We start from the raw sequence: 281,615 nt of genomic DNA, 5'->3' as shown, positions 1-281,615 counted from the left end.
AAGATCCGGGAATGGTTGGGAAGGATCTCGCAAAAGAAGAACCGCTTCCCTTGTTCTCCAAATCTTTTATTTTTCACCCATAATCTGAGAGACCAAAGAAGAGGCTTCTTTGACCTACAACTAGCAGGCTTTCAGGGTTGGACATGGCAACTGGCCAAAAGCAATTCAAAAGCTAACAACGACTCACAATGTTTATCCCAGTTGTTCTCCAGCCTTGGGTTATGTTCCGAGACCAGGATAAACAAGTCTATTGTTTGGGCCCGTTTTTCATATGGCTGATGTCGTCCCGAAGACAAACTGTTGGTTTTTCTCTTTTCTGTTCTTAGCTTGTCTTTCATTCCGGGTGCAAACTGTTCTGGAAAAGTCCTTTTAACCCTAGAAAAACTCGTTTAAATTATATATCGGAGCCACCCATTGACTATTGTAAAAAAAAGGTTCTCGGTGATTCAAGTAAGATTTCATCCTATAAACAGCTGGAAGATTATTATTTCTTTCCAGTAGTGGAAGGCTTAGTGATTGTTTGGGTCTAACCAGCTTAGCAACTAAAGGCTAATAATACTATAGATGGCCCTTGATTTATGACTACAATTGGGACTAGAATTTCCATCGCTAAGCAAGGTAGTTGTTAAGTGAGTCAGTCAGGCCCAATTTTCCTGACTCTGGGAATTCTATGACGGACGTAAATGCAAGGACTGGTTGTAAGTCACTTTTTTTCCAGTGCCATTTGGTCTTCGGTCACTCATAGAATTTGGTTCTTTGAGGCCTGCCTTTGCTTTTACACAAAGTGTATTGAGCAAAACCTCATCCTATCCAGAATCATTATCATATCTTAACGACCCCATAATCCATTGCGGGGTGGAGTCTGGGCAACCGAATGGAGCTACCTGAGTGATTAATGGCCGGATGCCTTTCCCTGTCACCAATGCGGAGTTTTGTTTCAGCAGATGTATTCTCATTTTGCCCAGAGAGAGAAATATCTGCCTCTACCTAGGATCGAACTCACAGCCTCCAGATTGTGAGGCGAGAGCTCGAGATCTAGGCCACCGTATCACTCCTATCCAGAATTTTTTTCGGGGGTGGGGGATGAAAAAAATATCCTTTTATGAACCTCAGTTACTTACTGCCTTATGTAAACCAACATCAGGTACCCCCCAAAAAAATGTGGCGGAAGGGGGGGAGGAAACATTTCAGAAGAAAGATTTTAATACTTTTTAAAAAAAAGTTTCGCATTTTGGAGGAAAGATTTTTAATACTTTTTTTCAAAAAAAATGTAACACTTAAAAAAAAAATCTTGGTGGCAGTTCAAATAGCTGACGGAGAAGGGACAGAATATTCCGACTGCCTTCCCCTCACTTAGAAGGAAGGACACACAACTGGAAATTCTGTATCTTGGGAATGCTCCCAAAATACTAGGAGTCGGACGATTCAGGAGGATTGTGTCTCGTCTGGCACAAGGTGTGTTTGTGGGTCCCACTGCCTTGCCATCTCGGTTTAGTCACAGCTTACCAACACAAGGTACCGTTTCATGCACCATGCAGCAAACAGCAGGGATTAACTGAAAAATAGCACACAAATAAGAACTAAGAGGAAGGCAAAAAATGTAAGAGGGAAAGAAATAAAATTATATATATAATGGGTTTTATCTGACCTGCTATATGGTTCTCCTTCCCATATCTCGGTTGGGGGCGGATAAAAAATGTCCCTTTATGAACCTCAACTGCCTTATATAAAGCGGCATCAAAAAACAAAAAACAACAAAAGGGTGGAAGATGGAGGACGCTCTCTGAGCCCACCCCTGAAGTCAAAAATGCAATATCAGGGGGTTTTTAATTCAACGGTAGAGAATTTGTGAATGATGTGTGGGTTTTTTTGTTGTATTTTTATAGTGGTAGTATATAGCCATTATTGTCGTTGTATATCATGTATACAACGAAATTGGTTTTCGCCTCACTTGGTGCAATCCATGACAAAAAAAATACAAACAACATAAATAGTATAATGAATAATCCCTATGCAAGTAATTAGAGAAAAAAAGAAGAGAGAGAGAGAGAGAGAGAGAGAGAGAGAAAGAAAAAAGAAAGAAAGAAGGATGGACAGATGGATGGATGGAAAGAAAGAAAGAGACTGAGAGAAAGAAAGAAGAAAGAAAAAGAAAGAAAGAAAGAAAGAAAGAAAGAAAGAAAGAAAGAAAGAAAGAAAGAAAGATGGATGGATGGACAGATGGATGGATGGAAAGAAAGAGAGACAGACAGACAGAAAGAAAAGACAGACAGACAGACAGACAGACAGAAAGAAAGAAAGAAAGAAAGAAAGAAAGAAAGAAAGAAAGAAACTAGTCATACGTTTCTCCGTGTGCGTGGAGTGATTTGCGGTTGTGTTTAAGAGGTTGATAGCCCAAGGAGAGAAATTATTTTTGAACCTGCTTGTTCGGCTGGCTATGCTTCAATTGTAGTTTTTCTTATGTATAATGTACACTGAAGATGGCGTTTAATTTTGTTGTACGAGGTGCAGTAACAATAAAGTAAAGTTAAAGTTAAAAAGATTGGTCCACCTTAACAACATTAACATTAATAACAATAAGATGTGTTTAATGCATTGCTAGCCAGGGAATTCTGGGGGTTGAAGTCCATATACCTTAAAGTTGCTAAGGTGGACACTATCTTAAAAGCTTCGAACTCAGACTGAGGACCACCATTTCTTCAACTCTTCAGATAATGCAAGCAAGAGAGGGATATTTTCTTCCTATATGCCTGAGGTAAAAGCCACTTGTATCCCTAAAGGAGTGACTCTTTGAGGTAACAGAAGTCAATGGTCCATGAAGAATGAGGAGAACATGGGTCAAAGGACAGATTTCCTCTCATGAGGTGAGGTAAATAAGATGGAATCAATAGTGTGACCAGATGACCCGATCTAACTCCATCTTCTCACTGCAGCCAACCCGTAGAAACCATATTGTGTCTTTCTGGTCAAGCAGTCCTATAAATTAGATATGGTCAGTTTTTATGATGGGAACCAATCTTTTGAGCTACCAAGGTGGGTTCAGAGACTGTCCGCCATCTTTCAAGTAGGAAAGCCCAGGAAACGTTGCTACGAACAGATGGGAAATCACCAGATGTTGATTAAATTGATTAAAACCCAAGAGATCCTATCACTCTACCTATCCATGCCCCAAACAGCTCAGCTCTCACAGAGGATTTCAGAAAAGAGGTAAGACATGTTGGTACCACAAGGATGGTCAAAAGACCTCAACTGTGGAGAAAAGAAGGAAGGAAGAAGCCCAAGATGCCCACTTACTTTTTTCTCTCCTTTTCCCTTTTCAGTGTCTGTGAACCTCCTGCCTGCTGAGTCTGAGACTGAAGCAATTCAGCGGCTGTCTTCCTTTGCTTAAACGCGTTGACTTCATCATCCAAGGTTTTCTTCTTGTCCTCCAGTTTCTTCTTCTCATCCTGGTGCAGCTTCTTCAGACGATCAAATTTCTCGTGGAGCTGGAATAAGGGTACCAAGGCACACAAGTCAATCCAATTCTCAAGGAAAGATCCTTGCCTTTTCAAAACCTTGGTGCGTCTTATGCTCCAAATAATACGTGGCATTCTGAGAAAACCTCTCTCTGGCTGCCATTATATTCACAGATACTTCTCTCTTTGCTTTGCAGAGAAAGAGAAAGAGTCCACAAGAAAGTAAGGGTTGAAAACCCTACTCATTTTAAGGGAGGAATAGACCTCCCGGAGGTCAGGCCTGAGATGTTGTTTGGGGGAGATTCCACAAAACAAGACAGGTGATGATGGGAGGTTTGCAGCTCGATTCAACAAAAGCGATGTTGTTGGGACGGAAAGAATGCATTTAATGTTGCTCAGCTAAACCATTCGTCATCTTGGTTATCAGGGCTGAGATTCAGCCAATTCAGGCCAGTTCGGGAGAACTAGATGCTAATTTTACATTTGGTTCGCTGAACCAGTAGTTGAAAGGACTGGCTGGCCCTGCCCACCCCGTTCTGCCCCTCCCAGGAGTCTCATTTTGAATGCCAGGTTGTTCTTATGTGGAGGCTCTGGGAGGGTGAAAAACGGGCCTCCCACAAGTTCTGGAAAGTCCTGGGCTCCGGAGGCCTGTTTCCAACCTCCGGAGCTCAGGAGTGGCCATTTTCACCCTCCCGGAGGCTCAAGAAAAGCCTCTGGAGCCTGGGGAGAGCATAAACTCCTCCCGCCCTGTGGTGCAGGAGGCTGAGTAGGCCACGCCCCCATGGCCATGCATGCCCACCCAGCAACCAGGCAGAGAATGGGTTGCTAAAAGTTTTCAATCCCACCCGTTGGTTATGATTGGTCTGATACCATCGCAACCTCGCTGCAGACCATCATCAATTCAAGAGTCGCTTCGACATGAGATAGAGAGCAAATACATTTAATCAATCAATCAATCAATCAATCGATTCACCTCTTTTTCAGCCTCTTTCAGCTCCGCTTCCTTCTCTTTCACCCTCTGGACGAACATCTGCCTCATCTCCTCCTCTTTCTTCTGAAGCTCTCCAAGAAATTCATTCCTTTTGGCCTCGTAGGTTTCTTGTAAACTACAGCAAGAATTTGAAAAGAAGGGTGGGGAAAACCAGCCAATTCAGCTTGAGTCAGCTCATGCCATCCAAAACCTATTCATATCTTCTGCTTGCACACCTGCAGAATCAAGATGATATAGGTAGACCTCGGCTGAGGGCCACAACATTTCTTTGGCTGAGACTTTTGCTAAGTGAGTTTTGTTCCATTTCATGATCTTTCTGGCGACTGTTGTTAAGTGAAACCCTGCAGTTGATAAGTTAGTATCAAGTTAATATAAGTGAAGTTGGCTTCTGCCATTGACTTTGCTTGTCAGAAGATCTCAAAAGGGAAATCACAAGAATAGAATAAAATAGAATAGAATAAATATTAGAATGGAGAAGAGAAGAAATATTGGAATGAAGAATGGAATAGAATAGAATAAATATTGGAATGAAGAATGGAATGGAATAGAATAAATATTGGAATGAAGAATAGAATAGAATAGAATAAATATTGGAATGAAGAATGGAATAGAATAGAATAGAATAGAATAGAATAGAATAGAATAAATAGTTCTTCATTGGCCAAGTGTTATTGGACACACAAGGAATTTGTCTCCAGTTCATAAGCTCTCGGTGTACATACAAACAACAAAGTGATAAGATCATATATATATATCTGCCCAAACAATCAATATTTGAAATATCTCTTGGCTGGTATACAATAGTGCCATGAAGGAATCTGAGACCAAGGTTTATGTTTTTAAAAACAAGTTTGGTCGTAGTTTTTTTCCCCTCTAAGCAAATTTTTTTCCCTACCAATGTTGTATTAAGTAGTGCTGTAGTGCAAGGATCACTGTTAAAGCAGATGACAAAACTTTATTCACGCAGTAGCAACCACCACCATGGTTTCTTTCATTTTGACAGCCCCTTCCTTCCACGGGTGCCCTTGTTCTGGTAAACCGTACCTGAATGGCTTGCTGTCGGGATCGGTGTCCTTAAACCCCATTTCTTCCAGTTTACACCGTCGGTATAACTCATAATGGCGCGTGTGGGTTTGTTCGCGAAGATCTTCCATGTTTACCCGGATCAACATCTCTCTGAGTTTCACAAAGTCACAGTGGGTTTCGTTTTCCACTGTGTGGGTCGTGAAAAAGAGGGGCAGCTGATCAATTTTATTTGATTGCATGCTGCTCTACAACAGGGGTGTCAAACTCAAGGCCTGGGGGCCAAATTTGGGGCCCCGTGGTGCTTAGAAATGGCCCACAGGGCCACCCTGAAAACAGCCAGTGAAAATGGGGGGTGGGGGCTTCATTTCCTAGCAGAGGGCTAGCAAAACTAAAACTTAAAGCAAAACAAAACAAAAGGAGAAATACTTCCCCTTTTGCATTTGAGCATCCAAGAAGGGAGAAGGGAAATGAGGAAAGACAAAGAAAAATATGGAAAGAGGGGAAGGAAGAAAAAAGGAGAATGAAGAGGGACAGAAAAAGAAGAAGGAAGGAAGGAAGAAAGAAGGGAGGGAGGGAAGGAAGGAAGGACAGAAGGAAGAAAAAGAGGGAGGCAGGAAGGCAGGAGGGAGGGAGGGTGATTATAATGAGAGTGATGGAGGGTCTGAGGGAAGTCCCACCTTAGCACTTGGCCATCACAGGTACCCCCAACCCCAACACAAGTGACGTCAAGCTGGCCACGCCCACCTGGCCACTCCCCTCCAGGTCAAACACAACCCTGATGCGGCCCCAAATGAACTTAAATTTGACACCCCTGTTCTACAACATTGTTCTTCCATCTTAGTGATTTTGAGATGTAAGGACCTCAACTCCCAGAATTCCCCAGCGGGTATGGCTGGCTGTGGAATTCTGGGAGTTGAAGTCTATCCATCTTCAAACTGCCATGGTTGAAAACAGAACAACAAACTTACAATGACACCTAAGAAATAAAAGCAAATGCAGAGTCAACCAAAGAGCAGATATGATTCCCCCCACCCATTTCCAATAGTTATATAGGCTAAATATGTGATGAGAACAATATTAACTTGTTCAGTACTGTTAACCTAAGCAGGAGAATATTTAAGGAAGGAATTCTGAAGCGTTTCCACTCCAAAAATAAATCAATATTTCAATTATGAGGTCCTCTTAACCCTGATGATGTTACTTATTTTGGTAATGAAGTGACTGGAAGAAAACAACCAAGCTCAAGAGAATAACAGAATAACAGAGTTGGAAGGGACCTTGGAGGTCTTCTAGTCTAACCAACCACTCAGGCAAGAAACCCTAGACCATTTCAGACCAATGGTTGTCTCATCTCTTCTTGGAAAACTCCAGTGTTGGGGCACCAACAACTTCTGGTGGCAAGTCATTCCACTGATGAATTGTTCTAGCTATCAGGAAATGTCTCCTTTGTTCTAGGTTGCTTCTCTCCTTGATTAGTTTCCATCCGTTGCTTCTTATGGAACCGAAAAACACAACTCCAAAAGTTATTACACAGGTGGGACCTTCTAGGAAGCTATCTTGTTCAGGATCAGCTGCACACGGTCAAGTTAACCCAACAAGGAAGAACGTTTTGTCAAGGTGCCAGCAAGGTCTCTTGAACTAGCCACTTTACTTACCCTGCACGATCCCCCACGGATATTGACGTGCCCTCATCATTTTATTTCCTATCTTGATTTCTTCTGTGCTGCCAATGATGGCAAAAGGTAAATGAGCCTGGAGCACCAAAGAGAGAGAGAGAGAGAGAGAGAGAGAGAGGGAGGGAGGGAGGGAGGGAGGGAGGGAGGGAGGAGAGAGAGAGAGAGAGAGAGAGAGAGAGAGAGAGAGAGAGAGAGAGAGAGAGAGAATGCAACTTCAATATTAGTTGATGTATCATCAAACTTGGGTGGATTTTATGGTTTATCCCTATAGCAATAGACTACAATAAGGCAATACCTCACATGCATGGTTAAATCTGAAAATCGTACCTCTCCTCTTGCATTTTATTTATTAATGGTTATTCATTTATTCATTCAATTTCTACAGTCGCCCAATTCAACCAAGCACCTCTGGTGGGTTGCATTTCAAAAATTATAAAACCATTAAAACAAAAACAATAAACCAGTAAAAGCATCTAGAAAACTTTTAGCAGATTAGTTGGTATTTTTATTTCCCCCCCACTCACCCTCTATTCATGTTATATCTACGTTGATTTAGTTAGTTATGTTTACTAACGATAGTTCAATTAAAAAATAAACTAAAATAAAAATATACTTTCAAAATTGTGGATGAAGGAAGGAACAATAACAATAACAAGGAAGTCCTGCCTGAAAGTCTGGAACAGAGATCAGGTGTGAATCTTTTTTCCAATGTCCCAAAGGTGTTTTTTTCAAGAGGCAACTGGACTTTCTGGTTTTTCTTTGAAGAGGTTTCACTTCTCATCCAAGAAGCTTCCTCAGCTTCTCTCAGACGCTTCTTCAGCTTCTCTCAGAACTGAAGAAGCTTCTTGGGTGAGAAGCAAAACCTCTTCAAAGGAAAAACCAGAAAGTCCAGTTGCCTCTTGAAAAAACACCTTTGGGACAACCATGAATCTGGATGATGGAGAATCCCCAGAGACTTTTTTTCCAAAAGCAATATTTAAATACAGAAGTGATTATGGTTATTGCGGTATTATCTTACGTTCATGGTTCCATTGATTTCTGACACAGATTCATCGTCGGTAGGGAATTGGTAGATTTGCACTCCGTTGCTCACGAGTTCACTGGTGATCTTAATTTTGAATTTGGTCAGCTCGCTCTTGGAGATAGCGTCAGATTTGGCAATAATAGGAATGATATTCACCTGCAGGGAATCCCAACAGAGAAAAGAGGCGTTCTGAACATTTAAACGACATGAAGTTTGATTGCGTGAAAATTCCCAGAGTTAAGAAGCGATGTTCCAGAGCAGGCAAAACCAGATGGCATTCTCTTTTACATTATTTTTGGAGTTTAAAAAAATATATGTAGAGAGAAAAGAATCAAAACTGAATAGGAAATATGCACACATCCCCTATTTCCAAGAAATAAGTAAGAAGCCCAATCGGGGTTTTGAGAACATGCGCTAAAATAAGCCCTCCCTGAAAATACTGCAACACAGCAGCAGCCATTAGTTGATCACGCTTACCTCCTCCTGCACCTCAAAAATCATAAGACCTCCCTGAAAATAAGGCCAAGTGTTTATTTCGGGGTTAAAAAAGAAAATAAGACCCTGTCTTATTTTCGGGGAAACGTGGTCTAATTCTTTGTTTGGGAAGCAAGGTTTTGGTTAGTGTTCCATTCCTTTCCCCTACGTTTCTACCCCAAAATGGGATAGCCAATGGCTGCAAAGAGCTTCACATTGACATGCACCAGTTTGGGGTATGCAGGTCATGGATAATTGGTGGCACAATCAGGCTCCCTGTATCATAGTTTGTCCAGTTCTGATTCAATTCAAGATTATCCATTCTGAACCGCTGGAATCATCCAAAACTTTCCTTGAAGAAAAATCATTGTGTAATAAATGATTTTGTGGGAAAGACCTTGGTAGATGGGCCAAAGAGAAGCTGACTAGGGAATGGTCAGATAAGAGACAGAAGAGCCCAGAGCTGAACAGAGGTTCCAAAGAGACCTTCCCTAGTTTCTTTAGCTGTAAAGGAGGAGGGGGAAAAGGATGCACTTTCAGACTTGCAAGATTGAGGGCAGCCAGTTGGGGTAAACCAGATGTCAGGTCTGCAGCCATCTTTTCTTGTGGATCTTCGGCCTGCCACACTTTCTATTATTCTACTATGCATTTTCTAGCGTGGGAAAATGGGAGGGGGATTGTAAGAAGTGAGACGAGATGTAGCCATAACAAAATTCTTTCTAGAAAGCCAAGGTCATCCTTTGTCTTTGCACTTCTGCACCTGACCGGATCTGGATGGGTGGAATCTGTCATCGTGGCAGTGGAAGATTGGACCATGGGATGGACTTGTGGGTGTGGGGGCAAGATCTTGAACTTTCAACTGGGTGGGGAAAACTGGGAAGCTTTCAGATTCAGGTTTTCCCAGGTGTGCCAACACGGCTCTCTTAATAAATTGGAACTTTGAGGAATCCTTTGCCTCGGACTCTGATTTAATTTTGGATGCTATTTGGAACTCTGACACCAGATAGGAGTCAAAACCAGGTGAGCTAATGCTAAATTTGTAGGGAAGTTACATTAAGAGAAACTTACAATATTAGAACTACTAACGACCTCCGCTCCTTCCGACAGAAGCTTAAGACCCACCTGTTCCAATTAGCTGGCTTGACTGATGTATAGTTCCATCTTTAACCTCCTGGCAAACATCTTACTGTGTAATTTTTAAGGGAAATTTTAATTATATTTGTATTTTAATTTAAATTTGGTACAGCACATTCTACCTCCTCCGTTTATATGTTTATATGTTTATATATTTATGCACATTTATATTTTGTATCTATATGGTTTTTAATATGTCTGTACACCGCCCCGAGTCCTGTTTAGGAAAGGGCGCGGTTTATAAATAAAAGTTTACTTACTTACTTACTTACAAGTCTGAAAGTCCCACCATCACTTTACAGCCTGAGGACTTAGAGAAGGATCCCTTCTGAGATAATTGCCCCACCCACTATTCAGTGTGGGCTAGGCTGTCTCTTATCTGGTCACTGCCTTGGCTGAATCTCTTGGCTCAATCTTCCAATCTTCTTTCCCCCCAAATAGCAACAGACCTCCTTAAACTTGCTGCTGGATTCTATTGAAGCAGGACTGAATGAAGATTACCAACTGCACCCAAGCAACACAATCTCCAAATGAATTATATATCCCACTTATCAAAGTATAGAAGGCAACACAGAAGTGGACCTTGGGGGGATCACATGGACCAAGGTCATGGACAAGAAGACCTTCTCATCGGCTGCACCTTGCACATCCTACCTTACTGTCCAGTTTCTTCATGGTGACCAAGTCCAAGGACTTCAAAGAATGTCCCGTGGGAGCGATGAAGTACAAGCAAGCGTGGACCCTGGAATCATGGTAATTATGCAGCACCCGTTTAATTTTCAACTCCTCTTGAAGGTAGGATTCAAATTGGGTGTCGATGAACTCCACAATGGGTTTATAGCTTCGTGAAAGAATAAATAAATGGGGAGACAGAACATGTGTTAATTCTTTTCCGGTGCTTCCTACATAAAAGAAAAGCTTATTTTGAGCAACTTCTTTTGCCTGATGTTCTCCAGATGGTTGGGTGAGTTCTACCAGTCCCAGAATTCAAGACTGGAGATGAGGAAATGTCACCCATGTCCACTCACTTTCCTGTTCTATTTCACCAAGGACGAGACCTATTTACCTGTCCTCTTTGTTAATCTGGTCGCCGAAGCCCACTGTGCTAACAATGGTCAGCTTCAGATGTACGTTGCTTTCCTGCAAGTCGTAGGAACTGGATTTCAGCTGAACGCCTGGCTGGGAATGAGAAGCTGGGTCTCCTTCGAACTTGGTGTTGAAGAGCGTATCCATCAACGTCGACTTCCCAAGACCTGTTTCTCCTTTGGTGGAGGGAAAAAAACACACGCACAGACGTTTTATTTTAAAAGGACTCCAAAACGTACGATGGCGTTTAAGAAATAAAAGCAAACGCAGAGTGACCCTGTCAGAGTTTATTGCATAAATTCAAATCCAGAAAGCACACACAGATAACAGATTCATCTGGATTCATTAACTTCTTTATCTACATAAGAATAGATGAATAAATGTACAATACCAACAGGAGGTTCTTCCAAGTAAACACAAGGCAGGAGAGTTACCGGCAAACACAAGTGGTTAGTTTCATTTTTGCAGACAAGCAGAGAGAAGTAAACAGAGTGCTTGTTTGCAGAGAAGTAAACAGACTGCTTGTTTACTTCTCAGAGCAGCAAACTGCTTAAGTTTCTGTTTCAACTCTTTGCACAGACTCAGATCTGTTTAAGCTCCTATTAGCTGACTTAATTGCCATGCCTATTCATTGGCTGACCTTGCTCCCATGTCTCTCCCAGTCATGAATATTTTAACAGACCCAAAGAGCAGATGTGATTTTTATTCCCTTTCCAATATTTACATAGGCTAAATATGTGATGAGAGCAGCATTTGCTGGCACAGTACAGTTTACGCAAGCAGGAGAATATTTAATGTTTTAAAGAAGGAAATTCTGAGAGGTTTCCACTCCAATAAACAATAAATATTTGAAACGATGTGGTCTTCTTAGCACTGATGATGTTACCTATTTTGGTAATGAAAAGTCTGCCAGAAAACAACCAAGCTCAGAGAATAACAGAATAAAAGAGTTGGAAGGGACCCTGGAGGTCTTCTAGTCGGATCCTCTGCTCAAGCAGGAAACGCTAGACCATTTCAGACGAATGGTTATCCAATTCCTTTTTAAAAAAATCTCCAGTGTTTCAGCATCTACAACTTCTAGAGTCCACTGATTAAGGAGCAACAGTTCAACCCTGAGCTGGAAATATTTTCTTCTATCGGTATCTTAATAATATCCAAAACAACAAACGGAGTGCAGGATGAGGTTAATTTTTTTTTTAATGCACTGTTTCAAAAATAAAAATGTACCTTCTTCCTAATTTTAGAATCAAACCCGTTTGTGTAGTTATGAGGCTCCCTCAAACCCAAACAAAATAAAGTGTAGTAGCACCTTGTGGGGTTTTCCACCCCCTACTCTTTTTTTGAAAGATAATAATTCACTGACATCCATTTCCTGCATCGCCGAACACGGCAACATTTGCCCTCAAGACATGGGGGAAGGTAGGAGACCTAAGCTATTCAAAATAGGAATGGCATTTCCAAGCACCGAGACACAAACGCACATACAGATCTCAAATCAGAGAGAAAAGAGAGAAAAGGGCAGAAAAGGAAACGAGGATGTATGGGTTTTAGAAAAGGAGTTCTAAGATTGCGATGGAAGCATTTAAGGAATTTATTTGGATTTTTTTAAAATTAACTATGTTGTTCATTATTTTTAGATTCCTTACACTTGCTGTTTTAGGTATATGTGCAGAAGAGAAAAACAGCGAGTGTAAGGAATCTAAAAATAATCGAGAGAGAAGGATGCAATGCTTCTTTTATTCAATATCTTATTTGTATCTGGCCTCAGGGATGCAGTCAATGAGTTTGAATTTAGCAAAAGAAAATGCGGTTTGTTTGTTTTTCCCAGATTGGGTTTTAAGACATCCTTCAGCTCTCTCAGCCCTCTCAGCCCCGGTGTGAGCTGGAAGCCTTTTGCAAACCCGGTTAGATGAAACGTTACACAAAATGATTGCTGATATGAAGCGATTCAGCAGTTAAAAGCCATCCGTCCATCCAGCGGGTTCTAAAAATGATTTTTAGCTGGCTGTGGAGCTGTAAAGTGGCATTTAATTGATAAAAGCAAAAATGCCAAGGCAACACAGGCAGAATGCAGGTATATAATAAATATATATATATAATAATCCTCCATCTGGATAATCCGCAGCTTTTCAGAAGAATTTCCTCTTTTTTTTACATCATTTCCCCCCACCCTCCCTGCAACGCAGAGGAAGAGGCAGAACCCACATTCAAGAAGCCACGGCGAGGGGTGGAAGGGAGCCACGAGACAGGCACAGGTTTACACAGAAGGGCTGAAAATAATCTTTGTGCAGGCATGAGGAAATAAGAGCTCAGGAAAAGTGTCGGTGGAGATTCTCAATTATCCAGAACGTGGTTGTTCTTTTTCCAAAAGGCAACTGGACTTTCTTGGGGTTTTTTCTTTCTTTCTCTGAAAACGTTTGGCTTCTCATCATTCAAGAAGCATCTTCAGTTCTGAACTGAAACTCATTACCACACTAAGGAACATCTTCAGTGCTAGAAGGAAGTGAGGTTCTGGAACTGATGACGTTACCGTGGAAAGTCTGCAAGAAAATTGTCAAGCTTCGAGAGCACTAAGGACTCCTCCTCTTCCTCCCCCTCCCCCTCCCCCTCTCCTAGCACTGATGATGTTACCTAATTGGGTCATGAAATGTCTTCAAGAAAACCACAAAGCTCAGAGACACCATGGACCCCTCCTCCTTCCTCCTCCTCCATCCTCCATCCCGCTCTCCTCTAGGACTTATGGTGTTACTTAGTTGGTAACTCCTCCTCCTCCATCTGACCCCCTCTAGGATTGATGGTGTTACCTAGTTGGGTCATGAAACGTCTGCAAGAAAACCACAAAGCTCAGAGAGCACCAAGGACCCCTCCTCCTCCCTCCCTCTCTCCTCTAGGACTTATGGTGTTACCTAGTTGGTAACTCCTCCTCCACCTCCTCCATACCACTCCCTCTAGGATTGATGGTGTTACCTAGTTGGATCATGAAACATCTGCAAGAAAACTAACAAGCTCAGAGAGTACCAAGGATTTTTCCTCCTCCTCCTCTTCCTCTTCCTCCTCCTCCTCCTCCTCCTCCATCATCCCACTCCCCTCTAGGACTGATGGTATTACCTACTTGGGTCATATTTTGCCCGAGAAATGTCAACAGTTTCTCAGTCCAATCCTGTCCTTACCCCATGGCTACCAAGAAGGTTTGATTCCACTAAGCCATCCAGTTGTTTCTTCCGTTACCGATTTATCCTTTGAAACGGACTATCTTTCTGCTAGCAACGGGTTGGCAAAAATTTCCATCTCAGATGCTAAACAGATGACTCTATTGGACAAGTCAAGACAATCCGTTTATAAAATGAACAGGTTTTTTGCTTCCTTTCCAAGGGGAATTTTTTTTTCCTGCAAAATCTCCTTGCATCAAAAGAACCAAAATGCCAGAGGTTTTGACGATGTTCAAATCTGCACCAACTCCTTTACAAAGTCGTGCATTTTACACAAGGCGCCACCGCGGATCCCAAATTAGAACTTCTTTGTTGCTTTTTACGGAAATCAGCCGATCCAGAGTTACTTTCCCACAGAATATTCTGAGGGGTTGGGTTTTTTTTTCTCTCTCTCTTAAAGGGGGAAATTTTTTCTTCCAGTTTTAGCTTTCTATCTCCACAATAGGAGGGGGGGAAATGGAGGGGGAAAAATATAGACTATACATCTTGATTTTTTATTCTTTATTTTCTTCTTTCTCCCCAAAGCTATGCCACTGTGCTACGGTGATATCATTTAAGGGACACCTGAAATGATCCTTCTTTTAAAAAGAAAAATGATTTAGGATGTGTGTCATTTTTTTAAGGCTCTAGAAAATATGACATAAATACTTTGAGCTGTGATGCTAAGAGGATCTGCAGTAAAAAAAAAAAAGGGCATACAATTCATGGACTGAACCAGAGGAAGAGTTGGGTGGAATTCGGAAACAGGTTCAGCATGCTGTCATATGTTTTTTTTTAAATTTCAACTTTCTCTCATCAAGACATGTCATATCTGGGTTTATGGCCAGGAAGAGGGAATGGCTCTTTAATGAGCTACGGATTTCCTGCAACCCAATCCAGAAATTAGGCATTGGAGAGGATGCAGAAAACATTAAGTTGCCTGAGGAAATAGTCCTAATCATCACTTCCAAATTGAAAAGTTTCCTGGAACCAAAACAGGGGAGGCAGCCAGATCTCCACTTCGGTGTAACCCCATCCTGGGATGGAGCCCAGCCAATCTTCCTTCCAGAGAGGTCACCCAGGTTGAAAGCGCCATCCTTCACAGCTGGACAAAGCTGAGACATGTTTGGCCAGAATCAAATTTAAAAAGTTGCTTTTGATGGTTTAAGGGAGGCCGTAGAAATACGGGAGATAAGAAATAAGATTTTTTTTAAACATATAGAACTAAGAATTTTTTATGTATAATAAATACACGAGAGACAAGAATTCCTGTCTCTGGAATATTAAGAACTCCACCCAAACACCCAGAGCAGACAAAATGGATTGCAAAAGAACAGCCAAGAACTGATGTCATCGTTTCCTTTTCTTTGAAATAAAAAAAAGCAGTTAGGCAAAGTTCTTTACAAAAAATCTGGGGTTTTTTTTCTGGGGAAGAAATGAGAGAGAAGCTGAAAGAGAGAGAGAGAGAGAAAGGGAGGGAGGGAGAGAGGGAAGAGGGGGAGAAAGAGAGGGAGAGACAAAGAAGGTGAGAGAGAGAGAAATAGAAAGAGAGGGGAAGAGAGAGAGAAGGAGAGGGAAAAAGAGGGAGAGAAAGAGAAGGAAGAGAGAGAGAGAAAGAAAGAGAGAGAGAGAAAGAAAGAAAGGGAAAGAGAGGGAGAGACAGAGAAGGAGAGAGAGAGGAAAAGAAAGAGGGAGATGGAGAGAGAGGGAGAAGGAGAAAGAGATAAAGAGAGGGAGAGAGAAGGAGAGTGGGGAGAGATAGAGAGAGAGAGAAGGAAAGAGAGAGAAAGAAAGGGAGAAAGAGAAAGAGAGAAAGAGAGAGAGAGATTCTATGAAGTTGCCCCTGGGATAAATCTCACTAAAATCAATTACTTATCTCCTTTATTTATTTGTTTATTCACTCATTCCATTTCTATTCATTAATTCATTCCGTTTCTATTGCCACCCCTGTTGCTCCGTGATACTCAGAGGCTCCCAGTTCTAAAAATATTAAAACATTAAAAAACACACATTAAAAACCCTCTCAGTTAAATATATACGGCATATTTCTTTACTTGATTTCTATAAATTTATATCCATTTGTTCATTCACGGATTATTTATTTTTTTCCTTTCCTGAGGAGATTTATTTCATTCCTTCTTTATATTTCATCTTCCACCCAAATAATTTAAAAGGATTTTTCCTCAGTAGGAGAAAAGGAACGTGGGCAGGGTCCTAAGTCCTCCCCCATCCCACCCCCCACCGGTGACCTCCAGCGTCTTCAAGCATCATCCAGTCATTCTTGTGTCAGAATTTCAATGCATGTAGACAGACGTTACTAGGCCATGTCAACACAATGTGGCTGTGAAGATTTTGTAAGTTACTGGTGTGGAAACTATCTTACTGTCAGGCACAAAGAGTCGGGACTCTCTGTTAGACTGCAGCACACAAGATTTATTCAAAAACAAAAAAAAACCTAGTCAACTAAAATTCTGAGCTTGTTTTCTTGCAGACGTTTCATTACCCAACTAGGTAACATCATCAGTGCTGCTATCACAAGTTTGGGTAAGGAAACCGTATATGGAAACGTATGACTAGTGGTTTCTCCTAACTATTTGTACAAGGATTATTCTTTGTATGATTTAGGTGATCTTGTATTTTTGTTCACGGACTGCACCAGTAGCAGCTAAACCAATTTGGTTGTGTACATGATGTATAGTGACAATAAAGGCTTTGAATTGAATTGAAATGTCTGCAAGAAACCAAGCAAGCTCAGAGAGCACCCAGGACCCCATAGTTGTTGTGGTCCTCCTCCTCCTCCTCCCCAAACACACCCTACTTTCTTCTAGCACTGATGATGTTACCTAGATGGGTCATGAAACGTCTGCAAGAAAACAAGCAAACTCAGAGAGCATCAAAGATCACACAGTCATCCTCCTCCTCCTCCTCTCCTCCTCCCCCATTCTTCGAGCACTGATGATGTTACCTAGATGGGTCATGAAACCTCTGCAAGAAAACAACCAAGCTCAGAGAGCCTCTTTTTTTTAACCCTGTGCTACAAATATTCTCCTTTATTGGCAACTAAGGTTCAACAGTAAATTGGTACCGGTCAGTGGAATTCGAGATGGATTGGGCTTGGATCATTTATGGGAATGTAACGATTCTAAGCTGTTGACGTGCTTACCTCTGTCCCCAGCTCTGCCTGCTCTTCTTTTCCATTTATCAGCTCCATGGCAAAATGGAAATTGAAAACTGGGTTCTTTCTGTGCTGTTTCCAACACTTATTGCGTTGTCTCTCATCTTCTCTGCTTCTCAGCTCATCTGTCCTCATCCTTAATCTCTCACCTGCAATAGGTAGCTCTACCCTGCATTTCAGGCCTGTTATTTCATTATAACTACCATAAATACCAAGTGGTTGGAATGCCCAAATAATAAATGTAAAGCACGAATATTAAAAGTGCGGAGGTTTGGGTGGATATTCTTATAAATAGATGATTCATAAGGCCCAAGTTAATGTTTTGAGAGCTGTGACGAGTTCTCTTTGTTCTTAATATAGCACTATCCACACGGACAGTTTCTTTTTTTTTTTTAAATTAAATTTCCTGCAGGGGCATAACTCTCAATCTACAGCAAAATTCCACGCTAAGGAACCAGAGGTCATAACTGAAAGTCACTCGCCAACGCCGTTTGTACTCTTCCAAAATATCCTACACAAGATTGACAATACACTGCCGAACATGGAAAGGAATACAATGTCCATGCGAACAACTCAATCAATAGGAAGACAATTTACATCGACATTACGGAAGGAACCCAGCAGAACTCACAATGTATTTAATGGGAAGGTTAGTTTATTGTCTTCTTCACCCCAATTAAAGAGGCACCACACCCACGGCGTAACTTATTTAATTGTTCACCTTGCTCAAATCAAGGAACTACCAACTCAGTCAAGCAGTAAATAACAGCCTAATCAAGGAACCACCAAGATCATTTCTACCAACAGTGAGAGGGTAAGCTACAAGAATATAAACAGAGAGGAAACCCTTATTCCTTTCTAGCACTGATGATGTTAACTAGTTGGGCCATGAAACGTCTGTGAGAAAGCAACCAAGCTCAGAGAGAACCTATCACCCCACAATTCTTTTGCTCTTCACTTAACATGAACCCTGCTAGAGTCATAGACATCGACACAATGAATATGAATTGGGCCAAAGTCTGGGAGACCTTGGAGAACAGGGTGTGCTATGGCCCATGGGGGTTATGAAGAGTCGGACACAACTTAGGAACTGAATAACTAGGTCAAGGTCAAGGTTCCTCTTGCACATATGTGCTAGTCGTTCCCGACTCTAGGGGGCGGTGTTCATCTCTGTTTCAAAGCCGAAGAGCCAGTGCTGTCCGTAGACGTCTCCGGGGTCATGTGGCCGGCATGACTAAATGCTGAAGGCACATGGAATGCTGTTTCTTTCCCACCAAAGGTGGTTCCTATTTTTCTACTTGCATTTTTAAGTGCTTTCGAACTGCTAGGTTGGCAGAAGCTGGGACAAGCCATGGGAGCTCACTCTGTCACGAGGCGGCTAGGGGTTCGAACCGCCAACCTTTCTGATAAACAAGCTCAGCATCTTAGCCACTGAGCCACCGCGCCCCTGAATAACTAAAAAGCCACAAAAGAATAATAGAAGTTCCCATCAGAGCTAGACACATTCCATCTCTGTCTCTTTGTACGTTTCTTCTCTCTTTAACCAACTCTATGTTCCTTCTTCTTCTGTCCACTCCATGCAGTGAATTTTAACCGTCTTGTAGAACAGGATCAGAGGCCAAAACCATGGCCAAGGTAGATCAAAGGAGTATTGTCTCAGCCTTGTTTATCTACAGGGAGCAGCAGAGGAATTCATCTTTTAACACGGAATTTCCCCAAACTAGAAATGGCGGGCTTGAGAAGACTGAGCAGAAGAGAGAAGAAAACAAACCGAAAGTATTACTCACCCACACAGAGGATGTTGAAACAGAAACCATGGTTAACTGATTTGTTAACCAGCTGGTCAGGCAAGCTATCGAATCCGACGTGGCCAGAAAGAGGAACGGTCCGGCAACCTTCACCCTAAGGACAGTCACAAAAAGGATGCATGTTAATATGAAGTCTCAAAGGCTCAACTTTTGGGATAGACTTCTAGATACGTTCTGAATTTGGGGGATTGGGGTAGATGTCAACTCCTTCCAAGTACATATCGTTGGTCTCTTTTGCCCTTCTTGAATTACACATACAAGCTGAACGTGTTCCTCCTCGAAATTATTTTATGCTCTGGCAGAAGAACAGAGGAGGGAAGCTGTGGGAAAGTTGCCTTCAGGGCAGGAGTTGAGAAACAAACTACAAGAGTGATGGCAATTTAAAAACTAACTGGCCCAGAGCAACTTCTGGTAACTTTCTTGCCATGCTCATTGGGCCAACGTCAGTAGGCTCCAAAACCTAACTTCTTCCTAGGAGCTGGAGGAGAGAAGATTCCCAAGAACAGGAATTCTTATGGAGACACAAATCTTGAGCATAGCAGGAGTGTCCATCGGGCATGGTCATAAACGATGCAATCACAAAGCTGTGCCTGGTTTTTATGCGCGATGCCTTTTTTTGCACATCAAAAGCCATGCTTGCATCGTGCCCATCATTTGGCCATCTTGAAGGTTTTTTTAGACCATAAAACAACAGCTTTCAACAATTTCTATCCTTAGAAAAAGGCGTCCAACCGTCGTGTCTCAGCCCATTAAACTGGACTGCAGGATGCAAAAGGAGTTTGTAGATTAACAGAGTTGGAAGGGACTTTGTAGGTCATCTAGTCCAACCCCCCCCCCCAACCCAAGCAGGAGACCCTACCTACACCATTTCTGACAGATGGCAGTCCAATCTCTTTTTGAAAGCCTCCAGTGATGAAGCTCCTACAACTTCTGAAGGCAACTTCTGTTCCATAGGTTGATTGCTCTCACCGTCAGAAAGTTCCTCCTTATTTCCAGACTGAATCTCTCCTTGATCAGTTTACATCCATTGTCCTTTGTCTGGCCTTTGGGTGCCTTGGAAAATAGCTTGATCCCCTCCTCTCTGTGGCAGCCCCTCAAATATTGGAACACTGCTCTCATGTCTCCCCTAGTCCTTCTCTTCACTAGACTAGCCATGCCCAGTTTGCCATCTTATGGGTCAAAGTTGGGAGTTAGGATCGTGCCAGGCTAAAAGAGCAACCTGACATTTTTCAGTTCCATGAAAAGACCTTATCAGAAATGTGAACCAGCTAAGGCATTTGTAGCAAGGATAATCGTTTCATTCCTTTGCTTTGCTCTTTTGCATTCATAAATCACAAATGTAGTGCAGCTACTAGGAACAAAACATTGCCTCGTGCATCAAGGAAAGGGGCGCGTGCGCATCTTGCCATGGGAAAATTTTATCAGCCCCTCGATTTCTGCTGCCTTACGAAAGGAAATCACAACTTAAGTGCTCAGGTTGTTGCAACGTTTAAAGTGATGCACGGGAAATTCAGAATGAATCGGCGTTGCTTGTCAGGTTTTTTAAATGGGTGTGGACTTCAACTCCCAGAATCCCCCCGATAGCTGACTGGAGAATTCTGGGAATGGAAGCCCACCCATCTTCCAGTCGGCAAGGTTGAGAAACCCTGCTTTATAGTATTGGATTTCCCGCTTACCAACCCTAATTCTTTCCTTTTCTCTCTGCCAAAGTTCATCATTCAATTCTGCAGGGGGAAAAACAGCAGCAACTACAAACAGAACTGTGGAAGTAACTGGTAGGGGGCAAGAGGGGGGGGAAAGAAACCTGGTATGGTTTTCCCTGCTAGCCAGACGCTTGCTGTAAGGTTCATTTACTGGAAAATATATCCAATTATAGCAGTCCAATTACAAAGGTCCCTGCTGCGGTAATTAGCACCTCTCTGCATTTTCAATCTTCAGAGCACCACCAATTCAACTGGGTTTTTGTCCATGCACAGATTCACAGATTTAAAAAAAAAATCACCCCTTGGAGCTTGAGAAAGCAAAAGGATTCGTTTTAAGCGATGCACTAAAAGCATTATTTTTTTTTCAGTGAATGCTTCACCTCTTAGTAACTTCTAAGTAGGGGGAATCCTGTATCTCAAATGTCCCCAAGCCTGGAATCTCACTAACACGTTGGTTTTTGCAACCTCCACCATATCTGTGTAGACTAGGAAATTGGGAGGGAGGATGTTAACACCGACATGAGGGGCAGGTGAGGGATGGTTGCCTTGGGTAGAGGAAGCTGCTTGAAAGGGATCAGTTTCAAGTCGAGCAAGCATGAAACTCACTTCCTGTGAGTGAGGTTTCCTGTTGGTGTGTGGGCGCTGTCTCCCTTCAAAAATACAGTTAGGGCTTGCCGTACATTCTAATCGTCAGCGAATATAGAAAAAATTGAGTTTTCCTCATCAAACTCTTTCAGGACCTTGCAAGAAAGAAGCGATGTTCATAGGAAGAGTAAAGAACAATATAGGTAAAAGGTTCCCCTCGCACATCTGTGCTAGTCATTTCTGACTCTAGGGGGTCAGTGCTCATCTCCATTTCTAAGCCGAAGAGCCAGCGCTGTCCGAAGATGTCACTGTGGTCATGTAGCCGGCATGAGTAAATGCCGAAGGCACACAGAATGCTGTTACCTTCCCACCAAAGGTGGCTCCTATTTTTCTACTTGCATTTTTTACGTCCTTTCGAACTGATAGGTTGGCCGAAGCTGGGACAAGTCACGGGAACTCACTCCGTTATGCAGCACTAGGGATTCAAACCACCGAACTGCCAATCTTTCTGACCGACAGGCTCAACGTCTTAGCCACTGAGCCACTGCATCCCAAAGAACAATATATTATAGACATTAACAATTGCAACAGAAAGGAGTAGCTGGAAGGGTCAGGAGCAGTTTGGCCATTTCCCACTATTGTTGGCCTAGCGTGGTCTTCCAGAATCCAAGTGGACCACAAGCAAATTCAACAAATCCCCCAAGGACAGGACAAGAAGTCATAGAGTGGAAGCGCCTTAAAAGAGAGATCCAATCTAGAAGGAAGGAGAAATTTGTTGACAGTGAGAAGAATTAACCAATGGAACAGCTTGGATCTAGATGCTCCATCACTAGAGGTTTTCAAGAAGAGATTGGACAAGCATTTGTCCAGACTGATATAGGATCTACTGCTTGAGCAAGCGGTTGACTTAGAAGACCTCCAAGGTCCCTTCCAACTCTGTTATTCTGTTGAGAGTCAATCTGGTAATGCCTGGTTGGCTAAATCCAGGGAGAACGAAGATGGGTCTAGAGCCGGTTCTCCAAATCATCTGAGGGTTGGGGCAAAGAAAGAGTGGAAACTCCTTAAAGAGAGACCCAACCGAGAAGGACGGACAAATTTCCTGACAGGGAGAAGAATTAATCAGTGGAATGGTTTGCCTCCAGACATTGTGATTGCTCCATTGTTGGAGGCCTTCAAGAAAAGATAGGGCATCCATTTGTCTGGATTGCAATAAGGTCTTCTTGCCTCGGGCAGGGGAGTTGGACTAGAAGACCTCCAGGTCCTTTCCAACCCTTTGATTCTAAGACACAGCAAAGGTCCACACATTGGAAGGAGAATCTGATTTTTGTTTCCATAATTTAAAGCTATAACTGAGTCAACGTCTGCTTTGGCATATTTCCTCAGCAGGCTTCAATCGGGAAAAGAGCCCGAATTCACTAGAACATGTGCTTTGCCCCAGACAGTTTCCAGGGATATCATAAAATTTAGTCACAGTCCCAGGATGTATTTACTGTCATGATTTAGTGAGACAACTTGAAGAACTGAAAACATAACTGTTCCATTTATGACGGCTGCTGCAACGTGGGCCATCGCGCAATATTGGAAAAATTAAGAGCCTCCATCACTAAGTCTATGATGAGGTTGTTGCTATGGGAGAATTGATGTATAAAACATGGGAGATGGCTAGCTATACTAGAAACCTTTCTTTCAATTTGGGAAACGGTTACTGTACTCTTTTTTGCAAAATGTATTCGATCAAATATTCCTTCTTGTTTACTTCCAATATATTGTTCAATCTATTCTTGGGTCTTTTCAAGAGGCTGGTTAATTTTGCTGGGGATGTTTTTAATTTTCAGGTATTGCATTTTTAAGCTCTGTTGTTGTTTTTATTGCATATGTTATTAGCTATTGCAACATTTCTCTTAAGGTTAAGAGGTGTGGACTTCAATTCCAAGAAATCCCTAGCCAGCCCTACTGGCTGGGGAATTTTGGAAATTGAAATCCACATATCTCAATCTTGCCAAAGTTGATAAAAATCCTGCTGTAAAAAAATATATTATTTCTGAATTTTCTACACACCAGTTTTACATTGCAGCAACACACACATACACTAAAATTGTAAATCTGCTTCGAAGGGCAGCAGAAGTGGGGGTGCTGATGAAACTTTCCCATGGTACAAAGTGCACCCCTTTTCTTGATGCTGGAGGAAATTTCATGCTGGCTGGGGAATTCTGGGAGTTGAAGGCCACACGTCTTAATGTTCCTCCAGGGTGAAAAACACTGATCTGTTGCCAAGGCATGTATCCCTCAAGCTATATCAAAGGCATGTATCCCTCAAGCTTGTATCCCTCAAGCTGACAAAAAAGCCAACACAGTCCTAGGCTGCAACTTTATAATGCCTTGGTAAGGCCACACTTGGAATACTGCATTCAGTTCTGGTCGCCACGATGTAAAAAAGATGTGGAGACTTTAGAAAGAGTGCAGAGAAGAGCAACAAAGATAATTAGGGGACTGGAGACTAAAACATATAAAGAACGGTTGCAGGAACTGGGTATGTCTAGCTTAAGAGAAAGAAGGACTAGGGGAGACATGATAGCAGTCTTCCAATATCTCAGGGGTTGCCACAAAGAAGAGGGAGTCAAATTATTCTCCAAGGCACCTGAGGGTGGAACAAGAAGCAATGGCTGGAAACTAATCAAGGAGAGAAGCAACTTAGAACTGAGGAGAAATTTCCTGACAGAACAATTAATCAGTGGAACAGAAGTTGCCTCCAGAAGTTGTGAATGCCCCAACCCTGGAAGTCTTTAAGAAGATGCTGGATAGCCATTTGTCTGAAACGGTATAGGGTTTCCTGCCTAGGCAGGGGGTTGGACTAGAAGACCTCCAAGGTCCCTTCCAATTCTACTATTGTATTGTATTGTATATCAGTGATCTGATTCAGTCTCTAAGCAAAATTAGCAAAATAAAGTCCATTTTCCAGCGCAACTGGGAAAGGCTGCCCTGAGGATCTTAGCCTTGCTAGCTGGCCCCGAGGTTAAAATTCTGAGCTCAACTATCCAATGCTTTTCCTTGGTATAAAGTCGTTTCCTTCGATTTTCCTCACCCTCCTCCTTCCACAAAGTTCATGCCAAGAAAAGCAAAAGTCATTTTCTCTTTCTTTGATGTAATTTTCATTGAAAGGAAGTTAACAAGGTAAAAGAAATACAACTGTGAGGAAGAATTGTGGCTAAGAAATAGAAATGCAAATAGACTCTAGGTGACAATGGTTATGAATGCATTTGCGAATTCATCAAATGACATCACAATCAGCTCTTTCCACACGTTTCCTAATCATCAGACCCAAATCAGAGGTCGGTTCCTACCGGTTTGGATCGGTTCGGCCGAGTAGGTCAGGGGTGTCCAAACTTGGGAACTTTAAGACTTGTGGACTTCAACTCCCAGAATTCCCCAGCCAGCTATGCTGGCTGGGGACTTCTGGGAGTTGAAGTCCACAAGTCTTAAAGTTCCCAAGTTTGGACACCCCTGGAGTAGGTAGCAATTTGGCTGGCCATGCCCCTGAACCGTTTCTATCGGCAGCACCATCTTATTTTTTGCTTCTGCGCATGCACAGCAGCATTTTTTTTACTATTGCGCATGCCCGTGTACCACACACCAAGAACGCGCCCATCCGAAGCGCATCCCTGAGCAAACCAGCAGTAGAAGAATCCGGAATCCACCTCTGCCCCAAATGATCAACTCGTATGTTCATTTCTTTTTCTTTTTTTTTTTCCAGCAAAAAGTCGATAAGGAGTTTCCACTCCAGTCACCAATAATAGAGATCATTGTAGTTGATCTTTCTCTAAACAAACTGGATAATTTTGCTACCTCTGCTAGTTCTATCATCTTCCTCAAATCCTAACGCTGCATAGAAAAGTGTTTCTCCATCAACCTTCTCCTTGGAATATAGAAACCCACACAAAAGTTGAGGAAAAAAATCAACTGTCTGGTTGGCCTCCAGCTGCTAAGTGAGCCCCCCCCCCATTTCTTGCGTGACAACACAAACCTTATATGAGTCAGGGTGCTTTTTCCCCTCTCCTCTGCCAAATCATAAATGAGTTTTTTGACTGGGTTAAAAGGAAACTAAATATTCTTATCTCTTTCACCAAGGTAACCCTTTAAAAAAAGAGAAAGAAAGAGCCAGTCAAACAGAAGCCTTGGGTAGGTCAATCATTGTTGCTGGTTATCTTCAAAAGGCAAGGTATGTTAGCAAGACCTTGCTTGAGAACTGGTCTGCTAAGACGTCTCAACGACAGGAAAAGATCATTTTCCAAAAACAGGATCTACCACTCTCCTTTGACTCACTTAACCCTTCCAAAATTGTACCGTCCACATTTAGATTTTTAGTGGCAACGTCTGTAATACGGGCCGGCCCCGTTACTTAAAGGATGAATCAAACCCAGCGTTCTTCTCCGAGTGAAAGCCAACAGCAGCCTACAACAGCCCAGGCTGCTTCTGAGCACAAAGACTCTGCACACATATTGTGTACTTAATTTATGACTCAGAGAAACCACGGCGTGTCTACTGGGCTGACCTATTTTTCCTCGTTTATTAGAGCAGGAGCCTTTCTGAAGCCAACTTTTAAACTCTTTGGTTCATATTGTGAGTAACCAGAGATGTGAAAAGATGGGGCTGCAATCAAGAAATTAAAAGACACTTGCTCCTGGGGAGGAAAGCGATGGCAAATCTAGAGAGCATCCTAAAAAGCAGAGACATCACCCTGCCAACAAAAGTGCATCTAGTCAAGGCGATGGTTTTCCCAGATGCAATGGATGGCTGTGAAGGTTGGACCATAACAAAGGCTAAGCACCAAAGAAGTGAAGCCCTTGAAATATGGTGCTGGAGAAGACTCCTGCGAGTCCCTTGGATGGCAAGGCGATCCAACCGGTCAGTCTTAGAGGAGATCAACCCTGACTGCTCTTTAGAAGGCCAGATCCTGAAGAGGAAACTCAAAGGTTTTGGCCACCTAATGAGAAGGAAGGACTCCCTGGAGAAGAGCCTCATGCTGGGAAAGATGGAGGGCAAAAGAAGAAGGGGACGGCAGAGAATGAGGTGGCTGGATGGAGTCACTGAAGCAGTCAGCGTGCGCTTAAATGGACTCCAGAGGATGGTAGAAGACAGGAAGGCCTGGAGGAACGTTTGCCATGGGGTTGCAATGGGTTGGACACAACTTCGCAACTAATAACAAAGAGGCTTGACACGTCCACTAAAAAGACTCAGAGGTTGTCCTGCTTTCCAACGATTGTCATTCTGAGACAAGCTGCCAACAGGAAGATGTACCAGAACCACAAGTGGGTTCTTTCAATTTGTCAACTCTGCCAACGCCCACAACAAATCAGCTACTGATGGCCAAGGATACACCAATAACATGTCAATGTTCTGCCTCTTAGCACATGGGTGAGTTATAAAACTATTGCCCAGGTCTCTCTCTGACCAAGGACATGCAAGCGGCCAACTTGATGGAAGGGCCCAAAGATGTTGACACTAGGAAAAAATGCAGACAAGAGCAACAAAGATGATTAAGGGGCTGGAGGCTAAAACACACAAAGAATGGTTGCAGGAATTGAGTGTGTCTAGTCTAGTGGGAAGACATGTTAACAGTGTTCCAATATTTGAGGAGCTTCCCCCAAGAAGAGGAGGGTCAACCCATCCTCCAAAGCCCCTGAAGGCGGAACAAGAAACCATGGATGGAAACTCATCAAGGAGAGAAGCAACCTAGAACTGAGACGTTTCCTGACAGTGAGGACAATTAATCAGTGGAACAACTTTTCTCCAGAAGTTGTGAATGCCCCAACACAACTTTTTAAAGAAGAGGTTGGACAATCATTTGTCTGTAATGGTAGAAGGTCTTCTGCTTAAGCAGGGGGTTGGACCAGAAGACCTCCAAGGTCCCTTCCAACTCTGTTATTCTGCTTCTTCTCCATGACAGGGAAGACCACGATGATTTGACCCTTCCGGGTGGTAATGTGTTCCTTTCTTTGCTGGTTGCTTTCCCTTCCTAACCCTGGACTTCCATGAGTCACGCTTGAGAATGAAAACCATCTCTCTGTGCGATGCATCTGCTTGTCGCCTGTCAAAAAAGCGACATCAATCAAGGCAGGAGGTGGAGGCTTCTCTGCCTGCAGGCAGATCCCCAAACCTCATAATTATCTCTTGTTGCCTGCTAAACTTTAGAGCGTTACATAAGGATCGTGATGGGAGGCTGGCATGCTACAGACAGTGCATACTTGGTGATGCCATTTTTGGCATGACTGGCAGCGGGCAGCCTGCCAAACGTTTTACCCAAGGAGAGATGGTGAACGCAAAGGCTGAATTCAGAGCTGCATCCAATTCTAACGCCCTTCTACAATCTTAAATATGTTACACCCCTTGCCATCACTCAGAAGGCCAATACAATACAATACAATAGCAGAGTTGGAAGGGACCTTGGAGGTCTTCTAGTCCAACCCCCTGCCTAGGCAGGAAACCCTATACCGTTCCAGACAAATGGCTATCCAACATCTTCTTAAAGACTTCGAGTGTTGGGGCATTCACAACTTCTGGAGGCAACTTCTGTTCCACTGATTAATTGTTCTCACTGTCAGGAAGTTTCTCCTCAGTTCTAAGTTGTTTCTCTCCTTGATTAGTTTCTACCTATTGCTTCTTGTTCTGCCCTCAGGTGCTTTAGAGAATAGCTTGACTCCCTCTTCTTTGGGGCAACCCCTGAGATATTGGAACACTGCTATCATGTCTCCCCTAGTCCTTCTTTTCATTAAACTAGATGTACCCAGTTCCTGCAACTGTTCTTCATATGTTTTGGGCTCCAGTCCCCTAATCATCTTTGTTGCTCTTCTCTGCACTCTTTCTAGAGTCTCCACATCTTTTCTACATTGTGGCCACCAAAACTGGATGCAGGATTCCAAGTGCAGCCTTACCAAGGCATTCCAAAGTGGTATTAACACTTCAGGTGATCTTGATTTGTGTTAATTAAAGTGAATTAAAGTGTGAATTAAGAATTAAATTCATTAAGAAAATTAAAGTGTGAATCTGGGGGGAAAAATTAAGAAAATGATACGTAAAGAACGAAAAGAATCCGTAGAGTGATTCCAGAGGCTTTCATAAACAAACAACAATGGAGGCTTTGAGATTTTATTTCCCCCCCCCCGCCCCCCGAATGGTATCTACCTACCCAGAAAAATGGACAAAGGTTCCCTTACAATAGGAGAGAATATCTTCACAGGCTACAAGGGGAAGCCAAGAGAAACTTTGCCCCTTCCTTCCCTTGTGGTAACTAACCAGATCACTACAGAAACTGTTGTGAAACCAACTAGCTCTCTATGTTCCAAATTTGCTGAATGCATTGGGTTAGGTTGCGTTCCTGAGCTTCTAAACCCAAGTTTGTTGAGCAAGCCATCATGGAGTGGTCTGGGGGGATGACGCAAGTCTAGGGGGGAGCCAGGAGAAGCCACAAATGTACAAATCACCGCGTTTAGTACACTGGGAGCTCAACCTATCTGCCAACGAAGGCCAGCCTGTATCTGCTAACTGGTAGAACTTCAATACTGCAGGGACCAAAATGGGTTTTTCTACCCCACCGCTGAGGTTCTCTGGAATGGGAGAGATGGAGGGCTGCACATTCCTACAGCCAGTTTGGTCTCATTGGTTAAGGGGCTGGCCTAGAAACCAGGAAACTGGGAGTTCTAGTCCTAGCTTGGGTAGGAAAGCCATCCGGCTTTATGGGGAGGATTGACTTTGGGCCAATCACCAGGAGGTGAATTCTAGTCCCACTTTAGGCATGAAAGCAGGCTAGGTGACTATGGCCCAATCACCAGGAGACAGTAAGTTCTAGCCCCAATTTAGGCATGAAAGCCAATTGGGTGACTTCGGGCCAATTGCCAGGAGACTGGGAGTTCTAGTCCTGCTTTAAGCATGAAAAACAGCTGTGTAACTTTGGGCTAATCTCCGGGAGATGGTGAGTTCTAGTCCCACTTTAGGCATGAAAGCTGACTAGGTGATTATGGGCCAATCACTAGAAGATGGTACGTTCTAGAACCAACTTAGGCAGGAAAGCCATCTGGGTGATTTTGGGTCAATCATCAGGAGACAGTGAGTTCTAGTCCCACTTCAGGCATGAAAGCCAATTGGGTGACTTCGGGCCAATCACCAAGAGACTGGGAGTTCTAGTCCTGCCTTAAGCATGAAAGACAGCTGAGTAACTTTGGGCCAATCATCAGGAGACGGTGAGTTCTAGTCCTGCCAGTGCCTCTCTCCCTCTCTTGGCCCAACCCATCTCACAAGGTTGTCGTTGTGAGGCAAATAGTAAGGAGTATTAGGTATTTTCAACTCTCTTGAGTTACTTATAAAGTAACAAAGGTGAGATTTAAAGAAAAATAATAATAAATAACTAAAATGAATGAAGTGGTCAGCTCTCTCCCGTTGTCCCAAATATTCCAAAATGGGACAATCCGTTTTCTTCCAATCTTGAAAGCATTGGGGGGGGGGGGGTAATTAAACCAAAATCAGGATTGCTAACAGAGGCAGAGTTACAAGGATACTCTTTGGCCCTAAAACCCCACAAAGCACAAATTTTGAAAACCCCCAACAAGGCTTTCCTTTTTTGAGATATTTGGCACTTCCTGCTGCAGGGGGGGGGGCACTGGCTTCCCTCTCCCCACAAAGGGGGCAGCCTCAGCCCAGCAGAGCCCCCCTTTCCCCCTCCCACTTAAAAGCGACCAGGCTACCCAGCTCAAAGATGGGCCCAGAGACCTCCACTCTCAAAAGAAGGAGGAGGAAAAAAAAACCATTTCCAAAACAGCCTTTCGCTGTCAGCTGCACATCAGGCACCGTCCATTTTCCTAACCCCAGACCTCGAATGAATGAAAAAGCGACTCTGCCACCAACCCCGGGTTCGTTTCCTTCCGGAACACAAAAGAAAAGCTAAAAAAACAAAAACGGCACGCTCGGTTGCTGCCTTTTTTTTTTTAATAGACTCAGGGTGAGGCGCAGGTGTCTTCCCAACCCATCCTCCTGCGCGGGGACTAAAGCTCCCATCTCTCCACTATTTTGGGGTGGGTGGGTTAAGAGGTGGAGTAGACCACCTTCCCCTTTGTCTTGACAGCGCCCGTGCGTGGCTCAACGGCAGGCAAATTACGCAACCCCCATCCCAACCCCCCAACCCCGTTCCGCAACGGGCTCGTGGTCCGCTTGGCTGGGGATGATGGGAGCTAGAAAGGGAAGGGTGGATCTAATGGCCTGAGCGGAGGGTGGGAAGGAGGAGGCCTTCTTCGTCTCCCCCCACCCCTCCCGAGGCGATCCATGGCTGCGAGCTGGCCCTGTTGGTTCCCATCAGCTTGAAATCTCCCTTGGCCCAAAGCAGACCGAGCCGTGCTGGGTCCGGGTTGGTCCCTTCTCCTCCCCGCCCCTCCCTCCGGAAGCCAACCTGCCTTCCAGGCCCGAGAAGCCCCTTCCCACGCCCCGCAGGACCCCCCCAACCAGCCCCCGCGCGGGATGTGGAAGGCATCTCTTCCCCCCCCCGCGCAGGTTCCTTCCCTCCCGGGGGGGGGAGGAGGACGAACCCTAACCCCCCCCACACACAAAAAAGCACCCAGATCCAGCCAGGCTGCTCCGCTGAAGCCCACCACCCGCTTTTCTCCGCAGGAAGCCGCGGCTGCAGCGGTCCCTCCTTCCCTTCCTCTTCTTCGCTCTCTGCCCCATGTAAACGGAAGGCTCCGGAGCCGCAGAAGGGGCCGCAGCAGCAACTCCGGCCGGACCCCCGCCCAGCATCCCTGCCTGCCTCCCTTGCCTCGGCCAGCCCCTGCAGCAAGGCAGCCCCGGCGCGCCCCCTCGGCCAGCCAGGGCCGGAGCAGCCCCTCGGGGAAGGGCGGGGGCTGTTGGGAGGAGACCCCCGGGACACCTCCCCCCCAAGCCCGCTCCCCTCACTCACCACCTGGCGTGCGAGCTCCGTGGCCGCCATGGCCCCCCGGCCTCCGCCTCCTCTTCCTCCTCTTCCTTCTCCTCTTCTTCTACCTCCTCTTCTTTTTCTTCCTCCCCTTTTCTCCTTCCTCCTCTTCTTCTCCCTCCTTCTCTTCTTCTCCCTTCTTCTCTTTTTCTTCTTCTTCTTCCTCCTCCTCCTCCTCTTTTTCTCCTTTCTCCTCTTCTTCCTCTTTTTCTTCTTCTTCTTCCTCCTCCTCAGCCCCGGTAAGAGCAGCCGAGCGCGCCGCCACCTCCGGCTGGCTCAGCCCCGACACGCCGAGGGGAGCCTAGCAGGCGGGGCGGGGAGCTGGCAGGACGCGGCCACTGCGGCAGGAGGGGGGGAGCCGAGCGGGCGAGGAGCGGGGCGTGGACACGACGCGGAGACCCTCCACCTCCCACCACCCGCTCCCAAGCCCCGCGGACCGCTGCTTCCCCCTCTTCTTCTTCCTCCTCCTCCTCCTTCTTTGCTGGCTGGCTCTTCACCTCCCCCTCCCGTGGGGGCGGGAATGGGCTGGCCGGCTCTCTCTCTCTCTTCCCCCCCCCCGCTTGCTTCTGGCGCCCCCTCTCCCCGCCCGCGGTGGTGCAAGCCGAGCAGGCAGCAATCCACCCGGCTGCGCTGCGAAGCACCGATTGCCAGCCCGGCTTGTGCGCTTTGGGGGGGGGGGAAGCGGAGGGTGGGGCAGGGGAGGGGGACACCTAGGGGATGGAGGGAGCCCATGCGCTGGCCCGAGCCGGCTGCCTTCCTCCCAGGGGGGTCCCCAGCCCTGCACGGGGCCCCCGGAGCTCAACTGCCCCCTCTATGCCCATTGACATTCATTGGCCAGAAGCAGGGACCGTGGGGTTTATATAAATCTGATCCAGCAGATTCGGTTCTGGACCGCAGTGGGTGCTGAAACGGTCCAGGGAAAAGTCTGCAGAGATTCTCCTCCAGGTCGTGCTTGCCCCAAAGGTGATTTTTTTTCCAAGAGGCAACTGGACTTTCTGGTTTGTTTTTTTCCTTTGAAGAGGTTTCGCTTCTCCTCCCCGAAGCGAAAAGGCGGCTGGGGCCAAAGAGGCTGCTTGCCTGGGGAGGGTGTGTGTGTGTGTGTGTTCCTCCTTTTTCCCTGCCCAGCCAGCCCAGGTGGATACGGTTTCCCCGGTGCTGCTGTGCCCTCCAAGCGGAGCCTCCTCAGTGGGAAAGAAAGCTGGGTCGACCCCCCCCCCCCGAAGCCTTTGGAGCATCGGGACACGTTCCTTTTTGTTTCAAACATTTTATTTTAATAGCATCCCATAGGATGGGTCTCCTAAAGGTGCTTTTTCCCCCTCCCCTTCCCCAAGAAGCAACTGGACTTTCTGTTTTTTTTTTTTTTTTACATTTCTTTTGAAGAGGTTTCGCTTCTCCTCCAAGAAGCTTCTTCAGCTCTGGCTGGGATGGAATGGAAGGATGGAGGCTCCTGGCAGACAGAGCTGGTCATTGGCATCCTTTGGGATGGGAAGCGAAAGGTCTTTGAAGAAAAAGGCACGAAAATCCCAGTTGCCTCCTGAAAACAAAAAAAAAAGAATCTCTGGTCTCCCCCGTTGGGGTCTTTTTGTGCAGGTCAGGGGGGGGCAGAAATTCCAACTTGGGGTCTGCTTCAGCCTCCTGTTGCAGGGCTTTGGGTGAAGGCCGGAGGGAAGTGCCAAGATGGACAGGCTGACTTTAAAAACAAAAGACAAAGAAAACACAGAATATTCCATATTGTTATGGAATATATTTTATGAGTGGTTAGAGACAAGAGGTAGAAATTGGACGAAGGAAACTCACTGCTATGTACGAATTAAACATAAAGATGGTTCGTAATTATAAATACGCCAATATAATCAACAGAAGTATGAATTAGCCAACATGTGGCTATTTTTAATAGATGGTTAATACCAATCCAGCTAGAGAGCCACAGTGAGGCTTCCAGCATCTTCACACCTGTCAGCTTTCATCAGCTATCTATTTTCATAAGTCCCTCAGCCTGGAGATGCTTGTGTTCCTACAGGAACCCAAATTCTTGGATTTATGTTAACACGGCATTTAAGAAGCAACCACAAACATCGGGTCCGAAGGAGTTTGATGCATATTCAAAACTGCAATCGCTTTCGGTTTGGAGGATGCCTGGTGCCTCGGCATTGTTAGAGCTCTGCACAAGATGGGCTGTGGGTGTGTAAGCTGGGAGAACATGTGTGACTGTTCGTGATACGTTTTGACTTAAAGGGTGTGTTGCAGACCCAAAATATTGCTTAGCTGGTACCCGGAATTGAGACGGACTTTTTCCTGTGAGGTCCTTAATGCTCGGAGCTTGTTTTCTTGCAGATGTTTCATGACCCAACTAGGTTATGTCATCAATGGTAAAAAGGGAGATGGGTTTCTGGAGGGGAGGAGGAGGAAGAGGGATGAAGCAGGAGGAAGAAGAGGACAACGGCTATGGGGTTTGTCCTTGCTGCTCTATAAACTTGGCTTTTTTTCTTGCAGATGTTTCATTACCCAACTAGGTAACATGATCAGTGCTAGGAGGAAATGGTGTTGGTGTAGAGGAAGGGGAGGGAGAAAGAAGAATAGGAGGCGAAGGCCTGTGAGGTCCTTGGTGTGCTCTGAGCTTGGTTATTTTCCTTGCATACGTTTCATTACCTAACTAAGTAACGTCATCAGTGCTAGAAGGGAGTTGGATTTGTGGAGAGGAGGACAACTATGGGGTTAGTCCTGGATGGCCTCTGAGCTTGCTTGTTTTCTTGCAGATGTTTCATTACCCAACTAGGTAACATCATCAGTGCTAGAAGGGGCGAGGAGGGGACAGGAAGAGAAGGAGGGACGAGGGAGAAGGAAGAGCAGGAGGAGAAGGCCTGTGAGTCCTTGGTGCCTTCTCAGCTTGGTTGTTTCCTTGCAGACATCTCAATACCCAACTAGGTAACATCATCAATATTAGAAGGGACTGGGGCTTGCTGTCTGTTTATACATCAGTGGCTTGCCTTGTTACTTTCTCTCTTTTTCTCTTCTTCTCTTTGGCACTGGTTTCATTTCTAGTAGCCACAGAAGGTCTTCAAATACAGCTTTGAGGCAGCTTTTAGAGATCTACAAGCAATAACTACGCCCCGATGTGTGAAATGAGGATGCTAGCAGAAGAGATACAACTGTCCCTGTTCCCATCCTTTTGGTGTGTTTGTCAAATATTTTTCACACCTCGTCACAACGGAAATCTTGTTTCTTTAGTGAATTGGCTCAGCTGCTAGAGAGCACTGTGGATGGATGGAGCCTACCGAAAAACAGACAATTCACCATCATCCTTTTTACTTTCTGTGTACACGCTGTTGGGGTTCGTATCTCAGGCACGGTGAAAGCTGTGAGCCTCGTCCTTGTGGCTTAGTGCGGTGTGTGAATCCAGTCAAACGTGGCTTATTCTATCCCTCAAGAGTGAAGGAATCACAAAATCAGCATCTCCTCGGCATAAAAGCATTCTGGAAAGAGGGGACCAATTGTTTTTATTTTTCCCTTTCTCCCCTCCCTCCCCAATTAGTATTTTTAGTGGGGGGAGTTTTCTCCTGTGAAGCCCAGAAGCTGTGGCTAATGATTAACTAATTATAAATTTCAGGGGAAATGACTCCGTTCCTTGTAATTATCCAGAAATGTATTCCAGGAAGCGTATATGAAATTGACAGATGGGGAAAAAATATATATACGGGCACTGCCTTTGAAGATGTGAATTGGTGCGTGAAAAGAGTCGGCTGCAGAAATGTAAGATTCCAGATGACTACCAGGTCGTCCTCGCCTTACGACCACAACGGAGCCCCAAAATTTCCGTTGCTAAGTGAGACATCTACGAAGGGATTTTGCCATGTTTTACGACCTTCCTTGTCCTTGTTGCTTAGCGAATTGCCGCAGCCAAGTCCCACAAAAACAAACCACCATAAATTGTGACTCCAGCTGCTGTTTCCTCCGTTTTACTGACGCAAGACTGAGCATCAACAGCTGCCCAGCGACATCCGGCTGCATCAGGGAGTGGTCAGAAAACCTTTGCTCCAGTCTCGTTCAAGGACAATGTCCCATCTTTCTAGTTATCATCTTCTAGTCTTGGAACCCAAGTTGAAAAATCCAGATAAGTGTCTTGGTAAAGTCATTTAATGTGCGTTGGAAGGACCAAAAGAAGAGATGAGACATTTTTCGTTCTTTCATTGGTGAATTCAGTCTTGCAAGGAGCTGGTTGGTTGAGATGTAGACCAGGGGTCCTCAACTTTTTGGACTTCAGGAACCACTACATTCATAATTTTAAATCCCGCGGACCACTAATATGGTCTGCCTAATGACCAGCTGGGTGGGTGTGGCAAGGTGGTCATGTGATTGGGTGGGCATGGCTAAATCGATGTCACTCAAGTTGAGGGGCGCCTCGCCAGACTCACCCCTCCCCTCCCCTGGCTTTTTAATATTGTAAATTTTGGGGTTTTAATTTGGTTTTAGACTGGTTTTAGACTGTTTTTAACTTGAAATGAGTTCGGGTATTTTACAGACCGTATGTTTATGTTGGTTGTCTAATGTTTTGTTGTTCTTGCTTTGTTGTTTTATATGTACTGTCTGTACACCGCCCCGAGTCCCTGCGGGGAGAGGGGGGCGGTATATAAATTTAATAAAACTCAAACTCAAACTCAAACCCAGCCACTCCTCGCCTGCTCACCCCGGCTCCTTAGGGCCCCAACAGGAAGCAGTTGCTGGAGCTAAGCAGCCACCAGGAGAAAGAGTTGGCAAAACAGCTCAGTTCAAATTGGATCTGACCGAGGAGGAGGCTCAGCAGAAGCACCTCACTGAGGACTAGGAGCATAGGCTTTTCAAGCAGAGGGAAGACCTGCAGAAGTGCAAGGCCAGGTACCGGTGCCTGGAGGTTCAGCAGGCTGAGATGGTCAGCCAGTTCCAGGCCATGATGCAGTCCCACTGGAATGAGGCCCTCCAGCTCTTCGCCACCAGCAGCTCTTCCCTCCAGCCTTTGCCCAAAGTCCCACACCAGGAGACTGAAGCAGACTCCGAGCTGGAATTTCTGCCCCCCTCTGACCCGCACAAAAAGACCCCAAAGTGGGAGACTCTCTGCAGCAACACAAATATTCATTGCATGTATCCGGCCCCAGGGGTGTAGTTTGAGGACCCCTGATTTAGTGCAATATAAAAATGCAAATAATTTCTCTGCAGACCACCAACATTTTCTCGTGGACTACCAGTGGTACAAGGACCACCAGTTGGTGACCGCTGCTGCAGAGGAAGCCAACTTCAAGGGCCTTTCTGACCCATCCTTTTTTATATCCAATAGCCCCAAGACCAATATATCCTTCCAAGAACATCAATCTCATTCCATGGGAAAGTCCCTGAGTGATCTTAAGTAAGCTCCTCTGTTGGAGGCTCATCCTACACTGCAACCATAAAGTCTTGGCAGGAGAATAACAATTTAATATAGATGACTTTTTGAGAATACAGTTGTTCATAACTATCAATGCTATTACTTTACTACAGACCAGAATGCTGTTCAAGCATCTAAGGAGCAGCCTGCAGCTGACCTTGGCAGATCCCAGAAGCCAAGCAGAAATCTATCAAGCTGCTACTTCAATGGCAGACTACTAAGAAATAACACAATTGTTGGCCCATCTGGGAAGATGTAAAAGTCTTCTAGAAATAATAGTAATATTTCCTATTATTTTATATTGCCTTATTCTCCTGCCCCAAAAGGAATGAGAAGTACTACTGCTACTACATCTTCTCGTTCTCTTCCTCTCCTCCTCCTTCTCCTCCTCTTCTCCTTCTCCTCTCCTTTCTCTTCTCCTTCTAGTCTTCTCCTTCTTCTCCTTCTCCTATCTTCCTCTCCTTCTCATCCTCCTCTTCTCCTCCTCCTCCTCCTCTTCTCCTCCTCCTCCTCTCCTTTCTCTTCTCCTTCTAGTCTTCTCCTTCTTCTCCTTCTCTCCTTCTCCTCCTCTCCTCCTCCTCTCCTTTCTCTTCTTTTCCTTCTAGTCTCCTCCTTCTCCTCCTCCTCCTCCTCTCCTTCTCCTTCTCCTCCTCCTCCTCTCCTCCTTGTCTTCTCCTTCTTCTCCTCCCCCCCTCTTCTCCCCTTCTCCTCCTCTTTATTCTTTTCTTATTCTTTTCCCTTTTCTTTCTATTTTTGTATCTTATATATAATCAAAACACTTGACTAAGAAATAAAAGTGATAATATGTTCACATTGTTGCCTCGAAAACCGCTTGGATATAGATAGTCCACGGGAATCCCACTCCAGGAGGAGAAAAAAAAAGTCTCTTTAGCCATCAACGCATCTTATTTTATTTTTTTATCAAGGACAACGATTGACTCACCTTGCCGACAGGTGGAGTCGAGGAGCAGCCGCTCCTAAAGCTCCTCAACGGCGTGACTCGAGTCCCCGAACGTACCAAGCCAATCTTGGTTTGCTCGGGTTTGCATCGCCTGCAAAGCCCACCTTGGGGTATCCATCACCCACCGACCGGGGCGTACAGCTCTGAAGTCCCTTTGATTTCCCACCGTTAAATAAATCCTAATCAGAAGGCAGGCAGATGGTGGCTTTATGGGGAGGGGGCTTCTCATCTGTGCAAACAGTTTACCTGGGGGCTCGGGGAGGGGGTCTTGTGAATGGGAGCCACGAGGGGAGGGGGCTCAGTCACGCCCACCAACCTCAACCTTTCCCAGCGCCTGGCAACGGGGAAGAAAGTGGCTTTTTTTTCCTTTTCTTTCCTCGCGGGGATGAAAAATGGATTGGTGGGTGGGTTGAGGAATTGGGTGGGTGGGATCCTTCGTCTCCCAAGAGGGCGTTGGCGCAACCTCAGGCCAGGCGGCAGCTGAAGCCCCTCGGGGGAAAGCAAAGGGCTCTTTTCTTCCTTTCGTTCTTTTTCGTCCTTCCTCCTCTCTCTCTCTCTCTCTCTCTCTCCCTCCCTCCTTCCCTTCCTTCCTTCCTTCCTCTCTCTCTCTCTTTCTCTCTCAAGGGAGCAAACTTTGCCCCGGGAGGTTGGCTTAAGACGCGGAAGCAAGAAAACCGGCTCCAAAAACGGGAAGGCAAGACCTGGGGAGCCGTTGCTTCGGATTAGCTCCCAGCTGCTACGGATTTGCAAGGTGGCGAGGCTGGGCGGAGTAAGCCCCAGACGGGGTAGAGAAACCGGGGTAGAGGGACACCCCCCACTCCCCAACCGGAGTAACAGCCCGCCTTCCCTAGCCACCGGGAGAGAAAGGCAAAACGCAGACGATCCCCAGCTCAGGAGCGCGCAAGGGCCCCCGTTCCGCGTTCTTTGCGCGGGATTTACGATCCAGAAACTGCAGAAAGGGGGGGGGGAGTGATCCTAACCCAGCAAGGAGGAGAAACTTTGGGACAGAAGGCGTTGCAATTCGGATCAAGCCGGAGGTGAGTTCAGAAGAAAGTTTAGCCAAGGTAGGTAACCACTTTCTCTGTGAGCGCAGTCACCACGCTGCATGGTGGTTTGGCCATTGTGGTTTTATATGAGCATCCAGGAGTTGGGTAGAAGTCCGTAGGGTTGAGCTAGGAAGGGAGCCAGCCGCAACCCGCAGCTTCCCAGTCCTACAATCGGGATTTCGTGGGAAACAGCCTACCTTGCAGGGTTGTTATGACGGGGACTGTTGCAAGAGCTGCTGGAGAAAAAAAAAACCTGGACAGCCCTGGTTGGTAATGTGCAGGGTACATTTGTAAGGTGGAGGAGATATTTTTGTTGACTCATCAGGGGGAAAAAAGTAAATGTTAATTGTATTAGGTAAAGGTTTCCCTTGCACATATGTGCTACTCGTTTCCGACTCTAGGGGGCAGTGCTCATCTCTGTTTCAAAGCCAAAAAGCCAGCACTGTCGGAAGACGTCTCGGGGTCATGTGGCTGGCATGACTAAATGTGGAAGGCGCGCGGAACGCTGTTCCCACCAAAGGTGGTTCCTATTTTTCTACTTGCATTTTTATGTGCTTTCGAACTGCTAAATTGGCAGAAACTGGGATAAGTAAGGGGAGCTCACTCCATTACGCGATGCTGGGGATTCGAACCGCCGAACTGCCGACCTTCTGATCCACAAGCTCAGTGTCTTAGCCACTGAGCCACTGTGTCCCTCTAATTGCACTATTACTTTGTGATATACTGATATGTTTATGAAGATCACCAGTATGATTATGGTTATTATTTTTTTACTCAAAATTTATTGTGCCCAGACAACACTCTGTTCAGATATACATGGAATATAAAACATATATTCCCAAAAAAGAAAAAGAAGGAATTGTCAGTGGGACAGGTGGTAATTCCCAGGTCAACCTGCCCTTTTTATTTATTTATTACATGTATTGTCTGCCTGTAACTCTGGCCAGCTTACTTTTGGAAAAAAAATACAAAAACTATAGACAATAGGAAGTAAATAAAATAAAAAAGACAAATTCCATTTAAGAGTTTGAGATGTTATGATGCCTTCCTTTCTCGCTTGCTGCCCCTACCTGCGTCCCAAGGGAGTAAGAAAGGTGCAAAAAATAAAATAAAATAAATCCAACCCACCACCCACCACCCCAATTCAAAAGCCTCCGGAGTCGTTTGGGGTATCTAGATGGTCAGCATATGCTTTGAATTCATTAAATAAATAAACTTCTTTGTCCCTTCCGAATCGACATACAAAAAAACCCACGTTGTTTGTTTGGCTGCTGATCCCTTAGACCAGGTGTGTGTGTCTAAGGCTTGTGGACTTCAACTCCCAGAGTTCCCCAGTCAAGTCGTTCTGGGAGTTGAAGTTCAGAGGTCTTAAAAGGTCGGACAGCCTTGCCTTACAACTTCAGAAATGGTGCCGCTATTTGTTTATTTGATGCAATCCTAAGGCTGCTCGGCTTGTGTTTTGCAACTGCAAAGAAATAAATAAATCTAAGATAACGGGGCGTGTCCCTGGGTCAAAGAGGAATCTGGAAAGCTGGCTCACTTTCGCCCTGGATTACCCTGGAATGTCTTAGGTAAAGAGAGGAAAAATGCGGTGGAATGTATTGTAATTCCAGGAACAGTTTCCCACCAGCACTTTTTCTCTCTCTTTCCCTTGAAACATCTGTTGGTGTGGTATTTATTATTAGATGGTAAGGAGCAGAGCCTCCAAATATCCTGTTTTATACCATCTAGGGCAGGGGACAGCAAACTGCGGCTCCGGAGCCGCATGTGGCTCTTTCCTCCCTCTGCTGTGGCTCCGTCACCGGTCGGCGCTAGAATTTTGAGAAGAGCTTCCAGTGTGGAGGGCACAGTGTGCCAGGAGAAGACTCTATGGCAAGGGGAGGGTTTTCCAGTTGTCTCCACAATTGATAGGGCTTTGGGTTATGACAGGTAAAGGAAGGACGAAGAGTCAGGATGATGGTTTCAGGAGTGTATTTAAAACCCGACAGAAAGGGGAGTGTCCAAACATTCAAAATAAGTTTCCGCACCAGTGTTAATTGCAGCAAAAATAGCATCAGCTCCTGCAGAGTGATGAAGAAGAAGAATAGAATAAAGCTGGAAGGGACCTGGCGGCTCAGTGGATAAGATGCTGAGCTTGCCGACCAGAAAGGTCAGCAACTCGGCGGTTCGAATCCCTAGCGCCGCGTAATGGAGTGAGCTCCCGTGACTTGTCCCAGCTTCTGCCTACCTAGCAGTTCAAAAGCACATTAAAAAAAATGGAAGTAGAAAAATAGGAACCACCTTTGGTGGGAAGGTAACAGCGTTCCGTGCGCCTTTGGCAGTGAGTCAGGCCGTCCACATGACCACGGAGACGTCTTCGGACAGCGCTGGCTCTTCGGCTTTGAAACGGAGATGAGCACCACCCGCTAGAATCGGGAACGACTAGGACATATGTGCGAGGGGGACCTTTACCTTTTTAGAATGTAGGTATTAGAATGATAGATAAGTTGACCTTCTAGAATATGATGGTCAAAAATAAATGTACAACACAAGGACTGTTTAAAATAGAATGTATGTTATTTGTTTTTAACCTTTGGTTCATGGCAAGTGGAAATGCCAGGACGATTATACTGTATTCAATATATTTATATGTAAACAATAAAAATACATTTTTAAAAAGAGAGAGTATTTTTACCTCAGAGTTGAATGGTGAGGTCCTTGGTCCTCTATGAGTTTGTAGAAGCATCACGGACCCCACTTAAAAGGTCAGAAAGCATCAAGGACCCCAGTTTGGGGAGTTTCAAATGAACAAGAACTTCAGTTCTGTGGTGAAACTTTCTCGGTAGCAAGTTGCTATTAGCAATAGCACTTAGATTTATATACTGCTTCACAGTGCTTTCCAGCCCTCTCTAAGCGGTTTACAGAGTCAGCCTATGGCCCCTCCAACAATCTGGGCCCTCATTTTACCCACCTCAGAAGGATGGAAGTCTGAGTCAACCTTGAGCCAGTCAGGATCGAACTGCTGGCAATGGGCAGAGTTGATCTGCAATTCTGCATTCTAACTAGTGTGCCACCATGGCTTGCTCCTTCCTTCGTTCCTTCCTCCCTTCCTCCCTCCCTCCCTCCCCCCTTTCCTTCCTTCCCAATAGACACCGCTTCACAGTGCTTTTACAGTCCTCTCTAAGCGGTTTACAGAGTCAACCTCTTAACCCAACAATCTGGGTCCTCATTTTACCCACCTCGGAAGGATGGAAGGCTGAGTCAGCCTTGAGCCTGGTAGGATTTGAACTGCTAAATTGCCGAGAGCCAGTAGTCAGCAGAAGTGGCCTGCAGTACTGTACTCTAACCACTGCGCCGCCGAGGCTCATATCCAGACTATTCACGGTCACTTTCTCGGTGAGGGATCAGTTCCTCTTGCTAAGTGTTGATGCTCCGTGTTGGTTCCTTCTTTCTATGCAGGCAACATTGAGGAGAGCAGAAGAGACCTCCCTCACTTCCTCTTCCGAGCAGGAATATGATGACTTCAAGAAGCAGCTGTACACAAGAGTGACCGAGACTTCAGGATAGAGGTAGGGAAAGTATCGGAAACTTTGAGGAGATGCTGGACCCTGAAGGAAGGGACGTGATGGAGAAGCAAAAGGAGAACAACCAGAAAGAGGGAGGAGAAGAGAGGCCTGTCCTAGCAAGCCACCTCCAGGGACAAAGGCAAGATGGCACCCAGTCCCCTCGTCCTATCAACCGGGCTGAAACCTTGAGCCTTCTCCGAGATCAATCGACCAATAGGAGCTGGGCGAAGAGGAACTTGGCAAAGTGGGCCCCCGAAATGAACCCATCCCGCCTTTCCATGTCTTGGAGCAGCTCCAGGAGGAAAGGGTTGAAGGAGCTTCTCCTGCAGAGCAGTCAAGCCAGCCCCACCTGGATTACACCTTCCCCCAAAGAGTCCGTCTCGATGGAGACCCAACAGGGAGAGGATCAATTCTCGGAGGTGAATTCTGAAGAGTCGTGCTTAGCTCTGGACCCCTTGGAGCACGAATGGATGTTGACTGTGGCCCAGGGGGACGCCGAAAGCATCCTCAACCTCTTAGCCAAGGAGCCCAGCTTGCTTTCCAGGAAAGATTTTGTGACTGGTTTTACCGTCCTCCATTGGCTGGCAAAACATGGCCGTCATGAAGATTTGATCCAGGTGATGTCTTTTGCAGAGAGGAACGGCTACCCAACCAACGTCGATGTACTCACGGCCAGTGGGAGGCTGACCCCTCTCCACTTGGCTGCTCTTCAGGGTCACACGATGACCATCAAGGTCCTAGTAGGAGCCTTCGGGGCCAACACCAGCCTCAGGGACCACAATGGCCGCAAAGCCTGGCACTACCTCCACGCCAACGCTCCCAGAGAGTTGAAGGAACTCCTGGGTGCAACCGAAGAAGACTTGGCCATCCCCGGAGCAGGGAACACCAATAACAACTGTGCTCCAGCAAGATGGCGTCGGATAGGGACCTTTAGGACAGAAAACCAAAATGCTGAGCCTGCAAGGAACAGTCCCATGGGGTCTTATTTCAGGAACATCTTCAGGCAAGCCATTGCATTCTTCCAAGATCATTAGATTTCTCCTAGGGTTATTAGTGTGTTTTGAGTTCGTGGCTGGGATTGATCTTCATGGCCGCCATTAGAGAAACGACAGGTTGATAAGAAGGCAGAGGAAGTGGTAAAGTGGTTCAGATTATCTCCCGAGTTTTAGCAAACATTGGCTTAAGGAAGTGGATGTGGGGAGGAAGCGACTGAATGAAAGTGGGGCAGGGGGTGTCCTTAGCATTTGTTCCCTAAAGCAGGTGGTCTCCAACTTCGGCAACGTGAAGACTTGTGGACTTCAACTTCCAGAATTCTTCAGCCAGTGAATTCTGGGAGTTGATGTCCCCAGGTCTTGCCAAGGTTGGAGACCCCTGCCCTAAAGGGCTGTGAATGTATGTCGTTAAAAGAACTTGAAATTCTGCACCTGGAAAAATGTCTCACCTTGTCCTACGAGGATACAGGACGTCACATTATGCAAAGATATGCACATATCTTTGCATAACATATTCGGATTATGCTAGGCCAAAAGAGCAGCAGAAGAACTGGGTTGAGGGTGGATGACCCCACTTTGGCCACTGGGGAAAAAAAACCTCTGAATCAACTTGCTTCTGACAGCCGAACAATACAATTTGGCAAGCAACTGGCTTTTTAAAATCAGAGTTGAAACGCTTAAGGAAGCAGAATATGACACCGGCTGCTTGCTCTTTTGGCAGGATGGGGTGGGAAAGAGTCAGAAATAACAGTTTAAACAGTACAATTAAAATACAAACAGTGGTAGATGCAGGCATTTCGTATTGACTCATCAGTAGCAACTTACAATAACGCGGCTAAAATCGGAATAAAACATAGGATATTAATAGATTAATATCCTATATTTTATTTCAATTTTAACCTCGTTATTGTAAGTTTGGTACTGATAAGTCAAGATGAAATGCCTGCATCTACCACTGTCTTTTAATTGCACTGTTTAAATTATTAAAGGGGATGAATTGTTTTAGAAATAATATTTCCAAAATCGGACTTCGTCCATTTTATCCACGGTGTAATTCCGGGCCGAGCGAACATCAGCCGTGCATTTTAATTTATGAGACTATCAAATGCTTGGAGTTGCCTGCACAGATTTTGGGTTTTAAGAGAAGACGAGTTGGAATGTTCAGCATCTATTGAGGCATATTTTTTGTGCGTTTCGAAAGAAGATAAGGAAGTGCACTTCAGTTAAGACCAAGCCCTTCCTGTTGCTGTTGTGTTGCAATCTTTGCAAAGACAAATTTTTCAGCAGCAGGCCTCTGTAATGAGAGGGATCTCCAAATTTGGCAATTTCAAGACTGTGTGTGGACTTCAGCTCCCAGAATTCCCCCCAGCCAGCGTGAACTTACCTTCACCTGTTTTAGGGTGGGTCTAGAATTCTTGAGAGCTTCGGGGATATTCTCTGTTTTAAATAAAGGATATTTCAATCAGAATGTTGTCCTTTTTGTTTTACATCTCTGTGAATGGGTCGCCTCTTGATGGACAAGGAGGGTCTTTAAAGCTTTTAGCAGATGAGAATCGGAGTCGTATGTATGCCCCGAAACTGGGTGAACCGAGAAAGCTTTAGATAAGCGAATTATGAGTTGTGCCAAGCCCTGCATGGTTGAAAGGGGGTTGGGGAGAGCAATGAAGTGCTCACCCCTGTGCTATGGGGATCAAGGCAGGGAGACTCAAGATTCTGTTGACATTGTTGCCAGTGGCACTTGAAGGAACCACAAGGTTCTTAACTGGAAGTGGGGCATATCTTCAGGAAATAGGTGGGCAGGAGGAAAAAATAATAATTTTGAGTGTCATTTGATGCCTGGCTACTTTTAAGACTTCAACCTTGCCAACTTTTAAGGCTTGTGGACCTCAACTCTCCTGCATGTCTGGCTGGAGAATTCTGGGAGTTGAAGTCCACAAGTTGCCACGGTTGGACACCCCTGGTCTAAGCCTTGGGGTAGGAGAAGCAGCAGTCCTGCCCTCTTCAGTGTGCTGGTCCAATCAATAGTAACTGAGGTACCAAAACCCCGAGCATCCCTATTAAGCCTCTAGATAAAGCCACTGAAAGGTCATTCATCAGTTCGGGATCAGATAGCTGTATCTGACCGGAACCAGCTGGGTGGAGATGCCAGCGTGGCCGTAGAAGATTGGACAATGTGATGGATTTATGGGTGTGGGGATAAGATCATGAACCTTCAACTGGGTGGAATCCCAGGAAGCTTTTAGATTTGGGATTCCAGTTTGTTGTCTTATTAAATTGGAACTTTAAGGATAGCTCTGCCTTAATTTTGCATGATATTTGGAACGCTGACACAATAGTTATCACGAGCGAGGTGAATATGTGTTCCAAGATGGTGCAGGATCCAATCGGGGTTCAAAGCACACAAGTTCTCCAAGGATCAGCTTCAGGATCAACCACTGGTCCCAATGACTGACCCACATTGGATCCTGGATTCACAAGTCACCAAGATCCTGTAAGATCAGAAGGACCTACTTGCCCTTAACCAGGTGCAACATTGCTACCATGATCTACCAACGTAAAGGTAACAGACTAAGTTACCAACGGTTGTCTCTATTTTTCAAAACCAGTTGCCAGGAAACACATGTAGGAGGCTGCACCTGTACTTTCCCCCTATTTGTAAGTTGCTCAAAGGTCTCTGTGGAAACCAACAAACCAAACTAGATAGTCCTTTTATCTGATCCAATCTAGCTCTCCCTACATGGTGGAGCCAGCTAATTCTTGAAGCGGGGCTAAATTTAAGCTGGTAAGTAATAGCAAAAAGCAATGGTATAAAAATACCATTGGCTGCTTTAAAAATCGGAGACATTTTTAAATGGACTATATTAGTAAGAGGGGCAGTGAGTCCTCCTGGATAAAGTCAGGAAAAATTATTTCAAAAGTTATTTTCCAACATAAAAGGCAGTCTAGAAAGGCATCTGAATTCACTTGGCTTCTGATGTCAAAACTTGTCGACATTAATTCCATGGGGGTTTGAAATCCTGTCCTTTCCACAAAAAAGCACCGGGAGAGAAAGGATGCAAGAGGATTTTTTGTGAAGAAATTCCTAAAAATTGTCCAGATCAGCTGCATAACATTTTTTAGACCTAAAACTCATTTTAATTATTCGGGACAAGTGATGATTAATTAAACCATGTCTTAACATGTATAGTCTCTTGGAGGGACAAGGCATTTATCCCACGAATGTATCTGATTAAAACAGAGTTTTGTTGTCTTTGAAATTGACTCACATTCAATCATGATTTTCCATCTCTATAAGTTAAATCCTCTAAATCATTATTAGCCCATCATCTCTCAGAGTTAAGTCTATTGCTTGCTACTTTCTTATAATTCTGGTGTTTTGTAAATTATTGCTTTGTTGATATGGTGAATCCTTATTAAATGCAACTCTTCAGGAAATTATTTCGTAACAGCTTCGTTATGGATTCTGGTTAAACGGGCATTAAGTTTAAAGAGACTGCAATTAAGCATTTTCCTTCATTAAACACCGCAAAAACAATTTTTGCCTCCCGTTAACAGCTTGCAGATTGTATAAAAATTATATTTACGTTATTTTTCCCTTCCTCAGTTTCTGGCTAGAGTTTTCTTAGTTAATCCCACCATTTGAAATGACGTTATTTCCAAAATGAAATTTATTTGATTTCTATGGCTGCCCATCTCAGCAAACAACTCTGGACAGTTGACAAATATTCTCACATTATTTGTTTGGCATTATGGTTTCCTGCTTGCTTGTTTCAGGCTAGTGATTCGGGCAGCTACGGTCTGTTCTATTCTGACAACGCTTCCCTTTAGGACTAAGTGGATATAAGCAGTAAATCCAAACCGAATTTGAAATTAACTATTCTCATGATTATTAATGAACATCTCTCTTCTGGCAGCAAGAATTCAGCCAACGTAGCTACCCTGAGAGTTAACACAAAACACGAACACAAAAAAAACCCCAGATTATTTGGTTTTAATTCCTTTGGGAACCTCTTTGTAGAAATAAAAATTTGAAAGGAGGGGAAAAAATACAGAGATTCAGTCTTGAAAATACGGCTTTGTTAAGAAGGGAGCCATCCTGGGGCACAAGAGATGGCTGCCAGACAGACATGGTGTGGTTTGCAGCTGCTTCCCTTTACAGGCCCAGCTTGGTCCTTCTCCAATGACGCCTTTTGGAATTGTACCTGGAACAAAAGAAGCACAATTAGTAAGCGAGACACAGCTCGGTGCGTCTAACCGACTAAAACCTGAATTGCAAGAAGCCAACAGCAAGCAGCTAAACTAGGGGCTTTAATCTGGAGGGTCTCCTTTAGAAAGCAGAGGGAGAATAGTTTTCCCACGTCAAGTTGTAAACCCCTTTCCTCATTTAAATGCACACAACCACCACCCCCTTCTTGGGTTCATTTTCCAACACAATCTGCTTTTATAAATGGCCTTATGAAATGGAAGCACAGGGACAGAGCCCATTGCAAGGTCTGGCATTCCAAAAGGTCCCCTATCCCCTAAAAAAATTAAGCCCACAATTAAAGCATTAATAGAGGGGATGTTACTAGGCAATCACCCAACTTGAGTTGACCAGATCAGCTAATCAGTCTTTTAGATTAAAATTCAGTGATTTATCCAAACAGATTGATCCAGATGATTGCTTTAAAAAAAAACACATCTATATACTAATTTCCTTTAGTAGTGAAGATGCACATTTATACAGTTACCTCCTCCAACAATTCTTTTTTTCAACATGTAGATTTTTTCAAAATTTGTGCTGTATTATCTACAAACTTTGTTGGAGCGGCGCTGACAGATAAAGCAATCACTAAATATAAATTCCCACAGATTACATCACAGAACCTTTCTTAGATGTTACTCCAAAAGTTACATTTGAGAGGAGATGAAAACTGTTTTGTGTTTTCCTCATAACGCTTGTCACTGCTAAAAGGAGGTTAATTTCACCAGGATGGAGGAGAAATCAAATCCTATGTAACAGAATTGCTCTCAGCAGGATTATGGCAGTGTTCCCATATAAAGGAACCCTGCAATTGCCACCTGCTTCAATTAATTTTCCTTTTAAAAAAAAATAGAATTTCCTTTTAAGAAAGTAATCTTCACTCATGTGTCCCGGGAACAGATTTCAAAACTTCAGGGCCGGAGAGAAAATAAATACTGGATGAACACAAATGTCAAAATGTGTTTCGTTTTGCACAGAGAAGGGTATTTAGGTGTAAAGAAGCAGAAGGATGAGAAGAGTGTGGCAAGGAAAACAGAACAGATGATGAAATGGGGGAAAAATAGATAAGAGGATTTGTTAGAAAGTCGTTTGATACTTGGAGGCATATGCAGCATAATACAGTCAATAGGTAAAGGTTCCCCTCACACATATGTGCTAGTCGTTCCCGACTCTAGGGGGCGGTGCTCATCTCCGTTTCAAAGCCGAAGAGCCAGCGCTGTCCAAAGACGTCTCTGTGGTCATGTGGCCAGCATGACTAAACGCCGAAGGCGCACAGAACGCTGTTACCTTCCCACCAAAGGTGGTTCCTATTTTTCCTCTTGCATTTTTTACCTGCTTTTGAACTGCTCGGTTGGCAGAAGCTGGACAAATAACGGGAGCTCACTCCGTTACGCAGTGCTAGGGATTCGAACCGTCGACCTTTCTGATCGACGAGCTCAGCATCTTAGCCACCGCGCCCCTTTATAATGTAGTTAGGCCAGTTGTAAACTTGGGCTCAGGCAAAGTCAGCTTAATGTTATTATTTGTAGCAGAATTGGTCAAATAGAATTCGTTAAATTTGTCACATAATTAATATTTGGGGGACAACGAACCACCTGAAGGTTCATGAAGGGGCTGAAGAGTTGTTGGGGGACGGGAGGCTGATTTAAAAGAAGGATGCACCCGAGCTCCAGTCCAGTTTTCTTCCAAAATATAAAAATCCCAACGAAATCACTGGTGGGCTCTGACAGTAGGCAGGCAACTATAAAAGGGATGTGAAGTCTGCCCTCGCGAGAGCTTTACCTTATCTTATTGCCCGTTTTCATGCGAATCCACTGTGGAATGGGTCGGTTCTGCTTCTGCTTCTTAGCGAGGAACCGCTTGATTTTGAAAGTCTTGTGGGACGACTGGAGATCGGGAAGAGAAGGAACAACGAATACAATTTAAGCGGCGGCCAAGATAAATGTTCAAAAATATTAACAGAGGCTTCCAACAATGTCTGATTGCCTTGGGAGGTGATGGATTCTGGTTTTTTTTTGTGGGTGCAAATGAAGGGGATTCCTCTATTGGGCAAGGAAGTGGATCTCCAAGATCTCTTTCCAACTCATCATCTTCTTTTAACAACCTCACAATCCCTTGCGGGGTAGTCTAGGCAACTGAATGGAGCTGAGTGTTGACTGGCCAGATGCCCTTCCTGTCGCCAATGCAGAGTTATATTCAGCAGATATATTCTATCCTTTTCCAACTCATGATCCTGTGAATTGCTGGCCCACTTCGGAGCAAAACCTATTTAGGTGCAGCCCATCTAACTGGCGGCTACGTGGCTGGATTATGCACAACAGTGAGTAGAACTAGATTCCCAGCTGAAAGAGGAAAGTAAACTGGGCAAACAGGTTTCCCCCACAGGGAAGTCTGGTCTCCCTCCATACACACTGAAACATCAAAGAAGCAGCAAAACAAAACTTTGTTCAGGTTTTTATTATTTCTGTGAACTGACCAGAGTTGAGAGTGGGCCGTACACACAGAAGATACGTAAACCAACGAATAAACAAATTACCTCCGAGTCACTTAGAAATATAAATTCGAATTTATATTTCTAATTGCCATTTACTTAATGGTTACTCCAGCCTTTTAAAAGTGCCAACATTATTAGTAAAGGGGGCATGCCTAAGAGCGCTAATATACCTATCGTCCCTGTCATTGTAATTTTTTTTCTTTTATTCTTGTTCTCGTTTTCGTTTGACAAATTCTAATAAATAAATAAATGAAATAATTGCTTGGCACTGAAATGTGCCACACAAACAAACCTCACCACTGCATTTCACAGCAACATGAAAACGCCAAGCCTAACCTTACGTATACACAAGTTGCAGGTGGCAACAGAAAAGGGATTCCACACTTTTGCAAGACGATATTGATATTGATCTTTTAACCCCCTTTTTAAATACTTCACTAGAGGAACATACCTAATGCGCCTGCCTGCGCGCCCATTTTTTCTCCACAACAACCCTGTGAGGTGGGTTGGAGAGAGAGAGAGGGAGGGAGGGAGAGGTACTGACCTCAAATCACCCAGTTTTCATAGCTAAAGGACGACTAGAACTCATAGCCAGAAGGTAGTCAGAATAGAGTTGGGAGGGACCTTGGAGGTCTTCTAGTCGAACCCAATTGGACTCCCAAATCCAATCAGTTTAGATTGTTTATCTGAGAACTCAGAACCTTTTTAGGCAAAACTCAATGTCTTTTTCTAAGCGTCACACTTGGCAAATAGAAGACTAGTGGACTTCAATTCCCAGAATTCCCCAGCCAGCAATTAATCTATTCTGGGAGTCCTCAAATCATAAAAGTTGCCAAGTTTGGACAAACACCCTCCCCCCCCCATTTCTAACCCAGCACCATCCCTGCGACACCAAACTGGCTCTTTATACGTAAAATTGGGTCGGGGGGGCGGAATCCAGCCAACCTTTACCCGGATCTATTAAATCCCATCCAGTCCTTTCTTTTAATGCGCTTCGAATCGCCTTTTCCACCGAGAAGAGCAACTCTATGGTTAAAGAGAGGCCTACAAACAAGTCCCCCATTCAAGCGGCGGGTGGCGGGCAGGCCCTAACCGGACAGCCCCCTCCCCCCCAAACTTTTATCCACGGTTCCCAATTTCCGAAATCGAACTGGGGGCTTTTCGCGGGAGGCCCTCCGGAAGAACCGGCCCGGGGAAACGGGTTCCCAAACAACTCCCCGAAGGAGGATTGCGACGGATAGACTCACCATCGTCCAACGCGGCCACTGGCTATACAACGGCAGCAAACGAAGAGAAAGGCAAAGGGAAGCGGCGCGTGGGATGTCGGGAAAAAGCAGTCGAGGGGGTTTCCTGTGAAGGTTAGAAAGTCGACTCGGTGGCGACAGCGCCGCCCGCCCGGCGTCTCCAGGTGGTATTGCAAGATTTTCACGCACTTAAGGCCGCGAAGGTCAAAAACGGTTTACTGCAGGATTTTTTAAAAAACAAATAATAATAGTAAAAAAACGTATTGTATTGAGGTGGGATCCTGGCGTGTTCATGGATTTTTGTTTTATTTTATTCAGTGTGCCTGCTGCCAGTTTGGATGTGCTCCTCAGGTGTATTTGCAACCATGCAGTAATTCATTGGTTTCTGACTTTGCAAATTGAAGGTTTTGCAGGCTGATTCCTTAAATTCCCCAGGGATTTTGTTTATGTACCATATTTATATTTTATGATCAAAGGCATGCGATTAAACCTTAATGGTGAATTAAGCCTTTTTTTTTTTTGTTGGCCTGACAATTAGGCAGACAATGGCTTTGAAGTAGGTCTCTGCTTGAGCAAGATTTTGCTGTTTCTGTTCTCTTCTTAATTCCCATTATTATTATTTTTTAAAGGATCATTTCTCATTTATTCCCAAGTGTGCTTTGGCTGTAACAGCCACATAAATGCTGCCTGGAGATCCAACGGATTTGAAGGTCATTTGCTGGAGAAAGCTGCTAGCTTTCTCTCAAGCAACCAAACGATCTTTAAAAGATTTTTAAAAATACTTTTATTTATTTTGGGGTTTGTAAAATAATTCTGAGCTGGCAATCCTGTTCTATGTCAAGTCTGATGGAATATACAACCACATATTTTCCAAGGAGAAGCTCCCCCCCCCTCCACCATTTAATTCCTGATACTGCCTGTTAAAAGCATTCAGCGCCAGCCAAAGTGGATAATAATCTTAGGCAAGGTGGATCAAGGGATCGGGGGTAACCATTTTAAACACAGAAACTGTCTTTTTTGTACAAAGACTAAAAATACAGGGTGGGAGCAGTGATCTCCAGTGGATGGAAGAAGGAAAAGGGGCAAATGGACAATACAAAATGTGTTTCTTTTGCGTGGATTAGTGAATAAAAAGACAATAGGTAGCCACAATTACATCTCTCTCTCTCTCTCTCCCCAGCAAGATGTATGAAACATTCTGCCCAGTGAGGCCTAATACCAATAGTCCTTGGTTAACAACCACTCATTTAGTGACTGTTTGAAGTTACAACAAGGTTGAGCCAGTGGTATGGCAGTTCTCGAAGGTCTGGACATCCCACTCACCCACCCAGTCATGTGATTACAATGGGGCTAGGGTCATCACCTTAGAACCGAGGACATGACATTAGACCTTGGGGTCTTGGCCTTTGGGTGGGATGGTTTGACCCTTGGTTGACCTTTGGACCTAGGATTCTTGACTTTTTGACTTGGGGTCTTGACTTTGTAGATGGGCCAAGGGGTTTGTGGTAACTGTTTTCAAAACAAATGGGTCTTTTCTATGCCAAGTGTAAAAATTATGAGACGGGAACAATGACTTCTAGCGGGTGGAAGAAACAAAACACCAAGTTAGTAAGTTGAAAAATGCCATCAGCCGACAGCGAGGCATTTTTTCGTATGCACCATCCTTGGTGAAAATGATCATTTTCCTTTCACCAACCATTTCCAGAGAAAAACAGACTGTACTTTGCAACTAACAAGGACATACTTACTTCAATGTTGCAGCTACTAAGATTGTTGGACGACAAGGGACAAAAACAGCCAGGGAAGTGAGTGAAGCCTGGGAAACTGGCCCCTGGTCAGTCAACAGGCGTGCTGATATACCACCAGCCTATCAAGTACTTAGGAGCCGAGGACTTGGCAGCGCGAGGAAAACGACAGCCAATCACCAGCCATCCGCACACCAATCAGCCAATAGGAAGCCACCACATAAATACGAAGCCTGGAATAGCCCAAAGCACACATTCCTGAGGATGGGCTCCAGTCCAAAAGCTTAGAAGACTTAAAGTTCTGATCCAGACCGTAACATTATGCTGGGACGCATATATGCACCTTCTATGTTTGACTGTACTTTCCCCAAGTCATGACATACAAAACGATACTTTAAAACATGTATAAATGGACAGGGTTTTATTAAATATAAAATGACTGTGTTGGATTAGCATAAAGGAAAACCCCTGTCTGTTGCTAGGAGCTCTTCCTCAGTTTCCCTCCGTCCATCCCGTTCTACCCAGATTCTCTGCAGAGCCAGGAAAAGCAATCCGAGAGAGACGGACGGGGAAAAGCCGGGATGGCTGCCTTACTGCACTGAAGAAGAAAGTCCTGAACCGGAAAAAAACGTTTTCTTAGGTGCCGTTCAGAAAAGGGAAGGGTAAATTAAAGATGGGTAGGGCTGCCTTTAAAACAAAAAGCTGTATATTATTATTATTATTATTTTTAAAAATCCGTGTCTAATTGTCAGCGCTTTCGAAGCACAGCAAACGCAAAGTTACCCTCGGGGGGAAAAAACATAGTTTTTGTTAGAAGCGCAAAAAGAAAAAAAAAGATCGGCTCTCTCCCGCGACTTAACGTTTATGACGTTTTTGCTCCCGCTGCAGTCAATCATGCGGAATTCTGGGACGGCCGTGATCCAACCTTAATTAAACCCTGGTGCGGATCCCAAGGACTGGATCTGAAGGGCAAAACACTGTTTTGGTGGCTTTTATTATTTCAAAGACAGCGCTTGGTACTGGGCTGCGGGGAGCCCACCGTCCTTTTCTGAGGCTACTGCTGCTGCTGCTGCTGCGGTCTCTTAATGGTGAATGCGTCGGCCAAACGCAAGGTTGGGTTTTGACTCTGCACATGGCTTGGAAACCAGATACGTCCCAAAGCATAGTTTTCTCTCCTCCTTCCTCCTCCTCCTCCTCTTCCCCAAGGCACTTCTGGACTGTACAGTTCCTCCTCTTTGGCTGCTAGTTTCGTGAGTGCAGGTGAGGCCGTCACACTTCTTCTTTCAAGTTACTAGCCTCAAGCTCTGGATTTTTATCTGCTCCTTGGTCGCATGACTTGGGAGAGCTTTCGTCGTACGCGGATAAACGGCTTCGGCTCCGGGCTCCGGGTTGGTAGAGCTGCATGGCTGGTCGGTCCTGAAACGACAAGAACGTTGGACCAGATGGTTTGCTTCCAGCTAGCTGGGGAATTCTGGGAATTGAAGTCTACAAGTCCTAAAGTGGATGAGTTTGGAGACCCTGCTCTATTCTTTCCCTTATTCCCGCAAATGAGATAATGGAGACTTTTCACTTTCTCCATGTTAGGCATCCTCGTTACCCCGCTGGACCTTAGTCCTCCTTCTTAAGAAAGGCAGGATGAGGAAGGGGTGACTCTGAGCAAGCCTTCGCCGCCCCCCCTCCCAGCCAAGTGGGGCTGGGGTCCCCAGCAGCTGAGGGGGTCGATTGACCCAACCCCCCCTTTAATCTGTGATTCCCAGAGGAGGGAGCGATGCCAACCTTCGGAGTGGGGAGGGGCGGCAACCTTTCCTCCTTTGGAGGCTTCTGGGCAGCCTCCTGAGACAGGCGGCTAAAGAAATTGAATAAATACCATATTTTTCAGAGTATAAGATGCTTCAAAGTATAAGACACACCTAGCTTTTGGGGAGGAAAACGGGGGGGGGGGGGGGAAATCTGCCTCCGCCTCCCAGCAATTTGCCTCCTTGCAGCAAACAGCCAGTTTCAGTTTCAGCACAGCCTGATTAGCACAAGGAGAAAAAAATCTGCCTCTGCCTCCTTGCAGTGGCGGAAAATGGGGCGCTTGGAGGCAGCAATAGGCAATGGCAATCCCTGCAGCCTGAAACAGCTGATGGTCGGGAGCCGATCCAACCGACAATCAGCTGCTTATGCTAATCAGGCTGTGCTGAAGCTGAAACAGGCCGTTTGCTGCCAGGAGGCAAATTGCTGGGAGGCAGAGGCCAAAGGGTGGGGACTAGCAGGAGGGTGAGGCTACATTCGGTGTATAAGACGCACCCAAATGTTCACCCTTTTTTAGGTGTGTTTGTGTGTGTCTTATACTCCAAAAATATGGTACTTTAAAAAAAACCTAGGAAAAGCACCTTGTTCCGAATCCGGTCTTTCTTGGCCAAATCGTCCCTTTTGTCCTCCTTGGTCCCCTTCTCCGTTTTCTCTGGGTTGCCCACGTACTCCATGAAGTCGGCTCTTTTCCCTTTTTCTCGCAAGGAGTCGCGTTCCCTTTTCACGTCGTCCTCTTTCCTCCGGAACACTTTCTCTTTCTCGAAGCGTTCTTTCTGCCGCCGGCGGTCTTCCTCTTGGCGCCGGAGTTTATCCCGCTGAATTCTCTCGTAGTCTCTATCGCGGTCATATTCTCTCTCTCGATAGTCTTTCCCGCACTCGTCTTCGAATCTGAACGCAAAGACATAGAGGATTAAGAGGGACAGCCTCCTCCTCGTTTGTTCGTTGAACAGCCTGTATTTTGAACGCAATTCCCAATGGAATATTTCTTTTTAATTTATTTTTTTAAAAGGGGGCTTGCAACAGATTCCTTGATCGTGTATATGAATAACACAAAAAGACATTAGAAATTGAAAGTTCAGCGTAGATGTCAGGGTTCCGATAAATGCCCCAACTAACTCATGAACCTCGAACCAAGTTTCAAAAGAAATCCAGTTATTTAGTAGGAGCAACATGTCAGCAGTACTGAAGTGAAGTCAGCTCTGCCTCACATAATTTACAGCCTAACTATGACCCTGTTTCCCCTTCCTCCCAGGGTGTGTCATAAATCACATTATCCAACAGGAGTACTTTTGTGGGCTGTAGAAAACATGCCTCTCCGGCTGGCTCTGGTAACCTGGGATACAGCCTTGAGAAAGGTATCCGTGGAATGTGCTTCTGATCGTGGCTGCTGAGCTGCTCAGTCAGTTCTCCCCCAACCCCTGCCTATGGCAACTCGAGAGCAGGCCAGGGATGCTTTATGAGTTGACAGTAGGTTTCCAAATTAAAGTACTGAAAACTGGTGTATGCTTATGTATTTCGTATCCAGAGTTCACATTTTGTAATTTATAGTTCACAGTGTTAACCCAAAGATGCTTTTTTTCAAGAGGCACCTGGACTTTCTTATTTTTTCTTTGAAGATGTTTCTTTTCTCATCCAAGAAGCTTCTTCAGCTCTGACTGGATGGTGGGGAATGGAAGGATTTATATTTATTGGGATAGCCACGACCTGTGTGACTGAGAATCTCCATAGACACTCTAAGTTAAATTGACATTCTTCAAAGTTACTTTGGTGAGGTAGATCAAATAGTGATTACATTTTAGTACAAACTCCATAAGGCAGGAGTGTTCAAACTTGAACATGGCTGGCTGGGGAATTCTGGGAGTTGAAGTCCACAAGTCTTAAAGTTCCCAAGTTTGGACATCCCTACCATAAGGTGAACTTTGGAGGGGAGGGAGGGGGGAGCCACCAAAATAACCATGATGGTCTGAGAAACGAGGATACGTACTGCAGTGGGTAGATGGTTTTTTTGGTCTTTTCCTCTTTAGCTTCACCATCAGAACGCTTGGCTGGCACGCTGCCAATTGGGCTGGCGATCTTGTCTTCCCTCAGATTCTCTTTCTCCAGTCTCTTGGCCTTTTCCTTTTTTTCAAAATCTCTCTCATCCCTTTCTGGCTTCTTAAGTAGCTAGGAAAAAAACAAATTTAGTCCTCCTTACTAGATGGATTTTCTATGCTAAGGTAGGCTAGCAATTTGACCAACTACTGACAGGATTAAATATAACATGAACATCAATTATTTCCATAATAGACTGTTCTTCCTCACGGACATATGTGAGGTCTTAAAACAACAAATGTAATTCTTACATTTTTCCCCTCTGGTCAAAGCAGTGTGAGGGGGTTTAAGGCTTTGATTGAGCCCCTTCATACTCATCTTCTAAATTAGTTATGTCCACAAGGAAATGGCTGGACGTATACACAGTGCTAAATTACGGCTTCCTTAATCCTTGTTTTTGTAAAATCAGCTAGAAAGACTGGCTAACGGATCGCGTTAAGCCAAAACTCAACAGACCACACTAAAATTTAGCACTGGGTGCCAACCTAGTTGCTATAATCAAGAGTGGATCCTACTCTAAATAAAAAATATGTCAGATAGTGCTCTGCTCTATGTGGTACAGACATCTTAATGACATTTCCATATCTATGAATTACGAAGGACCTAAATGTAACGGTTACAGGAACTGGGCCAGGCTAATCTAGTGAAGAGAAGGACCAGGAGAGACATGATAGCAGTCTTCCAATATTTGAGGGGCTGCCACAGGGAGGAGGGGGTCAAGCTATTCTCCAAGGCATCTGAAGGCCAGAGAAGGAATAATGGATGGAAAGTGATTAAGGAGAGATTCAACCTAAAAACAAGGAGGAATTTTCTGAGTGAGAGCGATCAACCGATGGAACAGAAGTTGCCTTGGGAAGTTGTGGGAGATCCATCCCTGGAGGCTTTCAAGAAGAGATTGGGCTGTCATTTGTCGGGGATGGTGTAGGGTCTCCTGCTGGGGCGGGAGGTTGGACTAGATGACCTACAAGTTCCCTTCCAACTCTGTTAATCTTTATCTGTATAACACACCTTATGCCTTTTAACTTCAGATATTCTCCACTGAATTCCAGAGTGCTACTAAATTACATTGGATTAGCTATCATCTTCTACAGATATACACGAGGCACATGGTGCTCATAAGTTATTTATCCTACAGGAAAGAAGTTATACCTTAATCTTTGGTTCATCCTTTGATTTGTCCCTTTCCTTCTCTGGACACCTTTCCACTTTCTTTGTTTTTTCAGCTTCTTTTCGCTTTCTTCTTTCTTCTTCTTTCCACTTCCTTCTTTCTTCTTCCCTTTGTCTTTTCCTCTCTAGTTCCCGCCTCCGCCTTTCCTCTCGTTTCTCTTCTCTAAGCCTCTGCAAAGGAATCACAAAGTTAAATTCTTCCAAAACAAAAGCATCACCTAACTTGATTTCAATCGAAAGTATTTTGTTTCTAAAATAAGAAACATTATTAAGTTACAAAGTAAAGTACCTAAACACTCAAATAATTATCTTTCTTTAAAAACATACCCTGTTTTCCCAAAAATAAGACCTCCCTGGATAAGAAGCCCAATTGGGCGTTTGAGCGCATGCGCTCAAATAAGCCCTCCCCCCAAAATAAGCCCTTCCTTAAAATATTTAAACACATGCAGAGCCGGTCCCTGTCATTTCCTGGTAGGGGAAAAGGGGATTAAACCAGGACATGGGTAGGAAAGGTAATTTCAAAACATTTTTTTTGGGGGGGGGGGGGTGGATTTTCTATCCAAAGAAAACTTGAACATAACTCCCCAGAACAAGATTAGGAAGCTCAATATTATTAGTATTTACTCATGACTGAGTAAAGTTTGACGTTATTTCTTTAAATACACGTACACACTGAGCAATAGATCATAAAGAAGTTATAACGAAGGAATTATCATTACCTGCTTATTCTTCAGGAAGTTCAACAGAGGAGTTGTCTTTTTGGCTAAAGAGTTAAGAAAAAGGAAGTGTTGGTGTTTGTATTTTTAAAAGGCATCAACTGAAATTACTGCAAGAATATTATCAAAATGAATACATGTAAGGCATCTGTCTCTATAATGTGGCTGCAAAGAGGATTTTAGAAACTTTATTTTCCATATGAGATAAACTGCCACTAATGTGAGGCGAAGAGCGGTTATAGATGCGTTAAATATGTTAAGAACATACCTATTAATTCTTTATTTCTTGCCTCTATTTCTTCTAATAAAGTCTCGGGAGTAGATGTGAATTTTTCATCATCAGCACTGTAGCTTTCTAAAAACTTCTTATATTCTGGATCTAAGGAACGACCATCACATACAGATTATAAATACACGTTTTTTGTTTTTTTTTAAATGAACATTATAAAGCCCGCGATAATAGCCAGCCTGCAGTGGTGTTAGATATATGACCTCTATTATCTTTGGGTCCCACAATTTCATGTTCTATCATCCACGGCAACAATTTATGTGGCAAAGCTTCCATTACCACATTCATGTTCAATGATAAAATGTTCTTTTCCTGCTCACGCAGCAGACAATTCAGGAGGAGAATATTTATTTATTGGCTGGTTAAAGAAAGAGACTGAACGTGGCAGCACTTATCGCTACTAACCATCATCAATGGTTCCAGCTTTGGCATCCTTTTTCTTATTCTTCTTTTTGGCAGCTTTTTGAAACGGAGCAAATTCCACGATGGCGGGATATTCGAGACCTGTTTGTATGTATAAATAACTTTTTTTAAAAAAAAGAACTGCGTTAAGGAAGGGAAACAGTGGCTGTTCATTGCGTTGAACAGATTTCCAAAGCAGAGCGTGCGATTTGGAGAGAGATGCGCAGGTGTGGCCTTGGGAAGAAGGGCTGGCCCAGACAGCAGCTGCCTCGCGTAGGGCCAGGCCCGACACACCTTGCCAGCAATACTGTGCTTCCCCAAAAATAAGACAGGGTCAGTCTGATGATTTTTCAGGTGCAGGAGGTTCCTTAACCTCAGCCTGTGGCCCATGGATCAGCTGATCCAGAGAGGGCCAGGCGTTCTGTCTCTGTTTCTAGCACACACTTGCCAGCCCCAGCGTCACTGGGCCTACCGCTCTTTTTGCGGCCGCCACTAAGAGGTGAGACACGGTAGCTAGGGTTTACAGGAGTGGCCTCCGTGAGGCCGTTCTGCGTGGATGGCAGGAGCTTGTGCGGCACGTGGAGCATGTTCCCCCCTTCCTCCCCCAGGAAATGGCGGGGACCAGCTGCGCATGCGATTAAATATTTTAGGGGAGGGCTTATTTTAGCGCATTGGCTCAAAAGCCCAATTGGGCTTATTATCTGGGGAGGTCTTCTTTTCCAGGAAACTGGGTAGGAGAAAGATGATGGTGAAGGTCAGCTGGAGTGGGTGGGTGGGTGTGGCAGGGGCAGCTGAGCCTTTGTGCTGGGTTACTAGCTGCGGTGCAGGGCTTGAAATGGAAATCTTTTCCAAGGCCAGGGCTGGGTGTGGGGGTTGCTGGAGGAACGCCTTGGCTCTCTTCTTCAGTCCCAGCAATGCTAGCTCTGCCTCCACCAAGGATTGCCACTGTTCGGGGTGGCAAAAGAGCAGAAACGGGGGAGAGGCAGAGGAAGCGGAGATGTGTGCGAAATGCCGAGAGGCTGAATTTTGAACGCACGACCCTACGGGCGTTGCGCTTTGAGAACTGGGCATTAAGTAACCGTTCCTTCAGAACTGCTGTGACTCTGAATGGGTCGCTGTGCAAAATTGGCCGTGAATGGAAGGCTACAAAGTAAGTCGAAGAAAAGATGACTTCACACAAAACATTCCTTATGGTGTGAATGGCGTTGTCCACCATTCTCGTTCAACTGGCTGAAATGCATCGCGCGGAGCACGATGGCTTACATTCAGATGGGTAGGAGTTACGTTGGGCAAACTAACTTTAAACCACGGTACGTTTCCAATTATCTTATGATGCTTTCATGATATACAGGCCAGTGGTGAGATAATACAAATGCATACATTTATAATAGATGAGTGTTTGGGCTTACTGAATAAAATGCTTTTGAACAACAATGACTAGAACCTAACATAAATGATTTGTAAAGTAATTTTGGCTGCATGAAAAATGATAAATAAGCAAAATAAATAAATAAAATAAATAAAAAGGTAGCATGATTCTACAGGGCCAGTCAGTGGCTGCTGATGTGCCTCTCCCACCAGAATTTCTTCAAGATCTACGGTAAACCCTAAAATGTTTCTGATATTCAACTGCGTAACTATTGCCGGGTAAAATATTTCCACTATGCTAATTCTACTGTTTTAAGTTCAGAAAGCCTACGAGTACCATACAGTATGGATCTCAAAACAAAATTCCTGAACTGATGCCTTCATTTTTTATTTTATTTTTTATGTATCTGGATTGGCAAAGCCAGCCTGCTTGATCTACCTTTAAAACCAAAAGAAGCTAAAACAGAAATCCTGAGCAAGGAAATTGGGGCTCTTATTTGACTGTGTAAACTTCTCTATTAATCCCCCGAATCGTCCCCAAACAGATGGGATTGTAGGCTAGTCCAGATCCCTAATAAGAAGTTAGCACAACTTAAACCTCTTCCTAAAATCCATACTCCCTTGGGCAGCTTGTATGTTCCAAAGACTACAATTAATCCAAATTAGAACAGGCATTTTATACACCAAGCATCCAATTTTAGTTTACGCTGCAATTCTAAAATGACTTATTTGAAACCAAATCCGATACAATCGTTTCAGAAAAACTGTGCTGAGCACTGAGGTATTAATGATATCTATCGCAGTGTTGGCGAAACTTTTCGGCATTGAGTGCTGAAACGGGAGTGCACATGCGGGCGCATGCCGGAAACCGGAAGGGCATTTCACCTGTGCGTATGCGTGCACCTGGAAGCTCAGCTTCCCGGCATGCTCATGCGCGCCAGGGAGCTGCTCTTCCGGTTTCTGACATGTGCTTAGACCAGCTGGCCGGCGTGCATTTGCGTGCCAGAACCCAGAAGAGCAACAGGCAACGGCTGGCGTGCTCAGAGAGATGGCTCTGTGTGCCACTTCCGGCACGCATGCCGTAAGTTTGCCATCATGGTCCAAAGGGCTCTTCCCTGCTAATAAACCTCTACCATCTCAGATTAATCAGGTTGTGGATGTGTAACTGTGTACATTCTGAGCTACACGTTAAAAATCTTAACTCGGTTATGGCATGGAAGCAAATAGGTGGTTCCAGAATCACAGTATACTTATTGTACAAAAGTTTGCCAATATATATATGTATATATATATGAACAACAGATATGATAATTGTAGGCTTACTTGCCTTTGTGATCAATAAAAACATAACCATCAAAGCGATCCCTGAACAGAACTATGTCTTCTTGGTTTTTAAAGTTGATGTATGCTCTGGAAAACATGTGAGGATACAAACTGCAGAAGGACAAAAAATGGCAATGTTTAAGAAAACGTTGCTGGGTGGTGATTATAATTATACACAACACAGAAGGGTGTAAAAACTGAAAGACAGACGTGACATGCCGTTGTACGTGCAACACAGTCCAAAAGTTCCCCCCCCCTTTTTTTTTTACCTAGAGTCATTTGAAAAGAATTCAAAATAATCGTGGTCTGGCAGCGGCTGGAGATGTTCTTCAAGCTGTTCCTTGGTCAAGCTGGGAGGAAGGCGTCGAATCACTACCTTGAAGAAAAATGTTTCATCCTTTACAACAGGTGAAACATCAGAAAGCATTTTTTAAAAACGCAGCTTTTTGTAACAGAACAAATAAACACATTAAAGCGAACTATCAAGTAGTTTAATTAAAAAAATTATTTCCTCTCCCCTATTATTTATAATAAAAATTAACTTCAGATGCCAACGTGCCACTGAATGAAAATATTCATCCACAGAGGTGTTGTGTTCTTGGTTTTATTTAGAATGATACTGTGGAATCCTTCCTGGATCTAATAGCTTAATCTGTGTATATCCTAGGTATAACCCTTCCTTCTAGCACTGATGATGTTACATAGTCGGGTCATGAAACGTCTGCAAGAAAACCACCAAGCTCAGAGACCACCAAGGAGCCCCCAATGTTGACATCCTCGGCTCACTAAAAGTGGGTGCAGCTTGAAGCATCATCATAAATAGTTATACCATGTCAGGGGGGGGGGGGGGAGGAGAGAGAATTTGGGCTCCATGACAAACAAAGTAGAATAACAGTTGCTATTGTTATTATTATTGTTAGGGATGTGGTGGCTCAGTGGCTAAAAGCTTGTTGATCAGAAAAGTCAGCAGTTTGGTGGTTCGAATCCCTAGCACCGCGTAATGGAGTGAGCTCCCGGTGCTCATCTCCGTTTCAAAGCCAAAGAGCCAGCGCTGTTTGAAGACGTCTCCGTGGTCATGTGGCCGGCATGACTCAACGCCAAAGGCACACGGAACGCTGTTCCCTTCCCACCAAAGGTGGTTCCTATTTTTCTACTTGCATTTTTACGTGCTTTCGAACTGCTAGGTTGGCAGAAGCTGGGACAAGTAATGGGAGCTCACTGCGTTACGCGGCACTAGGGATTCGGACTGCCGACCTTTCTGATCGACAAGCTCAGCTTCTTAGCCACCCTGTCCCTCATCAATCAATATAATAACCAATAACCAATTTTGTTGTATACATGATGCACAATGACAATAAAGGCTATACTATGCTAATATTATCATTATTACATTGTTTATTATCAACATTATTACTTATCATCCTTATGACTATTATCACTTATTAATACTATTACTGCTGCTACTAATTATTATATTATTATCCACTTATCGTTATTATACAGGACAACATTATCAATTATCATTAATATCACTTATCATTATTATTAATAAGTAGGACAACAACCCTAACAACACAGCAGCCTCAGAGGTGCTACTCTTGCCAAGGAAAGAATATCTCGAAAATTTCCCCCTCCATCCATCGACATCAGCGAGCTGGGAGTGATGGGAGTTGTAGTCCTAGCCCCTCCCGCGGGGGTCCGGGTGGGGGTGGGCTCACGAATCTCTCCCCCCCTCCCCTCCAGGCCCGCAGGCGCACCTTACTGAGCGTCTCTTTCTTATCTTTGGGCCTCTCGAGGCGGTCAGGTTCCCCGCCCGCCTTGGCATCCGCTCCGGCCATGGCTGCTCCGAGGCCGGTGGGAGCGAGGGGCCCTCCGCGCGTCTCCTTCGGCCGGGCGTTCTCCTTGTCCTCCTTCATGGTAGTGGCCGCCGTGGGCAGTCGGGGCAGCGTTCGCGGGCCTCCCTGCCTCCTGGGCCGCGGAGTCGGCCCGCTCCTCTCGCGGGAAGAGCCGAAGGGAAGCCGCGACGCCACAGCGCCCTCCTCACAACCAGGCAGGCGGCGCGACTCCGCCAGGCCGCGCGTTGCCACGGCGACCGGCCAGGGCCGGCAGGGACTCCACTTCCCAGCATGCTTTGCGCCTCTTCGGGGCAGAGGAAGAAAAACAACCACCACCCTTCCTTTTACAGGGGTGTCAAAGTGGCGTGTACGTCACGCGCAGGCCACGCCCACCTGCGAAGGGGGCGATGCCGTCACGCGCAGACCACGCCCAGCTCCCCGAACGGGGGTGAACGTTGCGAAACGGCGCGTGATACACGTAATGCTGGTATAGGCTGGTGGTAAGCCTTATCAAAATATCCCCGGTCTACACCGGCATTATCTCTATGTAAATAACTCTCCAGCTCACATGGACACCTCGGCCCAAAGAATAAAAGAGATGATAATTATATATATTTTTAAAAAAAAAACGCTTCGTCTTTCTCTGTTAAAAAAAAAAGGCACCCCCTTCTGACGTTGGAGCGGCGTTGCCACAGCAACGGCGAGCGGAAGTGGCCCGCCGCGCGGTGCATCCTGGGGGCCCGAGGACTGGAAGGTCAGAACGTCCGGGCCCGAGGGGGTGGGGGAGCCGTAGCGCATGCGCGGTGCGTCTCGCTGCAGAAGTTCAATAGAAGCGGGGATTTCGTCGGGATGTGGTACGAAATTCTGCCCTCGGCGGCTATTATGTACGTGGGGCTGATCATCCCGGGGATCTCCACTTACTACATCCAGCGATATATGAACAACGGCAAGGTGAGGAGCTGTGGACGCGGTGCGGAGGGGTTGGGACTACAAATCCCATCCGCCTCTGGACTACAGTCCCCATTCTGAACGTGTGTGTGTCTGTGATCTCTGACAATGCACACAAACACACACATACACGTGTGTGTGTATAAATATGTGTGTGTCTGATCTATGACAATAAACACACGCACGTATGTCTCTACATACACGTGTGTGGGCTTATTTTAGCGCATGCGCTCAAAAGTCCGATTGGGCTTATTATCTGGGGAGGTTTTTATTTTGGGAAAACAGGTTATCTTAGGCCAGGGGTGTCCAAACTTGGGAACTTTCAGACTGGGGAATTCTGGGAGTTGAAGTCCACAAGTCTTAAAGTTCCCAAGTTTGGACACCCCTGTCTTAGGCCAAACATTTGTGTTTCTGATTTTGGGAATAGTAAAGATATGTGGCATTTATTCAGTGTCTCTTCATAGCAATTTTGCCTTACAGCTAACTATCTTTTTTTAACAAAAATCTCTTTTTTCTCCCACCCCTATTGCTCTCCCCGTGACGTCTGCCTTAAAACTTTTAGGATAAAAAATTGATAAAGACAGCAAATGACTACAAAGCATGGTTGAGAGAAAAAAATGTCTGTGGAAATGGACCTAAGGTTAGTTTGAAGGAAGCTTCTCTGGGGGAAGCAATCCAGTTGCAAAAGCATGGCATCATCTTTGTAAAAAGGGGTAAATCCTGAAGGAGCTCATATCTGCCAGCCTCTTTTTCCAGGAAGGGAGCTTTTTTTTTTTTTTAAATTGATCGTTAGACCCAGAATTCAAAGTTAGGACTTCCTTCAAAGAACTTGTGTGATCCTAGAGGTGCAACTAACCCCTGTTTTACCAACAAAGCCAATAATAAATTCTATTTTTTTAAAGAAAAATTGTAGTTGTAAAGAGGCTTGTAATCCTTAAAGTGTGGGGGGGAGTATAAGAATTGTACAATTTGCCTTAATTCAGGAAACAATTTTCCTAATAGGAATATGGAGTGCCATCAAATAAACCGGACAGAGTTTTGATTTTGTTTGATTGTGACATAGGCACCACTGACTTCTTTTTTCCCTGTCTTTTTATTTTTCAGGGTCTGGAGAACATCGACTAAAAGCCACGACGTGATATTCTTTATTTCATCAAAGCATTTAATATAAATAAAACAACATCTTAAAACAAGCGTGTGCAGTGAATGTGTTGCAAACTTGAGAGCAGAAAAATAGGACTCCAAGCAGTAGAATCTTCAGCGGTAGATTCTTCACGCAGTAAAAATAGATAACACAATTTGCTTTAGTTACGCCTTTTAAAAAACCATTAGATATGCAAAATCATCAGTAGCAAGCAGGCAATTCCTGTAGCAGCGGAAAATTGTCTCCCAGATGTTTCCACTCCACATGTGGCTTGAGGATCTGTAGTGAAAGAAAGAGAGTTTACCTTGCAGGAATGCCCGGGGCTGGCATACAGAAGGCACCCATGGCTTGAGAAATGAAATCTGGTGATACTCACTTCTCCAGATCACTTTGGATTTGATCTTGGTCCAGTAGATGTCATGTGATTGGGCCACGGTTGCCCTGAGTTAGCAGGAAGAGAAATAATTACAGTTAGAATTTCTGAGGATGTCCCAGTAAGGCTTAGAATCTCCCATTGTGTTTTAATCCAGTGTTTCTCAATCATTTAAGATGTGTGGGCTTCATCTCCCAGAATTCCCCAGCCAGCATGTTAATTCCTTAGTGTTGTAATATCCAGCTAAAAGTTATAAAACAGTTCCAGTTTACACAACTGGAGGGTTTCGTGTTAGAAGAGGCCATGATTTACTTCCAAGGGAATTGAAATCCATAGTTTCCCATAATGCTTTTAAAATCCCACCCTCTCCCCTTGCAGAATTCATCGGAAAGCAGGCACATTGGGGGGATATTTTCCAGGATTTACAGCTGCTTGCCTCACCTGATTGCTGTTCTCATGAAACATCGCCATTTTAAAAGAAAACCTCGGGTTTTCTTGGGTTCGAAATGCCCATAATACTTACACAAAGTAAACTACTGGGGGACAGTGTAAGGAAGGTGGGAGCCAGGAGTAGATCTGACTCATTTTTAAGTTGGTGTTGGAATGAGTAATGGCCCCTTGAGGATTTCCAGAGCACTGCCAAATAAACAAACAAGTAAATAAGTAAATAAATACCAAAGTAAGTAAATAAATAAGCAACCAATGCTCCTTCAAGTTAATTCTGTTTAAAACAATTAATTGTATTTCTATCACACCCTTGCTATTTGCCCCCCTTTTCACCTCAATTTTGTATCTGCATGGCATAAGTGAAATGAAACAATTGCATTGCATGCCCAGACTTCAAAACAAGTCCTATGGAAGTGATTACTTCGTCTAGCACATTTTGCTTCAACACCCATGAAGTGAAGGCATGGTTTACCCACCGTAGGATTGGGATCTTGCCCAACCACATGCTGACCTCAAGTTAAACAAGCAACATGCCAGCGCAGCATAGTGTGAGAAAGTGAGCTATGAATTTGTATACTTCATGCTACACAATTTTGGGGTGTGGGTGATAGCAAGAGCACTTAGACTTATATACTGCCCCATAGTGTTTTAGAGCCCTTTACAGAATCAACATGCTGCCCCCAACAATCTTTGTCTTCATTTTACTGATTTAAGGATAGAAGTTGTGAGTACGGCAACAATGGGATTTTTAACGAAGAGATCGGGCAACCATTTGTCTGAAATAGTATAGATTTTCCCTCTTGAGCAGAAGGTTGGAATAGAAGACCTCCAAGGTCCCTTCTAACACTTATTTTGAGTCAACCTTGAGCGGGTCAGGATCGAACTCTTGGCAGTGGTCAGAGTTAGCCTACAATACTGCATTCTAACCACTACCAGTAATGGTGAGTTCTAACAGATGTGAGAACGCAATGTCACTCGCCGTGCACCTGCAAGCAAGAACCAATGGGATCACAAACTAGACAACTCACAGGATACAAAGACACTGAAGAGTTGTTCTTCCATATCCGTCATCGGACGTTGGCGATCATGTTGGCAATCCCATTTTTATCAACAGCCGTACGAAAAAGTGCAGCTGGATTTTGTCCAAATTAGTCCCTTAGATTTTGAAGCCATGATCTTCTGCCTGGACCTCTTGCGTTCAATCTTTCCTTGGAGGATTAAGTGATGGATGCCGTATTTTTACGGGTATCACATCACAGCTCCAAAATATTCTGACTTTTGCTTTTTTAAATGGTTTTGGTGATTTCCCTTGGCTTTCCCAAGCGGCTTATCTGAAGAGCGCTGTGACTTTTAGAATTGAAATGGACAAGTACCTGCCACATCACACTTCAGATGTTAACTCTTTGTGCTTACCTGTAAAAATCTGGTATCATTTGGGGGAGTTTGCCATAATCCCAGGGCAGCAGCTGGATGAAACGAACGGGCTTCCAACAACAATCCCTGATAGGCAGCTCCTAGGATCTGAACTGGAGAAAATAATTTGATTTTTGGCAACCCCCTTACAATATTTATCTTCCTTTACTGTATAAATCAGCAAATCTTGTTTCTCGGGCATTAAAAAAAATGAATTTATGCATTGCGTTAAGAATGAATGGCTTTACCACGGGTGAATGCATCCACCAAAATTGGCTGGATTCACCCATTTTGCTAAGCATTTAGGTATGAAACTCAAAAGTAGATTCACACAATCCATTAATCCAAAACAAGAGAAAATGGATATTGGATGAGCAGGACAACTGCTGACTTCAATGATACCGGCTTTCGGGTTTATTTGGCAATAATGTGGAAGTAGATTATAATCTTTTGTTTCCAGGAATTTAGCCAGTTCTCCTGGCCTACAATCCTGACATTTTTCCTGATGATAATCTCACCTAATCTGGCTCAGTTTAGTGCTTCTGAGATTGTCCAAAATTCAGCTAGTGCTGATTGTTGCTAACATAAAAACCCCAGCGGTTATTGATGCTGAGAAAACATAAGGACTTATTAACTCTACTTGGAAAAGAGGAGAGAGAGAGAGAAAAGGAAGATTTGAGGTCGAGCGGTTTCGAGAGTACCTTCCTTTCCATTGAAAATATGAACAAAATAAAAACTTACCATTAACCAGCTGCCCGTTTTGGAAGGAAGGCGTGCTAACCGAAACTTCATAAGGACTAGGGACCGTTTGAGCCTGTACCCCAGTATGGACAGGCAACATATTGTCACAGGCAGATTCAGGGGCTCCATCTGGAAAGGCTTGAATTGAACCAAGTATGGTCCAGAAAGCGAGAACAGCCCCCCAAAAGCGATTCCAACAAGCCATTTGTAGGGGGGAAAAGAGACTATCTTGAATCAATCTCTTGCCTCCAAAAGCAAGTATGAATTCTCCAAGCTCAGAAAGAAAGCTTTAAAAAGAAAAAGAAAAAAAAAAGAGTTTGGGATGAGTCATTAAATCCAGAACAGATTCATTTTCTATCCATGAAGGATGAAAAACTCACATGTCTCTGTTTGCTGAGAAGATCTCTGAGTCTTTCGCTAGACTTAAATTGTATTTTATTCCGATTTCATTTTAAATTGTATTTTATCCCGTTCCAGTTGCTTTTATCAAATTTTAGTAATAATTAGTTTCTCGAACTCTGCACTTTGATGTGGACCAAGGGCTAAATAAATGTAAAAGCAAACCTAGACTTAAGCAAAGGATTGGTGCATTGCTAGAAATGGATTAACTTTAGATATCTCAGCGTCATGTGTAGAGTTTCTGGAAGACCAGAAATGGGTGGATCTGCGATAGAAATGGGTTACCTTTAGTTTAGAATGGTTAGGTGTCACACAAGGGTTTCTGAAAAAACAAAGGGAATGGATATCTTAATAATATAGCTTTTATTGTCATTGTGAATCATGTATACAATGATTTATTGTATTGGTTTTAGCCTCACTGGTGCAATCCATGACAAAAAATACAAACAACGTAAATAGTATAACGAATAATCCCTATGCAAGTAATTAGGAAAAGGAAAAAGAAAGAAAAAGAAAAACTAGTCATACATTTCCACGAATGACTAGTATATATTATATTATAACTGTGTATATTATATTGTTATACCTAGTGCATCCCTTGAGCTGTTAGAAGTTGTCCAGTCTTGTTTTTGCCTATTCTCTGATTTCAGCCCATTTTTAATTCTATAAAATACCTTTAACATACAGTACATGGATGAACTCAGTTTATTCTTCTGTGATTTGAGCTTGCAATTCCAGCTCTGATACTTTGGGCCTCCAGCGCGTCCAACTGATTTCTCCGAATTATATTTTGAAGGTTTTTCAAAATGCTTTTTCCCACCTCTCCACTGCCTCCAAAAATTGCTTTCAAACCAGGATCAAGTCATGAGTTGATCGGATGACACGATCGGAAGGATCATGGAATTGTTGGCATGACTTGAAAAGAGAAGTTTGGCAAGAACGATGCTACTTGTTAAAGCAACGCATGTTCTTTCGGAGGCCAATTTAGATGTTTTCAAGGCATCAAGAATGGGGAACCTTGTGATCTAGAACAAGGGTTTCAAACTCAAGGCACGGCAGGCCGGTTCTGCCCCACGGGGTGTTCAGATCTGCCCCATGGGGTTGTCCTGGAAACAGCGAAAGACCTGCCCATGGTGCCTCTGCCAGCGAAAAAGGAGCTCGGGGGGGCCACACACAGCCCCCCCCCCGGCCCATTTTCACTGGCAGAGGATTGCAGGAGGCCTTCGTGGCCGAAAACAGGGGCCGGGAAGGAGGGGGGCACGCATGGCTGCCCCAGGGTCCATTTTCACTGGCAGAAGGCTAGCAAAACAAACTCAAAGCAAAGCAAAGCAAAAGGAGAAAGGTTTCCCCCTTTGCATTTGAGCATCCAAGAATGGACAGGAAAGGAGAAAGGGAAAGATAAAGATAAAGATGAAGAAGAAGAAGAAGAAGAAGAAGAAGAAGAAGAAGAAGAAGAAGAAGAAGAAGAAGAAGAAGAAAAGATGGGAAGAAAACAAGGAAGGAAAAAGAAGGAAAGAGGGGAAGGAAGAAGAAAGAATGAAGTGGGAAGGAAAAAGAAGAAAAAAGGAAGGAAGGAAGGAAAGAAGGAGGGAAGGAGGGAGGGAAGGAAGGAAGGAAGGAAGGAAGGAAGGAAGGAAGGAAGGAAGGAAGGAAGGAAGGAAGGAGGATGGCAAAAGGGCAGCAGGGCTGCTGCTGGCCAAGTGCTAAGGCAGGACTTTCCTTCCTTAGCACTTGGCCACCAGCAGCCCTGCTGCCCTTTTGCCATCCTCTAGTCTCCTCCTCCTGGCCTCTCCTGGTGGTCTCCCATCCTATAGCTGAGGATGCTTTGGTTACAAAGCCGGGTCTCCTTGCAGGGAGAGGGAGTGGGCCTCCCTCTGACCCACACGCTTTGCCCTCCAGCACACACCTGGCCAAGGAGAAGAGCAGCAGCAACTTCGAGAAGGAGGTAAGCCAGCCGGGTACCACAACCACCACAGATGCCCCTGACATGAGTGATGGTCATGACCACTCTAGCCATGCCCCCCAGCTGCCCCTCCCCAAGTCAAACACAATCCTGATGCAGCCCTGAATGAAATTGAGTTTGATACCTCTGACATAGAATAATAATTCTAACAGGATTAAATAAATGCAATCTGGACTTTTAGCTGTAGATCACCGAGATGATTGTCTGCCTTTGAAGCATTGTTGGTTTTTTTTAAAAGGAAAGGCACCCATTTTTCTGACCCCGGCATCAGGATTTTTCCTCTTCTGGGTGCATAAATGCTCGATTTTTAAAAGCAGCAAGAAAAACCATTTTTAAGCATGAAATTCCACCCCGAATCTTGTCCTGGCATCCGTTTTGCATTTGGGCTCCAAAAAAGAAAAAGAAAATTGGCCTCCAAACCACCCATTTTTCTGACCAGGGCATCAGAATTTTTCCTCTTCTGGGTAAAAACACTCTTGATTTTTAAAAAGAGCAAGAAATACCATTTTTAAACACGAAATTCCTCCCCGAATCTCATACAGGCATTGGTTTTTGCATTTGGGCTGGAAAAAAATTTGGCCACCAAGGAACACATTTTTCTGGCTGCGGCATCAGGAAAATTCCCACACCTCAAAAGGGGTGTCCACTCCTAACCATACTGACAGGCTCTGAATCCAATGGCGATGTCCATTTTCCTCTGCGAATTAATGGAGAGCTAACCCTAACCCTAAGTGGAATTTTCCCCAATGGGATTTCCCCATGTATTTTGCCAGGAAATGTACATAAGGCCGGCTCAAAAGGCGTCCCCCCTCCTAACCACACCGATGGGCTCCGAATCCAATGGCGATGTCCATTTTGCTCTGCGAATTCATGGAGAGCTAACCCTAACCCTAAGTGGAATTTTCCCCAATGGGATTTTCCCATGTATTTTGCCAGGAAATGTACATAAGGCCGGCTCAAAAGGCGTCCCCCCTCCTAACCACACCGAAGGGTTCCGAATCCAATGGCGATGTCCATTTTGCTCTGCGAATTCATGGAGAGCTAACCCTAACCCTAAGTGGAATTTTCCCCAATGGGATTTTCCCATGTATTTTGCCAGGAAATGTACATAAGGCCGGCTCAAAAGGCGTCCCCCCTCCTAACCACACCGAAGGGTTCCGAATCTAATGGCGATGTCCATTTTGCTCTGCGAATTCATGGAGAGCTAACCCTAACCCTAAGTGGAATTTTCCCCAATGGGATTTTCCCATGTATTTTGCCAGGAAATGTACATAAGGCCGGCTCAAAAGGCGTCCCCCCTCCTAACCATACCGATGGGCTCCGAATCCAATGGCGATGTCCATTTTGCTCTGCGAATTCATGGAGAGCTAACCCTAACCCTAAGTGGAATTTTCCCCAATGGGATTTTCCCATGTATTTTGCCAGGAAATGTACATAAGGCTGGCTCAAAAGGCGTCCCCCCTCCTAACCACACCGATGGGCTCTGAATCCAATGGCGATGTCCATTTTGCTCTGCGAATTCATGGACAGCTAACCCTAACCCTAAGTGGTATTTTCCCCAATGGGATTTTCCCATGTATTTTGCCAGGAAATGTACATAAGGCCGGCTCAAAAGGCGTCCCCCCTCCTAACCACACCGATGGGCTCCGAATCCAATGGCGATGTCCATTTTGCTCTGCGAATTCATGGAGAGCTAACCCTAACCCTAAGTGGAATTTTCCCCAATGGGATTTCCCCATGTATTTTGCCAGGAAATGTACATAAGGCCGGCTCAAAAGGCGTCCCCCCTCCTAACCATACCGATGGGCTCCGAATCCAATGGCGATGTCCATTTTGCTCTGCGAATTAATGGAGAGCTAACCCTAACCCTAAGTGGAATTTTCCCCAATGGGATTTTCCCATGTATTTTGCCAGGAAATGTACCTAAGGCTGGCTCAAAAGGCATGCCCCCTCCTAACTACACAGACAGCCTCCGAATACAATGGCGATGTCTGTTTTGCTCTGTGAATTCAAGGGAAGCTAACCCTAACCCGAAGTGGAATTTTCCCCAAAGGATTTTCCCATGTATTTTGTCAGGAAATATACATGATCAGCTCAAAAGCCATGCCTCCTCCTAACAATACCGATGGGCTCCGAATCCTTTGGTGATGTCCTTGAATTCACAGAGCAAAGCGGACATCGCCATTGGATTTGGAGCCCGTCGGATGGATGGGTGGGTGGGTTGGTGGGTAGGTGGCTGCCTGCCTACCTAACTGCCTTCCTGCCTGCCTGGATGATTGGATGGTGGGTGGGAGGGTGCCTGCCTGCCTGCCTGGATGATTGGATGGGTGGGTGGGTGGGATGGTACCTGCCTGCCTGGATGATTGGATGGACAATTGGATGGGTAGGTTGGGTGGCTGCTTGCCTGCTTGCCTGCCTATTTAAAATCTGGCTTGTCTCCCAAAGACAATTTGCTGGTTGTTGGGAAGACTGAACTGTGTGTGTTTGTGTGTGATGAATCAAGAGGATGAAAGAATCTCTTTTTTCAGACGTCAGTCTAGAAACCAACCAGTGCAAAACAAATTTAAGCTTGGAAATTGATTAAATCTGACATTTGGAATTCCTGTCAGAAGAGCAGGCAAGTGGATACATGCAATTTCATTCAACCCAGTCTGAAAAATAGGTCCACCCTTTTGTCAGAAGATTTGAAGGCCAAAGAGTTCTATACTGTAAGGTAAAGGTAAAAGATCCCTTCACACATATATGCTAGTCGTTCCCGACTCTAGGGGGCGGTGACAATCTCCGATTCAAAGCCAAAGAGCCAGTGCTGTCCAAAGACGTCTCTATGGTCATGTGGCCGGCATGACTAAACGTCGTAGGTGCACGGAACGCTGTTCCCTTCCCACCAAAGGGGGTTCCTATTTCTCTACTTGCCTTTTTTACGTACTTTCGAACTGCTAGGTTGGCAGAAGCTGGGACAAATAACAGGAGCTCAGTCCATTAGGGGGTGCTAGGGATTCGAACCGCCGAACTGCCAACCTTTCTGATCGACAGACTAGGAAACAGCAGGGAAATAACCCCCTGCTTTTTGCATCTAGAAGTGCACACTCAATTCAAAGCATCCCATACAGTTTCCGTTGTCAAATGTTCCCTGATTTTTATCAGGGGATTGAGAAGCCCCAAGGAGGCTGCCTGCTCGGTTTTGTGAAAAAACACAAACATAATCCATCTTTTAATCTTGTCCCTTGAATAGTCCCACACGCCTGATTGGCTTCTGCTTGTCTAGCACTTTTCCTTTAAGCCTGATGGAATCTCTCCAACATATCAATGCCACGGAATTCTTGGCTGGACATTGGTTGCCTAAGTGATGCTTGTGAGCAAATACTTTGCAAGGCTGCAGCCGGAAGCTCGATCAACTTTGGAAAACTTGTATCCCAGAGAAAAAGAAGGTTTGGTTTCATCACAAGAGCGAAGCAACGTGAAAGTGGGTTGTTGTTGTTGTTTTAGCAGGTAGCCAAATTCCCAAGCCTCTCGGCTGGGTGACAGATTTATTTGATGTTCCTGAAGAACTTCTTACCAACATCGGCTTGCTTTTTTCATAGTGGCAGATCGAGCAGGAAATAGGGAGGTCTAGGAATACAACATTCACGCGGTGCATTTTCCTTCCACCCGCGACTAATTTCTCAAGGACAACGCAAAAGGTGGCCAGGCACGTATTGCAAGATGGAAGGGGGAAATAAGAAAGGGTTGGGTTTTTTTTTGCAGGACTGCTGTCATGTAGGAATTATGGAAGAGTGATACAAGATGTGGTTTGCATGCAAAATAACAGAGTAGGAAGGGACCTTGGAGGTCTTCTAGTCCAAACCCCTACTCAAGCAGGAAACCTTATACCATTTTCAGACAAATGGTTGTCCAATTCCTTCTTTAAAACCTCCAGTGTTGGAGAGCACCCACCGACTTCTGGAGGCAAGTTGTTCCACTGATTAATTGTTTGGTCAGGAAATTTCTCCTCAGTTCTAGGCTGCTTCTCTGCTTGATTAGCTTCCATCCATTGCTTCTTGTCCTGCCTTCAGGGTACTTTGCAGAATAGGTTGACAGTTGACTCCTTCTTCCTTGTGGCGGCCCCTGAGATATTGGAACACTGCTATCATGTCTCCCCTGGTCCTTCTTTTCATGAAACCAGACGTAGCCAATTCTTGCAATGGTTCTTACGTTTTAGCCTTCTGTGTTTAGTCCTTGGCATCTTCTGATAGGAGGAGAACAACTTGGCCCTGATTGAATCAAGGTGGAGGTATAGGAGGTTACTCTTTATGACCTGCAGGAAGCATGGTGGAGCTGTGGTTGGAATGCAGCATTGCAGGCTAATTCTGCTGTCTGCCAGGAGTTCGATCCTGACTGGCTCAAGGTTGACTCAGCTTTCCATTTTTCCGAGGTTGGTAAAATGAGGACCCAAATTGCCCTTCCTTCCTTCCTTCCTTCCTTCCTTCCTTCCTTCCTTCCTTCCTTCCTTCCTTCCTTCCTTCCTTCCTTCCTCCCCTCCCTCCCTTCCCAGTGATTAGAATGCAGTATTACAGACTAATTTCCCATTGCCAGGAATTTGATCCTGACCGGCTCAAGGTTGACCCAGCCTTCCATCCTTTTGTGGTCGGTAAAACAAGGACCCAGATTGTTGGGGGCAAGAGGCTGACTCTGTAAACCGCTTAGAGAGGGCCGTAAAGCACTATGAAACGTATATAAACCTTTCCCTGTAATTCCCGTAATCAGGAAGAATTAGACCAATGAGACTAATTCATTGTTCTGATTACCCTAATTAGATGACTAGCAGCTGAGTTAGCTTTCCACAGGAGAAAGCTCAGAAGGTTTTCTGTTACCTTACAAACTAGCAGAAGTGTCATCACCAAAGCTTTTATTAGATGATCTCCTGCAAGTTGAATCAGGCCACACAGCTCAAGGACTTGCCTCCAACCCAAATCTAACTTTTCCCCAGACGTTTTCTTCAGATTCTAACCAATCTCTTTTCCTCCCCATCTTCTACAAGCTGAAGACATCACGGACCATGTCGTTGGAAGAGAATTACATAGAAATTACGGAGAAGGAGAAAGAGGAGGAGGAGGAGGAGGAGGAGGAGGAGGAGGAGGAGGAGGAGGAGGAAGAGATCCAGGAGGCAGCGGCCTCGGTTGTTGGTGGGGTGATCCATGAGGCTGTGGACAAAATCATAGCCCTGAAGAAGGAAGAGGCAGGTACACCAAGGTGGACCATGAAGGTGTCAGGGCATTGGTGTCCAACTTGGACTAGGCTCTAATTTGTACTCTTCTCAATCTTCAGGTGCCATATACAAAATGCGAAATATTGCTTGGATGAGGTGCACAGATTTCTCCATTGGAAGAGGCCTGTTGCAGATTGAGGACTATATGAAAGTAAGTCTCACGTTCAGTGTCAAAGGAAATACTCCAGGTCATGGTTGTCCCAAAGGTGCTTTTCTTTTTTGGTCCAAGAGACAAGTGGACTTTCTGGTTTTTCTTTGAAGACGTTTTGCTTCTCATCCGAGAAGCTTCTTCAACTCTGACTGGATGGTGGGGAATGGAAGGATTGATACGTCTTGCAGACCGATGGTCATTTGCATCCTTTTACAGCGTTGTTGAGGCCATTCCACACCCATTTGCACTCCTCAGGTGGCCTCCAAGTGGTCTCAACGACTCGCTAAAAGGATGCAAACGACCAGCTATCGGCAAGGAGTATCAATCCTTCCATTCCCCCACCATCCAGTCAGAGCTGAAGAAGCTTCTTAGATGAGAAGTGAAGTGTCTTCAAAAGAAAAAAACAAGAAAGTCCAGTTGCCTCCTGAAAAAAAAGCACCTTTGAGTATAGCTACCAATATATTTCACGTTTATAGCTACCAATATATTTCAAGTTAATATTTTATCAATCCTTTTCTCCCCACTTTTCCTTTTTCATCATTTCTCCATCATTTAAGTAACGGGACAAATCTTATTTTAAGAGTGGAATGCATATTAGGGGGTTGGATTAGAAGACCTCCGAGGTCCCTTCCAACTCATTCTCTTATTCTCTTGTTCTGTGAAAGGCTGCCTGTAAGCTCCAGAATAGTAAAACAAAGACAAAACAGCCTTTTTTTTTTTTCAAAGAGGTGCTTGTAACGGGACTTGCTCTCTGTTTGTTCTGACCCAGGCTTCCTTAGGAAGCAAGAAGCAAAGTCTTGGTCCCGACAAAACCTCATTTATTTAAACGACTTCCTTGCATTCATGGTCAGCAAGGCTTAGCAAACAGTCTTTCAGAGGAATGTTTATCCACACGAACCTTATCTCGTTTGGAGAGCTGCCGGATAACTAGTTTCCAAACGCAGGGCAAGGCAAAACTTGGCACAGAGTCTCTTATAATCACAAACAGAACTTTCTGGACCGAATGAACAAATTATTCCCGCAAAAGTCCACTCCCCGTTCGTTCCTCTTTTGTTAACTATGGGAGGGCCCAAGAATCTGCAAGGTGTGGTTTTACTCCCAAGTTGACCCTGCTTTCTTAGTTGTTCTTGTCTTCTGGCAGCTCTGCGCATGCGCACACTGGGAACAGGCTCCAGCTGTTCCTCTGCCTCACTGCTGTCTAGCTCCCTCTCTGCCTCCGATGCAGAGCCCTCGTCTGAGCTTTCCTCAGCCCCCAGGACTGGCCCATGTTCCTCCCCAACCTCCTCACTGTCCGACTCTGCTGTTAGCTCCGCTGGCCGCTGGCGGGCCACAACACTGATTGCAGTACATTCATCCTTGCAGACATGGGAGCTTCACGAAAGTTGGCTGCATTGGAGCAACTATCTCAACAGCGAGGAACTCCAGTACAGCACCCGGTACTATTACCGAGTCCGCTGGAGCATCCCGACATGCAGGAAGCCCATCCCTCAAGCCACAGCCTGTGTCTATTTCGTCATTGAGATTTCCAAAATCAAACCCAGAGTGAGTATTTTGAGGTCCTGTTGGGAGACAGTTAGCTATAGCACTTAGCGCTTAGACTTATATACCACTTCACAGTGCTTTCACAGCCCTCTCTAAGCGGTTTACAGAGTCCGCCTCTTGCCCCCAAGAATCTGGGTCCTCCTTTGACCCACCTCGGAAGGATGGAAGGCTGAGACAACCTTGAGCCTGGTGAGATTCGAACTGCCAAATTGCAGGCAGCCGGTGATCAGCAGAAGTAGCCTGCGGTACTGCACTCGAACCACTGAGCCACCGTGGCTCTTAATTAAGCCCAATTGTGATGAAGTCATGTTAGGGATGCTCTCTAAAATCCATGAACTGTGGCTCCACCAAGACCGCCCCCATCAACACCGACAGAGCAAGCTGCTAGGATCGGAACTGTGACCAAACCTCACGCCCTTTGAGGATTGATGATGTTACCTAGTTTGATGATGAGAGGTCGGCAAGAAAACCACCAAGCTTGGAGAAATTTCAAATTCAAATTTTTAATTTGTTAGCTGCTCCCTCTCCGCAAGGGACTTGGGGCGGCGTACAATAAAAATATACATACATACATATAGACATACAGATCCACACATACACATACATATACATACATGGAGGAGGTAGTAATCAAACATATATCACATTAATAATAATATTATTATTATATGAGAGCATCAGGGACTCTCACAGTTCAACCTTGAGCTACAAATATTCTCTTTGATCTGTTGTATCAATTGCTTCTCAGAACCTGATCATACACACAGAAGGGAAAAGTCCTTGACTTAAAACCAATCATTTAGTGTCTGTTAGAGGTTAAACTAGCCCAGGAAAAAGTGACTTACGACTGGTCCTTGCATTTACGTCCATTGTAACATTACGGTGGTCATGTTTGGTGCGCTTGGCCACCAACAGGAAATTTATGAAATGTGCAGCATCCTGCAATCGTCTGAGGGACGCAGTGGCCATTCCTAAAACTAATTTTTGGTTTTGTACCTGATACAGATGCTGCCGATCGAAGTATTCTTTGTGGTGGAAACCAATAAGGTCATTCACAGGTACGTTCATGCCCCCCCCAATCAACTGGTTTATACATCTGGGTTCCCACTTTGCCATAAGAGCTATTTGTACTAGGTAACCTTTTAAATAAAATGAAAAAGGTGAGTGTAAAATACTCAAGGCTGTTTTCTATTTACAGGCCAGGAAAAACTCGCTTTAAGGAGAAGTGGCTGAAAGATGTAATTGAAAGTAAGATTGTCATGATGGAGACTGTGGATTTTTAATTTTCCTGGAATGGTTAATAAATTAAGATCTCTATAGGTACCCTGCTTTTCTTTTCTTTTTTGGTAATAAAATTCAAGGGTTGCCGTAATCAAACGCTTCTTTTGATCTCTTTGTGCCAGGCGTGTCAATGAAATGCAGGAAGAAAAAACTTTTAACCAAATAGTTTATGGAGATTCTCAGACATCTAGGTCATGGTTGTCCCAAAGGTGATTTTTCAAAAAAAAAAAAAAAAGCAACCGGACTTTGTTTTTCCTTGAAGACGTTTCGCTTCTCATCCAAGAAGCTTCTTCAGTTCTGTCTGAACGGTGGAATATAAATCCTTCCATCCTACACTATTCGGTTAGAATTGAAGTGGCTTCTTGGATGAGAAGCGAAACGTCTTTAAGAAAAAACCAAGTCCAGTTGCCTGTTGAAAAAGTATCTTTGGATTTAAACAAATTAAAACAAATGAACAGTTTTTAAACTCTTAAGTTGGACACTTTCAGCAGAAGATGGGAGATATTACACAAATTTCTTATTCTATCTATCTATCTATCTATCTATCTATCTATCTATCTATCTATCTATCTATCTCTCTCTATCATATATCTATCTATCTCTATCATCTATCTATCTATCTATCTATCTATCTATCTATCTATCTATCATCTATCTATCTATCTAATCTATCTATCATCCATCCATCCATCCATCCATCCATCCATCCATCCATCCATCCATCCATCCATCCATGTTATGTATGTTCCAGCATAACTTTGGAATGCTTCGAGCAATTTCAACCAAACTTGGTACATAGATGACTTACTCTCTGGGAACAAATACTGTAGGGTTAAGACACCCCTAGGGGTGCGTATTCTGTTAAGATGCAGCCTGTAGTGCCTTTCAATGGCTTCTACTGTACTGCCGTAAAATGGCTTCTACTGTACAGCGCAGTGGTTACCATGGTAACAGCTTCACAATACTCCACAAGGAATTTGGGGCGGTATTTCAAAGAACAACCTTTGACTTCAGAGTCGAGACTCATCATCGTTTAGAGGTTTGAGAGTTGAAGTTAAGTCTGAAGTCAAAACTCATGTTTGAATCCACCCCTTTTTAAGTTTCGGGAAAGCCCCAGGGCGACCTTGTCATTGTCTCGCCCTGGATCTGCCTCTCATAGCTATTGTGAAGATAGCAATGGAGAACGGCGGGCTATGTACGTAACCTCAAGCTCCAAGAAAAGGAGGAAAGACATCTACTGAACAAATAAGCAACTGGCACACCTCAAAAAAGTAACAACACAGGCACCTGTACTTAGGGAAGGCATTTTATTTTAAAAATACAATTTAGAAGTGGTGTACCATACTGGAACTGTGCAAAAAAGTAATGTCAGAATGCATTCAATAAAGATGTTCTTGATACTCGGGTGTATTTACATTGGGATTTTTTCCTCTTAGTTTCAAAATGTGGCTCTAGCTTTGTTTGTAAGTTTAGGGTGCACTCAAAATTAACAAAAGGGAACAGAAACTCAAAATCCCAACCCACGGCAGTTGGTACATGGTATTTGAATTCCAACCCACATATTTTATCTATCGATAAAGCCATTTTGAAGGAACTAAAGGGTTAAAAGACTTATTCAGATGGTTATTCATCTCCTCTGCATTGCTAAAAAACAAAAAAAACTATTTACACTTAGTTGAGCAGGAAATGTATTTTACCGATCCTCAAAAAGCATTCTTGCTTGCAAAATGATGAGAGCCAGACTTAACACGGTATTAAATCTGCAAGAAATCTCATAATGAAAAGAATATTTGGTGTTCCTATTTACAAGTAGGAGACAACTCGCGTTTGATGGTCTATACCAGAAAACAAGATCATGATTTAAACATTTTTCTCTCTGTTTTAATAATATTTGTCGGTCTCTTCAAGGCAGGAAGCTTATAAAGGCAACTGTCAACATTAAAGCTATTTCTGATTTTTGGGTGCACAGAGTTAGACCCAGGGTATATCCTGGCCATTTTCCCACAAAACACACTCGTCCTGTAAGAGATCTTGTTGTTCCATTCAGGGCTTAATATGTTCTTCTTGTCGAAGTTGATAGAAAACAGTCTTCACTCAACCCCCATAAATGGAAATTTTTGCTCCAAATGATTTTTTTTTAAAGTGCTACTTTCTCAATGACAAAGGAGCAAGAGTATTCTCAGTAGCTTCTTGGCATTATGGTGGTACCGATTGGCCCACTTTGGTTAATCTGACTTGGATTGCAGGTTGGAAAAACCCTGCAAATTACTTCCAGGAGGCCTCACTAGACCAATTAGGGTTCTTACAATGGATATATATGGACTGTTTCCCCAAATTCCTGTAGCACAAGCCATTTGTCAGGAATTTGACCCACCCATCTGCCTGTCACACGAAGGAGGACATGTCTTTCATTTCTCATCTTTGCCCTTAGTTTTTCGGTAGACCATTTCCCGGAAGCTGGCTAGGATCTTGTTCTCTCTCTTTCGCCTTTCCTCCTGGTTGAAAGATGCCAGGGCCCTCTTCTCATCCGCGCTGTAGATCTGGTTCTCTTTCCTCAGACGCACCGCTTCCATTCGCCGATGCCTAAGGAGAGAGACGGTCACCATCAGTGAAGCGCCAACACTTCAGGCGTCAACCGACGACAGAGAATTTTCATGACATTTCAGCCATTTCCCTTCTACCCCTTTAAGCAGCATTCAGGAACTGCAAGAATCCACCTAGAGCAGAGTTTCTCATCACCTCTTTGAGATGTGCGCAGACTTCAAGTCCCAGAATTCCACAACTGGGGGAATTCTGGGAGTTGAAGTCCACCTATCTCAAAGGTGCCAAGGTTGCAAAACGCTAAGATAGAATAAGAAGTAAAACGGGCAAGATTCATTTTTCTCGCAATGTACATGCACCGTGTTTCCCTGAAAATAAGACAGGGTCTTATTTTCTCTTGACCCCCGAAATAAGCGCTTGGCCTTATTTTCGAGGTGGTCTTATTATTTTTGAGGTACAGGAGGCGGCGAGCGTGGTCACCTCAAGGCTGCTGCTGTGCTGCAATATTTTCAGGGAGGGCTTATTTTAGCGCATTCACTCAAAAGCCTGATTGGGCTTATTATCCGGGGAGGTCTTGTTTTCAGGGAAACAGGGTATACAATACAATACAATAGTAGAGTTGGAAGGGACCTTGGAGGCCTTCTAGTCCAACCCCCTGCCTAGGCAGGAAACCCTATACCGTTACCCTATACGTCTGACCTAGATTGGGTTGTTTCACTGTGTCGTATGTGTATGTATATGCATAGTTTTGTATTTATTTTGTCAGGTTTAGGTAGTGTCCATTGGAAGCGGAGGCAGCTTTGAGAGCTGTTTGCCACAAAATTTGATTTTGATGTATGCCGATTAGAGTACATTCAACGTGACAACGAAGTTATTCTAAGTCTTAGAGCTTGTGGCATAGATGCAGAGACTGAAATTCCTGGATGACGTATTACTGCCAAACCATCATTTTTGATTGGACAGAAACAAAGGCGTTCAATAGAGGACAGTGTAATCACGATGAAGTGCAATTCAATACAATTCAGTTTTCTTCATGACAACCAGGAATAAAATACAAGCAAGAGCCAATCTATTCTTTGTTCGGAGATTGCCTGTGTACCTTTTGGGAGGGCCAATCCAAGCCAAGGCTAATTCTTGGCCCTCACAGCCATTTTTTAACCAACTTGCTTACCTGCTGCCACTCATTACATAGCCGGATTTCTCAAATGAAGCGATTTCTTCACTGGTAAGGCCGATCTCGCCTCTCCTGGGGATCCGCTTGCCTGCCTTGACGTACTCGGCCATGGCGGCACCTTCACCGGGCAGCAAAGCATGTCCGTAGCTTCAGGAGGAGAAAGAGAATGTCAATGTAAACCACAGCAAGTACAAAAGAGAGAGAGGGAGAGAGAAAATAATAAGGGTTGTTTTCCCCCAGCCTGGTGTTGCAGCTCGTCCCGGGTCTGGGATCCATATCTACAACCATCCTGCTCCCTCCTAGCTTGTTATCAGCCACAGAGGGCAGCACTCACTTCAAAGGGCGGTCGTCTTGAGAAGCATGAGTGATGGGAGCTTCTGGGCCAATAAAATCCACGGCATCTGTGTTTTCTGCAATAAATAAGGGGGGAAATTCATTAACAACCAATCATGATAAAGCCCCGTTTTACAAGAGGAAGCATAAAAATTACAATCCAGCAACGACTGTGGAAATACCGTATTTTTCGGAGTATAAGACACACCTTTTTCCCTTCAAAAAAGAGGCTGAAAATCTGATGCATCTTATACACTGAATACAGCATTTTTTTGCCTCCTGAAACCCTGCCCCTTCACCAAAATGGCCATGCAGAGCCTCTAGGAAGTTTTCAGAGAGCCCCTGGGGGGTAGGGAGGGCAGGAATGAGCAATAAATGGGCCATTTTTTGCTCACCTTTCACCTCTCAATGAAATGAACTTGAGTTTTAAAACATTCTGAGATGAGGTGCATCTCTCTTAACCAAAGGGGTGCACATTACTTGATCTTAGTTATCCCATCCTCAGTGGTAGCCAACTTACTTGATCTCTCAATCCAGAGATCGTCCCCATACAGAGTTTCCTCGTCAGAATCTTCACTGCTTGAGTCGCTAGAATCTTTCCTGCTCTTCTTACTCTTCTTTTTCTTGCTCTTTTTCCTAGTCATTAAAAGAGGTAAAGGTGAAGGTTTCCCTTGCACACCTGTGCTGGTCGTTCCTGACTCTGTCCTTAGACAGTTAAGGGAAGAATGATTATTTTAAGAAGGGTTCTTACTTTCTATGCTTCTTTCTCTTCTTCTTGGCTCTTTTCTTCTCCTCCTCACCTGAAGTATTAAAAGGGGTGGGGGGGAGAGAGAAAGAAATCTTAAAACGTGTTTTATCCAAGAGGGATAAAATATAGTGATGGGAGTAACCAGACTAAGGGAATGAATCAAAAAGATTAAGATGCAAATCACGAATCTCTAAGGATGACCTTAAATCAATCTTTTTCTTGGTCTGATAAAGCAGAGAGAGCTGTGGAGTAATGCAGTCCCAGTAGTCAGCGAATCACATGGACATGCTGTGTAAGTAAATATGAGGTGCTGGCTGGGGAATTCTGGGAGTTGAGGTCCACAAGTCTTAAAGTTGCCAAGGCTGAATGCTCTTGTTCCCCATACATATACTGTACTATCTGAGAATTTTTTTATATTTAATTCCCCACTAGTTTAACGATAAAATAAAGAATGGTTGGCATGATATATTGATTCTCTATTAAGTAAAATTCCGGAAAGTACAAGTGACATATTGTTTGAGCCAAATAGAATGGTAAAAAGACACTTAAACATTAAACTGAACCAAACTCATCATATTCCTTTTTCATTTCAGCAAAAATATGGGTTTTTTCCCCTGTATATAATCTAAATCAAGGAAGAACGTTATTCCCAAGTATCACATAACTTGATGCTTACGTGCTGCAGCCTTTTTCTTCTTCTTCTTTTTTTTCCTTTTCTTCTCTTCCTCTAAAAAAAATATTTGAAAAGTATCTGGTTTATAATCAGATGAACAATTCATTCTAATATGCCGATGAAGATTCTTAGTCGTTCAGACAGAATTCTCTGGAAGCTGAATGGATTTATTTTTAATAAATAAATCCAGTTACCAGGACTCAATTTCCAAACAATTCATTCTAATAGGATTCCTCCTGAGATATGATCTACTGTTTGTCAGTTCCAGAGATGCAAGGAACAGCTACAGGCAGCCCTTGACATACGACCACAATTGAGTCCAACATTTTTGTCACTAAGCATTTAAGTGAGATTTGCCCCATTTTATGACTGTTTGCCACAGCTGCTAAGCGAATCACTGCAATCGTTACGTTAGTAACGCCCTTGTTTGTTAAGTAAATCCAGCTTCCCCATTGATTTTGCTTGTTAGGTTGCAAAGCAAGATCACATAACCCTGGGACACTGCAACCGTCATAAATATGAACCAGTTGTCAAGCACCCGAATTTTGGTTCCCTTAACTGTGGGGATGGTGCAACAGTCATAAGTGTGAAAAACACTTTTTCAATTCCGTTGCAACTTTGAATGGTCAATTAATTGAACTACTATAAGTTGAGGACTCCCCTCTTTAAAAAAAAACCTTTCTTTCACAGCAATATAGGGGAGCAAAATATAGGGGAGCAAAAAGCAGGAACGTCACATTGAAATCACATCTATAGTTTTCAGAGAACACACGCTTTTTCTGAGTTAAGAAGTAGCAATCTGGATGTCAGGCCTGCAGTTAGATTCCTTTTAGGATCTTTGGCCTGCCACTCTCTCTATTATTTTACTATGCTGTTTCATTAGTGGGGAATTGGGAGGGGGAATAGTAAGAAGAACGTGTTCTTGTCAAAATAAAATTCCTTTCTAGAAGCCAAGGTCTCTGTCTCTGCACCTGACCGGAACTGGATGGGTGGGACTGCCAACATGGCAGTGGACCATGTGATGGACTTGTGGGTGTGGGGGCAAGATCATGAACTTTCAACTGGGTGGGGAAAACCGGGAAGCTTTCAGATTCGGGTTTTCCACAGATGTGCCAACATGTCTCTCTTAATAAATTGGAACTTAAGAGCAATGCTTTGCCTTGGACTCTGATTTAATTTTGGATGATATTTGGAACGCTGATACTGGAATTATTCCGGACAATTTCAGAAATGCGATTTACAACTGAAAGTAGAACGAGTTCCCCACAGATACTACGGATGTAGTCAAACACATCGGTTTACCTTCTGAACTAGACTCAGAAGTGCTGCTCTTTTTAGATGATCCATCTTCGTCTTCTGCGGGTGTGTGTTCATCAGAGCTAGATTTAAAATCAGAGTATCATTTTAAAGATCTATCAACTATAGTGCCCAAGATGAAATACTAATGTAACTTAAATTAAATGCAAATTTTACTCTGGCTCAGGAAGTTTTGGTGAGAGTCCCCAGATTTCAGGTGCTCCTAGTTCGCCTATTCGTTCTCTCTCATTTAGTCGTCTGTAAAAAAATAATATATATATTTTTAATAGTCAGAACTGCAGGAAAATGAAATCATCTTCACCTCAAACCTAAATGTTAACACACAAATAGAAAGGTGGTGGACAAAGCCCTCCGATTTTCAAGAAAAGGACTGCAAATCCTCCCCCAATTATCCTCCAGGGGCTGGTTAACATTCTGAAAGCCTTCTGCCCAGCTTTCAATTAACTTTTAACATTGAATTTTAATCAATAAATTAAATCCGTAGGAGGGTCTTCTTAAATTTTATACCCTAACTCTGAGGTTTAATATTTTATTTGTTCACTGTCCATACTCCCTATGTAGGGAGATGGGCACATTTAACATTTAATAAAACAATAAAACATAAAATAATTAAAACCCCAAACACACTAAAAAAATATATTTTTAAAAATCTGCCACTTTATTAATCAATGGACTCCAACAATACATTACATACAAAAGAGTTACAAAGGATCACAAAATCCTTCGCTGCAGTAACATATGTTGCTGCATCTTTGGATCAATATTGCTCCCCACCCCAAACCAAGCGATCACCCTTCACCTCCAGCAGTTATGAAAGACCACATGCCTAATAATAATAATAATATTGAAAGAGGAAAATATTTGCAGCTATGGGGTTCTGGATGGTCTCTGAGCTTGAGTGTTTTCAGGCAGACTTTTCATTACGCAACTAGGTAACGTCATCAGTGCCAGTAGAGAGCGGGTTGTATCTCTGTTTATATCCTTGCTCTGATTATTATTATTATTAATTATAAAGGATATAAACAGAGAACAAACCCCACTCCCTTCTAGCACTGATCACGTTACCTAGTTGGGTAATGAAACAAGCTCAAAGAGCACCAAGGATCCCCTCAATACTATTATTAACCCCCTCCATTGTTGTGGGGTAATAGTAATAACAGTAAAATAAAGTAATGAAGTAATATTAAAGTATAACAACAACAACAATGTAGTAGTAGCAATAGTGGTAATAGCAGCAATAAGTATTACTATTACTATTATTCGTACCATTATTAATACAATCATTATTATCTTTATTATCATTATTATTATTATTATGTTATTACTATTGCCCCACAAAATAAGGGTGACCACGGAGGGGGTTAATAATATTGTGGGGTCCTTGGTGCTTATTACAATTGTTAGTATTATTTACTATTGCTATTATTAGCAGTAATAGTAAATAGCAATAGTAAACAATAGCAATAGTAACAACAAGACGTAACACAAGAGGACCCAAAACCCAAAGCCAACATATGGCTGACAGCGAGAGCAGCCATAAACAAAAACAACCAGGGTTTTTCAACCCCCGGAGCCGAGCCCGATCGCCCGGCGGGCCGCCACTCGCCTCTGCCGCAGCGACTCCTCCTGCTCCTTGCCGTAGTGCTCCGGGTCATGCCGGTAACCGAAGTGATGCGGACGCCGGAATCCGTTGCGCTCCCGAGAGCGAGACCGGCGGCTGCGGCTGTGCCTGGACGGAGAGGGGCTGGCCGAGCCGCTTTCTCGTGCCCGTCGGGGCCCCGAGGAGTCCGGGGGGCTCCGCGAACGAGACACGGGCCCCATGGCTGCTGAAGCGACCAGGCCTCGGCGGCTTCTCTAGGCCCCAACATCGCGACTTCCGGTTTTCTGACGTCACATCCGGAAAGCGCCATACTACGCCGCCTCCGCCCTCCGATTTTCTTTTAGGAAGAGTCACTTCTGGCCCTAGAGGCACGAAAGGACAAGAGGTGCGCGCAGACTTCCCTTCCGGCACCACTTAAAATCTGATGCTCGGGATCTGGCTAGTTAGTGCTAAGCGCTGTGGTGCACCTTTTTGAGGGAGACCCGGTTTACTCAGCCTGCAGCCTGGATCACTTTACAAGGGCGTCCGAAGCAACTTCAGACCCTTTCCTTTACAGAATAGCCCTGCTTGGGGGTGGGGGGGAAGAAACGGTTCTTCCGTTTCTTCTTCCCCCGTTCTTCACTTCCGGCCCTGTGATCTGCACCACGCCGTTCGATTTTCCCCTCAGCCCCTTCCCCCTCATCATAACAAAGCCGCTTAGGCTCCTTGGCGGTCACCGGGACCCTCCGTCGGCGGGGGAAAAAAACCCGTTCCCCGCCACTTCCGGTGGGTGCGCTTCCTCTTTCCGTCCGCCCGGCTCCCGCGGCGGCTTCCCTGGAGTTCCGCAAGGCGGTTCCTTTGTGCTTGGATGGGCTGCTGCTGCCGCCGGTGAGACGCGATGGAGCCGGGCGCCATGAGCGAGGCGGGCAGCAAGACTCCGGGTAAGAACCGCCGTCCTCGGCCTTCTCCGGAAAGACCAGGGCGGAGCACCGGAGCCGGGAGAGGGAGGGTGAGGGACCCGGCTGAGCAAGCGATGCCCGCCCGGCCTTGTTCGCGAGAGGGCGGCGGAGACAGACGCGTGTGCGGGCCGGGCTTGGCTCCGGCTTCCCGCTCTGCCCCGGGCTTGGCTGGCTCCTCCATGCTGCCAAGCGGGCGAGAAGGTGGATGGGTCCAAAGAGGCTGCTTGCCTGGCGGGGGGGGCTCCTCCTTTCTCCCTGCCCCGCCAGTCCGGGTGGATGCAATGAATACGGTTTCCCCGGTGCTGCTGTGCCCTCCAAGCGGAGCCTCCTCGGTGGGAAGGAAGGCTGGGTCGACACCCCCCCCAAAAAAAAAAAGAAGCCTTTGGAGCATTGGGCCACGTTGCTTTTTATTCCAAACATTTTATTTTATTTTAATAGGATCCCATAGGATGGGTCTCCTAAAGGTGCTTCCCCCCCCCCTTCCCCAAGAAGCAACTGGACTTTCTGGGTTTTTGTTTTTCTTAACATTTCTTTTGAAGAGGTTTCGCTTCTCCTCCAAGAAGCTTCTTCAGCTCTGGCTGGGATGGAATGGAAGGATGGAGGCTCCTGGCAGACAGAGCTGGTCATTGGCATCCTTTGGGATGGGAAGCGAAAGGCCTTCGAAGAAAAAGGCACGAAAATCCCAGTTGCCTCCTGAAAACAAACAAACAAACAAAAAAATACCTTTGGGATAAATGTCTATGGAGATTCCCAGCCCTCCAGGTCCTGGTTGTTCCAAAGGTGTTTTTTTTTCCAAGTGGCAAATGGACTTAGTGGTTTTTTTCTTTGGAAGTTGTTTTGCTTCCTATCCAAGAAGCTTCTTCAGCTCTAACTGGATGGTGAGGAATGGAAGGATTTAGATTCCTTGCAGGCAGCTGGACATTTGCATCCTTTTGGAAGGTCCCTGCCTTGAAGACGGATAAGCATCCAAGGGCTTCAACAATCCTCTAAAAGGATGCAAATTTCCAGCTGTCTGCAAGGAATATACATCCTTCCATTCCCCGCTATCCTATCAGAGCTGAAGAAGCTTCTTGAATGAGATGCAAAACGTTTTCAGAGAAAAACCAGGAAGTCCAGTTGCCCCCTGAAAAAAAACAAGCATCTTTGGGACAACCATGACCTGGATGACGGAGGATCTCTACAGACTTAGGATGGATGGATCCTATCAACTTTGGCTTGGAGATCTGCAGCAGGGATGAAATTCCACCTTTGACACCTGCTGGAGCCATGGAGAAGGTTGACCTTTGTGGGGAGTGGGCTTTGTTTTGTTTTTGTTTTGGAAAAGAAGAGCGCAGGATGCTGACCTCAAATCGTTATTAGTGGATAGAAACTTCACTCTAATACAGGTAGTCCTCAACTTACAACAGTTTTCTTTAACGACTGTTTGAAGTTACAGCAGCGCTGAAAAAAAGAGACACGATCATTTTTCACGCTTAACAACCTTTGTAGTATCCCAATGATCACGTGGTCACCAGATGCTTGGCAAACTGGTTCATACTTAACGACCGTTGCTGTGTCCCAAGGTCATGTGAATCCCTTTTGCGACTTCTGCACAAGCAAAACCAATGAAGCCAGATTCACCTAACCAGGTTGCAAAATTATCAACAGCAAGCATTCGCTTAACAATGGTGGCGAGAAAGGTCGTAAAATGGGGCAAAACTCACTTTAACAAATGTGTCACTTAACAACAGAAACTTTGACCTCAATTGTGGTCGTAGGTTGAGGACTACCTGTAGATAAAAGGGGACTTACCTTATCCGTTATTTATTGATCAAATGCCCCCCCTCCCTCCCCAAGGAGTCTCTGGGCATGATATAACTAAGCAATAAAAACATTCCGCAAAAGCAGTTTAAAAGCAAGGGGCATGAATTAATTAACCCTCCCCAGAGGGAAGATATTAAATATAATGCAAGTCAGAGCACAGGCTCTCTATATAAGTAGAATTATTTAGCCTAATTCTTTGAGGTTGTAATCCACATAGGCTGGGCTGGTTATACAATAGAGGGCTTGGTTGCTTTGTGGTTGAGAATAACTGTTAAAAACGGGGCTTTTTGGTGGTGGTCGGGGAGAATATATTGCTTATGCATTCTGGGGAAAACATTACAATTTTAGTGGTAAAGTTAAGATTTAAAACTGAAAAAAGTGAATTGGCCACAGAATTCACATTTCTATTCAACTGGTGGAAATGCCCATCTGCTCATGCTGATAAAATTACTATAGATCATGATAGGGAAGTGAGAACTTTGCCTTTACAGCAATACTTTAAACAGGAGCTGCTTTTAAAGATAAGTTAGTTGGTTGCTTTTGATATGCTAAGCCCCCTGGGCCTGAAGAGTATCAAAAGCAATCCACACAAGGGGCCTTTAATGCACTTTCCTTTTTTCGTCCTTAAGACACTTGCCCTTAAGATACAACCAATGGATGTTGATTTGCTCCAAGAAACCTGTATCTTGTTTTTTTAAATTGAGGGTTCAGAGGGTGCAAATCCAGACTATTGGGTTAATGAAAGATATATTTTGGGGATCTCGAAAGGTTAGAGATTCAGGAATTGGGTTCCTTTGGACCTCACTATAGGAGCTAAATCCCTTTTTGGCCTGGATCTATAAAGGAATTTCCACCGATTATTCAGGAGCAGAACTGGTGCTTGGAGCAAAGAACCAATGTCCAATCTCCCATTATTTATATATATCTATATCTCTAACTATATATCTATCAATCTAATCTCTCTTTATATATATGTGTGTGCTTAGAAAGGAACCGATGACCAATCTCCATTATCTATCATCTATCTATCTATCTTTCTATCTATCTATCTATCACTATAGCTCTATCTATATCTATCATCTATCTATCTATCTATCTATCATCTATCATCTGTCTGTCTATCATCTATCTATCTATCTATCTATCTATCTATCACTATAGCTCTATCTATATCTATCATCTATCTATCTATCTATCTATCTATCTCTATCATCTATCTATCATCTGTCTGTCTATCATCTATCTATCATCTATCTATCTCTATCTATCTATCATCTATCTATCTATCATCTATCTATCTATCTATCTATCTATCTATCATCTATCTATCTATCATCTATAGCTATATCTATCTATCTATCCATCCGTCTATCTCTCACTATCTCTATCTATCTATTTCTCTCTCTCTCACTCTCTGATATGTACATACATACGTATATATACATACATACATACATACACACATACATACATTTACACACACACAAACAATTTATTTGTTGGGTTTCAGGGATGCTAACTCTTGCAAGAGAGTTTTGCAGATTTGCAACGGGCAGCTCGTGGCAATGTTATTGCATCGCCCCAGAAAGAGACCCAGGAGATCGGCCTGGAGCCCAGCCAGCCCCGAGCTCCACGTGTCTGGAGCGTTTGCACGTGGACGCTTTTTGCACGGGATGCCTCCAAGCCGCAGCCAAGAGAGAGGAAGGGGCGTGGGGGGGGGGAAGTCTTTGCCGCCGCTAGGATTTCAGCCCGGGAGCGCTCCGAAGCCGAAAATCCCCGAAGCCTTTTTTTTTTCTTTCCCCGGAGCCCGAGCGCCTTCGGCTAGCGACTCCTCCCTCTCGGTTTCTCGCCGGGCGCGGCCGAGCGGCCCTTCGGCCAGGCGCGAAGGCCCTCCGAGCGGCGTTCGGGCGAAGCACGAGGCCGGCCGAACGGCTCCGGAAAGAGCCGAGGGGGCGCGCAAGGGCTGGGAAGCGTCGCGTCGAACGAGCGGAGGGACGCGGGGCTGGTTGGCTGCGGGCGGAGAGAGCCGAAGACGCGGGGCGGAGCGGAGGTACGGAGAGCCGGTCTTGGTTGTTTGGGACCGGCAGCGGCGGAGAGGGGCAGGCTTTGGGCCAGCTGCCCCCCCCCACTCCCTCCCTCCCTCCTGCAACCCCCTCCCCCCTTCCCCGGTGGGTTAGCTGCCCCTGCAGGTGCAGAAGGACCACAATACCCATCATCCTGGGGGCTCAGCCCCCTCCCCCCATTTCTTCTCTCTCGAATCCTCCGCTCCCATCGACCCGGGCGGAGTTCAGCTGCTTCTGTGGTTGCTCCAAAAGAGGCACTTTCCTAAACATCTTTCTCTCTCTCTCCTTTCTCTTCCTTTTCTCCCCTCTCCTCTCTCTTTTCTCCCCTCTCCTCTCTCTTTTCTCCTTTCTCTCTTTTTTCCGCCTCTCCTCTCTCACTCTTTCTTCTTTTCTCTCCTCTCGCTCCCACTGTCTCTTCCTTTTTTTCTCTTTTCTTCTCGTTTCCCCTTTCCTCTTTTTCTCCCCTCTCCTTTCTCTCTTTTCTCCTTTCTCTCTTTTCTTTCACCTCTCCTCTCACTTTTTTCTCTCCTCCCTCTTCCTTTTTTCTTTTCTTCTTTCTCCTGTCCTCACTTTTTCTCCTTTCTCTTTCCTCTCCTCTCATTCACTCTTTCCCTCTCTTCCGTTTTTCTCTTTTCTTCTATCCTCTTTTTTCCTTTCTTCTTTCTCTTCTCTCTTTTTCTCCTTTTTCTTTTCTCTCTTTTCTATTACTTCTCGCGCTCACTCTTTCTCTTCCCTTTTTCTTTTGTTTCTTCTCTTTTCTCCTGTCTTCTTTTTTCCTTTCTCTTTTTTCTCTTTCTCTTCCTTCCCCTTTTCTCTCCTTCTCATCTCTCTCCTCACTCTCTTCTCTCTCTCTCTCCTCTTTTCTATCTCCTCTCTCACTCTATTCTATCCTCTCTCTTCACCCTCTTCTCTTTCTCTTTCAACTCTCACTCTCTCTCTTTCTACTCTCTCTCTCTCTCTCTCTCTCTCTCTCTCTCTCTCTCTCTCTCTCTCTCTCTCTCTCTCCTTTTCTCTCTCTCCCTCTTTCCCAAACTTACCAGCCTGGATTCTGACTCCCATGCTTCCCGGCAAGGGAACAGGATTAGAGGATTGGACACCTTACTTAAGGAGGAGATCTGGAATGTCTCTCCTGTTTCCCTTCGCTTATCAGCTTGACAACTTGGTGCGTTGTGACTACAATAACCACCATCCCCTGCTAGCAGGGCCAGACAGTTCTTTTAAGGACTAGCTTAATAGAGGGAGGAGGAAAGTCGGCATCTTAAAGTTGAGGAAACGAATTGGCAACTCCTTTCCCCTTGCTCTTTTGATCTCCCCACCCCATCCCCGTTGGCTGGATTCTGGGTAGGTTGCCGCTCCCATCATCCCCAGCCAGCAGGGCCGAGGGAGGTGTAATCCCGAAACAACGGAGGGTGTTTTATTGGACAGCCAAGGGAACTGGTTCTATTAGCCCTGACATTCGTGGCCCTGGGGGAATTTTTAAACTTGCAAACCTTCCAGTCCTTTTGGCTTACAGTTTCTTATCCTCTGCGGCCAGTGATGGGATTTGGAGTCCCTCCCAACCGGAAAGCTGGTGGGGCTGACAGGCGGGGCCGCAAATCGGCCGAGAAGAACCCGCTTGTCTAGACGTGGCCAAGCACTCTTTTCTTGAAGCTGGCCGTGTGAGGGTTGAGTAAAGATGTCTGCCGCTTCCTTCTGGACTGATAAAACCGACTTTTATATCAGATCCCTCCCTAAGTTTTGGGGTTGCTTCAAAGAGCCCTGGGAAGGGGGGGTGGTGGCGGAAACACCTCTGAAAACTCAGATGGCACTCAATGCGTGCTTCCGGGTCTCCCTTGCAATGCAATCCGAGCTTCTGGAACTTTCCACGAGGACAGGGAATTTTAAGCAGAAACAACCTGAATTTGCAGAACTCGAGAAAAAAAACGAACGCAGTTGCACGTCGCGCCTCTTTCTGTCCGGTGGCGAAAGGCCCATGGCGTGACTAAATTCAGCCACCTGGGCCTGACTATCCACTTGAGTTCCTCGTCTAAGAAACAGGAATTAGCGCATATTTTAGCATAATTAACAACCTTCATTGTGATCATATAAAAAGCCATGGGAACTAACCTCCTCTTCCTGGTGGACGGGAGCTAAAAATGCCAGATTTCTTCTTTTATTGTTCCTCTTTCGTATTTCTCCGCCGCAGCAGCTGGGTCTGCTATTATTGCCGTAATACAGGTAGTCCTCGACTTACAACAGTTGGTTTAGTGACCGTTCGAAGTTACAAAGTGGGACTTAGTGACCGATTTTTAAATAGTTATGACCTTTGTGGCACCTCTACGATCACATGATCGAAATTCAGCTGCTTGGCAACTGGTTCATATTTATGACCGTTGCTGTGTCCCCAGGTCACGTGATCTCCTTTTGCGACTTCTGACAAACAAAGGAAACGGAGAAGCCCGACTCACTTAACAACCTGGATTATTAATCTCTCAACAGCAGGGATTCACTTAATAGAAATTAGAGAATAGAGTAGAGTAGATAATAGAATAGAAATTGGAGTGGAATGGAGTAGATAATAGGAATAGGAGTGGAGTGGAAAGTGGAGTAGAGTAGAGAATAGAATAGGAATAGGAGTGGAGTGGAGTAGGAATAGGAGTGGAGTGGAGTGGAGTAGAGTAGATAATAAAATAGGAATTGGAGTGGAGTGTGGAATGGAGTGGAGTGGAGTAGAGTAGAGTAGATAATAGGAGTGGAGAGTGGAGTGGAGTAGAGTAGAGTAGATAATAGAATCGGAATAGGAGTGGAGAGGAGTAGAGTAGATAATAGGAAGAGAAGTGGAGTGGAGTAGAGTAGATAATAAAATAGGAATTGGAGTGGAGCAGAGCAGAGCACAGCAGAGCTGGAAGGCACCTTGGAGGTCTTCTAGTCCAGCCCCAAACCTATACCATTTCAGATAAGTGACTTTCTAGTCTCCTTAAAAACCTTCAGTGATGGGAGCACCCACAACTTCAGCTGTTCCCCTGGTTAATTGGCCTCGCTGTCAGGAAGTTTCTCCGTAATTCCAGGTTGCTTCTCTCTCTGATCAGCTTCCAACCATTATTTCTTCTCCTGCCCTCTGGTGCTTTGGGGAATAATCTGACACCCCCCCCTTTCTTTGTGGCAGCCCCTCAAATACTGAAATGAGGTGCGAACCCTATTCAGGATTGTCCATCGCTGGCGTGGTAGTTCAAGAGTCTGGCACCTTTTGGCACACATCACGTACGCCGAGTAAGGCCGAGACTTTAGCAGCTGTTGAGAAATAACAGTGAAGAAATATATGCAGCCTGTTTTCAGCTCCTGTTTTGTGTGTGTTAATCCGTGGATGTGTTTCATCACGCCTTAACATCGCTTGTCAAATTCCCTTACTAACCTTCAGGTTCTCCCATGTTGCGTTTCTCATTTGACCTCCTCCGCTCCATCAGTGAACCCCTATTTTTAACGGGCTAAATCAATACAGACCTTGCCTTTTTATGCTAGAGCGGCAATAGACAGCCAGGTTCCTTTCTAATTGCACAGTAAGTAAAATTGCTGGGGTGGGGGCTAAGAAAGAGTGAGTCTGCTTCCTGCCTCTAAAAAAAACCGCCCACGTTTCTCCGTTTCTCATCCGGGGAAATACAATTTTGTACATTTTTAATATTTCTCAAACTATTTCATTCTCCTGGGAGAGGGGTGAGTGCTCACTTTTTACCACAGAAAGGCATTTTGATTCTATTTCTTTGTTCCAGGGATGGAGACCAGGAAGCTCATCACCGCTACCGACAACCAATATTCTGGCATGCTTTTGAAAGCGCTGGACGAGCAGCGAGGCCTCGGGCTTTTCTGCGACGTCACTGTGATCGTGGAGGACCGCAAGTTTCGAGCCCACCGGAATATCCTTTCGGCTTCCAGCACTTATTTCCACCAACTCTTTGCCGTGGCAGGACAAGTCGTCGAGCTGAACTTCATCCGGGGGGAGGTTTTCGCGGAAATCCTCAACTACATCTACAGTTCCAAAATTGTCCGGGTGCGATCAGATCTGCTCGATGAACTGATTAAATCGGGGGAGTTGCTGGGGGTCAAATTCCTCGCCGACCTGGGCGTCCCATTGCAACAGGTGAAGAGCATGTCGTCGGAGGCTACACCCAGCGCTTCGGAGCTGCCCATCCTGGAGGCCAACGGGCCCAAAGCCCAGAAGCCCCCAGCCCCGTCTGAGCCCCAACCTGTAAAACTCGGGAAGCCGATCATTACGGAATCCTTTTCCCTCTACCGGGAGTCATGTGACTCCACTAAGATCACCATTAGTGATTCCGAGGACGACGACGACGACGATGATGTCATTTTCTGCTCAGAGCTGGTCCCTTCTAAGGAACGTTCGGTGGAGACCAAAGTCATAACCCAGATCCCGCCTTGCCCGAATGGGTCTTCTGAGGTAGCCAGCTCTTCCAACAGTCATTCTCTCCCTCAACCGGTGGCAACTGTGCCGCCACGACTGCTCGACTCATCGACGGTTCTTCCAAATCCGGCTGAAAACCAAAAGCTTCTTGACCCTCTTCCTCCCCCGGCTCCAAAGACCACGACTCCAAATGTCCTTGTGCTCAATTCCTCTCGGGTTGACGTCGCTCCAGGGGTCGGTCCGTCCCACGAAATAGAGGTGTTGCCGATTCCCGAGGAGAACCAGCAGCCGTCCATCAACGATTCCTTAACCGACATGGAAACCAACGTCATCGACGAGGAAGAAGAGGAAGAGGAAGATGTGGAAGACGATGATGACATTCTGGGTTTATCCAGTCCCGGTTCAGCAAGCAGCAGTTCTCTGGTCCAGCAGCCCACCACTCCGAAACCTACCGTTGCGGCCGACAGCACAGCCGCCCAGAAGAAGCAAGTTGTGAACTTCCTGCCGGAACCTGTCTCCCAACCCAACGAATTCAAGATCCAGATCTCCGATGTTCTTTCTGGAGGCCTCAAAGACGCTCCCCCAAACGTTGCGCCGAAGCACGTCACCGAAGGGCAGAAGATCATCACCTTAGACAAAACAACGGAGATAGAAAGCTTGTCCACCGGCTGCAAAGTTTACGCCAACATCGGCGAAGACACCTACGACATCGTCATCCCGGTGAAAAACGAGGCCGATGGGGAAGTTCAGCTGGACAACGTACCGCACAACTCGGGCAACGATTCCGCCAACCGCAAGCGTTTGAAAGTCAAACACGACGACCACTACGAGCTGATTATGGACGGGAAGGTCTACTACATCTGCATTGTGTGCCGGAGGTCTTACGTCTGCCTGACCAGTTTACGAAGACACTTCAACGTTCATTCCTGGGAGAAGAAATACCCCTGTCGTTACTGCGAGAAGGTTTTCCCTCTGGCGGAGTACCGCACCAAGCACGAAATCCACCACACCGGCGAGCGGCGGTACCAGTGCTTGGCTTGCGGCCAGTGTTTTATCAATTATCAGGTGATGGCCACTCATCTTCGATCAGTTCACAGCCAAGATCCTACCGGGGAATCCAAGCTGTACCGTTTGCATCCGTGTCGGTCTTTGCAGATCAGAAATTATGCCTACATTTCGGGGAGTTCCAACAATATCCCGGTCGCCAATGACAATGCCCTGGTTTATGCTGCCAGTCCTTCAAAAGAGACCCCTCAGGAACCGGTCCCGAACCAACCTGTGAAGCCAATGACTTGGGACGACATCTTCGTCCAACAAGGAAACGAAACCCTCTTTAAACAAAACCCATCGGACGGCACCTCCGAATTTGAGTTTGTGATACCAGAATCTTACTGAAGGTGTTGCGAAAAATGGGGGGGAGGGGAAATGTTTTGTTTCGTTATCAAAAGGGGGAGGGAAGTTTTTGTGGTTGTTGGTTGTTTTAAAAGAAAAAAGAAAAACCAGAGCTCTTTCTCAACCGGGCCACTTGGAAGCTTCGAGAGAGCCTTCTCCCATTATGGAACACCTCCGCGTGCTTCTTCTTCAACCTTTAGCCTACGGTAGTGTTTTAAAATTAGTTAATATGTGTAACTTTTGAACTTGTGAACAAAAACAAAAAAAAAATTGGTCAGGAAATAAAACAATACTTGAATACAGGTGTAAAGACGCTTAGGAAGTTAGGCGTCTCGGCGTTTATTCGTATGGATCGAAATCTAAAATGTTTCCCGTTCGGAGACTCCCACCCACCCACCCCTGCTCCCTGGGTTAGGTGTAGAATAACAGGAATATATATCTTCCTTGAACCACTGACTTCTATTTTCATGTTAGCACTTTAATGCTGAAAAGGGTTTCATTGTGACCACAAAACAGGCACCCAGCTAGATTTTCTTGCCGATGTTGTCCCCGGGGGCGGGGGGGGGGGAATCTTCCCTCCCACTTTTAAAATAGAAATCAGTGCGTTCTTGCAATGGAACGTTATAAGGGTCCAAATCATACTTGCTCTCACGAAACCAAGCTTAACGGTGAAAGAGGCATAGCCATTTTTTTTTGTTGGGTTTGAAATACTGTATTTTTCGCACCGGACCATACGACGCAGATTAGCTTTAGAGGCGGAAAACGAGAAAAAAATAATAATCTGCCTCCAAGCATCCATCCAGTATTCATCCTTTGCGTCCTTGCAGCAAACAGCCTGGTCAGCTTCAGCACGCTATCGCAGCCCCCAGCATGTGGCTTGTCAGGGCTCCTCTCCGTTGTGCCCATCACCGGTCAACGGAGCTGAGCTGCTGCAGCTGCCGGGAACACAAGGGGCCTTCGCTGCCAAGCAGCTGATTGGCGGCTGGATCGGCCTCCCGGAATACTGCCGACCGGTTGTTCTAGGCGGCGGGGATCGCTGCCAATTGGCTGTGGCTGGCAGCAGCGATTGGCAGCGGCAACCCCCGTCACCTAGAACAGCTGATTGGGAGTATTCCGGGAAGCCGATCCAACCGCCGATCAGCAGCGAAGGTTCCAGGGTTCCGCGGCGACAGTGAATGGTGGCAGCGGTGGCAGGTGGCGGCAAATGCTGCCACCACACCAACTGCCGTCCCTCTGCCGCAACATTCGTTCTATAAGATGCATAGACATTTTCACCCACTTTTTTGGGGGAAGGGGGAGATGCATCTTATAGTGTGAAAAACCACGATAAGCAATTGTATATTGTTGGTAATGCATGTGGGCCCTCCTTAAAAGAGAATGGAGACACTTTCTCTAAACGTTAACACTTGTTCTTATTATCCCGGTGATTAAGCTTAACTCAATGGCTGGGCCATTGGGTTTCACTTTTTTTTTCTTTTTGGACTGGGTAGGGTAGATGGAAGACATTATAAGATCTGGACCTTTTTCTACAGGATAAGCAGATTAACCATTTGCAGTGAACCTTAATTGTTTTTTTTTAGCCCTCGTCTTATTCCCTGGGAGGAAAAAAAACAAAACTAGAAATCTAATTTTGTAGATTTTTGCCCTGAACAGTGCAGAAGCTTCCTACCAAAGCAGCCTTAGGCAAATGATGTTGGATTCCCCCCGCCCTCCCTTCTGTAACTGAGTTGGTAGTTTTTAAGAGAGAGCCTACTAGAGAGTTCGTTTTTTTTTACAGCAGCCTCATGGAAAAGGGGGGTTGGCTTTTGGGGGGAGAAGGGGCAGATGTGCTAGTCTTGAGTTTCCTTTTGTGGTCATGCTTTCCTTGCGTTGCAAATTGGGAATATACTTTTCCAGCGCTCGCAATTTTCCAGGGTCTTGATTTAAGCAAATAACAGAGGGTGGTCAAGAAACCTTGTAGTTTTGGTGGTGTTTTTTTTTTGGGGGGGGGGGTGTCAAATAACCTCTTGCCCTTTTTTTTTTGTAAATTATAATATTTGAAGTGGGTGTTCTAGAAAGTTGAAAAGGATTGTGATGAATAAAAGTAGTTAGCGATTGGTGGATTGTCACGAAAATCTCCTGTCCTCATCACTTTAGCTATTTTTTCTTCTTCTTTTCCCCTTTTCTGAAGTCTCTATTTTTTTGGGGGGGTGTCAAACTCAATTTCATTGAGGGCCTCATCATAGTTGTGTTTGACCTCGGTGGGGGGGGGAAGAGTGGGCATGGCCACCTCGACATCACTCGTGTCAGGGGCGCCTGACGACACCCGAGCCCTCTGCCAGCGAAAACAGGCTCCCAAACTCTCCCAAATGCCAGCTCCATTTTCGCTGGCAGAGGCACGCAGGCTGGTCCTTTGCTGTTTCGAGGGCAGCCATGCGGGCCAGATCTAAGCCTCCCGTGGGCCGTATCTGGCCCTTGGGCCTTGAGTTCGACCCCCCTGCTCTGTTTTGTATTCAAAGTAGTCATGCCTAGTCCTTAATTTCGTGTCGTCGTTTTCTTCTTTCTTTCTTTCTTTCTTTCTTTCTTTCTTTCTTTCTTTCTTTCTTTCTTCTTTCTTTCTTTCTTTCTTTCTTTTTCTGTCTGTCTGTCTTCCTCCCTCCCTCCCTCCCTCCCTCCTTTCTTTCTTCTTTCTTTCTTTCTTTCTTTCTTTCTTTCTTTCTTTCTTTCTTTCTTTCTTTCTTCTTTCTTTCTCGTCGTGTTTTCAGCCAGGAAGTGAATGAAATTCTGCTGTGGAGTAAAAGAGAAAAATCATGTACGAAAATCCACGATGAAAAGAGCAGATTGTGTTTCTAATAATGAGAGAAAGCGAAGTGACTCTGTATGCTGTTTTTTCCCCCCTTTTTTCTGTAGAGTTGAGACTACGTTTCATCGTGGCTAGAAGTTTCTTTTGTTCTGTTTTTATAAATGGAAATGTTCTTTTAAAACTGGCATTGCGTACTTAAACGAATCATTTGTGGGACTTTTATTTTAAAAAGAAAATACCCTCACTGTTAATCGATCTCCAGTATATTTGTCCTTTTCAGAGTCTCCCGTGTCTGTAGCGTTTCATAAACGAAGTGAAACTTAACTTCATTCAGCTGCCCGTAGCAAAGCGTGTTCCGTTTGCTGAGTAAAGCCCACCATGTTGCTGGATGTCAATCAAACTTTCAGCTTGAACGTGCTATCCCCCAACCCCCACCCCAGGAAATCCTGATAACCAGTAATTAAATCAGTGCCTGTTTTGTTGAAAATGTCTTTTTTTTTTAATTTGCAAAACCGAAAGACAAGCGTTTCAAAGCTGTTTATCTTGTTAGAAAGGCACTCTGCATGTATTTTGGTCTTCCTAGGAAAGAAAGTCTCAATATCCAAAGTTAACGGGTTCTTATCACGTTGCCGTAAAGGTCTTTTTGCTTTACGGCGTTGGAAATATTTTGATTGATGCCATTTCATAGTTTTATTTTTTTTCAAGCACCTGGCGGTTACCGATTTCAGAAATATACCCTTTCCTTTTTCAGTTTCTCTCTTTCCTGTTTTGTAAAAGATCGTGGCATCGGCTCTGGAAAGAACCCTTCTAAATTACATTACTAAGAAAGAATTCCCTTGTTTCCTTCCCCCAAAACCCACATTTACTACACAGATTAATGTGAAGTACAACCTTGACTGAAATCTAACGCAAACAACGATAACAGCAGGTTAAATCATTCTAAGTATGTCTTTCCCGCAGCAAATGGGTTTGAGTTTGGATCTACCAACATTACAAATTTCCCCGTCCTAAAAAGAGACACCATTGCAAGAATCCTTATTTTTTTTAAAAAAATTCTTTTAGGTTTTCCCTCCCCTTTGAAAAACTTGCATGCAATATAACAGGATGAAAAAAATTAGCGCTGTCACGCTTGCTGAATCGTTGGGGAGAAGAAATCCCGCATTCTGAGAGAATTCACATGGTTCTGCCTGCCTAAAGTTTGTATAAATCCAATATTTTAAAACCTTGGGTTCTTTTTAGGGGGGCGCAGATATTTCTGAGTTCTGAATTTGTTATATTGGGGGTAGGAGAGAGAGAGATCGACTCCTCTTCAAATGTGCGTTTGTGCATTCCTGTATAGGACGATGAGATTAATAAGAAAAATATATATATATCAGTACTTGGTTTAATTTATTTCCTACCGGAGCATTATCACTTAGTAGCAAAATGAAAGATGCAAAAAAAAAGTGGGGCAGCGGTTTTTATTTCGATGACGGTTTTTACAGAGCGGTGTTATTATTTTTAATTTTATCAATACAGTACTGTAATGTATATAGTTGTACAGCTTTTTTCCTTAACATAACCTTTTCTGGGAATTCGTTGTTCTGCTTTTCATTAACCAATACTTGACTTTTAGTCCTTAGAGCTTTGTATGGCAAAATAAAGAAGTAAATAAACACTTACAATTCTGAGGTGGTGCCAAACGTGTTTTTCTTTTTCTTTTTACAACAAACACGGGGTGTAGGGCTTCCTGCCTACACAGGAGGGTTGGACTAGAAGACCTCCAAGGTCCCTTCCAACTCTTGGTATTCTATTCCACATCCCTGTAATGTGGTATCAAATCTATCGTCCTTTTTGCGGGCTAAAAATGAAAAGCACCGTTGATTAAGTAAACGTTCTGCTCGTCTAGGATACATGTTTAGGATCCTTAACGGGCTATTTTGGGGAGGTTTGTATAGTGTAAAAACTTGTGGTTTTTTTTTCCCTCTTCAAAACCTTGGTGCGTCCTATACTCCGGTGCATCTTATACTCCAAAAAATACGGTACGTCCATAATGGACGGGCTCCGTTAACCGTTACATGGGCCAAGGATTACCCCTACTTTTGAGTTTGCAATGATATTAAAGCATCCACTTGAGGTGCCCCCCCCCCTCAAGATTCTGGAACCCATCTACGTAAATGCCGATTTTTGGGGGCAGATTGGTTAAAATTACACATCTCAATTTTCAAAGTTGTTAAGATGAGAAGTTTGGAAAGTGGCATACACATGAAACTTTCATTGTGTGAGTCTTATAAAAAAGGTGGTTTATTTGCAGCATTGCATTGTTGCATTCATCATAAACGGATCTTCCCGTGCCCACTCTGTATTGAGCCACAGCTCCTGTTAGTCCCACTCCCTTTAACACATGTTGAGCGAGGTGTAATCCAGAAATGCTACAAGTAAACAAACAAACCCTGTTGTTCAGGTGCTTGATCTTTTTGTCCCCAAGTCACACTTTGTGCTTCCAAATTTTCAACAAAGCACCTCTGTCGTGTGCAGCAATTAAACTGAATGTGCAAAGCGGTAGAAATATTCATTTATTCATGCAACTTTTCCAGGTGTGCACATGCGCGCACACACACATGTATAAAAGAGGCACCTGTTCCAAGTCTTTTTTTTTTAAAAAAAAGAAACCTCAAATTTAGATGTAACGGCTATAGCTGTTGATGGGACCAATTTTTATTTTGTTTTTTACCGTACCAGGCTGCTGCTGGGTGGAGGAGGCAGCAAGGGATTGCTAGACTGCCTGGGAAACTGTCAGGGAACTTTGAAAAGGAAGATCGCGTGACCGCAGCAGCATCCCTGCATGACCGCAGCAATCGGTAGTACCAAAGCAGTCACAATCTTCCCAAATGTCATTCCCTTAAAAGGAGTGATGGGTCCTAGATTTTGGACACATTCCTGTAAATTAGCCCATTTGAGGTATCTTGATTCAAAAACAGTTGCCCTACGAGGCACTGCTTCATCCGATTAAAGATCACCACAATAAGAGTTTCAGTAGCATATAGTTTTTCCCAGTGGCTGGGGGGTTCTGGGAATTGAAGTCCACATATCTTAAAGGGGCCAAGTTGAGAAACACCTAGGATAGCTTTTCTACCACTGGGTGTCAGGATTGGGCTGCCTCTTCGATCAGCAGCCCTGAAATCCATAAACCACCCTGTCTTCAGTCTCGGCCATTTGCAGTTTTGTCCTTCGGCTGTTTTCCTGCTCTCCACACCTTGTTTGAAAAAGAATTAATGCACTCCGACTCTTTGGGACTTCCTTGAAATGAACAGCAGAGACATGTTGCCCCTTCAGCCACAGGGCTGAACTTCCCATCATCTCTAGCGATGAACAATGATGGGCTTTGTAGGAGATTTATCGGAGACTGGCAGGGATTCCAATTCTCGGAGTCATCTGGGTCAAATATATAAATCTGGCAGCCACAATCGGTCGATCCAAGTTCCGCTCCTGTTGTTTGGGTCCATTACAACCTAAGTAAACAGGATTGAAAACCTTTGATTCCATGCGTTGCGATTGCCAAGTTGACTTTTCTTGAGCCTCTGCCAGTTTGGGAAATGCACAGTGTGGTGTTGTGGCCTGCCAGCGGCCAGTGGAGCTGGCAGCAGATTCGGACAGTGAGGAGGTTGGGGAGGAACATGGGCCAGTCCTGGAGTCTGGGGAAGGCTCTGATGAAGGCTCTGTGTCGGAGGCAGAGAGGGGGCCAGAGCCGTCTGACAGTTATCATCTGCCTTCGGAGTCGGACATCGGTGAGGCAGACGAACAGCTGGAGCCTGTTCCCAGTATGCGCATGCGCAGAGTTGCCAGACGAAGGGAACAGCTAAGGAACAGGGGTCGACTTGGGAGGAAGGCCACAGGTGGACGATGAATGGCCCCTCCCAGAGGAAATAATAGGGGAGCGAAAGGGGAGGGGAGTTTGCAGGAGACAATTAATTCGCTTAATTGTTTCGTGACTCTCTGAGGCTCCTTGCCAAGTTTTGCAGATATCGGCCTGTCAGCTCTCCAAGCCAGATGAGGTCTGTGACTGTAAATCCTCCCTTGAAAGACTTTGCCGGATGTGAATGAGTAGAATTCCCAGTCAATTAATAAAAGGAGTTTTTGTTGAGACAAGGAGTTTGCTTCATGCTCTCGGGAAGCCTCAGTCAGAACACGTGGTCCATCTGACAGTTTGACCAAGTCGTCCAATTTTTGATGAGCTGAAGTTAGTTCCCAGATCACCAAAGGCTATTTTTAACGAGCAATTCGCTCAAAGAGAGCATGAAAAGAAAGCAACTTTTCTTTAAAAAGAAAACAGGCCACGGTTAAATCTCCCGCTGTTAAAAACAAGCAAGGATCCAGGGCGTTTTGGATCACCCTTGAGCAGGGATCTCCAAACTCAGCAACAACTTTAAGACGTCTGTGGACTTCAACTCCCAGAATGCCCCAGCCAGCCACGGGCGTCGGAAGTCAGCACATCTTAAAAGTTGTCAAATTTGGAGACCCCTGCTCAAGAGTGACGGCCGCAAGGCTCCCGGAACAGAAAGGAAACCGAGGAAAGGTCTGTCATGCCAGTTGGCTTGTTCCAGCGCAAAAGATTTGCGGACAGTTCAAGGGACGGCATCCTCTCCCCTTCTCCTCAGTCTTCACGGCGAATAAGGTGGCGGCTTTTCGGAAGGTGGAAAATACGGTGGGGAGTAACGAGGTGGAGCCCCAGTTGGGGACCAGACCAAACTCGGTGAGGGTGGTAACGAGAGCGGATCCTCCGGCAAGCCGGATGGGCTGGAGGTTGCAAAGAGGCTGGAATGCTACAGGCAGGGGGAACAGGAGAGAGAGAGGGAAGAAAAGAGATTAACAGGGATAGAAGCGACCTTGGAGGTCCTCTAGCCCAACCCTTGCTCAAGCAGGAATCTCATACCATGTATATGTACACTGAGAGTTTAGGCACCGGAGACAAATTCCTTGTTTGTGCAATCATACTTGGCCAATAAAGAATCATGTTCAGTTCTGGTTCTGGTTGTTCTGTTCTGCTCTGCTCTTGTTCTGTCATTCTATTCTGTTCTGATCTGTTGTTCTGCATTGCTCTGGTTCAGTTCAGTTCTGTTCTGTTTTTCTGTTCTGCTCTGCTCCTATTCTGTTCTGTTGTTCTGTTCTGTTCTGATCTGTTGTTCTGCACTGCTCTGGTTCAGTTCGATTCTGTTCTGTTTTTCTGTTCTGTTCTGCTCTGCTCTGCTCCTATTCTGTTCTGTTGTTCTGTTCTGTTCTTCTGCACTGCTCTGGTTCAGTTCGATTTTGTTCTGTTTTTCTGTTCTGCTCTGCTCCTATTCTGTTCTGTTGTTCTGTTCTGTTGTTCTGCACTGCTTGGTTCAGTTCGATTCTGTTCTGTTTTTCTGTTCTGTTCTGCTCCTATTCTGTTCTGTTGTTCTGTTCTGTTCTGATCTGTTGTTCCACATTGCTTGGTTCTGTTCTGTTTTTCTGTTCTGCTCCTATTCTGTTCTGTTGTTCTGTTCTGTTCTTTTCTGTTGCTGTGTCCTGCTCTTGTTCTGTTCTGCTCTTGATGGATTCAGAGTCCAGACATCAAGGGGTTCATTCCAAAATGCCTCCCTGCCTTCGCAGGGTTTATTCTTTTTATACAGTTTTTACAAGCAAAGCAATGAGCATCTAGCAACAGCATGGCTAATTGGCATGTTCTCCTTGTCAATCTCCAAGAACATCCCACCCAGGGTAGAATCGCACATAACTCAATAGCTCCTGGTAGTGCCTGGTTCTGCTAATTAGGTGAGCTCGTAGGTTAAGAGGTAAACAGCCACTGAGATCATGGCAGCGTGCTGCGCATGTCCTTACGTAACCTTTCCTCCATTCCTACATGCTCTTGGTCTGTTCTGTTCTGCTTCCAATGAAAGTGAATCTGCTATCAGCTGGATGGGGAGATAAAGACCAAGGCTGCCTGGGATGCCGTACCTGGAAGTCGTACGCTGAATACGGTGGCAGGTGAGGCGTGCTGTGATAGGTGTTGTACGAGGTCACCTGGGGTCGTGAGTAATAAGACACAGTGGGCCGGGTGTTTTCGACCGTACAGGTAAGAGTGGGATGAGCAGGAATCTAAAAACAAGGAAGAGCGGAGAAGACTATATGATCCGATTGGAAGACTGGAAGCCTTATTCGGGTTTCCCCAGCCTGGTACCCCTTGGATGCTCTGGACCTAAAGTGTCGTCCCCTGAACCAGCATAGCTAATGTCCTGGCTGGGGACGAGAGGGATTGTAGTTTAAATCGGGGGTCTCCAAACATGGCAAGACATGTGGACTTCAACTCCCAGAATTCCTAGGCTGACATAACTCTCAAGCATGAACCTGAAGATAAGCAGTCAAACTTCCTGAGAGCACAAAGCAAATTCTTAAGACAAAAAACCCCCTTTTATTAATGTACAGTGAATTCTGCTCATTCACATCCAGCAAAGTCTTTCAAGGCAGCATTTACAGTCACGGACCTTATCTGGCTTGGATAGCTGAAAGACTAATATCTGCAAAACTTGGCCACAAACCAATCAAGTGAACTAATTGTCTCCTGCAAACTCCCCTCCCCTTTCGCTCCTCTTTTATTTCCTCTGAGAGGGGCCATTCATCCTCCACCTGTGGCCTTCCTCCCAAGTCGACCCCTGTTCTTTAGCTGCTCCCTTCCTCTGGCAACTCTGCGCATGCACACACGGGGAACAGGCTCCCGCTGTTCATATGCCTCACTAATGTCTGACTCTGAAGGCAGCTGATAACTGGCATACAGCTCTGGCCCCCTCTCTGCATCGGACACAGAGCCCTCATCAGAGCCTTCCCCAGACTCCAGGACTGGACATGTTCCTCCCCATCCTCCTCACTCTCCTAATCTGCTGCCAGCTCCTCTCATCGCTGGCAAGCCACAACACGAACGAGATAGGGAGTGATGGGAAGGAAGAAAAGAGGTGTGGACTTCAACTCCCAGAATTCCCCAGCCAACATAATTCTCAAGCACAAACCCAAAGACAAGCAGTCAAACGAGGTGGGGAGTGATGGAAAGGAAGAAAAACTCAAATACAAAGTAGGAGATGTAGGAAGCAAATCATGGGTCTGCCATAAGCTGGCTGGGAAATTCTGAGAGTTGAAATCCCCAAGTCTTAAAAGTTGCCAAGGTTGGAAATCCCTGGTCTAAAGCATCTGGAATGTGGATCTAGAGAAGGGATGGCTTGGACATATTCTACTTTGCATTCTGTGAAATTTATCTACAATTTGGAGAGGTGGGGGCAGGGTGAGGAAGACGAGCTCTTAATGGCACTTGGACTAAAAGGCTTCCCAGACTTCACTTCCATTTGGTGGGCATGCTGTTTTTTTTCAAGGAAGCTTGCCCAGAAATACATCATGCTGGGACTCAGAGCCAAAGTGAACTCTCCCCATTGTAGTTAAAAGGCTGCTTCTTTCGAATAAGCTCCGATCGGCTGGCAGCATCTGGCCGATCTAGAGCAAAGCTAAACCCAGGTCTGATTGGGGTGTGGATCTAGGAGGGAGGGAGGGAAGGAGGGAAGGAGGGAAGGAGGGAAGGAAGGAAGGAAGGGCAATAGCAATAATACTTAGACTTATATACCTCTTTACAGTGCTTTTACAGAGCTCTCTAAGCAGTTTACAGAGTCAGCCTCTTGTCCCCAACAATCTGGGTCCTCATTTTACCCATCTTGGAAGGAGGGAAGGCTGAGTCAACCTTGAGCCAGTCAGGATCAAACTGCTGGCAGTGGACAGAATAAGCTTGCAATACTGCATTCTAATCACTGAGAAGGAAGGAAGGAAGGAAGGTAGCAATAGCAGACTTATATACCGCTTCACAGTGCTTTACAGCCTTCTCTAAGCGGTTTACAAAGTTAGCCTCTTGCCCCCGACAATCTGGATCCTCATTTTACCCACCTCGAAAGGACAGAAGGCTGAATCAACCTTGAGCCGATCAGCATCAAACTGCTGGCAGTGTGCAGAATCAGCCTGCAATACCTCATTCTATCCACGGCGCCACCACGGTGAAGTGGTTTGTCCGGCAGCCTCTGAAATGGCCTTCTTACTTCTTACCAGCAATCGGACTTACCATATCTTTAAAACCACCCAGGACGGCTGCCGTGATGATGCCCAGAACCAAACCCAAGATATTTAACACCGTTGCCGACCACAACAAATGGTAGAGGTGGACGATATCTTGGCAACTGTTGACATCGATGAATTCATAATAGCCGCCGGAAATCTCCATTCTGAGGGACAGAAAGAACCAAATGTTTTCAATGGTATCAAAGCTAAACCACTCAGCCGCCTAGATTTAAAAAAACTACGGCAGACGCAGAAGAGATTGTAAAATTGGGCCGGTGATGTGGGTGACTGGATTTACAACCGTGAGGGGAAGGCTCCTTCACGGTCGTAACTCGCGAATGACACGTAAGATTGGGAAAAGAGATGAATAAGAGTTCGAGAAGGCCCAAACGGCGGTTTTGTGTGCATCGGCTAACAAAGCAAACCAGGTTTGCTTGTGGAGGAGGACCTGGCTTTTGTGGTTTGGTGTATACTTTGTGTTGTGGCCTGTCGAGCACTGGCCCCTCCAGCAGCCAAATCAGAGGAGGTGGAGGAGGCATGGGAGTGAGGGTCAGCATCAAGGCAACCGGAGAGCTCCGAGAGAGAGAGAGAGAGAGAGAGAGACAGAGACAGACAGAGACAGAGAGACAGAGAGAGAGAGAAACAGAGAGAGAGAGAGAGAGAGAGAGAGAGACATACAGAGACAGAGACAGAGAGAGACAGACATAGAGAGACAGAGACAGAGAGAGACAGACATAGAGAGACAGAGACAGAGAGAGACACAGAGAGAGAGAGACAGAGACAGACAGACAGACAGAAAGAAGGTGGAGCTTGGGCTGTCCGTCAGCCCTCAGATGGAGAATCAACAGCCCCCAGGCCTGGAGGTGGCTGATGAGAAAGAGGAGGGACAGCTGGGTCCAGTGCCTGTTGCGTGGATGCACAGAACACAGAGGAGAGGAGAACAATGGAAATCTATGGGCCGGTACTTCGGATGGAAGAGCCACCGCTACTGGCAAAGCCCCACCCTAGCTCTGGGGATCAAAGGCAGGGGACAGAGATGAATAGGTATGGCATACAATTATTCATCTTCCCTGCTGGACGGACTTGTTAGCCTACAGTGAGAGGGAATCTTTGAGTTCACTTCAGAGGGTTTGTCATGTTTCGGGAGCTGCGTCAGTACACTTTGGCTTCCAAAGCCAGATCTGAAAGGACACGAGAGACATGCTGTGGAGGACATGATCCTTATTTTCCAGCATGAAACCCAATCAGAAACGGTCTTTCTCTCCTTGGGAGACTGCAAAACTGTCTTAGCTCGAGACCCGCCAAGACAAGTTATTGGGGATGTTACAGCGCCGTCTGTGCCACTCACCTCCCGCAGTGGTACAAGTCACAACAAAAGCAGGTGTTGGTTCTGATCTTGGGAACGCAGGAACTCCGGGGCTGAGGGTGGCAAATGGTCTGTGGGAAAGACAGAAGCACTGAAGAGGCCTTTTTTGGGTATGCAGAATAACAAGAGTTGGAAGGGACCTTGAAGGTCTTCTAGTCCAACCCACTGCTCAAGCGGGAGACCCTATACCATTTCAGACGTGGCTGTCCAGTATATATTTTTTAAAAACTCCAGTGATGGAGCATCCACAACCTCTGGAGTTGTTCTACTGGTTAATTGTTTCCCACTGTCAGGAAATTTCTCCTTAGTTCTGGGCAGCTTCTCTCCTTGATTAAGTGTCCACCCATTGCTTCTTGTCCTGCCTTCGGGTACTTTGGAGAAGAGCTTGACTCCCTCTTCTTTGTGGCAGCCCCTTAAGTATTGGAAGACTGCTACCATGTCTCCCCTGGTCCTTCTCTTCACTAGCCATGCCCAAATCCTGCAACGGTTCCTTATATGTTTTAGCCTCCTTCCAATCAATATCCCAACAAGGATACCAGGAGAATCTCTTTTCCAGCTTTGTTAGATGTGGACCTTGATGTGAAACGCATAGAATAAATTTAATGTTAGCCCTGCAAACAGAAAACTAGCATAAAGAGGGCAATGTGTGCTGAGCCTCTCCCACCGCAAATGCAAACCACTTTTGATAAGGTGAGACTCCTGGGGAAAGCATTTGGTTCTTCCAGCCAATGACAAGAGAATAGAGTAGAAGTAGAAATAGTAGAAGAAGAAGTAGGAGTAGAAGTAGGAATAGGAGTAGAAGTAGGAGTAGAAGTAGGAGTAGAAGTAGGAGTAGAATAGAAGTAGAAGTAGGAGTAGAGTAGAGTAAAATAGAATATCGTGTGTCCCCAAAAATAAGACAGGGTCTTATTTTCTTTTGACACCCCCCACCAAAGTAAGCACTTGACCTAATTTCCAGGGAGGTCTTATTATTTTTGAGGTGCAGGAGGTGGCGAGCGTGGTCACCTCATGGCTGCTGCTGTGTTGCAATATTTTTGGGGAGGGCTTATTTTAGCCCACGCGCTCATGGGCTTATTATCCAGAGAGGTCTTATTTTCGGGGAAACAGGGTAGAATAGAATATGAAATGGAATAAGGAATAGAATAGAATACAATAGAATAGAATATGAAATGGAATATAAAATCGAATAATAAATAATAAAATAAAATAAGTAAAATAAATAAAATAAGTAAAATAAATAAAATAAATAATAAAATAAATACAATACAATAAATAAAATAAATACAATACAATAAATACAATAAAATAAATACAATACAATAAATACAATAAATACAATAAATAAAATAAATAAAATAAAATAAATAACATAAATAACATAAATAAATAACATAATAAATAAAATAAGTAAAATAAATAAAATAAAATAATAAAATAAATAAAGTAAATAAAATAATAAAATAAAATAATAAAATAAATACAATACAATAAATAAATAAAATAAATAAAATAATAAATGAAATAAATGAAATAAATGAAATAAATGAAATAAATGAAATAAATAAAATATATAAAATAATAAATAAATAAAATAAAATAAAATAAACCACAGCTACATTTCTAAAGGAAGAGGAAGATTTGGCTCTGGAAGGGAGAAGAGATCCGTCTGACTTACTTTGGGCTGGGTTGTACTCTTGGCATAGTAGTGACAACGTCCTGCGTAAAGTGGCCTTAAGTCCTGTAAAAAGAAAAGTTTCCCCTCTAACGGCCATATTTTAAAATTAAAAGTAGTAACAAATCCAGAGAGTCCTTGATTCAGAACTGTTCAAAGCGACTGTTCAAAGTTAAAACAGCACTGGAAAAAAAAAATGAAGTTGCAACCGTTTCCCACACGTGTGACCATTGCATCCTCCCCGTGATCATGTCATCAACTGGCATGTACTTACGGTGGTTGCAGTGTCCCGGGGTGGCATGATCCCCTTTTGCGACCTTCTGACAAGCAAAATCAACGGGGAAGACGCATTCACTTAACAACCTTGTGACTAATGTAACAATGGCAGTGATCCACTTAACAACCATAGCAGGAAAGGTCGCAACATGGGGCAAAACTCTCTTAACAACCGTCTTGCTTAGCAACAGAAATTTTGGGTTGGGGGTCACACGGTTGTTGAGGGAGTGGCTGCCCCCCCTTCCTTCCCGTTGACGATCGTAAATGAGAATGATGGGACCATTAGTGTTAGATACTTGTTCTAACTACAGTGGTTTCCACCAAGGTCCTCTGTTCCGGCGGGAACAGAGGTTTAATCTTATTGGTCGAAGGGTCTGACAGCTCCCTATAAAAGGGCTGCTGTCAGACTCAACCTTCGCTGGATGGTTCTCACTTGTTGTACTTAATAAAGAGCTGTTTATACCATTAAGCCTGTGGGTGCCAATCCATTACCCAATCTAACAATTGGGACACTGCAAACCCTCATCTGTGCCGCTAGTCGAGCGCCCGATCACAAGACCTGGGGGGGGGAGGCGACACTGCAATTGTGAAAACTGGCTGTAGTCACTTCGAACACGCGGTCGTGAAGCCGAGGACTTCCTGCGCCAGAATCCGTGCAGGGAATGCTGGGCGTTGGCAAACTTCCCGCCCTCCGGAGCCCTACTCACGATATGCCTGGCGGCAAAGACGCCATCCACAATGGCACAGCAGAAGGCAGCAATGACGCCGAAACTGATGAACACAATGGAGGCGACCAGCTGTGGAGGACAGGAAGGAAGACAAGGAGAAAGCGGTCAGTTCCAAAGGGGCTGGTGCGTCATCTCCAGCCTTTCTTCTGCCTCCTGGCACACCCTGAGAGCTATTTGAAGACCCTACCAGTGTTCCCTTCTGCAGGACGCCAGCGAGATATTTGTGTTCTGACCTAGGCTTCCCCAAAAAGTACGAAGCAGATTCCTGGTGCCGACAAAACCAGTTTTATTAAACAAATGTGGATTCCTCTCATTCACATTCGGCAAAGGCCTGGTAAACAGCCTTCCCTCTTAAATATCTCTCTTGGGCATGGCTTTCGTGTGGAAAGTTCTTGTCCTATCTTGTCCTTGCTTTTTCTCACCCTACCTATCTTCTGGAGTTGTCAAGGTTGTGGACTTCATGTCTCGCTTGCCTACGGTCTCTTATCATTTGGGTGAAAAAGCAACTAGTTCACCACAAGGAAGTATCTACTAACAATTTGAAGAGCTTCCCCACTGGACCTTCTTCAGTGCCTACTACTTCCCTTGGCGATGGTACCAACCCATTCTGAGACTCGGAGACAGAACACAAAGCAGTAGAATCCTGGAAGAACAGCTGAGAATGCAACATGGAACAGAACAATAGAGATTGGTTCATCCCAACATCACTTCCTGGTCAACTGGTCACTTAGGGAATCTGGCTGCCTGGCCACACCTCATTGGCCTCCTGGACACTTGCTGTTCCACCCGTCTTACTATCCCCTGATGGTCCAACCCAAGGTACTTCGGTTTCCATTTATATTTTTTCCCTTTTTCCGTGACGAACCGCGGTTTTGAACAACAGCTCAGAATCGCGTTCAGGGAGAGAAAAGAGAGAGGGAGAAAGAGAAAACCATTGAAGGGCCTTGTTGTATCATGGTTGTTTATTAGATATCGTGGTACTATCCCATAGCACTGTCTGAGAGAGTCCAGAGAGGGCCAAAAGAAAGCCACGTAATCGTTCAGGGTGGACTCCTTCTCCTGGCGCTCCATTTTTCAACTCAAGGGGAGGCTCCCCCAAAGTAACTTCAGCCATTCAAATGAAGCCCCCAAATGGCGTCTATTCTAGTTTACTAGATCTGCTCTTTCTTTCTCTCTGGGTAAAAAAATACAGGCCGCCTCTCTTCGCTCACGGCAGTTGATGACATAATCCAGATTCTAGGCTCTTCCTTCCGGTGGGGGTGGCTGGGTGTCAATGGATGGACTGAGGACTCGGCTGATCAAGAAGAGGTCAACCCACAGAAGCAAACGCTTGAGTTGACGAACCTACAGAGAAAGACCTATCTGCACCCCCTTCCTCCCTAAACTCCACCAAGGAGAGTAGCCATGGGAAATGACTAGGGGGTTCCAGTTGAGCCAAGAGATGCAGACTTCAGATACAATTGATCTCAAGATCTGAGATGCCAGGGGTTGCCAAAATCTCCCTTCTTCCTACTCTCAACCCCCAGGGAAGACACAACACCCAGTGCCTTGCTGTGTCATCTGGATGAATTTCTCTGGTCCACATATTTCTATTTTCTTTATCTTTTAAGTTTTATTTATACTTTTTTCTATAACATCCGTACTTTGGCCAACTAATGAGAAGGAAGGACTCACTGGAGAAGAGCCTGATGCTGGGAACGATGGAGGGCAAAAGAAGAAGGGGACGGCAGAGAATGAGGTGGCTGGATGGAGTCACCGAAGCAGTCGGCCAGAGGTGGCATTCAGCAGGTTCTGACCAGTTCTGGAGAACCAATAGCGGAAATTTTGAGTAGTTCGGAGAACCGGTAAATACCACCTCTGCCTGGCCCCGCCCCCATCTATTCTCTGCCTCCCGAGTCCCAGCTGATTGGGAGGGAATGGGGATTTTGCAGTATCCTTCCCCTGCCACGCCCACCAAACCACGCCCACAGAACCAGTAGAATTTTTTTTTTGAATCCCACCACTGGTTCCTACTGGTTCGGTCCGGTTCAGCTGAACCAGTAGTGGTTTGGCAGCCTGGGTCACTGGAACCATCAGCGACCCAATCTTGCCACACCCCCGAACTAGTTCTCCTGGCGGTGCCTATTTTGTTTTTTGCTTCTGCGCATGTGCAGAGCAGTTTTTACTGCACTGCACACGCGCACGGCGCAACCATGAGAGAACAGGCAGTAGCGACTGCCAGAACCCACCCCCGGGGCGTACATATATCTTCTCGTACCCTACACAATCCTTTCCCCAGGAATCTGAGGTTGACGTCAACTTCAATTCCCAGCAAGGACGTGAAGCAGAAAGTTCTCTGAAGCTTCAGGGTTAACTTTCTGACTCATCTCCTCTATCAGGAATCAAGTGGCATTCTTCACAAGAACATCCCTTCAAAAATAGGCTTCGAGAGGCAGGCCGGGTTTGAAATATCTGGCCACGGTTGATCTCAGCCAAGAAGGCCCACCTTCCGGTTGTAGAGGAGAAATCAAAAATAGTTGGAAGGAGTCGCGAATGCTAGTTCATTAATTATTTGGATACCCCCTCGTTAGCTTCCGGTTTGTTTAAAAAATACAGTTTTTTAAAATAATATTGCATGGTTGCTTCATTGGGCGAACATCTCAATCTCTGAGTTTTTTTAAAAAAAAGGAAAGAGAAGGGGCCATTCTGAGATCGCTGGTCAATTGAGATGAGAACTCTGATGGAACAAGGAGGGGGTTGTAACCCAATCTTAGTTCCTGCTTAATTTAACTGCTTAACTTCCTTGCTCAGGCCTGAAGCCACTTCTGGGTTCTGCAAGAGCAGGGAAAAACATTGAGCTGTGGCTGAAATCTTGGACCACGCTAGGTGTGTTGAAGTTCACGCGATTCATAGATTAACAGAGTTGGAAGGGAACTTGTAGGTCATCTAGTCCAACCCCTTGCCCAAGCAGTAGATCCTACATCATCCCTAACAAATGACAGTCCAGTCTCTTCTTGAAAGCCTCCAGTGATGAAGCTCCCACAACGTCCGAAGGCAACTTCTGTTCCATTGGTTGATTGTTCTCACTGCCAGAAACTTTCTCCTTATTTCCAGGTTGAATCTCTCCTTGCTTAATTTCCATTCGTTATTCCTTGTCTGGCCTTCAAGTGCTTTGGAAAATAGCTTGACCCCCTCTTCTCTGTGGCAGCCCCTCAAATATTGGAAGACTGCTATCAGGTCTCCCCTGGTCCTTTTCTTCACTAGATTAGCCATGCCCAGTTCCTGCAACCGTTCATTGTATGTTTCACCCTCCAGTCCTCTAATCATCTTGGTTGCTCTTCTCTTCACTCTTTCTAGAGTCTCAACATCTTCTTTATAGAGTGTCCAGTCTCTTCTTGAAAGCTTCCAGTGATGAAGCTCCCACAACTTCTGAAGGCAACTTCTGTTCCATTGATTGATTGTTCTCACTGCCAGAAATTTTCTCCTTATTTCCAGGTTGAATCTCTCCTTGCTTAATTTCCATTCGTTATTCCTTGTCTGACCTTCAGGTGCTTTGGAAAATAGCTTGACCCCCTCCTCTCTGGGGCAGCCCCTCACATTTTGGAAGACTGCTATCATGTCTCCCCTGGTCCTTCTCTTCACTAGACTAGCCATGCCCTGTTCCTGCAACCGTTCATCGTATGCTTTAGTGTCCAGTGAAGGCTGGATTATGCCAGGACCTTCACTCCACACTCATAGTTCAGTTTTGAGATGGTCAGGCGGGTCACGATTCTAATTTTCAAGCGGATTAAGCCGTAATCCTGGCTTGCGACAGATGTCTACCGCTGAGTTATAAACTCCTTTGATTATGTGTCGGGGGGGGAGGAGGGCAGCTTCTCTCTATGCTACTGAACTTCCTGCTCGTCAAGTTAAGCGACAAAAAAAAAAGGAAGAACAACGAGGCAGAAAGCAAGAGAGCAAGGGAAGCGAAAGAAAATTATATTTTAAAAAATTATATTACACGAATAGAGAAATAACTTCACTGGCGGAACGACTCACCATCTGTCTTTTATTCTCTATCAAATTGGATCCGATAATGCCAAGAAACGATCCAAAGCCCAGCTGAAAGGGAAAAGATTTTTTTTTTTAATTTTTACATTCTGGCTTGGAAGTCAATTGCTTTTTCTGCATAGTCGGAGTTGGAAACAAGAGGAGGAACAAGGAGGAGCATAAACTTATGCAAACACAATACTTCTACACTTTTTATGCCGGCATCTACGGGAAAAACAAGACCGATCAGGCAATATACGATATAGAACTATCCATATTTGACCTTACTAGTTTTCTCCTGGTCAGCTAAGGCTCGGGCGGTTGAGTCAGTCTTAGGGGGAAAAATGGGGATCAACAATTATGGGGAATCAAAGAGCTAAATATGTATACAGGTAGTCCTCAACTTACAACAGTTCATTCAAAGTGACAACGGCACTGAAAAAACTGACTTAAGACCATTTTTTCACACTTACAACCATTGCAGCATCCCCGTCGGTCACGTGATCGAAATTCAGATGCTCAGCAACTGACTCAGGTTTATGACGGTTGCTGTGCCCTTCGGATCATTTTGCGACCTTTTGGCAAGTGTCATCAATAGAATAGAGAATAAGAGAGTTGGAAGGGACCTTATCGGTCATCTACTCCAACCCCTCTCACCCAGTAGGGAGGCCAGTTCCATTTTGCAACCGTGTTACTCATTGAACACCGGCAGTGATTCGTTTAACAACAGCAGCAAGAAAGGTCGTAAAATGGGGCAGAGTTCACTTAACAACAGTCTCACTGAGCTGCAGAAATGCTGGGCTCAATTGTGATCGTAAGGCCAGGACTAGTTGTATTAGAATTGATAGTACATCTCTTCCCCCAATTCCATTTCTTTGTTCTTTGGCTGTTCCAAATCATCAATTATTCCCTTCCTTGATTTTAGGTTAAGAATGTTCATACTTAGATAAGGATGGAGGTAATATGAACACAGCAGTTTTTTCTGCCTGAAAGAAACTTTGCTACTCTGGGTATTGTGTTAACATCCATGTTAGGGAAGGAAAAGTTTCCCTCGCACATATATGTCAGTCGTTCCTGACTCTAGGGGGCGGTGCACATCTCCGTTTCAAAGCCGAAGAGACAGTGTTGTCCAAAGACGTCTCCGTCGTCATGTGGCCGGCATGATTAAACGCCGAAGGCGCACAGAACACCGTTTCCTTTCCATCAAAGGTGGTTCCTATTTTTCTACTTGCATTTTTTACATGCTTTCGAACTGCTAGGTTGGCAGAAGCTGGGACAAGTAACAGGAGCTCACTCCGTTAAGCGGCGCTAGAGATTCGAACCGCCGAACTGCCGACCTTTCTGATCGACAAACTCAGCGTCTTACCCCCTGACCCCCGCATGCTTTAACAACCATGTCATTCCCACTTTAAACCATTGTTAATGGCTTGTAAGAGTTTCGAGGCAAGAATCCGGGTTTTCCCCTCTGTCCAAGAATTCTATACTTACAATAGCTCCTGGGTAGTAACCCCCAACGGTCACGTTTTGGGTCCGTGTGGTCGCAGCAAGGCCCACTGTGAGAATGAGGAGCGAGACGACGAGGAGACTCACGGTGACATAGATGGAATTTCGCTTTCTTCTATTGAAAGTCCCTAGAAAGAGACACAGAGGGAGAACAATAAAAGGATGGGCCAGATTCTGTCAAGTAGTCCACCAGGAGGACACTTCCACCTGCCATGTGTTCTACTGAAGTTCCTGTGGGAGTCCTAAATAGAGCTGGGATTCAGCCAGTTCGGACCAGTTTGGGCGAACCATTAGCTCCGACGATCAGCTGAGAGTGAACCGGTTCAGGCGCGAACTGGTAGCTCCGTCGATCAGCTGAGAGCGAACCAGTTCAGGCGAACTGTTAGCTCCATCGATCAGCTGAGAGCGAACCCGTTAGCTCCGTCGATCAGCTGAGAGCGAACCCGGTAGCTCTGTCGATCAGCTGAGAGCGAACCAGTTCAGGCGAACCGTTAGCTCCATCGATCAGCTGAGAGCGAATCCGGTAGCTCTGTCGATCAGCTGAGAGCGAACCAGTTCAGGCGAACCGTTAGCTCCGTCAATCAGCTGAGAGTGAACCAGTTCAGGCGAACCGTTAGCTCCATCGATCAGCTGAGAGCGAACCCGGTAGCTCTGTCAATCAGCTGAGAGTGAACCAGTTCGCTCCGATGATCAGGTGGGCTCGCCTGCCCGCCCTATATTTCAGGGTAGGCTGCCCGCCCTATACTGACCTATATTTCCTTTGTTTGAAGCCCAGCTGATAGGCACAGCAGAATGGATTGCCGCACCTCAGCTGTTTTACTCACTGGGGCTGCAGTAGAAGATAAGTGTTTGAGCTGTTTTCAAACGCACTGCGCTCACTCTCACCGAACCAGTTGTTATCCCACCACTGGTCATAAAGATGTTCCTTCTGAACATCTATGAAGATTCTCAGTCATCCAGGAGGTCGAGCCGATGTTAACAATTTGTATGACCATGTAATATGTTCAGTAGCGTTCCTTTATGACCCAAAGGTCATAAAGCAACTGGACTTTCTTGGGGGTTTTTTTTTCAACCTTTGAAAACATTTCTCATCCAAAAATGTCCCCAAAGTGCTTTTTTCAAGAGGCAACTGGACTTTCCGTTTTTTCTTTGAAGACGTTTGGCTTCTCATCCAAGAAGCTTCTTCAGAGAAGCTGAAGAAGCAGAGCTGGAGGCTTCTTGAATGAGAAGAGAAATGTCTTCAAAGAAGAACCAGAAAGCCCAGTTGCCTCCTGAAAAATATCTTTGGAACAACCGTGACCTGGAGTACTGAGAATCTTCATAGACATCTCTCCTCCAATCAGCTCTTCAGTTCTGTGATGTTACTGAAGAAGCTTCTTGGATGAGAAGTAAAACGCCTCTTGAAAAAGCACCTTTGGGCCATAAAGGAAGACTTCTGAACATATTACATGTTCGTGCACATTGTTAGCATCTGATTAATGATTTCCAGTGTTCTCCCCTCTAGTTAGTATGATCCTCTCCAGATCTTGGGCAGAGAGAAAATATTACTTTCACTTGCTATATTTTACCTGGATTACAATTATTGAAGACCTTCAACATCCAAAATCAACGATCTACCAACCAAAGGTGTTTTTATGCTTTTTTTCTTTCCCGCTCTTTGAAAAGGACAGCCTAGAGATGATCACAAGGAATCCTGGTTTTATACCATGTGATTGTTCAGTTGCCAGATCCAAAGAGATCGAAGTTCAAACCTATCTTCTAGCTTGAGGAATCCCTTTGGATGACTCTGGGTCAGACCTTATCTCTCCATCCAATTTGTCTCACAAGGTTGTTGGTGTGTGGGGATAAACAAGAGGAAGGAGAACTGCATCGGTCACTTTGTGTTCCTGAAGGGAAGGCTGGCCACTGATCTAATAAATACGTTTACTGAAGGGCAGAACATCTAAATATTAAAGCGCAGAGTAGGTACATCTCCAGCTTCTTCGGTTCAGATTCTGCTGGCATCCTGGCTTTCTTCCCACTTTCTGATGCACCTTAAAACCACCTGGACTATTTTGATATTCAACCAGGTGGGTCCCCTTTGGACACCAGGGATTGGTTCCACGGAGAAAGGGTTTTTTTTTCCCCCCATGGACAGGAGAGAGTGTGATTTTGCATGCTGCCTGCATCCTGGGGAGGGGGCTTTGCTTGTTTGTGCGGCCCGGTTTCTGCCATGCTGTGGCCCAGTTCTGATCCAGTCGAGGGATTGGGTACCCCTGCTCCAGACTGTTATTACAACTGAGGAAACACACTGCGTGCCACACACCAAGCTTCTATTTGGCAATGTCAACATTCCAGCTTGCCCTAACAAAAAAACTTGGGGTACACATAGGGAAATCCATCATCATCATCTCCTTTTAACGACCCCATAATCTTTTCTGGGATGGAGTCTAGGCAGCTGAATGGAGCTACCAAAGTGTTTACTGGCCAGATGCCCTTCCTGTTGCCAATGCGGAGTTATATTCCGCAGATATATTTTCTCCACGTGCCCAGAGAAATATCTGCTTCTACCTAGGATCGAACTCAACAGCCTCCCTGATTATGAGGAGAGAGCTCCCCTAGGCCACCGCGCCACTCATAGGGAAATCCACTTTTGTTACCCCACTATGAAGGTTGTGGTTCTCAGAAGGTTTTGAGAACTGAATCTTCATCCACGCTCCTACAAAGCAGGGGCTGTGAGCTTGAGATGACTTTCTCTCGAGGGTGGACAGTGGCCACATACTAAAGGTCACCGACCCACAAGGTGGCCAACCAGGTTAGGTTCATCCCCTGGAGAAACTGCAGAACCGGGGCGTGAAAACCAAAATGACCAAGGGACCAACCCATAAATGAACTGAACCCAAAAGCAATGGCCAACTCAGGGGGTCTCCTTTTACCATTCCAAAAGGAAAACAAGGAAGGAGAGATCATTTGAAGCAACTGGATTCTAACTGGGAGGAAAGGAAAGAACCTTGTTTCTGAAGGGAAGGGGGTGGGCCACCTTTCATCCAGGTGCTTTCAATTTTGCTGACCAGCTTCCTCCCCCTTTCTTTGAAATACTTATCATTTCTTGGTACTATCCTGAATTTCCTGGGAAAGCTCCAAGGGGCACAGAGGGGGCTTTTGCCCCCATTTCTCCCCCCCCCCACTGTGCAAGAGGTCCATTGCCACCTTTACTCCTTTTTTTGCATATAATTTTTTCCCCCAGTAATAAACATACACAATTTGTGGACAGTGCATATACTGGGTCCAATCTTTTTTCTGGGCAACATTAACAACAATAATAATACAAATAGTATGCAAAATTGTTGTCTTCCAACTTCGACAATATTGATCTCATCGCCTATTTCTTTTACATTTCCCCGTTTATTCATTTCAACATAAATAACCTTTCTTTGCATCCTATATTTGTCATCCTTCCTAGGCATTGTCCTTCAATATTATGAAAATCCCTCCTCCTTCCACCATAGCTTCAATGTTCCAAATGTGTGAAATTCTTAATACCACCCTTACTCCTTCACCGGGAACCCCTTCCTGTTCAGGCCGGCTGCTCCAAATCCGGAGATCTAACCCTCTCCCTATTTGGAAGTGGGGGAAGGGAAGAGGGTCTTTGGGACATTTGGGGAGGGGGGAGAGGAAGGAAGGGAAAGGGGAGAGGCTGAACCGGGGGCCCCTCGCCCTGCAGCCATCTCCCCACCTCTCCAGCTGAGCGGGGAGACCCCAAAGGCTGCGCCGAGCCGGACCTCTCCAATTACGCACGGCGCCCGGGCGCACTAGAAAGGGCCCCGCGGGGCGCTCGCCCTTCTCCTCCTGCCCGGCCGCCCTTCTGCCTCCCGTCCCGGACCGCCCTGCCAGCCACTCACCGGCCGAAGTGGAGAGCGGGGTGGCACTGGAGCGCTGCGGAGCCAAGGCGTGGCGCATGGCGGTGGCGGCGCGCCTTAATGCGCCCCTCCGGCCCGCGGAGCCGCAAGGCGCACAGCTTACCGGGCGCGGAGCATCCTCCCGCAGCGCTCCCGGTTGTGGCGCTTGCGCGAGGCGGGGGAAGAGAGCCTGACAGAGGCAGCTGCGCGCCCAGAGGCGAATTGGAGAGAGGGGGGGGGGTCCCAGCTGTTGCGCCGATTCGCTGCCGGCTCGCTCCCACCCCGCGGGGTTGAGATGCGCCGGATTCCCAGCGTGGAAGGAACCTTGCGCCTTGATCCAGAGTTAGGGAAGGGCCAGGGAAAGGGGACGGGTTCTTTTTGGATTCTGCCCCTGCAGCGGTACGAGGTGCAAAGCCAAGGCGGAAAAAACAACCTTCCCAAGAGCCAGGATTGCCCCTGGAACGCAGCCTGCAGGCGGGGAAGCCTAACATTCCCAAAAAGGCAACGGTCATAATAGATCTTGGCTCCGGAGATGAAAATGGTCTCTGAGATGCATCAGTTTCCTTGATGAAACTCTCCGGTCAGCCAATGGATGATTGCAGGATTGATCGAGGAGATCCTTCAACCTGCATTATTCGCCGGCCTTGCAGAGGGACAGGCCAACCATTAAGAACATTTTATTTATTTATTTTCGTCAAGCATGAATTAGATACAAAATATAACTATAAACATGATTATGAAGACATGAAAAAAATACTAGGACAAGGGAATATTTGGACAGGGTCCGTAGGCACGCTGGTTCGCTTATGCACGCCCCCTTACAGACCTCTTAGGAATGGGGTGAGGTCAACAGTAGACAGTGTAAGGTTTTGGGGGTTTGGGGAAGAAAACATATTTATGATGATTATTATATATTTGGGTGCTTCCTCCGCTAGGAATATCTTAAAACAGATTCACCTCGCTGCCTTTTAATTTTTTTTAAAAAAAGGGTTTGCAATAAAACGATCCTTTGGCGTATTTTCGGATAAATGAGCAGGTTTAATGTAAAGATGATTTTTTATTTTAAAAAAGCACTTCGTTTCGATGACACGACTGATGGATTTTGATGTTCAAAGTCCAGCCCAAGCTACTTCTCAAATAATTTGAAGGGGAGGAATCAATTAGGGAAGCACGGGACTGAAGGGTCTTCGCAAAATAAATATCTTTTTAAAGGAATGCAGAAAATTCTTCATAAACAAGGAAAATGGGACATCATGACAGCCAAAGGAAATGTATTGCAGTTGTAGTTGGAAAAAAGGGCCTTCAGTGGGATAAGATCCCATAAGAAAAAAAAAAAAACAGCATTTTTTTCATAAACAGCTGTATTGGTTCTAAACAGGGGTGTCCAACCTGAGGAACTTTCAGACTTGTGGACTTCAACTCCCAGAATTTCCCAGCCAGCCTCTTTTCCCCAGTTTGGACACCCCTGTTCTAAACTGTTTTGATAAAGTCTGACATAAGCAGGTTTGAAAGTATAGCTGTCCCTCAAGTTCCTTTGATATGAATTCTTCCTCATGGACACAGAATTCATTTTTATTTAATACAATACAATACAATACAATAGTAGAGTTGGAAGGGACCTTGGAGGTCTTCTAGTCCAACCCCCTGCCTAGGCAGGAAACCCTATACCGTTTCAAACACATGGTTATCCAACATCTTCCTAAAGACTTCCAGTGTTGGAGTATTTACAACTTCTGGAGGCAACTTCTGTTCCACTGATTAATTGTGCTCACTGTCAGGAAGTTTCTCCTCAGTTCTAAGTTGCTTCTCTCCTTGATGAGTTTCTACCCATTGTTTCTTATTCTACCCTCAGGTGCCTTGGAGAATAGTTTGACTCCCTCTTCTATGTGGCAACCCCTGAGATATTGGAACACTGCTATCATGTCTCCCCTAGTCCTTCGTCCTATTAAACTAGACATACCCAGTTCCTGCAACCGTTCTTCATATGTTTTAGCCTCCAGTCCCCTAATCATCTTTGTTGCTCTTCTCTGCACTCTTTCTAGAGTCTCCGCATCTTTTTTACATCGTGGCGACCAGAACTGAATGCAGTATTTGTTTGTTTGTTTTGTCAAGCGTGTGTAAGATAATAGATATAAGTACGTACAAGATTATGAGTACGTGAAATGGACACGAATAAATGAGATTGTTAGGACAGCGACCGTAGGCACGATGGTGCGCTTATGCACGCCCCTTACAGACCTCTTAGGAACGGGGTGAGGTCAACGGTAGACCATCTAAGGTTAAAGTTGTGGGGGTTTGGGGAAGAAACCACAGAGTCAGGTAGAGCATTCCAGGCGTGGACCACTCTTGTTGCTGAAGTCATATTTTCTGCAATTGAGTTTGGAGCGGTTTGCTTTGACTTTGTTTCTATTGTGTGCTCATGCGTTGTTGTGGTTGAAGCCGAAGTAGTCATTGACAGGTAGGACATTGTAGTAGATAATGTTATGTACTACGCTTTGGTCGGACCGAAGGTGGCATAGTTCTAAGTTGTCTAAGCTCAACATTTCAAGTCTGGTGGCATAAGGGATTCTACTGTGAGCAGAGGAGCGGGGAACTTTTCTCGTGCAATACCTCTGGACTCGTTCAATTGTGTTTATGTCCGATATACAGTGTGGATTCCAGGCAGATGAGCTGTATTTGAGAATAGGTCTAGCAAATGTTTTGTACGCTCTGGTTAGTAGTACAGTGTTACCAGATAAGCTACGCAGGTTAACAACTCTTAATGCCTTTTACATGCCTGTTACAGTGAGCTCTGGCATTCAGATCATTAGAGATGAGCCCTTGACAGAGTGAGGGTCGTCTACGAGGTTATATCCTCCCAGCTTGTATTTTGTTTTCTGATATATTTTTTACTGACGTGTAAGACAGAACAATTTGTTGGTTGAGATTTGAAGTTGCCCATTGACAATTGTGGGCTCAGAATTTTAAAATTTCAGGGTGCATATTTCTTGGAGGAGATTTCTCGGGGGAAGATTTTAAGGCTCAAGGAACCTTTTCAAAAGAAAAAGAAAAAATTCAAAAGTCAGTCTCTCCCAGGATTGAATCCTTTCCTGGGAGGGTCAGATGTAGCCAGGAGGGGGCAGAAGATAATTTAAAAAGAAGGGAAAAGACCAGACATCTACCTCTAGTCAGTGTAACCTGATCATCCCAGAGCCAAAAATAGAAGCAGCTTTGGAAAACACATCTATCTGGCTATGTAGAGAGTGTTATTCCTCTTTTCAATGTGGCCTCTTTCTGTAGGGCGGCGTGTGTGTGTGTGTGTGCACAATTCATTTGAGATGCCCTGCATCTAAGGCCGGGTGGAGTGTGTGTGTGTGTGTGTGTGTGTGTGTGTATGGGGGGGAGAGTGATGGGAAAAATAGATAAATCATATTTGCAGGAGACATAGTGGGGGGGAGAGGGAGTGGCTGGAGGTCTCAGCTGGAAGTCAGCAGAATAATTTGGATCGTTTTGCCAAATATCAGATCTGGATAGAATAGAATTATTTATTGGGCAAGTGTGATTGAACACACAAGGAATAGGAATAGACTAGATTAGATTAGACTAGAAATAGAATAGAATAGAATAGAATATTCTTTATTGGGCAAGTGTGAGTGGACACACAAGGAATTGAAACAGAATGGAATAGAAAATAGACTAGACTAGACTAGACTAGACTAGACTAGACTAGACTAGAATAGAATAGAATAGAATAGAATAGAATAGAATAGAATAAATATAGGAATGTAGAACCGAACCGAACCAAACCGAATAGAATTCTTTATTGCCAAGTGTGATTGGACACACAAGGAATTTGTCCTGGTGCATAAGCTCTCAGTGAACATAAAAGATACAAGTGATAAATCATTTCCCCTATAACGTCCTTAGTTAGCCAATTTCCATCCGTTTAACTGGTGATTTAATTGGTGAAAGAGAGCGACTCAACTCTCTGTGGCTTACAACCAGCTGAAACTTCGCAGAATGCTCTGTTTCTCATCCTCTGGACTTTGAAGATGCACGGACTGGGGAATTCTGGGAATTGAAGTCCACACATCTTCAAAGTCCAGAGGTGAAGGAACAGTGCTCTGGAGAAATGCCTATTTAGAGCAGCCTGGGAAAATTGTGCGAGTTCTTGGCTCATAGTTAACCGCTATTGATGGAGAGCGGAGGATTTTCTGTCAGGCTGAGAGCAGTTCATCTTTTTCCCTGGGGGTTGCAGAATGAAAAGATCATATGATGCAGGATTAAGTACAACAGGACAAAGGGGGGAGGGGGTAGTATAGGGGCCACACTGGGAATACTGCATTCAGTTCTGGTCGCCACGATGTAGAAAAGATGTGGAGACTCTAGAAAGAGTGCAGAGAAGAGCAACAAAGATGATGAGGGGACTGGAGGCTCAAACATATGAAGAACGGTTGCAGGAACTGGGTATGTCTAGTTTGATGAAAAGAAGGATTAGGAGTGACATGTAGCAGTCTTCCAATATCTATGCAGCTGCCACAAAGAACTGGGAGTCAAGCTATTCTCCAAAACACCTGAAGGCAGAACAAGAAGCAATGGGTGGACACTAATCAAGGAGAGAAGCAACCTAGAACTAAGGAGAAATTTCCTGATAGTGGGAAACAATTAACCAGTAGAACATCTCCAGAGGTTGTGGGGGGCCCATCACTGGAGGCTTTTAAGAAGAGATTAGACAAGCATTTGTCTGAAATGTTGTAGGGTTACCTGCCTAAGCAGAGGGTTGGACTGGAAGACCTCCAAGTCTGTTATTCTAATTCTAATATCAATAATAATTCTAATTCAAATTATTCTAATTCTAATATCAATAATTCTAATATTACTTCAGAGGGCAAGGGTCAAAATTTGCACCATGGCCGACACCCATGGGTGAGGTGAAAACAACCGAACCGGTATTAATTTAAATGACATTAAACATAAGATAACATTACAGAACCTTTGAAACAAGTGCGTTTTTCAATTTTCAAAGCAGCGGCTATGTTTGGGATGTTTCAGAAGGGATGGATGGATGGGTGGATGGATGGATGTGTTCTGACCGAGGCTTCCTGAGAGCATGAAGCAAACTCCTGGTCCCGACAAAAACTCCTTTTATTAATTGACTGAATTCTGCTCATTCACCTCCAGCAAAGTCTTTCAAGGGTGGATTTACAGTCGCAGACCTTATCTGGCTTGGGGAGCTGCCAGGCGGATATCTGCAAAACTTGGCAAGGAGTCACGAACCAATTAAGTGAACTAATGGTCTCTTGCAAACTCCACTCCCCTTTCGCTGTTCTTTTATTTCATCTGGGAGGGGCCATTCATTGTCCACCTGTGGCCTTACTCCCAAATCAGCCCCTTACTCCCAAGTCGACATAACTACAAGCCTGACACCCTGTTCTTTAGCTGTTCCCTTCGTCTGGCCACTCTGCACATGCGCACACTGGGAACAGGCTCCAGCTGTTCTTCTGCCCCACTGATGTCTGACTCTGAAGGCAGCTGATAACTGGCATACGGCTCTGGCCCCCTCTCTGACTCCGACACAGATACGGCCCTGGCCCCCTCTCTGACTCCGACACAGAGCCTTCATCAGAGCCTTCTCCAGACTCCAGGACTGGCCGATGTTCCTCCCCAACCTCCTCACTGTCCGAATCTGCTGCCAGCTCTGCTGGCTGCTGGCAGGCTACAACAGGATGGATGGATGGATGGTTCAGTCCCTAGAGATTTACGATCGAAAAATGAAACATGGAAAATGAAACAAGCACGGCTGGCTGAGGAATTCTGGGAGTTGAAGTCCACAGATCTTAACGTTGCCCAGGTTGGACATCCCTGCTCTAAAGCTTGGCTCGGAGAACTGCTGTTAGTTAAGCTATGGTCCAAAGAGCCAAAGCAAGGTGAGATACCAAGAGGCACGCCTTTAGCATTGGATACCCCCAAACTGGGGATGAGGAAGGCATCGTTTCGTCCACCAGGAATCCAACCGGAGCACCCAACCTTTGGCGTTGTGCCACAGGAGGCCTCCGGCTCTCCTCGGAGGGTCTTCCAAATGATTTGTGGAACCTTAGACAGCTGGGAAACTGACTCCACAGAATCCCATCCGCCCAGCTTGAATGAGCACAGAGGGATAAATATAGCCAAATCTGAGAGCAATCAAGCAAAGTCTCTGTGGTCCCGTCCGACCAACTATGACTGACAGGAACAAGTTTGGTGCTTGTACAGTCTCTGCTCTCCATTCAAGTCCAACAGTTCTACAAACTGGATCTTGGGCTTCCCTAAAGAGAATCAGGACGGGTCTGTTTTGTCTTAGAAAGGTTCTTCTCCTTCTCCAACAGACTCCTTAGCGTACCTCAATGGTCTTTGAGGGACAGGTCCCTGAACTCTTATTTAGCCTTGAATTGCATGACATCACTTGTCAGAGGAAAGCAATCCCGGTTCTTGACGGCTGGCCAACTTGCATTTCTCCCCCTGGGCAATGTTGAAAGAGCAACAGTTGTCACCTGGGGCTGGCAGCAAAGAAGTCCCACAGTTTCCATCATCCTTTCTGGGGGATTCTCTTCACATTCCCAGCAGAAAAACTCGAATCTGCTCTCTAGACGCGAGGCTGGATGGTTTGGGAATAGAACCTCGGTTGAACTTTGTGGAGACAAACAGACGTGGCTTTAATTCTGGAGCTGGCGTCTCCTAATAATTCTACTTCCCCTTTTGCGTTTTTATTTCGTTTTGTTTCATTTTGACAAAGCAATGGCTACAAAAGACACCTCTGGAGCTTCCAAAGATCCTCTCACAAACCAACTCCAAATCCCGGTAAGTTAACCTTACTGGGTGTGGATCAGGGGTGAAATTCAGCAGGTTCTGACTGGTTCTGGAGAACCGGTAGCGGAAATTTTTGAGTAGTGCGGAGAACCGGTAAATGCCACCTCTGGCTGGCCCCGGAGGGGGGTGGGAATGGAGATTTTGCAATATCCTTCCCTCCAGAGTGGGATGGGAATGGAAATTTTGCAGCATCCTTCCCCTGCCACGCCCACCAAGCCACGCCCACAGAACTGGTAGTAAAAAAAAAAATTGAATTTCACCACCGGTGTTGATTCTCTTCTGGTTGCCCCCACATTGCTAAACTTAATAGATGGAGACCTGTGCCAAAACTGCACTAACCAGCTTTATTTGGGCTCAGCAAATGCCCCTGATTGGGAATATTTAGAAGAAGAAAGAAAAATACGAAGGATTGGGCGTCATTAGGCAGATGGAATCGTTTGTTGAAGAATAGAAAAGTTGTGGTTGATTGATGTTGTTTTGAACAGGGAATAATAGAATACAATAGGTAAAATAGAACAACAGAGCTGGAAGGGACCTTGGAGGTCTTCTAGTCCAACCCCCTGCTTAGGCAGGAAACCCTACACCACTTCAGACAAATAACCAGCTTTATTTGGGCTCAGCAAATCCTTTTGGGAGAGGGGGCGGTCTAGAAATATGAAATAAAGTAAATGAATATCCAACATCTTCTTAAAAACTTCCAGTGTTGGAGCATTCACAACTTCCGGAGGCAAGTTGTTCCACTGATTAATATGGCCAATTTTATTGAGGCATATAATAAACTGGGCCTTCATGGACTTAAGAAGATGATTTGAATATGGTTTGATTCAAGCATTCTTTCCCGGAAGGGGATGTGCCATCCAAGTATTTTTGGGCACTATCGGCTTGTTTTGACAAACCCCAAATGACTCACTCATTCTCTAGATTCATGCATCACATGAAACGGGATTGTTTAACTGTACGATTGAATGAAACATGATTTGCCGGAGTGTGCACAACATGTTGAGACATAAACCATGGTTTGCAAGCCAAAGTGGCTAAGAAACCCTTCCCTCCCTGTGCCACATTGAGAGATTTCAAGGAAATTTAATTGCAGGAACGTGTGTCCCAAATTGCAACATTGGTATTTGTGGGATAACAGCATTATGTACCTAGCAATCTACTATCCTGAATAGCGTAGATCGGACCAGGATAACGACGTGCTACGAAGCGGCTTGTATTCTGTGATCCCCTTAATTGTAGCTTGTGGACTGTATAAACATTTTGCCTTGCGTAGAAAACACGTTGACGTACGACCACCGCGGAGCCCAACCTTTCGGTGGTAAGCGAGCGAGACAGGTGTTAAGTGAATTTTGACTCCTTTTACGCCCTTTCTCGCCGCCGTGGTCAAGCGGAGCACTGCCGCCGTGAAGTTTGTCACACGGCTGCGAGAGGAATCGGGCTTCCCCGTTGACTTAGCTTGTCCGAAGGGCGAAAAAGAGGATGGCATGAGCCTGGGATGCTGTAACTGTCATAAATACCAGTTAGTTGCCAAGTGTCTGAATTAAAAAAGAAAGTTTTATTAATTTTCTATTGTTTACATTTTGTTAGTGCTTAACGAACGTCGTGCTCTCTGGGTTACTTTATTGGCTTAGCACTACAGAATACCTTTTTATTCTCCACCACTTCTTTCCCAGCCACTGGTAGAATAAGTTCCATGTTTGATAATATCCTGTATCTTCTTTCTGTTTGATCTTCAATGGAAGTCCATTTCTGCACAATCCAGGGTCTTCCTAATGATCTCCCAAGCGTCTGAATTCAGATCTCATGACCTGGGGGATGGCTGCAATGGTCATAAGCAGGAAACACGGGCGTAAGACACTTTTTTGGTGCCACTATAGCTTCAAATGGTCACTAAATGATCTGGGGGGGAGGGAGAAGGAGAGATGAAGGAGGGAAAAGGTGCATTCCTTTCTGTTTTCTGAGCTTGTTTGTTTGCAGATATTTCATTGTTGGATGAGGTATCGTCAGTGACAGAAAAGAGTGGGGTTTGCAGGGAGTAGGAGGAAGAGGAAGACTCTGTGGTCCTTGGTGCTCTCTGAGCGTGGTTATTTGCTTGGAGACATTTCATTACCCTACTAGGTCATCTCATCAGTGCTAGCCACCATCACCATTCAGCCTTCGACGGTCTTCCCTTGTTGAGCAATAAAAACATCTGCAGGACAAATAACCAAAAATCTTCAGAGAGCACCAAGGACTCTACAGTCTTTCTCCTCCCCCTCCCTCCCCACCGAGAGAGGATTTTTCTAGTTATTCTGGAAATAAGCAAAGTAAAGAATAGAAAATGGTTGCCTGTTTGGGTTCTTTGGTTGAAGGATCCAATTGCCTCACCCCGAACTCTTATGGAGGTCCACCTGCCCTCGTTACTTGGGTATTCAGCAACCCCTGAGCTGCCCAAGCGTTCTCACACTTTCTCTCTCTCTTTAAAACCTCTTCCCCCTCTTTGAAAAGATTTGATAAGGAGCAACGATGACACAATGGAAACTTTCCACCGGACTCCGGAGATTAAAAGCCATTGGTGCTCATTTCTGACAAATGGAATTATTTTACTGGGAAGGAATGATGGAAAGGGAGTGTGTGTGGGGGGGGGAGAGGAGGAAGAAATGAAAACAACAAGCGAAGTAGGCTAGGACGTTTTGCTTACGGTGTGTGTGTGCTGGTTTGTTTTGTCATCATTCCAGGGAAATAAGGATGAAGAGACACATCAGCTGGATGCAGAAGAGGAACAAAAGAAAGAACGGACGATGGGCAAAAAAACGCCAGGCCAAAGGATCAAAGAATTTAAAACTTTCATTTGGAATCCAGAGACCAGGGAATGTTTGGGCCGGACCCCTCGGAGCTGGAGTAAGTGAAAATGATCGTTCGTCATTTATTTCCCATTAAGATAAGGATGAAAGTCTAGTTTAATGAAAAGAAGGACTAGGGGAGACATGATAGCAGAGTTCCAATATCTCAGGGGCTGCCACAAAGAAGAGGGAGTCAAGCTATTCCCCAAAGCACTTGAGAGTAGAACAAGAAGCAATGGGTGGACACTAATCAAGGAGAGAAGCAACTTGGAACTAAGGAGAAATTTCCTGACAGTGAGTACAATGAATCAGTGGAACAGAAGTTGCCTCCAGAAGTTGTGAATGCCCCAACACTGGAAGTTTTTAAGGTTGGACAGCCATTTGTCTGAAGTGGTGTAGGGTTTCCTGCCTAAGCAGGGGGTTGGAGTAGAAGACCTCCAAGGTCCCTTCCCATTCTGTTATTCTGTTCTATTCTAATGTTGTATCAATGGTGCATCCTTTTGCATGATGTTTTTTTTTTAAATAATGAGAAACGTAACATTTACAGTTTAACACCAGGGATCCATCCAGGGAGGAATAAATATGGAGCAAAACTGGCATTTATTTCGGTTAAAGTTAAAGGTTCCCCTTGCACATATGTGCTAGTCATTCCTGACTCTAAGGGGAGCCAGCACTGTCCAAAGACGTCTTCGTGGTTATGTGGCCGGCATGACTAAACGCCGAAGGCGCACGGAGTGCTGTTACCTTCCCACCAAAGATGGTTCCTATTTTTCTACTTGCCTTTTTACATACTTTCAAACTGCTAGGCTAGCAGAAGCTGGGACAAGTAATGGGAGCTCACTCCGTTACGTGGCGCTAGGGATTCGAACCGCCAAACTGCCGACCTTTCTGATCAACAAGCTCAGCGTCTTAGCCACTGAGCCACTGCATCTCCGTTATTTCAGTTATGCAGATATTATTAATTTGCTCCTGCTACACGAGCATAAACAAGCACATCTGTTATGGCAAACCTTTTGGTCTGCTTCATCTGTCTTAATAAAATGAGTGAGTTCACATACTGAACTGAAAGAACAGCTTTTAAAAGCATCGTTTGTAGGTTGCAACTTCGGTTTAAGATCCTGAGCGCCAAACTGCTAACCTTCATTTATGGCTAAAGCAATCAAGACAATTAGGGGACCAGAGTCTAAAACATAGGAAGGACGGTTGCAGGAATTGTGTGTGTTTAGTTTAATGGGGGGAAAAAAAGGACAAGGGGGGGACATGATAGCAGCCTTCCAATACTTGAGGGGCTGCCCCAAAGAAGAGGGAGTCAAGCTATTCTCCAAAGCACCAAGAAGGCAGGACCAGAAGCAATGGGTGGAAACTCATCAAGGAAAAATCCAATCTAGAAATAAGGAGAAATTTCCTGGCAGGGAGAACAATGAATCAGTGGTACAACTTGCCCCCAGAAGTTGTGAATGCTCCAACACTGGAAGTTTTTAAGAAGAGATTGGACACTCATTTGTCTGAAATGGTATAAGGTTTCCTGCTTGAGCAGCGGGTTAGACTAGAAGACCTCCAAGGTCCCTTCTAACTCTGTTATTCTGTTCTGTTATTAGCGTGCTGTAAAAATGCAGCCAAATATAGCTTAAAATGTATATATAATAAAAGCACAGTTAAGTGCATTAGGCTAGAAACTAGGGAATTGTGGCTATGGAGATTCTCAGTTATCCAGGTCATGGTTGTCCCAAAGGTGCTTTTTCAAGAGGCAACTGGACTTTCTGGTAAAACGGGGGAGGGGGGTGACAAATGTCTCACTTAGCGACCGATGGGGAGTCAGATGTGGTCATAAGGTGAGGATTGCCTACACAGACAACGGCAGGGGTTCACCGAACAACCGTGGCAGGGAAGTTCGTAAAATGAGGCAAGATTCATCTGAAATGTTTTGCTTAGCGACAGAAATGGGGGTGCGCTCAGTGGTGGTCGCAAGTTGAGGACTCGCCGTATCCTAATTCAACGGGCTGGCGTGAGCCATTCCATGCCCTGCCAGCAGCTTCCCTGCTGCTCCTCCTGCCATGCCAGTTTTCCCTCGCTGTGTTCAAAGAGAGGCTCCCTCCCGGCCCTTCTTGACCCCATGCCAAAGAAGCTTGCGGGGTTCAAATTAAGTTTTGTTTCTCCCCCCCCCCCCACCCCAGCAGCTCCCCCCCCTCCCCATGTCCTGTCCCCAAGGCCAGCCGGTTTGTTCCCAGAACTCAATATGCCCCGTACTGTAAACACCTCAGGAACGCAGAGGCCAAAAGTCACAGCTGCGCTCAAAGCCCGTCCTGGAAAATGCATTTGAGTCCCCGCTGGGAAATCAAAACACGCCAAGAACCATCCGCAGGATTTACTTTCATGCATTATTAGTATTAGTATTGGTATTATTTTTAAAGGAAAAAAAGACCTGGGCTTTATATTTCCCTGAGATGAAGCCTTTAACGGAATAACAGAATAACGGAGTTGGAAGGGACCTTGGAGGTCTTCTAGTCCAACCCTCTGCTCAAAGCAGCAGATCTTATACCATTCCGGACAAATGGTTGTTCAATCGCTTCTTAAAAACCTCCAGTGATGGAACACTCACAGCTTCTGGTGGCAAGTTGTTCCACTGGTAAATTGTCCTAAATGTCAGGAAATTTCTCCTTAGTTCTAGGTTGCTTCTCTCCTTGGTTAGTTTCCATCCGTTGCTTCTTGTCCTCCCTTCTGGTGCTTTTTATCAAGGGCAGGAGACAGGGAGAAAGCCGTAGTTCTCTTCCCAACTGGAACGTAGAATGAGAACGTTAGAAGGGACCTTGGAGGTCCTCTAGACCGACCCTTGCTTGAGCTGGAGATGCTATATGAGCCTCCACCCAAATATTTATTTATATTTCATTTCTGCAGCTGAGAGGGAGCCCTGCAGGAATCGAATATAAACGAACAGACAAACGAACATTATTCCAGACTAATGGCTGTCCAGGGTCTTCTTGAAAATCACCAGCAAATGGAGCACCAATCGCAAAGTCATCCTTTAATAGTTCTTCTCTTTCTTTCAGGCCTGATACTCCTTTTTTACCTTGTCCTGTACACCTTCCTGGCTGGCATGTTCATATTCTGTATGTATGTAGTCTTGATCACGCTGAGCCCCTACACGCCGAGGTACAGGGACAGGGTGGCCCCACCAGGTAAGTGCTCCAGTGAGGTGCCCATTTGAGGGAAAGGCACCCAAGGGTGTGCAACAGAGGTGGGTTGCTATTTTTTTATTTTTTACTACCGGTAAAAAATTATTTTTACTACTGCTCCCACGCGTAAGGGACAGGTGAGTGGAGCCTCCCGTTGCCGCTACTAACAGTTTGCTGAACCAGCAGCGACCCACCTCTGATGTGCAGGGACTTAGAGAAGAGGGGATATGGGGTGGTGTAGTGGTTAGAATGCAGTGTTGCAAGCTAACTCTGCCCACTGCCAGCTGTTCATTCAATTCACACCGGCTCAGCCGGTTGACTCTGCCTCCCATCCTTCTGAGGCCTGTCAAATGAGGACCCTGAATGTTGGGGACAAGAGGCTGACTCTGTCAATTACTTAAGAGCGCTGTAAAGCACCGAGAAGCAGTATACAAGTCTTAAGTGCGGTTGGTAACTCTGCCCACTGCCAGGAGTTTGATCCTGACCCATTCAAATTGACTCAGGCTTCCATCCTTCCAGGGTTGGTAAAATGAGGAGCCAGATTGTTGGGGGCAAGATGTTGACTTTGTAAAATGCTCAGAGAGGGTTGCAAAATGGTATGTAAGTTTAAGTGCTATTGCTAACTTGGCTCACAACCAGGAGTTCGATCCTGAGCAGTTCGAGCTTGACGTAGCCTTTTCCGTCCTTCTGCAGTCAGTAAAATGAGGACTCAGATTGTCAGGGGCAAGTTGCTGATTCTTTCCTCCGCACAGAGAGGCTTGTAAAGTGCTATGAAGTGGTATATAAGTCTAAGTATTATTGCTATGCTGGCTAAAATTAGGGGCAACTACGATGTGGATATGAAATAATTGATCGACAAATTGGATAGGCTTCATTGTCCTCGCACCTGCCATGTTTTGGGGAAAAGTTGGCCAGTATCATAGGAAAGGATGCTTTGGGGAAGGTTGATCTAAGAAGTCAGTCCTATTCTGGGTTTTTTTCCCCTCCCCTTTAAAATTTATTTTCGCAGGAGTGACGATTAGACCATACATAAAGCAAGCCTACAACATTGCCTTCAGGGTCTCCCAACCTACTTCATGGCAGCCTTACGTGGACAACCTGGAGCTGTTCTTAAAAGGTGCCCTTCCTTTCCTCCTTTGTGGTATTCTTTTTATCTATTCATTCTCTCTCTCTCTCTCTCTCTCTCTCTCTCTCTCTCTCTCTCTCTCTCTCTCTCTCTCTCTCTCTCTCTCTGTGTGTATGTATATGTATATGTATATGTATTTGTGTTACAACCCCTGGTATGCCCAAATATGGGAGGAAGCTCACTACTCCCTCTTTCTGTCCTTCGGCTCATTACAGAAAACCATCCAGGCAGAAAACCATATAATGTTGCCTTTTTATATTTGTGTTGTATTTGTGCTGATAAATAAATAAAGGGAGACTAGTATAGATCTATTTCAAGCTATTTAGCTCTCATCAGCTAGCCCAGGTTCAAATCCCAGTAAGGGTATGGCTAGCTGATGAGAGCTAAATAGCTTGAAATAGATCTATACTAGTCTCCCTTTATTTATTTATCAGCACAAATACAACACACACAGACACACACACACACACACACACACACACACACACATTCTTTGCCTCCCAAAAGTGGCATCAGCATTTCCTTCTCCATTCCTGCTTTAATTTCAAACCCAACCATTCCATACGGTAAAGAAAAAAACAAAAAACAAAGCCAATTTGAGTGACATCTTCCGCTATTGAGAACTCTAAAGACTTGGGAAACATGTGCCTTATTTGCTCTTAGAATGGTATTTGGGTTGGGGCTCCGGGCGAAGGACACAGGGGCTGCCTTTAAGAAAAGCAAAAATTGCTCTCCTGCCGCAAAGAAATATATAGTTTTAAAAACAGTGTATGCGTAAGCTGTGTGATTGGCCCAAAGCCACCCAGCTAGCTTTCATGCCTAAGATGGATCTAGGACTCCCAGTCTCTTGATTTCGAGCTGGGTGCCTTAACCAACAGGCCAGACTGGTTCTCTGGAATAGTCCATTACTATCATAGAAATATGAAAGTCTTAGAACTAAATCCACAACGGACATCATCCCTACCAACGGGCCTTATTCTGAAAAGAGAAGGAGCGTGTTTTTTTTGTCCTGAAAAGAGAGCTCCGAGAGGAAAAAGGGAATGGAGCTAGCAGAGAGAGAGAGAGAGAGACAGAGAGAGACAGAGGCAGAGCTTGGGCTGTCCATCAGCCCTCAGATGGAGAGTTAACAGCCCCCAGGTCTGGAGGTGGCTGATGAGGAACAGGAGGAACAGCTGGATCCGTGGATGCACAGAAGGCAGAGGAGAGGAGAGCAGTAGAAATCCATGGGATGGTCCTTGGGATGGGAGAGCCACCACTGCTAGCGAAGCCTCACCCCAGCTCTGTGGATAAAAGGCAGGGAGCAGAGATGAATAGATGTGTCAGACAACGATTCATCTTCCTGCCAGACGGACTTATTCGCCTGCAGTGAGGGAATAAAACTTTTTCCCGGGGCTGCTGGCGCTTTTAATAAAGGAATCTTTGAGTTAATTTCAGAGGGTTTGTTGTGTTTGGGGCAGAACAAAAGCCCAGCATTGAAATGCGTTGCAGTTAAGGTCTATGTTATGGTGCTACAAAGTCCTCTGTTTGTCTTTAGAATATGACGACAAGATTCAAGAAACCAGAAACATCCTGTGCACCCCGGGCTCTTATTTTCTGCAAGACAGTGACGAAACCGCCGTGAAGAAAGCTTGCCAATTCAAGAGGTCCCAACTGATGAAGTGCTCCGGAGTTCAGGATAAGACCTTCGGATATTCACAGGGCCAGCCTTGCATATTGCTAAAGATGAACCGCGTAAGGCCATTTTATACTAGCTCACATCCTCTTGAGGTGGGCTTTAGAGGTGTGACTGCTGGCAGGTCTGATGCTTGCAGTGGGTCAAGGAAAGCACGTAGTTGGACACGAAGCAAGGGAGAAAGAACAGGGGCCTTACAGAATAACAGAGTTGGAAGGGACCTTGGAGGTCTTCTAGTCCAACCCCCTGCTCAGGCAGGAAATCCTATATCACGGCAGACAAATAGTTGTCCAATCTCTTCTTAAAAGCTTCCAGAGCACCCACAATCTCTGGAGAGGAGCCATTCCGCTGGTTAATTGTTCCCAACTGTCAAGAAATCTCTCCTTTGTTCTAATCTTTCCTTGATTAGTTTCCGTTGCGTCTTGTTCTGCCTTTGGTTCTTTGGAGAATAGCTTGAACTGGGCAGCCAGTTCTGAGAGTTGAAGTAAATTCCTTCTTAAAGTCGCAAAGTTTGAAAAACACTGCCTTAAATATCGTATGATCTCAACTCAGGTGGCAGTCTTAAAGTTGCTTCTTCTAGATATTGGACATTCCGCTCAGGGTTTATAAATTTCACGAAGAAAATCAAACTAAAACTTGGCAAGGAGAGATTGACGGAAGCTGTGTGAACAGTTCTGCACCCCTCGAAAACAAAGCAATTGGAAGCTCAAAGCGGTTGCAACTACGGATCTCTTGTTTTCTTTTCATTCTACCTGCAGCCAAATGGGAGTTTAGAAGATCAACGGTGTTTTTAAAGGGAATTAAAAAAAAAACTCTTGTTTTTGCAGATCATCGGGTATCAGCCTGGCTACGGCACTCCAATTACTGTGAGTTGCAAAATCCAGGTAAATGGTCTTGATTTTTATTGGTTCCATTTGCAAATTTGCACCAGGTATTCTTGGCAGCCAAAGCTATCCGACCTCCTAACTTTTTTCTTTTTAACGAGACACAATTTTGGCATAATTCGGTGAGCGGCAAGAGGTGGTTCCTGTTTAAATCAGATTTTACCGGCTTGGGTACTCTGTAAATGAATTGAGGAACAGCTCTGGTTTAGATAGGATATCCTTGGAAGTCTACAGAATGGTGCGGTACAGTGGTGCGTTGCTCTTACTGGCGCTACCGGTACGCTGCTCGTGGTCTGTTCGGGCACACACGCTGGATGTGTGCTGCGCATGCCTGCGCATTCCACTGCCCCTGCGACACCCAGCTGCTCATCGGAGGTATGGAATGCGGGCAGGCAGGTGGGCCAAACGAGCTGCTCCCGACTATTTATGACGGTCGCAGTGTCCTGGGGTCATGTGATTTTCACCTTTTGTGATTTTTTCTGACCAGAAAAGTCAATGAGGAACCTAGATTCACTTAACAACCACGTGACTCATTTAACAGCTGAAGTGATTCGCTTAGCAACTATGGAAGAAAGGTCGTAAAACGAAGCCAAACTCAAAATGTCTGAACAGCAGAATTGATGGCCCCAGTTGTGGTAGTTAAGTGAAGGACGGCTTGTAATTCAAAATACTCAGGGCATTTTGGAGAAGGGAAGGATAATTTTTATACATGGGACCAGTCGATTTCTAGCCGATTTCTATCAACGGAGTCGCCTGTTGTCGATTTGTTGAGTATGTGGGCATAATTATTCTGTTTTGAATTGCAGAAAGGCGAACCAAGTCACCTCCAGTCACTGGACTTCTTCCCAAGTGAGACATTTGATCCCATGTATTTCCCTTATTATGGCAAACTTACGCACGTAAGTAGACATTTAACGGTTAGATTCATGTTTGTGTGACTAACCCCGTGGTATTTGGGAGCTTTCTGGAGAGTAAGCCCACACTGGCAATCTCCAGATGTTTTGAACTCCATTCTGCTGGACTTATCTTGCTCTGCTGGGATTGAAAAATTATTTTACGATTTTGTATCAAAGTTACAATTGTGTTTTGAATGACCTAATATCAGCTCACAGAGAATAACAGAGTTGGAAGGGACTTTGGAGGTCTTCCACCTCCTGCTCAAGCAGGAGACTTGTACCATTTCAGACAGATGTTTGCCCAATAGAGGTAGTCATTCAGACAGGTGTTTGTCCAACATAGCACTCCTTCAGACAGATGTTTGCCCACTAGAGGTAGTCATTGAGATAGATGTTAAGCCAACACAGTACTCCTTCAGACAGATGTTTGCCCACTAGAGGTAGTCATTGAGATAGATGTTAAGCCAACATAGTAGTCCTTCATACAGATGTTAGGCTGACACAGACTCCCCCTTCGGGGAGAGGGCGCGGTTTATAAATTTAATAAACTAAACTTTTAATAAACTAGTACTCCTTCAGACAGATGTTTTCCCACTAGAGGTAGTAATTCAGACAGGTGTTTGTCCAACACAGCACTCCTTCAGACAGATGTTTACCCAATTGAGGTAGTCATTGAATAGATGTTAGGCCAACACAGCACTCCTTCAGACCGATGTTAGGCCGACACAATACTCCTTCAGACAGATGTTTGCCCCGATACAATATTCCTTCAGACAGATATTTGCCCAATACAGTCCTTCAGACAGATGTTTGCCCGATACAGTACTCCTTCAGACAGATGTTCTAAAAATAGGGTATGACTTGTGTAACGAGGCTCAGCGATGGACGTTCCAGTCCCGAGTGTTGTCATAAATCGAGGAGTCCCTGCCTGCTTTTTACGCCAAAAGCTTTCTGTTTTAAATCATTGTCATTGCTTGAAGTGATAACCTCTTCCTAGAGCCCACCTGTAAAGGTTAACGCTTAGGTTGTTTTTCATTGCTTTCCGTTTTGTGTCTGAAATAAAAGGTCTTGCTTGATTGCTCCTTTTCCAGGTGAATTACACACAACCTTTGGTAGCCATTCATTTCACAGGAATTACGAGAAACCAAACCTTGGACCTTCAATGCCAACTGAATGGGAAAGGGATTATCAACACCGTTAACAACGATCGTTTTTTGGGACGAATCATTTTCACACTAACCGTCAACAGCTAAGGCCAGATCTCCTCTGTTGTGACGACCCTATTATGGCACTCCAACGTTTCCTCGTTGCGGGGAGGGGGGGGGGGAAAGTAATCCAATTGGCCATTGACGTAGCAGCAGAAAACTCCAGACCTATTTCGAGGGGTGGTGTTTGGTATTCTTTGGAAAAACAAATAAACAAAAATAAAAATAAAAGATAGCTCCCAAGATACGTCGACGGAACTCAACATCAAGCAATCAAAACATTCATCCTGCAAATAAAGCCATCAGCCCAACGAGAATCTGGTTTTAAAAATGCATTTTAAAATTTAAAAAAACCCAGCGTTTTAGATCATTTTCCCAAGGTGCATCGGAAGGGATGGTACTTGGCATCAAATGGAGAGTTTTGCCATAACAACACAAATAATTGGTTTTATTGTTTCCCCCCCCCCCACTTTCCATTATTTTTTATTTCCCTTTGGGGAAAAAGATACCTTCACTGTCAGTACTGTTGTCAGTATTTCATGGGCCAGTATGGGATAGGTATGGAAGGAAGAACCAGGTAGCTTTTCCTGGCTATATTTGCAATGTTTGAAATGGATATTCATAAATCCATTACTGAAAAGGGCCACCTAAAACCTGTGTGATTTAACCACCGTAGAAGTCAGGACCCCCAACAAACAGTTGTTTGGCTTTAAGCATAATCTTTGGCCTCACCCACCCCCTAGTTATTTTTGTCTTCTTGCTTTTCTCGCTCAATTTAGCGACAGTAATGTCCTCCTAGGCAGCGTTGGCCTTTTCAATCAAGATAGGTATTCTCTTAAATTGAGAGAGCGTGGGTGTTTTTTTTCCTGTTCACCAGCCTTGAATGCCTAAATCAGGTTTGCAAAGACAAGACGAGAGAGGGATATCTAGGGAGGGGCCTCGTTCTTCCTCTATCTTGACCATCTCAAGATGTTTGCTTGGAAGCCTTCATCCTCCGCACCGTTTTAGTCCCACGGGGAATAGGACCTCCGCGGAAGGCCCACCACACGGTTGTGACATCAGAAATCGGGACTTTAGTTGGTCATGAAGCTTCACGTTCTTGGAACAGGGCGGTTAAGACATCTGCGTGAACAAGGAGAAACAGCATTGCGCGGACTGCTTTCTCGTTGGCCTCCCAATGTTCCTGATGCAGCATTTCAGACTGGGAGGGAAGTGGCTGGGGAAGGCGGTGGAAAGGTGGGGGATCTCAGATGCTTGTACCCTGAAATAAAAGGACTGACTTACAGCCTAACAAAGCCTCTTTCTGTACTGCCCGTGGGCTCACAAAAGACTTGAAGGATGGCAGTTATGTTGGCCCGCCAAGCGGGCAGCAAAGCTGGCAGCAGACTCGGACAGTGAGGAGGTTGGGGAGGAACATGGGCCAGTCCTGGAGTCTGGGGAAGGCTCTGATGAGGGCTCGGGGTCGGAGGCAGAGAGGGGCCCAGGGCCGTCTGACAGTTATCAGTTCCGAATCAGACATCAGTGAGGCAGAGGAACAGCTGGAGCCTGTTCCCAGTGTGCGCATGCGCAGAGTTGCCAGACGAAGGGAAAAGCTAAAGAACAGGGGTCGACTTGGGAGTAAGGCCACAGGTGGACGATGAATGGCCCCTCCCAGAGGAAATAAAAGAAGAGCGAAAGAGGAGTGGAGTTTGCAGGAGACAATTAGTTTGCTTAATTGGTTCGGGACTCTCCGAGACTCCTTGCCAAGTTTTTGCAAATATCAGCCTGGCAGCTCTCCAAGCCAGATAAGGTTTGTGACTATAAATCCTCCCTTGAAAGACTTTGCTGGCTGCGAATGAGCAGAATAAATTAATAAAAGGGGATTTTGTTGGGACCAGGAGTTTGCTTCATGCTCTTGGGAAGCTTCGGTCAGAACAGTCTTCTGGTGATTGGCCCAAAGCCCTCCAGTAGCTTTGAGGCCAAAGGTGGGACTAGAACTCATTCTCTCCTGCCGATTGGGCCAAAGTCACTCAACCGTCTCTAATGGTAAAAGCAGGACTAGAACTCACCGTCTCCTGGTTTCTAGCCTGATGTCTTAACCACAAGAACAAACTGGCTTTTGGATCATACCAAGATTAGGATTCCCACCTTGGAAATCCAAGAGACTAGGAAGTTCTTTTGAACTCCTGCTTTTTAAAAACTTTGCTTAATCCCCCACAACGCTTTCAGAGTTTGCCCCAGATCTCTTCGTGGGAGAGTCAGCACAATGTCTTCCAGATATAGCCAATTTTTTGGAGTCCACTTTCAGTAAAGATTTGAGCTTCCCACCCACCCATGATAACATAATTCCAACATGCAGCAATTCAGGAGTTTCCAGTCTTAATAGACAAAAAAATTGTGCTGCCTTTCTAAGACAGGTTTCCCCAGTTCATGGCTACCTGGGGTTGTTGAGGCCTATCAAGTTGATCTCCTCTTCCTATTTAACAACCGATCTGTTCAAAGCAGGCTTTCTCAACCCAAAGCTTCTGGATGTGGTAGGATGAGAGTCCCCAACACGTAGGAAAGACCCCTGAAAAGTACGTTGAGAAGGTGAGTGGTCTCAGTTTCTGGCACCACCGCAAATGAAACCTTGTGTCATGCCCCAGAGGTTGAGAGGGCAGCTCTGTTGGCCTTGGAGGAAGCTGGGGAAGGGCAGTCCAGGCAAAGCTCTTCTGAATTAGTAAAGCCTGCAGACAGGGAGGAGCAGGAGAGACAGAGCTCAGGCAAAGAGCAAGGACCACCTCCTCCTGATCCAAGAACAAGGAGAGAAGAGAGAAGGCGAGAACAACGCAGACTGAGCCGGCTATGAGGGAGGAGAGTGCCCCACCCACTTCTACAAGGCACACCTGGGGACTGAAACGTAAGGTGGTACCGGTGGGAAGGGGCAATTGTCGGGAACAAACGTTGAATCTGTGGAGCCTTGTGGAGCACTTGACAATGCCTGGAGATTGCTATACTCCAGGGGTGTCCAAACTTGGCAACTTTAAGACTTGTGGACTTCAACTCCCAGAATTGAAGTCCACAAGTCTTAAAGTTGTCAAGTTTGGACACCCCTGCTATACTCTGTCTTGTGGGGCGTGCCCAGTTTGCCTGCTTCGCTGAACTTCTTGCTCTGGTTACTGTTGGACTAACCTGGCTTATTGGATTGCTGGCCCTGGTTGCTGTTTGATTAACCTGGGTTACTGGACTACTCGCAGCCACAAGGTGCGTGTGAGAGCTTTGCTCCAGGACTTGTAGTGAATGTGGGGACGCTTAGGGGCACAGCTGGAGCAATAAAGGGGAGTTAGACCTGTTCTCTGGTGGTGTTGCTTTTCATTCCCTCCTCCTCCCTTTCCCGAGTCATCACACATTTCCTCAGGTGTCAATGCCACAGCACAACAAGTCCAAAACACTCTCAACGACATGGATAGTTTTTTTGTTTTGTTTTTAATTTTAAAAAGACAACATCCGAGTATCACATAAATGCGGAGGGAGAAATGAAAGGAAGGAAAAGGGACTGAGGAGGAAGGAGAGGAAGGGAAGGGGAAGGGAGATTTACACAGGACTATAATCCCCTTGACGCTTGCGTTTGGAAACCATGAAAATCACAAAGCCAATAATAACCAAGACACCAGTTACCACACCCAGAACAATAGGGATGACAAAGAGAATATCAGAGCTGCTACATTCTTCAGCTGCAGAGATAAAGATGGGGAAGAAAGAACAAAAAACAAAACAAGAGACAGAAGGTTAGTTAGTGACCAAAGCAAGTATCGGCAGTTAAATTAGCAGAAGCGCAAATAGTAGTATTCTTAAACTTAATTGATGTTGGGTAAGGGGTTGGTGGGTCGGTCTTAACCAATTGGCTCTTAAGTTGTCTTCCTGGTTTAGGGAGTTTCCCAAATGAAAACTTACCAGACAGGACTAATTAGAGGAATCCTCTTAACCTGCATAATTGGCACTTCTTGATAGCTGATCTTGTGGGACGGTAGGAAGACAAGGATCTTAACTGTGTTCAGAATGGCTAATAATCACCCAACCCAGCCTGATCCACGTGGCTTGGCTTACGATTACGGTGATCATGTAGCCTTTTCAAGAAACTATGGCGTTCCCACATGGGACGCCAACTGCCGGATTCAAAAATCTGGTTTACATTTTCAGGCAGAGTCTAAACCAGGTCAAGATCTTGGTTTAGGAATGCCAATGCTTTTCTGGTTCCGGCTCTCAACATCCCTTCCCCCCACATTTATATAAATATATATTGCCTTTGTGCTGATAAATAAATAAAGGGAGACTACTATAAATCATTTCCTTGGCTCAGCCGATAAGGGAGGAGAGCTTGTGGCTTAGAGGCTAATACAACTGCCTAACATGTAAAACCAGCCCAGGCTCGAATCCCAGTAAGGGTATGGCTAGCTGATGAGAGCTAAATCGCTTGAAATAGATGTATACTAGTCTCCCTTTATTTATTTATCACATCAAAAATGCAACACAAAAATGGTTTTCTGCCTGGAAGGCTCCTAGGGTGGAATTGAAAGGCAAAAGGGAAGCAGTATGCTCCCTCCCATATTTGGGCATACCAGGTGCTTATGTATGTATGTATGTATGTATGTATGTATGTATGTATGTATGTATGTATGTATTAATAGAGGGTCCAACTTTTGCATGGGTTTGCAATTTTGGTTGGCTTCTTTGCAAAGGTGGTTTAAGTGAAGCAGCAGAGAAAACAAATGCATGATATTTCAACACCCTCGAAACGCTTTAGTTGCAGAGAAGCAACATCAACAGCGTTTTACAAAACTCCCCGTTTCAACAACACACTTTTTCATAAGTATGCAAGAGCACCGGTACAGAACGAATAAAAAAAATATATTTCAGAAGCATGCCCCATAAGTCTCTTTTTCTTGAGTTTCCTTAGCATAATTCTTCTTTCTGTTCCTTTTGGAGCCCGACAAAATGATGCTATGAACATGTTAAGGTTACAGTGTTGGCCGCATTTAAATCACCCCCAAAATGGGCACATCCTTGCTATGCTTCTATTGGCTTCAATCCAAATTCAGAAGACATCTCTTCTAAGCTTATCATGACAAGCCATCAATCAACAACTGTTAAACCCCAATGTCCCTCTGTCAGTAGAATAGCTGTTTTGTGTGATTATTTTGAAAGGAACAAACACGTGTGAGAAATAACACCTTTCAGGACACAAATCCTTCCTTCCTTGGCGGTTTGAAAAGGGAAGCCTTCACCCTGCATCGGTTTTCCGTCTCTAGATCTGTCTATAGCCAGCACGATGCCGAATTTTGGTACAATATGCCATCACCACCAGCCAAACTAAGCCTACCAAGGCTACTGCCATCAGGAGTGGCACAAAGAAGTTGTTGACCGCTGGGATGCAATCTTCAGCTGGATGGAGAAAGGGTGATAAACAGAGTTAAGCAGGTGAGTTGACTTCTTCGAAGAGAACATCATTCTGGCCACTGGCCCAACTGGAGATGCCAAAGGCAGCTCACCCATGTTGCTTGGCCAACACAAACCACAAAAGCAAAGCAGACCTCCCCGTTTGTAAAGCTCCCAGACACTTTGGCCAAGAGAGCTTCTTGTAGACCTAGGGAGCTCAACCAAGTCCAAGCTTATGGATCATGTTATGGTAACTAGATGTCCTCCAGAAATATAAAACTCAATTCCCAGCCAATATGACTTCTGATTGGAATCCTGGGACCTCAAGAGCCACAATCTGGAGGATGTCCACATTGAGAACTGTGGTTGTCAAGACTCAGTAAGGAAAGGCCAACTCTCATGTCCGACACATTGCTCCAGATGTACCTGGGGAGCTGGAAATCAAAAGAAAGAAGCCACATTCCTTCCCCAAGGGCCTCCACCAGCAGCTATGGTGGTCGGGAAACCAATTCGTGGCTTAATAATAAACTGGGGTTTCTTCAAGAAATCATTGGGCAGCATAACCACCGATAAAGCAAAATCTCCAGGAAATCTTTACACATCCCGATGAATCCATCTTCTTGCTCCTTGGCTAATTTAATTTCCATTTATTTTAGCCATGTAGGCGAATAACCAGCGCCATTTGCTTTGGTAACAAATTCTAGCTTGTGGCTCTCACCATGGGGAGCAGAAGAAGCTCCAATTATTGGCTTCACCCAATAGACTAAGTTACAACTAAATGGACCATAGTGGCTCAATGCACGGGACCGAAAAGCACCATTGCCAAGTCCCCAACAAATGTCTACTTGGTTAATGTATGTTTCATTGGAGCAAAGATATCTTTTTTTAACCTCCAAATGAACTGTATATTCTATATTCTGGTAAGTGAAGTCCAGACATCTTAATTTATTGAGTTTGAAAATTCATTAGTGGTGCTAATAGTAACTGTGAGAGGGATCTTGGAGTCCTAGTGGACAATCATTTAAATATGAGCCAACCATCTGCCATAAAAGCCATCACAGTTCTAGGCTGCATCAACAGAAGGACAGAATCAAGATCATGTGAAGTGTTAATACCACTTTATGAGGCCTTGGTAAAGCCACACGTGGAATATTTGCGTTCAGTTTTGGTCGCCACCATGTAAAAAAGATGTGGAGACTTTAGAAAGAGTGCAGAGAAGAGCAACCAAGATGATTAGGGGACTGGAAGCTAAAACATATGAAGAAGAGTTGCAGGAACTGGGTATGTCTAGTTTAAGGAAAAGAAGGACTAGGGGAGACGTGATAGCAGTCTTCCAATATCTCAGGGGTTGCCACAAAGAAGAGGGAGTCAAACTATTTTCCAAGGCACCAGAGGGTAGAACAAGAAACAAAGGGTGGAAACTAATCAAGGAGAGAAGCAACTTGGAACTGAGGAAAAATTTCCTGACAGTGAGAACAATTAATCAGTGGGAAAATGTGCCTCCAGAAGTTGTGAATGCTCCAACACTGGAGGTTTTTAAGAAGATGTTGAATAACCATCTGTCTGAAGTGGTGTAGGGTTTCCTGCTTAAGCAAGGGGTTGGACTAGAAGACCACCAAGGTCCCTTCCAACTTTAATCTGTCTTTAATCATTTTTATTGCTTCCTAGGCCTTTCACATCCAAAGAGTGCTTGCTTATGAATCTATGATTTATAAGCTTGGTAGTGCTTGGTGCAGACCAGAACAAACCAAGGAGGAGGAAAAGTACTTCCTTGTATTGATATGTCTATCTTGAGAAACGCTTAAAGCTACCTTCTGTCTCTGCTCAAATTGATCACAACAAAACCCCACCACTTTGAAAGGCAGGCTTCCTAGGATCTAATCTTGTTCTATCAATAGTGGAGATCCACAGTTATACACATCTGCCCCCTACTGTCCAAAATGATAGGAATGACCCAGCAGCTGGCTCACATCCACATGTGCAACAAGGCCTCCTCCTGGCCACCTGGGTGATGAGCCAGATGTTTAGCGAATTCCAACCTTACAACCACGGAACAGAAATTCTAATGAAGCCAACATATGTCAGTGGTTTACGTTTCAGTATTGGCAGCTTCCTTGATAGGAGGTAGTGCTTGGTTGAGGATTTATGTGTTAATTTGTTAAGAAGGTGACAAGAACCAACTCCCTATACAGGTGTGTCTCAACCAGGGCGACTTTTAAGATGCGTGGACTTCAACTCCCAGAATTCTGTAGGATGTGCGGACTTCAACTCCCAGAATTCTTTAAGATAGACTTCAACTCCCAGAATTCAGAAAGTTGGCTGGAGGATTCTGGGAGTTGAAGTCCACACTATTTAAAATTGCCGTATTGAAAAAAAACACCTCACAATGGTTAACATTAAAAAGCACCTTAGCCAAACTGAGGCTCATGACAGACGATAATCAATAATAATAAACAATTTTCTGATGCAGAGCACTAAAAGACTGCGAATTTGCTTTCAGACTCTAATTGAAACATGGGCAAATCGTCTTCAAAGACTACTTTTCTGGAGAAAGGTTTTCAATTAAGCATCACCAAATTTTCCTCATGAACAGAAGAATTTTTATTAGAGAACTATGTGCAAACAGTCAAATTCCTACACAGAAGTACAAACATATTAAAAGACCATAGTTGCTCCAACAAGTTAAAAGCAGACATTTATCAGAATTGACACAGGCCGGTTACTCTATTGTTCCAACTTTTAGTTGGGTGCAAATCCAACAGAGGCATTGATATATTTTCAAGTGAAAGTACACGCTTGGTTTGGTCTTTGTAAATATCTATGGTAGCATATAAATAATGATTTGACAAACACACTATTAACCAACACACGCAGGCACAAAAAGCTGTTGAATCCACAGAGTAATGCAAGAAAGATTTATGTACAACCTTACTTACGGTTGCACATTGAGGAAAAAAGCAAGATATTAAACGAAGGAAGGATAGGACTATGTTTTTAAAATATGCATCCTTATAGGGCTACTGTTTACTTCTGAGGAGAGGCCGCCTGTCAGGCCTGCAGTCATATTCCTTTTAGGATCTTTGGCCTGCCACACTCTCTATTATTTTACTATGCTGTTTCATTAGTGGGGTAATTGGGAGGGGGGAATAGTAAGGAGTAGAATTGTAGAATGTGTTGTTGTCAAAATAAAACATTCCTTTCTAGAAGCCCAAGGTCGTTCTTTGTCTCTGCACCTCTGCACCTGACCGGAACTAGATGGGTGGAAATGCCAGCGTGGCAGAGGAAGATTGGACCATGTGATGGACTTGTGGGTGTGGGGACAAGATCATGAACTTTCAACTGGGTAGAAATCCAGGAAGCTTTCAGATTTGGGTTTCCCACAGATGTACCAACATGTCTCTCTTATTAAATTGGAACTTTGAGGAAAGCTCTGTCTTGGACCCTGATTTAATTCTAGATGATATTTGGAACGCTGACAAATTGTTTGTAAACTAGGGAGTTCTAGTACACTAAAAGTACCTTAAGATCCAGTTCTGAAAGTGATTGAAGTGGCAGAGAAGCCCACTGCTATGATGTTCGCTTACAATATTTCATGGTCTTTGCATGATGATTGGAAAAAATAAGACCTTAAACAGTAGCCCTTTGCACGCTGATTTTGTTAAGAAGGCTTACAATGGGGATGTATGGACTAAAATATTACAGGCACTTCAAGGAGCAACTTTCAGAGACTAAGATCCTCAGTTCCATTTACACATGGCTGCAAATACAAAAAGTGCAAAATCTGGATTTTTAACAACGCCTGTCTTCCATTTGCACCCAGCTGGTAAGTAAGTAAGACCTTCAGCTAGAGAGGAATTTAAATCCTTGGACATCTACTTTTGGATTGTGTCCAAACTAAGGATAATTAAAATGACAATGTTCTCATTCTATTATTTGCTGTTGTTTAAAAAGAGGAGAGTGAGTGAGTGAGTGAGTGAGAGAGAGAGAGAGAGAGAGAGAGAGAGAGAGAGAGAGAGAGAGAGAGAGAGAGAGAGAGAGAATGCATTAACTAAGCTTACTCAGGCTGAAGTAGTTAACCCAAAAGATTTGTTCTGTGTCACGCTGAAAGAAAACAACTTTGTAGATAGACTTAGAATCCCAGGTTACAGTTGTTATGGCAGCCAGGTTAACCTTAGTTTGTACACAGAATTAGCAAATGCTTTGATTTGCACCCCTATATTGCTTTAAAACCCTAAAATTGAGCCTGGTTAAAACCAACTCAAGATTTACGTATTGGATACAGCTCGCCATAGAGCTGAAGTTTTGTTCCAGAGCCGAGTTTGGCCATTCCTAAGCTCTCCGACGCAAGTTTGCAAAGTCCTTCTTACAATTAGACGAGATCAATTTTTGGTTGTGTTTCAGGGGAGAAGGAGCTCCCCCCCTCCCCGTTTCTAAATAGAGTCACAAATTTTACAGTTGGCTTCTAGGTGGGAAACGGGCTTTTAATCCCCACCAACGTTGAAGAACAGTCACACTGGACTCTACAGAGTTTGATAGCCGGCGTACGTTTTCCTTCGGCCAATTAAATAAGTGGTCACTATGATCACAACCAAGCCTGCAAGGGCAGCTCCAACTACAATTGGGATTAAAACAGTGTCATCATCCAGCAAGCATTCTCCCGCTGTAGATGAAGAAAGGGGGTGACAAAAAGAAAGAAAGAAAGAATAAAAATCAAAAGGCATTTGCTGAAAAGAGAACTTAAAGAGTGTCGGTCTTCACCCAGACATTATAAAACCTAAATTAGAGAATCCAGTTTAAGAGATCCTTTCATAATATTTTCTGTGGAAATTGAAAAAAAAAAAAGCCCAACAACAACAGCTGACCAATTTGCAAAGATTTCCTTTGGCCAACGATTGAAATGAAATCTGGCCAGAATCTCAAAATGACTAAAATCCCACCAGGGTTCTTCATTCGCTTTTCTTTTTAATATCATGGTTTCTCCCTTTAAGATGTTGGCATCCCGGCTAGAAGTTTCATAAGCTCTTATCATGAGGACATCCAAACCTCGCGAAATCTGACATCGTTTTCTAAGTTACGGGGTTCCTTCCGCAAATATTTTGAGGATATTCTGGCTTTCTTGCATGCCAAACTTACCAGCTTTTAGATTTAAATTTTCCATAGATGCTTAAAAGGGATGCAACTTTCATAAAATATATACATAAAAAAAAAAGCCTGAACGTTTGGTTGGGTTAAAAGAGTGATGGGGGGGAAATGATCAAAGATATAGATTAAAAGGCCAACCAGGATTCAGGTCAATCTTCTCTCAGTCCTGTCCATCATCTGAAACATTTTGGCTCCAAAAAAGAGGATTATGAGACATACAGAATAAATTTAATTGAACACAAAGCTACGTTTATAGTGTTTTAGATTTATCTTAAGATCAATTTGTTTCAAGAAGCCCAAGAGTCTAAAGTTCTTAAGTGTATCTCTTAAAAGATATTCAACATTGTTTTGAGAAGTGGGACATAAGTGCATTTGTCAGCTTGAAAGTTCTTTGCTAATTGACCCAAGTAGTTTCACAGCAGAAATCTTGAATTTTAAAGGAACCGGCTACGGTTTCTAGAAGTTTCTCTCCCCTTTATGGAATTCACTCCTCTTTTGATATATCCCAAAGCTGCTGTCAGCATAAGCTCTTACTGTTATCATTAGGATTTTTAAAAATCTATTCTCTAGCGACAACTATTCTGGCTTATGCAGTTTAGGGACTGGAGTCCGTCCTGCCTTTACAGCCAATCCTTCAGCAGCCATTTTGAAGTTACCACCACACTTTGGAAAATGGCGGCTTAAAACCGTTTTTTGCATTTATGGCTATCACAGAATCTCTAGAATATGAGCCAAATATGGGCGCTTGGCAACTGGCACATATTTATGAGAGCTGCAGTGTCTTGGGGTCTTGTGATGGCCACTTGCCGCCTTCTGGGGAGGCTTCTTGAAGCTAAAAAAGTTGCAAAATCGGGATGGACTTTCTTCAAAACCTTTAGCAAGAGAAATTCTGGGTCCACCTTTGGTTGTTAAGCTGAGGTGTTTCCACATTTATTTGATTGTCCCTTCAATGTGCCAAAGATGCTTTTTTCCCCCCAAGAGGCAACTGGACTTTCTGGTTTTCTTTGAAGACGTTTTGCTTCTCATCCAAGAATGGAATAAACGCATCGCACAACATAGAAGAACCAGCCCATCAGGACTAGATTCTGCATTTAAAAGACAAAGGCTAACATTTTGAAGGCAGCAAAGTCCACATTTTGGACAGAGAGGATTGCTGGTTTGAAGGAGGGGTCAAAGAGGCCCTTTAAGTCAAAATTGAGCAGCCCTCTCTCAACAGAGGGGGGGGGGAGGAGGATATGACTTAATCTCTCTCCAGTTTACAACACAGTCCTTTCAACAGTTCCAAGAAGACTCTGCACTCATTTGCACCACTCAGGCGACCCTGAGGACACAGAGAAACCTCCAAGTGGTCTCAATGACTCTCTAAAAGGATGCAAATGACCAGCTGTCTGCAAGGAGGATCGATCCTTCCCTTCCCTGCTCTCCTGTCAGAGCTGAAGAAGCTTCTTGGAGGAGAAGCAAAACGTCTTCAAAGAAAAAAACCAGAAAGTCCAGTTGCCTCTTGAAAAAAGCACCTTTGGGACAACCATGACCTTGGATGACTGAGAATCTGTGCAGACATCTGTCCCTTGAATCTTTAGATGGAAAATCCTAAAACTTCCCTTGGCTTTTCTTTCTTACCTGCTGAGAATTGCCCTTCTTCCACTCCAAATGGCTGGATCTTTAAATCAAAGATGTTTATTTTATAACCAGGGCTCACAAAGATCGATTCTTCTTTCCGGCACAGGTAGGAGTTCCCCAGGGTTGTTTCCCAGTTGTTGAGGGTGTGATTTGAGGCCGAAAGGTTAGCTGAGGGAGGAAGATGATAGTAGGTCAGCTTGGATGACAATAATGTGTTATGTTTATTTATTTTAAAATTTATATCCCGTCTTTTTTTAAATAAACAACTAGCTGATTATCCGACGTTGCCTGAGTATTTATTTATAGAAGGAAAATGTCGGGACCAAATGTAATTTCTAATGTTGGGTTTTATCCCTTACCAGAGGGAGCCCCCTGGTGGAGTACTGTGAAGCCGTTACCATGGCAATTCCATTGCGGTGTACAGTAGAAGCCATTTTATGGCAGTACAGCAGAAGCCATTTTATGGCAGTACAGAAGAAGCCATTTTAAGGCACAACAGGCTGTATCTTAACAGAACACCCCCCCCCCCCGCGAGTGTGGCAGCAAACAAATCAATTATTCCTTCCTCTTATTTTCCCCAAAAGAACCATCCTGTCAGGTGAGTTGGACTGAGAGAGGACGGATCCCAAACTCATCCATCCAACTTTCATGCATGAGACTAGAATTCAGTGTCTCCAGGCGATTGGCCCAAAGTTACCACCTGGCTTTCATGGTTAAGTAGGAACTAGAATTCACTGTCTCCTGGTGATTGGTCCAACGGCTTTCATGTCTAAGGCGAGACTAGAACTCACGTTCTCTGGCCTTCTAGCTCAGTACCTTAACCACTAGACTAAAGTGGCTCTCCTTATATCTAATTTGACCACCTGTTTTCTTTATACTATAGCAGAAACTATATTTCACAAGACACCTGTTTCGTGAAAAGGGGATGATTACTCATCCCCTTTTGTGTTTGACCACCATAAAAAAAAAACCTAAGCCAGGGAAAAAGTTTGCCAGATAACCTGGTCATATTTATAGGGAGTTTGTTTGGCTCAATAAAACATCTGTAACCACTTCTTTCTTTTCGTTTCAATGCTTAGTAAGGAAGTCGCTCGATACACATTCAAGCAACCAACCGGTTTGCATTTTTTCCCCACTGTTATCGAGTTATAATTATTAAAACAAAAGCACCAAACAGATCTCTAAGAAGCCAAAGTCAAATGAAGGACTGAAAACAAAAAGAAAGGGTATTTTTGCTGGATATATTTTTTCTCTCGTTTTTGCAAACCATTTCAAATAATGTTTACTTTCTCCAACCAAACCTCATTACAATATTCTTCTCGGAGTAAATATCCTAAATTGGTGCCATTCTCTTTTGGAGGATTTCTTGCAACATATTTTTGTTAAGAAGTGCAAACTTTACAAAAGCCTTTTACGGACAGGTGGGCTGCTAGGAATCTCTAGTTCAAAGCACAAAGCAAAAACATTCTATAGGGTAGTCCTCAACGTACGGCCCTCGTGGGAAACCGAATTTCTGTGGCTTAAGCGAGTCAACTCTTAAACCAGCGTGTCCCCATTTTACGACCTTTCTTGCCACAGTTGTTAAGTGAACCGTTGTAGTTGTTAAGTGAGGAACCTGGTCATTAAGTGAATCTGGCTTCCCCGTTGACTTTGCTGGTCAGAAGGTCGCAAAAGAGGATCACGTGACCGCCATAAATATGAGTCAATTGCCAAACACCCGAATTTTGATCCCGCAACCATGGAGATGCTGTAGCAGTCGTAAGTGTGAAAAACGGTCATAAGTCCCTTTTCTTTCCAGTGCTGTTTAACTTCGGTCACCGAACGAACGGGTGTAAGTTGAGGACACCTGCAGTAGTCTGTCATTGATTAAGCCTTTCTTACCACTTGGCGATTCCGTCAGAGTGATATCCACTCCTTTCAGATAGAATTTGTCTGAAGAGGTAGAATTTTTCTGTTTCACAAAACGAAACCCGGTTAACACATATACAACGGACATACTTTTACTCAGAATACTTTTCAGGGGAAACCTAACAGCACAAACCTCATCATCCCCATTTAACAACCCCATAATCCCCTGCAGGGTGGAGTCTAGGCCACTGAATGGAGCTAGCAGAGTGCTGACTGGCCGGATGCCTTTCCTTTCTCCAGTGCGGAGTTTTGTTTGGCAGATATATATTCTCATTGTGCCCAGAGAGAGAGTGTGAAATATCCGCCCTCTACCTAGGATTGAACTCACAGCCTCCTGATTCTGAGGCGGCAGCTCCCCCTCTAGGCCACCGAACCACTCCTAACAGCACAAACATACCGTACAATTTTATTTACTGCATTTTTCGGAGTATAAGACGCACCAAGATTTTGAAGAGGCAAATTAAAAAAAAAAAGTTTTTGCACTCTGCAGACCTCCCATAAACGGCCCGTTTTTCATGAAAACGGGCCTGGTTTCCCCCACCCAAAAGGGCATGAATAGCCTTTGGGAGAATTGCAGAGTGCTCCTGGGAGCTGGGGGGGGGGAATTGAGCAAAAATCGGTCCTCCCCAGCCCCCAGGAGCACTCTGCAAGGCTCCTAAAGGCTATGCACAGCCATTTTGGTGAAGTGGGGGGGTTGGGAGGCAAAAAATGCTGTATTCAGTGTATAAGACGCACCCAGATTTTCAGCCTCTTTTCTGAGGGAAAAGGGTGCATCTTATACTCCGAAAAATACAGTATTCATTCTGTGGGGAGAGGATTAAGGCGACCTTAAATCTCTGAGAAGCATCAGAGGAGCAGGGTGGGAAAAAAAATCAATTGCATGCTTGTTTCAGTGCAATTCACTGAATGCACTGAATCATTTTTCCCCCTTTTCTGTTCCATGAAAAACGAGACTTTGGTTTCACTCACTCAAGCGCCTTTTAGCATGGAAGTAGAATGCCTAACAGACTGAACTCCCAATCAGATATCTCAGTGTATGCTGGGTGTAATCGGATACTGCAACGGGCTGTTAATTCATGACTTAATGAAAGCGATCTAATTTTGAAAGACGGGAGCCCCGTTCTGACTGTAAAAGGAAGCTGTAAGTGGCTGCCATTTAAGTTTGGAGCAATAATTCTGGAGGAAGCTGGTTGGAATATCTTGGCTTCCAGCAACACAACTTCCCCAAAAGGTTTCCCTGCGTCCTCTTGCAGAGGCTTCTTGTTTTCTCAAGAAAGGGTGAATCAACTCGCAGGGGGAAATACAAACCAAATAAATAAAGCCCGCACATCAATTGGTACATGCCATGGTGGCGCAGTGGTTAGAGCGCAGTACTCCAGGCTACTTCTGCCGGCTGCCTGCAATTTGGCAGTTCAAATCTCACCAGGCTCAGGGTTGACTCAGCCTTCCGTCCTTCTGAGGTGGGTAAAATGGGGACCCAGATTGGTGGGGGCAAGAGGCTGACTCTGTAAACCGCTTAGAGAGGGCTGTAAAGCATTGTAAAGCGGTATATAAGTCTAAGGGCTATTGCTATCCTTCCTTCCTTCCTTCCTTCCTTCCTTCCTTCCTTCCTTCCTTCCTTCCTTCCTTCCTTCCTTCCTTCCTTCCCTCCCTCCCTCCCTCCCTCCCTCCCTCCCTTCCTTCCTTCCTTCCTTCCTTCCTTCCTTCCACCTCCCAGTGGTTAGAATGCAGTATTGCAGGATAACTCTGCCCACTGCCAGGAGTTCAATCCTGACTGGCTCAAGGTTGACTCAACCTTCCGTTCTTCCGAGGTGGGTAAAAACGAGGACCCAGATTGTTGGGAGTAATAGGTTGACTCTATAAACCGCTTAGAGAGGGCTGTAAAGCACTGTAAAGCGGTTTATAAGTCTAAATGCTATAGCTATTGCTACTTACCACAGCAAAGAGAAAATCAACCTTAGTGTTTCCGTCACTCAACCGAAGCACAGCAGTTGTCTTGCCACAATTGCCAGAGGCCACTGTGCTGTTTGGATTGAAGTTGATAATTGTGGGAAGCTGAAAAACAAAACAAAAAGTAAACCCAGAAGCATTTCAGTGTCCCTTCAAAGCGGAGTTTCTTCTGCGTCTTTTATCTCCACCCACAAACATCTTCCCGCTTTAAGGCTCACAAAATTATCTCCAATCCGGTTGACCAACAGAAGTGGGGTGATGCTGTCTCACCGGACACATCGTTCACGGGTGGGAAGGCCCACCAAAAATATTTGTGCTCTGTGGCAGGGGTCTCCGACCTTGGCAACTTTAAGACTTGTGGACTTCAACTCCCAGAATTCCTCAAATGGCTGGCTGAGGAATTCTGGGAGTTGAAGTCCATCAGTCTTAAAAGCTTTTGTATTATTTGTATTCATTAGTTTGTCAAACACGTACAGGTTAGTAGGTATAAATATAAACATGGACATGGACGCAAGAAATGAATACAAATAAATAAATAGAGGAGGGAAAAGAAGAAAGGGTAAAGGAAAGGAAGCAAGACAGGGGAAATAAGAGTAGGACAGAGGGTGAGAAAGAGGAGTAGTAGTGGGGGAGAGGTAGGGGAAGAAGAAAAGAGGAAGGAGAGGAGGAAGGAAGAAGGTAGAGAAGGGAGGTTGGGAGGAAGAAAGGAGCAGGGGGTTGTTGTAAAATAAGATGGAGATACGGGGTGGCAAGAAAGTGATCCCAATTTTGTTTTTTATATTTATAAGCAGATGGTGATAAATACTAGAAGTCAACAGATAAATGTTAATAGTATGTACGAGGATGTATATTTGTGAATGCATATGGAAAGAAAGAAAAATAAACCTTAAAAAAATCAATACAAATAAATATTGTGAGTTGCCAAGGTTGGAGACCCTCCTCTAGGGAACACTGAGCTGAAGAAGCTTCTTGGAGGAGAAGCGAAATGCCTTCAGAGAAAAACCAGAAAGTCCAGTTGCCTCTTGGGGGGGGGGGGGGGAAAGCACTTTTGGGACAATCGTGACCTTGGTATGACTGAGAAGCTCCACAGACATCTGGGAAACTCAACATCTCTTCCAAAAAAGGTACAACGATGGCTAGGAGCAATGGCAGAACCAAGAAACGGAGCACGTCGCCGTAAAGATTCTATTCAAATATCAACCCGGCCAACGTTTTTTAAAAAAATTAACTCAAATTTAGCTGAGGGGGAAAAAAAAAAAGAATCTTTTGCCCTGAGAAAAAAACATAGAAGTCATGTCTAAAAGGAAGGTGTTCCTCAAAGCCGCAGCTGCCTTTGCTTACTGAGAAATTTAGTCCTCTATCGTCCATAATTAACCAGCAAGGCGCCTTATAGTCTCAAGGAATCAGGATTTGCAGACAGCGTTACAGATGAGATTTGGGGAAATCTACGCTCCCTCTACTGGTGAGCCGGACACTCAAAAGCTACCAAAGCCCTTTTTAATTTAAGTTTAATAACTTTACATGCTTAACCTGAATGGCAACTCTGGCCTGCGTGCGATAAGGAAAACCAATCGATAAATGTCTGCTTTAGCACAAAAGGAATTCATGAGCAATCGTTTTACAAGTTAACTCCCTGCTCTTGGCCTGATCTTGTCTTTTAACCAAGCAAGGATGATAAGCGGAAGGAAAAACGGGGTTGAAAAAAACCATTTTTTAAGTTGTTTTTATACATCCATCTGTCTCCTGTTAATGGGGAGGTCTGAGCAAGGGATCTCTTGGCAGCTTAGAATGCTGAGTTTTTATCCTTTAAGGCAGGGGTGTCCAAACTTGGGAACTTTAAGACTTGTGGACTTCAACTTCCAGAATTCCCCAGCCAGCCATGCTGGCTGGGGAATTCTGGGAGTTGAAGTCCACAAGTCTTAAAGTTCCCAAGTTTGGACACCCCTGCTTTAAGGCTTCTTTTCGTGTCGATATCCAGGGCTGGGTTAACATGAGTCTTTCAGTTTTTTTCTCCTAGGCATAGGATTAAACTTTTCCATGTTCCTTTTCAATTTTAGAAGAAAATGAAAAAAAAAACCTGAAGCAATATATCCAGCATTTTACCCACCCAATTTCAGCCACATCCTCATGAGAACTTTCAGAGAATCGCCAAACATCAGGGTTAAAGTCAGCCCAGAGATTGCCAGCTTTTCTGTCTCCTTGGAGTAGATGCCATTAGCATCAACTCTGTTGTTATGGCCCCACCAGCTGCCAGCCGATCCAACAGCCGAATCAGAGGAGGCGGCGGTGTGGGAGTCAGGGTCAACATCAAGGCAACCTGGGAGCACTGTGGTGGAAGAGGGAATGGAGCTAGGAGAGAGAGAGAAAGAGAGAGAGAAAGAAAGAGAGAGAGAGAGAGAGAGAGAAAGAGAGAGGCGGAGCTTGGGCTGTCCGTCAGCCCTCAGATGGAGAGTCGACAGCTCCCAGGTCTGGAAGTGGCTGATGAGGAAGAGGAGGGACAGCTGGGTCCAGTGCCTGATGCGTGGAAGCACAGAAGGCAGAGGAGAGGAGAGCAATGGAAATCTATGGGCAGATCCTTGGGACAGAAGAGCCACTGCTGTTAGCGAAGCCCCACCCTAGCTCTGGGGATCAAAGGCAGCGGGTGGAGATGAATAGATGTGGCAAACAACCATTCATCTCCCTGCCGGACGGACTTGTTAGTCAGAGGTGAGAGAGAAACTTTTTGCCGGGGCTGCTGGAGCTCCTAATAAAGAAATCTTTGCGTTAACTACAGAGGGTTTGTCGTGTTTGGGGAGCTGGGTCAGAACATCTGTGAGACACAACACTTCACAACGCCCAAGGAATAACCAAGACAGTATATCTACTAAACCTGCTGGGTGATGTTAAGCTGCAAACCCATGTTTGCCAAAATGCAGGTAACCGGGCCAGTTTTGACGGTGTAGCTTCCTGAAGCAGGTTTCTCCTCCGGCTGGATGGTAGGAGAAGATGGCGTTTCTGTGGCATTTGACTCTGGGGTGCCAGCAACCAAGAGGATGGATCTGCTGGTCGTAGGAACAGTGGACGCTGTCATGTCACTGTCACACAGAGTCTCTGGAGGAGGGGGGAAAACAGAGAAGGTAGAAGGTTGACTCATCCTTCCGAGGTGAGTAAAACGTGGACCCAAATTGTTGGGGGGCAGGTAAGCTGCTTAGAGGGGGCTGGAAAGCACTGTGAAGCGGTATATAAGTCTAAGGGTTCTTGCTCTTGCTACTCACTCTGGCTACTCAAGCGTCCATCTTGAAGGAAAGTTTGCAGAGTTACACTCTGGAATGTCTGAGTGACATCGCCACTTTTCACTGTGTCCTCAGTGTCACAACTAAACGCCGTGTTTAGCGGAACTGGGTTGGCAGGAAAATTGGCCACAATAGTTATTCGTTCTGTAAAGAAATCAACAAGTTTAGTCCGAGGCTTGCAACTATAGAAACCTAAATGTCTACAGAGATTCTCAACCATCCAGTTCGTGGTTGCCCCCAAAAGTGCTTTTCCAAAAAGCAACTGGATTTTCTTGGGGTGTTTTTTTTCCCCCCTCTGAAAACATTTCGCTTCTCATCCCAAAAGTTTCTCCCATGAACTTCAGCACACTTCTTCTGAACTGAAGCAGCTTCTTGGAGAAGTGAAACGTTTTCCAGGGAAAAAGATCCCCACAAAAGTCCAGTTGCCTTTTGGAAAAAAATCACCTTTGGGATTTCAAACCCCAAATTCTTTGCAGGATACCGGAGGCCGAGAAAGGCAATGGTGCCCATTTGAACCAATCTAGCAATCAGGGCTTGCAAACCAGCAATCAGATTCAAATTAATGTGACAGTTGTGGCCCACCGTAGAGAGTCGGACAGTGAGGAGGTTGGGGAGGAACATGGGCCAGTCCTGGGGGCTGAGGAACGCTTAGACGAGGGCTCTGCGTCGGAGGCAGAGAGGGAGCTAGACAGTAGTGAGGCAGAGGAACAGCTGGAGCCTGTTCCCAGTGTGCGCATGCGCAGAGCTGCCAGAAGACAAGAACAACTAGGAAAGCAGGGTCAACTTAGGAGTAAAACCACACCTTGCAGATTCTTGGGCCCTCCCATAGTTAACAAAAGAAGAACGAACGGAGAGTGGACTTTTGCAGGGAAGAATTTGTTCATTCGGTCCAGAAAGTTCTGTTTGTGATTATAAGAGACTCTGTGCCAAGTTTTGCCTTGCCCTGCGTTTGGAAACTAGTTATCCGGCAGCTCTCCAAACGAGATAAGGTTCGTGTGGATAAACACTCCTCTGAAAGTCTGTTGGCTAAGCCTTGCTGACCGTGAATGAAAGGAACTCACAGGCGTGTAAATAAAAGAGGTTTTTGCCGGGACCAAGACTTCATGCTTTTTAAGGAAGCCTAGGTCAGAACAGTGACAAGATAAATCCAGCGAGGGGAAATGACTTTCTATCAAGGTCCGTTGCAAAGAACTGTAAGGCGAAGGAGGGAGAAAGCGCTTTTAGCTCGCTCAGGAGAAACACCCAAAGTGGCATCTTGCGTATGAGATGAGAATCAAGAAGAATGAAGTGCCCACTCAGTCTTACTCAACTGAGCACAGCTGTCTTCATGGCACTCCTTATAAAACATGAGGAAATTCTCTGTCGGGCCAGGCCAGCTTAAATTCTCAGGGAAAGGCAAAGCAAAGCAATAAGTAAAGCAAACTCAGAAGTCGAAGAGTAAGACGCGTGGGGTTTTGCAAGAGAAATGTTGCCACGTTGGGGTTTTGCAAGAAGCTCAGAGGGCGGAAAATGCGCCGCCTGTTTTTTTCCTCATGACAAAACCTCTTCCACATAAACCTGAGCACTTCGCAATGTGTTTAGACGCCAAATTCTTCCCTTTGGGGATTGTTATGGGACAATCCATAATCCTGATAAGATTCAGTTTCAGTTTCACTTCAATAATAATAATAATAATAATAATAATAATAATAATAATAATAATAATAATAATAATAATATACACAAGACCGTTTCTCCTGCTTTTGATGCCCTTGAGATATGAACTTCCGTGGTGCCTAAATAATATGAGCTGGGCGGATATGAATTTTATCACTTCAAATTTCCACCTAGAGTAGGTAGAATTCAAACTTCTGATCGTCTTTTTTTGGGGGGGGGAGGTGAGAGGAGGCATTTGGAAGGAGCAAAACAAGGATTTTGAAAGCCCTGTAGATGTTTGCTTCGGATACAGTGGTGGGTTGCAGGTGGTACGGCCCGGAACGGTATCTGGTGCTCTGGGTTGGCTCCGGTACGCCCGTACTGGGCCGTACCACCTGCAACCCACCACTGGATCCGAAGCAACCTGAAGTCCCCGCACCTACCTTTCCGTTTAGCATCCGGAAAGAACTTCGAGTCTCCAGTGTTATAGACAAAAGTGATGACTCCTTGATAAGTGTCTTTGGTCTTCGTAAAACGGATGGTCCAAGAATTCCCATCCCCAAACTCGATGGAAAGGATGGGGCCCGAGGTGTCATTCCCACAGGAGGTTCCGATGTAGCTCAGGTCTTCCGGGAGCATAAACGTAGACGTTTTCTGAAAAAGATTTCAAACCAAGCGGGAGCTTTTTAAGCACGAATGTGCGCGAGACCACCGATCAGGGGTGGGATTCAGCAGGTTTGGATCAGTTCGGGCGAACTGGATGCTAATTTTACATCTGGTTCGCCAAACTGGTAATTGCAAGGACTGGCTGGCCCCGCCCACCCTGCCCCTCCCAGGAGTCCCCACGCCTCCTGTTTTGGATGCCAAGTAAGTGCAGGACCGGCACGGAGGCTCGAGGAAAGTGAAAAACGGGCCTTCCTTTTCTGGCATCCAGAGGGCCTACTGTAGCACACCTGCTCTCTCTCCCCCAGAGGCCTTTTGGGATGAAAGCCAAAGGCCTTTCTCCGCCTTCTCAGTTGTTCAAACAAATTTCCAACAGGATTGTTGAGATGCTTCCGTTTTCAGGATGTAGAGGTTTTTTCCGTATTGCCCACCGCTAGCTTAAATACTGGGAAACAACAACAACAACAACAACAACAACAACAACAACAATAATAATCAGACATGCTTACAGATTCACCGGTTCCTTCGTAGGTTAGAGAGAATTTCACCATCCATTTCGCAAACAGACAAGACACGTTAAAGTCATCTTTCACCTCCAAATCTACCGCATAGGTCTGGAAAACAACTGGAAAACGGTTTGGCCAGTGAGCCAGTGATACCATTTGTGCTAAAACAACCTGCAATTTAATTGATTTAATTGAGAAAAATTAAGCAGTAGAATGGTTTCCCTTCAGAAATTGTGGTTTGCTCCATCACTGGAGGCTTTTAAAGAAGAGAATGGAATTAGGGCCTCCTACTTGAGCCGAGGGTTGGACCGGAGGGCCTCCAAGTTCCCTTTCAACTCTGTTGTTCTGTTCTTCATTCAGAACATTTTTATATTCAGCAATTATTCAATTTTTATTTATTCCCATAGAATGTTCACATTCAGCAAACAACTCGGAATTTATAGAGGAAAACAGTTATTTTGTCTTTTCTGCTTCTCAGAGATTAATTGCGCAAAAAGCAAATGTATAAAATAGACCCAATCTATTCCTCAGATGAGGGACACGGTGGCGCAGTGGCTAAGACCCTGAGCTTGTCGATCAGAAAGGTCGGCAGTTTCGCGGTTCGAATCCCTAGCGCCACGTAACGGAGTGAGCTCCCGTTACTTGTCCCAGCTTCTGCCAACCTAGCAGTTCAAAAGCACGTAAAAAATGCAAGTAGAAAAATAGGAACCACCTTTGGTGGGAAGAGAACAGCGTTCCGTGCACCTTCGGCATTTAGTTATGCCGTCCACGTGACCACGGAGACGTATTTGGACAGCGCTAGCTCTTTGGCTTTGAAACAGAGATGAGCACTGCCCCTTAGAGTCGGGAACGACTAGCAACGACTGTGCGAGGGGAATCTTTACCTTTATTCCTCAGATAGTTTTAATCTGAGATCAGAGTCGGTCTTTGAGGATAGTTTGTTTTAGTTTACATTTAAATATAGGTGCTATGTGGTTATATATGAATTGCAAGAAAGGATAAAAGCCAAGTTTTAGACATCCATGATCATCTTTCTCCCTAAATTCATTTTTCTTTCTGTTCAGATTATAATTATGTTTGAACATAGGAGAGAAAGTAGCCGTTTTGTTAATGAAAAAAAAAAACTTCAGGAGGAAAATTTCCCATCCGTAATTATTTTTCAGTCATCATTCTGGTTTAAAACTGTTTTTTTATCTAGCCTGATGAATAAAACATCCACGCTTCATTAACTATGAAAAAACACTGCTGATGAAGATGCTGTTATAGAAAAAAATATTTGTATTCTCATATTTCTTGGAGGGGTGGATGGAAAATTCATGGGCACGTGCATATTTTAGAAGTCTCCCAAATCAATTTTATTTCTGCCACCCAATACTTAATAGACTGGATGTCACTCCAGTATGGTAGTAAATTTTTGATGTAATTGCAACACACGAGATGTGTCCCAGCCTGTCTTTCCCACAGAAAACTCCTGACACGACGCTAAACAAACAGGTTTAAATGCTGGTTTAACATTAATTAAGCTCATCTTTTAATGATGTGTGGGTTTTTCCCCCACCTTTCAAACGAGACAACGTGAGGTGAGGCTTGCAAGTTACATTTTCCCACCTGATACACAAATACAATAGCTCTTATTAAAAAAAAACTTTTTAAAGTAAGTTTTTGAGTAAAAACTTTTTTGTAAAAAAAAAATGCTTATTTGAGACAGAAACGACAGAGGTGTCTCTTGTGGAAAGGCTAAATGCATTGAAATGACAAGAAACGGGCGAAGATGCCGAACGGGAAAATAACTAGAACAGGAACTTATGCAGAGACCAAATTCTTTCCAATTCTACTACAAAACTCAACAAAAAAAAATGTAACTGGCACTACACCCCTTTTCCTAAAACACAAAGCAGGACAGTTATTCTATATGTAAAGATCAGCCATTTATTCTTTCTTTCTTTCATTCATATTCTCTCTCTCTCTTTCTTTCTTTCTTTCTTCTGTTCATCTCTGATTTTTGGAGATTGCCAGGACAAATTTCCCCACAATTTTCTTGCCAAGGTTTTTCAGAAGTGGCTTGTGCCATTGCCTCCTTCCTAGGGCTGAGAGAAAGGGACTGGCCCAATGTCGCTCTCAACTGGCTTTGTGCCTATAATGAGCTCGAATTTATGATATCTCCATCTGTGGCCTGGTGCCTTCATCACCCCACCAAGTGCCTCTCTCAAGGCCTCTACACAATGCATTTATTATGTCACCATGATTATCACATATGACCCCAGAAAACTGATTTCAGTCTACATTAATCTGGTCTGCTCAAAATCTGTTGGGAGATGTCCCAGAAATAAAGTCCCGCTAATACTGGCTGAAGAATTGTGGTCCCCATCCTCTTAAAACTTCAAAAGCTTTGGATGACTTTTAGAAACCTCAGTGTTTTAATAGCTTTCTGAGAACTCATCCAAGGATGGATCTCATCAGATCCCCCTTCGAAGACAGGGAATCCTCTCTGGATCTGTAGTTGACAAGTGGATCATAAATGGCTGCAGGATTCAGAATCCAGCTAGAAAGAAAAGATCTGATCTTATACAACATGGATAGATTATAAGCCACTCTTAGTTGCTGCTGATGTCACAGCTAGTCATAAACAACAGCCCTGTAGGCACAAGTCAAGTCACAAAAGTTGACCCCTCCTGGAGCTTCTTTGTTCACATCCAAGCTATGTTTTTGGCCCTTTTTCTTCTCCAACTTCTAAGAGGTCCTTCCACCCTAGAAACATCTCTTCTTTTTAAAAACAACTTTCTCCTTAACTTGTGTTTTGAAGACCATCAAGGTTTGACACGCTCAACTTATAGAGCAGCACCTCTTGGCTCTTGGCAAAGTCAAGCAAGTCAAAATTTGGAATCTGGGAGACCCAGAAAAGTCTCAGCTCGAGTAGGGAGCTGAAAAATATCAGCCAGAAGAAGACAAGAACAAGTCAGCAGAAATCTACCTTTATCTTCTTCGTTGGCTGACAGCTATACTTGCTTTTCAGCCTAAGTGGAGGAGGTCAGATTGAGTAAGGCTGCCTTAGTATGTATAATTTCCCTGAGCTTGTAATAATTCAGATGAGTAAGAGCACCTGACTTCTCTTGGCTAATCCCCCAAACTACCCCAGGTTGGACCAGTTTGGCGTTTAGAAAGGAGAGAAGAAATTCCAGGGCTTCAAGGTAGCTTGGAAGTGAAAGCAACCACCCAACAAAAGAAAAATATAGGTCTGTAACATCTTGTGGCCAAGAATGTTCCTGATCTTCTCAATCTTCTTCCAAGCTTTTTGGAGGGGTTTCTCCTCTAACATCCATTGTTGACTCCTCCATTGTGAGCGGGTCAATGCAATTGCTAGCATCCCACTTCAGATGCAACTTCATCCAATCTTTTGGCAACCTTTTGAAGGCATCTCAGAAGCTTCCTTGCTTTTCATGGGATCTCCCCTCCTCTTCTCCTGAACTTTTAAGGACCTCTCATGGAAGCCTACATCTTCTTCACCTCCAACCATCAACTCATGTGGAAGACGCAGTCCAAGCACCCTCAACATTTTTTGGGGGTGTCTAAGTTGCATTTTACGTGACCTTTCTTCTATCTGCTGCCCTCTGTTTTTCCCACCCCAAATTCGGGGAAGGGGGCACCCATGAATCCTCTACAGCCCTATTCCAGGCATCCACTCACTACATTGGGGGGTGGGGTTTCACCCCTTTATCGTTTCCCAGAGCATCCCAGACCCCCCCCCAAAACTACTTCCAAAAGACCCTCGGGTGCTTCCACCCCCTCCCACTGGAGATCCCCCCTCCCCGAGTGCTCCCTCCACCTTTTTCTGGGGGGGTTCACCCCTTTATCGATTCCCAGGGCATCCCAGACCCCCCCAAAACTACTTCCAAAAGACCCTCGGGTGCTTCCACCCCTTCCCACTGGAGATCCCCCTCCCCGAGTGCTCCCTCCACCTTTTTGGGGGGGGGTGTCACCCCTTGTATCGCATTCCCAAGGCATCCCCAAAAAAACCCCTCCCTCCCTCCCCCCCAGGCTCTCACCCAGGCCGTCGAGCAGCAGGGGCAGGAGGAGAAGACAGCCGTAGAAGAACGGCGGTCGGAAGCGAAGCCGAGGCGGGTCCATGCCGAAGCGGCGAGAGAACCAGCAGCAGCAGAAGCAAAAGCCACGGAACGGATCGAGGCAGCGAGACGAGCCGCGAAACTCGCCCTGCCACCCAAGCCGGTCAGCTGGCAAAGCCAGGAGGCGGGGCCCCGCGGGATAAAGGGGAGGAGCCTCGCGGCGGCGCCGACCAATCGCGGCGCGGCTCTGCCTCGGGCGGACCTTGCGGTTCACGGCCGGCCTTTCTGCCGTAATAGAGGCGGCCGGGTGGGAGGGGCGGTTGGGTTTTTTTTTCTTTCATCACAAAGGAAGCGGGGGGGGGGAGCTGTCAAGTTTTTTTTTTGTTTATTCGTTTATTTTCTTTCTCTCTCTCTCTCTCTCTCTCCTAAATTGCCCCGCTTGCAAACTTGAAATATTTAGACACACGCGCACCCCAATCAGCTATGGGTTGAAATACCAATAAAAGGAGAATATTTGCAGCTCGGGGCGGACGGGGGCGGGGTGTCCCTTGGTGGTCTCTTGAGCTGGGTTGTTTTCTTGCAGACGTTTCATGACCCAACTAGGTAATATCATCAGGGCTGGGAGGGTGTGAGGGTTGCGAGGAGGAGAGGAAGAAGCTGAAGCAGCAGCAGCAGAAGAAGTGGAGGAGGAGGAGGAGGGGAGGAGAAGTGGAGGAGGAGAAGAGGGGGGAGGAGAAGAAAAAGAGAAGAAGAGGAGGAGGAGAAGAAGAGAAGAGAAAGAAGCAGAAGTGGAGGAGGGAGAAGAAGAGGAGAAGAGGAGGGGGAGGAGAAGAAGAGGAGGAGGAGGAGAGGAGGAAGAAGAGCAACAACTACAGGGTCCTTGGTGTTGTCTCAGCTTGCTAGTTTTCTTGCAGATGTTTCATTACCAAACTAGGTAACATCACCAGCATTTACAGGTTGCAATGTGTTTCCCATTGCATGAGATCAAGGAAGGGCCGTTTGCAAGACTGATGACCACGAGACTTTGCTATTTGCAACCTTGCTCTGTGTAGGCTGAGATGGCAACTCAGCCAATTCCAGCCCACGACTTTTCGTTTGTGCCAAAAGATTGCGACTTCCCCGTTAAAGGCAAATTTCCAACTTCCTAAAGCACTTAACTAGCCGAATACAGTCCTTGACTTACAAGAGTTTGCTCAGTGACTGCTCAAAGGTACGACAGCACAAAGGTACGATGACTCATGATCGTTTTTTCACACCTTAGGACTGTTGTCACAACCCCATGATTACGTGATCAAAATTTGAAACCCTGGGCAACTGGATCATATTTATGATGGTTGCAATGTCCTGGGGGGTCCTGTGATATCCTTTTGCGACTCCAACACTGGATGTTTTTAAGAACCAATTGGACAGCCGTCTAGTCCAAAATGGGATAGAGTTTCCTGCCTGATCAGGGGGTTGGACTAGAAGACCTCCATGGTCCCTTCCGACTTGGTTATTCTAGCAATTCAATTCTCACCTTCCGACAAGCAAAGTCAATGGGGAAGCCCGATTCGCTGAACCACTGGGTTGCTGGCTTAACAACTGCAGGGATTCACTTAACAGCTGTGGCAAGAAGAGTCATAAAATGGGACAAAGCTCCCTTAACAAAGGTCTAACTTAGCAACTTGTGTTTTGAGCTCAATTGCGGTCGTAAGCCAAGGACTACCGTGTTTCCCCCAAAATAAGAGGTCTTTCTTTCGACCCCCGAAATAAGCGCTTGGCCTTATTTTCGGGAAGTTCTTATTATTTTTGAGGTGCAGGAGGCCCCTTAACCTTGGCCCGCGGCCCACGATCAGCTGATCCAGAGAGGGCTGGAGGTTTTGTCTGTTTCTGGCACTCTTGCCAGCCTTAGCGTCCCTGGGACTGCTGCTCGTTTTGTGGCCGCCACTAAGATAAAAGGCGCAATAGCTAGGGTTTGTGGGAGTGGCCTCTGCGAGGCCGTTCCGCATGGATGGCAGGTACACGTGGAGCATGTTCCCCCCTCCCCCCTCTGGGAAAGGGCGGGGACTGGCTGCGCATGGATTTAAATATTTTAGAGGAGGGCTTATTTTTGCGCATGCGCTCCAAAGCCCGATTGAGCTTATCATCTGGGGAGGTCTTATTTTTGGAGAAAGAGGGTACCTGTAGTGAGTTTTTTGTTTTAAGGGGAGGAAGTAGCCCAATGTCAACCCGAGACGCATCATCGTCACAAACTCGCTCATTTCCCACACACGACGGAGGAAGACTTTAGCAACACAAAACTGTTTATTATTTATTAAATGACACAAAATACCTAGATAACAGACTCACTCTTTTTTAAAGGACATGTATTTACATTATTTACCAAAGAGACTCTCTGTACCCCATTCCACTTTTACTTATGAAGCGTTTGAAAATTGTTTCGGGTTTGGTATTTTATTTGCATTGAAGGAATTAATGCGGACATGTCCCCTTTGCAGACCTGTGTAAATAGAACACTTCTATGCAATAAACAAGCACAATCTTAAATAGCCTACTGAAGTGGCTTCTTAAAAGAAACAGGATTAATTTTTTCCCCTCCCGCTGCTGTCTGTTCCCTCCCTCCACCCGTTGCAAAGATATTCTTTCCAAAGAATGTGTTTATACAAAAAAGTATATTACATTTTTGAATGCTGCTGGACTCTTTAGAGTTTTAAACATTTAGAGGGGTGGAGGAGATGTTCTTATACATATGAAGTCACTAAAAGTAAAAGTGGTATTTTTCCAATGCACAAAACCAAAAATAACCCCCCACATTTTTATTTTGAAGAAAATTAGAAAGACAGAACGTTTTCTGTTTTGGAGAAATCGAGACAGGAGGCATATGTTAAACACACAGAAATGGGGCACGCATTAAGACAGATAAAATGAGCATCTGAATGATGAATAAAGGTAAATAAAACCACAGCTAAAGTAACGTTAACAATTGTCTATTTTCTTTAAATTAACTATTGCGTACTTTGGCACCTTTGTGTATACTATAGAACAAATAATTTTGTACAACACCTTTGCCATTCATTTTGAAACCATGTGGTCGCTTAAATGTAAATCAGCAAAAAATAAAATAAAATCATTTTGTTGGCTATAAAGTTGTTGTTTTTTGTCTGTTAAAAAACCTTCAAACTAAAAATCAACCAAAATTCCGATTTCATACAAAGGAGGCTGCTATAAACTGCATGCAACAGGGGAAAAAAAGAAGATTTTAAAAATTTATGTCCAGACAAGCTGTGGGTCTCTGCTTTAGCCCCCAGTTAGGGGGGGGAAAAGTCAAAGTAAGTTTTATATACATATCTATTATAAATATTTGTATGGCTCCATAAAGCAGGCACATGATGCCAGCGGAAAGAAAAAATGCTGGCCGATATGGCTGAAAAAATTGCTATTATTCAGCATCACTTAGGGAAAAATGATTCGGCGAACTGACTTAACTATGAACATTTCTCCTTTTTACAGAGTCTCTTTAAGGGAGAAAAAGAAACCCAGCATCACTCGATGATTGGAGAAAAGGTTTTTTTCTTTTTTTTAAAAAAAAAAACCAATTTCAGTGAGGAATGCTTGTCTCCCTGAGTTCCTAAACACAGATGTACCAGCAGGATGCCTTGCTAAACTAGCTTACATGAAAAGCAGACACTCGTACTTAAATGTCACTCTTAGGTAGGAAATATTCAGTTTCATAAATTGACTGGGTTAGGGAGGTCATGGATGGCAAAATATTTCCACTGGTGGTCTGTGCCAAGAAGGGAGAAGGTGGCTTAACACCTGAGTAAAATTTCAATCTAGAGGTTTTCTGCGTTGGACACGTTATAGAAAAACCCTGCCAGTTCAGCTCCAAAGGGCCAGAGTTATGATTAGGGCTGCATCCAGATGTTCAGAGATGGCCACTGATTAAAAAGCATCTGATTAAAAACAGGAGTTTGGATGGGATGCATGCACTTGGGTAACAGTGCAGGCTCTTCTGATGGAAAACCCAACTTGGGTTACCTGGTGTCATAAATTAAAAGCAACGAAGGTTGCTTTTTAATACCATCCTGATGTTCTCGTAGAATTGGACATACCTGGAGACCACTCACAGACACTGGAAGAGCTGATAAGCAGCTCTTAAGACTTTCCCTGCTAGCTGACTGGGGAAGTCTGGGACTTCTAGCCCCATAAGAAAAGGAGCAGGTGGGAAAAGGATGGGAAACCATGTTTAGCAAATCCAGCCTGCCTAGAAATGGTCTCCCCCTCCCCTCTCCAGAATCCAGCATGACACAGTGAGAGAGAGAGAGAGAGAGAGAGAGAGAGAGAGAGAGAGAGAGAGAGAGAGAGAGAGAGAGAGAGAGAGAGAGAGAGAGAGAGAGAGAGAGAGAGAGAGAGAGAGAGAACAAAGGCATTATTTAGGCCAGTTTTTTTTTAACTTTTAAGACGTGTGGACTTCAACTTCCAGAATTCCCTGGCCAGCAAAGTCTACACATCTTAAAGCTGCCAAGTTTGAGAAATGTTGGTTTAGGCTACAAGTCTCCTCTTGGCTGTGGCTGGATGGGATGGAAGGTGCCTGTTCAATTCTTGATCTAATAATAAAACAGGTGCAATTCAGCAGAAGTATAAAACCTCTAATTTTGTATGGGGGGGGGAGAGGGAAATAAACATCCAGTGCAGCTATCACATTACACCCTGATGTTCATTAATGAAGAGTTTTTGAAATAATGAGCCTCTAAAATTCCCCCCAACACGATTAACTCCGATATGATGAATTGTTTTCTTTTTTTAAAAGTACTTACACTTGAGGACAAAGGAAGTGAGCAGCAGCCTAATTCCCTCAAGCTTTTCACAGTCACGTTTGCACCACAACTCCAAGCATTTTAGGCAGGTCCCTTTTCTGAACCTTGGGAAAATCCAGTGGCGTGTTTTCCTTTCTAACACCTACAGAAGAATTTTGTTATGTTTAGGAATACGAGCGCGGCTTTTCAGTCTGAAGGCTGCCAATCCACACAGGCTTTGTTGTCCAATAAACAAACCCAATAATTTCGTATAGCAGTTAGAAATTTGCATGCAGTTTAAGCGTCTTTTTTTTAAAAAAAATGGTTGTAACTTGGGCTTTTTTGTTAATAAAAACGCCACACATTTTAAGTTTTTTTTTTCCTTTCAAAAATGGGATGAGAGCGATGTGCTAAAAGAGAGGCTGTCCCTTTAGCCCTGAAGGGAAGGGTGGAATTAGAGAGACTGGATGCTTCCTTGCAATCTTCCGCAGTTCATATCAAATATCATGCAAAGAATTCAACAGCATTCTTCGTAAAAATGTAAATACTACTCTTTTAAACTGGGCATGTAAAGCCACTGAAAAAAAAAAGACCACTCGACTATATTTCTTCCCCCCTGCCCACAATCCCATTAGAGGTTGCTTTTCATTCAGTCATTGGTAGTAGAAAAAAGGTTAATTTAATGGGATCAACAGGCTCGTTTATCCATCAGTAACCAAGAACATCGGTGTGCAGAAAAGGAAAAAAAAAAAAAAGGCCCATTGTGTGTTTATGCAATGTAGTTGTACTGATTGGGATTTTCCTTATCCCTTTCCATGTAGTCTCTGTCAATCAACGACTCTATTCTCTTCTTAAGGTCAGCAGGCTGAAAAGCAATACGAGAAGTCAGAAACATTGTCTGCGTAAGGAGAAGAAGAAGAAAAAAAACAGATTTAAAAGAACCAACGAAGTACGTTTAAAAAGACACATTTCACATCGGTATGCTGGCTTTATCTCATTCTTTTGGTATGCCTGGCTTCGCAAACAGAAATGTGCTCACGCATTACATCACATAACACTACATGTGCTGACAGCAACAAGAATTGTATTTGCACATTACTGGAAAAATGAAAATGCTCCTACAGATGAAAAGATAATTAGAAAAATGTTACGACTGTGTGGAGACGGGATAGACTGACATTAAAAATAAAAGACAAGGGAGAAACAGAATATTTTATAACATGGGACTTATTTTATCAGTGGTTAGATGAAAGAGATAGAAATTGGATAAACGATTATTGTTATATAAAAGTAAATGATGAAAGATTATTATTACATATAAGCACTACCATTATCACTATTATTATTATTATTAGCACAATTATGATTTTGTGTAAGTAAATGTACTCAGACAATACACTGTTGACTAAGCACTTATGTATATCAAAGAAAAAAAATGTATAAATATTTTTTTTTTTTTAAAAAGAATTGTGTTCTTTTGAGGTCTACAAAACGTGGACATGTATTTATGTCTACTTGGGTAAATAACTATTTTTGACTTCATTTGGAATTTTAAAAAAGGTTCATTTTCCTGAGAAAAAGCCTCTGCCACTTTAAATGAAGCAAATTATTTGGCTATGCTGGACATTAAAAATAAATGGACCGTTTGGGTTTTGAGAAAGTACCGTAAGAAGCAAAGGACGGTTGCAATTTGCACAGGACTTTGGCTTATTAGTAAGTCCGCTTGCCAGTGCTTGCCAATCTAAACCAGTCTGGCTAGATTTTCTTGTTAATGGACCCAGCTTTACAGCCAGACAGCTCCATCTGTGGTAGCTGCACTGACCGCAGTGTAACTCTAGTTTGTTCCTATCGGGAGAAGCTGAAAGCTGGAAACAATGATTTGTCCTTAGATGCAGGAGTTCTTCTGTCCTGAGAACAACAACTCAAAAGTCCCCTGCTTGAATGAAAGGCATAGTCATTTTTCTTTCATCACTTATAAAGAGAAGCCAATGGGCATAATAGAGCCAGTTTGGTCCAGTGGTGAAGGCCTCAGGTTAGAAAATGGGAGAAGGTGAGTTCTAGTCCTGCCTTAGGCATGAAAGCTGGCTGGATGACTTTGGGGCAATCAACAGGAGATGGTGAGTTCTAGTCCTGCCTTAGGCATGAAAGCTAGCTGGGTGACTTTGGGCCAGTTCCACCTCACAGGCACAGGGTTGTCGTTGTGGATAAAATAAGAAGAGGAAGGAATATTAGGTATCTTCACCGCCTTGAGCTATTTATAAAAATAACCAAGGAGGGATAAAAACAATGGGAATGACAAGCCAAAGTTATGAAGGAGTTCTATCTTAAACACACACACTACTTCAGAAGTTAACCCTGGGACCTACTTTTACTGGGAATTTCAGCTGGTTGTATACTTCAGAGACAAGCAGATTGTGGGTAAGTGTCTTGCGCATCTTCATGATTCTCACAATGGCAGCGTCAATTTGGTACTGACGATCCTGAAAGACTCTCTCTGTAGTGCTCGCTTGTTCTTCTACCTGTGGAAGCAAAACATATAAGCAAAAAATAAAGTTTGGCCTCAAGAAAGCGAGCAGGAGATTAATCCATGAATTCAGGCTTTTCCCAAGAGGTGTAGTTGAAAAACCCTAGACGGTGTCGGGATTAATTTCAATTGTAATTCATTTATAAATCAATTTAAATTAGATTTCGTTTATGAGCTGCAGTGGCGCGGTGGTTAGAGTGCAGTCCTGCAGGCTACTTCTGCTGATTGCTGGCTGCCTGCAATTTGGCAATTCGATTCTCACCGGCTCAAGGTTGACTCAGCCTTCCATCCTTCCGAGGTGGGTAAAATGAGGACCCAGATTGTTTGGGGGTGAGAGGCTGACTTGTAAACTGCTTAGACAGGGCTGTAAAACCCTGTGAAGAGGTATATAAGTCTAAGTAATATAGCTAGCTAGCTCCCTTCCTTCCTTCCTTCTCCCCTCCTGTCCCATCTCCATGGATCCATCCATCCCAGTTGAAGGTTGACTCATCCTTCCATCCTTCCGAGGTGGGTAAAATGAGAACCCAAATTATTGGGGGCAATAGGTTGACTCTTTAAACCGCTTAGAGGGGACTGTAAAGCAATGTAAAGTGGTATGTAAGTCCATGTGCTATTGCTATGTTTGGGATGTTCAAAAGTATCGGTGTTTAGATTTTAAGGGTACCAATTTCTTTTAAACCAGGGCTCTCCAATCTTGGCAACTTGATGACCTGTGGAGTTCAACTCCCAGAATTCCTCAGCCAGCTATGCTGGCTGTGGAATTCTGGGAGTTGAAGTCCACAGGTCCTAAAGTCCACAAGTAGCATGGTTGGAGACCCCTCGTTTTAGACCGGCGGCCAGGGTATTTCTGAAGAAAGTCTGAAAGCCAAACACATTACCGTTTCTTTCATCTGGATCTGGTTGATTTTTATCCGGAAGAGTTTATGCCTGAAGTCGTCATTGCAAGTGAATTTGTCTCCATCTTCTACGTCTTTGCCTTTGGGACTTTTGGCCAGCACTCGGGCCTTGCCGCAGGCTAATGACTGGAGGGTTCTCCTTAGCTCTCCGTCCTCTGTACCAGGGAGAGAGAGAGAAAGAGAGAAGACAAACAGAGAGAGAGAGAGAGAGAGAGAGAGAGAGAGAGAGAGAGAGAGAGAGAGAAATGCTCACGTCAGCATCTGAACTGGGCATGCTCGGACATTACGAGCAGCCCTCAAATACTGACCTATTCCAGTCGCTTGTTTTATTTCTTCTAAACTGAATTCTTCGCCTTCGTTAAACATAAGTAGCACTAAAGTCTGAAACAAAGACACCTGGAGCTCTTTCTTGCCCTGCCGGAAAAGAAAAGATGAATTGAAGAAATACGAATGGGTGAAAACTTCATGGTGAAAGGCTTCCTTCCAGGGTATCCATGTCGGAGGATTTGCATAATCAACCACCTGTGATTATCACTGTTATCACGACACTAAAGTTCTTATGATCCACCATGTTTCTCTGAAAACAAGACAGGGTCTTGTTTTCTTTTGACCCCCCCACCCACCCCAAAATAAGCGCTTGGCCTTATTTTCGGGGAGGTCTTACTATTTTTGAGGTGCGGGAGGCCCCTTAACCTTGGCTCGTGGCCCACAGATCAGCTGATCCAGAGAGGGCTGGAAGTTCTGTTTCTGGCACACTCTTGCCAGTCCTAGCGTCCCTGGGCCTGCCACTCTTTTTGCAGCCGTTGTTAGGGTGTAACCAACAAGTTGGGTAGACAATATATTGCACAAGGCATGTTATGTATCTTTAAGAGAGGAGCTCTGCTAATTAGTAGATTACAGCCTTTAAATTGCAGCTGATGTTGTTGCTTTCTCTCTCTCTCTCTTGATTGCTGTATGATAACTGCTGCCTAACTGTTACTACTGTTGCTACTACTTACTGTGTGTAAGTTATTTGCTACTTGTATCCAAGTTATCTTGGGTATTGGACTGCTTTTTCTGTGTATGACTTTTTGGCTGTGTTTATGGATTTTGCTATATTCTTCAAAAAGTAAAGATTTATTTTGTTACTTTACTATCCACTATTCAGTGTGGTTGCTTTATCTATCGCACGCTGCGTATACTTTACAGGGTTGCTCTGTTATAACCTTGACCTGGGGTTCATTGCTAGTGCTTAATCGCACCAGTTCCTAACAGCCGTCACTAAGAGAAGGGGCGCGGTAGCTATCTCCGCGAGGCGTTCCGTGTGGATGGCAGGTCCATGTGGGGCACGTAGGGCATGTTCACCCCCCCAGGAAATGGTGGGGACCGGCTAAGCATGAGTCTAAATATTTTAGGGGAGGTCTTATTTTCAGGGGAAGGTATATTGTAGTGCATGCGCTCAAAAGCCTGATTGGGCTTATTACCTGGGGAGGTCTTATTTTTTTTTTGGGGGGGGGGGGGAAAGGGTATGTTGGCATTTCTCAAGCTTGGTAGCTTGAAGATGTGTGGACTTCAACTCCCAGAATTCTCCAGCTGGCAAATTATACTGGCGCTGAAAAAGTGACCTACATCAGATCTTCACACTTGTGACCATTGCAACGGCCTTGCTTAGCCACAGAAATTCTAATCCCAATTACGGTCATAAGTGGAGGACTACCTGTAAAGCATTTAAAGCTCAAGGCAGCTGAATACAGTTTAGGGATACAAGAGTTGCTTCAAAGATTCTGGCACGTCTTTGAAATCTGCGAAAAAGATTTCCACCTACGGGGGAAAAAAAAATACCCCAAAGCAAACCTTACCTCTTTAAATTCCGCTTTCAATACACAGTGTCCCAATGTTGATTGCCACTGAAGTTTCCTGCCACTGTGTTTTCCCAGATAAAAAGTCTTAAATATCTCCTGCAGCTTCACCATCTGAACAGAATGGAAACACAGATTTAAAAGAAAAAAAAAATAAACCTAATTTCCCCCTTCCCTTCTTTCTTTTTTCGCCTGACTCAAGCTGAACCTATAATCGCACTCTTTAAATCCGAGGGCCGGCTTAGCTAAAATGACTTTCATGCCGGCATTTTATATAACAAAACCGATGAGATGTACGTGGTCACCTTCAGTTCGGGATTGTTACTTTCACCTGAATGGAAAAGGGGGAATGATAACCTTAGGGATATATTTTAATTATTAACTATGGCATTACTCTCCTTATCTGATCCTTGAAGGACAGCTACAGAATTCCTCTGTTTCAAAACTACCGTACAATTTTCTTACCTCTGATGGTAGATGGACCTCCATAGGCACGTATGTCGGCCAGTAACCCATGGTCAAGATATTCACGGTGAGTTCAATGTTACCAGGTACATTCTGATTTTGCATATACTACGAACAGAAGCAAAGACACAACGGGTGATCCTTCAGAACTACAAGCACAGTCGCGTTATAGTTTTCTCCCAACTACCCAGAAAGGAATTGGTGACAGGAAGGGCATCCGGCCAGTAAACCCTTGGCTCCATTCAGTTGCCCAGACTCCGCCCCGCAAGGGATGATGGGGTTGTTAAAAGAGGATGATGATGATGACTTAGAAAGGAATTCTTTAGATCCCCCCCCCCCCCTATTTTATTCCCGCAGCCCTGAAAGGAAACTGGGAAGGTCACCAGAGAATTATGTAATGACCCAGTTCTGTTAGGCACGACTCCCCCAGAGTAACTCCATAGTAAAATAGGAAGGGCATTACAAAAAGAAAAAAAAAAGAATGAAGATAGTAGGAAAATAGAAAGGTCTAGAGAGGACAGGTTTGTCGAAGGGAAATAAACGATGATGGCAGACTTTGCTTCCTTACTTGCTTAAACTGTATCATAATGTCCTTGGAGAGCTCCATGTCTTTAAACATTCCTTCAAGTTTGCTGGTGAAAGCAGCGCCGCATTCTGCAAGAGAGCAGTTAGATTTAAAGCGTGATTGAAAAGCGTTTCGTCATTTGTCGCCTGCTTAACGTCGTGCTTTAAAGATCCTCCTGCAAGCGGATGCTTTTCAGAAGTATTCTGCTGTGGAACTTCTAAAGATTACGCCATTAGCGTCCTTCTGATGCCAGTTGCATGATACACAGGGAGCCCTCGACTTAAACAACAGTCCATTTAGTGACGGCACTGAAAAAAAGCGACTTATGGCCATTTTTCACCCTTAGGACTGTAGCTGTATTCCCGTGGTCATGTGATTTGCATCTGGACGCTTGGCAACGGGTTCATGTTTATGACGGCGGTGACATGATCCCGTTTTGCAACTTCTGACCAGCAAATGGGGGAAGCTAGATTCATTTCCCAGCTGGGTTACTAACTTAACAACCGCAGTGGTTCACTTAACAAAGGTTGGCAAGAAAAGCCGTAAAACGGGGCAAAACTCCCTGAACAAATTTCTCATTTAGCAGCCCACCTTTGGGGCTCGATTGTGGTTGTACGTTGGCATCCTTTGATATTACGGCTGCAAATTTGTGGCAAAGTTTCCTCTATTCTGAGGCAGAAAGTTTTATGAAAAACCTGTTGTGTAACCGCTCAGTTGCCAGTATAAACAATTCGCTCAAACTCCCAAGGGGGAAACAAATTCCTATCCTTGTTTTGCAAGACCGACATATTTATTGTGTTACAGTGGGCAAAGGCTGTAAAGAATTTTATAAAACAAAATGCAATATATTTGTAAGCATTTCACTCCTTCTGTGCTTTGGTTACAGGCTAGGAAAACTACCCTGTTTCCCTGAAAATAAGACCTAACCGGAAAGTAAGTCCTAGCATGATTTTTTCAGGATGCTCGTAATATAAGCAGAAGCCCCCAAAATGAGCCCCAGTTAAGATTGTTGGCCAGATGAATTTAGTACTGTATTTCCCCCAAAATAATCAACTATTATAATAACCAGAAAATAAGCCCTAATGCAACTTCTGGGAGCAAAAATTAATATAAGACTCAGTCTTTTTTTCAGGGAAACACAGTAATTGCAAAAGAATCTGATGGAAGGCTATAAAACATCTTCAGAAGATTCAATCCCAGATTTAGGATGCAGAATGTGACATAATTAGCACGCCTTGACTGGGATCAGACAGGAATCCCTCAGAAAAGAAACAGCATTTCTTTGCACCCATTTTGCAAGCAGAAATGCTTCATCAGTTCTGGGTTGTTGTTTTTAAACACAGGTTTAACTTTATACAGGAAGAGATGCGATATTAAAACAGGCAGATTGTCAGGTGACATGAGCAATGTTTGAGGAAGGTGTGTAAAGAACAAAACAAAACCTTACCATGTTTGAGTTTTGACAGCATGGATTTTTCAGCATCTACAGATGCACTTTTGCCTACCAAGAGTCGCTTGGCGAGATCTTTTTTGTAAAAGGCCTCAAAAACATCTTTTCCTGTAGAAATGGAAAGTTGGTTTGGACACATGAAGCACAGATGTCCAATGTTAGCTAACTCTTAAGATTTCTGAGCTTCAAATCCCAGAATTGAAGTCCACGGCTCTTAAAAGTCACCCATGCTGGACATCCCTGGTCTAAAGCAATCATCTCATAGACTTCTAGGCATCAGCAACTTGTTGGTTTGGATATTTTTTTTCTGGGCATCACCAAGGAAAGCCAATCTGCATTCCCTCCAACCCAGTTTACTTTAAGAAATGGGGAAGAGTGGGCTTAGCAGCTGATTTGTAATTTTTTTAATTCGTCAAAGAAAAATTACAAATTCGAATGAACAAAATGAGAAAAATTAAAATGGGCCAGGGACACTAGGCCTGTTAGTGCACTTATGCACGTCCCCCTAGGAGCCTCTTAAATTGAATGGGTTAAGCTCCACAGAAGTGAAGTTGGAATTAAAATGGTGAAAGTTTAGTAGCTGAGACAACAGAATTATTAAATTAAATTATTATTATTAGAATCGGGCAAGATATTCCAGACTTTGACAACTTTGTTACAAAAATCAATGTTTTTACAATCAAGTTTAAAGCGGTTTCCATTAAGATTAAAGCGGCTGTTTGCAGGTGTTACGTTACGATTAAAACTAAAAAAAAATCATTTACAGGTAACACATTTGTGTTGTGGCCCGCCAGCAGAGCTGGCAGCATATTCAGACAGTGAGGAGGTTGGGGAGGAACTTGGGCCAGTCCTGGGGTCTGGGGAAGGTTCTGATGAGGGCTCTGTGTCGGAGGCAGAGATGGGGCCAGAGCCGTATGCCAGTTATCAGCTGCCTTCAGAGTCCGACATCAGTGAGGCAGACGAACAGCTGGAGCCTGTTCCCAGTGTGCCCATGCGCAGAGTTGCCAGATGAAGGGGACAACTAAAGAACAGGGGTCGACTTGGGAGTAAGGCCACAGGTGGAGGATGAATGGCCCCTCCCAGAGGAAATAAAAGGGGAGCGAAAGGGGAGGGGAGTTTGCAGGAGACAATAATTGGTTCCTGACTCTCCAAGACTCCTGGCCAAGTTTTACAGATGTCGGCCTGTCAGCTCTCCAAGCCAGATAAGGTCTGTGACTGTAAATCCGCCCTTGAAAGACTTGGCTGGATGTGAATGAGCAAAATTCACAGTAAATTAATAAAAGGGGTTTTTGTCAGGACAAGGAGTTTTTTTCAAGCTCTCGTGAAGCCTGGGTTAGAACAGTTAGTATGTATAATTTTCTATGCAATACCTAAAATCTGGCCACAAGCAATGGCTGACCAACGTAAAAACAAAGCTCAGCTCTTACCATAGATGAATCTAAATATGATCATTATTTTATCCAGCATTTTTTCAAGCTCCTCATCGGTCGCTTCTTTGTTGCCCGCACGAAGTTTTGAATCCACGTATTTAGCTGAGGAGGAAGAAGGGGAAAAAACAACAACAGTAGTAAGGATTTGAATAATGGATCCAAACATTTACTCAAGGTCAGACGTAGGGAACGAACCTTGGCCAAGGAACAGCCTCTTCTTCATCTCACCGACAATCATTTATCCTACTTAAAGCCCAATTCTTTTAGGCTTAGGCCAGGGATGGGTGAGTGGGTGAAGCAGGGAGTGTAACCTGCAGCCTGAAATATCTTTCTTTTCTGCTTCTGAAGTTCCCTCCAACTATAACTACGAAACACCTTCAGTTTCTTGCCATTTTCATAACAACTGCAGTGCTCAAAAAAAGTTTTAAACATCACCTCCAGGGATGGTATTCACTTACTTTCCCTACCGGTTCGCAAATGTGAGTGTCCACGCGTGCGTTTGGCCTTCTGTGTGTGTGCTTTGATTGCGCGCGGGGCTTGCACGCATGCACGCGGCTTGAAAATGTGCCCAAATAGGACAGCATAGAGCTGGGATGAGTTGGTAGGCCCACCTGCAATTTCGACTAGTGGTTTCAGCGAACCGGTTCGAACCGGCTGAATACCACTTCTGACCACCTCCCATGTCTTTTTCTCCCCCAAGTCAGAGAAAACTGGCCTTCATTTTTGCACCGGAGACACACCTAGTCTATCACTTCAGTGCTCACAAGAGCCTTTGCCTTCCTCCCCAAATGTTAAGTGAAATTTCTTACAGGTAGTCCTCGATTTGCAACAGTCCGTTTAGCGACTGTTCAAAGTTACGACAGCACGGGAAAGAAGTGAGTTAGCTATGACTTATGACCGCTGCATCACCCGAATGGTCAGGTGATCAAAATTCAAACACTTCGCAACTATCTCATATTTACGACGGTTGCAGCGATCCAACTTCTGACAAGCAACGTCAAAGGAGAGCCACATGTACTTAACAACCACTGTTACCAGCTTAAGAATTGCAGGGATTCGCTTAAAAACAGCGGCACGAAAGATGGCAAAACGGGCCAAATTTCACCTAAAAAAGCGTCTCGCTTAGCAACAGAAATCTGGGGTTCAATTTGGGGCCATAAGTTGAGGACAACTTGTGTTTGGGCTCATAGTTTTTTTACATCTCTTTTGGAAGAAAAGGGCATGAAGGATACCAAAGCTGTGGCCTTCTCTATCCCTGAACACACCCTGGGGGATTTTGAATTATAAATCCATCTTAACGCCCCATTTGGCAGCTCCTGGAGGAATGATGCTGTACCTATGAGTTCAGCTGGTTTATTCGGTCTTTTGTTGATGAAGGTTTCAAAAGCTTCTTTCATGGCGTTGACAAACTTCTCGTTTTTCAAGAAACAGATGTCGATGATGTGATCCACTTTATCCTTGAAATCTAGCAGCTCCTGGACCATGGTTTTGTCCTTTTCTGGATTAATGACAATGGTGCTGCCAAATGCCTAAAAGGAGCACGAGAAACATCACAGGGTATTTGCCCCTAATATAATCGATGGCAAGTTAATAAAAACCCACCAAGGAAAATTAGAAAATCAAGTAACGATGCCCGTTTATATGCTAGCATGCTCAGGCTGTTTAGAAGACCCTTTTGCACTTGGGTAGAAATGTTTTCCAAACGCAATTTCTGAAAAGACAGGCAACGAGAACGCTCCACTTTGGGAGCAAGATCCAAATGATTCAACGAAGATGAAAACTTCCCAGTTAATTTTCAAAATTCCTTGTACAAGCTAGATTAGAGAAGAGACTGCACTGTCATCTTTCAGAAATGGTGTAGGGTCTCCTGCTCGGGCGAGGGGATTGGACTAGATGACCTACAAGGTCCCTTCCAACTGTTAATCTTCAAAATTCTAGGGTTTATACACGTTATGTGCTATGTGAGATAAACATATATATATATTAGGCTAACAAATCTGCCTAATATGTAACACAGCCCAGGTTCAAATCCCAGTAAGGGTATGGCTAGCTGATGAGAGCTAAATAGCTTGAAATAGATCTATACTAGTCTCCCTTTATTTATTTATCAGCACAAATACAACACACACACACACACACACACACAGACAGACACACACACACACATATATATGCAATTTTCTTTAACTTCTACATTTATTATCATGCAAGTATTTTTCTTTGTTTTAACAGATTTTAAAATTTATTCCTGCAACTTGATTTAAGAAAGTTAGCTGGGCACAATTACCTTTATGTATTCAATCCACTGTTGCAAAAGAGCCTGCACTCCATTTTTGACCCGGCTAAACAACTGATAGAGTAGTGACAAATCTTGAATTCGATTTTCATCCAGGAGATGATTTAAACCTGCAAAATGAAAGCGCCACAATTCTAAGTTAAAGGCAGGCTGACGGAGACAAAACATTTCAAAATTAAGTTTGAAACATGTGAACAAGAACATTCCCCCCCCCCCCAACCGTTTTGGAATCAAAGCATTTGGCAACTAAAACACTGAATTTTGCAATACAAAAGAACCCAACACGTTTTTTTTAAAAAGAAAGGCTATTGCAATTCTAATAAAATAGACTAGAATGGAGGAAAATAATACTCTTGAGAGGGAAATAACTATGCTTCTTGGACTTTCTTGGAGGAAGAATATTGAAAGAATAGTATTTCAATATATTTTTATTTTTCAACATATAAACATTCCATCTTTCCTTAAACAGTGTGTCGTCTGGGTATAAATATCTCTGTGCAGCAGCTTTCAGCCTTTACAACATCATTATGTTAATATTAATTCTCTACTCTTAAAAATAAAAGTGGGTATTGCAAAGTGCAACCAACAGCATTCCTGAGGTTCCTTTCTTCCCATAAGGAGAATGTGACCTGCAGGCCCCTCTGGAACACCATGTCATGCAGTGGTGGGTTGCAGGCGGTATGCCCCGGTACGGGCGTACCGGAGCCTGCCCGGAGCACTGGATACTGTTTATTTATTTATTTATTTATTATTCATATTTATAGACCGCCCCCTCTCCCGAAAGGGACTCGAGGCGGTGTACAGTCACTAAAATGCATTATAAAATATATACATAAAACAGTTAAACAATTAAATACGTAGGTGGAGGAGGTTGCAAGACTGTATGTAGAATAATAAATATAGTACATTAAAAGCTTATTAAGACCCCAAACCCAATTAAAATGAATAAATCCCCGGGAGGTAAAACTAAGAAAGTGCCAGGCCAGCTGATTGAAATAGGTGAGTCTTTAACTTTTGCCGGAAGGAACGGAGGTCGGTATACGGAGACAAGGGTGTGTGTGGGTGTGTGAGAATCAGCACCTGATTGGGCCATTTCCACCTAGCCCAGGGAAGCAAAAAGCCCCAAAGAAGCAGGAAACAAAATATTTCTATAACGATAACATGGGTTACCTTTCTGTAGGATGGATGTTAAATGTTCACCTAGCAACTGTTTTTCTACAGTGGCGATTAGTGGTTTCCTACAAGAGAAAGCGTTTAAGAATTACAATCCTTTTTGCTCACTCTTTTAACTGCTCAAATTAGCCCTCTAAGCAGAACACCAAGAATTGCCACAGTGTTAAGAACCAACATTCTCCAACAACAGGACTGTGGTCTACCCACTTACTGAGTGCTTTGATCCAGGTACGTTATAATCCTGTCTGCCTCTTCTTCCAAGCGTTTGTTGACATGGTGAAGATATTCAGGGACCTGGAAGATTGGAGAGAGTTAGAGAGAAAATCATAAGGTGAGGTAACGTGGTGACGCAGTGGTTAGAGTGCAGTACTGCAGGCGAACTTCGACTGCCTGCAATTTGGCAGATCAAATCTCAACAGGGTTGACTCAGCCTTCCATCCTTCCGAGGTTGGCAAAATGAGGACCAGGATTGTTGGGGGAAATAGGCTGACTCTGTAAACCACTTAGAGAGTGATGCAAAGCACTGTAAAGCAGTATATAAGTCTAAGTACTGTTGCTATTGCCCTTCCCTCCCTCCTTCCTTCCTTCCCTCCCCCTTTCCTTCCCAGTGGTTAGAATGCAGTATTGCAGGCTGACTGTGCCCACTGCCAGGAGTTCAATCCTGACTGGCTCTAAGTTGACTCAGCCTTCCATCCTTCCGAGGTGGGTAAAATGAAGACCCAGATTGTTGGGGGGGGGGGGGGGGGAATGCTGACTCTGTAAACCACTTGGAGGGCTGTAAAAGCACTGTGAAGTGGTATATAAGTCTAAGGGCTTTTGCTATTGCTAAACAGAGGTTTCTTTGGAAGGGTGGATAGCCGGGAAAGACATCTATCTGCTTGCAAAAAGAAGGAATTAGAGAACTGGGGCTTCGGAGTTGTAAGAAAATACCTCTCTTTCTTGCATAAGCCGCTGCCCTTCTGCGGCATAGAGACGGTTTGTTTCTTCTAAGAATCTGTGCTCGAAAGAATCCTGATAAATCTGAAGGGAAGAGAAATAGAATTGTTACTTTCAGAATACTCCGGCAGCTTAATTGTTTAAGGCAGATTTTACCCCAATGGATGGCTCTTACTTGCAAATCTGAAAGCATGCTTAGGAGGCTACGGAGCAGACTCCTGTCAATAGCCTCTCCATTTCTTTCCCTCTCGATCAAGAGAAGAATGCCATCGATAGTTTTGTTCTGGACTTTCTGATCGCTAATTATATGAGTCCTAAACAATTCCAGCCCCATATCCCTGAAAGGGTGGAAGAAAGAAAAAAAAGGAAGAACATAAGGTTGTTGTGTTCGCTGGTTTTGGTAAGTCATGATTTAATTCCAAAGGTGTTTTTTTTTTCAAGAGGTAACTGGACTTTCTGGTTTTTTTTTCTTTGAAGAGGTCTCGCTTCTCATCCAAGAAGCTTCCTCAGCTTCTTCAGGGCTTCTTCAGAGCTGAAGAAGCTTCTTGGATGAGAAGTAAAATGATTTCAAAGAAGAAAAAAAAACCCCAGAAAGTCATATTCACTTAGCAACCATGATCCTAACTTAACAATAGCAGTGATTTATTAAGTCACTATGGAAAGAAAAGTAATAAAATGGGGCAAAACCCACTTAACAAATACCTCGCTTAGTAATGGAAGTTTTTGGCTCAATTGTGGTTGTAAGTTGAGGACTGCCCCTAATGAAGAATGAGTTGGGTTGTCAGAATGTTCTGATTTATAAACTGTAGCTTTTAACCACACAGTTTTGTAACTTAGGGAAGTAAGCCAATTCAAACATTACAGGTTATCAAGTAACCGTCACTGTAGTCATCATCTCACTCTCACATTTATACAACATATTTTCAAAGAGTTTGCTATTTATTTGAACTGGCTTTTGAATACAACTCAAACGCCATACATTTTAATAAAGATCTGGGCAGGGGGAAATATACAAAGGAAAGAGAAAACATTTTCTTGGTTTTGTTCTCTATCCACTGTGGACCGGCCATCGCTCTATCAGGATAGAAGGGGAGAAAAACGACAAATCAATAGCTCGACAAAGTGTTCGGAAGTGGGAAATCAATACTACTATTTTTCCACCCTCACCAAATTGATGGCAGCATTGAATTTTGGAGAACGTAAGTTCGATCCAGGAACAAAAAGATACTTCTAATCATTATCTGCAAGAAAGAATGAGAGAAAGAAAAAAACAAAGCATCACATGTTGACCGATTTTAAAGACGATATTTATTGGATGAATAGGACGTAAGATCTTTCAACTGCCTTCATCTAGATACATTAATTTGGAAGGGAGAGCCACTTAATTTAAGGGAATTTACTTCCAGATATCTGTGCGTATTGACTGCCGCTGTGAAAAGTCAAACACTTCACAAAGAATTTAGAGATTGATCTTATTATAATGGCACAGATATTTTTAATGGCCCCAGATAAATATTTCAGGAGGGTGAAAGGTATTCTCAACAGTTATTATCCCATTTCCTGTCCCCAGAAAAAAAAAACTTCCAGAAGCTTCCTGCTAATGGCTAAAGAACTGATACAGTAGAGATATACCTGAATCTAATTCTTAAATTCCCCTCAATATGACACCCACTAAATTGTTCCTAAATACAAATTACTGGAATCTCTTTTTTGACATAATTAACAACATGAAAATATTAATTAAATTGTCCATGAATGTCCAGTTCTCTTTTCCTGAGGAACCATCTAATCTAGGTGTCCAATCTTGGCACCTTTAAGTGTAGTGAACTTCAACTTCCAGAATTCCCTAGTCAAGTCATTCTGGGAGTTGAAGTCCACAATTCTTAAAGTTGCCAAGACACCCTGATCTACTCCTTCAGTGCAGTCTCAGATAGACTCAGTTCCTCCAGGGAAAAAGTTTTCAAATGGCATAGAAGATAACCATCTTCAGTTCCAAGCTTTTAGAAACATTTAGAAAATAAAGAAGACTTACCATCTGTCTGCAATGGTCTTGCCAACATTTGTCTATTTTCTTAAGAAAAAGAACACTGTCCAACGAATCCTTGAGGAAGCAGTTAAGAATATTTTTAAAAACATTGTCATTGATACCGCTTTAGTGGAAGTTTACTTAGTAGTTTAATATTCTGCTCCCAAATGTTTAAAGGTGAGTACCCCACGTACACATGGCAAGTTCCAGTAAGAATATGCTTATATTCAGTTTAATGATTAAACCAATTAGTTGGCAGGTAACATGTGTTTATTTCTCTTCTGCTTTTGAAATACTTTTAAGGTATTTCGTAACTGCCCAAAGAATCTACAAGTGCCACATTTCTTAAGCCACAAGAATTGCTAAAACAGTTAACAATGCCCTGACATGCTTTCCATTTATTATAAAGGATATTCTCTGAACTGGTGAATCTGTGCTTTGATATGGTCTTCACAAATCTGCCTTAATTGCTTGTACAAATTTGCAGAAATTTTGTAGGAGCAAAGGTTTTCAACAGCCTAAAAAAAGAAGAAGAAAGAAAATACAAGAATGACATACATCACTCTCCTCATTTTGTCTTAACACATTAGCAACGGAGAATGCAATTTCTGTTTGTTATGCCATGAATACAAGGTGGTGTAAAAGCCAAAACAAATGCAAATCTAACGAGTGCAGGCTTCCTAAAAAAACCAGCATGTTACAAGGGAGTCTTTGTTATTTGTCAACAGGCACATCGAGAGCAATGAGGCTCCAATGGATTTTCCGATACATTCCTTTTTTATCATAGCAATAGCACTTATATACCGCTTCACCGTGCCTTACAGCCCTGTCTAAGCAATTTACAGAGTCAGCCTATTGGCCCTGATAATCTGGGTCTTCAATTTACTGACCCTGGAAGATGGAAAGCTAAATTAATCTTAAATCGGTCAGGATTGAACTCCTGGCAGTGGGCAGAGTTTGCCTGCAATAGCAAAAGCACTTAGACTTATAGCAATAGCACTTAAGACTTATATACTGCTTCACAGCCCCTCCTAAGTGGTTTTCAGAGTCAACCTAGTGCCTCCAACAATCTCATTTTACCAACTTCGGAAGGATGGAAGGTTGAGTCAACCTTGAGCCAGTCAGAATCGAACTGCTGGCAAACTACTTAATGGAATCAGCAAAAGCTTGCAATATGTTTTTTTTTTTTTTTAAATTTTTAAAATTGAAAGCTGCCCAGAGTCATTGACTGAGATGGGCGGCTATAGAAATTGAATAAACAAACAAATAAAAGCTTTAAATTCCCTACTGAACGTGGCTGCTGTTGGTTCCCAGAACTCAAATATCACCATTTAGAACAGACAGTCCATGGAATGATTGTTCTACTGTCTTAAGACACATAGCACTAACTTCAAGAGCAAAGAAATGGAAAGGAAAGAAGGATCACTACGCTAGACTTATAACAACGCTATTTCAGACCAAAGTTCTACCACTTTACAGATGACCCCATAGCAGGATTGGCTGCAAAGATCTTTTAAATTTTACACTTCTTTATTTTGCCAGCAGAGGAAGGAATGTGTCAAGAAACGTATTGATTTCTCACAAGAGATATGTCTCAATTCTTTGATGAGAGAGAGGGAGGGAGAGAGGGAAGGAGGGGAGGGGGGAGAGAGAAACCCTGCCATGATTTAGATAATGGTATTTAAAAAAAGCATAGCTAGAGGAAGATCCATTTACCAGTTCTGCTGGTCTTAGAGTGAATGGTTTTATTTTAGTCATTAGTTACCAGCAACCATGTGACTATTTTTAACTCAAGGCATTAAAAATAGACCCAGACAAATCACGTCGACAGAAAATGCTGCTGCTTTGCCTTTCAATTCCAATACAATTCCATATGTATGTATGGGGGTCTGTAATGATGCACAGAGAGAGAGGGGGGGAGGGAGGGAGGGAGGGGGGGAAGGGAGGGGAGGGAGAGAGAGAGAGAGAGAGAGAGAGAGAGAGAGAGAGAGAGAGAGAGAGAGAGAGAGAGAGAGAGAGAGAGAGAGAGAGAGAACGGGAACCTTAACAGAACAAAAATAGAGCAAATATTGTTTACCTCCCTTCCTTCAAACACATTAAGTCACCTCAGTTAGATAAAATTGTAAAAGATTGTTTTAATAGTTAAGATGCTTTTCCTGATAGGTCTAGTGGCTCCAGGACTACCCCCAGCATCATATGACTTGTCAAAGCTGGCACTGTCAAAAGTGGCATGTAAACTGGATTTCTCTAACAAGACTCCGCTACGAAAGATGCCTCCCCTATCTGCAAAGTCCACATTTCAATCCATAAGCCACAAACTGGTCCAATTTTGGTTCAACATGCTCTGGGGATTGCTGTGAGGTTCAGAAGATGGATGTTAACAAGAGATGCTTTCTGGCATTTAGATTACACAACAGTGAAAACAAGATTCATACCATTTGATGTTATTATAAAGTTTCAATCACTTTTTAAAAAAAAAATTCTAACATTTTCAACTTAAAAAATCCTCCAATGCAATCTTTTTTTTAAATAGTCGTGCTTCATGTAAAAAAAACAACAACCCAGAGTTTTCTGGCCTAAGGAAATAATGCATCTATTTGAAGTAAACAGTAGTTTTCAAGATCTAAAATCCTACACAGTTACACAATGATCCTGGTGGGTTGGGAACACACTGTTAAAATCCTGCCAAATAAACCTTTTAACACCAAAAATCTGTGCCTGATACCCTTGGAAGGTAAAACTAAAAGGGAAGATATAAACAGAACAAGGTTGAGGGCAATTTATAGAAGCATGCATAATCATATTACAAAGACTTAAGCAAAGACTTAGTGGGCTTTTAAAGTATGTTAAACCGACTGCAAAGAGATTCTTTGGGATATACCAATAAGGCTCGCCGTACACCTACTAAATCCCACTGATTTACCAAGTCTTCAGGTAATGCTGTATTTAATTCTCAGTGTAACTAGTAGATCTAAACTAAAATTATCTACCTTTTCTTTTTCATAATACTAGTACTGATCCTTAAACCAATGACAATCAGTAAAATCATGACATGGAAAAAAGAACTGATACTTAAACCGTGAAGAACAGAGAATGAACCTGTTGAATATTCATGAAATGTTATCTAGAATTTGATACTTAAGCAGTTTAAGTTTTTAAAATAGAGGATTGCCATAATTTTTCAGGCAGTAAAATATTTATTACCGTAAACTTAAATATTATGCTAGGAAGCTACATATCAATGTCTTAATATTTTAATTGTATTTAAAATATTTATATAATTTAATAAACCAGCTCCTTTTATAATAAAACTGATTTGTTTTGGTTCTTGTACTTAACAAAGCTAATAAGATACCAGATGTGTCCCGAGGGCAGAGCTTGAAATATTTTAACCTTGTTCTCTGGTTTTCAAATAGGTAGTCAAAAAGGCTTAATTTTCCTAGGAAAACTTCCTTTTGGAGATTCTGTTGTGTACTTTCTTCCTTTGTCTTTTTTCAATGAAAGGAATGCAGGTGTTTCATTTGTTTGGAACTAGTTGATAATGGAACTTTTACTGGTGGATTTTATTTATTAAAATTTCACATCACCCAATTCCCCAGAATTCTGGGTGCTTCACAGATAAAAACACACACAACAAAAGAACACCATGATTAAAAACAAAGAACAAAAAAATGGCACGAAGTGGAAAATAACTAAAGCAAACTAGCATTACCTAGAAGGGGGCTTCGATCATCCCCAAATCAAGGCAATTGTGGCTCAAGCCAGCGCTGCATCCCAAAAATGTGTCTGGTGTGCAGACAATGAAAGGGGACACTTCACAAAAACAAATTGATATTGTACAATTTCTACAGTGAGAAAGCATGAAGATCAGCTCATCATGAATTCTGAAGATGTTCTTGTTAATTTTCTCATCTGTCTGAGATGGCATCTCATCTAGAACGTGAAGATGGGATCTCAATGCCACATGCCAAGAAAGTGGAGAAAATCCTTGGAATTATTGCAATGTCTACTGATGGATTGAAAGTACACCCATGAAGGCTTACCTGGTAAAGCTCTTCTAAGTTGTATTTAATTGAAGTACTGTTCTGAATCGCTTCTACAGCTTCTTTCAGTTTTTGCCAGGTTTCATCCGTATAATTTTCAGGCAGTTTAGGTTTATCTGGAAGAAGACAGAATTCTTTACAGCAAATGTTATTGTCATTTAAAATCACAGAAAAATGATTTGGTATAGTGCTTGTGCTTCCCAACAGTAACTTCAATAATTATTTTTGGGGCGGAACAGGACACCTTATAAACCAGAAAGAATATATTTTTATACCCAGACAAAAAAAAAAAAAAAAAAAAAAAGGAATACCAATTTTTGCTCTGTAAGCAGGAGTGGTAATTGTGGTGATTTGGCCCTTGGTAAAAGCTCTAATGTTTCAAACCAATGAATGAGTCAGTAAGGTTTCTTAGGATGCATCAGTGTATTAGTACAAAATACTGATTTTGATTTGTTTTTTTTAATGCAAACTGAAGAGGAATGCTATCTATTTGGATATTTCTTCCTTATGTCTTGTCACAATCTGTCAGAGCCGCCTTCTATGTACCTAATCTGTTCAACTTTAAAATCACAAGATTTTCTTGAATATTATTTTGTACCAGCTTAAAATAGGGAAAACCAACTAGGGACAGCTGATTACTTTGACTTTCAATGACAGACTGTACATGATGTATAATTTTAATTTAGATTACATAAGCCAAAAAAGAAACAAGCAAACAAACAAACTGTTAGCATATTAATCTATTATATGAAATGAATTATATGCTAAAATTATCCTTATCAAGTGAAAGTAAGGAAATGTAAAGATTGTCTAAAGGCAGAAATTGATCTATATAGCTTAATGTTGAACTTTTCAGATAAAAAACTTCATTGTATTTCTTCCGCTAAAATTACAAAACTAAAGCATGAGTAATTTGTTAATCTACAAAAGCTGTTTAACAGATAGCCAGTACAATATATGATGCATTTATTGCCTGAAACAGAATTACAAAACAGCTTTATTTTTTCTTATAACCAAAAACCATATAAGCAGGAAATAATACAATGTATAAAAACATTTAAAATGTCAGTTCATTACACATAATGTACAATGTAGTATCTTTTGATTTTAAAAAGCATGTTTAAATCTCTCTTGCAAATGGATGCTTTTCTCTTAGATTATGTATAGTGTTAAGTACCCTAACTTTTTTCTCTTCAACTTCACAGCCATACAGGAAATTACCAAAGAATCTAAAGGTGTTTGCTTGTCTCAACTTTAGAGGACCAGAATATTCACGTGTTGTTTTATGCATTATTTCAAAATTATGCCAGGATAATCTAGTTTCAACTTGACTTAAAATGAACATCAAATCCTCTCCACTCCCAATCAATTCTAGAAGATTTTTCAGATCAGTTGGGGCAAGTTGTTGCAGAACTCCATTTAAACAACCCCCTGCTGTTCCCCCCCCCTTTGATTTGGATGACTGCTAAGGCCCAAAGCCAGCTGGATGACCATGAGTCAGTCACTCTCTTCTCAGCCCCAGGAAGTAAGCAATGGCAAATCAATTCTGAAAAACCTTACCAAGAAAATTGACGAAATTGGAACTGGTCCAGTTACCAAAGAATCAAAATGTGACTCAAAAGCACATAATACAGAAGACAACAAAACACAAAGAGCTGCAAATGGAAACAGAAGACTGTGACAAAAGAAAAAAAATGTAGTATCAAAAGTAATAGGTATTGGAGGTAATCCCAAAACAACTGGAGCACCACTTGAACGTTGAGCATTGACAAAATCACCACCAGTCAATTGCAAAAGGCAGCTTTATTCAGAACACAGCTTACATCCTATGAGGATACCTTTAGTACTATTAAACCACATCTCCTTACCCCAGGTCCTTAGGTAGATAAAAATGCCAAATCCAGTTTGAACATCTGCCTGACTAACTAATGTTAACAGACCCATGGGAAAGCAAACTGATTGTAGAAAGGGAAAACACAGTTAAGTAACATCTCATTTTGTACTACTCTGCTCTAATACAAACTAAAACTCTACTGCGCAGATTCATAAATACAAATTTGACAAAGCATGCAGGACAATTTCCATTTGCCTACAGAAACGTTTGGGAAGTGTCCCACCTAAGTAAGTACTTTCTTCAAGTTGCCATTAATATCTATTTATATTTAAAATACATATATTCATCTTATGTCCTTTAAAAAGATTTTACCATACTCTCCAACTGCAGGGGAAAAAAAGGGTTTAAAAATGAAGAGAGACTAGCTACTTCCTCAATGGTTCCCATGGACTCAACCAAAGTCATGGGTTAACAAAAAAGGCTACAATACAGGTAAGAAAGCACCTTTCCTCAAACAATGATTAAGAATAACCTCTGAAGATGTCTTCCTTTCTTATCAGAAAGCTAGTTGGGTTTTGCATGTAGGCAGAAAACCAGCTACCTTGGGGAATAATAAAGCTGTAGTAGAGGAATGAATCCTGTGGCAAAAGCTACGGTGAAAAAGGTGCCTTACGCTGTGGTTTCCCCTTCAGATATTAGACGTTAAAGAGATTACGTGTGACAGCAACGGGTTACCTTTAAAGTTCTTGATCACTAACTTCTTGGCTGACCCAGGTTTACTGTTTGCAAAACTGGAGACAGTGGAGGAGGCAGCTTTGGTCAGGCCGTTGGCATGGTGTCCCACCGCTACTGAGGAGATTAAGAGGCTTTTGTTTTTGAGCTGCTGGTGCTGCTGCGAAGACGCAGCCGGCGATGAAGATGCCGATGAAGAGGACGACTCCTCGGCCATCTTCACATCCAGTCCGATAAAATCCAAGGAGTCCTCGAAACGCAGCTTCTTCTGCAGGTGGTGGTTGGAAGAAGCAAGCCCTGAGGAAGAGGAGGAACAGGAGGCTGTGGAGGCGGTGATAATGAGAGCGGGCAAGGAGGAACCGCTGTTGCGAGACAGGAGGGACGCACAGGAGGAGATGGAGTCCACGTCTTCTTTCTCGCCGCTGTTGCTGCTGCTGTTCAGCTTTCTCTTCTTGGTGGCGGAGGAGGAAGAGGAGGAGGAAGAGCCGCTGCTGCTGCTACCATCCGTGGCAGGTCTGACCTCCTGAGCCGCCGCTGCTGCTGCTGGGGGGTTGGGGGAAGAGAAACCTGTGGGAAACATGAACACCACAGAGGTGAGCAGGCTGAAGGGCATCAAATCCTCCTGGTGTGACAGGCACGCAGAGAGGGGCGGGAGCAGAGCTGGGTGTCACGGAAGGTCGACGCTGCCTGGAGGTCGGGAGTAGTGGGGGAAGGGGGGAGATGAAGCCCAAAGGGACGACAACGGGCGAGGCCTTCTCCTCCTCTTCCTCGCCCCCTTTTTTTCCTCCTCTTCTTCTGGGAGGGAAGCCCCCGTCCGTCTCGCTCTCTTTCCCTTTCGCCTTTCGGGGAGGGGGGGACGTTTTCCCTCTGGCGCTGGCTTGTGTCGACGGGCCTGCTCCCCTTTCTTGCCCAACCCCGTTAAGTCTGCCCCCCTTTTCCTCAAACGGGCAGAGGGGGGGGGAGAGGGTCCTCTCGGTCTCTCCCGCCCGGGGGCCGCCCCCCTTTTCTCTCTCTCTCACGCCCGGCCTCGGAGAGCTCCGCTTCCCCCTTCCCCGCCTCTTTCGCGGCCCGCAGAGGGGAAGGAGGGCCGCCGGGCGAGGAGCTCCGCTTGTTATTGTCAATACCAGGAGAGAAGGGGAAAAGGAAGGGAGGGAAAAAAAAAGGAAAAAAAAGCAAGGGGCCTAAAGATGGCGGCACTTCCGGCCGCGCGGCATGCCGGGAGGCGGCCCGTCCGGAAGTAGCGCCGCTACCGCTAGGCAGGGGAAAGACGCCGCTGCCGCGACGCCGCCAACGCTCGCGACGCACCCGGGAGGGGTGGAAGCGCGGGGGGTGGGGTGGGGAGAGAAGCCGATGGGGAACCGGTTTGCCGCGTCTTCCCCTTTGCCCGCCCCTCCCCCCCTCCGGCCCGCCCGGGGTTTCCTTTCACCCCCTCCCCCCCGTCTCACCCCGCTCGCTGGCACCCACTTCCCCTCTGCCCTCTGCCCTACCGGAAGTGATTGTGTCGCCGGGCGGCTGCTGAAGCGGCGGGTCCCTCGAGCGGCCGGCCATGGCGCGCCGAGCCGCTCTCGCGGGGCCGCGACTGTGTTGCCTCTTGGACGCCGAGGGGGAGGCGGGGCGGCCACGTTCTCGCTCGGCGGGAGGGGGGGGAAGAGAGAGAGAGAGACCCCAAGGGCCTCGCCGGCACCCGTAGCTGTTCTTCCTCGCCTTCCTTTCCCTCGGCGTAATCCAGATGCTGGGAGGGAGGGAATGGGGGGCGAAATCGGACCCCTTCGAGTTTGAGCTTCGTCGGCTTCCGTAGTTGGGGGCCTCCCACGTGACGAAGAGCGGAAGCGGAGTGGGAGAGCGGCTAACCCTTCCTTGTGGCGAGGATGGAGGGAGGCGGGACCGCCGACCTTTTCTTCCCCCAGCCGGGAAGGGACGGAGGAAACGGGGAGGGGAAGGCTTTGGTCTCCGCCTCCAGGCTGTCGTGGGTTTGGCCCGTTGGGGTCGCGCGGGCTTTCCTCTTCCTTCCAGGGGATGCCGGACTCGGTCTTTGCCTGGGTACAGGCTCTGCCTTTCGGAAGCGGGGAGGAAGCGACCATGGATGGGCGGGCGGGCGGGCGGGCGGGGAAATCGGTGGCCGCAGCTGGATGCTTCCCCATTTCTACCTCGTGGAAACTCGAGGCAGAAATGCTTGAGCAAACTCCATTTGGAAGAACAGGAAATTATTCTTGTTATTATTGTAATTTTCATGTTTAATTAATAATAAAATAATGCGTTTTCGAATGTTTAGTTGTCTGAGTTTCATGTTTGGTGAATAAAGTTATAATAATAATACTACATTTACTACTACTACTACTACTACTACTACTAATAATAATAATAATAATAATAGACCTTGGAGCAATACCTAAAGGGCTATCTCGCTATTTGGAAATTCTAAATTTACCTGACTTGAACATTCTGATTCTGCAAATAATCACCCTACTTGGAACAGCTTATATTCTCAGCTGTTACCTTAACAGTTCCTAGGTCTTTGGTTAGGACTCAAGCTGTTGAGCTACCAACCAGCCCCAAAGTCTGTGAATCTCACAGAGATTAACCACATTAATAATAATAATAACAACAATAATAATATAATAATAATAATCAATATGCAATAAATTGCAGCTTCCTGCTATAACACCAGTGGAACAGCAAAAAACTGCGCTGCTCATACGTTTTAAGAAGATACTTGGTTGATACGTAGGATGCTGGCAACAACCCATATCAACCATTAGCACCAGTCATTGGTATTTTATGCATTTTTGAATGTTCAGTTGACGGAGTTTCATGTTTAATAAATAAAAGAGATAACAATAACAGTTAAAAATTCACTTCTTGATGCCAGGAATTAATTGACGGAGGAGAATAATTCCTGATTTGTTTAAAATTCATATCTAAAATCCACCCCAATGCTTCATAATTTTTTTAAGGGTAGTTTAATATTAATGACCTAATTTTTAGGGTTCTTGCCTTTTTGACTACTACTTGATCTGGTTTTAGGTAAAAAAAATGGTTTCAGTTTTCACACACTGACATCAGTTTCAAGATATTGTGGGAGACTTTATTCTTTAATCTTTTTAAGAAGGTGAATGTTTAACCTGGCTTTTTCTTGGTGTTCTTTGTATTTATTAGAGCAGAAATTGGGATATAAATTTAAAAAGTCTACTTTTCAAGTTACTCTGTACTGAAGTTTTCTTAGTTGTTTATATTCTGATTCATCTGATTTTAGTGTGAAAGTGGCTTGGAAAAGAGTGACTATGTACTAGCGATAAAAACTACATTTTGTCTTTGGGCCTGTCATGTCTATTAAATATATTACCCCTGCTCCAATAGCTTGGAATGAATTTCTTTATCATGTAATCTCTGTGTATGATGTTTTAACATATTAAAAGATTACGTATTTTGATTTCAGTTTTCTTTATTTCTTTCTAATTTTATTTTCTTAAATCTGCTACCGGTAGGTAGTATATTTTCATCTGTGTTGGTTTTGAAGTTTTTTGGAACCCGTGTATCCATTATTAATTTAAAGTGTATACTTTAAAAATTAAAAAAAAATGCAGATTCAACTTTGAATATTTTTTATTCATAAATATTGACTTATCCAAGATGGAAATAAAAACAATGATCTCGTGCAACAGTGGTAATCTTATCTTCAGACTAGATTTTTGTTACCACTTAACATTTCCCCAGTTTAAAAGGAATTATATTGCATTTTAATAATGTAATAACATGCCTAAAGACAATTCTTTTTAAGGCAGCAGGCTAGAACCAGGAGATGGTGAGTTCTAGTCTTGCTTTAGGCATGAAAGCTGGCTGGGTGACTTTGAGGTAGTCCCTATCTCTCAGCCCAAACCACCTCATAATTTTATTGTGGGTAAAATAGGAGCAGAGAGTCTTAATATGTCCATTGTCTTAAGTTGTTTATCAAAGTAAGAAAAGTGGGATATAAAATCAGCTTCTAAGGTTAACCAACTTTGCATCCTCTATTAACCTAGTGGGCTGGGAAATAAAGATCTTTACGGCCTCCAGTCCCTAGGTCCCAACCTATTTAAATATGAAAACTCTGACATTGGAAGCAAATAGCAACTAGAATCTCACCAGGCTCAAGGTTGACTCAACTTTCCATCAAGTTTGGTAAAATGAGGACCCAGATTGTTGGGGCCAGTATGCTGATTCTGAACCGCTTAGGGCTGTAAAGCTCTGAAGAGGTATATTAGTCTATGTGCTATTCCTTCCTTCCTTCCTATCCGCTCAAGGTTGACTCAGCCTTCCATCCTGAGGTCAGTAAAATGAGGACTAAGATTGTTGGGGGCAATCTGTAAACTGCTTAGAGGGGCTGTGAAGCACTGTGAAGCGGTATAGAAGTTTAAGTGCTATTGCTATTGCTAACTCTGCCCATTGCCAGGAGTTTGATCCTGACAGGCTCAAGGTTGACTCAGCCTTCCGTCCTTCCAAGGTGGGTAAAATGAGGACCCAGATTGTTGGGGGCAGGATGGTGACTGTAAGCTGGTCAGAAAGGGCTGTAAAACCACTGAAGCAGTATATAAGTCTAAGTGCTATTGCTACCCAGCACCATGGATACCAACTAATACCGTCGTGCATTAAACCATGGTTTAACCAAAGATCCCCGAATAAAGATGCTGGGTAGGGAATTCTGCGACTTGAAGTCCACAAATCCTGCAGTTGCTAAGATCATTGACTGAATACATCAATAAATTTCAAGGAGGTGCTAAGGTCACGAAACACCAATAATAAAAGCTGCAATTTAGGCTCAGATTCCATTTTATATCAGACATCCCTGTTAAAAGGAACAATGGAACTATATATATATAGTGGCTCTAGTTTTTAAAGGGGCTGCTGCGGGAGGAAATTATATATATAATTGAGATATTATAATTAATATTTCATTATATGTTATATATTATATAAAATATGTATATAATTTCCTCCCGCAGCGGCCCCTTTAAAAACTAGAGCCAAGGCAGCCTAGGCCCCGACTCGGATGCGTCTCCATAGTAACGGCCGCTCGGGCTCAACGCGCCTGCGCCGTCCCCGGCGCGCGCAGCCTGCCGGGAACGGTAGTTTCGAGCTCCCCCCACACCCCCGGGATCTCTCTCTCGTGTCTTTCGGGAGGCTTGGGGCGCTGCCTCTCCCTCGCTCGGCGCCAGCAGTTTTGCGACGGCGCCCGTAAAGCGCGCCGCCCTCCTCCGCGCGGTTTCCTTTCCGGCGAGGCGGGCAGACGAGAAGGAAGGGCTGGAGAGGCCTTTGCGTGAGCGCGCGAAGAGGGACGACGCGGGGGTTGCCAGTCCTCCCCCCACCCGCCCCAGCCCTCGCTCCGCCCGGCCTCGCGAGGAGCGTCGCCCCGTCGCCCCAGGATGTTCAAGAAGTGAGTGGGGGCGGGGGAGGGAGGGTCGACAAGGAGCGAGCCCCCTCCCGGATGGGGGAGGGGGTGGACTCCGCCTAGGAGGGAGGGGGAGGGAGACGGGAGGGACTACAACTCCCATCATCAAGGCCCGCCTGGATCTCCTCGGGGATCAGGGAGGAGGGGTGGGGGTGGGTTGGGTTGGGTTGGGGAGGAGGGCAGAAATGCCAAATCTCTGCCTGATCGCGAGAACAAGCGTCATCTCAGGATGGAATGGGGTCTTAGAGGTCGTCTAGTCCAGCCCCCTGCCCCAGAACACTCCCCACCTCCCTCCACTACCACTAAATGTCACCCCACGTCTCAGATCCATAGTGGGATACCGTTCCAATGCAATCAGAATAGGATCACAGGGCTGGAAGGGACCTTGGAGGTCATCTAGTTCAGCCCCTCTGCCCAAGGCACCCCCCTCCCCAATCAATCCCATTAAATTTCACCCTATCTCTCAGATTCATACTGAAATATAGTATCAATAATGCAAGGATGGGAGGGACCTTGGAGGTCGTCTAGTCCAGCCCCTCCGCCCAAGGGATCAAGCCCATTAAATTTCACCTTATCTCTCAGATTCATACTGAGATACAATAATGCAATCAGAAATAGGATCACAGGGCTGGAAGGGACCTTTGAGGTCATCTAGTCCAGTCCCCTGCCCCCAAACACCCCCCCTCCCTCCACTATCACTAACTGTCACCCCAACTCTCAGATCCATACTTTGATTCAATATCCATGCAATCAGAATAAGATCCCAGGGACCTTGGAGGTCTTCTAGTCCAGCCCCCCCCCTACCCAAGGCACCCCCACTCTCATCAAATTGCACCTTAGCTCTCAGATTCATACTGATGTACACTACCAGTGCAATCAGAAAAGAAGTGCAATCAGACAAGGTTGGAAGGGACCCTGGAGGTCTTCTAGTCCAACCCGCTTGCCCAAGGCAGGAATCCTTATACCATCCTGGACAAATGGTTGTCTGGTCTCTTCTTAAAATCCTCCAGTGTTGGAGCAACTACAACTTCAGTAGGCAAAGCAATTCCACTGATTAACGGTTCTCACTGTATGTATACCTTTCCTTAATTCCAGGTTGGGCTTCCCTTCCATGAACTTCCACCCTGCCTGCCTTCGAGAACAATTAAGGGCTGTCACAGCTCTTCAAGTATTGATATACTGATATACTAAATGTTTATGTCACCTGGCTGGTTGAAGTGGTGGTGGTGGAAGTCCCACATCCATACGGAAAATAAACTCTTTATCCCTTTTATTGACAGGACTTCTGACCATTCCCCCCCCCCCTCTTCTAGGGAGTTAACTGTAATACAGGCTACTCCCCCTCTTCAATTTGTCTTCCCACATAGGATGGGGTCGCACAACTATTTTGGAGATGTTGGGGATTATAATGGTACTAATCCTTTATATTATAATGGTACTTACAATGCTACTAATCTAGAGGAAGGCTTAGTAGCTAAGACGCTGAGCTTGTCAATCAGAAAGGTCGGCGGTTCGGTGGTTCGAATCCCTAGCGCCTTGTAACAGAGTGAGCTCCCTTACTTGTCCCAGCTTCTGCCAACTTAGCAGTTCGAAAGCACATAAAAAATGCAAGTAGAAAAATAGGAACCACCTTTGATGGGAAGGTAACAGTGTTCCGTGCGCCTTTGGCGTTGAGTCATGCCTGCCACATGACCACAAAGACATCTTCGGACAGCGCTGGCTCTTCGGCTTTGAAACGGAGATGAGCACTGCCTCCCGAGTCGGGAACGACTAGCGCAGAAGTGTGTGGGGAATCTTTACCTTTACCTTAATCTTGGCAAGATCCAGCATACCTTATTTTAATACCTTTATTTATTTGTAAAAGTGATACGCCGCCCAATTTGCCCCCAACGGAGCCTTAGGTGATTACAATCAATTAAAAACAAGATAAAATATTTAAAATGATGCAGATGTTCTTATAAACATTAATAATGCACATTAATATTAATAAACACGGTATTTGACAAGGAATACTGAACAGATGATCCGAAGTAAAATGAGAGAGAAATAGAACTTCTGCATATATTTGTGGTTTTTCTTTTTTAATGCTTTGAAATCTGAGTGGCTTCTTGATCTGGATTAGTCACTGCAGTTTTGTTGGCAAAGAAATATCTGCCTAACCGCATTGTCAGTGGATGAAGAAGTAAAGGACTAAAAATTGTTTCTAACATTATTTTATTTGTTGGTCAGATTTGATGAAAAAGAGAATGTATCAAACTGTATCCAGTTGAAAACGTCGGTGATTAAAGGCATTAAGAACCAACTGATAGATCAATTCCCGGGTATTGAGCCATGGCTAAACCAAATTATGCCAAAGAAAGATCCCGTTAAGATAGTACGATGGTAAGTCCATTCGTTCTGCTCCCACAAGTTGTTCTGTATTAATTCACGTTACTGTCATTGCACCTCGTACAACAAAATTAAATGCCATCTTTAGTGTACATTATAACTATAAAAATAAAAACACAAACGCACATATCCTTCACATTCTATATAATTGAAACTGAAAACCTGATATTGCAATAATATTGCACTATACTGTAGAATCCAATATAGTTTACTGCCCTAGGATAGAAGCTGTTTTTTCAGCCTATTTGTCCTTGTTTTTATTATCCTGTACCGTCTGCCAGATGGTAATAGTTCAAAAATAGGGTGCCCAGGATGAGATGGATCTTTAAGAATGTTTACGTTCTTAAGGCAGCAGGAGCAATAAAGCTCTATTGTTAATTTTTAGGTGTGAGAAATAACGTTTCTAGATTGCAATTGTACTGGTCAAAATGAAAACAAATGCTGACATATTTTCAAAATTCTTTCTGAATTGGAGGCTACCGGGATATTCGTTTTTAATGGAAACATTAATCTTGGAGAGTTATTTTATTTATTAAGTTTTTTATTATGCCCATTTTCCCTATAAGGCGACTGGGTGGCTTACAGATTATCCCCAGTGCCCCATTTGAAGAATGTAAAGTTTTCTCTTTTGTGATTATTTCTAAATGGTTATTAGAAATACTACTCTTACTTAAAATAAACTCGCATGTGTTAATTTTGTACATTTCAGTCATGAACATATAGAAATTCTCACAGTAAATGGCGAACTGCTTTTCTTCAGACAAAGGGAAGGGCCCTTTTATCCCACACTGAGGTTACTACATAAATGTAAGTATTTTGGAGGAAAAGGGGTTATGGATTGGAGAGAAATCAAAGGATTGGCCGCTTTTGAGACTAAGCGTACTTGTTTTAGATTGGCATACTGAAGAGAAAAGGGATGCAATGGCTCAGTGGCTAAGACGCTGAGCTTGACAATCAGAAAGGTCGGCAGTTCAGCGGTTCGAATCCCTAATGCTGCATAACGGAGTGAGCTCCCGTGACTTGTCTCAGCTTCTGCCAACCTAGCAGTTCGAAAGCACATAAAAATGCAAGTAGGAAAATAGGAACCACCTTTGATGGGAAAGTAACAGCGTTCTCTGCACCTTTGGCATTTAGTCATGCCTGCCACATGACCACGGAGACGTCTTTGGACAGCGCTGGCTCTTCGGCTTTGAAATGGAGATGAGCAGCGGCCCCTAGAGTCAGGAACGACGAGGACATATGTGCAAAGGGAACCTGTACCTTTACTGAAGAGAAATTCACAGGCGTTGTAAACAGGAAAAGAGAACCAGAGAGCCCGTGTGGTATAGAATGTGCATAATATATTTGCATGTTCTCTGCAGTACAGGTAGCTTTCAACGTACGACCAAAATTTAGGTTGCTAAACGAGAAATGTGTGAAGTGAGTTTTGGCCCATTTCACGACCTTTCTTGCCAGATTTATTAATAGCTAATAGTTAAGTTAGTAAGCCGGTTGTTAAGTGAACCCGGCTTTCTCCCTTGACTTGGCTGGTCCGAAGGTTGGAGAAGGGGAGCACGTGACACCACCACCCCCTCCCCCGGGACACTGCAACCGTTGTAAATGTGAGTCGGTTGTGAAGCATCCAGCTGTAAATCACATGACTGTGGGGATGCTGCAACGGTCGCAAGTGTGAAAAAACGGGCATAAGTCCCATTTTTCAGTGCCGTTTTTAACTTCAGAACGGTCACTTAAGCAAACCGCTGTAAGTAAAGGCCTACTTGTATTTTCTTTTTGTTCTCTCTCTGCAGTTTACCTCTTTGCCTTGTGCAATCTGACATTTCTCCTCTTTCAACCCGAATGGCCTCATTTTTTTATGCTCTTCTTATGACCTTTTCTGTTATTTTCTGTTCATTCCATTCTGAACTGATCATGCTTCATCTTTCCTTTCCTTCCCTCTGTATTTTATTAACCTTTCCCCAGTTCCCCTGTCGCCCCCTCAAATGCAATGGTGTATGTATGTATGTATGTGTGTACAAACCTTTCTGATTTAGAAGAGCAGGATTCAGCCAGAGGCTTTTTGTTTGGGTGCTGCTGGTCTATTCTTCCTGTTTTTCTTTGCCTCTTTTATTCTGTCGCAAGCATTCCTTGCATTTAGCACACACACAGGGTGCCTGCCTGCTTGTCTGTTTGTCTGTCTGTCTCTCTCTCTCCCCCTTCTCTATTTATCTATAATCTATTTTTCTATCATCAATCTATCCACCCACCCACCCATCCATCTCTATCACCTACCTATGATAGATCTCTCTCTCTCTCTCCTTACCTACCTACCTACCCACCATCCGTCTGTCCGTCCGTCTGCCCGTCTGTCTGTCTGTCTATCTATCAATCAATCTATTTTTCTCTATCTATCATCTATCTATCTATCTATCTATCTATCTATCTATCTATCATCTATCTATCTATCTATCTATCTATCTATCTATCTATCTATCTTTCATCTATCTATCTATCTATCTATCTATCTATCTATCTATCATCTATCTCCTATCTACCTACCTACCTACCTACCTACCTACCTACCATCCATCCATCCATCCATCCATCCATCCATCCTTAATCAGAGCACCATTCAGAAGGAAGTTTCATAAGATTGTATTTTGAAGGCCTATGAGGAAAAAATGGGAGAGAAAAGCATGTTGGGGATATAATTTTTCTTGCCCACCTCATACCTCCGGAAAGGCTTTGCCTGCTGGTCTCAGCTAAACGTACCGTGTTTTAGAAGTCTTGATACTGCATTCAACCCTGTCGCTTTTTTTAATCTCCCCTGCTAACCTTTTTCCACTCCGTAGATCCCTTCATTCTACCACATCAACAAGTCGATAAAGGAGCCATTAAATTTGTACTTAGTGGAGCAAATATCATGTGCCCTGGCCTGACGTCTCCGGGAGCCAAACTTTATCCTGCTGCTGCTGATACGATTGTGGTATCCTTAAGAGAGGCGCTGTCTGTGGGTCGTAATTGCTTTCTCAGAATGTGATAGAACGGTGGTTCCCAACTTTTCCTTCACCACGGACCCCCATTTAAATACCTAAAGACCTCACCACCAAGACTTAACACCCAGAGCCGTGGTGGTGCCGTGGTTGGAAGGAAGGATTGCAGGCTAATTCTGCTGACTCTAAGTGTCAAACTCAATTTCATTGAGGGCCGCATCAAGGGTGTGGTTGACCTCGGCGGGCTGGGTGGGCGTGGCCAGCTTGATGCCGCCAACGATCCGGCTCCTCCATTAATGACCCGGGAAGGATGGAAGGCTGAACCAACCTTGAGTTGGTCAGGATCCAAGGAATCAAACTGCTGGCAGTGTGAGCAGAGTGAGCATTCATTCTATACAGATGCTAGCCATTGCTCCAGCGTGGCTCTTAGAAAATGCAAGCATGGCTTGCTTAGCCTGCTGGCAGTTTGATCTTTTAAGACGGCTCTTTCGGTGGCTTTGCTTACTGATGTTGCGATGATTTTAAATGACCACCAACAAAGATCTTTTCCTTAGCAGATTTTTTCAACAGGCAATAATGGCGGAAGGAAAGCAACATGCACTATGCGTCGGGGTCATGAAGATGGCAGCAGACGATATGTGAGTCCTGCTTTTTAAAAAGAAAACCGTATCTTAACATGGCTCTCCGAGATCCAATTGGAAGTTAGCATTCCCAGGTTTCTAAACCCAGCCTGATAGTTTTTTGGCAGACAGCATGTTTCCCAAACACTTCGAGTAGGTAAAAGGTCTATCCGTCGAGGTTGGCCTAGTCAAAAAAAAAAAAGTCTATTGCTATAAGGAATAGTTCTACTAAATCTATTTTTATTCCAACTTCCTTCTTAAGAACGTAAGGAAGCAGCCGTTTTCTTTCAACTCATTTTATCCTCCCGATATGTCTCTCTGGAGATTCTCAAGTCATCCTGGTCCAAGTTGTCCCAAAGGTGCTTTTTTTCCAAGGGGCAACAGGACTTTCTGGATTTTTTTGGAAGACGTTTCGCTTCTCATCCAAGAAGTTTCTCCAGCTCTGTCGGAAGCTGAAGAAGCTTCTTGGATGAGAAGCGAAATGTCTTCAAAGAAAAAAAAAACCAGAAAGTTCAGTTGCCTCTTGGAAAAAAAAAAGCACCTTTGGGACATCCAATAATTTTCCGAACTTGGTGACCGACTTGAAGCCTTTTGATCCTTTCTCCTGCCTTTTTTCAGTGCCGTTGTGATTTCGGTCACTAAACGAACTTAAAAAGTCCAGGACTGCCTATTTGGGAGTTGTATTTGCCCATTTGCATTTTATCCAGAGCGGGAAAACTGATCTTTCCTTGTCTTTTCCACCTCTCCCTTCCCAGAGAGAAAGTCAACAAAGGGATCGGCATTGAAAATATTCACTATTTAAATGACGGCCTTTGGCATATGAAGACGTACAAGTGAAATCAGCGGGAAGGATGCAACTTGCTTGCCGGCGTGGACTACTCTGTAATTCTGTTTTTAAATGTGCACCTGAATGTACAAATTTATTTTGTTCTGTGGCTAATGCTAAATAAATCAAGTGAATGCTAAAGTCCCGTTAGCTTTGTAAAATAATAGCAATGGCGCTTACATACCACTTTTACAGTGCTTTACAGCCCCCTCTGAGTGGTTTACAGAGTCGGCCTCTTACCCCCAACAATCTGGGACCTCCTTTTTTACCCACCTCTGAAGGCCGGATGGCCGAGTCAACCTTGAGCCTGGTGAGATTTGAACTGCTGGCAGCTAGCAGTCAGCTGAAGCAGCCTGCAGTACTCCACTCTAACCACTGCGCCACCTCGGCTCTTATCAATACACTTCGGCCGATTTTAAGAACGCGCATGGCGGCGTTAGCGATTGTAAAGCTGAGAAGGGAAGCAGAGATTTAGGATTAAAATGTTCCCCCTTCTCTCTTTCTATGGTACGCTGGGCATCTGTGTGCAGTGCTGCGCTAGAGACGACGCAGGACGCCCCCCGTTGCAAAAATAGATTTAATTTACAGTAGATTCATCATCTTGATTTTAAATATTTACATACCCGCTACGCAATTGTCAACAAAAAGAAATCTTCGGAAGTTTCGTTTTTCTCTCCCCTTTCCCTCTCTGGGGGGACATTCACAGGTGTATAAAAAGGGCTTGTCGGTTTAAAAAACGGGACCCCCCCCTCCCCTCCCTTTTTTGCAAAGATTACAAAACCAGATTGTGCAAAAAAAAGAGAGAGAGAGAGAGAGAGAGAGAGAGAGAGAGAGAGAGAGAGAGAGAGAGAGAGAGAGAGAGAGAGAGAGAGAGAGAGAGAGAGAGAGAGAGAGAGCTAACACCAATGTTAATAAAATTCAAATTTGGAACCGCTTCAATACATGCTGCTTGCTGAAGGACACTGCGTTACGGACGACGTGTTCTGGCGGGCCGCTTTTCAGTCGTTATCGGAGTCTGGCGGAGGGAGGAACATTAAGGCATCGTTAAATGTGTGGCCGTACGCTCGGAGCCTGTAGACCCCATACATCATGACATGCATGTGGTTCGGCGAGAGGCCGCTGAACGTGATGGCCATATCCGAACAGCAGCCTTCCACTACCTCCTGCGGCCGATTAGCCATGGCCTCCTTAATCAGGGTGCCCACCGACTTGGTGTTGAAAATGTCCTTTTTCTCCGAATCTTCGGCGTTTTCGGCGTGCACCCCGCCGTACTTCAAGCACAAGGCCAACTGTTTGTCTTCGGAAAGTTTCCAAATCACGCCTCCGTGTTCGGGGCACTTATCCGGATCTTGGAAAATCCGGTAGAGCCGCCGCAAGGATTCCACACTCAAGACGATCCCGCCCGCGCCGTTGACGTACTGTAGATCTCCCGAGGATTCGGTCTGGCCCGTGTAGAACGGCTGGGCGGGGTCTTGTTTCAACAAGAAGTACTTGAGGTTCTCCACGATGGCGAAAGTGGTGGGGTAGGCGAGGAAGTACCAGTTGTAGCCGTCCCGGTAATTCTCATAGGCGTATTTGTAGGCCTGGCGCATCATGCTCCACATGTCGTCCGTGTTCAACACGATCGAGTCGAAGACCTTGACGTTCTCGGAGCTGTAGAATTCGGCTCGGTCGCAGTGTTTGCTCCAGGTTTCCCTCACCGCGGCCCAGTGTCCCAGATCTTTGGGTTTGACCAGGATGATGCAGTAGACACGGAGTCTCTGGGTCAGCTCCAGGCGCTTCTCTTCGGAGAGGTTGAGGATGTCCTCTTTCCTGGGCGCTTGGAGGTGTCGGTGCTCGTGAAATTTCGTGGGCCGGCCCGTTTTAATGTGTCCTAGAAGGGTCACCAAGACGCAGCAAATTCCTCCAAGCAGCATGCCTTTTAGGAAGGAGCCGCTTTCGGGAAACATGATTTCTAGATATGATAGGGAGCAGGGAAAAAAAAAAAGAATACGCGGTTATTGAAGGAAGGTTGAACAGGTTGCTCGTCTGAGGGCATCCTCAAAGGTGCTTTTTTCAAGAGGCAACTGGACTTCCGTGGTTTTTCTTGGAAGACGTTTTGCTTCTCATCGAAGAAGCTTCTTCGTTTCTGACTGGATGGTGGAGAATGGAAGGGTTTATACTCCTTGCAGACAGCTGGTCATTCCGCATCCTTTTAGAGAGGCGTTGAAGCCGCCCCATTCCGATTTCTCAGGTGACACAGATAAACCTCCCAAGTGGCCTCAACGATCCTCTAAAAGGAGGCAAAAGACCAGCTGTCTGCAAGGAGTGCCAATCCTTCCATTCCCCACCATCCAGGCAGAGCTGAAGAAGCTCCTTGGGTGGGAAGCGAAACGTCTTCAAAAGAAAAAAACCCCAGAAAATCTAGCTGCCTCCTGAAAAAAGCACCTTTGGGACAATCAGGACCTTGGATGGCTGAGAATCTTAAAAACTCCTCAACTTAGGACCACAATTGAACTCAAAACCTTTGCTGCCAAGCGAGATATTTTTGCCTTACTTTACGACTTTGCCACAGTTGTTAAGTGAATCCCTGCAGCAGTTAAGTTACTAACTCCCCATTGACTCTGCTTGATGGAAGGTCGCAAAAGGAGATCCGCGTGATTCCTGAGGCACTGCAACCGTCATAAATGTGAGCCAGTTGCCAAATGTCTAAATTTTGATCAGGTGACCATGGGGGATGCTGCCAGCATCATAAGTGTGAAGAATGAGTCACGTTTTTCAGTGCCATTTTAACTTCACTAAACAAACTGGTTAAGTGAAGGACGACCTGTTGTCAGATTTCCTAAAAATGCCCTAATTGATTCATGAGTATCGAGTCAAGTTTCAATACAACACTAGTCATTGATTAGCAGCGCCACAGGCAAGATTTTTTTGCTGTTTGAGTTATAGCTGAACGTAAACCCTGTTCCTTCCCTCCACTCAGTCTGTGTCATAAATCACATTCCCCAATGAGGTGCACCCTCCCAAGCCTGCTGTGATCCGACTTCACCCGACAGTATGCGTGGCATGCCGCTCCCTCCCTTCTCTCACTATGAGAACCTTAGGAGTTGACACCTGTCTAATTTCTGAGTTTACACAGCACAGTACGCTGCAAAGGGAAATCTGGACAAGGTAAATATTTCCTTGATTCAACTGAAATGCACTGGGTGTGTAAAAACACACCGTGACTGTAGTTGCAGAACACGCTTGGCAAAAGCAAATATGAATCAAACACATGATGTGAACCAGACGACAGAATATAGAATGAGGGGTCCAGGAGAAGATAAGTCATTTTCAATGCTGAAAACTGGTGGAGGAAAATGATTTTAAAGGCAGCTTAGGAGACCACAACTCTTTAAACATACTTTTTACCCCCCCACCCCAATACACCTACAAGAAATATGACGTCATTTCTGTTTCCAGTAAGCCAAACTCGTTAATATAGTCTAAAAAGAGCAAATGGTGGTTAGCTAAGTTTTACACAAGCAGCCTCTTTGCAAAAAGATCATGGTTTTAGAGTGGGTTATTTAACCAAAGTCCTGAAAACACCTGCCACCGATCAGCCAGAAGGGAATTTAGACTGCTATCAACCAGTAGGCCACTATTTGTCAAGAGGAACTAAAGAGCCTCCTGATGCGGGGGAAGAAGGAGAGTGCAAAAGTTGGCTTGAAACTCAACGTTAAGAAAATTAAGGTCATGGCATCCGGCCCTCTCAATTCCTGGCAAATAGATGCGGAAGAAATGGAGGAAGTGACAGATTTTATTTTCCTGGGCTTCACGATCACCGCAGATGGGGACTGCAGCCAAGAAATTGAAAGATGTTTACTCCTGGGAGGAAAGCGATGGCAAATCTAGACAGCATACTAAAAAATACTAAAAAGCAGAGACATCACCAAAAGTGCATCTAATCAAGGCTATGGTTTTCCCAGTCGCAATGTATGGCTGTGAACTTTGGATCAGAAGGCAGGCTGAGCGCCAAAGAATAGAGGCCTTTGAACTCTGGTGCTGGAGGAGACTCTTGCGAGCCCCTTGGACTGCGAGGCCATCCAACTGGTCAGTCCTAGAGGAGATCAACCCTGACTGCTCTTTAGAAGGCCGGATCCTGAAGAGGAAACTCAAAGACTTTGGCCAACTAAGGAGAAGGAAGGACTCAATGTAGAGGAGCCTCATGCTGGGAACGATGGAGGGCAAAAGAAGAAGGGGATGGCAGAGAATGAGGTGGTTGGATGGAGTCACCGAAGCAGTTGGCATGAGCTTAAATGGACTCCAGAGGATGGTAGAGGACAGGAAGGCCTGGAGGAACGTTGTCCATGGGGTCACGATGGGTCGGACACGACTTTACGACTAACAACAACAACAATTTGTCAATGTAGGCAAGTTCAAGAAGTGTGAACTTCAACTCCCAGAATTCCCATCAGCCATGCTGGATGGAGAATTCTGGGACTTTGAAGTTGACACATCTTAAAAGTTGCTAAAGTTGAAAAACATTGTGTTCCTTTTTTTTCCAGAAGAGCTTTTCTATATAAAAAAAGTCTTGATTTAAAAGCCTAGGAAATTTTAAAAATTGGGAAATGTGATTTTTTTTTTTGAAGCTACACTCCCATTATCTCCCTAATTTAAGGACTACAGCTAATCCTCGGTTTATGACAATTGAGTCCCAAATTTCTGTTAAGTGAGACATTTGTTAAGTGAGCTTTGCTCCATTTTACGACTTTTCTTGCTGCAGTTGTTAAGTTAGTAACTCGGCTGTTAAGTGAATCTGGCTTCCCCATCACGTGACCCCGGGGCAGTGCGACCGTCGTAAGTATGAACCAGTTGCCCAGCATCTGAATTTTGATCACATGATCACAGGGATGCCGTAATGGTCATAGGTATGAAAAACGGTCGTAAGTCACTCCCCCCCCCGCTGTCACTTTGAACAGTCGTGAAGTGGAACTGTTGTAAGTCGAGGACTACCTGTAACAGTTTTCCAACCAAATTATTCTTTACTTAATGAACCAAATTAAATAAATTACTGCCAAAGGTGATACAGCACTGGAGGCTGAGCCCAGAATATTCTTTAATTTAAGGTATCCACCCCTAGCTTTTCCTCCTGGGTATGGAGAACCACAGAAGGGAATCCATAAGGTCTCAAAAGGCTTTTGACTCTGTAGACGAGGAATCGAAGTAGAGCCTCCAGATGCCAGAGCAATCTATCTGAACCCCAGAACGGGGGTGGGGAGCTCAGGGGTGAAGGGGCTGCATAGAGACCAGCAGGACTGGGGAAGGATCGAGGAAAAGAGATGCAGCAGCCCCACCCCCCGCCCCTCCAACCTCCCAAATCCGGAGTCGAACCACGACACCACCAACTCACCTCCCTGCCAGCAAGAGAAATCCGGATCTAAGTTCCGCTCTCTCCCCTTGCTCTCTATGGCGGAACCTCCCTCTCCTCTGGACACGCCTCCTCCCGGAAGGCGGAGCAGAGGAGAGAGACAGACGCGTAAGTCACTCTGGCCACGCCTCCCGCAGGCGGGCGGGGCAGGGGAGAGACAGAAGCGTAAACGTCAGTTTGGCTACGCCTCCCGCTAGCTAGCAGGCGGGGCAGGGGAGAGACAAGCATAAGCGTCACTCTGGCCACGCCTCCTCGCGGGCAGGGCAGGAGAGAGACAGAAGCGTAAGCGTCACTCTTGGCCACGTCTCCTGCTCGCGGGCGGGGCAGGAGAGAGAGAGGGGGGGGAAGAGGAGAGAGAGAATCGTAAACGTCACTCTTGGCCACGCCTCCTGCTGGCGGGCGGGGCAGAAGAGGCAGAAACGACGCGTCTCCCCTGGCCACGCCTCCTCCTCCTCCCTGAGGGCGGGGCAGGGATGGTAGTGGACGAAGCTTCTATAGGGATCAAAGAGGAAAATCAAGAAAGCTGCACCTAACACGTCCGGCCCTCAGTCGACCGCAGCAATACCCCTCTCTGTCTCCCCTTCCTCAATTGTTTGCGATGTCCGTTCCTTCGCAGTTCCCTCTGGAAAGCCAGCCGTGACGTTCGCCCTCCAGTGGACCAAGGGGGAAGCGGATTGGGGGCAATGCGCTAGGATCGTAGGCAGGGCGGGGAAGAGGAGCGCATCGGACGGGGAAAGGAGAGGGCAGGGATGATGGGGGAAGAAAGTCCCCTTCCAATGGCTCCCTGTCAGGCAAATGCTTCGATGTCTATAAACACCCAGGCAATGTCGGGTTATTAGCGAATTCCTAATAAAATGGGTCTTCGAGGAAACTCAAGCCTTGGCGTCTTCTTTCGTGGCGGGTGTTACTTGGAACCCCGACAGCAAAGATTTCCCCCTCTGCAAAAAGAGCCCTAGGAGTCCCCGTGTTCTGCATTCACTTCTGCTTCAGGCAGCAAAAGGCGTTTTGGCTTGGACTCCAAATGACACTCCTGTGTGCAGACTTCTGTTCAAGCTCCGGCTTCTTTGCACGCGAGGGGGCGGCTGGCTATTTTGCAATGCACCCGAGCAGGGTTGGCCCATCGGGCTGCGCACCATTGCCACCCCCCCCCCCCACGAATCCCCACACATGGCTGGCAAGAGCTGCCAGCATCGGGCGGCGATCCCATCCCGCGGGTCACCAGGATCAGCCCCGACAAGGCGCGCGATCCGTTTCCTCTCCCCGCTCTGCCCAGCCGCGTCGTCCCGTCTTTCCAGCTTCACTTCGGCAGCTGCTGAGTGTGGCACAGGACGCTGGGAAGGAGGGTTCCGAATGAATGGCAACGCGCTGCTTCAGCAAATGGTTTCTCCTGCTGGTGCTCAAAGCAGCCTTCGCGCCCTGGACAGCAGGATAAATTCGGCGACAGATACTCCGTGTCAGATTCTACAATAGATTCTCTCTCCCTCTCTCCCTCCCTCCCTCGATTGGGGTGAAAAAAACACATCATGGAGGAAGTTTTGCAAATTCTACCCTGGCTGACTCGGAACTATTGTTTAACCTATGTTTGTTTTCTTCCAAACAAAGTTAAAATACAAAATACAGAATAAATATCTATATACCTCTGTGTGTGTATGTCTATATAATGTATGTATGTATGTATGTTGCATTTTTGCTGATAAATAAATGAAGGGAGACTAGTATAGATCTATTTCAAGCTATTTAGCTCTCATCAGCTAGCCATACCTGTTAGATCGGGCAATGAGAAGGCAGACACTGGCTTAACGCAACAACAGCTCTTTATTGTAACAGTCGAGTATGTACAATCCAGCAACAGTTCGGTCTGACAGCTCTCCTTTTATAGGGAGCTGTCAGACCTCTTAAACAATCAGATTAAACCTCTGTTCCCACCGGAACAGAGGACCAGAGTGGAAACTCTGGTAGCTAGTGTTAATATCTAACAATACCCTTACTGGGAATTGAACCTGGGCTGTATTACATATTAGGCAGTTGCATTAGCCACTAAGCCACAGGCTCTCCTCCTTTATCAGTTAAGCCAGGGAAATAGGTATGTATTGTATCACAACCCCTGGTATGCCCAAATATGGGAGGGAGCATACTGCTTCCCTTTTCTGTCTATTGGCCCACCCTAGGAGCCATCCAGGCAGAAAGCCATTTTTTTAATGTTGCCTTGTTACATTTGTGTTGCATTTGTGCTGATAAATAAATAAAGGGAGACTAGTATAGATCTATTTCAAGCTATTTAGCTAGCCATACCCTTACTGAGATTTGAACCTGGGCTGTTTTTACATGTTAGGCAGTTATATTAACCTCTAAGGCAAAAGAGAAGCAGTATGCTCCCTCCCATATTTGGGCATACCAAGTGCTTTGACATAACACTTTATACATACACACACACGCACACGCACACACACACGTCTGAAATGTTACAGGGTTTCCTGCCTAAGCAGGAGGTTGGACTAGAAGACCTCCAAGGTCCCTTCCAACTTTGCTATTCCAACCCTGTAGCCCAAGGTTGAAGGGTGGAGTCCTCGGAAAGAATTTTTGACAGCAACTTAGAAAAAAATAAATAAAACCCCAGCCCCGTCTTTCCCTTTTCTTTGGAAACCGTTTTGTTACTTAACAAGCCAAGGTTGGCAAAAGATACCTGTGGGCCTTGGAGTGATAAATCACTGGAATAGGAAACAATGCCTTTGCAAGAGCCGGAGGGCTGACGGGAATCCCACTCAGGAAAATAAAATGAATAAACAGAAGGAGAAGCTTAGACTGTTTTCTAGCCAGTTTGCTTTTTTCTAGCTAGAGGAAGACAATGCAGAGAAAGGAATTGGTCCTTTTTTGTTTTGGGGAAATTCAGATCAATAGATTCTCCTCCTCTTCCTCCTTTCTTCTTTTTTTTCTTCTCCTTCTCTTTCTTTTCTTTTTGTTCTCCTCCTCCTCCTCTCCTCCTCCTCCTCTCCTCTCCTTTCCTCTTCTTCCTATCCTCCTCCTCTTCTCCTCCTCCTCTCCTCCTCCTCATCCTCCTCTCTCCTCCTCTCCTCTCCTTTCCTCTTCTTCCTATCCTCCTCCTCCTCCTCTCCTCCTCCTCTCCTCCTCCTCCTCCTCTCCTCCTCCTCCTCTTCTCCTCCTCCTCCTCCTCTCCTCCTCCTCCTCTCCTTCTCCTCCTCCTCTCCTCCTCCTCCTCCTCTCCTCTCCTTTCCTCTTCTTCCTCTCCTCCTCCTCCTCTCCTCTCCTCTCCTCTTCTTCCTATCCTCCTCCTCCTCTCCTCCTCCTCTCCTCCTCCTCCTCCTCCTCTCCTCCTCCTCCTCTTCTCCTCCTCCTCTCCTCCTCCTCCTCTCCTTCTCCTCCTCCTCTCCTCCTCCTCCTCCTCTCCTCTCCTTTCCTCTTCTTCCTCTCCTCCTCCTCCTCTCCTCTCCTCTTCTTCCTATCCTCCTCCTCCTCTTCTCCTCCTCCTCTCCTCTCCTCCTTTCCACCTCTCCCTCTTCTCCTCTTCTCCTCCCCCCTCCTGCTCCAGGCTACATTGAACAAGTTGCTATTCCAAACACGGCCATGAGATGAATGAATAGATCAATATTTCCAGTCAGGGCTGAAAAAACAAATGAGTTCAAATAATAGTAGGAATTACTTCACCTTTTGGATTTTCCGTGCTCGCTTCTCGCGGCTGTCAATGACTTTGGTGGATCAAGCAAAGAAAGCAGAAAAGAAGACGCTGACAAAGAGCATTTGAATGAACGGTGGCCTCCCTCTCAGTGTTTGGCTGGAAAAAATTATGGTTCAGAACAGGGAAAAGAATAAAACAGGTTGATCAAGATGAATTTAAGATGTGGAGTCCCCTGAACCAAGAATGAAATATCGTTCGGTCACATATGTCCAATGATTTGGTTATGTAGTGCAGTTTTGATTGACAAGGAAGATGTGGCATTGGTAGACAAGACGAGGAAATAAAAGTCCTTGACTTATGACCACAATGGAGCCCAGCGTTTCTGTTATTAAGTGAGGCATTTCTTGAGTGAATTTTGCCCCATTTTATGACCTTTCTAAGCCACAGGTTAAGTGAATCACTGAAGGCATTAAGTTAATGACGGCGTCATTGCAAACAACTTATTCAATAATAGTATTGGCCAATAGTTTCTCCTTCAACCCAAATCTTGCCCCTCTATAGGTATTAATGCAATATTAGCCACTTTTCAAAATCTAGCATTTTTCCCCCTGTATATTTTTTTTCTTTACTTATCTATTTTAGAAAGTTTATATTATTAGAATTCATTTTATTTATTATAGGTGGTGTCAGGTTTCCAAAAGATGCCCTAATCAACTTACGAGCCTCGAGCCAAGTTTCAAAAGAAATCCAGTCATTTATTAGGAACAACATATTGGCAATACTCGTGTGGAATCAGATCTAACCTCAGTTAAATTATGACTGAATTTTACCTCTGTTTCTCCCCTCCCCTCAGTCTGTGTCATAAATCACATTCACCAACGAGGTGCTGCAGCAGGTTGTAAAAATTCTCACCTCACAAGCCTGCTGTAGTAACTGGAGATCTGACTCTAACAGAAGGTATGCGTGGAATTCTCTCCCCACTTTCTTCCAATGTCAACTTGATAACGGACATGGAAATGCTTTACAAGTTGACAGGTGGTACCAAATGGCCTTCTCTACCTCTTTTTTCTTCTGCTTTTTTTCTTTCTGCACCTTTAGCTCTTCCTTCCTTCCCTCCCTCCCTCTCTCTTTCTTTCTTTTTAGTTAGTTTCCTTTAATTTCTATTATTGTTGCTCAAATTTTCAATTACATTGAAAGGATCAACATTGCCAGCTAATTTTTTAATCTTCTTGGTTAATTAAGATGCATGAGTTGCCGTGCCCAGGATCCTGCTGGGTGGCTGAAAAATGCAAAGGCCCGCGTTTCTCACCACCCAACTACTTTTGCCATTATCGCTCAAAAGTCTTCTGAGGGTTTGTGCAAATGTCAATGAGGGTTTGTGCAAATGTCAATGAGGGTTTGTGCAAATGTCAACGAGGGTTTGTGCAAATGGTAACGGGGGTTTGTGCAAATGTCAACGAGGGTTTGTGCAAATGTCAATGAGGGTTTGTGCAAATGTCAATGAGGGTTTGTGCAAATGTCAATGTGGGTTTGTGCAAATGTCAATGAGGGTTTGTGCAAATGTCAACGAGGGTTTGTGCAAATGGTAACGGGGGTTTGTGCAAATGGCAATGAGAGTTTGTGCAAATGGCAATGAGAATTTGTGCAAATGGCAATGAGGGTTTATGCAAATGGCAATGAGAGTTTGCAAATGGTAACGGGGGTTTGTGCAAATGGCAATGAGAGTTTGTGCAAATGGTAACGGGGCAAAGAGCATCCAGGGTTGTCTTTTTTGAGCTTCATCCCTGACAGAATTGGTTAAAACAGAGAACCGTTGCAGCGTGAAGATCAGAGTTAAAGACTTGGGCAAAGTGCAGGCTGTTTGCACCAGCCTAGATTAATCCATCATCATTGATTTAAAACCAGAGTTCACCGTTGTCAAAGTCACCCTGGAGAAGCCACAAAAACCAGAACTTCAGCCCCAGCTTGTGCCTAGTTAGCCGCAACGGTCAAATGGATGTATTAGAAGGTTCTCAGGCTGATTGCATTTCCATGCTCATTTAAAAAAATATATATGCATGCATTAATTTGACCGCTTTGGCAAGGTTTGATCATTTGGGGAGATGAGAAGGGAAAAAAAAAGTACTTCCTGTGGTACATAGGAAGCACGGCTTCCTATGTTTGTTGGGGAATTCTGGGAGTTGAAGTCCACACCTCTTCACGTTGCCAAGGCTGAGAAACGCTGGTCCAGGTGATATTATACAGTGTGAAACCAAAGAGCAGAAGAAGCTCCTTGGATGACAATTGAAACGTCTTAAAAGAAAAACCAGGAAAGTCCAGTTGTCCCCTGAAAAAAAAGCACCTTTGGGACAACCATGACTGAGACTCTCTACAGACTTTTAGCTATACAATTTGGGATGGACACCCTTGGAATGGAATACTAGTGGACAACCATTTAAATAGGAGCCAGCCGTGGGCAGCAGCTGCCAAAAAAGCCAACACAGTTCTAGGCTGCATCAACAGGGGAATAGAATCAAGATCACGTGAAGGGTTAATACCACTTTATAAGGCCTTGGTAAGGCCACACTTGGAATACTGCATTCAGTTTTGGTTGCCACGATATAAAAAAAGACGTGGAGACTCTAGAAAGAGTGCAGAGAAGAGCAACCAAGAGGATTAGGAGACTGGAGACTAAAACATATGAAGAACGGTTGCTGGAACTGGATATGTCTAGTCTTATGAAAAAAAGGACTAGAAGGTGACATGATATCAGTGTTCCAATATCTCAGGGGTTGCCACAAAGAAGAGGGGGTCAAACTATTCTCCAAAGCACCTGAGGGTAGAACAAGAAGCAATGGGTGGAAACTAATCAAGGAGAGAAGCAACTTAGAACTGAGGAGAAATTTCCTGACAATTAGAACAGTGGAACGACTTGCCTCCAGAAGTTGTGAATACTCCAACACTGGAAGTCTTTAAGAAGATGTTGGATAACCATTTGTCTGAAACGGTATAGGGTTTCTTGCCTAGGCAGGGGGTTGGACTAGAAGACCTCCAAGGTCCCTCCCAACTCTGCTATTGTATTATTGTATTATTAAATACCCAGACTCCACGATGTTTATTAAGCACTAAGAAATATATTTAATAGAAAGCTAATTAAAATAAACAAATGAAACCCTTTTAGTTCATCTATTCCCTGCTTGCTTTTTGGTTCTGCTTCCTTGCTTTCTTATCCTCCCCCCCCACCAAAAAAAAACCAGTGAAAAAGATTTATTTGCCTTGTCCATCTCTTTCTGGGTTAAATGAAGCTTCTTGCTCGGAGGGTATTACCGACACTTGAAAAAAAAATGCAAAACTCACCTGTGCCAGCAACACCGACGTCCTGGGCAAGCATTCATCACTGTCAAAAGCAGCAGAGTGGGAAAAAAAAGAGAAGAAGAGAGAATAAGATTGAAAATGAACCCATCCATCTCCAAATATGCTTTTAATCTCCCGCCCGATTCAGGAAAAAAAAAAATCTACCCAAACACAGTTACCGATCGGGGCCTTCACAGGTTTCAGTTTAGTGACGAGAATTTTTTTTTTTTTTACCTGAACCCAGTGACCATTTGAAGTTACAACGGCACTGGAAAAAACGACTTTGGATCATTTTTTTGCCGATGGGTGATGCACCTTCCCCGTGGCCATGTGATTGAAATTCAGATGCTTGCCAACGGACTCGGGTTTATGACGGTTGCTGTGTCCCAGAGTCACGTGATCGCCCTTTGCGACCGTCTGACAAGCCAAGTCAACGGGGAGGCCAGATTAACGATGTTGCTAACTTAACAACTGCAGTGAGTTGCTTAACAACTGAGTAGAGTAGAGTAGGCTAGAGTAGAGTAGAATAGAATCTATATATAAATGGCTGTGTGTATGTGTGCATATTCCAGCATAACTCTGCAACGCCTGGAGCCATTTCAACCACACTTGGTACACAGATGACTTACTCTCTGGAAACAAATACTGCGGGGGTAAGACACCCCTAATCCCTCTCGGGATGTGTGTTTGGTTAAGATACAGTCTGTTGTGCCTTAAAAGGGCCTCTACTGTACAGCACAGTGGAGTTGCCATGGTAACGACTTCACAGTACTCCACAAGGGGGCTCCCTCTAGTAAGGGGGAAATCCAGCATTAGAAATTGCATTTGGCCTGGACATTTGTGGATGTCTAATCCAGGATTGGGATAAACAAATACCTGGGCAACGCCGGCTTATTCTAGCTAGTAGAATCTACTCGAATTTATGACGGTTGCAGTGTACCGGGGTCGCCTGATCCCATTTTGTGACCTGACGAGCAACGTCAGTGGGGAAGCCGCATTCACTTAAGAACCATGTGACTCACTTAACAAGCACAGAGATTCACTTAACAATGGCGGCAAGAAAAGTCATCCAATGAGGCAAAATTCACTTCAACCGCTGTCTCGTTTAGCAACGGCAGTGGTGGGTTGAAGGCGGTATGCCCCGGTACGGGCGTACCGGAGCCTGCCCGGAGCACCAGATACCATTGCGCATGGTGCGTACATTGCCTGCGTGAAGGTCCACTGAGCACCTGGAGTGTCGTGGAGGCTCGCGGAGGCGTTAAGATATGCTGCTGGGACACTGCCGGGCCCATTCCAACCATACCGGATGGAATGGGATCTGGAACCCACCACTGAGCAACGGATATTTTGGACCGAATTGTGGCTGTAAGTCGAGGATGACCCTCAGTTTTACTTTGTAAGAGGACTTCAAAGAGAAAAACAAAGGCTACAGCAAAAAAAGGATTATGGATTTCATTTTGCTTGGGAAGATAGTTAGAGAAAGTTATTACTAAGTCTTAAAAGGTTGTCATAAGTGACTCGATCACCCGATGAAATACAACCTGGAGTATTTTGGTTTTTGTTTTTAAAAAAACCCCAATGCTTTTTAGAAAGTGCTTCCCTTGCAAAGAGCACTCACACCGGTGGATATTATTGTTGTTGTTATTTTCCCCCCCACCCCCCTTTTCACCACAGAACGAATTTAATTTATTTTGTGTCATAAGGTTGATGTGTCAAAGCAGAAACGGATATACCGGGAGAACCGAGGCGGGAGCGAGGATATTTATCATGCCTTCTAATCTGTATTCCCCTTTATGTTGGGGGGGGGGGAGATGTCAGAGTTAAAGGGATTTTAGGGGGCTTGTGGGTGGTCTGCAGCCTTGGAAGGCTTTGTGTGAGTCTGTGTGCTTGTGTTTGCGTGTGAATGTGAAAGTTGGCAAGATGCGGCCACTAGCAGCTTCTCCTCCTCCTCTTCATTATTAGACAGGTCGCGTTTCTTTCTTTAAAGGGACGCGGTGGCTCAATGGCTAAGACACTGAGCTTGTTGACCAGAAATGTCGGCAGTTTGGCAGTTCTTCATATGTTTTAGTCTCCAGTCCCCTAATCATCTTTGTTGCTCTTCTCTGCACTCTTTCTAGAGTCTCCACATCTTTTCTACATCGTGGCAGCCAAAACTGAATGCCAAATTCCAAGTGTGGCCTTACCAAAGCATTATAAAGTGGTATTAACACTTCACGTGATCTCAATTCTATCCTTCTGTTGATGCAGCCTGCAGCATCGGCCCAGGATTATTTTTTGACCTTTGTTTATTCCACCAGCTGTCTTGGTGGTCAAAACCTTTCTTTTCTCTTCCTATCCTCGTTCTTTGAAATACACATTCAGGAAAAATATATATCACATTTTAAAAACCCAGCTCCCTACCCTTTTCTAGGCTGCGTGAAAAGGCGCCTGCCAAATTTGATTTCCTATTCCCATTAGCAAGCCCTATCATTAATAAATACAATTAAAATTGCAGTGGGAGATTGACAGGGCTGTCACATTACAATAAATGTATTATCTTCCCCCCCCCCTTGGCAAGTTAGAGTAGCAGTTTTACACACTCACGACTGTTAGGTCTGCCGGCGGTAACTCTTAAAAACAGTTTTGAAAATTATCCAGGCAAAGAAATAAAGGTTTTCATAACGATGATATCAAAAATACTATTGAAGAAGTGAAACCTCTGAATGTCTCAGTGTTGTGAGTTGAAAGGCATTTATACAGATCGAGTAAAGTCTTAAAGAACAATTGAATGAAACTGAAGTCATGTTAATTTTATGCTGAATACGGTCCAGCTACTTCTAAGTACATAGAGAGGGGATTGCATCATTAACATTGAGATTCTTAATACTAACAGCCCACAATCCTGGGATTGTTTTTTGGGAAACTGGCTGCTGATGAAAAAAAAAAACAACCACAACCCAGTTTAAATTATATTGCGAATACACAATAAAAATGTTTAGAATTCAGAATGATTGCGGAACGGCAAACAGCGATGAGAACACATTTCCTTCAAAGCATCCTTATAAAATAATTGAACGGCTTGCTTAAAGGTTAATCTTCTGCAGTGCATCAGGAAAAACGTGTTGTGTGAGATTCAGAAGAAGTAAGAATGAGATGGCAGTTTTGAAAATGAAAAAGAAAGGAGGGAAGGGGAAAAAAAAGAGCCACCAGTCTATGGATGGAAAACCCTAGACGATAATCTGGTAAATGTATTTATCTTCAAACGAGATATTAGAATAAAATAGAAAAGAATAATAGAGTTGGAAGGGACCTTGGAGATCTTCTAGTCCAACCCCCTGCCTAGGCAGGAAACTCTACACCACTTCAGGCAGATGGTAATCCAACATCTTCTTAAAACCTCCAGTGTTGGGGCATTCACAACTTCTGGAAGCAAGTTGTCCCACTGATTAATTGTTCTAACTGTCAGGAAATTTCTCCTCAGTTCTAAGTTGCTTCTCTCCTTCATTAGTTTTCACCCATTGCTTCTCGTCCTGCCTTCAGGTGCTTTGGAGAATAGCTTGACTCCCTCTTCTTTGTGGCAGCCCCTGAGATATTGGAAGACTGCTATCATGTCTCCCCTAGTCCTTCTTTTCATTAAACTAGATACTCAGTTCCTGCAACCGTTCTTCATATGTTTTAGCCTCCATTCCCCTAATCCTCTTTGTTGCTCTTCTCTGCACTCTTTCCAGAGTCTCAACATCCTTTTTACATCGTGGTGACCAAAACTGGATGCAGGATTCCTAGTGTGGCCTTCGCCAGGGGTGGGTTGCTATTGGCATTACTGTTGGTTTTGCACGCAAAATATTTTGCATTCTTCCTCCCTCCCTCTCTTTTTTCTTCCCATTCTTCCTTCCTCCTTTCCTTTTTTCCTTTCTCCCTGCCTGCCTCCTTTCCTTCCTTCCCTCCCTCCTCTCTCCCTCCCTCCCTCCCCCTCCTGTATTCATTGCCTTCCTTCCCTCCCTCCCTCCTTCCTTCCTTCTCTCCCTCCCCCCTTCCTTCCTTCCTTCCTTCCTTCCTTCCTTCCTTCCTTCCTTCCTTCCTTCCTTCCTTCCTTCCTTCCTTCCTTCTCCCTTCCTCCCTCTCAGGCAGAGATGAATTCCTGCTCCCATGCATTCACAAGCCTTCCCACGTTTGTGAATCTCACATGGGGTGTTCTGCATTCAGAGCAGGTCCTCCTGTCTCGTTGGCTGCATAGGCTTCTCCTTACCTTGTGAGTTATTAAATTTAAACTTTTCCTCCCTAAACGCAATTACTGGCCTAATTAACAATATGATGAAAAGTTCCAGTCTCTGCTGGAACTGGAATAATTAGTCAGGACTTTCTATCTGGTGCTTCCTTTCCCTTTTTCCCTTTTTAATTAGCTCAACAGAAAAACCGGATACAGACAGTTGAAGGGGAGGATCAATTTGATATTTGAAGAACGGCAGTCAAAGAGATGACTAGCAATTATGAAAGGTAGAAACACCCAGGCCTGGAGGAAAATGTTATAAAAAGTTTATTTTTACCGTTCCATTTTTGTTTTTTTACAATATACTGCTGCCATCGTACGACTCTTGGCCACGTACAAAATCATGGCGATAAACCCCAACATCATATCCATCCTATATCATAATAATGAAAATGTAATACAAAAAAATAAAATAAATCAAAGCGCTAACGATAAAGCTAAGTAAAGGTAAAAGTTCCCTTTGCACATATGTGCTAGTCATTCCAGACTCTAGGGGGAGGAGTGCTCATCTCCATTTCAAAGCCGAAGAGCCAGCGCTGTCTGAAGACGTTCTCCGTGGTCATGTGGCCAGCAAGATGACTAAACGCCGAAAGCGCATGAAACGCCCACCAAAGGTGGTCCTTATTTTTTCTTCTTGCATTTTTTACAAGAGAAGTAACGGGAGCTCACTCCGTTACGTGGCGCTAGGGATTTGAACCGCCGAACTGCCGACCTTTCTGATCGACAAGCTCAGCATCTTAGCCACTGAGCCACCGCATCCCTAAATGGAGGCATAGAGGAGATTTCTATCACATTCTCATGCACAAAAACTACACTCCACTGCAGCAGCGCGAGGGTGTGTGTGCATCTTCTGGTCATTATAGCCACGGTTTTGCCCCCCCCCTTTAAAAAAAAAGTCTTTTGAAGAGTAGGGAATTTTGCCTGTCCTCTTCGTGTGGATAATGCAGGAAAAGCATCACAAAAACATCCGGAAATAGTAGCCGGTGAAGACGGAGGACCCATCAGTCTTGACTTCAAGGGAACTTGATTCCCACCGTAGGTCTTAAGCGGATGCGAGACTTCACGTATTTTCCATGGAGAAGCGATGGAGTACGTGTGAGATGCACCAGTGTTCTTCCTTTCGAAGCATCTGCACTGCAGAAAAATCTCTCCCCTGCAACGCAGCTGTAGATGTCACTGTTTAGCTAAGCAGAAGGTTCTCGCCGTAGCTTCATGCTCCTTTCCTCCTCCTTTCTCTCCATGCTCGCTTTCCTCCCTGCACTGGCGACAAATGCTTCCCTAAAAAAAGTGGAATTCCACAGCTGACTGACAGGGGCACCGATCTGCAAGAAAGCAAGCAGATCCCCCCTCCCCAGGCTCTACCCCCCCACTACTCGGCGGTCCTCCCAAGCTTTCTGTAGCTTTGCTTATCGCTTGTTCCCTCCGTGGTGCTTCAGCTCGGCTGAAGATCTTGGGAACAGGCAGTCTCCAAAAAAAAAAAAAAAGAAGAAAAAAAGAAAAAGAAGAAATAAAATATTGCCCTGCAGTCTGCTGGATGGGAAAATGTTTTCCTTCTTTAAAGATGGAAATTTGTGTTCCGAAGGATGCGAGATGAATCAGTTTGGATGTTTTGCAGTCTGGATTTCGTGAACACTCTTAGGAGATGGCTAAACAAGGTGGTGGCTCAGGGGTTAAAAGATGCTGAGCTTGTCAACTGGAAAACTCACAGCCCGGGTTCGAGATCCGAGCACTGTGTGACGGGGTGAGCTCCCGTTTCCTGCTCCAGCTCCTGCCAGTTCGAAAGCATGCAAATGCAACTAGATAAATAGGTACCACTTATTGGAGGGCAGGTAACGGCGTCCTGTGTGCCTCAGCGTATAGTCACGCCGGGCCAAATGACAACAGAAGTGTCTTCAGACAACGCTGGCTCCCTCATCGAAGAAACGGAGATGAGCACCGTCCCATGAGTTGGACACAAGTGGACAGGGGGAACTTTTACCTTTCACTCCTTTTAGTTGAGAATACATATTGATCCACCTTCAAAACACGGAAAGCCATCCCTGTTGCATTGGAAGATGAAACAGGAAATTGGGCATCGGTCCAGAGATCAAGAAGAGGGGGTCAACCTATTCTCCAAAGCACCTGAAGGCAGGACAAGACACAACGGATGGAAACACATCAAGGAGAGAAGCAACCTAGAACTAAGGAGAAATTTCCTGATGGTGAGAACAATCAACCAGTGGAACAGCTTGCCTTCAGGGGTTGTAGGGGCTCCAACATTGGAGGCTTTCCAAGAGACTGGACAAACGTTTGTCTGAAATGGTAAAGGGTCTCCTGCTTGAACAAGGGGTTGGATAGAAGACCTCCAAGGTACCTTCCAACTCTATTATTCTGTGTTCTAGGAGGAAAGTTTCCATTTTGTTTTTCAGTTTGGACACCATTAGATGTTTGAGGTTGTGTGTGACAGGAATTGTGTGTGCTTCATCACTGGAAGCTTTCAAGAAAAGACTGGACAGCCATTTGACTGAAATGGCATAGCGTTTCTTGCTTGAGTGGGGAGGATGGATTAGAAGACCTCCAAGGTCCTTTTCCAATTCTGTTGTTCTGTTCATCGGTCAAAGGGACAGATTTTGGGATGACCTTCAGAATTCCTGGCAGTTGTACACGAGGATCAAGTAGGCCTGAGAAATCTCCAGACCCACAGCTCTGCAACTGGCAGAGGCGAAGATGACAGGTGACGAGAGCTATCATTTGAAGGCATCCCCAAGGTTGGAGATGCCCCAGCGTTGCATATTTCATTTTCACACTCAGATTTCTGGCTCTGCCGCCCTTTCTCCTTCAGTCAGCGAAGTAGTGCAAGATCTCTTTGGTGTGCTTTCAGTTGGTTGACGTTGGCAGTGGTTCTGAGGCAAATGAGTTCCTTCAGATTTTGGGCTCTGCACGTCCAGGAATCCTTCTCACATATGCATAGTTTAACAATGTTGGGCTTTGATCCAGGGTGGATATAGGTTTAAGTTTTAAAGCTGTCAAAGCTTGAGAGGTGAATATTGGATTAGGTTGGGTCAAAGTTGCTTTGAAGATCTATCACCAACCCGGAACACGCAACGGAAGTCATAAATGGCAGAACCGCTGATTGACATCTGTGAAGAGCCTGCCAACGTTCTGCTCTCCTCTATCTTTTGTTTTCTAAATATTTCCCGAGATACAATTTGCTTTCTTGGCAGTCCGACATGAATTTTCGGTGTCTTTCTTTCACGCACCATTCGACGTTGACAGATGGGATCAGAAAGCTCAAGACATTTGGGGGCAAATACCTGGCTGATCACAAAAAAAGATTTCTCACCGTGAAGACGTTTCCTCAGCGTCTTGCAGGTCTTTTTATGCGCCGCAAGACTTTTAATGAAGGGGTTGATTGTCACAGGTTAACCTTGCAAGGGGAAGAAATGTAGAAACCGCAAGATTTTAAATCAAAACAAAGTGCATTTCTCTAGAGTGAGGAGAACAGGGGCCAAATGATAGGCTAGGTAGACATAGATACCTCATGGAGAATATTTTTACCTCAGGATTGAACTGTGGGCTTTCCGAAGGCCTTTGAAATGTTCACCCTGCAACCAGATCTAAACATCTGAATGAGGCGCAGTACCTAACTGTGGGGTTCTTGGAGCTCTCTGAGCTTGGTTCCCCCCCCCCAGATGTTTCATTACCCAACTGATGATGTAATCTAGCTGGGTAATGAAATGTCTGCAAGACATTGGGGGTTTATCTTTGCCCTGAGGGTCATCTGAATCAAGGTGAAATTGTGGAACCTTCTTGGAACTGCTACAAGGATTGCATTGTAAACCAGACATAAGCAGGGGCTTATTTCCTCCCCCCTCTGTTGAGGAAGGGGGTGTTCAGTTCTAAGATAGAATAGAATAACAGAGTGGGAAGGGACCTTGGAGGTCTTCTAGTCCAACCCCCTTCTTAGGCAGGAAACCCTACACCACTTCAGACAAATGGCTATCCAATATCTTAAAAACTTCCAGTTTTGGAGCATTCACAACTTCTGGAGGCAAGCTGTTCCACTGATGAATTGTTCTCACTGTCAGGAAATTTCTCCTCAGTTCTAAGTTGCTTCTCTCCTTGATTAGTTTCCACCCATTGCTTCTTGTTCTACCCTCAGGTGCCTTGGAGAATAGTTTGACTCCCTCTTCTTCGTGGCAACCCCTGAGATATTGGAAGACGGCTATCATGTCTCCCCTAGTCCTTCTTTCTCTTAAGCTAAACATACTCAGTTCCTGCAACCGTTCTTCCTATGTTTTAGCCTCCAGTTCCCTAATCCTCTTGGTTGCTCTTCTCTGCACTCTTTCTAGCGTGATAGATGGATTATTTTACTCTTATTTCAAACCAACACTCCACTCTATCCAAAAAAGGGGAAGAAAGAGTTGACTGTGAGCTGGATGACTGAGAATCTCCATAGATATATGGTACTGGTAGTACAGAGGTGTGTTGTGGACTATCACAAAAAGAAACCATGTTTTCTGACTTCAAGAGAGAACATATACTCAGAAGCTTCAACCTTTTGCTCTTCTCCTTGCTGGCTGAAACTAATTGCTCCCCTTCAAAGAGCAATTATTTGCTTTTAAACTCCAGCCATGCAACAATTATGGAACGGAGAGTCCAAATCCCAGTGACAAATGCTATTTGCCAAATGGAAAATGCCCGGTGGTTGATAAATTATAGAAGCTACAGCAAACGGCGAGGTCAAGTTTTTTTTTTTAAAAAAAACCCCACGCAGATGCCACATGCGTAAATCCACAGTTTACCCTCACCTGAACTCTCCTTTATTTTAATTTCTTAGCTACTGAAGGCCGAGAGAGAGGCAATCTGCAGGAAAAAGATCCGCTAAGGTTGGTGATCCAGAGACGTTTAGGAGAACATTCCTACATTTGATAACCGCTAATGTTAAAATAAGAAAGGCTGAGCGCCAAAAAATGGAGGCCTTTGAACTCTGGTGCTGGAGAAGACTCCTGTGAGTCTCTTGGACTGCAAGGCGATCCAACTGGTCGGTCCTAGAGGAGATCAACCCTGACTGCTCTTTAGAAGGCCAGATCCTGAAGAGGAAACTCAAAGACTTTGGCCACCTGATGAGAAGGAAGAAGGACTCCCTGGAGAAGAGCCTCATGCTGGGAACGATGGAGGGTAAAAGAAGAAGAAGGGGACGACAGAGAATGAGGTGGATGGATGGAGTCACTGAAGCAGTCGACGTGAGCTTAAATGGAGTCCAGAGGATGGTAGAGGACAGGAAGGCCTGGAGGAACATTGTCCATGGGGTCGCAACTAACAACAACAACACTAAAATTCATGGGGAAAGACAATGTCTATTGCTTGGGGATGGAGTGTAGGTAAAAAAAAATCAGATTTCCCCCTTAACCTCTGTAGGACTAACAATCCTGAACTACAAAAATTCAGTGTGTAAGACACGCTGATTCCTTATGAGTACTTCACCCAGTTTTGGTCACCACATTATAAATCAGATGTTGAGACTTTAGGAAAAAGTGAAGAGAAGGGCAACTAGGAGTTTTAAAGCTCTGGAGACTAAAACAACGGTTGCAGGAATTGGGTATGGCCATTCTAGAGAAAAGAAGGACTAGGGGGGGACATGATAGCAGCGCTCCAGTATTTGTGGGGGCTGCCACAAAGAAGGGGGGGGGGTCAAATGATTCTCCAAAGCACCAGAAAGCAGGACAAGAAACAATGGATGGAAACTAATCAAGGAGAGAAGCAACCTAGAATGAAGGAGACACTTGCTAACAGTGAGGACAATTAACCAGTGGGACAGCTTGCCACCAGAAGCTGTGGGTGCTCCAACACTGGAGGTTTTTAAAGAAGAGATTGGACAGCCCATTTGCCTTCAATGGTATGGCAGCCACCTGTCTCAAATTGTAAAGGGTCTTCTGCTTGAGCAGGGGGTTGGACTAGAAGACCTCCAAGGTCCTTTCCAGGTCTATTCTGATTGATCTGATTGAATGGAATTTTAGCAATACATCCGAAGAATGGAGGAAAAAAAATTGTGATCCAGTGTTCCTGCTATAGATAGCCGGAGTCATTAGCAGAGTGCTGTTGAATCCTATAAAACCAGACACATCACCAGAAGGAAAAAAAAATGTCAGGTGTGCAAATTCATTTGGATAAGGCAACAACGAAAGGAATAGTTAGTGGGACAAGAAGAAGGGGAAAGCAAAGAACATGCTGGCTTGAGAACATCAAAGGTGATACAAAGATGAACATCCCACCATGGAAAGAAGCTGCACTGGACAAGGTAGCATGGAGAGCACCTGGCTGTAAAGTTGCCAAGAGTCAGACACGACCACAACCACATTGTTGTTACGTCCTCTTCTGGAATTTCTGTACAAGACCCATCGATGCATCTTTACAAACACACGTCTTAGGTTGTCTCTTTTCCGGGCCTTTTGCTGCTTCTCAACTTTTTATCCTTTGCGTCTTTCATTCTTGGCCAGAATTTGGGAGTTTTTAGACCTTCGCTGGGTCTCCATGGAGATAAGAATCAGATTTCTGGAAACTGGTAGTTATTTCATGACTAATGGAGGCAGACATTTCAACTTGAATGTCTGATTTTCAAAATTCAAGATGTCATTTAAAAGATGGGAGACTTGAACATGGTTTAGTTTACATTTAACTCTTCAGAAACCTTTCCTTTCCTTCCCTCCTCTCCTCTCCGCTCCTCTCTTTTCTTTTCTTTGTCAGAGGAAGAGCCTGAAAGTTGTTGCTTTGCACTATCTGTCTAATGACAATTTGCAAAGCACCCCTGGTCTGCTCTTGAGTTGCCATAGGAAAAGGGGGATGGGAAACCAGTGAAACTGCATGGCAGCAAAAGACAGATGCATATCCCAGACTTATCTCTCTCAAGGCTGTATCCCAGGGTTATTAAACAGCCGGAGGGGAGTGATCTCTACAACCCACCAAATTTCCCCGTTGGTGAATGTGATTGATGACACACCCTGGGGAGAAGAGGAGAAACAAGATCATGATTGGGGCCATAAATTACATGGGGTCAGAGCTGACTTCACTTTGGTATGTGCCGACATGAAGCTGCTAATAAACGACTGGATTTGTTTTGACGCTTGGCTCAAGGCTCATGATTTAACCCTGACATCTAGTTTGTATTCTTTGATAAACTGAGATTGCATTTGGAAGGGGTTTAATAAACATAATGCATAGAGAATAGAGTTCCACACTTTTTGGAGGCGTTAGCACATCTGGAATTAGTTAAATGGCAGCTTCTACCATCGTAAAACAACTGCTATGCAAATTCTGCCTTTCTATAATGCTCCAATCAGAGTCTTGCTATCCCAAAGGTGCTTTTTCAAAAGTCGATTGAACTTTCTTGGTTCCCCCCCCCCCCCCTGAAAATGTTTCGCTTCTCATCCAAGAAACTTCTTCAGTTCAGTTTTCAAGGAAACGTTCAAGAAAATCCACTTTGCTTTTTGGAAAAGCACCTTTTGGGGCAACTATCTCCATAGAAAGGACCATGCCATTTTTAGCCAAGTATTATATGGTCTCAGTCAAGATAAACAATATTACAAGATAGGAGACTTATTTTATCAGTGGTTAGATTAAAAAAAAAACTATGGAAATGAAAGACACTAGAGAATTTTATAGTACAAGAATTATAAAATGATACAGAATACAATATAAAGATAGATTATTATTGGATAGATTTAAGATGATGTAATGAATTGTTATAATATAAATGAATCCAATATTTAGAATCTTTCCTTTTAAATGAAAGAATAATAGTTATAGTCAAATAAATGACGTACAATGATAATAATGTATACATATTTGATTGATAATATGTGATTTTATATAAATTGTAAGTGAGGACTATGGAAAGGTTGCACAAAAATCTTGTAACCAATCAACACGCTGCATGTAATTGAAGATAGTTTTATGTTTCGTTTGTCTATGTCTGTCTAAAAATAAAAACTCTTAAAAAAAAAGAGAGACTCTAGTGAATTTCAGAGCCCAGAACTGGATGGTGTTTGAACGAAAAGCTGGGATCGTACCCCAAGAAAAGGACCAGATCTCAGCAAAAAAACAACAACTAAAAATGGGTTTAATTTTGCTGAAATGGAAGTCAGAGCAAATAACATGTATAGTTAATTGGATTATTTCCTATACCCTTCATAATTTTCTCTCTCGGCCCACTCAACATTTTAATTATACTTTTGCAAGACTTCGCTCCATTCCATCTGATGAAATCAACAGGATCCACAAAAGCTCACGCTAGAATAAAATAATGCGTTCCTCTTTAAGGAGTCCCACGGCTCTTAATTAAAGAGCAAGAATTAAAATGATAAAAGTCGCATCCCAAGCTTCTGGGGACTTTTTTGTCAGCTGGGAGGCCTCACATGATGGAGTTTGAAGGTTGATTCTTCTTTTCACCAAAACTGGGTGGAGTTTGGAGAAGGCGTTTTTCTTCCCTGACAAAGCCTACAGGCAAACCATCATAGTTGTCTTCTGGTGCTTTGGAAAATAAGTTGACCCCCCCATCTTCTTTGTGGTTGCCCCTCAAAGGAGAAGGGGGTCAGCCTATTTTCAAACCCACAGGAATCACGAGCTGTAGATTGTGGATGCATTCTGTAAATTAGCCCATTTGATTACATTGATTAAAAAAAATGATTGGCTTGCAATGCACCATTATGCTCAATGTAAGATTACAAACAGTCACAAGAAGCTTTGTACTACAAAGCTAATAATAGCAATAGCAATCGCATTTAGACATTATATCGCTTCACAGTGCTTTACAGCCCCCTCTGAGCAGTTTACAGAGTCAGAACTTTGCCCGCAACAATCCTCATTTTACCCACCTCAAAAGGATGGAAGGCTGAGTCAACCTTGAGCCTGGTCAGATTCGAACTGCCAAATTGCAGGCAGCTGGCAGGCAGCAGAAGTAGCCTGCAGTACTGCACTCTAACCACTGCACCACCCCAGCTCTTATTTTTATTTATAAAAATATATATATTTTATTATTTTAATAACCAAATGCCAGTAGAATGCATTCTGAACTTGCACGCAATACAACTGTTTAACGGGTTTCAATACTTTCCTGGCATCCCCAGGTCCGATAACAGTTAAAATATTTTTTTTTTAAAAAAAACAGTTAAAAATGCCACCCAACCTGGAGTTGAGAGATAGGATGACATTTTCTGCTATCCTTCTTGCTGATCCTATCTGCGCTCTGTTGTCCATCTCTGACAGTTCCCTAACTTTCCTACAAGATCACGGTGGCAAAGCATGAAATGATTTATGTATCTCAAGGCTCCCTTTGGACAGCATCCAAATAAAAGAGGGGGAAAAACACTACCTTAACATTGATAGTCTGGCATGCGCTACTGTCTGTACAACTTTTCCTATGCAGTCCTAGAGAAGCTGCATCTGCTGTATTATAAAGCCTTAGTAAGACCCCACCTAGAATCCTACATCCAGTTTTGGTGACCCCACTATAAAAACAGATGTTGAGACTCTAGAAAGAGTGCAGCATTCTGCGAGCTGAAGTCCATGAATGTTAACGTTACGGTGTCCCATATATTTTGGATGCTTGGATCTTCTTATCCTGAAAGAAGAACTGCATTTGCTCTTCCATCCTCAAACCAAATTCTTAATTTGTTAAAATTGATCTTTTTAAAGTCTACCTCCTTCCTTTCTTTTGTACCTTCCATCTCATTTTCACTGGATTATGGTCTGCCCAAAGGTTCTTATCAATTGTAATTTCTTCTACACCCGAATTCAATTCTCTTGACATCCAGACCATATCGATCCTAGACCCACGATTGATGTCTACCCGAGAAGTATGTGTACTGGTTTCTCCCCATCTTCCTTTCTCTACAGCTGTCCTGTATGTCCAACTCTTCTGTCATTTTGAAAAAGATAGTAGGAGGTATTCTTCTAGAAAGAGTCCAGAATTCTGGGAGTTGGAGTCCACAAGTTTTAACATTACCAAGGTTGGACATCTCTGTTTCAGAGTGTTGCTGAGAGAATGTTCTTCTTTTGTCCCTTCAGAAGATACATTTGGAGCTCTCCAAGGTCCTGTTTTCTCCACATTTCTGCCTTAGCTTTGCTTGGTATTGCTAACTTCTTCATGTCTCAGCAAGAAAATGGAGTATTAACATCATGCCAGTGGTGAAATTCAATTTTTTTTACTACCGGTTCTATGGGCGTGGCTTGGTGGCCATTCCAGGGGAAGGATACTGTAAAATCTTCATTTCCACCCCACTCTGGGGCCAGCCAGAGGTGGCATTTGCCAGTTCTCCGAACTACTCAAAATGTCTGCTACCGGTTCTCCAGAAACTGTCAGAACCTGCTGGATTTCACCCCTGGTGGAAACCCTTCTCTATTTTAATTTCCCACAATACACTCTGCTCTAGGCCTGAAGACAAGCTAGCATTCTGGGCCTTATCTTATTGCTTCATTTTTTATATATATATATAAAACTGCAATATGGAATAGAGAAACAATTTATTTTGGGGTTTATTTTCTCCTGGGAATGCATTAATCATTTTCATATCCATGGCTACATTATATAAAACGAATAAACCTTCAACCTCCACTCTCAAATCTGATGTCTTTCCACGCCAACTTAAAATAGAACCAGTGGGTTTCAAATATTCTCAGCTTTTAAAAAATCCTTCTTTGTCGAACGTGGGCAGGGTGTAGATTTCCCAAACCACCAATCCTGACTGTATCCTAACGCCATCTCATTAAAAAGCTTTCCAGATATCCTCAGATTAAAAAATGCTGCCATTGGGATGGCTTTTCTAGGAGCAGACAAAAAAAATAATAATAAAAGAATGACAATGTATAGGGTGCAATAATTTAACAAAATTTATATGTTCAGAGCAAGAGCTTGTATTAATATTTTAGTCTGAGTCATATTCTGGTTTGTTCTTCACTATATTGGGAAAGCATGAAACCAACTCCTTGTCCCAGCAAAAAACCCTTTTATTAATTGACTGTGAATTCTGCTCATTCACATCCAGCAAAGTCTTTCAAGGGAGGATTTACACTCACAGACCTTATCTGGCTTGGAGAGCTGCCAGGCCAGTATCTGCAAAACCTGGCAAGGAGTCTCGCAGAGTCACAAACCAATTAAGTGAACTAATTGTCTCCTGCAAACTCTGCTCCTCTTTGATTTTTTCTGGGAGGGGCTATTCATCGTCCACCTGTGGTCTTACTCCAAAGTCAACCCCTGTTCTTTAGCTGTTCCCTTCGTCTGGCAACTCTGCGCACACACTGGGAAGAGGCTCCAGCTGTTCTTCTGCCTCACTGATGTCCGACTCTGAAGGCAGCTGATAACTGGCATCAGAGCCTTCCCCAGACTCTAAGACTGACCCAGGTTCCTTCGAATCTGCTGCCAGCTCTGCTGGCCACTGGTGGGCCACAACGGATTCATCTTGTGCCTGCCAATTGCTTGGTTATGAGGCATCTTTCCAATTTAGCAGCAAAAGCTGCTGAGGTGGTCGTTTTTCCACCAACAAAAGTTGCTCTTGGTGAGAAAACAAGCTGTAGGAAGTTCTCTTTTGTAGTGCGGTACAACCGGTGAGTTTGCCATGACTGATTTCTCCTTTGGCTTCCTCATCTCCATTTCCTTTGGTGTCACAACTTATACACTTGTGGGCAAGCTCCCTTTCTTCTTCATTATTCTGTTAAGTACTATGAGAGTTGCTCAGAAAAAAAGATTGGGCATCAATTATTTACACAGGGAATAAATAAAAAGGAAGGGAAGTGGAAGCTTGCATGGATGTGATAAAGGCAGTAAAAGCTCTATATTATATATACAGAAACTGTGGTTCCTTTTCAAAGTCTATATGTGACTCCAAGATGAGCAACGCCTCCTAGAGTCGGGAACGAGTAGCATATATGTGCGAGGGGAACCTTTATCTTTATGGATAATTTGCTGGAGAAATCTCTCCCCCCCGTTTTCAGCGTTACAAAAAACAAACAACCCCCCGAGCCATTAAGACTGTATTAGTGAGTGACCCTTAGTTGTTGCCTTGGCAAAAGTGGCTGATATTAAAAGGAATTTGTTTGAAGCCCAAATGGGTTTTCATGACAAGATCGGAGCTCGTTGCGAGCTCCGCGAGAGACGGTGGCATCTTAACTTGTCGGCTTGTAAATCTGATCTAATCAAAAGCCACTGTAGCAAAATTCCATGTTGAATAAAGGCCTGGCATTTAAAGAATACCAGCCCGTTTCTGCTAAGTTCCCTCCCCCTCTGCTGCAGAGGTGGGCTGCTGTGGGTTTGCAGAGGTTCGGGATAACCTCTAGCTAAGATTCTGTGCAATTGAGAGAACCTCCAAATCCCACTTTTAGCTGGCCCCGCCTGCCACATCCCCACGCGACCTGTTTTGAATCCAGGTAAGTGCAGGGCACATGTGGGAAAGGTGAAAAATGGGCCTACTGGAAATTTGGGAAGATGGCCTTCGGAGGGCCGGAAAGGCAACACCCCCCCCCCACCGTGGCTAGGCCACGCCCACCCAGCAAACGGGCAGAGAACCCCTTGCTAAACTTTTTGGAGCCCACCCCTGCTCCACTCTAAATATGTACAAATAAAAGCCGAGAGGATTGTTGGCTGCAGATACGGTGGAGACCTCAACAATTCCATTTGTGAAACCACATCCAACCCTGAAGGGCAGGCTACCGTGTTGTGATTATGTTGTTGGAGCTCTGGATTGTTAAGAGTGTGTAGTGCAAAAAACAGAACCTGGCATCGGAATCTTTTACATCACACGTGGCCGTGCTAGCAGTTGTAATTAAAGGGTGAGACACATTCATAAGGTCACAAGGCCCTCCTGTGCATTAAAATACTTAGGAAACATCTGTTGATGGGTGTAGCCAGACAAGGAAGATTTTCTGTTCTGTTCTCCCCCCCCCCTCTTGTTTACATTCGTTTTGTTTTCAAAAGCCATAAACTGGCATGGTGATCTTTTTCTTCCATGGTGAGGGGCAGCAGTAATGGATTCCTTGGATTGAATCCAGTGGTGGATTCTTAGATATTTGATGATCACGCACGGAAGGTCCAACATCCATTTTTTTTACTTCACTCACACTTCTGCAAACCATGGAAAATCACGTCCCTGTTTTCCCTGAATTTCGACCCTGAGGTCTGGAGGAAGCCAAGGATCTCCGCTTTTTTAAAGACAAAGTGGAGGTCCATTTCTTATGGATAACATCATTGGCTTTCCTGCACACTCTAGAGGGTTGAATTAGATGGTCCTTTGTAGGACCATCCAACTTCCAAGAGTGATTTTATGGAGTCTGCTAGTTCTGGAAAGAGGATCGAGAGGAACTTGGAATCAACTTTGTACCTTTTGTCATTAGATCCCATCATTCTTCATGTAATGGAGACCCTCAAAAACAAGATAGGAGGGCATAGCAACGAATAGAGTAGAGTAGGGTAGGATAGGGTAGGGTAGGGTAGAGTACAGTAGAATAGAATAGGATAGAATTAGTAGAGTAGAGTAGAATAGAGTAGAATAGAGTAGAGTAGAGTAGAATAGAATAGAATAGAATAGAATAGAATAGAAGGGATCTTGGAGATCTTCTAGTCCAGCCCACTGCTCAATCAGGAGAACTTATCTTTTAAAAAGGACAGGAGAGGCAGAAAGAACTGATCTAATTAAAGAGCCAATGAAATGGGAATGATGGAACTCTTGCCCACCTGATTGAAGAAGTTACTTGGATGAGTAGCGAAAGGTCTCGGTTTGATAAACTTTGATCCAGTTGCCATGAGTAAACTTTTTAGATGCTTTTGGCCTGGATGACTGAGTCTTCATTGACATATTGAAATACATTTTGGGGAGAAACCTCTGCAGTTGCTATGGCAAGAGTCAGCCCATTCCAACAGCCCTCTGACTCCCTGTCTGGCCTTTCCAAATTAATCATTTGGGCTGAAGAGGTTACTTGGATGAATAGCGAAACATCTTTCCTTAATATACTTTGGTCCAGTTTGCCATGATTGAACCTTTTTAGATGACTGCGGTCACTTCTCGCGTCGGACCAGGATTGCATTCTTCGTTGCCGCTATTCTGTGCGTTTCATGTACTAACTCGATGGTGGTATCTAATTAGAGCTGGCCGGTCCCTAATTTTGACTCTGCTAAACATCCACTCCATTGCTAATGGTGTGAACGGTGTCTCATCCTCTGTGGCTGCTTTGTTAATGGATGTGCTGTGTAGCTGTGCTGTTTTCTATAGCTCCAATGTAGTCCAGTGATTTGTTCTTGGAAAGATTAAAAGCGCTTTTAATAACGGTAATCAAATGCTTTCCTGAGAAATGGCCCAGCCGTGTATAAACCTTCAAAGACAAAAGAGACCAAGCAGGTGACTTTGGTCATCCTGTAATTAATACCAACAATAACCCCTTTATTTTAGAGTAAATCTTAATTTAATAGCCTCGGTGTCAAATGACCTGGGGATTGGGAAAGCGTTGATCTGTCCAGTGAGTGAGGAAGGAAAACTACAAAGCCACTTGGGTAGGAAGCCAGACAGATTCAGAAATGTGCTTGATTTATACATCATCAAACATAGAGCAAGGCTGGAACCATGATTTGTAGATTACCATATTTTTCGGAGTATAAGAAGCACCTTTTTCCCTCAAAAATAGAGGCTGAAAATCTGGGTGCGTCTTATACATTGAATGCAGCATTTTTTTGCCTCCCGAAACCCTGCACACTTCACCAAAATGGCCATGCATAGCCTTTAGGAGGCTTCCAGAGTGCTCCTGGGGGCTGGGGAAGGCAGAAATGCAATTTTGCCTCCCCAGCCCCCAGGAGCTCTCTATAAGCCTCCTAAAGGCTATGCATGCCTCTTTTTTAAAAAAAAAAAAAAACACGGGCCTGTTTTCATGAAAAACGGGCTGTTTTTTGCTCGTTTTGGGGGGCCCCACCCCCCAGGGGCACTCTACAAGCCTCCTACAGGCTATTCATGCCCTTTTGGGGGGAGGTCTGCAGAGTGCAAAAACTTTTTTGTTAATTTGCCTCTTCAAAACCTTGGTGCGTCTTATACTCTGAAAAATACAGTATTCAAGATCAGTTAGGCCAGCGACCTCCAAACTTTGGGGCACCAGGAACCAGTCTGTGGAGAGAGGTTTTCCCACTTCCCGGAAGAGGCGTGCTTTTGCTAGTGAAGTGGTATTCACTTACCTTCGCTACCAGTTTGCAAATGTGAGCGCATGCGCGCACTCGCTTTGCTCATGCGTGCCACCTATGTGCTCAGCCTTCCACACATACACTTTGGGTGGAAAAAAGGGCCTAAATGGGATGCCATAAAGCTGGGGTGGGTGGGTGGGGCCAGCCGCAGATTCTGCTACCGGTTCGAATGAACCGTTCCGAACCGGTCAAATTCCACCTCTGATGCTGCCTGCATCCCGTGGATGGGGCTTCGTTTCTTTGCTTGGACAGGTTGCTGGCGTGCTGCTGTCCACGGATCGGGGGTTGGGGACCCCTGATTTAGGCAGTTTTTATAGTCTGGACTTGCTAGCCTGACAGAAGGGAAAGGTTTCATTTGGATGACTCTCATGCCCCCATCGGAGCCTGAATCTGTGGATGAGGACGAGCTGAGGGAGATCGAGGGAGCGGCTTTGTTGGCTTTGGAGGAATGTGGGGAGGAGCCGTATGAGTCAGCCCAGGGCCCCTCAGGATTGGGATGGCTTGTTAGCAGGGAGGAATGGGGGCAGGAGGACCAAGAGAGGGCAAGCAGTGTACATGAGGAACAACGGAGCTCAGGTGACGAGCAAGGATCTCCCCCTCCTGATCCTGAAGCATGGAGAGTGGAGAGAAGGCAGGAACAATGCAGGATGGCCCAATGACCCAGTAGGAGAGTGTTCTGCCCCTCTTCACAAAGTGCACCTGGGGACTGAGACTTAAGAAGACTCTGTGGGAAGGGGCATTTGTTTGGAATAAATCACAGGTGGTATTCAGCAGGTTCTGACCAGAACCAGTCGTGGAAATTTTGAGTAGTTTGGAGAAGCGGTAAATATCACCTCTGACTGGCCCTGCCCCCATCTAATCTCTGCCTCCCGAGTCCCAACTGATCAGGAGGGGATGGGGATTTTGCAGTAACCTTTCCCTGGAGTGGGGAGAGAATGGAGATTTTACAGTATCCTTCCCCTGCCACGCCCACCAAGCGATGCCATGCCCACCAAGCCACGCCCACAGAACCAGTAGTAAAAAATTGTTGACTCTCACCACTGGAACAAATGCTGAATTGATAGAGTTCGGTACAGATATTTGAAGTTTGCAGGACTGCTTGCTTCTTCCTTACTTCGTTGACTCAGTGTCTTGTTCCTGACGTCGTGGACTCATTGTTTGTTCCTTGTTTCGCGGACTCATTGTTTGTTCCTTTGTTTTGCTGGACGGGGCACAGCCAAGTGCCGCCGTCTGTTTGTGTGTGTGAGTACGCTTGCTCTGGGATTTGCCAACAATGTGAGAGCATTCGGGGGGGGGGGAATTTGGAGCATTAAAGGGGAGTTTGAACTCTTAGCTGACTGTGAGACCTCCGTGCCTTGTCCCGGGATGTCACAAATAGCTCTGGGGATGACTTCTGAGTGGTTATCCTTTCATTGTCAAAAAGAAATAGATGTTTTTAACGCAGGAACAGAAGCAATATCGGTATTCATCCTTGGCACCGAAATAAGATTCCAGTGCCGTTGAGTTTGCTCCTCCCTTAATAAACTCTCCTGTAGTGTTTATGTTTGTTGTCAAAAAGTTCATTATTCTCTAGTTTTCTTAGAGAATTTACTAGCCCCTCAAATCCATTCAGCTGCACTTCCATTTAATGGAGGACCTCTCCTCCCTTCCTCCCCCTTTATACTTTCTCCTTATGTACTACTCCTGGTTCTGCCTTTAAATTTCCTTTGTGTCTGCCTAGGACAGATAAATTGTGAACTCTGACCATGACTCATCAGACTCCGATCATTAACTCTAAACATATAATTTTAAATCACTTAACTGGGTGGCTTAGGCACCGCTTCACGAAATCACTGCGGTGCACAGCTCTGCAAAATAGCTTTCCTGAGCAATAGCATTTTGTTTGGGGGAAAGGAAAAAGAGCTGAACATTTGCTTTCCGACTGAAATGTTCAGTGTTAGCACAGAATGTTTTGTTTCGTTTAAAAAAAAAAAAAGATCTCTCGGCCGTTGTTTTGGCTGGGTGGGTATATAGCTTTAACTCTTGTGGCTTTTGCCGGTGGTGAATTTATGTCAAAGTGTCTAAATTGTTTTCAACACAATTTTAACACTGTGGTTTATCCTAAATGTGTCAGGGTTGAAAGTAAGAGACCCCTAGAAAGCAAAACTCCGAGGCAGGTAGAGTTGCAAGGAATAGCTTTATTGGATACTTCATATTGGCACAGATCTGGTGAAAAACGACTCTGATGGTCCCCGCGGTTTTCGCCTAATTAAAAGTAAAAGTTTGTCACTTTCTCAGAATAACCAGTCACATGGTCCAATTACGGCACTGTCTGGTTTCCTGGTGACATCACTCTGCCTTCCTCTGACTAGGTGTGAGAATGTCCTTGATTCTCAAGAGAAAGTATTTTGTTTTGGCTACAAAATCCCGGCTATCCACAATCCCCCCTCCCGATCCTTCAGCTCCAGTGTGGAAACACTGAAGCTTCTAAGATGGCTTCGGTCAGGTTGATGAAATGACAGAGTAGGGTAGGGGTTAGATTAAATTTACTTAAGATGAGAATGATTAAAAATGTAAAAGGTGTTAGGAATGTAAGCTAACAGTTGGGTTAGCAATATATAAACCAGGATGGTAGTACTGTTTCTTTAAGTACTGCTGTAAAATGGGATTGGTTGCTGTTACCTCAAGCAGCCATAAGATGGAGACAGAATGACTGTTAGCTCTCTGTTTGTTAGATGCTGATCGGTGAACACTGCTTGTTAGACATATTGTGAGTTACTGTGTTTTTGCTACTGTTAGCTACTTTGTGTGCTGAAATGATTATATGATACTGGACTGTGTTCGAAGGATCATTCCTTAACTGAGGACATTGATAACTGACTACTGAACCATGTATGACTTGAACTTTACATTGAACTCTGAATATCTCTATATTTCCATATAGTAAACTACTATTATTTATACTATTCGGTGTCCCTGTATGCTGGTTTGTGCGTGTTCTTCCATACCACTCTCATTACGCTTCTCTGCACACTCGCTCTCCTAACGGGGAGCTTACTTACTTAACCAAAGTAATCCATCAAATATTCAGGAGTCACATGAGCTGGTTCCAAAGCTCTTTAAAGCAACCGCATCTTCCCAGGACGGCATGTTTTGCATTAGTACAGATTACTTTTTTTTAAAAAAAGAGATCTATTACCCATTGTTTTAGCTGTGTGGATATACTGTATGGCTTTAACTCTTGTGGCTTTTGCCGTGGTGAGATTATGTCAGAGTATATAAACTGTGGTTTATCCTAAATGACTAAATAGGGTTAAATTAAGTTTACATACGATGAGGATGATTGCAAATATAAAAATATCTGTTTCTGTCTCTTTTTATACCTGTCTCTATTTTTCAGGGTCATGTGAGTACAGACTGGTTCCAAAGTTCTTTAAAGCAGCTGCATCTTTCCAGGATCACAGGTTCTGTGTTGGTATTTTTATAGACCCTATTTTTTTTCTTTTCTTTTTTTTTTTTTTAAAAAAGAGATCTGTTGACTGTTGTTTTGTCTCTGTGGAGATATGACCAGCTTTAACTCTTGTGGTTTTTGCAATGGTGAGTTTATGTTGGAATGTGTAACTTCTTTGAACACTGTGGTTTTTCCTAAATGACTGAGTAGGGTAGGGGTTAGGCTAAATTGCATAAGAGGCTGATTAGAATTGTAAAAGTAAGCCCGCTAACCATCTGCCTCTATTTACGGGGTCGTATGAGTAAGGGATGGTTAAATAAAAAGAGGATTATATGGCACTAGCACCAGAGCTCTTGCCTGTAACCCTTTAAAGCAGCTGCATCTTTCCAGGATCACATATCAACTGCTGAAGGTGGTTGTACAACCTTGGGAAAAGGCATAATGAAACTCTTCAGTTCAATAGCAATAGCACTTAGACCAGTGGGTCTCAACCTTCCTAATGCCGCGACCCTTTAATACAGTTCCTCATGTTGTGGTGACCCCCAACCATCAAATGATTTTATGTTTTCCGTATTTTTTTTGAAAATATGTGTTTTCCGATGGTCTTAGGTGACCCCTGTGAAAGGGTCATTCGACCCCCAAAGGGATCCTGACCCACAGGTTGAGAACCACTGACTTAGACTTATATACCACTTCCCAGTGCTTTACAGCCCTCTCTAAGTGGTTTACAGAGTCAGCCTCTTGACCCCAACAATCTGGGTCCTCATTTTACCCACCTTGGAAGGATGGAAGTCAACCTTGAGCCTGGTGAGATTTGAACTGCCGAACTGCAGCTTCCTGTCAGCTGAAGTAGCCTGCACTACTGAACTCTGACCACTGTGCCATCGTGGCTCAATGAATATAGGACATCTTTATGTTTGACTGAGGACTTCTCTTGAGCTCTGGCTCAAAATCTATTTGCAAGCACCTAGAGCCACTGGGATTCAGGTGACATACACAGGTAATAAATTATAGCTGTTTGCACAGTTGGCCAGATGTTTAGACTTGATTTGGCATCTGTATCCACCTATCAAGGCCTTCCCAAGGACCCTTGGGCTAAGCAGATGTCGTTTGATGCTATTAAAGGTTTTGTCACAGGATGTAATGAGCCGCGGTGGCGCAGTGGTTAGAGTGCAAATACTGCAGGCTATTTCTGCTGATCACTGGCTGTCAGCAGTTTGTCAGTTCGAATCTCACCAGGCTCAAGGTTGACTCAGCCTTCCATCCTTCCAAGGTGGGTAAAATTGTTGGGGGCCAGAGGCTGACTCTGTAAACCGCTTAGAAAGAGCTGGAAAGCACTGGAAAGCGGTATGTAAGTCTAAGTGCTATTGCTTTGTAAGTTGTTGCAAGCCAAGCTGTCTTTTGCAATTGACTGATGGGGATTTTGTCAATGCCGGTGGTGTTAAAGTGGTGCTCCAGATGTTTTGGGATCGCCACCCGATGTACCTAATCTTTGTTCTCTTTCTCCAGGGTCTTCTATTGACAGGTCTTTTTCGTTTTGGGATTTTTATTATTATTGTTATTGTTACTACATTTACCCAGCAATTGAGCCGCAGCTGTCACATTATTTTCTCCCCGTGCGAGCAAGTGGGATTATTTTGCTAAATAAGGAACAGATAAAAATTTATCTGCTCTATGAATTATGGCAGGGGAAGATTCACGACTCTCTCCTTCTCTCCCCCCACCGAACTTTGATGTAGCTGTGGAATTATAAAAAATATAAAAGGATTTCTGCATTTCCATATGATTTGTTCCTGTCTCTGTTCTTCTTGGAGGCAAAAGCACAACATGAGTTATGCTGCGACATCTATTCTCTGGAGGCTCATAAAAGTTCCTCTAATGTTTTAACTAACTTCATATTCCTACTGCACTAACTTTGGGTTGCGTCAAAATGTCGAGATAAAATTCTTGCCACCGAGTATGGAAATGGGTACTTAAATGAAGAATAATCATAATCAATGCAACTTTCTCCTTCCCTTTGCCATTTGTAGAGAGTGGGATTCAGAAACATAAGGTAGACGTCAGAATCCAGGGGTGAATAACATGTATTTATAGCCCCCAGGGATTTATTCTTTTTTTTTTAAAAAGATTTTTGTGTGTGAAGAAAGGGAGTATGTCAAAAAGAAAGAAAAACAACATGTCTTATTTGTCCTTCAAGAGATGCGGTGGCTCAGTGGTTAGGATGTTGAGCTTGTCGATTAGAAAGGTCGGCAGTTTGGCGGTTCGAATCCCTAGCGCTGTGTAACGGAGTGAGCTGGAGGGAGTTGAATTTAAAATACTGGCCCAGATACAGTTTTCTCTTGGCTCCTTGCAGAGAAACCTATATGTGAATGATTAGCTATTGCAGTTCTAATGAAGACTGTGCATATATAAGAGTTGGCCCTAGGGGGCGGAACATGGTTAAAGATTTAAAAAAAAGGATTGGTTTGTTTCTATCTTTCTCTCTGATTGGATCCTATTTCTAAACACTTGACCATAACTGAGTTAAATAGGAGATAGATAGATAGATAGATAGATAGATAGATAGATGATTACAGATAAATAGCTAGATAAATAGCTAGATAAATAACTAGATAAATAGCTAGCTAGCTAGATGATAGATAGATAGATATAGATAGATTAGATTAGATAGATAGATAGGTAGGTAGAAGATAGACAGTGAGACAGATAGATAATGACAGCTAAATAGTTAGATAAATAGCTAGCTAGCTAGATGATGATGATAGATAGATAGATGTACAGAGAAATAGCTAGATAAATAGCTAACGAGCTAGATGATAGATAGATAGATAGATAGATAGATAGATAGATAGATAGATAGATAGATATAGATAAATAGATAGATATATGGTAGATAGATGATAGTGGGACAGATAGATGATGATGACAACAGATAAATAGCTAGCTAGCTAGATGATAAGATAGATAGATAGATGATAGATAGATAGATAGATAGATAGATAGATAGATAGATAGATAGATAGATAGATAATAGATAAATAGCTGCATAAATAGCTAGCTTGCTAGATGATGATAGATAGATAGATGGGTGGGTGGATGGATGGATGGTAGAGGATCTTTTCAAGATTGCAGATCAATTTGTCTTTTTATATCTGTTGCTGAACAGTCATTTGTTAAATATCTGTACAATTCTGATTCTTCCCCGGAATTATTCATTATGGCAAATGTTTAATTTGCTTTACAAGCTATAATTCTGACGAATTCACTTTGACATCAAAGCAGATATTTTGGTTTACATCAACAGGACAGAAAGTAGATGGGAAGGGAATCAAAATTCTGTCCGAGATGCAGTGTGAATGATCCCAGTATTCTAAAAAGATGCAGAACTTCAGGAAGTAACATATTATCATAGCTCTGGTGGAGGTCAAATTATACAGGTGGCCCCACCAAGGTTTAGATTCATGCACCAAGAATCAGGCATTCACAGAAATTATTTCGGTGCCTGATTGTCCTTAGACAGAATCTTTTACAATGAAGTCTCTTAGCGTCCTTAGACAGAATCTAAAGAGCAGTCAGGGTTGATCTCCTCTAGGACTGACCGGTTGGATGGCCTTGCAGTCCAAGGGACTCAATGCAGGAGTCTTCTCCAGCACCAGAGTTCAAAGGCCTCCATTCTTTGGTGCTCAGCCTTTCTTATGGTCCAACTTTCACAGCCATACAACAATATACACCCTTTAAAAAATCCCGTTCTCAGCAAGTGTTCAGCCTTATAATCTTGGTGGTAGACCAAGCCTATAATAAAACCCCGAAAGACCTTTGAATAATTTCCATCTTCTTTCCCCTCTGCAATTATTATTTTTCAAGGCGTAAGGTGAAGAATGGTAAAAAAAATAATAACGTTAACTCTCGTATTCCTCCAATCAGATATTGTGGCAATAATTGTGAACCTCTTGATCTTCAAGAGGTGCAGAATGGAATTTGGCTGATGGATGAAATGGTGATAATTGTTTAATGGCTTAAATTGGCCCAGTCTCCTCTCCTCTGCCTTTTATCTTAATTGTCTGCTGGAGTGCTAGGACAACTTGTTTTGCCTCTACTGAGCTCATATTTCTTCAATTAACATCAGAAACAGGCCTTCTCTTGTCAAGGTCCCTAACCTCCAAATCTCTGTAAGTTAATGCACGTTTGTCCTTGGAGAAGTTTTAAGAAGGATTTTTTTTTTAGGATGGGGCTGAAAAGACAATTGAGCCTAGATTGTCATGAGCTGAGCAAACAGATAGTCAAGTTGATGACTTTCCATCATTCATAGCCCTCTTTTCAACCTCTTTTCTAAACTACCAGTTGCTTCTACAATGAACGTAGGAGATACCTGCACACTTCTGGAATGGGACAATTCTCCACCACTAACTCGTTGCAGCCAACTCACCATGGCCAACTTGACTTGGGACAATTTGCCACAGCCAACTCGCTGTGGGAGAACTTACTGCAGGGCAATTTAATGATTCAATTTAATTATCTAAAATAAATAAACATGTTATTTTAACTTTTGTCATTCAGATTTTCTTTTGCATCCTTTTAAAAGTGATTCTATTCCACCATTTCTTTTGATATTAGTGTAACTCTTGTTACACTAATATCAAAGAGGAGGAGAAGGAAGAAGTTGAGGAAGGAGGAGGAGGAGGAGGAGGAGGGGAAAAAGAAGAAGAAGAGGTGGTGGAGGAGGAGGAAGAAGACTGGGAGAAGAAGAAGACTGGGAAAAGAAGATGAGGAGAGAAGAAGAGGAAAAAGAAGAGGAAGAAGAAGAAGGGGAAGAGGAAGAGGAAGAAGAAGGGGAAAAGAAGATGAGGAAGAAGAAGAAGAAGAAGAAGAAGAAGAAGAAGAAGAAGAGGAAGAGAAAGAAGAAAAGGAGGAAAAGGGGAGGAGACCTTGAGTCTTTAAAATCAATGTATAGTACAACATACAGTATGAGCATACTACATATTATCATGTACCTTTGAGAAGATTCTTTCTGCGCATTTGAAAACCTGTGTCTCCCCCCCCCCCCGCTTTCTTAATCTCTATCTGCAAGGCTAACATTCAAAACGAGCTCAAAATAAGTCTTCTGCTGCCGTCCACGTATGGTAACGAGGTGAATACATCACCATGTCTTTCCTTGTCAGCTTGCTTTTTCATAATGGATGATCATTTCAACTGCTCTCATCTTTTGTGCAAGGCACCTGTCAGGGAACTGGTTCTGTGTGAGGCTTTGATTTATGATGGAAGGTATGAAAAAAAAAACTTAATGTAGCTTTAATAGCAGGGAAACAAACACATTAGAACCGGAGGTATTAATTGCACAAAAATATTTTAATTTCAGCTCTGGCATTTGCACAATCGGGCTAACGATTTGTATTGAGGGGGTGTCATAATATTGGCGGCTATTGCCGTTCTGATTAATTGCAGCCCCTGTGCAGGATTCAAGAACTCTGTAGAAGTGTCCATGCTCAATTTGAGATAACAAGAGCAAAGTTGGGTTAATGGGTTCTAATATCCAATCTGCCAAAAGCAACAATGAACTGTTTTATTCCTTCTGAACTTGTTAGCTAAGACAATCTTGGTTGCACTGAGCAACAGTATTAGCTGATGTTGGGTTGGTGGCTGGGGTTAGAGAGTATGCTAACCATTGCTCGATTGAGAATTTCTTGAATGATTTTGGTGGCCATGTGAGGTTGGTAGGTAGGTAGGTAGGGAAGGAAGGAAGGTGGTGGAAGGAAGAAGGAAGGGTGAAGGGATTGAGGGAAGAAGTAAGAAAAAAAGGAGGAAGGGGAAGGAAAAAGGAAGGCGGAAGGGGAAGAAGGAAAGAAAGAAAGAAGGAAGGAAGGAGGAAGGGAGGGAAGAAAGAAGGAGGAAGGGGAAGGAAAAAAGAAGGAGGAAGGGGAAGAAGGAAGGGAAGAAGGAAGAAAGGAAGAAGAAAGGGGGAACAAAGGAAGGAAGGGAGGGATGAAGGGGATGGAAGGAAGGAAGAAAGGGAGGGAGGGAAAAGGGAGGGAGGGAAAAGGGAGGGAGTAGGGGGAAGGATAAAGGAAGGAAGGGAGGGAGGGAGGGAAAAGGAAGGGAGGGGGAAGGAAGAAGAGGGATGGAAGGAAGAAGGAAGGGAGAAGGGGAAGAAGGGAAAAGGGGAAGGAGGAAGAAAGGAAAGGACAGAGAAAAAGGAAGGGAGGGAGGAGGGAAGAGGAAGAAAGGGAGGGAAGTGAGAGAAGGTGGAACAAGGAAGGAGAAGAAGGGAGGAAGGAAGAAGAAAGCAGGAAAGAAGAGAGGGAGGGAGGATTGCTAAGAAAATTGACATTTATTGGTTAGAAATGATGTACCTTACCCCAGGTGACGGCCAGTTGCCCTTCATTTCCAATCAAGCTCCATTCTTTTCATCCGTGTTTCCACCAGGACGATAGAGATCATGGCTATTACTCAGTGTGTGTGTGTGTGGGGGGGGGAGAGGAGGGATTCTGCAGCGTTCAAGAAAACAATAAAACAGTTAGGATGTGAGTATTGTCTACATGTTATTACGTGGCAGCTAGAGAGTCCTACCCCTGTCAATACAGCGCATTCTAAAGTAAAGGAGTTCTATCAAATTGATTCTCCTATTTCAAGGAGCTTTTCAAGAAATCTGCTCCCAAAGTTGTCGGTAATAGAAAAATAAATGCAGAGTAAATAGAATTTCACAGCGGTGCAACTCATTGGGAAATCATCTTTAATACATTAGGAGCTGCTTCCTTTCAGAAGCAGCGAGTTGTAAAAGAGAGGAGAAAATGGCAACTCTGATTACTTCCTCGCACCTCGGTTCTCATCCTTTGTTTCCACCAAGCAGGTTAAGTAGGATGAGGTTTGCGTCTCCAAAAGCATTTTGGGGGGATTCTGCTGGCAGAAAAGGTCAGACAAGAGGTGTGCATTGTTCGGTTTGAAAAACCAACAGATCTCCTAAATAGTAAGCAGCGTCAACTGGGTGATGATAAGGAGGATATGATGATGATAAGGATGGAAAGTCTGTGGAAGTGTGGAAGCCGTAGCAATACGGATTGTTCAAGTTCACACTCTTGCGTTAAAAAAAAACCTGCTGATGAAGGAAAATCTGATGGTTCAACATCTTGAGGGTCTCTTGGAAAAAATATATCTTGTCTTGGTCAACAGGAGTAGGAAAATTAACGGAAGGCTTCCAAATGCTGTTGAGTTCCCCATCATTTCCGCTCTTAGCTTGAGATGAAACTTGTTCAAAATAACTAGGAAGGGCCATAAGGTCTCCATCTCCATTTATCTCCACCTCCACCTCCATTTCCATCCATCTCCATATCTCTCTCATCAATTTTTCACCATAAGAGGCATCTCCATCTCCACCTCTATCTCCATCTCCATCTATTTCTATCTCCAACTCCATCTTCATCTACCTCCATCTCCATCATCTCTCTTTCTCTCATCACTTTTTAGCCACAAGAGGCATCTTTGTTTCCATCTCCACCTCTGACTTCATCTCCCATCTATTTCCATCATCTCCATCTATTTCTATCTCCATCTCCAACTCCAACTCCATCTTCATCTCCATTTATCTCCACCTCCACCTTCATCTCCATCATCTCTAGCTCCCTCTTGTTAATTTTTTAGCCACAAGAGGCAAGGAACAACCTATTATTAAGCAGAATGTAGCCTCTTTCCTAAATTTTTGAGTTTAAGAGCAGGTCCTACCACTAACGATATGTCTACCTGGGTAGAACCCTGTTGACTTCCATTAAAGTATTGAACTTGTTCCTCATTAAAATCCTTTAATGTACTTTCCACTTGAGGGATGAAGATAAATAAAAACAAACAAATAATGCAAAGAGTTTGCCATTGTGAACCAGGGATCATTTCTTTTTTCTTTTTAAAAAGTTTTTTATTTTTAATCTCATACATACATTTGCGAATATACATTCTCATGGTTATTATTAACATTGCATATTAACGATTTCAAATATTCATTTTTCCATATAAAAGTTAAAATATACGTCTAATCAGGATTGCTTTGCTTACCATTCTATACACCTATTTTATTTTACCACAACTCTGCTTTTCTTTTCTTTTCTCCCTCCCTTCTTCTCTACTTTCTTCTTCCCTCCTCCTTTTCTTCTTCCTCTTCTTCCTTTCCCTCACTCCTCTCCTTCCCCTTCCTACCCTCTCTCCTACTCCTACCTCTCCTCCCCTTCTTCCTCTCCTTTCCTCTTTCTCCTTTTCCTCTCCTTTCCTCTCTTCTCTTCCTACCTTTCCACTCTTCCTTTCCTCTTTCTATTATGGTGATTGTATATTTTCCTCTTCCATCTGGTGTAATTTACCAGGGCTCATTTCTGAGGTGTCTCGTGAAGCTTTCTTCTGTTGCACCAAGACAACGCTGTGGAAATGAAAAATGAGTTTGTGTAAAAAGTTATCTTCCCCGCAAAGAGACTACGGAAATAGCATTTCACAGCAGGCTTTATTACTTTCCCTTAAGATATATAGACATGTGTTATCAGTTTAACGCAGCGATTGGATTCCTCCAGCAGTAATATAACTCCCAAAGTCAAAGAAGGAGTTTTGTCATCAGGCTGTAACTTGAAATTGTTGACCCCGTGGAGGCTGATTCAGGAGCAACTCCCTGAGTTCAGCCAGGTTGACCGTTGGACAGGTCTTGGTGGGACTGTAGCCATAAATATCCAGTCTGAAATTGGAATTTTAATGAATTTTAGTGTTCTTTTCTTGTCCTCGAAGCTTCAGAACAAGGTTGCTGAGGGATTTCCCCACCCCTTGTTTTATTTTATTTCCATTGATTAGATTTAGAAGATCAACACCGGGTTAATTTTTTTGCGGTTTATTTCACATGTCTGGGATTTAAATATATTTACAGAAATGGATAATCCTCTCTTTCATTTCCTCTTAAAGCTTAGCTACCTTTTCCCCTCTGACTTTATTTGTTCTATGAATCACACCATCATGTTAAGCCATGATGTCATTGCCCCAAAGGTGCTTTTTCAGGAGGCAATTGGACTTTCTTAATTTTTTTTCTTCTTGGAAGACGTTTCGCTTCTCATCCAAAAAGCTTCTTCAGATCTGACTGGATTGGGGGAGGGGGGGATGGAAGGATTTATATTCCTTGCAACAGCTGGTTGTTTGCATCCTTTTGGAGGGTTGTTGGGGTCACCTGGAGACTTATCTGTGCCCTCAGGGTCATGAGTGCAAATACAGTGCAAATACAGTGCAAATACACAGTCACAGATAAACCTCCAGGTGGCCTCAACGACTCTCTAAAAGAATGCAAACAACCAGCTGTTGCAAGGAATGTAAATCCTTCTATCCCCACCATCCAGTCAGAGCTGAAGAAGCTTCTTGGATGAGAAGCGAAACGTCTTCAAAGAATGGTCCCTCCCTGAGGAAATAAAAGAGGAGCAAAAGGGGGGGGGGAGTTTGCAGGAGACAATTAGTTCACTTCATTGGTTCGTGACTCTCTGAGACTCCTTGCCAAGTTTTGCAGATATCGGCCTGGCAGCTCTCCAACGAGATAAGGTCTGTGACTGTAAATCCTCCCTTGAAAGACTTTGCTGGATGTGAATGAGCAGAATTCACAGTCAATTAATAAAAAGGGTTTTTTGCTGGGACAAGGAGTTTGCTTCAGGCTCTTGTGAAGCCTCTGTCAGAACAGAAACAGTATATAAGTCCAAGTGCTATTGCTATTGAATTTTGTTAACTGGGCTTTAGTGTGGAGCCAATATGTAGCAAAACCCCTTTGAAGATTGCTCCCTGAAGATTTATTCTAATCACGGTGGCTCACCCTGAAATTTGAGATGATGCCACCAAGTATTGGAGTCCCTGTGCTCCTAAAGCAGAAGCAATTTTGCACTGCAGTGCTATGAAAACCTGCTGAATCTGGAATTCCAAGCTATTTATTTTCATTTGAAGACGGTGAATCATAAACGTTGACTTCCAGCGAAACATCAAGAAGCAAATTGATCTTTTCATTCCAGGCCGTGTAGCGCAATAGGGCTGTTTAAATATGCAGATTGATCAACATGAAAACAATATATCTATGTATGCACCTTGAAATTGCTAATCTGGTCCTATGAGGACTGGCATCCAGGGAAAAAACGAAATTTATTAGAGGACCAGCATTTATTTATTTCTACCTCTCTATATTTAGTAAGCCTCCCGCTTAGACACTCGACAGTTGGATGAGTACAAATCGCTACAGCTGTGGAAAATATGAGATTTGAATAAAGGCAACAGAAGCTGTGAAGCCGATCTAAATTCAGAATCCAACCATTGCTGGAACACGTTTCTCTTTTGGTGCAAGCAAATCAGCGGGTAGGGACTGTAGAAAGTTAGCACTCACTCCTTCCTAGAAGAATGAAATATTCTGAGAAACATTTAAAAAAGGCAGAATAAGATTTCTCCCCTAAAAGAGAAATAAAATATCTTAAGGGAGAGAGAGAGAGAGAGAAAATAGAGCTTGATCTGGATATTCCTTTCACCCAGAAATATCAGCTTATCAGATATCAGCTATGGTATCTCCAGTTGCAATGGATGGCTGTGAAAGTAGGACCATAAGGAAGGCTGAATGCCAAAGAATGAAGGCCTTTGAACTCTGGTGCTTGGACTGCAAGGCCATCCAACCGGTCAGTCCTAGAGGAGATCAACCCTGACTGCTCTTTAGAAGGCCAGATCCTGAAGAGGAAACTCAAAGACTTTGGCCACCTAATGAGAAGGAAGGACTCCCTGGAGAAGAGCCTCATGCTGGGAAAGATGGAGGGCAAAAGAAGAAGGGGATGACAGAGAATGAGGTGGCTGGATGGAGTCACCGAAGCAGTTGGCGTGAGCTTCAATGGACTCCAGAGGATGGCAGAGGACAGGAAGGTCTGGAGGAACATGGTCCATGGGGTCCTGATGGGTCAGACATGCCTTCACAACTAATACGAGCACCAACACCAGCACTGATTTTAGAAAGCGTCTTTCAACTGAGAAAGGATTTTCAAAAAGAATATCTTTATTTTGTTATCAAATATTGTATTTACTTTAGGGCCAGGTCTAGTCATTGACATGAAAAATACAGTCTCATAGAAGTTTTATCTCTCAAAGGAGAGACAGGATGTTATATGCAGAAGTAAATATTTTTACTTAGCCTTTCCTCTATTTTGCCACGCGGGGGACATTATAATGGAAACTTGGTTGGAATGTGGTGACTGGTGAAAAGGATGATTTACTACCTTCGATTAAAACTCTACGTGAATGTCCCCATCGCCCACTTTCTTCTTAAAGGTTAATTTGTTGAGCAGCATCTGGAAGAAAACATCAACAATGAAGTCTATAGTGAGATGGCACCAAGAGAAGAGAATATTGGGAGCCCAGGGGTTGACCTGGGAGGCCCTTGGTGCTCTCTGAGATTGAATTGTTTATTTGCAGATGTTTCATGACCTAACTAGGGAACTTCATCAGCGCTAATGTTGATAAAGATAGGTTGATGATGTTCACTAATTGGGTCATGAAATGTCTGCAAGAAAACAATCAAGCTCAGAAACTGCTAAGGGTCTCACAGTCGTCTTCCTCCTCCTCTTCCTCCTTCTCTTCCTCCTCTTCTTCTTCCTCCTCCTCTTCTTCCTCTTTCTCCTCCTCCTCTCCCTCTCCCTCTCCCAAACCCCACCCCACCCCACTTCATTCTAGCACTGATAATGTTTCCTAACTGGGTCAGGAAATGTTTTAATCAAACCATTGATTAATTGTTCTCACTGCCAGGAAATTTCTCTTTAGTTCTAGGTTGCTTCTCTCCTTGATTAGCTTCCATCCGTTGCTTCCTGTCCTGTGCTTAGATGCTTTGGAGAATAGTTTGACTCCCTCTTCTTTGTGGCAGCCCCTGAGATATTGGAAGACTGCTATCATGTCTCCCTTGGTCCTTCTTTTTACCAAACTAGACATACTCAATTCTTGCAACCGTTCTTCGTATGTTTTAGCCTCCATTTCCCTAATACTGTCCACATTAAATGGAATATACTGATTCTTTTGCTATTTCAGCATCATGGGTCATATTCTTGCAGCCAAAGGTTGGGTGGGGATAATGTTACCTTTGGAATTTTGAGAAGAGGTTACAGCTGCTTTTTTAATAAAATGAATTGCTGTGGGATAGACTTTGCTTCTTCATCATATTAACAGTCGCAGCGGCTCTGACTTGTCACAAAACACCCATTTACAAAGAGATGAATCGGTCAGATTGCTTCTTGCCATCTCTCCAAAATCTCCTGGTCCTTCCAAATCACTTGTAATTTACAGTATCTGGTCTTCTTTTTTTTTTTCCTGAATAGGTGACGCATTTAAAAATAAATAAAAAGCATTTGGCCAAAGATATCCAGACTTTTTAATTTTTAAAGAAACCTATATAGATGGAGGAACAAAAGTTGTCTTATAAATCAAAATGACCCTTGAGCCTATTGGTTTAAGTGAGCGAGCTCCCGTTACTTGTCTCAGCTTCTGCCAACCTAGCAGTTCGAAAGCATGTGAAACTGCAAGTAGAAAAATAGGAACCATCTTTGGTGGGAAGCAGTGGTGGGTTTCAACATTTTGTAGAACCTCTTCTGTAGGTGTGGCCTGCTTTGTGGGAGTGGCTTGCTGACCATGTGACTGAGTGGGAGTGGCTTGGCCGTCATGTGAGTGGGTGGGTGTGGCCAATGTACAATGTGGTGAAACTCACTTAACAACGCTCTTGCTTAGCAACCAAAATGTTGGCTCAGGAACTCCGGCATTGAAGTGTGCAAGTCTTAAAGCTTCAAGTTACAAGACCCTTGCACCCCTAACCCTTTACAAAAAAAACCCCAGGGGTGTTCAAACTTGACAGCTTTAAGACTTTAAGGTTTAGATAGGACTCTTAGAGGCGGGTGGAGCGATTGGCGAGCCAGCCAATCAGTGAGCAGTGGGCAGGGCAAGCGTGGTGCGGACGGGCAGGGGGAGGGAGCTGGAACCGGTTCTAAATGGCATGGTAGATTTGTGGTATATAGAAGAGGTTAGAACTGGCAGGAACCCACCCCTGGTGGGAAGGTAACAGCGTTCCATGAGCCTTTGAGGTTTGGTCATGCTGGGCACATGATCACGGAGACGTCTTTGGACAGTGCTGGCTCTTCGGCTTTGAAACGGTGATGAGCACCGCCCCCTAGAGTCGGGAATGACTAGCACATATGTGCAAGAGGAACCTTTTTACCTTTGCCTTACTCACCAATAATGAAGTCCTTTGTAGGGTTATGGAACTTGAGGGACAGTTGGGAATGCCAATGTCGCTTCCATCAAGCGTCTGCTATCTTTCTTTTCTCCTCTAAAGCCTGTTTTGAAGGCTCTCGAAAATTTATGCTCTGCTCTCTTGTACCATTTTTTGCTACGCTCCATTGTTTCTTTCTACCTTAGCAAATCAGATGATTGATCTACTCCTTACAAGGTAAAACGACTGGATGTTGTCCAGAAGGAAATGATTGATCTCAAAAAAATGAAAAGAGAGATGGGCGTCTTTAAAAAAAAAGTTTGCAATATCTATTACAGGATGGTTTGAAATATTCCAGTAGCAAAAGCTGCATTTTTCACGGAGGTATGACAAGAGACAGATATTTTTGGGAGGCATGTGAAAAATAAAATGATTGGAGGAGGAGGACATCAAACCAAATGATGCTGTTGAAAACATATCTGGAACAAGCAGATCTCTTGTTCAATGGTGCATCTCTCTTTTATGAGATACTAAAGATAGTCCTCGGTTTATGACTACAATAATTCTTTGTTGCTAAGTGAGACATTTGTGAAGTGAAATTTGCTCCATTTTATGACCGTCCCTGCCACAGTTCTTAAGTGAATCACCCTAGTTGTTACATTAATGACATGGTTGTTCAGTGAATTGGTCTTCCCTCATTGACTTTGCTTGTCAGAAGGTTTCAGAAGGGGATCACGTGATTCCAGGACCCTGCAACTGTCATAAGTACAAGTCAGTTTCCAAGCATCTAAATTTTCATCACCTCACCATGGGGATGCTGCAACAGTCGTAAGTGTGAAAAACGGTCATACTTTACTTTTTTCAGTGCTGTTGTAATTCTGAACGGTCACTAAACCAACTATTTTAAGTTGAGGACTGCCTGTAGTTAATTGATATTAAAAAGGGCCTTCCAATTTGAAATCATGTTCTAATTTAGGTTTTGTACTTCTTTCATGATGATAGAAAGAACCATCCCCCCCCCCCCCCAAGCAGGTGGCATTGTGAGTGTTTCTGTAAGGGAAGCAGTGGCAGAAACTGGAGGCAGAGTTAAAAGAGAGATCAGCCTAGCATCCCTATGTAGCCACAAGTGAGCTAAGTCCAACCTCTCTTGAATTCCATCAGTTTCTTCATGCGGTTGATAAGACACATCAGTGATCAGACTGGACACAGTATGTGTTGTGGCCCACCAGTGGCCAGTGGAGCTGGCAGCAGATTCGTACAGTGAGGAGGTTGGGGAGGAAGATGGGCCAGTCCTGAAGTCTGGGGAAGGCTGTGATGTGGGCTCTGTGTCGGAGGCAGAGAGAGGGCCTGAGCCGTATGCCAGTTATCAGCTACCTTCGGAGTCAGACATCAGACAGGCAAAAAACAAAGTGCAGTGGCTTTGTAATGTGAAAAGAATTGTATCGCTTCCCACGACAGGGTTGAAGGAAAGGATTTCTATTATGTACAATTCCAATTATGAAGCACCCTGCAAAAGGTCCCATCAATGTAGTATGGAAAAACAATCTGTCTGTTGATTGCCGTTCAATCTCGTACATGTTTAATTGAGGATTTCTCCTCCTCCTCGGAGCGCGTAAGGGTCCTTATTGTTGACTTATTTCTTCCTTTGTTTCTCTTTGCTTATTTGTTTGCCAGGATAAGTACGAGATAATAAGGAAACTCTTCCGGCACTTCAAACAATTCTTATCACATCTGCATTCCGACTTCTGTTTGGTAAACATTTAACTCTGGCATTTCTTCACTGAATGCCTCGGATTTGATTAAATGCGCAGTGGTTTATTTGGCAAATAACGTTTTGATTACTTCAAGCTTGGCAATTGTGTTCCTATTTAATTTCCTCCAGAGGCAGGAGAATAATGGAGAATCACTGCCGCAGTGGTTGATTTCTTGGCTGAACTATCCCAAAGCATAAAAGGAAATGAAGTGTGATGGGAATCTGGTGAAGCTTGAAGATAGGTCACCGTCATCCGGTGAGGTGGCTTCTTCGGTCTTGAAGCTGGCTGAAAGCTAAAATTACAAGATTAAAAAAATAAACAGAGAGACAAGGCTGGGCAGGTCTGATGAACCTACAAGATTATTTCGAGGACAATGTTTGTGTGCAGATGTGCCAAGATGGCCCTTCCATTGTGCACAAAGACACAATCTCTTATAAAACACACACACACACACACACACACACAAACACACACACCGTTATATAAAACCTACCTTCTGCGAGTCCCTTGGACTGCAAGGCGATCAAATGGATCAGTCTTAGAGGAGATCAATCTTGACTGCTCTTCAGAAGGCCAGATCCTGAAGAGGAAACTCAAAGACTTTGGCCACCTAATGAGAAGGAAGAAGGACTCCCTGGAGAAGAGCCTCATGCTGGGAACGATGGAGGGCAAAAGAAGAAGGGGACGACAGAGAAGGAGGTGGCTGGATGGAGTCACCGAAGCAGTCGGCATGATCTTAAATGGACTCCAGAGGATGGTAGAGGACAGGAAGGCCTGGAGGAACGTTGTCCATGTGGTTGTTATGGGTTGGACATGGCTACGCAACTAACAACCACCGCCACCTCTATATTAAATTAAACCAACATTCCGTGTCTATTCTGGCCATATCTACTCTTTAAAACCTTGCGCCCAACATATTATACAAAATGTGGCCTGTGAAGGATTGAGGAGGGGTCACAGCCAGAAGCCTTCAGCAACGACTTTAGAAACATGGGGTTTTATTAATGGACTAAATCATACCTTAAAAAAAATAATGCTGGTCCCGAGTTAAGAAATGTTCTCTTTATAAAGTGAATTGTCAAGAATCAATCTTGCAAAGCTCCGTTTTTCCTTCACATTCAACCTGCTGTGATTATACATCCTACACAATTTTCTATAGCCTGTCCAGAGTTAAGAACATTTGGCAAAGTGGAGGTATTAATTTAGACCTGCCATTAAGAATAATGGAATGTTGAATCATCTCACTTTTCAAAGTAAAGTAAGGTGTGAAGTGGTTGAGGATCTCTGATTCAAATGCACCCAAATTCTCCTGCTGAAAAAAATACCAAACTTTCTTCAAGATTGGAAACCTGCCCAGAAATACGGAATAGGGATTTTTTGTTTTTTAAAAAAATGGTATTTTGAAGGTTATTTTTGGACTTTTCTAAAAGTTCAACTCTGAACTGAAAATAAAGATGGCTCTAAAATGATGGGTTTAGACTTGCCATATTAGCTGCAAAACCCAAACCCAACCCAAAAATTCTCTGTGGGCATGTCCCAAAGATGCTTTTCCTAAAAGGCAACTGGATTTCCTTGTTTCTGTGTTTTTCTTTTGAAAACAGTTCACTTCTCATTCAAACAAACTGGTGGGAACATAAGCCTGAAAAAGTCACAAAAAATCAGATGGTCAAGATCCTGTGGGGTTTTCGTATACAAACAGACAAAATACTAGCACATAACACACCAGACATCACACTGGTTGAGAAAAATAAGGTTACAATCATAGACATAGCAATACCAGGTGATAGCAGGGTCGAGGAGAAGGAACATGAAAAAGTCGCGAAATACCAGGACTTAAAAATTGAAATTCAACGATTATGGCACAAACCAGCAGTGGTAATTCCAGTGGTAATCGGCACACTGGGTGCTATTCCAAAAGCACTGGAATTACACTTCAAACAGTTAAAACTTGACAAAATCACCATCATGCCTTCCTATTTAACCAAGTCAAAAAAAAAAGATAACTTCATTCTTTCCTTAACTGGAACCATGGTGGTAACACAGAAATATCTCCTGTTTTAGGACTTGTGGCAGGAATGAATATTCTTATCTACCAAATTCATAACTGTCATAAACATTCTTCTATACCAAATAGCTAATGTTATTTCCCCCCACTTTATATTTTACATTTCAATAACTCCTAGGTATTGTAAAGGACCCAGGAAATAATACATGGTATAAAAATATGTACCCAGCTAAGTAAGCAGCTTTGGCCCATCTGTGTAGCTTGTCAAAGAATTATTTACATCCCAATCCTTCTGAAATGCTAATCTCTGTCATTATGAAGGGAAGAGAAATGGAAGATAATTTCCTTTCATTACTTTATAGAAATAAAGGAGAATGTCTTTTATCCCTTTCTCTTTTTCTTTCTATTGAGCCATTGTTTCTTAGATCAAAGGCAGCCTGAGAGTTTTGCAGCTGGTCACTTACACCTTTCAAGGTTTATTCCATCACCCCTCCCATAAAAACAAATGCACCAAATGCCACTTTCAAACCAGCACTTTGTTGTTGAGTTAGATTGGGAGGAAGTGCTCTAGAATATTTTTTTTTTTGCAAAGAACGTGGGTTGTGATATGGAGACAGCAAAAACCACCGTCGGAAGCTAAAGTAGATACCGGAGTACTGGTATTTGTCAACCCTAAAACTGACCTGACCGAAGTCATCTTGGAATTTCAGTGTTGCCACACTGGAGCTGAGTGATAGAGAGAGGGGGCATTTGAGATAGCTGGGACTTTGTAGCCAAAATAAAATACTTTCTCTTGGGAACCAAGGACATTCTCACACCTAGTGGGAAGAAGGAGGAGTGATGTCACCAAGGCAACCAGATGGAGCTATGATTGGACCGTGTGACTGATTGCTGTGAGAAAGTGACAAACTTTTACTTTTCATTAGGTGAAAACCGCAAGAACCTTCAGAGTTGGTTTTCACCAGATCTGTGCCAATATGATATATCCAACAAAGCTATTCTTTGAGGAATCTACCTGCCTCAGAGTTTTGCTTGCTATGGGTCTATTAATGGGAACCCAGACTGTATCTTCTTAAAGACCACACAGGATAAGACCACTTAAAGCCTTAGTAAGACCACACCTAGAATACTGCATCCAGTTTTGGTCACCACACTATAAAAAAAATGTTGAGATTCTAGAAAGAATGCAGAGAAGAGCAACCAGGAGGATGAGGGGACTGGAGACTAAAACATATGAAGAACGGTTGCAGGAACAGGGCATGGCTAGTCTAGTGAAGAGAAGGACCAGGGGAGACAGGAGAGCAGTCTTCCAATATTTGAGGAGCTGCCACAGAAAGGAGGGTATCAAGCTATTTTTTCAAAGCACCTGAAAGCCAGACAAGAAATAATGGATGGAAACTGAACAAGGAGAGATTCAACCTGGAAATAAAGAGAAATTTTCTGACAGTGAGAGGAATCAATCCATGGAACAGTTTATCTTCAGAAGTTGCGGGAGCTTCATCACTGGAAGCTTTTCAAGAAGAGACTGGACTGCCATCTGTCAGAAATGGTGTAGGGTGTTCCTGCTTGTGCGGGGGGTGGGGTTGGACTAGATGACCTACAAGGTTCCTTCCAACTCTGTTAATCTGTAATCTGTAGATCCTCAGATCCAGTCTTGGGCCTGCTTCTCAAAGTAGTGGGTGTTGTGAGAGACAGGAGATGCAGCTTGTTATGTAAACCTATAATTGTGTTAAAAATGACATGTCGGTGGTAGCATTTGGAAGTACTTTTGAGGCTGCAGCAGAGGGGTACACAGCTGAACAGGTGTGGGTGAGAAATATCAGGATGCATTTATGAAAGGGTCAAGCCTTATCCCAAAACCGCCAGAGAACGTGACACTCAGATCCACCAAGTCACCGATAGATACCTGGAGATAAACCACGTTTACCCACTGTTCAAAAGAGAAAATTAAAAAAAGGTTAAGAAGGAAACAGAAACACATCCTCTTTAGCAGCCAACAGCCAGATAAGCAGGGATTAACACCAGACAAACAATCAAGTAGAAAACAATAGGAACTATCAAGGAGAAAACCACACTCCCATCAACACCGGCAGGGCAAGCTACTGTATATAAACAAGGAGCAAACCCCACCCTCACTAGCACTGATGTTGTTACCCAGTCTGGCAATGAAACATCTATTAGAAAACAGCCAAGCTCAGGGAGAATCGAGGGCTCCACTGTTACATGTACAGGATTTTGTACAAAATGATGGTTCAAGGCCTGAAACCAGACTATTTATCTAAAAATTTGAAACCTTAATTTCAGAGCAAAAAGTTCAGATCTTCTCTTGGCTCCTCCCCCTCCCCCTCCCGAGCTAGAAATCACAATCTTTTGTAGCATTTCTGCTCTGTGCATACAATGCATAAATAGGAGTGCAAGAACATAATATATAACACATCAATGGGGCTTGGATGGCAAGCTCTTAGTTGACCGTACAAAATGTAACCCCAATTTTATAAAAGCTCTCAGCAAACCCCAGAAGCCTTCATTAATGCTCACTCAAATTGATCAATGCCTCAATTGGCTGCATCAAAATGAAGCCTTGCGTGCTTCATGTATTTAAATCTGCCCAGCTAGCACACAAATGGTGAGATTTGATCTGGAGTTATCAGAGAAGGCCCATTCGGTGTGCAGCATCTTTGTTCTGACCTAGACTTCCCCAGAGAGCACGAAGCCGAGTCCTTGTCTTAATAAACCCCTTTTATTTAATTTACAGTGAATTTCTCTCCAGCAAAGTCCCGGCCCACAGTCTTTCAAGATAGTTCACCATTACCAACCTTTATCAGGCTTGGAGAGTGGCCAGGCTGATATCTTTCAGACTTCCCTATGGGAGGGGCCATTCACTATCCAAAGTGGCCTTACTCCCAAGTCGACCCTTGTCCCTTAGCTGTTCCCTTTATCTGGCAACTCTGCGCATGCGCACACTGGGAACAGGCTCCAGCTGTTTGTCTGCCTCACTCATGTCTGACTCTGAAGGCAGCTGATAACTGTCAGACGGCTCTGTCCCCCTCTCTGCCTCCGACACAGAGCCCTCATCAGAGCCTTCCCCAGACTCCAGGACTGGCCCAGGTTCCTCCCCAACCTCCTCACTGTCCGAATCTGCTGCCAGCTCTGCTGGCCACTGGCGGGCCACAACAATCTTTGATTTAGAAGAATTGTTGGTCTTCTAAAAATTCTGAAGGTCTGTGCCAATGTTTGAAGGTCTGTCGTAGAAGAGGGCGTCAATTTACTCCCCTTAGCATCTAAGGGCTGCGTAAGAAGCAATAGGTGGAAGCTCATCAGATTGAGATCTGATGTGGAAATAAGGAAGAATTTCCTCACAGTGAGAACAATTTATCTGTGGAACAACTTGCCTCATGGAGTTGCGGCGTCTCCATCACTTTTCAGATTTTCAAGAAAACATTGAGCAACCATTTAGGATAGGATAGGATAGAGAGAATGAAATGGAATGAATAGAATAGAATAGAATAAGGAATAGAATAGAATAAGGAATAGAATAGAATAAGGAATAGAATAGAATAAGGAATAGAATAGAATAGAATAAGGAATAGAATAAGGAATAGAATAGAATAGAATAGAATAAGGGATAGAATAAGGAATAGAATAGAATAAGGAATAGAATAGAATAAGGAATAGAATAGAATAAGGAATAGAATAGAATAAGGAATAGAATAGAATAAGGAATAGAATAGAATAAGGAATAGAATAGAATAAGGAATAGAATAGAATATGGAATATTATGAACAGAATAGAATTCTTTATTGACCAAGTATGATTGGACACATGAAGAATTTGTCTCTGGTTTATAAGCTCTCAGTGTACATACGAACAACAAAGTGATAGGTCATAGATAATTAATCATAAGATACAAACAACTTAATAAATAATAAGATATCAATAGGAGAAGATAGTAGGAAATATGAGAAATATGAGAAAAGTTGAGAAATGAGAAGAGGAGAAGGATAATAGCTATTTGTCCAAGATGGTATGAGGGCCAGGGATTGGATTAGAAGACCTCCAAGGTCCCTTCTAGCACTAGGATCCTATGACTATGATTTGATCTGGGGCATTGTGTTATTTTATCCCTATTTTGGCTAATTAGAATTTGTTTGCTTTGTCTTATTGATTTTCTCTCTCCCAGAAGTCCAGCGGCTGCTAGAGGAAAATGTGCCTGTATTTTCTGCTTCCTGAAAATTTCTGCCCCTTTCTTACGATTCACCCGACTTCTCTCTGAGATTTTATGTCACCTGATTCCTCTGAGCACTGGCCAACTCCTTGTAATCCAATTAAGTTCAGAGCCGGTTTAAATATTTTAAAAATAATCTTAAATGCATGCTGGTTAATACCTGCAGATCCACGTTGGGTTGTCTTTGGCTGGTGTTCTGTGCAGGTATGAGTTTTATTTGCAAGTGTACTATTCAACTTCTATGTATCTTTGATTTATGACTGATGGCATATTACTTGCTGTTTATGTGTACACTGTGAGCTTATACACCGGAGACAAATTCCTTATGTGTTCAATCATACTTGGCCAATAAAGAATTCTATTCTGTCCTGTCCTGTCCTGTCCTGTCCTGTCCTGTCCTGTCCTATCCTACTCTACTCTACTCTACTCTACTCTACTCTACTCTACTCTACTCTACTCTACTCTACTCTACTCTACTCTACACTACTCTACACTACACTACACTACTCCAATTGTACTTTATTTCTATTCTATTCTATTCTATTCTATTCTACTTACTCTACTCTACTCTACTCTACTCTACTCTACTCTACTCTACTCTATTCTATTCTATTCTATTCTATTCTGCTCTGCTCCATTCCTTGTATTCTACTTCTATTCTACTTCTATGCTATCTCTACTCTACTCTACTTCTATTCTACTGTACTTTAGTTCTGTTCTGTTCTGCTCTGCTCTATTCCTATTCTACTTCTATTGTACTTCTATGCTACTTCTACACTACCTCTACTTTACTTCTATTCTACTCGATGTATTCTGTTCTGTTCTGCTCTGCGTATCCTACTTCTATTCTACTTCTATGCTACCTCTACTTTTTCTATTCTATTCTATTCTATTCTATTCTATTCTATTCTATTCTATTCTATTCTATTCTATTCTATTCCATTCCATTCCATTCCATTCCATTCCATTCCATTCCATTCCATTCCATTCTTCATTTTAGATATTTATCTCCATCCCCATCCCCCATTTTCAAAAGGAAACACGTCATCAAAGAATTAGGGGGGGGGGGCTTTGCAAAATCAGTTTATTTTGAAATTCCAGGCCTTACCCGATCATCTCTTTCTGCCCTAACACGCACCTTGCAATTTGGATTTGGCACATCTTCAAATGCTTTGAGGGTGTCAAGCTGAATGCAACTATTTTTAACCAAAGGTCTATGTCTAGCACAGGCAGAATGCATAGTGCAAGGCAATCTGCTACAGAATGGGTATTTAATATCAGACATAAGCTTGAGGCTCCTGTACTTCGGCTTTGCATCAACATTTTTTTGGTGTTGGAATGAGATTTTGAACGCAATCTTTCTTCCTCACTCTCTCTTTTACACCAGAAAAACATGGATGTGGGATGGAATGAATGAGTGCATGAATGGCAGCGAAAGTGACATGGATTGGAGATAATTCACTCTTCTCTGTGGGGGTATTGCTGTAATATTGTTCACTGCAGCTCAGGCAACAGTGCTCTGTCATTTTTTCTTTGGCTTGGGATGAAAAATAGCGTAATAAATCACATTATATCAAATCTGATTATTCCTTTAAGGTAGGTCAGGATAAAAATAAAATGGAGGAATAGCTGTGGTTAAAAAATAAGTGCTGTACAAGAATCTAACTCCCTCCCTCCCTCTCTCTCTCTCTCATCTATTTATCAACTATCATCTCTCTCTATCTCTTAATCATATCTCTCTTTCTCTCCACCCTCCCACCTATCCATCCATCTATTAGCTATCATTTCTACAATCTATCCATCCACCTGTCCATCCATCCATCCATCCATCCATCCATCCATCCATCCATTATCTATCATCTATCTATTGATTCTCTCTCTCTCTCTCTCTCTCTCTCTCTCTCTCTCTCTCTCTCTCTCTCTCTCTCTCTCTCTCTCTCTCTCTCTCTCTCTCTCTCTCTCATCTAGGTATATCTATCCATTATCTATAATGTATATAATCTATCATTTATCCATCCTTCTATCCATTCATCATCTATTCTCTCTCCTTCTCCCTCTCTCTCCATCTCTCTATTTCTGTCTATCTATCAACTGTCTATAAGGTAAAGGTTCCCCTTGCAAATATGTGCTAGTCGTTCCCGACTCTAGGGGGCGGTGCTCATCTCCATTTCAAAGAGCCAGTGCTATCCAAAGACATCTCTGTGGTCATGTGGTTGGCATGACTAAATGCCGAAGGCGCACTGAATGCTGTTCCCTTCCCACCAAAAGTGGTCCCTATTTTCTTCTTGCATTTTTTCCATGCTTTCGAACTGCTAGGTTGGCAGAAGCTGGGACGGTAACGGGAGCTCACTCCGTTATGCGGCGCTAGGGATTCGAACCGCTGAACCGCCGGCCTTTCTGATCAACAAGCTCAGCATCTTAGCCACTGGCCACTGCATCCCTTTTATCACTTATCTATATCTATAAGCTATAATATATATCATCTATCATTTATCCATCCATCTGTCTATCCATCCATGATCTATTCTCCCTCCCTCCCTCCCTCCCTCTCTCTGTGTCTGTCTATCACCTATCACCTATCTATATCTATCCATTATCTATAATGTATATAATCTATCATTTATCCATCCATCTGTCTATCCATCCATCATCTATTCTCTCTCTCATCTCTCTATCCATCCATCTTTCTCTCTTTCTCTCTCCTTCCCTCTGTCTATTATCTATTTATCTATTATCTATCAATTTCCCTTCTCCCCTTATAGGGGGTCTTTCTCAGTCTCAGGACCTCTATCAGATACCTGGAAGTTTGAAGGTTCGGTGAAGGATCTTAGCTGCTCCTGGCCACAGAGCTTCAAAGAGCTCCTGGGACCTGCTGGAGCCCTTCTTCCAGCCTAGGAGTCACAGTCCCTGATTCTCCTACTACCAGGATGACTTTGGCCTTTTCACATCCTCTCTAATCCCTCCTTCAGGCCCCTCTACTTCTCTTTACTATTATATATTAAAGCTTCATCTCCCCCCCCAAAAAAAATCATGTGCAATTTGTAGTTTCCAGCGCAAACATGATTTGCTCCAATAAAGGTACCGCTTGCTCTGTAACGATGTCTTTGGAGAATAAGGGAGGAAAATTCATTTAGAATACATGTACTTTTGGCAAGGAGATGCTTTCCCAAACAAAGTGAATTGCTTTAAATTGGCTCGCTTCTGGATTTAAATCTAGCACTTCGGAATTTAAATTTCCCCCCAATGAAGGACTCGGCAGCTCAAAAGACCCTGGATTTCTTCTTGACATCATCTCGTCTGTTTTTTTAACTCTTCTTTCTTCTTCTTCTTCTTTTATTTCAACAGCTTTGGAAGGGCTGGGGCAACATTTCCCAGCACATTTAAATGCTTCCGATGAACACGGTTGGTTTTTTGTTTTTCCACGGGGATTAAAAAAATAAAATAAAATCTGGCAGATGTTAGTTAATATTTCATTCCGTCGTTTTACCCTGCATCTAGAACATTGTTTTTTCCTGTCCTAAGTAGGGCTATTGCTTGATTAAAGTGATCTCAATCATGGGGGTTTTTATTACTTTGATTAAATTTGCATATGAACAAAGCTATAGGAAAGAGGAGCCTTTGTTTCGCAAAGCATTTTCGAAATTGATTTTTTTTTTTTACATTCATATCCTGCTTTTCTCTCCAAAATCTCCCAAGACCATTCATGCTGCTCTCTTTTCTACGTTCAAATCTCCTGGAACCATGATGGTGCAACCTGGGGCCATATTTTCTGGCACCCTGGCCATCAGCTCGGTTGTGTATGCATGCACCGGCCAGCTGATTTTCAGCCTTCCGGAAGGCTGGAGACAGTGGTGGGTTTCAAAACTTTTTAGAACCTCTTCTGTAGGTGTGGCCTGCTTTGTGGGAGTGGCTTGCCGGCCATGTGACCGGGTGGGAGTGGCTTGCCAGCCATGTGACTGAGTGGGAGTGGCTTGGCAGTCGCGTGAGTGGGTGGACGTGGCCAACTTGTAAAATGTGGTGAAACTCACTTAACAACGCTCTTGCTTTGTTGTTTTCTGCCGTCCACATCTTGGAGTAAATATACTGAAGCATGCCGGTGATTAGAAAGCATACACAATCATCCGAGACCATGGCCTGCAGCCAAAGTCCTGGCTGGTGCTTTCAAACCATACACACAGGATTTAGCAGCTCTCCGCATTTGCAAGAGCTGAGCATTTGCTCTGAACCATTCTTCCTTCTTCTTGGAGCGCAACTGCTTTCCTTTGATGTTTGATCCCGAGTAGTTAAGATAGCCAGGAGGAGGTTGCAAGGTATCCGTAACCAGAGTTGTCTTTTCTTTTTCCCTAAAAGAAAGACATAATTCTCAACCCTTATCTTGGTTCTTCCGGCAGGTCACTATGGGATCAAATGTCCTACGGAAAAACTAAACAGTTGGAAATAGTCTACCAAAAGTCACAAATCAGAAGAGCCTGAATAACATTGGATGGTACTGCGGTGGTGCAGTGGTTAGAGGGCAGGACTGCAGGCTACTTCTGCTGCCTGCCGGCTGCCTGCGATTTGGCAGATCGAATCTAACCAGGCTCAAGGTTGAGTCAGCCTTTCGTTCTTCTGAGGTGGGAACAATGAGGACTCAGATTGTTGGGGGCAAGAGGCTGACTCTGTAAACCACTTAGAAAGAGCTGTAAAGCACTGTGAAGCTGTATACAAGTCTAATACCAAGTTGTTAATGCTATTGCCCTTCCTTCCTTCCTTCCTTCCTTCCTTCCTTCCTTCCTTCCTTCCTTCCTTCCTTCCTTCCTTCCTTCTGATTAGAATGCAGTATTACAGGATAATTCTGCTGACTGTCAGGAGTTGAGTCCTGACCGGCTCCAGGTTGACTCAGTCTTCCATCCTTCCGAGGTGGATAAAATGAGGACCCAGATTGTTTGGGGGCAAGAGGCTGACTCTGTAAACCGCTTAGAGAGGGCTGTAGAGCAGTGTAAAGCAGCATATAAGTGTAAGTGCTATTGCTATCTTCCTTCCTTCCTTCCTTCCTTCCTTCCTTCCTTCTTTCCTCCCTCCCTCCCTCCCTCCCTCCCGTGTGTGTGTGGGTGTGTGTATATACAAAAGCATGAATGTATGAATAATGAATTTCCTGGCCTAGGGAGCCCGTGAAGGATGAGTTGGGAGAGTCTATAGCTCTGACAAGCCCTGATGGTTTTCAATTAAGCGAGTAGTTTGATTTTGAGACAATTGGGTATTTGCAAGCAAGGGTTAAGGCAGCCTCAAAGCAGTGCTTGTTTGGCAGCTTCATCTGGAGAATGAGGAGGTATTCGGAGAAGCGGACAATTAAACACAATAATGACAACCTTGTCCCCCAACAAGAAAAGAAAAAAAAACAATACTCACTTGGGTGCTTTGAGATGACTTCCTTGCTTTTGTGTTGGCCCAGCGGAGGCAGGATGAAAAGGACTTTGTTTTGATTAAAAAGGAGAGGCTCGAAATCCATCTGAAGCCATGAGGAGCAGAGAAGATCATTAACAAGGGAGGGAAAAAAAAGGAAACAAAGCTTAAGCACCATTCGTTTTAACTAGAGAAGCACATCGCAAACGATTAAGGGAAACATTGATACCAAGGCAATCTTCTGGTACTTTGTAGAAGGCCATGTTCAAAGTACTTGCCGTTGTGTAATGTGAACTGGTAGTTCTGCAGAGAAAACCACTTATGAAAAGTCTGAGATGATGAGGTGTCCATCTCCAACCCGTGTGTGTGTGTGTGTGTCCCTCTGGATGTATTATGAAGAATGGCTGCAGGGTTTGGGTTTGACTAGTCTAGAGAAAAGAAGGACTAGGAGGGACGTGATAACAATGTTCCAGTATTTGAGGGGCTGCCACAAAGAAGAGGGAGCCAAGCGTTTCTCCAAAGCACCTGAAGGCAGAACAAGAAGCAATAGGTGGAAACTAATCAAGGAGAGAAGCAACTGAGAAATTTCCTAACAGTGAGGACAATTAATCCATGGAACAGGTTGCCTTCTGAAGTTGTGGGTGCTTCATCGCTGGATAGTCACTTGCCTGAGATGGTATAGGTTCTGCTGCTTGAGCAGGGGCTGGACTAGAAGACCTCCAAGGTCCATTCAAGATTCTACTCTGCTCTGCTCTGCTCTGCTCTGCTCTGCTCTGCTCTACTCTACTCTATTCTATTCTTCTCCCAGAACTCTTAACAATGAGTTATGCTAACCGAAGAATTCTGAAAACTGAAGAAAGGAGGCAGATGGGGAGGAGGTGGTGGTGGAGGAGGAAGAGGAGGAGGAGGATGAGAAGGAAAAAGAGTATGGGGTCTTTGGTGCTTTCTGAGTTTGGTGGTTTTCTTGCAAATGTTTCATGACCCAACTTCATCAATGCTTGAAAGGTGGGGATTTGAGAAGAAGAAGAAGATGAAGATGAAGATGAAGAAGAAGAAGAAGAAGAAGAAGAAGAAGAAGAAGAAGAAGAAAAAAAGCAGGAAGCAGCAGCAGCAGGAGGAATAGGAATAGGAGGAAGAGGAAGAAGAAGAAGAAGCAGCAGTAGTAGTAGTAATTTTGGGAGGAAAAAGTGACAAAGCAAGATCTTTAAATTTTGGGATCAAAGCAGATTGTTTATCTCCTTCCATTTAGGGCCATATACTTTATGTCCCTTTAATGACCTTCCTCTTCCCCCCCCCAGGCCCATTTAGCAACAGCGATAGGGCCCTGCATTTATGTATCTTCAGCGTCTATATGGTATCACTTGAGCTGCTTTTATGCCAATGCTGCTGAGATAGATGGCATCACACATTCAGGGCTGCTGGGAGAGAGGCCAAGCAGCTCGTCAAGAACACGAAAGAAAATGTTCAAAATTTGCTCATTTGTACATGGCACCGTTTCTTGGGGCTATAACGTGGGGCACAAGTATACGGTCAGAAGTGGACCCCAAATGTGACTTTTTCCTTGCCAAGTACTGTCAAATAGTACCAATTTCTTGGGAGGGGGTGCAGAGTTAAATTATAGGAGAATTTGGCTTTTCCTATCACTTTCGGTTTCGTTTTTTTTCAGCTTCTAGGAGATTTCACAGTATGCATGAGTCAGATCTGCTTGCAACGCCTGCTACAAACTTGCAAAGATGCTGCTAATTTGAACCAGGTGACCAAGGCCACCAGGTGCATGAAACACCCTCTTGGGAACACCTTTCCCCCAGAGGGCACATCAGTGGTGGAAGGCAGCCAGGTGACTCCATAAAGGGACGCAGCTGTTTTAAGAGCTTCCCAACAGGAGCTGCCTGGGTGTTTTTGTGCAAATCACAACAGCTCTTGTCTTTGGGTCTCTGCTGCTCCATCGAGGCAATATCGAGTTCAAAGTATCAGTGAACTGATGCGTTATAAAGTTGCTATCTTGGTTTTATTATTTCTTTGCTGCAATCCAGTCAAAGCCAGTGGGGAAGAATAGCAATATCACTTAGACTTATGCACCATTTCATAGTGCTTTGCAGCCCTCTCTAAGTGGTTAAACAGGGCCAGCGTATTGCCCCAAACAATCTGGCTTCTCATTTTATCCACCTTGGAAGAATGGGAGTCTGAGTCAATCTTGAGTCCCGGCAGGATCGAACTCATGGCTGTGGGCAGAGTTAGCCTGAAATACTGTTTTTTAACCACTGCTTGCAATACTGTGTTTGAACCACTAGGAACCACAAAGCCATGCCCACAGAACGGGTAGTAAAAAAAATTGAATCCCACCACTGTCTTGTTCCAATCAGTTTGCAGTCATGTAGAAAAATGTACCTCCGCTCTTACAGACGCCATTAATTTTGAAAGCATGGGAGAAAAAAGAGAGGTGTCATTGAAGGGCATTGATGCAAGTTAGGGAGGGCATAAATTTGGCGTCGTCCCTTTTGCAGCTAAGCCTGTGGGCTTCAGCCAGAGCAGGGAACAGTCTGCTGCTGTAGCTGCACAACATGAGCTATTGAGAAGAAGGAAGATTAATGAGAGAATGCAGGAGAACTGTGTAGGTGGCTGTTTGTTGTGAGACATTATTAAGAAATTAAAAAGCCAAGGGTTTGCAGGATCTACAGATTAAGGTGAAGCCGAGAACTCTGCAGCAATAGCTATTTTTTTCCCCCTGAGAGAAGGAGCTGAGGAAGGAGGAAGCCTGCAATTAAAGCCCTTCAGACAGATTTGAAGTCTTGGGTTGCCTCCATGGATGGTGAGTCAATCCATCTGCAGTCACTATGATTGAAAGGTGCCCTTGGCTGCAGCACCATGGATTGGAATCCTTCCACTGAAGGAGGTATTTTGTTTGACTGGCTTGCTGTGGACTGCTGTGGTTTTGGATGGTGCTGTGGAGATAGGGAGCCAATCGTGAACTGCTAACTAACCACTGTGGCATGAAAGCTCAAGTAAAGGAACACCGGGATGCCAAATATCTAACGCTCACATCAACAAAAAAGCCCAATATTTGTTGTTGCCCGCCAGCGGTCAGCGGTGCTGGCAGCAGAGTCAGACAGTGAGGAGGTTGGGGAGGAGCATGGGCCAGTCCTGGAGTCTGGGGAAGGCTCGGACGAACACTTTGCATCAGAGGCAGTGATGGGGCCGAGGCCGTCTGGCAGTGACCAGGTGCCTATGGAGCTAGACAGCAGTGAGGCAGAGGAACAGCTGGAGCCTGTTCCCAGTGGGCCCATGCGCAGAGCTGCCGGAAGAAAAGAACAACTCAGAAATCAGGGTAGACTTGGGAGTAAAGTCACAGGTGGGAGGTGACTCCCATAGGCCCCTCCCATAGGAAATAATAGAGGAGCGAAAGGGGAGTGGGATTTTGCAGGAAACAATTTGTTTGTTTGGTCGTTAGATTCGTTTCAGGAGTGTGAAGATCTGTCCGTGAGTCTCAGAGACTCTCTGCCCAGTCTTTCCTTGCACAGCAAAGCGTTTGGAAAATATTTACATGGCCGCTTTCCAAGATAGGTCTGAAGACATAATATTCCTTTGAAAGACTGTTTGCCAGGCCTTGGCTGAATGTGAATGAGAGGAATTCACATTTGTTTAATAAAAGGGGTTTTGTCGGGAACGGGACTCTGTCTTGTGCTTTTTGGGGAAGGCTAGGGCAGAACAATATCTGAGGGAAAAGGACATATATTTCTCTGCTCCCGTGGCACTTCTTTTTTTGGTGACATTTTAGTGATTTGTACGCCGGGAAACACTTTAAACTTGACTAATTAAACCACAAGGCCAAAGGTTGATGACAGTTTATTTTTAGACATCAGTAAGAGTTCATTGTATGCCCCTGTTTTTAATTATTCTGCTGTGGCTGGCTGATTTGTAATTCTTTGAAGGACTTGCAGATGGCTCAAAGGTTTTGTCAAAATAGGATGTGTGTGATGGAAAGTCAAGGGTGATCATTGACCTGTCCCTAACATCCAGCTTTTCAAATGCAGGGATCTATAGAAGCCAGAATGAGTTTGTGTGTACATTGACCTGATACAAATAACACAATCCTGTTTCTTTTGTGTCATGATATCACTAGGCACTTGGTTTTTTCCAGTATGTTGTAGATACTTTTTATATATCTTATCTACATCTACATCTATCTATCTATCTATCTATCTATCTATCTATCTATCTATCTATCTATCTATCTATCTATCTATCTATCATCTATCTATCTATCTATCTATCTATCTATCTATCTATCTATCTATCTATCTACCTACCTACCTACCTACCTACCTACCTACCTACCTACCTACCCATCTATCTATCTATCTATCTATCTATCTATCTATCTATCTATCTATCTATCTATCTATCATCTATCTATCATCAAAGGCTGCATATGTTTCAGCATAATTCTGGAATGCAATTTCAACAAATCTTGGTACACAGATGACTTACCCTCTGGAAACAAATACTGGATGTGAGTTTGTGTGTGTGTGTGTGTGTGTGTATGTGTGTGCGTTCCAGCATAACTCTGGAATGACTGGCCCGTTAAGGAGAGCGAGTATGGCGTCCTAGAGTGGCAATTGTTTGTGATGCTATGGGAGGGGGAAGGGAGAGCATGTGCCGTTAAGCAGAGCGAGTGCTGTGCCCTAGAATGTCAATTGTTTGTGATGTCATTTCCTTTTCAGCTTACTCTGGAAAGTCAGCTGTGATGTTTGCCCTCCACTGGACCAATAGGGAAGTGCCTGATGGATTTGGGGCAATGTGCCCTGATCCTAGACAGGGCTGGAAAAAGGAGTGCATAGGAAGGGGAAGGGAGAGGGCAGGGATGATGGGCATGGGAATAGGGGGAAGGAGGGCCCCTCTCAATGGCTCCCTGTCAGGCAAACACTTTGACATCTATAAATACACAGCCAACAACGGGTTATCAACTAGTAGTTTCATAAAGAACAATTGCTGGAATTGGGAATGTCTAGTTTAATGAAAAGAAGGACTAGGGGTGACATGATAGCAGTCTTCCAGTATTTGAGAAATTTCAAGAAGAGCAATTTTGAAAAGTTCTAACTTTTCTCAGGATCCAATAATAACAGTTTTGTGTTCCAATGATTTGCAATTGGCTTTGTGGGGCAAATAGAAAAGTTGAACAGTCCCAAATCTGACACGTTTGCATCGAACAAGGTCTGAATTATTTATTCCATAGCAGCTGTGCAAATTGCAACATTTCTTGTTTTTTTAAAAGAGAGAGAGAGAGAGCAGAAGACCGACAACTCTAGAGGATTTGTGATAGTCCAATAAAACGACAACTGTTGCCTAGACAAAGACCTTGGAGTCGATGGATCAGAAGACATTTTGCATGAAATAATTTGCCAGTAAAGAAAACCACACCTCATTTTTCTGGGTGTGCAATTATCTATCTATCTATCTATCTATCTATCTATCTATCTATCTATCTATCTATCTATCTATCTATCTATCTATCTATCTATCTATCTATCTATCATCTGGCTGTGGTATACAGATTACTAACGCTCTGGAAACAAATCCTGTGGGGGTAAGAAACCCCTAAGTCCCCTCAGGGTGTGTGTTCTGTTAAGAGCCTGTTGTGGCTTAAAACGGCTTCTACTGTACTGCCTTAAATGGCTTCTACTGTACATCAAAGAGTTGGGATAAATAACTACCTGGGAAGTTCCGGGTTATCAGCTAGCTATCAATATTGCATGTGTCACTGTTTGAAAGAGTCTTGAAATTGAAAAGAGAGATATGGATATTTAAATGATATTTAAATGAATAATTTTTCTTCTTTGTATGTAAGACAGAGGCAAGAAAGCTGAAATGGTACCCTGTGTCCCAAGGATTTGGAATGTATCAGGATATTAATGATGATTAAATGGGACTTGAGTTAGGATTTCAGTTGTTGTATTTCCAACTATGCTGTCTCCTCAAGCATATCCCTTGTTATTTCCTTCTTTTATTATAAAATCACAGTCAAATATTTCTTTTTTCCTCTCCGAGTTATGTTTACACTTTTCCCTGTAAATGTCTTTAAGCTCCCCCAGAAAATCTACCGTACATTTGAAGAAGTGTACATTCTGTACACCCCAATACACAGCCTCCAGTTGTGGAAGTGATGAAACTATTTCCATTACTGAGAAAAATCCTGTACATTTGCCTTCTACATGACAGGTAATGAGTTTTTAAATTCATTTCTTGCTTCTTGTTCTTTTAATATTTTTATTGTGCTGTTTTACTGCCGGAATACCAAGCAGGTTTAGCTTCCTTTCTCAATAACTCTAAGAAGAAATGTCTAGTTCTTCTAGGGAAAATTAAAAAAAAGTCTTTGATCAAGTGAAATGCAAATGTTACTAAAGGATTCAGAAGTGGGCTTGTGATACTCCTAAAGAAATAGAAAACTTTTCTTGCTTGGAAATCACTTTGCAATAAACTGTTAACTACAATCCCATAATGTGTTTAATATTTCTATTGGAAAAAATACATCCTAACAATATAATAGCAATAGTACTTAGACTTATATACCACTTTACAGTGCTTTCACAGCCCGCTCTAAGCAGTTTTACAAAGTCAGCCTCTTGCCCCAACAATCTGGGTCCTCATTTTACCCACCTCGGAAGGATGGAAGCCTGATCAACCTTGAACCTGGTGAGATTTGAACTGCCAAATTGTAGCAGGCAGCCGGCAAGCAGCAGAAGTAGGCTGCAGTACTGCGCTCTAACCACTGCGCTGCTGTGGCTCATCAGTTTGGCATGCTGAATGTCTCTGAAAGAGGGTTAAGAAACATCCCAGCATCACATCTTGGAGAACCTCAATCCATGAAGCATCTGACTCAGTAAACCTTTGGATTGTCTACCCCTACTGTAATGAAAGAGAACACACATTTTGTGGATATCTATGGTGGCATCTCTAGTCAGAATGATCTTCAGTAACTGAGAAGTGGCAGAAACGTCTTCCGAAGATGCTGGAGATCCCACAAAAGACCATATAAACCATGGTCTATATCCAGTAGAGTACATCACCAGACGTGGTGGACTCTCTTGCTACATTGAAAGAGGTTTTAAGAAGGGGCTGAGTTTACTATCATTGCACTGCATAAAGTAACACAGGTTGGACTTGCTAGAAGTTAGATAAGGATTGGCAGAATTGAAGAGGGATTGGATTTAGTCTTCTTTTGGCTAAGTAGGGATTCTAGGCTGATAACTCTTTTAATTCTGCCTCCAAGTTCTGCCACTCCTTCTCCTACACCTGGAGGTGAATTGGAGATAGGGTTGCTGGAGGAGAAGGTTTTCCAAGAAGATAGCTTGTATAATGAAAAGAAGGTCACGGTCCCATAGATAGACGGAGAACGTGGCATTTTATACTTAAGACTGACACTTTAGGGAAAAGAAAATGAATGCATTTGCTTTATGATCCAGCTGAAGGAGAATGGGAAAGAAAGAAAGAAAGAAAGAAAGAGAAAGAAAGAAGGTAGGAAAGAAAGAAAGAGGAAAGAGAGAGAGAAAGAGAGGAGGAAGGAAGGAAGGAGAGAGAGAGAGAAAGAAAGAAGGAAAAGAAAACGAGTGCATTTTCTTTATGATCCAGCTGGAGGGGAATGGGAAAGAAAGAAAGAGAAAGAAAGAAGGTAGGATAGAAAGAAAGAAAGAGGAAAGAGAGAGAGAGAAAGAGAGGAGGAAGGAAGGAGAGAGAGAGAAAGAGAAAGAAAGAAGGAAAAGAAAATGAGTGCATTTTCTTTATGACCCAGCTGAAGGAGAATCCATGGAAAGAAAGAAAGAAAGAAAGAAAGAAAGAAAGAAAGAAAGAGAAAAGAAAGAAAGAAATTGCCAGATAAACTTTAGTCCCAGGATTAATGTCTCCAGCTGATTCATCTCTTTTGCATTTGGTTCTGATCCTAATAGCAATGCTTTGTCATCTGCTGCAGGATGATATTCCCTGGATAATATGGATTGGGTTGATATTGCATTAGTTAAGATGAAATATACTCCCCGCGGGTTATGCTGGAAGATTCCACGCTCCTAATTGGGAGAGGAAGATCAGCAACGAGTGTCACCTCTAACACAAGAACCTGAAACCAACCCCGTCCTCGACAACTCGAAAAGTGTGAATCAGCAAAAGCCGCACCTTGCGGGTTTCACATTTCTGATGATACAAGCATTGACCTTGTTGTGATGCTTGGAATGGAACTGCCAGATTGGCTCCTCGGAGGCTAATCTTAACTCTGGAGCATTTTAGATGGAGATACATCTTTTTATGCAAGCCAAGGAACTTTTTTCAGCTGCTGCAGCTCTAAAGGTCTTAGTCTTCTAAAGGATTTGATCCCCTCCTTTCGCTTCTCAAGCTCTGAGTAAATAATTGTGAAGGTCAACGCAATGCCACCGAAGAGCATTTGCGGCGAGCAAATGCCATTGCTAATCAATCCGTTCTCCGCTGCCCTTAAATGATTAATCACAAATTTAAAATGCATTTAAAAAAAAATCAAGATGTTTAGGGGGACAAGCTGCGATTGCCTCTGTAGAGCGGGACACATCTTATTCTTCAGGGCGCATGCCTTATTGAGACAGGAAAATCGGAATGAAAAGGTAAGCTGAAACCAACCGGTCATCTTGGAACAAGGATGATCAGATCTCAAAGAATCTGGTTTCGAATCGTGGGTTTCCAAGCAGCGCCTTTCGAAATCTTAGATTTGATGATAGGGTAGATGGTGGGGGATATGTTAGATGATTGTGTAGGGTTTGGAAATGCAAAGCCTATTTGAATGGGAATAGAGAAACTGAGCTTGTCGATCAGAAAGGTTGGCAGCTTGGTGGTTTGAATCCCTAGCGCCGCGTAGGAGTGAGCTCCCATTACTTGTCCCAGCTTCTGCCAACCTAGCAGTTCGAAAGCATGCAAAAAAGCAAGTTTAAAAAAAAAGGAACCACCTTTGGTGGGAAGGGAACAGCATTCTGTGCGTATTTGGTGTTGAGTCATGCTGGCCACATGACCACGGAGACATCTTCGGACAACGCTGGCTCTTTGGTTTTGAAACGGAGATGAGCACTGCCCCCTAGAGTCGGGAATGAGTAGCATATATGTGGGAGAGGAACCTTTACCTTTACACCAGTGGTGAAATCCAATTTGTTTTACTACCGGTTCTGTGCTTGGTGGGCATGGCAGGGGATGGATACTGCAAAATCTCCATTCCCACCCCGCTCTGGAGCCAGCCAGAGGTGGTATTTGCTGGTTCTCCGAACTACTCAAAATTTCCGCTACCAGTTCTCCAGAACCTGTTGGATTTCACCCCTGTTTTACACTAGAAGATGGATCTGGATGAATTAAAAGATCTGTCAGGGATTCGTAGCCCTTTGAGAAAGCATTGTGATAGCCAGGAATCAAAGAACTGTAGGAGATCATTTTTCTTTACATCCTTCCCGATGGGCAGATAATCTGATTTTTGGAAGACAATTTAATATTCCCATATGATTTCAGGGGCTAAGACACATGCTCACCGTCACACACAGCGGTTTCAGCATTTAACGGATCTTCATCAAATATCCTTGAACCGTTTCTTATATTGACATAATAGAATACTCATCTGGCTTGATATATTAACTGTCTTGCTCTTCCCAGCCCACTTAATCAATTCACTTGGATGTGTTGACAGCCTTCATAAAGAAAACATACTTTTTTCTTGCCCCCATAAAAAGAGCAGGGGGAAAGGCTTCCAGTCAGGATTTGGATGAAAAGTTCCATTCTTGATTTATATATTCATGATAAGAAAGGATCGTTTATAAGGATTTTAGTAAATCAAGTCTATTTTTCTTGCTGACTGAAAATTAATGAATGCTCCAATTCATAATACATATCTGTGCAGGACCTGGAACAGAATGAAGGAAACTGCTCCCATTATCAAGATAAAATAAGATTCCACTGGTTGATATTATAGGCTAGAACTATTTTGGCTTTGGCAGCAAAATCTCTTGAATTAGCACTTCTATTGGATCGAGAAGATTCTCTTCTCACTAGACGGATGTCATTGTTCCTTGCACATCCACATCCTTCTTCTCTTTATAAAACGGAGCAGCCAAAAATCAGAATGTCCGTATGTGAAAACCTTCCTCTGACAATTTCAAGATATTCTACTGCAGATGTGGGGCATTTTCAGACATCAGATTATGCAGGAATGAACTCGGGGCATCATTCAGAATAGCCAATGGTGAAGAATGGTGGGAGTAGTAGATTGCAAACATCTGGAGGGCCACCGCTTTTTGCAGCTCTCTTGTAGACACTAAAGAGGTACAACTGGAGTCCTCGGTGGTCTCTGAGCTGGGTTGTTGGCTTTGTAGACAGTCTTTTGCCCAACTGGGCAACTTCACGACTGATGATGGTCATGAGACAGAATGAGAAAGGATGGAATCACCTGGTTGAGTGATGAAACATCTACAAGCAAACAATCACACTCAGAGACCATTAAGGACTCTACAAGATATGGGGAGACATGATAGCAGTGTTCCAATATCTCAGGGGTTGCCACAAAGAAGAGGGAGTCAAACTATTCTCCAAGGCACCTGAGGGTAGAACAAGAAGCAATGGGTGGAAACTAATCAAGGAGAGAAGCAACTCAGAACTGAGGAGAAATTTTCTGACAGTTAGAACAATTAATCAGTGGAACAACTTGCCTCCAGAAGTTGTGAATGCCCCAACACTGGAAGTCTTTAAGAAAATGTTGGATAGCCATCTGTCTGAAACGGTATAGGGTTTCCTGCCTAGGCAGGGGGTTGGACTAGAAGGCCTCCAAGGTCCCTTCCAACTCTGCTATTGTATTGTATTGTATTGTAAGATATGATCTACATATATTCTCTTCCATAGGTAGGTGTAAAACCCAACTGCAAAAAATATGGTTAGATTCATGGAATATTTATGTTGGTGTTTATTACCCCAATTTTTCTGCTTCTCTCTCATGCTCTCTTTACTGCCCCCAATGCATTATCATACATTATTGAAGGTTCTTCTCCAGCTTTGGCTCATATCTCCTCGTTGATACGGGAGAACTATTGCGATATCTGCCCATCTGCCAGGGAGCTCAAACAGTTCACTCATTTTTGTTCTTCCCAAGGTGGAGTGGTTGCATATCCCAACATGTACATAACTTCTCCAGTCTTCATTTATTCATAGCCCAGTAAATAACTAGGAGCAAAATGCTATTTCGCATAGCTTCAGACTTGAGATATTTATAAGAAGGATCTTTTCTTGCTTAGCTCTAATGCAGTTTCTTTGGAATTGGATTGGCTTATTCTGTGAATCAGCCATCACGTTTCATGAGCCATGCTTCAGCAAATCTTGGCTTGACATCATGTGTGAACCAGAGATGGTATTCAGCCAGTTTTGGAGAACTGGTAGTGGAAATTTTGAGTAGTTTGAAGAACCGTGAAATACCATCTCTGACTGGCTCTGCCCCCATCTATTTGCTGCCTCCTGAGTCCCAGCTAATCGGAGTCCCAGCTGATCAGCTGGGTTCTCTTTTGTTGCCCTGCACAGAACTGGAAAGCAGGTTAGTGGGGTAGGGTGGGAATGGGGATTTTGCAGTATCCTTCCCCCTGGAGTGGGGAGAGAATGGGGATTTTGCAGTATCCTTCCCCCTGGAGTGGGGAGAGAATGGGGATTTTGCAGTAGCCTTCCCCCTGGAGTGGGGAGGGAATGGGGATTTTGCAGCATCCTTCCCCCTGGAGTGGGGAGGGAATGGGGATTTTGCAGTATCCTTCCCCTGGAGTGGGGAGGGAATGGGGATTTTGCAGTATCCTTCCCCTGGAGTGGGGAGGGAGGGAATGGGGATTTTGCAGTATCCTTCCCCCTGGAGTGGGGAGAGAATGGGGATTTTGCAGTATCCTTCCCCTGGAGTGGGGAGAGAATGGAGATTTTACAGTATCCTTCCCCTGGAGTGGGGAGAGAATGGGGATTTTGCAGTATCCTTCCCCCTGGAGTGGGGAGAGAATGGGGACTTTGCAGTATCCTTCCCCCTGGAGTGGGGAGAGAATGGGGATTTTGCAGTAGCCTTCCCCCTGGAGTGGGGAGGGAATGGGGATTTTGCAGCATCCTTCCCCCTGGAGTGGGGAGGGAATGGGGATTTTGCAGTATCCTTCCCCTGGAGTGGGGAGGGAATGGGGATTTTGCAGTATCCTTCCCCTGGAGTGGGGAGGGAGGGAATGGGGATTTTGCAGTATCCTTCCCCCTGGAGTGGGGAGAGAATGGGGATTTTGCAGTATCCTTCCCCTGGAGTGGGGAGAGAATGGAGATTTTACAGTATCCTTCCCCTGGAGTGGGGAGAGAATGGGGATTTTGCAGTATCCTTCCCCCTGGAGTGGGGAGAGAATGGGGATTTTGCAGCATCCTTCCCCCTGGAGTGGGAAGGAATTGGGGATTTGGCAGTATCCTTCCCTGGAGTGGGGAGGGAATGGGGATTTTGCAGTATCCTTCCCCTGGAGTGGGGAGGGAATGGGGATTTTGCAGTATCCTTCCCCTGGAGTGGGGAGGGAGGGAATGGGGATTTTGCAGTATCCTTCCCCTGGAGTGGGGAGAGAATGGGGATTTTGCAGTATCCTTCCCCTGGAGTGGGGAGAGAATGGAGATTTTACAGTATCCTTCCCCTGGAGTGGGGAGAGAATGGGGATTTTGCAGTATCCTTCCCCCTGGAGTGGGGAGAGAATGGGGATTTTGCAGCATCCTTCCCCCTGGAGTGGGAAGGAATTGGGGATTTGGCAGTATCCTTCCCTGGAGTGGGGAGGGAATGGGGATTTTGCAGCATCCTTCCCCAGCCATAGTGAGGCAAGAGCTCCTCCTCTAGCTACTGCACCACTCCAATAAAAGTTCAATACAGGACTGTGACAATCTAAGATTAGTTCTCCTCTTTGCCTCAACCTGGATCTGCTCTATTTGGGGGGGGGGGGGGCTTTGTTGATTGCACAATTTTGGCTCTCTGGAGAGCTGGGATAG

At 44.1% G+C, this 281,615-nt stretch overlaps 14 protein-coding genes and 2 long non-coding RNA genes across 23 annotated transcripts in view; 7 read left to right on the top strand and 9 right to left on the bottom strand.

Annotated features, from left to right (window-relative positions):
- The window catches only part of SEPTIN6 (septin 6), a 35,684-nt gene extending 3,915 nt beyond the window's left edge, over nucleotides 1-31,769 (bottom strand). Inside the window, exons 1-10 of the mRNA XM_081964246.1 lie at nucleotides 31,394-31,769; nucleotides 31,263-31,343; nucleotides 19,017-19,131; nucleotides 10,847-11,042; nucleotides 10,435-10,621; nucleotides 8,167-8,328; nucleotides 7,128-7,224; nucleotides 5,491-5,659; nucleotides 4,429-4,561; nucleotides 3,295-3,485 (exon numbers count right to left, since the gene is read on the bottom strand). Of these exons, the coding sequence (XP_081820372.1) occupies nucleotides 3,295-3,485; nucleotides 4,429-4,561; nucleotides 5,491-5,659; nucleotides 7,128-7,224; nucleotides 8,167-8,328; nucleotides 10,435-10,621; nucleotides 10,847-11,042; nucleotides 19,017-19,131; nucleotides 31,263-31,292 (1,280 nt within the window). The 5' untranslated portion in view covers nucleotides 31,293-31,343; nucleotides 31,394-31,769. The remainder of the gene's footprint in view (nucleotides 1-3,294; nucleotides 3,486-4,428; nucleotides 4,562-5,490; nucleotides 5,660-7,127; nucleotides 7,225-8,166; nucleotides 8,329-10,434; nucleotides 10,622-10,846; nucleotides 11,043-19,016; nucleotides 19,132-31,262; nucleotides 31,344-31,393) is intronic.
- A 6,719-nt stretch (nucleotides 31,770-38,488) lies between these two features.
- SOWAHD (sosondowah ankyrin repeat domain family member D) lies at nucleotides 38,489-44,684 on the top strand. Of its 2 annotated transcripts, none has more exons than XM_081964267.1 (2): nucleotides 38,489-38,670; nucleotides 42,118-44,684. In XM_081964267.1, exon 2 carries the CDS (start codon nucleotides 42,257-42,259, stop codon nucleotides 43,256-43,258), a length of 1,002 nt encoding a protein of 333 aa, XP_081820393.1. In that variant the 5' UTR covers nucleotides 38,489-38,670; nucleotides 42,118-42,256; the 3' UTR covers nucleotides 43,259-44,684. The 2 variants fall into 2 exon arrangements, with proteins under 2 accessions (XP_081820393.1, XP_081820394.1); XM_081964268.1 differs by having other exon boundaries at nucleotides 38,489-38,697.
- Nucleotides 44,685-47,191: 2,507 nt separating this feature from the next.
- Nucleotides 47,192-51,343, bottom strand: RPL39 (ribosomal protein L39). The gene is made up of 3 exons (XM_081964304.1): nucleotides 51,201-51,343; nucleotides 49,242-49,345; nucleotides 47,192-47,418 (listed from the first exon to the last, which is right to left on the bottom strand). Exons 1-3 carry the CDS (start codon nucleotides 51,201-51,203, stop codon nucleotides 47,370-47,372), a joined length of 156 nt encoding a protein of 51 aa, XP_081820430.1. The 5' UTR covers nucleotides 51,204-51,343; the 3' UTR covers nucleotides 47,192-47,369.
- A 2,005-nt stretch (nucleotides 51,344-53,348) lies between these two features.
- UPF3B (UPF3B regulator of nonsense mediated mRNA decay) lies at nucleotides 53,349-64,162 on the bottom strand. Of its 2 annotated transcripts, none has more exons than XM_081964257.1 (10): nucleotides 63,850-64,162; nucleotides 62,362-62,489; nucleotides 62,097-62,203; nucleotides 59,405-59,503; nucleotides 58,979-59,089; nucleotides 58,714-58,757; nucleotides 57,977-58,165; nucleotides 56,721-56,899; nucleotides 55,318-55,624; nucleotides 53,349-54,358 (listed from the first exon to the last, which is right to left on the bottom strand). In XM_081964257.1, exons 1-10 carry the CDS (start codon nucleotides 64,006-64,008, stop codon nucleotides 54,212-54,214), a joined length of 1,470 nt encoding a protein of 489 aa, XP_081820383.1. In that variant the 5' UTR covers nucleotides 64,009-64,162; the 3' UTR covers nucleotides 53,349-54,211. The 2 variants fall into 2 exon arrangements, with proteins under 2 accessions (XP_081820383.1, XP_081820384.1); XM_081964258.1 differs by having other exon boundaries at nucleotides 62,362-62,468.
- Nucleotides 64,163-64,513: 351 nt separating this feature from the next.
- On the top strand, nucleotides 64,514-66,069 carry LOC309397890. The gene is made up of 3 exons (XR_014176324.1): nucleotides 64,514-64,878; nucleotides 65,438-65,515; nucleotides 65,980-66,069. It is a non-coding gene; the product is annotated as an uncharacterized lncRNA (long non-coding RNA).
- LOC309397882 (putative defense protein Hdd11-like) lies at nucleotides 65,998-69,233 on the bottom strand. The gene is made up of 5 exons (XM_081964298.1): nucleotides 68,994-69,233; nucleotides 68,253-68,365; nucleotides 66,916-67,028; nucleotides 66,396-66,460; nucleotides 65,998-66,298 (listed from the first exon to the last, which is right to left on the bottom strand). Exons 1-5 carry the CDS (start codon nucleotides 69,196-69,198, stop codon nucleotides 66,204-66,206), a joined length of 591 nt encoding a protein of 196 aa, XP_081820424.1. The 5' UTR covers nucleotides 69,199-69,233; the 3' UTR covers nucleotides 65,998-66,203.
- Nucleotides 69,234-74,739: 5,506 nt separating this feature from the next.
- AKAP14 (A-kinase anchoring protein 14) lies at nucleotides 74,740-79,708 on the top strand. The gene is made up of 8 exons (XM_081964299.1): nucleotides 74,740-74,818; nucleotides 74,937-75,035; nucleotides 76,373-76,452; nucleotides 76,486-76,574; nucleotides 76,660-76,751; nucleotides 78,114-78,293; nucleotides 79,299-79,351; nucleotides 79,492-79,708. Exons 3-8 carry the CDS (start codon nucleotides 76,391-76,393, stop codon nucleotides 79,574-79,576), a joined length of 561 nt encoding a protein of 186 aa, XP_081820425.1. The 5' UTR covers nucleotides 74,740-74,818; nucleotides 74,937-75,035; nucleotides 76,373-76,390; the 3' UTR covers nucleotides 79,577-79,708.
- A 1,156-nt stretch (nucleotides 79,709-80,864) lies between these two features.
- NKAP (NFKB activating protein) lies at nucleotides 80,865-88,276 on the bottom strand. Its single transcript, XM_081964271.1, has 9 exons — nucleotides 87,967-88,276; nucleotides 86,517-86,597; nucleotides 86,346-86,422; nucleotides 85,047-85,097; nucleotides 84,374-84,422; nucleotides 84,143-84,258; nucleotides 83,624-83,699; nucleotides 83,287-83,436; nucleotides 80,865-82,157 (listed from the first exon to the last, which is right to left on the bottom strand). Exons 1-9 carry the CDS (start codon nucleotides 88,179-88,181, stop codon nucleotides 81,983-81,985), a joined length of 990 nt encoding a protein of 329 aa, XP_081820397.1. The 5' UTR covers nucleotides 88,182-88,276; the 3' UTR covers nucleotides 80,865-81,982.
- Nucleotides 88,277-88,392: 116 nt separating this feature from the next.
- ZBTB33 (zinc finger and BTB domain containing 33) lies at nucleotides 88,393-100,245 on the top strand. 3 transcript variants are annotated; one of them, XM_081964232.1, is made up of 2 exons: nucleotides 88,393-88,880; nucleotides 96,511-100,244. In XM_081964232.1, the coding sequence occupies exons 1-2, from the start codon at nucleotides 88,838-88,840 to the stop codon at nucleotides 98,550-98,552; spliced, it is 2,085 nt and encodes a 694-aa protein (XP_081820358.1). In that variant the 5' UTR covers nucleotides 88,393-88,837; the 3' UTR covers nucleotides 98,553-100,244. The 3 variants fall into 3 exon arrangements, with proteins under 3 accessions (XP_081820358.1, XP_081820359.1, XP_081820360.1); XM_081964233.1 differs by lacking the exon at nucleotides 88,393-88,880 and adding an exon at nucleotides 92,627-92,751; XM_081964234.1 differs by lacking the exon at nucleotides 88,393-88,880 and adding an exon at nucleotides 93,815-93,926 and having other exon boundaries at nucleotides 96,511-100,245.
- Nucleotides 100,246-100,429: 184 nt separating this feature from the next.
- TMEM255A (transmembrane protein 255A) lies at nucleotides 100,430-122,997 on the bottom strand. 2 transcript variants are annotated; one of them, XM_081964259.1, is made up of 9 exons: nucleotides 122,851-122,997; nucleotides 118,955-119,097; nucleotides 117,476-117,538; nucleotides 113,438-113,527; nucleotides 112,458-112,520; nucleotides 110,765-110,853; nucleotides 109,421-109,580; nucleotides 107,287-107,427; nucleotides 100,430-101,315 (listed from the first exon to the last, which is right to left on the bottom strand). In XM_081964259.1, exons 1-9 carry the CDS (start codon nucleotides 122,906-122,908, stop codon nucleotides 101,064-101,066), a joined length of 1,059 nt encoding a protein of 352 aa, XP_081820385.1. In that variant the 5' UTR covers nucleotides 122,909-122,997; the 3' UTR covers nucleotides 100,430-101,063. The 2 variants fall into 2 exon arrangements, with proteins under 2 accessions (XP_081820385.1, XP_081820386.1); XM_081964260.1 differs by lacking the exon at nucleotides 100,430-101,315 and adding an exon at nucleotides 101,964-106,133.
- Nucleotides 122,998-129,217: 6,220 nt separating this feature from the next.
- ATP1B4 (ATPase Na+/K+ transporting family member beta 4) lies at nucleotides 129,218-142,732 on the top strand. The gene is made up of 8 exons (XM_081964273.1): nucleotides 129,218-129,663; nucleotides 132,390-132,552; nucleotides 135,542-135,670; nucleotides 136,677-136,784; nucleotides 138,328-138,524; nucleotides 139,293-139,349; nucleotides 140,156-140,248; nucleotides 141,337-142,732. Exons 1-8 carry the CDS (start codon nucleotides 129,601-129,603, stop codon nucleotides 141,496-141,498), a joined length of 972 nt encoding a protein of 323 aa, XP_081820399.1. The 5' UTR covers nucleotides 129,218-129,600; the 3' UTR covers nucleotides 141,499-142,732.
- A 2,143-nt stretch (nucleotides 142,733-144,875) lies between these two features.
- LAMP2 (lysosomal associated membrane protein 2) lies at nucleotides 144,876-167,855 on the bottom strand. 3 transcript variants are annotated; one of them, XR_014176322.1, is made up of 10 exons: nucleotides 167,584-167,855; nucleotides 163,544-163,659; nucleotides 162,815-163,025; nucleotides 160,719-160,880; nucleotides 160,334-160,554; nucleotides 157,450-157,569; nucleotides 155,488-155,557; nucleotides 153,607-153,774; nucleotides 146,640-146,850; nucleotides 144,876-145,142 (listed from the first exon to the last, which is right to left on the bottom strand). XR_014176322.1 is itself a non-coding variant. In XM_081964249.1 (9 exons), the coding sequence occupies exons 1-9, from the start codon at nucleotides 167,663-167,665 to the stop codon at nucleotides 146,714-146,716; spliced, it is 1,287 nt and encodes a 428-aa protein (XP_081820375.1). In that variant the 5' UTR covers nucleotides 167,666-167,855; the 3' UTR covers nucleotides 144,876-146,713. The 3 variants fall into 3 exon arrangements, 2 of the variants coding, with proteins under 2 accessions (XP_081820375.1, XP_081820374.1); XM_081964249.1 differs by having other exon boundaries at nucleotides 144,876-146,850; XM_081964248.1 differs by lacking the exons at nucleotides 144,876-145,142; nucleotides 146,640-146,850 and adding an exon at nucleotides 149,422-151,504 and having other exon boundaries at nucleotides 167,584-167,786.
- A 2,016-nt stretch (nucleotides 167,856-169,871) lies between these two features.
- LOC309397891 lies at nucleotides 169,872-172,687 on the top strand. Its single transcript, XR_014176325.1, has 2 exons — nucleotides 169,872-171,890; nucleotides 171,984-172,687. It is a non-coding gene; the product is annotated as an uncharacterized lncRNA (long non-coding RNA).
- A 352-nt stretch (nucleotides 172,688-173,039) lies between these two features.
- CUL4B (cullin 4B) lies at nucleotides 173,040-196,666 on the bottom strand. Its single transcript, XM_081964209.1, has 21 exons — nucleotides 196,072-196,666; nucleotides 194,588-195,151; nucleotides 192,019-192,134; nucleotides 188,391-188,493; nucleotides 187,982-188,052; nucleotides 187,117-187,190; nucleotides 186,125-186,287; nucleotides 185,944-186,033; nucleotides 185,225-185,307; nucleotides 185,011-185,078; nucleotides 183,832-183,950; nucleotides 182,881-183,073; nucleotides 181,542-181,646; nucleotides 180,112-180,222; nucleotides 178,668-178,753; nucleotides 178,100-178,207; nucleotides 177,635-177,748; nucleotides 176,105-176,210; nucleotides 175,779-175,951; nucleotides 174,743-174,895; nucleotides 173,040-173,241 (listed from the first exon to the last, which is right to left on the bottom strand). The coding sequence occupies exons 1-21, from the start codon at nucleotides 196,130-196,132 to the stop codon at nucleotides 173,146-173,148; spliced, it is 2,757 nt and encodes a 918-aa protein (XP_081820335.1). The 5' UTR covers nucleotides 196,133-196,666; the 3' UTR covers nucleotides 173,040-173,145.
- A 3,052-nt stretch (nucleotides 196,667-199,718) lies between these two features.
- MCTS1 (MCTS1 re-initiation and release factor) lies at nucleotides 199,719-206,953 on the top strand. The gene is made up of 6 exons (XM_081964300.1): nucleotides 199,719-199,994; nucleotides 202,239-202,391; nucleotides 203,107-203,204; nucleotides 205,226-205,359; nucleotides 205,937-206,004; nucleotides 206,742-206,953. Exons 1-6 carry the CDS (start codon nucleotides 199,984-199,986, stop codon nucleotides 206,821-206,823), a joined length of 546 nt encoding a protein of 181 aa, XP_081820426.1. The 5' UTR covers nucleotides 199,719-199,983; the 3' UTR covers nucleotides 206,824-206,953.
- Nucleotides 206,954-207,807: 854 nt separating this feature from the next.
- Nucleotides 207,808-212,323, bottom strand: C1GALT1C1 (C1GALT1 specific chaperone 1). Its single transcript, XM_081963938.1, has 2 exons — nucleotides 212,184-212,323; nucleotides 207,808-208,766 (listed from the first exon to the last, which is right to left on the bottom strand). Exon 2 carries the CDS (start codon nucleotides 208,759-208,761, stop codon nucleotides 207,811-207,813), a length of 951 nt encoding a protein of 316 aa, XP_081820064.1. The 5' UTR covers nucleotides 208,762-208,766; nucleotides 212,184-212,323; the 3' UTR covers nucleotides 207,808-207,810.
- Between the last annotated feature and the right edge of the window lie 69,292 nt (nucleotides 212,324-281,615).

The sequence above is a fragment of the Natrix helvetica genome, assembly GCF_964273705.1.
Source record: "Natrix helvetica genome assembly, chromosome: 11".
Taxonomy (NCBI): domain Eukaryota; kingdom Metazoa; phylum Chordata; class Lepidosauria; order Squamata; family Natricidae; genus Natrix; species Natrix helvetica.
The sequence above is the reverse complement of the archived record's forward strand: the minus strand, read 5'-3'. Positions and strand labels throughout refer to the sequence as shown.

Excerpts from the sequence above, each read along its gene's own strand:
- SOWAHD (XM_081964267.1), top strand. The coding sequence starts at position 42,257 with ATGCTGGACCCTGAAGGAAGGGACGTGATGGAGAAGCAAAAGGAGAAC.
- RPL39 (XM_081964304.1), bottom strand. Across the intron at positions 47,419-49,241 it reads AAAACGGGCAATAAGATAAG|GTACAATTCCAAAAGGCGTC; the intron begins GTAAAGCTCTCG and ends CTTTTGTTCCAG.
- UPF3B (XM_081964257.1), bottom strand. The coding sequence starts at position 64,008 with ATGAAGGAGGACAAGGAGAACGCCCGGCCGAAGGAGACGCGCGGAGGG. Across the intron at positions 58,758-58,978 it reads AAGAAATAAAGAATTAATAG|CCAAAAAGACAACTCCTCTG; the intron begins GTATGTTCTTAA and ends TTAACTCTTTAG. Across the intron at positions 58,166-58,713 it reads ACTTCCTGAAGAATAAGCAG|AGGCTTAGAGAAGAGAAACG; the intron begins GTAATGATAATT and ends ATTCCTTTGCAG.
- LOC309397882 (XM_081964298.1), bottom strand. The coding sequence starts at position 69,198 with ATGGCTTGTTGGAATCGCTTTTGGGGGGCTGTTCTCGCTTTCTGGACC. Across the intron at positions 66,461-66,915 it reads CCCCCAGTAGTTTACTTTGT|GGCAACCGTGGCCCAATCAC; the intron begins GTAAGTATTATG and ends CTGCTAACTCAG. Across the intron at positions 66,299-66,395 it reads ATCCAAAGTGATCTGGAGAA|ATCCTCAAGCCACATGTGGA; the intron begins GTGAGTATCACC and ends CTTTCACTACAG.
- AKAP14 (XM_081964299.1), top strand. The coding sequence starts at position 76,391 with ATGTCGTTGGAAGAGAATTACATAGAAATTACGGAGAAGGAGAAAGAG. Across the intron at positions 76,453-76,485 it reads AAAGAGGAGGAGGAGGAGGA|AGAGATCCAGGAGGCAGCGG; the intron begins GGAGGAGGAGGA and ends GGAGGAGGAGGA. Across the intron at positions 76,575-76,659 it reads CCTGAAGAAGGAAGAGGCAG|GTGCCATATACAAAATGCGA; the intron begins GTACACCAAGGT and ends CTCAATCTTCAG.
- NKAP (XM_081964271.1), bottom strand. The coding sequence starts at position 88,181 with ATGGGGCCCGTGTCTCGTTCGCGGAGCCCCCCGGACTCCTCGGGGCCC. Across the intron at positions 83,700-84,142 it reads TCTCTGGATTGAGAGATCAA|AAAACACAGATGCCGTGGAT; the intron begins GTAAGTTGGCTA and ends TATTTATTGCAG. Across the intron at positions 83,437-83,623 it reads CAAGACGACCGCCCTTTGAA|CTACGGACATGCTTTGCTGC; the intron begins GTGAGTGCTGCC and ends CTCCTCCTGAAG.
- ZBTB33 (XM_081964232.1), top strand. The coding sequence starts at position 88,838 with ATGGAGCCGGGCGCCATGAGCGAGGCGGGCAGCAAGACTCCGG. Across the intron at positions 88,881-96,510 it reads GGCGGGCAGCAAGACTCCGG|GGATGGAGACCAGGAAGCTC; the intron begins GTAAGAACCGCC and ends TCTTTGTTCCAG.
- TMEM255A (XM_081964259.1), bottom strand. The coding sequence starts at position 122,908 with ATGCGCCACGCCTTGGCTCCGCAGCGCTCCAGTGCCACCCCGCTCTCC. Across the intron at positions 117,539-118,954 it reads GTTACTACCCAGGAGCTATT|CTGGGCTTTGGATCGTTTCT; the intron begins GTAAGTATAGAA and ends TTTCCCTTTCAG. Across the intron at positions 112,521-113,437 it reads TCTTTGCCGCCAGGCATATC|GACTTAAGGCCACTTTACGC; the intron begins GTGAGTAGGGCT and ends TTCTTTTTACAG.
- ATP1B4 (XM_081964273.1), top strand. The coding sequence starts at position 129,601 with ATGGCTACAAAAGACACCTCTGGAGCTTCCAAAGATCCTCTCACAAAC. Across the intron at positions 132,553-135,541 it reads CCGGACCCCTCGGAGCTGGA|GCCTGATACTCCTTTTTTAC; the intron begins GTAAGTGAAAAT and ends TCTTTCTTTCAG. Across the intron at positions 135,671-136,676 it reads GGACAGGGTGGCCCCACCAG|GAGTGACGATTAGACCATAC; the intron begins GTAAGTGCTCCA and ends TTATTTTCGCAG.
- LAMP2 (XM_081964248.1), bottom strand. The coding sequence starts at position 167,665 with ATGGACCCGCCTCGGCTTCGCTTCCGACCGCCGTTCTTCTACGGCTGT. Across the intron at positions 163,026-163,543 it reads ACGAAGGAACCGGTGAATCT|AAAACGTCTACGTTTATGCT; the intron begins GTAAGCATGTCT and ends AATCTTTTTCAG. Across the intron at positions 153,775-155,487 it reads TCTGACGGAATCGCCAAGTG|CTAACCTTTCGGCCTCAAAT; the intron begins GTAAGAAAGGCT and ends TTCCTCCCTCAG.
- CUL4B (XM_081964209.1), bottom strand. The coding sequence starts at position 196,132 with ATGGCCGGCCGCTCGAGGGACCCGCCGCTTCAGCAGCCGCCCGGCGAC. Across the intron at positions 195,152-196,071 it reads CGGCGACACAATCACTTCCG|GTTTCTCTTCCCCCAACCCC; the intron begins GTAGGGCAGAGG and ends TGTTTCCCACAG. Across the intron at positions 173,242-174,742 it reads AGCTGAAATTCCCAGTAAAA|CCTGCTGACCTTAAGAAGAG; the intron begins GTAGGTCCCAGG and ends ATTGCTTTTCAG.
- MCTS1 (XM_081964300.1), top strand. Across the intron at positions 203,205-205,225 it reads ACTGAGGTTACTACATAAAT|ATCCCTTCATTCTACCACAT; the intron begins GTAAGTATTTTG and ends TCCACTCCGTAG. Across the intron at positions 205,360-205,936 it reads CTGCTGCTGATACGATTGTG|GCAATAATGGCGGAAGGAAA; the intron begins GTATCCTTAAGA and ends TTTTTTCAACAG.
- C1GALT1C1 (XM_081963938.1), bottom strand. The coding sequence starts at position 208,761 with ATGTTTCCCGAAAGCGGCTCCTTCCTAAAAGGCATGCTGCTTGGAGGA.